The 203,453-nt window shown below is 41.9% G+C and overlaps 3 protein-coding genes, 1 long non-coding RNA gene, 1 other non-coding gene and 1 pseudogene across 14 annotated transcripts; 3 read left to right on the top strand and 3 right to left on the bottom strand.

Annotated features, from left to right (window-relative positions):
* Positions 1 to 6,601: 6,601 nt before the first annotated feature.
* On the top strand, positions 6,602 to 16,503 carry TLDC2 (TBC/LysM-associated domain containing 2). Of its 4 annotated transcripts, XM_045832746.1 has the most exons (8): positions 6,602 to 6,768; positions 8,345 to 8,378; positions 8,487 to 8,566; positions 9,795 to 9,956; positions 10,642 to 10,794; positions 11,007 to 11,102; positions 14,865 to 14,938; positions 15,834 to 16,503. In XM_045832746.1, exons 3-8 carry the CDS (start codon positions 8,534 to 8,536, stop codon positions 15,967 to 15,969), a joined length of 654 nt encoding a protein of 217 aa, XP_045688702.1. In that variant the 5' UTR covers positions 6,602 to 6,768; positions 8,345 to 8,378; positions 8,487 to 8,533; the 3' UTR covers positions 15,970 to 16,503. The 4 variants fall into 4 exon arrangements, with proteins under 4 accessions (XP_045688702.1, XP_045688704.1, XP_045688703.1 ...); XM_045832748.1 differs by lacking the exon at positions 8,345 to 8,378 and having other exon boundaries at positions 9,795 to 9,929; XM_045832747.1 differs by lacking the exon at positions 8,345 to 8,378 and having other exon boundaries at positions 9,795 to 9,952; positions 10,647 to 10,794.
* LOC123814764 lies at positions 8,580 to 11,792 on the bottom strand. Its single transcript, XR_006784988.1, has 4 exons — positions 11,577 to 11,792; positions 10,934 to 11,115; positions 10,680 to 10,799; positions 8,580 to 9,819 (listed from the first exon to the last, which is right to left on the bottom strand). It is a non-coding gene; the product is annotated as an uncharacterized LOC123814764 (long non-coding RNA).
* Positions 16,504 to 16,965: 462 nt separating the features above from the next.
* SAMHD1 (SAM and HD domain containing deoxynucleoside triphosphate triphosphohydrolase 1) lies at positions 16,966 to 67,470 on the bottom strand. Of its 3 annotated transcripts, none has more exons than XM_045832744.1 (17): positions 67,174 to 67,470; positions 62,893 to 62,959; positions 59,906 to 59,957; positions 50,800 to 50,960; positions 48,703 to 48,818; positions 47,068 to 47,138; positions 40,530 to 40,685; positions 39,275 to 39,375; positions 38,991 to 39,099; positions 37,705 to 37,796; positions 34,448 to 34,563; positions 29,004 to 29,146; positions 28,029 to 28,124; positions 23,158 to 23,262; positions 22,457 to 22,594; positions 21,697 to 21,786; positions 16,966 to 19,040 (listed from the first exon to the last, which is right to left on the bottom strand). In XM_045832744.1, exons 1-16 carry the CDS (start codon positions 67,379 to 67,381, stop codon positions 21,736 to 21,738), a joined length of 1,782 nt encoding a protein of 593 aa, XP_045688700.1. In that variant the 5' UTR covers positions 67,382 to 67,470; the 3' UTR covers positions 16,966 to 19,040; positions 21,697 to 21,735. The 3 variants fall into 3 exon arrangements, with proteins under 3 accessions (XP_045688700.1, XP_045688698.1, XP_045688699.1); XM_045832742.1 differs by lacking the exon at positions 21,697 to 21,786 and adding an exon at positions 19,318 to 19,419; XM_045832743.1 differs by lacking the exon at positions 21,697 to 21,786.
* Positions 24,452 to 25,004, top strand: LOC123814762 (annotated as a pseudogene).
* LOC123815437 lies at positions 48,111 to 48,244 on the top strand. Its single transcript, XR_006785094.1, has one exon. It is a non-coding gene; the product is annotated as a U4 spliceosomal RNA (small nuclear RNA).
* Positions 67,471 to 84,500: 17,030 nt separating the features above from the next.
* RBL1 (RB transcriptional corepressor like 1) lies at positions 84,501 to 147,437 on the bottom strand. Of its 5 annotated transcripts, XM_045833266.1 has the most exons (24): positions 147,337 to 147,436; positions 146,996 to 147,045; positions 146,368 to 146,751; positions 142,626 to 142,759; positions 132,051 to 132,251; positions 131,699 to 131,763; positions 131,466 to 131,594; positions 128,465 to 128,625; positions 125,262 to 125,311; positions 124,485 to 124,671; positions 122,399 to 122,562; positions 120,081 to 120,193; positions 119,836 to 119,939; positions 115,267 to 115,404; positions 110,155 to 110,319; positions 105,716 to 105,848; positions 104,394 to 104,660; positions 103,411 to 103,622; positions 99,255 to 99,431; positions 97,447 to 97,518; positions 95,259 to 95,349; positions 89,701 to 89,849; positions 87,887 to 88,051; positions 84,501 to 86,377 (listed from the first exon to the last, which is right to left on the bottom strand). In XM_045833266.1, the coding sequence occupies exons 3-24, from the start codon at positions 146,524 to 146,526 to the stop codon at positions 86,207 to 86,209; spliced, it is 3,207 nt and encodes a 1,068-aa protein (XP_045689222.1). In that variant the 5' UTR covers positions 146,527 to 146,751; positions 146,996 to 147,045; positions 147,337 to 147,436; the 3' UTR covers positions 84,501 to 86,206. The 5 variants fall into 5 exon arrangements, with proteins under 5 accessions (XP_045689222.1, XP_045689223.1, XP_045689224.1 ...); XM_045833267.1 differs by having other exon boundaries at positions 146,368 to 147,045; positions 147,337 to 147,437; XM_045833268.1 differs by lacking the exon at positions 146,996 to 147,045 and having other exon boundaries at positions 147,337 to 147,423.
* Between the last annotated feature and the right edge of the window lie 56,016 nt (positions 147,438 to 203,453).

The raw sequence follows: 203,453 nt of genomic DNA, 5'->3' as shown, positions 1-203,453 counted from the left end.
GGCAAGGGCCAGGGCAGCCCTCCCCAAGTCCTGGGACTCAGAGTCCCCTCCGGGTGTAGTCTGCTGTAACAGATGATGGGCTCCTTCCAACTCTGATGCTCCTGGTCCTTAAAAGGTGACTCTGGTCGGGCACAGAGAAAGGTGCTGTGGAGCTCTGGGAAACTGTTTACCCTCTCTGATTCCATTTCTGCCCCTGTGCAGAATGTGGGCTTGGAGATGTTGAACGGTGGGGTGTCCCCCGCCAGGGACGTGCTAGACCAGGCTGGCTCAGCCACTCCTAACTCATGCATGGTCCTGAGATTAGAGCGGCCAGGATCTCCCCGCTTGGCCTGGGCCCAAGTCCTAGCTCCCACACATGTGCTGTCTGAGCCCCGACACTCATGGCTGAGCAGGGCGCTGCAGGCCCTTCCTGCTCTGAGGGTCTCTGGATTTAGGGGAGCCATTAATCCACATTACATCCCCAGGAGAGCCTGTGGAATAGCAAGGCGTTGGTAGGAAGGGGTCCTGGCACAGGGTGGAGCCAAGGTAGGGGCTCCGGACCGAGGTTCAGTTCAGACCAGGGAAACCGCAGAAGGAGGGGGACTTGCTGAGCGTCCAGACTTGGCTGCCTGCAGGCAGAGAGACCGTTGTCTGCAGCTTCCTGACCCGTGAGCGCTCCCTCTGCCAGGCTCTGTGCTCGACACTTCAGCACAGAATCGCATAAAGGTTAAAACGTGTGCTAACTGTATTTTCCGAAGATAGGCCCAGTAGTATACACAGCTCACCCCATACTCTTGTTACTGTGCGGCATTCACACTCTTTCACCTGAGGGCTGGGGTCTGTGTTCCCTTCCCTTGAACCTGAGCCAACCGTTGTCACTGCCTCAACCAACAGGGGATGGCAGGAGTGACACTGTGACTTCCAACATTGGGCTGTGAAAGACAATATGGCTCCAACTGGTGTAATCTCCCCCCGCCCCCCTCTGCATTTACTCTTGGTACCCAGCCACCATGTTACGAGGAAGCCCGGGTCTCATGGAGAGGTCGTGCGAAGGTATTCCAGCCGACGCCTCTGGCTCTGGCCCCAGCTAACCACCAGATCCATGAGACCGTGAACCTTCCGCTAATTCAGCCCCCAGCATTGGCACTGCCCCAGCTCATGCCAAGTAGAGCAGAAACGAGCTGTCCCAAACTGCAAAATAAATATTGTTGTTTTAAGCCACTAAGTTTGGGGGTAGTTTGTTACACATCAGTGGACAGCTGGAATGCTTGTCCAAGGTCATACAGCTTGGAAGTGGCAGGGCTGGGACTGATCTGAACCCAGAGTCATCCAACTTCAGGGCCGTTATGCTGCGCTGTTGGGCAGTGCCCAGCTCAGGCACGCAGTGTGTGCTGTACAAAACTCTACTCGAGAAGGCACGAAGCAGCAAATGATCGTTGAAAATTACATCAGACTATGAGAAATGAGGATACACAGCCCTGGCTGGGTAGCTCCATTAGTTAGAGTGTCATCCAGATACGCCAAGGTTGTGGGTTCGATCCCTAGTCAGGGCACATACAAGAATCAACCAATGAATGCATAGATAAGTAGAACTACAAATTGCTGTTTCCCTCTCTCTCTAAAATCAAACAATCAATCAACAAATAAATAAGAAAGAAAAAGAAATGAAGATGTTGACTATCCAGTGGGAAAAGTTTGTTTTCTCTCATTGCAGCTGCTAAATTGACTGACATAATGGAAACTAAATGGACACTAAATCCTAGGAGACTTCTAAGAGGAGGTGATTTTTCTTTTAAAAACTAAAGTTTGTTTGTTTTCTTTTTTTTGCATTATATCAATCATGAAAAAAACTGGCCAAAGGAGAATTAGAGGAATCAGTAGGGGAACCTGAAGGAGGAACAAGCTCAATAGATGTTTCGGAAACTGAGAAGGTCAGTGTGGCTGGAGCCTGGTGGCAGGTAGAAGAAAAAAAACCCACAAAGCTGGAGTGGGTAGCAGGAGCCAAGGCGTGCCCCAGGCCGGGGTTTGATTCTTTTTTTATTTTTAGGGTCTTTATTCTTGATGTAATGACCAGCCATTGGAGACTGTAAGCAGGGACACGATATCCTCTAATTTATGTTTTAAATAGATCACTTGTCCTGGCTGGAGCAGCTCGGTGGGTTGAGTGCCGGCCTGCAAATCAGAAGGTCACTGTTTCAATTCCTGGTCAAGGCACATGCCTGGGTTTCAGGCCAGGTCCCCGGATGGGGCGTGCAGGAGGCGACCAAACGATGGATCTCTCACACATCAATGTTTCTCTCTTTCTCCATCCCTTCCTCTCTCTCTCTCAAAATAACTAAAATCTTTAAAAAATACAATCAACAAAACAAAAGACAACTTACTGAATGGGAGAAGATATTTGCCAATGATATATGTGATAAGGGGCTGATATCCAAAATTTATTTAAAAACTCATACAATGCAACACCAGAAAAACAAACAAACCAATTAAAAAATGGTCAGAGGATCTGAATAGACACTTCTCCAAAGAGGGCATGTGGGTGATCAATACGTAGAAAAGAAGCTCAATGTCACTAATCATCAGAGAAATGCAAATTAAAACCACAATGAGATACTACCTCACACCTGTCAGAAAGGCTGTCGTCAATACATCAACAAACAAGTGTTGGTGAGGATTGTATATTGGTGCAGCCGCTATAGAAAACAAGATGGAGATTCTTTAAAAAATTAAAAATAGAACAGCCTTATGACCCAGCAATCCCTGTCCTGGATATTTATTCACAGAAATCCAACACATTAGTTCAAAAAGATAAATGCATCCCTATCCTTGCTGCAGCATTATTTACAATAGCCAAAGTATGGGAATAACTTCAGTGCCTAAGTGGCCGCAAAAAAGAACGAAAACTGACCACTTGCAGAAACATGAATGGACCTAGAGGGTATTACGCTAAGTGAAGTAAGTTAGAGAAAGGGAAATACATATGATTTCACTTACATGTGCAATCTAAAGAACAAAAACAAAAACAAAAAAACAGAAACAGACTCCCAGATACAGAGGACAAACCAACGGTTGCCACATGGGAGGGAGTCGGGGCTGGCTGAAGAAGGTGAAGGGATTGAGCAGTGCAAATGGGCAGTTACGGAACAGCCCCGGAAAGGTGAAGTCCAGCACAGGGAATGTAGTTGCTTGTGCCGTAATGAGTATGCAGGGTGCCAGGTGGGCAGTAGGCTTATCGGAGGGATCACTTCACAAGTTTTATAATTGTCTAACCACGATGTCGTACACCTGGAACTAATATAATATTGAATGTCGCCTGTAGCTGCAAATTTTTAATTGAACAAAGAAGAAAAGAACCCTGGTTCCCGAAGGTAGGGACAGAGGAGCACACGGAGAAGCGGAAAGGCACAGTTGGGGAGGGGACAGTGGCACTGAGAGGGAGGGTCGAGCAAGGGCTGGGTGAGGTGGAGAGAGAAGCCAGGGCTGGAGAAGGGGATGCAGATGGACCTAGGGATGGGGGACTCGCTTTTGAAAGGCACGGGGGGGGGGGGGGGGGGGGGAGGACCCTTCATCCATTGTCCTGGAGGGAAGGCAGAGAGGCGGGCGGGGGGGGAGGTGAAGCGGAGGGAGTGGCTGCTGACGGCTCCTGTTTTCTCAGGGAAGAAGGAAGTCACCAGCTGAGAGTGAGGAGACAGAGTGAGGGTCTTTGAGGAGGGCGATAAACCAGACTTCCCGGGACAAGGGGGGCAGGGATGCCAGGGCATTTATGCACCCATTGGAGGTTCAAAGTGAAGCCAGTCGGCCCAGCAAACACCGGGTGTGTTCCAAGGGGATTCTAGTCATATTCTTTCAACACACAGGTTCATTTTGCATGGCTGAAGCCATCTGCACGTAAGATTTTATACCCTGCTTTTTTTCACTTAACGGGGTAGCAGAAGCACTTCCCCGTGCTTTATAAACTCTTTGCAAACATCGCTTCGGATACTTAGAAATAATCCACGGGGTGGATGTTCCATGGGTCACTTAAGCTTTCCCCCTTCTCCTGGACATTTACACTGCTTCCTGGGGATGACCATTGCAGGACAGAGAAGAAAGAAAGAATGCTGTGCCCTGGCCAGGTGGCTCGCTTAATTGGAACATCGTCACTCTAAACCAGAAGGTCGCAGGTTCCATTCCCAGTTGAGCCACATTTCTGGATTTCCGTTCAATCCCAGCACATGTGAGGAGCAACCGATTGATGTTTCTCTCCCTCTCTCTCCCTTCCTCTCTCTCTAAAATCAATAAATATGTCCTCAAGTGAGGATTACAAAAAAAAAAAAAAGAAGCCAGCTGCAAGGCACAGCTGGGACGGCCAGCTCTCTGGCACCGTGACCTGGGTCACGAAAGCATGGCGGCTGGTGTCCCTGGCAGATCATAGTCCGAGTTCTCCTGGACGTGAGGACAAATGAACAGCAAAGCGAATCTCACCGGCTTGTCGAAGTGCCGGATGGTTCCGGTCCGGCATGTGGGAGAAACAGTTGCCGGGGTCCAGCCTCGGCGGGTCTCCGGGTCCCGAAGGAGGGATGGCTCAGGCGAAATGAGACACCGGGTGAGGTGCCGGAGGACAGCCAGGCTCTCTGGACCTGACTGAGTCCCCGAGAAAAATCAATCTTTCTTTTTATAGGGGAGGTTATACAACATTCAATGCATAATATGATTATTGAAACAGAAACAGTTACCATAGAAATAACTTCGAAAAGTACAGAAGATTTTACAGATTAATCATGTTAAACAAAGAAATAACCGAAAAGTACAGGAAGTCCCACAGATCAACCATATTAAACAAAGGTTATTTTGACCAAGAGGGTCATTAATCAGATAGCCAACAAAGCCATACGAGCACAAACTTTCAAATGCTGATTATAATTAAATGTCTACTAAATTTCTATAGATTGGTCTAAATCAAAGGGGTACAAGGAGTGATTTAAAAATTAGTTATTGTGGCCCTGGCTGGTGTAGCTCAGTGGATTGAGCGCGGGCTGCAAACCAAAGTGTCGCAGGTTCGAGTCCCAGTCAGGGTACATGCCTGGGTTGCAGGCCATGACCCCCAGCAACCGCACATTAATATTTTTCTCTCTTTCTCCCTCCCTTCTCTCTCTAAAAATAAATAAAATCTTTTTAAAAAGTTATTGTTTATAGAAATTAGATTATCTAAATTAAATAAATGATTTTTTACCTAGATCTATTAACTACATATCTGGGGGGGCATGTTATGTTTCCATGTACTAAGATTATTATATTTAAATCAAAACTTCTTCCTCCTCTGTTTACCTGGTCCCCTCAATAACCGCTCCTGCCCAGGGCATGGGAAAGGCAGTGGTTCTAATAAATCTTGAGCTTTTGAATGGTGACTCCCTAGACACTCCTAGCAACGGCCTCCTCCAGCGTTCTGGCAGTTGGTCTGCCCATAGTTTAGTTTTGTCCTTAACTTCCCAGGTGAGGGAAACAGGCAATATTAGGGTTGCTAAGGGTCTCTATTCTGTGGTCAACAGGTCATTTCGGGCAGAATCAGAGGCATCGTGCAGAGGTTTTTGTTATAAAGCACAGGTGTCCAAAAATCTCACCACCTGATGCTAATAGGGACAGGTGGAAGGGGAAAGATAGACAGGAGACCTGGCCACAGCCGCTTCTGCTGTGCAGACGCGTCTCATCCGTCCCAACTGTGTCAAGGGTTGGTTGTTGGATGGCCTCCAACAGTGTGAGGAACGGGGCTGGGGGAGCAGGGGGGGGGCCCGCTGTGTGGCCCCGGAACCGTTTACAGTTTAAACACATATTGCAACAGCCGTGTTTGAGGTGGCAGCAGGGCCCGTCGCGTGCCTGTTTCCCCCATAATACAAGTCTTTCTGGCCTCCCACCCTTCCCGGAGGGGGCACTGTCCCAGCGCAGCTGGCCATTGGGCAGAGGGTCTAGGGACCCAAGTCCTCTCCCTAGAGCCCAGCAGGGGCGGGCCCCTCAGTTGTGTGAGGATGCAGTGAGCCGGCAAGCAGCTCACCTGCCCGGCAGGGCTGGGAGAGCATTTGGTGGGGGTGCATTCCAGGGGAGCCTGACCTGGGCGGAGGCCACATGCTCTGGGCCCCGCCGAGACTCCTTCCAACTTTGAGGTTCTGTGATTCAACAACACAGCATTCCCTGAAGTCCCACTATGAGCTGGGGGCAGAGAAAACCCCCAGTGATGGAGTGCCTGCTGTGGGCCACAAACACTGGGCTTCCTGTGCAAACTCTCACCTCATGTCAGGACAGACCAATGAGGAAAGAATTGTCACCTCATCTAAGAGAGGGGAACCCCAGGGGCAGCCTAGGTGTCAGGCACCAGGTGGCACCTGGTAGCTGAGGTGAGAGATTCCATGTTAGAGCCAAGGACTTCAGTGTCCCCACCTCTTTGGGCTGGAGGGGGCCAAGCCGGGGGCCAGAGGGCAACAGGCCTTGTTTGTGTGTGTTTGTGGGATCCGAGTTTCTGATAGATGCTAATCACTGCCGGGCCTCCCTGGCTGGAACCGGAGCAGGCACGGGGCCAGGGCCTGCCGCCCTCCGGGCAGGTATAAGAGCCAGAGAGGACCTGGAGTTGGGCCAGCACGGAGGTGCCAGCCACCTGCCGGGACACAGGGTGCAGGGCTGAAGCCGCTGCATTCAGACTGCCAGGTGGGCAGGGTCGGATCTGGAAGCAGCCCCTCTCTGGGAGATCCGGGAGACACGCTAAGAAAACCATCGGGCTGCGGAGGCTGGAGGAGGTCACCAGAAGCTCCGGTGGGCAGGGTGAGTACATTTCCATGATTTCCGCCTTTCCCCACAGGCTCCTCACCCTTGCCAAGGGCCAAGTGACTATCTGTCCCAGAGGTGCCCAGGTGGAGACTGAGTGGCCACTTGTCCGGAATTTGAGCCCTGGATGTCTCAAAGAGGCTGTGTGTGCGTGTGTGTGTGTGTGTGTGTGTGTGTGTGTGTGTGTGATGGTGTCGGGTAGCAAAAGCACTGTCATTTATCCTGTGCTCACCAAACACCAGGCACTGTGGGGACAGACAGACAGATAGAGGCCTGGCTTAGCCTCCTAGTTCTTGAGGCATTTTCTTACAACAGCCCTATGAGGTAGGCATTTTACAGATGAGAAGACTTGAGCACAGAGATGTCAAGGAACTTGCCTACAGACACACAGCAAGTAAGTGGCAGAACCAGGATTTGAACACCCTGACTCCAGAGCCCATGCTCTTAACCTCCATGTTATACTATCACGTGGCTGTGGCAGTTTCCTTACCTGTAGTTTGAGGGTATGAGATGGCACCCTGAGATTCCCTAAAGGTACCTGGACGCGGTCAGCTTCAAGTACCAGGAAACCTTTTTGGAAACGTTTGCCAAGAACTATGTGTATGTCCTTTGATCCAGCATTCAACTTTTGAACTTTATCATGAAGGACTTAATTAGATTTATGAATAAGGAAGTTCATTGCCATTTTGCTTATGATCACAGAAAATTAGGAGCCAACAGAATTTGAGGGACTAAATAATGTACATCCTATGACAAAATAATAAGCAGCCATTAAAAATCACGTGTCCTTGGGAAATTCTCATTTGTTACATGGAAAAAGCACTTTATAAAACTATACATGGTATGATCTATTGATAAACACGTGTACACACATATTTAGGAAATAAATATAGAAGACTGGACAAATACCCTTAGGAGTCGAGAGTTTCTCTCTGAGAGATGGAATTGTAAATGTTTTTATTTTTTTCTTTATTAAGTTCTAGATTCCTCAAATGTCAGCACAGAGGTACCACTTTTCTTTTTAAAGATTTTATTTATTTATTTTTAGAGAGGGAAGAGGGGAGAAAGAGAGAGAGAGAAATATCAATGTGCAGTTGCTGGGGGTCGTGGCCTGCAACCCAGGCATGTGCCCTGACTGGGAATCGAACCTGCGATGCTTTGGTTCGCAGCCCGCGCTCAATCCACTGAGCTACGCCAGCCAGGGTTTGAGGCAGCACTTTTTTCATTAGAAAAATGAAGGGGATTTGTCTTTGCTTTTTTAAAGTCGGATCCTTGGTCTAGGGCGACCCTTCTCAAGCTCCCGTCGCTGTTCACTGATTGGCTCCGAGAGGGATGGCGCTGCAGACTGTGGGTGCTGCGGGGCCTCTGAGATGACGTGGTCCAACGTGTTACACGGGGGGAAGCCGAGGTCCGGGGGTGCAGGGGACTTAGCCAAAACTCATACAGGGAACCAGAGTCTCTAGGCCAGGCTGCTAGCAGGGCGAGGAGGTAGAAGGGAATCACACCTAGAACTGCCCGTGTGTGGCTGACGTGCAAGTGAGGCCTCGAATGCCAAGTATCGCTGACCTCACAGACACACCCGGGACAACTCCAGCTGGGAGTGACAGGTGAGAGTGAACAAAGGGCAGCCGGGTGGGCGTGGACCCGGCCAGGTGAGCCCCAGACTTCACCTTTCGTCTGGAAGCCTTGCCCAGCGGCGCTTCCTCCCCTGGTAGGACGGCGGCCCCTCACTGCCCGCGTGTGGCTGGATCCAGGCAGGAGAATGAAAGGTCTTCGCTGGCGTTACACCCGGCTGGTAAGGGGCCGGGCCTGGGCTGGGGTTGGGCCAGGAAAGGTACGGGGAGGCCAGCCCTCCGGCAGGGTGGGGCCTGAGCTAGGGGTGAATGCCGGCAGGTGACGTGTTCCTCCTGCCAGCCCAGCTGGCCCGCGGTTCGGAGCATGGACTCAGGAGCAGGGGGACTCAGCTGGCCGCCCCATGGCCCTGAGACCCCGGGGAGCACAGACTGCCATTCCGTGCCCTCCTCCCTGGAGGGGGTGCCAGGTGGAGCTCTGCCCGGAAGCCCCACGCAGCAGGACCCCTCCTTAGGCCTGTACCCGGGGGAGGGAACACGATGTCCTGTTCATCTCTCATCCGTGAGGTCCCTCCTGCCTGCGAAAAGCCCTGAGGTCACTGCACGCACACACACACATGCATGCTCACACACTGGTACAGAGAGGAAGCTCACGTGAAGGAATGAATGAATACACTTGCATACATGCCCACTGACTCACATCCATGTTTATACAGTCCCAACTCACACTCACAAACACATTGAGAGGTAAACACACAGCTACACTCAACACCGGTGTTCTCACACCCATGTGCCTATACAACTCTAGTTTAAGCCAATGCACACACTCACACGGACGAGTGCACATTTTACACAAACCTGCACACACTTCGCCTACAACGACATGCATGATCGTTTCACTGGCTGACAGGGAAGCCCTGGGGGCTCATTTTTTTCCTTTATACAATCAGGATAATAAGAAGCACGTTCTTGGGATTCCTGGGGAAATTCGGAGAGAACACGCACAGCAAACACTGCACACGGGCCTGGTCCAGGGTGTGCCGGTCAGTGTCGGCTGCTCTGGTTATCACTGTTGTTCTCGTCCCGGCTGTTATTCCATGCACAATCCTGCAGAGCTGGGCTGCCACCTGCCCCCTCTCCTGCCCTCAAACTGAGAGCTGGGTCCCTGGCACTCACCCTGCATCCAGAGCAGACAGACAGACAAACCACAGGGCCCGTGGCCACATCTGATGGGCGTGTGGGTTCTAACCTTCAGCTCGCCGGTGCCAGGGAGGAAGCCGGCTGGAGGCGGGGCCAGGTCTTGTCTGTGGGGGACACTCCCCAGACTCCTCTGGATGGGCTGGTGGTCGTGGGGGCCTGGGTTGGGTGGGTGCTGAGGCTCTCAGGCCAGGGAGGTGTGGGAGCTGCTGTCTCCTGTCCCTGGACCCTCCATGCCTCTTTGTGTCTTCGCAGCCCAGCCAGGTGGAGGACACTCCGTCTGGAGAGGGGGGTGAGGAACAGGAAGAGGAAGAGGAAGAGGAGAAGGAGGCAGCCCCAGCCCCAGCTCCGGAGGACCCTGTGGAGCCCCAGCTGACAGAAGCCAGCCAGGTCCTGGGAGCCTCCCAGATGAGGCAGGTTCGGCCGGGTCGATGGTGCAGGATTTCAGCCCTGAGACTGAGGGTCCTGCCCTCCCGCCCTCCTCTGCCCAGCCAGGCCTCCTGGGGCCACTCCTGCTCTGAGCCCACTTCACTGGGTCATTGTGGGCAGGTCCTTTCTCCCCTGGGCTTTCCTTTCCCACTTGTCAAATGCTCCAGTAACACCAGTGTCACCCTCTTTGCTGGGCCAGGAGGTCAGGATACACTGAAATAGGCTGATTTTTAAACAGAACCAGCCTTTGGGAACTGAAGCCAAAGTTGGAGCAGGGGTAGGAGGATGAGGGTTGGGGGGGGGCCAGATTAGAGGGATTCAGGGTCTCATCTGGCCACTAGGGGCCAGGGTGACTAAGGGGACGGAGTCCTGGGAGAGACCTGACGTGGGTTCAAATCTCGGCTCTGCCACTTGCTCCCCATGGGGGCTTCAGGCAAGTCACTTCGCCTCCCCGAGCCTCAGTTCCTTCACCGCAACAGAAGCCCTCTCTCCGAGGGCTACTTCTAACAGATGTGACAGTCCCCGGGAAACAGGAAACCCCTCGACAACCTGTAAAGTGGCCTGTCTGTGTGAGTGGCGGCTGTCCAACCTCAGTGCCCCAGGACCCCAAGGGTACAGGGCAAGGAGGCTGGGAGGACGAGGGCCCCCCACTCACTGTCACACCTGTCCCCAGCTCAGCCTCCACCTCCCCCCGAGCGTCACCGGACACACCTGGAGTCTGGCCTTCTGCACAGCAAGGGACGGTTTCAGTCTGCGGAGCCTGTACAGGCAGATGGAGGGCCACAGTGGGCCGGTGCTGCTGGTGCTGAAGGACCAGGACGGGCAGGTGAGCTGCGGGGGAGTGCGAAGGGGAGGGGTGTGTGCTGACAGGCGCATCGGGGTCGGGGTGGGCGGGGGTCTCTCCACCCTCCCGCTCCACCCCAGGCTCCCCGGCTGTCCCCCTAGGGTGAGCCTGTCTCACCAACCCTGGACAGGGGGGTTTCCAGAGGACCACCAAGTCCCTTCCAGCTGCAAACTGCACGCTCTTCTGCTTTCCAGATGTTTGGGGCCTTCTCCTCCTCAGCGTTTCAACTCAGCAAAGGCTTCTACGGTACTGGCGAGACGTTCCTCTTCTCCTTCTCCTCACAGCTGAAGGTGATGTTCCATCCTGGCAGGGGGGAGTGGAGCCGGTGGCAGGACAAAGATCCCGGGGTCCCAGGGGCCCCCAGCTCCACCCCCGTGCTGGGGTGTGTGGTGTCCTTCATCTTTTCACAGAGGGAAGCAGGAGGGCAGTGGCAGGCAAAGCAGCCCCCTTGGCCTGCCTATCTTTGTTTAAAAAAAAAAAAAAAGGTTGCCCTGGCCAATGTGACTCAGTTGGTTGGAGTGCTGTCCCGTACACCAAAAGGTGGCGGGTTTGGTTCCCGTTCAGGGCACATGCCTGGGTTGCAGGTTTGGTCCCCAGTTGGGGTGCAGACGAGAGGCAACCGATTGATCTTTCTCCTCCTCTCTCCCTCCCTTTCTCTCTCTCTAAAATCAATAAGCTTATCCTCAGGTGAGGATAAAGAAAAAATGCCCAGCAGGCCCTTGGCCACCACTTACTGGCTCTGAGAGGAGGGGTCTGTTGCTCACCAGATACAGGCTGGGAAGGCAGGATTGGTCCAAGCTGGGTCCCTGGGCGTGGGGGCAGGAAGGTGAGGGCAGACGTGTCCAATGGCTGCAGCTCTCGCACGAAGGACGGGTAAGGTCACCGCTGTGACTGAGGTGGAGGAGAGCGTGTGAAGGTTGAGGGGAGACGAGGCATGAGGTAGAGGTCGCAGGAGTGGAAAGGGAGAAAAAGAGAGGGACGGAAGGCCAGCCAGGCAGTGTTGTTAGAGGTTAGAGAGCGAATAATGTGAAGGCAAGCCAGTCGCTTCGGTGTGGACCTTCCTCGGCAACGTCCAGGGCTCCAGGCTCCCGCAAGGGTGTGTGTGTGGAGGGGCGGGGAGTGGGGGGAGGGTTCATCCCTGACTGGGGCTTTGCCCAGCTGGTTTACCGGAGGGAGAGAGGGTGAAGGAAGGCGAAGGGACACAGAGGGAGGAGGAATACGTAGTTCTGGGTGCTTTGTCTTGTGATTAGAGAGCTCCTCTCCGATGCACAGAACAAGACACCCACAGACACATCCAGCTACATGAGCATCTGGCCTCGTGAGGACGAGCTCTCCCTGCTACAGGCAGATGCCCGCACCCACTGCATTGCCTCCCTGGACTATCCTGGGAACCTTACCAGCAAAGAGAAAAAGGGTCAGCTGTTCATAGCAAACCCATGCTGGATGCTAGTCACCCCCTTGCCTTCTAGGGCTCACACGCTAGAAATCTGAAGTTCTAGAGTTTTCTTTCCTCTTACTGAACTGGTTACTCCTTGGCAGAATCCTTTGCTGGCTCCTCCTCACCTTCCCCAAACTTTTAACGTCACGATGCCCTAGAGCTCAGTTTTGGGCTCTCGTCTCCTGTCTGGCTGCCCACTTTCCCTTCAAGGTCTTGTCCACTCTCACGGTCTTCTGTGCGACCCACGTGCTGACGGCCTCTCCTCCTGGGCTGCCAACTCCCACACACCCAACCACTACTCGGCGTCTCAAACACAGCACTGCACACCTCGCGTGTCCGAAGCTGAGCTCCTGACTCCCCTCCCCCCACAAAATAGCTCCTCCTGCCATCTTCCCCAACAAAGTGAATGGGCACCCCCATCTTGCCTGCTGCTGAGGCCAAACTTCTGGAGTCCTTCTTAACATCTCCTTCTTTGACACCCACCCCTGAGCTGTCCGTGACCCCTGACTGCCCTGCCTTCCCCATCCACATGCGGCACCCATCTCTTTCCCCACGTCCCTGTCGTCATCCTGGGTCGAGCCACCGCCACTACTTGCCTGGGCCTTTGCTCTTGCCTCCTCACGCTCCCACCTCCAGTCGTCACAGTAGATGAAGTGATCCCTTTAGAGGGTAAGTCGGAGCACGTCACTCCTCGGCTCCACGCTGCCAATGGCTTCCTTCCTCCTCCCCTCGGAGAAAAGCCAAAATCTTTACAAGAACCTCCAAGGGCCTCCATCTTTTGGGCTCTCTCTGTTGTTTTTTCTCGCTACTTTCCCTCCCCCTCACTCTGCTCTAGCCACGCTGGCCTCTGAGCTGGTCCCTAAACATGCAGGCCCGCTCCTGCCTCAGGGCCTTTGCACACGGAGCCCGGCTGCCCCCCACTGCATCTCCACAGAGCTCGGCTCTCTCGTCCTCCTCGCTCTGCTCAGTCGTCACCCCCTCCGGGAGGCCCGCCCTGACCACCCGACTTCACCGCAGAATACTCCACCCTCATGGCCCTTCTCTCCTTTTTTCTCCCAGGCATTTGCCACCACCTAACACACTAATTATTTTACTTACGGATTTGCCTCCTCTCACTAGAATGGGAGTCCTATGAGGCAGGCGTTTTTATTTGTTATGGCCGCCATTCTACCCATTACTTAAAACAGTGCCTGGTGCCAAATGCTTAAAAAAAAAAGATTTTTTTAGGCTTCTTGTCTGTCTTGCTAGCCCATTGTTATGGAATCTCATCTTTTTAAAGATTGGTTGATCTTTCCTGTCTTTGAGCTTCTGGCACTTGCCTGTGTTCCTCACGAATTTGTTTATCTTGCTCCTTCAAGTCTGGAGGTCATGTTCCCTGATGAAAGTAGAGGAGGACATGAATGGCTCTGTCTTCTCATGGTCACTTGTAAATATTTTCTTATCTCTTCTGAGCCCAGGCTTATCTTTTATCAGTTTTTTTTTTTTTTGCTAAAAACCCTTTAATTGTTCACAGCATTTTTTTGCAACTAATTTGGGCAATAATATACCATGTTTTTGCGGCCCTGTAGAAATGTTTCTATTCACTAAATTAACTTTTGAATAATTTATTTGTTGAACAAACATCAGTACCACATCTCAGGAATACTGTCGGGGGAAAAGACAGCCCTCACAGAGGTTACATATTAGGGGACAGGCCACGACACTGTGGCACACAAACCAGGCCATCTCAGCAAGTAAGGAAAAATGGTTTTGGAGGAAGGGCTACTTAGGTAGTATGGTCCAGGAAATTTTTCTGGGATGACACGTGGGCTGAAAGAGAACTGGGCCATCTGCGGATCTGCGAGAAGAGCATCCGGGCAGAGGATGCACCCGGGCAGTCGGGGAGCAGGTCCTAAGACAAAAATAGCTTTGGGTGTCGCTGAAGTGCGGTCAGTAGGGAAGAGATCAGAGAGAGGAGGACTTGGATTTTATTCCGATTGCAGTGGGAAGCCACTGGAGGGCTTTAGGCAGAGGGACGACAATCTCCTACTCGATTCTGCACGGATGGAGCACTCGGGTTGCGGTGCAGAGGCGAGACAGTGGAGGAGGTGGTCCAGCAGGAAGTGACTTGGTGTGCCTGGGGTGGGCAAGAGGGAATGGAGATGGATGGCACAGGAGTGGTGGTCGTTAGGGGGTCTCTTTGGGGTGGGACCTGCACGACCTGCCGAGGAACTGGGTGTGAGGCGGCACTGGGGGATGGGCCGGCTTGGTGTTGCGGCCAGTGAGAGAAGAGGGGACCGTTTGTTGGGAGAATCAGGGCCCAACTTCTGACCCGGACTTTCCCCCTCCTCTCTCCAGCTTTGGAAGCAGAAGCCCCAGCGGGTCCTGTTCTATCCCTAGAACAGACGCGCTGAGGCGACTTAGTCTGGAGAGCAAGGGCGGGGGAGCTGGCAGGGGTGGGTGGGGGTAGCGGGTGGTGAACTCCGGAGACTGGCAAGAAACCGCAAGCGCCAGGAGCCCAGAGTACTTCCGGCTGCGTCAGGGCCTGGATGTTCCATTCCCTTCATGATACCGCCACCCAGTGGTGTGGAGTGAAACTGCAGGACAGTAACCAGGTGTTTTTGTCTCATACCAGGTCTTTAAGTGGACGGGAAGCAACTCCTTCTTTGTGAAAGGAGACGTGGACTCACTGATGATGGGCAGTGGCAGGTGCGTGCCTCAGTCCTCCCTGAGTCTTGTGGTGGCCTGTGCTCTGGTCCCTTCTGCCCCAGATAAAATGGGAGGCTGGTGCCCCCCACCCCCCAAGTCAACACTGAGGGGGAAGCATGCCACGGGCTCTCCCTCTGAGTGCTCACAGTCAGTGACAGCCTAGTCCGAATTTGTGTAACTTCGGGAGACCCTTCCACACGGCTGGGTGAGGCTGGCCTCAAGTTTACCCGTCAGCGCCGCAATCCTGGGGGACGTAGCTCACTGGAGCCTGCCCGGGGACCCCGCCTGAGTGTGCGTGTGTGTTGGGGGGTGGGAGGTGGAGTGGGTCGGGCAGAAAAGGGTAGTCTCGCCCCTGGAGTGGCCTGCAAATTCAGGCAGAATCACTCTTCCCCTGAGGGTAAAGATGGCAGCCCTGTTTGATCAGTGCCAGGCCAGGTCTGTGCTCCTCCAGCCTACAGAGAGGCAGCTGGGCCCGGAACACACCGCCATGGCTGACTGGCAGTAACTCGCTTCCAGCTCCGCCCAGGTTTGCTGTCGGATGAGGGAATTAAAGCGGATGCTCTCTGGAAGCATCCTGGGCTCAGCGTCCACGCCTGTGAGGTTCACTCCTTTGGTGATGCTTTGCCATCTTAAATACATTCCAAATGTTTTACATTCACAAATGATGAGGGTTGCCCCCCTGTATACATTTATTAAAATCAATGAACTCTAAAAAAAAATACTCTAAACCCTGTGGGGAACAATGTGTGGAGTCCCCAACAATTCAGGGTCGATCGGTGTAAGGGACACTGAGACACAGGCTGTGGCCATGGTGCGGACGAGGGCTGCTGGTGTGGATCTGAAGGGTCCTGGCACCCGGGAAACAGCTGGGCTGACACTTTCCTCTTCCCTTCAGTGGCGAGTTTGGGCTGTGGCTGGACGGAGACCTGTATCACGGGGAAAGCCACCCCTGCGCGACCTTCAACAACGAGGTGCTGGCCCGGCGGGAGCAGTTCTGCATCCAGGAACTGGAGGCCTGGGTTCTGAGCTGAGGGCGCCGTGGCGGGCAGCTTCCAGAGGCAGCAGGCGCTCCGACCTGCTCACGGATGCCGCCTAGGCCTCCCACACAGGGCAGCCCCCTGCATCCCAAACACAGATGGCGAGGGGTCCCAGTGGCTGACTGTGACTGCGGGCCAGCCCCCAGTGGCCTGGGGACAGGCACGGGGCAGGAGCTGCTCTCCTGGAGAGGAGACTAAAGGAGGGAACAGTGTTTACTCACCTGAGCAGTGCGGAGTTCCTCGGAATTCTCTTCTAAAAAATTATGCAACTGATACTTGTTCAGTGTAGAAAACAAGAGAATACATTAAAAAAATTAAAGTTGCCTAAAATTTAACCACCCTGCAAGACACTAACATTTTCATGTATATCCTTCCAGACAACCTTCCATAGATAGATGCATATCTTACAAAAATGGAATTCTACTGTGTATGTTTGCGAAATTATTTTTAACTGAAAGACTCTGGTCAAGCCGCGGACACCTGGGCTCAACCAGTGACACGAATAAAGACTCCAGTTGTGTCATTCTTCTTCTGGGACAGCGAAGGCTTTCTGTCTGCCGCCAGTGTGCCAGGCACTCACGAGAGGAAGACATGGAAGTGGCACATGAGTAACATGCATATTTGGTAAAGAAGCTAAAACTCTGCAGATGGGAACCTCAGGAGGCTAAAACATTGGGAGGATATGCCTGGGGCCCAACGGGAGCTCAGAAAACTAAGAAAAAAGCCCATCTCCCTTCCCACGCTTGCACCGACCTCCTGCCAGAAGGCAAACGTTCTTCATTATGCTACTCGCTCGCCATTATCCAATGAGAAAAACCAAGTAAGACAGGACCCGTTAAATACCATCCCCTCTCTTACAGACCCGACATAGCACTGAGGTACTAAGAACTCTGAGTAGGTTTCTAGACCCATTTCCTTGGCACAAAAGGGTCAAAACCGGGCACACAGTGTGAGACAGTCATTAAGGAAGAGACACCTTTGGCATCGAGATGGAGATATATTATGAAGCTTTATTGTAGGTATTTCCCTCACCCAAATTAGGTAACCACTTACTTCCACTCAGCTCTTTTTACAGTTTCACGGTGATAACATACGGTTGCTCTGTTAAAGGTTCCATTTTTATGCCAACAGTGGAGATGTTTCTTAAGATAAATCTAACGTTGTAAATGACATAGTTCTCATCATTCAAGCGGTTGTAAATAGCGTAAAGTGCAGTTGCTTTAGACCAACAGATTCAAGTTGTTTTTCAGCATGAGGATACAGTATGGGGACCACACAATTACAAAGTAAACCACAGTGATTTCAAGGTAGGGGTTGCAGAAATAAAACACTCTCAGCAGAAAAACATTACATCATGACATTCTTGACCGTCGGTCTGGGTTCGTGAAGTCTGAGGCCAACAGTTCTCCCGGGTGAATGTTTCAGAGGCATTTTGGCCAAAAGAGCGGTGCCCCAGTATCACAGCTGCCCTCACCTGTGCGTCCTGAGCCCCCACGTGAACATGTCCCCACCAACAAGGCATCACGCGGGAGTGACAGAAGGGTTTAGCGATTTTCCTAAAACCTTGATGGCCTACTGACAGACGGAGGAGGGGGCGGAGCCAATACAGAATGGCAGGCATTCCAAATACATTTCACCCCAGTGTCCCCAGAGCAGAGCCCCCTTACACAGAGGGAGGGGCAGCACTCCCGAGTAGGACAATCCGTCAGCCTGGGGTCTGAGTTCCTCCCTTCCTCTACTCACTCTTGCCCAGAGCCCGGGCGGGCTCCCCACTCGCACCTGCCACTGGGAGCATCCAAGCACAGGTTAGGCACTCGCACCCCCATTCCTCCTTCTTCGCGGCCAAGCATCTTCTGGGCCCTCTGGCCTCCGCTGGCTTTGGCTCTAACTCGGACTTTGCCCTCCCTGAATGCTGTAGGACTGGCAGTGCGTGTGGGGTGGGGGCAGGGCTCAGCACAGGGGCGCGGCTCCACCGCAGGCGTGCTCACTCCACCACTGGAGGTAAACAAGTTCATGGGCAAAGGGGAACCTGGAATTCACTGGGTAATCATTCATGTCAGCACGGGCAGCTCAGTCTTTGCTCTGAAACCATAAGATGCCCTGAACCAGCACAAACAAAACCCCGGCTCTAAGCAGCCCTGAGGAGGGTCCTGTGAGGGCCTCTGCTCAGCTCACAAGGAGGCGCAGGGAGCAGGTCGGAGGGAGCCCCCTTCTGGAGGCGGGGCCTCGCGGGTCCCGGAGAGAAGGAAACTAACTACCCGGGTCTGGAGCCACGGCCGACTCGGAGAACAGCCTGGTTTGGGGGAGGCTCTCTGCCACTGAGGGTAAGGTCTCCCAAAAGGTATTGTATGTCCCAGTGCACAGGCCAAATCCCTCAGGTATTTTCAGTAGCTTAATAAGGCTTCTCACCGAAGAGTTGGAGCCTGCTCCTGGCTCTCACCTCCCGCTGTCCACCCCAGCTCGGCTGAGAGAGTGAGGGCGGGTGTCCTTCGCTGCTGTTTCCGACACGAGGGTGAGGGTGAGCCGGCTCCAGGGCGCTGCCTCCCTGGGGGCCAGGACTCCTCCGTGTGCGCTTGGTAACCGCCGCTGCTCCTGCCGATCCCAACTTCCAAGTCCAATGCGTGCCCTCATACCGTTTCCAGTTTTGTTTTTTAAAAAACAATCATGTCACAAAAGTTCAGAGTATATAAAAGAATTGTTATGCTAAGAAAATATAAACCAGTAAAAGAGGAAGCCTTTAATTAATTAATACTAAAAATAGGCGAGGTAACGCTTTTCATAGCATGTAGCATGTATAGCAAGAGCTGCCGAATACCTTTCTGTTTCTTTGAATAAAAATTGCTTAACTTCAGCATAGGTGTACATTCAAAATACAAAATAAAAAGCACTTATTGTCACTAAGTTTGTATGAATCTGCGATCAAATTCCCTCAGTGAATTCATTGTGCTGGAGTGAGGGGTTTATGGAAACAAATTACCACGGATGGCCCGGCCCCGGGCTCTGTCTGTGTCAGGAGGTGTACATGGGGAATTCCCCACTTTCAGAGGTGTCATAAAATCGCCTTCCTGTCAAGGAGAAAAAAAGAAAAACTAGCAACCGAGAAAAGCCAGTTTTCATAATTTCAGGGCAAGTGTCGGATACGCAAGTCATCTCACAGCTTGACGGCTTCTAGTCCTACTCCCTCCGGGGAAACCCCAGATTATACACTGTCCCGTGCTCGGGTCAGATGGGCAACACCGCGGCCCTAAGCAGGTGAGGAGCAAGAGCCGCCAGGTCTATGCTCTTCAGGGACGGCCAGAAGCGGCATGCCGCCCGGGTCCACGGCCCTCGCCCTTCACACACCTTCACAGAACGGAAACTCTGTCCTGTCTTTCCAGAACGAGGGGCTTCACTGGACCCCTGCCTCTGCCTTGCCTGGTCCGCTCCACAACGCATGGTCCTGGTCTACAAGCGGGCAGAAAGAGGGGAAGGACGGCATGTCCCTACAGAGCTTGGACTTTTCTCGGCAAAGCTGTATCTTGGCTCACCAGCAGAGACTCCACCCAAGTGGAGACTCCACTCCATTCACTTTGAGAATGGCCTCAAAGAGAAGCCAGGCGCTTGAACAACCGACTCTCTCCCAAACCGCTCGCTCTCGAATCTGTGGACGGGTTCTTTTAGGTTGGTTACATGAGGGCACAGGACCCTTGAGAGCCTTTATCGCACTAGGAATGTGGGGTCTGGGGCACAGCACTGCGCTCACCGGCCAGTGCGCTCTCCGACCCACCCGTTGCCCTTCCTCCGCTCGTGACCTCCATTTGCCAGCTCCTGACCTGCTGGCTTCCAGCAGGTTGGCCTAGTGGGAGGCCCTGGGGGAAGACTGGGAAAGAGGAGGGCAGAGAAGCCTGGGCATTGCCTCCTGCCCCTGAACCCTCTGGCTCAGGCAGCAGCGACTGACTCTTCCGTGGCCCTAGCTTCTGCAGGCGAGCCCAGCACCTGGGCTCCCACCTCCTACCTTAGAGGTGGTCGCAGGTTCCTGCTGTTGTCTCAACCTTTCCGTTTACCTGTTCAATTCTGCCAAACATTTTGTATATTGGCCCCTATATTAAAATTCCTTCACCTGCATTACACCGGATCTGACTTGGTAGAGTTAGAGAAGGCAGCCACTCGACGCCCTGATATCTGGGAGATCTGCCCGTCTCAAAGCCAGCACTATTTGCCTTCAAATCCATCTCTGCATCTACCAAATGCCCTTATTGCTACCGTTCTGATGCCCACTCTAGTGAAGCTTATAAATGCAGAGACCTGAACATGTCATCTCCTGCTGAAGGCACTTCCCCTGCTCGAGGGTTCCAGGGCTTCGCACACTGCCCAAGACCCCTCCCCTAAACGCACCATGCTCTCTCTCATCTTCAGGCCCCCCTCCCCACCTCTCACCCACCCTTCGGGTCTCAGCTTCTACATCCTTCTTTAACTAAGCTTTTTCCAACCGACCAAGCCTGGTTTAAAAGTTCCTCCTTTATGCCCTGGCTGGTGTGGCTCAGTGCATTGAGCTCGGGCTGCGAACCAAAGCATCGCAGGTTCGATTCCTGGTCGGGGCACGTGCCTGGGTTGCGGGCCATGGCCCCCAGCAACCGCACATTGATGTTTTTCTCTCTCTCTCTCCCTTCCCTCTCTAGAAATAAATAAATAAAATCTTTAAAAAAAAAGTTCCTCCTTTATGTCCTCTAAGACTCTGAACATGCCGCCCCCACGCCGAAGCACTTACCATGTCGCTGTACTCGTGATTTACTTGTGTGTCTGCCCCCAGCTGGAGTGAGGTCTGCGGGAGCGACGTCTGCCTCAGGAGCCGTCCCACCCCCCTGCTCCCTAACCCAGGGCCAGGCAGAGGGGCTCACTCAGCGAGTGACTGTGTCTAGATTTAAGGCAGTTATTGCCACGAGGGCTGAACTTCACTGGTCTCTTGCCTCCCTGCTTCCAGTCCCTCCAAGTTCCAATCCACCTGCCGCTAGAGTTTTCTTCCTTAGTCAGTGATTTGGTTTCCCTGGGTGCTACAGTACTGAAGACAGAAGAAGATGTCCTTCCTTATTCCCACGGGTCTCGCTCCAGCTAGACAAGACCCGCACAGAAGTAAGTAACGACGACAGCCACACACTAAAGCCTTGGACACTCTTGATGATTCCCGCCCGACTGCACATAAGAAAACAAACCTTCTTTGTTAGCTGATCACCCGGGGTTCTCCACAATCTAGTCCACTCTTCCCACGGAGCTTCTCCCCACTCCAAAGTCAGAATTTCCCACTCCAGTCGGCAGGCGTCTTCCCGGTCCTCCCAGACCCGCTCAGCCTGCTCCACTTCCGTGCCTTCGTGCTGCTCCGCCGTCAGGCGTGTCCGCCTTTCTCCACTCCTCCCCCGGACACCGCTGGCCATCTGGACCGCATAGGACGGCCCCTCCTTCAGGAGGCTTCGCTGCCTGTTCTCCCAGCTCTGAGTGCTGACTGGACTCACCTGGACCACCCCACCTGGCACTGGATAAAGAACTAATGTACTGAGCTACTCTTTCATGTCTGACCTTTCATTTTGGTTCCTTTAGGGTCCAACATGGGGAGGGAAAAGGCAGCTATGAGGTTGTGAGAGGGAGTCCCAGACTAGGAAGTGAAATGCTGTCTCCCACCTGCCTGCTGATTACGTGCATCTGGTCGACAAATACCGACTGGTCACCTTCTCCGTGCCAGGCACCTACCATGTGCACAGCAATGAAGGGTAATTTGAACAACGTTCTCTACAGATTGGCAACCATGGCTTGGCTCCACTTCCTCTCCACTCTCTCCTTCTAGAGAATGTCAATTGTGTCCAAGTTCCAGTACACGGAGTTTCAAAGAAAAAGGTAGGAAACTTGTTATCAGTTGAGTATGGACTTCAGCCAGTGAATGCCCCAGTCTGTGTAAGACTCCCTGAAAGATGAGAACTCTGACTCCCTCCCGGCTGCTGAAAGGACTGGATGAACCAACTGGTGAGAACATTATAAAGCACCATTCACATGCTTAGCATTTTAAATTGTATTATTAAGACAACAGTGACCAACAGTGTCCACTCACAACTGGTGGAGGAAGAAAACCCTGCTTCACATAGATTCAGACATTTTAAAAGAAAAAGCTTAAAGTGGAAAAAAATTTTTTCAAGACCATAACCAAATGACTATAATTTTTAAAAAGATTTTATCTATTTTTAGAAAGAGGAGATAGGAGGGAAATATCAGTGTGGTTGCCTCTTGCGCACTCCCTACTGAGGACCTGGCCCACAACCCAGGCATGTGCCCTGACTGGGAGTCAAACCCACAACCCTTGGGTTTGCAGGCTGGTGCTCAATCCACTGACCCACACTGGCCGGGACCAAATGACTATAATTTAAGTGAGAACTTTTCAGAGGGAGGTAAGGATCTTTTTTGGTTTTTACTTAAATAATAAAACTTTTGCAAAGTAAGTGAATAATAAGCCACCCACCTTTGGCTTGGGGAAATCTCTGTTGTTGCACCATTTTATAAAATGCTGTAGTGCAGCTTGCAGGCTGTCTTGATCCGTCTTCTTACAGTACAGTCGGACGTGCTGCTCTGCGAAGATGTCTGGCAGAAGGCATGAGACCTTTGCAAAGGAGAAAAGATTTCACTGTCACCTGGAGTTCACACATGAAAGAGAGATTGGTTGTTCCTCAGCTCCATTCTTGATTTATAGTAAAAGCACCACGTTGCTTTGTTATTTTATCCTGATTATAATCCAAAGAAAAGAATTCATGGTAGTTTCCACCTTGCAAAATGCCCTATAATTGTATGTTCAGTTAATAAAAGACTAAAGGTTTACATTAGAGAACTGTATGTAGACTACAGACTCTCGTGCAAAAGACAGGCAAACAGACACGTTGAACCAACATGACTTCAGCCATGCAACACTCCCTTCCCCAGAGACTTAGAACCGGCCTTCAACTAAAGACAGTGCTTTTATTTAGATTCCGCAAACAGGGAAAGCGGGCTGTTAAGGTGGTTTGGTTTACGTAAAATCAGGTGCACTTTAATTTTAAAGATAAGCTTATTCTATTTTTTTTTTACCATATGAATTGACTTTAGGACCTTGCCTGCATGTGAAATGCAAACGCACTATAAAGATCTGCCAAAGGCCACTACAGTGTTTTTTTGAACCTTAGTAGTTACCTCATGTTTCGCAATCTTTTCGGCATGGGTGCAGTCAGCCTTAGAATAGAAGTGAGTATGATCCATAGGGTTCTTGTCTTTCATCCCATAGTCCATGTCGACAACCTCAATAAAAGCAAGAAATAAATGATCACGTCAATATTCAGTAACCATGAGAATAGAATTCTGGGTTGTGGGGACATCACGAGAAATAGAGCGAAGCTCTCTGAAGGTTCAGAAGAACACCGGTAAATGGGCTTACAGAGGAACAAAAATGGCCCCTGGCCCACAGGGATCTGGTCTTGAAATATGGGTGCGGGAGATTTGCACTTTCCACATTAGTTGGATATACAGTCAATACCTACCATGTAACAGACACTGTGGTAGGCACTAGAGATATAGTAAGGAAACTCGACCTGATCTTAGCCCCACCACGGACCATAGGGCCTAGACTGAGATTCAACAAACAATTATCCGAGTAATCATTTAACCACATTTGTTATAAGAGCTACCAAGGTAAAGCAAATGGTGCCATGGACGTTTGTAACCGGGAAACCTAGTGGTCTGGAGCTCCTGGGGCAGGACTGGTGAGTCACTAAATGAGCGGGAATTAGCCAGGCCTAGGAAGGAAAGAAGAGAATTCCAGGCGGAAGAAACAGCTCCAGGGCAGAGCGGACTGAAACTGTCTGCTGGGTTTAGTAACACTGGAGTCATCGGTGATCCTGGTAAGAACAATTCTTGTAGAGTGATGGCAACAGAAAAAAAGGTTCGCAAGTAAGTAAGAAATGGAGAAAGACTACTTTTCAGAAGTTTGGCTGTTAAGGAGACAGGAGAGGCATCCAGTTAAGATGGTGGAGCAGGGAAACTGTGCTGGCCTCCTCCCACGGCCGCTTCAAAATTACAGCTAAACCCCAGAGCAACCACTACTGAGAACCACCTGAAGTCCAGCTGAACAGGACTTCTGTAACTAAGAATATACAGAAGAAGCCACATTGAGACTGTATTTTTTTTTAAAAACTGAAGAAAAAAATAATCAAGAAGACACGAGAGAGAAATACTGTACCCAGGAAAGGTTAAGGGAGGGGAGACAGCTAGAGGGTGGTGCTTGTTACCTGCTGAACCCGAGGACAGGCTGTTCACCTGCTGACAGGAAGTCAGGGAGGGGAGAGTCGACTCCACAAGGTTCCACGGGAACAAATAGCTCTACGGCTGCAGAGCCCAACGCGGGAGCCACTAGCCACATACGGATTTTTAAAGTTCAAATCATTAACTTCAGCTTCCACTTCCCCAAAGCGACCAGAGGTGACCTCTGAAGATGGTTTGCTATTCACTTGACCCAGAAAACCCCACAAAATCATGTGCATCAAGAGGTTCAAATCTTCGCGTTTGCTTTTAGAGCACTTGTGAACCTGCCCAGGCCATCAAGGGTATGCCTATTTGAAAAGCCGCCAAGTGCCTGACAGATGTCACTTTACAGAAGCAATGTTTGCCAATCCATCATTGCAACGGTGGAGTTGGTGGGCGTGCCCAGGCCTAACACTGGGGCCAGACACAGGGTCGGTGGCCCAAAAAAAGCGCTGAGTTTTTGCTGCACATGCTTAGAAACGCGGAGAGCACGGCTAAACTTAAGGGTTTAGAGGCAGACTCCCCGGTCACTGAGCACATCCCGGTGAACAAAGCTCCCGAGACGCAGCACAGAGCTTACAGAGCTCACCGGCGGATTCATCCGCACGTGCACTTCCCGCGCCACACGGAGATGATCCTACTGAAAAGAGCAGACAGTTCCCAAACCAGAAGAGGAGGTTGCACAGAAGAAAATGATATCCCAGAAGAAACTGAAGAAACAAAAGCTTATGGCCCGAAAGTAAATTCAGCATAAAATAAATACGAATAAAAGTAAAAGCAGAAAAAGAAACCATTAACATCAAATACAACACAAAATTCACTTCTTCAGTTGCAGTAGCCACATTTCAAATGCTCAGCAGCCAGGTGTGGCTACTGCCTAGCAAAACAGACAGTGCAGAGAAATGGAACGTTCCCATCACCAGAACATTCTGTTGGAGAGCCTCGGTCTAGATCACAGGCAGGATGACTTTCGGTAGGAAGGGAGACGGTTCCCCACTGCGCCAGAGGGAAGGCTGAACACAGCGGCAGAGGGAGTCAGGCTTGCTGATTTGATAGCGTGGGGTGGGGTCCCACCTCACGGCCTACATTTTATCTCTGAAATGGGAGCTGCGGTGGGGTAGTCACTGAGGGTGAATACGGCTGGGGCTGGGGAGCAGTGTTGGAGGTCTGAGAGGAGTGAAGTAGTGTGAAAGTCACAGTGGAGCCTGGAGAACTGCGCTAAGCCTGCTAGGAAAATTCAGAGGGCCCAGCTAAGGCTGGTGACCGTGAGCTGTCAGCCTTCTGCCAGACAGATGCAAAGACAGACCCGGGAGTCGAGGTCAACAGCAGAAAATGACTGGATTAACAGAACACAGAATCTAAGTCAGACGGGAAGAGAAATGAAGACAGAAGCCTGTGGGCGAGCTGGAAGGGAGGAGACAATCAACAGGAGGTGCTCATGAGCTAAGAACAAGCACAAGAGAAAGGGGTTTGTGGGCAGAACAGGAATGCTGACAGAAGTGGCTTTCAGAGGGCCGGTATTTCTGAGTGCCGATAAGGTTCGGAGTGTAACATGCTGAGCGCTGGCTGAGGTCCCTGGGGATGAGCCTGGAGAGATCAGAGTTGGTTGGCCACGTGGACTGGGAAGGATGATGGCAGGAACTGCAGCGGACAGCAAGACTCTTCAACAAGAGGGCAGGAGGTGTTTGAGGGTGTCAGTCTCAGAGGAGCAGGGACTTTGCACAGGGTCTTGGCGTGGGAGGTACTCGGGAACACGAGGTCTGATGAACGGGAAGGTGCCCTAACCCTGAGGAATGTGCTTTTCCTGAACAATCTGCAGGGAAGCCACGTTCTCAGAGGACGGCCAGGCTGCAACCGAGACAGAGCTATTCAGTCAGGAGGCTGACGCGACAGTGGAGTTTGCTGATTACGGAGTGAAAATGCCCAAGGGTTTCACGGACAGGGTTGGGAGAGAGGGAGACTGGAAATGAAATAAGGGGCAGAAACATAGTAACGTGGCAATGACGGTCCAGGAAAGAACCAATGATAGCTTATCCTGGGAGTGGGGACCGAAGAAAACCAGAATGTGAGCTCTGGTGGCTCTACTGCCAGCAGCCTGTGAGAGGCAGGTGCACGTCAGGGACTCAGCTGCGGCGCAGGAGTGACAGCAGGAGTCCGCAGCACACGGCCAGCCCTCCCACTCTGCGTGCCCTGCTGACACTGCACTGGCGGCTGCAGTGAGTGCGCTGCACCCCTTTACTGGGGGGGGCAACTGCGCAGCGCTCCCTGCCACATCATGAGTATATGTTACACATATAAAAATAAAATCATCCCGTATGTACCGCTTTTTCGTTTTTTTTTTAAAGAATTTTATTTATTTATTTTTAGAGAGGGAAGGGAGGGGGAGAGAGAGAGAGGGAAACACCAATTTGCGGTTGCTGGGGGCCGTGGCCTGCAACCCAGGCATGTGCCCTGACTGGGAATTGAACCTGCGATGCTTTGGTTCGCAGCCTAAGCTCAATCCACTGAGCTACGGCAGCCAGGGCTGTACCGCTTTTTCTCACTTATTACAAATACGTTTCCTTGTTAAAAACTTTTTTCCATTTTTATTTTATTAAAAACAACTTTTAATATTTGCATTACTCTACTGTATTTCATATTGAGAGACATATACATTTTTCCTAATTTCACACTATAATAATGACACAATGAATATATTTGGACTTTTTTGCAAAATTGATTATCTCCATAAGAAAAATCCCTAGAATGAAATTGCTGAGTTACTTAAAAGTGACGCTAACTTGGTTTCTAATATCAAGTTACATTCCCATTTTCACATGCCTTTATTATTACAAAGTCTTATACAATTTTTTGTTCTTACAAGTCTGATAGTCAAAAAATCTTTCATCACTGTATCCATTTGCCTTTAAGTTAAAAAGCAGGTCATTCTTTTAATGTCTACTGGCCTTATGTACATCATGTTCTCCTGTGCAAGGACCCTTCAGGAACCTGTGACCCTGTGTCCATTACCAGGGGTGTCCAACCCATGGCCCTTGGGCTGCATGCGGCCCAGGATGGCTGTGAGTGCAGTCCAACACAAAATTGTAAATTTACTTAAAACCTGTTTTTTGCTCATCAGTTTTTGTTAGCGTTTGTGTATTTGATGTGTGGCCCAGAACAACTCCTCTTCTTCCGGTCTGGCCCACAGATGCCAAAAGGTTGGATACCCCTGCTAGGCAATTGTACTTTGAGAGAAGAACCAAAAGGGAAGTCGGGGAGTGACTAGCAGTACTACACTGAGTTGAGGGTGACAGAGCCCCCAGTGATGCACTGAGGGCAAAGGCAGACTCGTGAGAGCCAGGGAAACACTCTGGAGAGTGAAGTCTTTTCGAGTCTCAGGAAGTCAGGATGTGAGACCCCTTTATTCTGGGGCGGAACCTCATCTAGTGAAAGAGGAAGCAGCAGCCTGATCTGCAGGTCAATCTGAGGCGCTTTAACCTGCAGCCAAGTGAACAGAGTGTGGGTCCAGGGGCAGTTCACTCACAAGGCCCCTCGGCAAGCGACGGCTGTGGAGAGACTGCCCTTCACTCAAAGATGTGTCAACAAGGAAATAACAAGTGAGAGCCTTATAAAAAATATATATAGCACAGTCCCAAGATTTCAAAGGAGTAGAACTCTGATTCTTTCTTCTATCTTTCTATATTTTTCAAATTTTCTATAATGCATAATGGGGGCATTTATTCTTTAAAAAACTCTTTACTGAGTATATTATTGGGTGAACTACTTACATCCACGATGATATCTTTGGCCTTCAGTTCGGCTTGTAGGTCCATTTCATCGGGTTTGGACTTAGCAACCTCTCCTGGAAGATTTTTATAGTCTTTCTAGAAAAGACAAGACCCCTCATGTCAGAACTCCAGTTCGTTACCAGTAAGTATTTGTGCCATGAAGAGGTTCTCTCTCTGAAGATGGCACTTCAGCCCCAGGTGACCAGTGGCTACTGGCCGGACAGCACAGTCCTATATAGACCTTCCTCCTTTCAGTCACGATTTCCCATCTCTAACTAAGCTAACAGAAAACAGTGTATTACAAAATGGTGCTATGCAAAGACCCTTTGTGTCTGATTATCCACTAATTTGGGTCCTGCAGGAAACAGGAGAAATGTGCCTATACCATCCTTTCATTGAATCACAATAGAGCGATTTTCATAACAGAACTTCTACATTTTAAAAAATGTGGCACCAGCCTATTCGTAAACAAGAGGAAATAGAGTGTAACCCAAGGAGGCATTAAAAGCAGGGTGTGCTTATCAGCACAGCTCAGGTTACTCACTTGCTGGCAGAGAGTAAAGTCTTCAACAAGCAGGAGAGGAAAACAGATATACAAACTAAAAAATACAAGCATTTGCCCTCTGGGAGAACCTGATAAACTGCGAAAGCAGTTAAGTAGCAGCAGGTCCTTAAGGTTTCAATGAAGCTCACGCAAATATCTTAATTTGAGAGTAAGTGGGACGTGGCTTTGAATCCGGGCTCGGGCTCGCTACCTGGGCTTCCACAGGCATGTAATTTAACCCCTTCCCAAGCCTCGGTTCTTTCCATGTGCAAGACAGACTTAAGAACACTGTATTCATGTAAATGAGATGAAACAAGAATACATGTAAAGAGCTTGGAGCAGAACCATGGAATTGAGCCAGGTTAAAGGTATTCTGCATGGAGGACAGGGGGTCTTTCCCTCCCGGGAAGACACTTGACAACTCAACTTACCCTTTCAAGTCTCTTGTTCTTGTCACTTAGCAGAACCTGACCCACGTACTTGTATAGATGACGGCGTTCAATTTTCTTTAAAATCTCTCGTGCTGCATTCAGTTGGGGATCAGTAGAGTGTAAAATCTCCAGAAAAATGTTATCTGCCAATTTGATGAAAGTTCAGTTATATTAAAATTGAAAAACTATGCAAGATTTATAGACTCATACCTTGCTGTACCTCTGAAGTGATTTCAAGCAGTTTACAAGTGTAGACACACCATGATGATCACACTGTGAAAAAAAATTTTTTTTTTAAGATTGAGGTGATAAACCCTTTGTAAAAACGTTCTAGTCAATGTCTTGGATTGGCTTCAAGGTAATCTAATGAGTGGGAAAGGGTCGACATGAAACAAGACTGAACCAGAGTTGGTGATTTGAGGCTAGGTTGTGGGTATGCAGGGGTATATTAATATTATGGTTGTTCTGTTTTGTTTAAAAAGAATGATGCTTAAGGAATTACAAAATTATGCCTGATAACTGCTTCAGAATGGCTCAGCATATCATGGGAGTGAGGGATGAGGCAAAATTCGTATGTGTTGATAATTGTTAAAGTGGAGTGATGTGAATTTCTTTTTTTAAAGTTCTATTCCTTGATGACAGTAGGAGGTAGTTTGTTTTTCCTCCAACTTTTTACTTCAAAAAACTTCAAAATAAAATACCTTTCCCCTAAATCCATCAACTGTTAACCTTTTTCCCACACATGCACACTGTCTCCGTGTGCGCGCGTGGGTGCACACAGGTTTTTGAAGGAAACATCTGAAAAGTGCAGACATCAAAACCCTGCACTCCCAAATATGTCAGCACGTGTCTCCCAAGATCAAGAACGTTCTCCTACGTAACTATAATCCTGCCAAAAAACTTGACACTGATATGCAAATGTCAAAATTACAGTATATATCCAAATTTGCTCAACTGTTCCAATAATGTAACTTATGGATTTTTGTTGCTGGGAAGAGAAACCAGTCAGTGCCATGGATGACATCAGTGGCCATGTTTTTTCAGTCTCCTTTAATCTAGAACTAGAGTAGTTCCCCTGGCTTCTCATTTTTCATGATGTGGACATTTTGGAAAAGTTCAGGCAATCCTTCTGTAAAGTGCCCCACACTTTGAACTTGTCCAGTTGTTTCTTCGCCATTAGATTCAGGTTAAACACTGTTGTCAGGGACACTGTATTAGGAATGTGCTGGGCTCGATGTATCACATCAGGAGTCAGCTACGAGCTTTGTCACCATTATTGGTTATGTTAAGCTCCAGACACTGGTTAAGGCAATAATTCTCAGCTTTCTCCATTATAAATGTATTTTCCCTTGTAATTAAATAATCTATAGGATGATATTTGAGACTGTAAGATTTTTCTAATAAGTTTTCAAACAATGGGTTAGCACTCATTAGTATTCCCTGACAGGATCCATTATTACATTTAACAAAATGAGTTTTATTAAACTGCCTTTTGTTTTAAATAAAATCGTAAAAGAAAAAAAAAAGCCCTGGCTGGTGTGGCTTGGTGGCTTGAACACCGGCTTGTGAACCAAGGGGTCGCTGGTTCGATTCCCAGTCAGGGCACATGCCTGGGTTGTGGGCCAGGTCCCCACTTGGGGACAGGTAAGAGGTGACCTATTGATGTTTCTCTTGCACATCGATGTCTCTCTCCCTCACTTCCCCAATCTCTGAAAATAAATAAAATCTTAAACAAAAAAATACTTAGAAAAGAAGGAAGTTTTAAGTAGATGATCTCTAAGGTCCTTTTAAATTAAACATTCTATGATTCCAGTTTAATTTAAGAGATGTGAGGGTGGGAGCTTGCAGGAGAAGGGAGAAAAGGGGAAGGCCCACCTATTGCTTAGGAATATCAAGGGATAAAGACCAACGTAAGAAAATGGTCACCTAAGACAGTGGTCTTAACATTTGCAATGCTTAAAATAGCCACATCCAGATAAGCTGAAACATTCATCAGAAATAAGAATTCAGGAAGCAGAGAGAGAACAGATAAACCAACTGTGGCACATTCATATGATGGCTGTTACTCAGCAAATAAAAAGGAGTACAATATGGATGAATCTCAAACAGATAAAGTGGAGTGAAACAGCTTTATATGGAAGAGTAAACAGTGCATGATTCCAAATGCAGGAAAGTCTACAGAAGACGGTGATCACTTCCAGGGGTGAAGTAGGGCAGGAACTGATGGGAAAGGGGCATGAGGCAACTTTCTGAGAAAACAGTGTTCTGTGTCCTGCATTTCTCAAAATGCGGTAGAGTACACTTAGGATTTATATATTAATATAAATTGCATGTAAATTTTGCATCAAAAGAAAAAAATCGGTAATTAGTGAAATTTAGATAATCAGCATGCCCAAGGATTAAAGTGTACTGATAACAGCAATTTACTTTAAAATTAAGATAAATTCATAGATGGATATAGAAATGATAAGTGATTGATAAAGCAAGTTCAGTAAATGCTAGATTTAGGTGGTGAGTATATAGGTGTTCACTATAAAATGAGAAAAATCATTCTAAAAAATTAAAAAATAAGCAGAGATTTTTAAAATAAAGAGAAGGTGCGTTGCCTTTTGGAAAAGCAGGACAGGTAATGAAGGCTCACATGGTCCTATTCCTTCAAGGTCATGTAGTTAAGGACAATATGGGTTATATGACTGCCAGGAATAAAATGCAAGAAGAGTGAGATTATCTCTGTCTCAAATGCTGGAAGGGGGAAAGGCCTTATGTTTGTTCTCCTAATCTTTGGTGACCTGATACTTTGTTTGGGATTCTCGATATCACTACAATATGGTCACTGGACTCTTCTCACTGAACAAGTTGAACGCCAGTTTGCATGTTATAGAACCTTCACAGTGAGCAAGAGCTAAGTCTAGTCACTCACAGTCTCATTAAAATGTCTATTTCATGGACAGTCAGATAACCCAAAAGTCTGTAAAATCCAGAATTCTTTCCACCACCAGATAGGTTAAATATAATAAAATGATATAGGATAAATTGTTAGAATTGATAATGGCTTCCAGTGAAGACTGAGGATGGCTTTAAAAGGTACTTTTAAAAAAATCCTCACCCGAGGATGTGTTTATTGATTTTAGAGAGAGAGGAATGCTGATGTGAGAGAGAAACATCAATTGGTTGCCTCGTGTATGTGCCCCAGTTGGGGAGAGAGCGGTACCCTAGGTATGTGCCCTGACCAGGAATCGAACCTGCAGCCTTCTGGTGTACGGGGATGATGCCCCAACCAACTGAGCCATCCAGCCAAGGTAGCATGACTTTTTAAAACAAAGCATCACCTGCTTCATTTTGAACAAAAGTTAAAAATAATTCTCCCCAGCTTGCTCAAATTGTTTCATAACCTCTTCTTCTATTCCTATCAACGTAACAAAGGAAGAGTAGTTTATCTACTATGATGTGATTAAAACAAAACAATTTAGAAATATGGGGTCCAGCACAAATAATGTCCCTTTTTTATTACAAACTCTTTTGTTACAAAATCATAAGCATGTAATTCTGTAACATGACAATATCACATTCAAACACACCACATGACATGTTAGGTGAAATGTTCAAATTAAAACCACAAATTATGACACCCATATTATTACCCTACCCACCACACTCAAGCAGGTGTTACTTCCACCAGGCCCTGAACATTATGTCCTGCGAGTAACTCTGTCCTCAGTGCAACCTAGATCAGTTAACAATCAAGAAGCAAACTCACCTTGTCACATTATAAACCTTAAATATTGATATTCTGTGTTCTCAATATAAAAATACATTTAATATGGGGAATCAATATTTCACTTCTAATTTTTGGTTTAGTTATGATTGGAAAATAACTAAAAAGTTATAAGGGTAGGTCCTGGCCAGGTAAGCTCAGTTGATTTGAGTGTCATCCTGATACTTCAAGGTTGTGGGTTCAATCCCTGGCCAGGGCACATACTAGAATCAACCAATGAATGCATAAATAAGTGGAATTAAAAACCCAATGTTCTTCTCTCTTTCTCTTCCCCTTCCTCTCTCTAAAACAAACAATAAAATAAACAAACAAATCTTTTTTAAAAAGCTACAAGTGTTGGCCCTGACTGGTATAGCTCAGTGGATTGAGCGCAGGCTGTGAACTGAAGGGTCACCAGTTCGATTCCCAGTCAGGGCACATGTCTGGGTTACAGGCCAGGTCCCCAGTGGGGGCCTGGTGAGAGGCAACCACACATTGATGTTTCTCTCCCTCTCTTTCTCCCTCCCTTCCCCTCTCTCTATTAATAAATAAATAAAATCTTTTTAAAAAAGTTACAAGTGTAAGAGGGACTCTATAAATTGCCTTCAGGTATATTTTTAAAGAACAACATATAGTCTTAAGAATTACGATTTTTCTGTATTATGTTTCTTTTGATGTCAAAAGAAATGTATGGCAAATCTGTCCATTCAACATTAAAAATTTGGTCTTATTTTTGTATGTTATGCCCCCTCCCCAACTTCACCATTTCATTTTCTTCGTAATTCGTTTTAATTGTATTTTACAAAAGCATCGATCTGCGAGGGGTTGGAAATAAAGAATGTGGGTTCTTCAAAGACAGGGTGAGAGAAACTGGTTTAGGTTTCATTGCGGCAGCGAGCTGCAGACAGAACCCAGCAGGGCCGGAGCAGCAGCAGCACCCCAGACAGGAAGCTGACGTGGAGTGACTCTGGCTGCGTGTCTGAGGCCACTCAGCTTCTGTTGCTTTTGCTCATTTTCAGAACCTCCAGCCATCCTGCTGATTCCATGAGCTCTGTGACTGCTGTCTCATTTCATTCTTAGTTAAACAGTCAGTTCCATGATTTGCAAGGCAGAGCTCTGGCTGGTATGTACCTTTTGGTCTGCATCTTTTGCTATACTGATCTGTATCTCTCAGCCGACACTTTCCCATATCAAAGAACCAGCTGTGACACCTTCGCCTTCCTTCCTCCTCGCCCCCAGCAGCAGATTTTGTTTCTGCTGAAGTGTGCAGAAATGTTCCTGGCTTGTTGCAACAATAACAACAACAAAACACATTAAAGGGGTGGATCAGTTTTGGGGTATCAGTCTGATATTAGTCCACCTACACTGGAAGTTAAATAATCACAAACACTGAGTACTTAGGGCCATGTACTGTACTGGGTGCTAGGCCTCACTCAAGCATCGCAACAAAAGTGTATGTTAGGTATCTCTACTCCAATTTTATAGATGAGGAAGTATGGCTCAGGGAGTGAAATAACTTTACCAAGGTTATCTTGTTAGTACAAAGCAGAGACAAAACTCAGATCCAAAAGCATGAAATTAGTTGAGAGGCTAAATTCATTGGTATGTTTGAAAAATAACCCATCTGCAATCGAGGGACAGCTTACACTTCATCTGAGAAGGACCAGCTATGTTCCCTTCTAGGTCTTACCTGTCAGCTTAGTGAAGGCTTCCATGTCATCAATGGCTGTGGAAATGCGGTATTTTTTCCCTCCAGCTCCTGTAATCTCTATGTAGGGGTCTGCTTCCAGGAGAGCATCTGTAATCCTAAAGATCATTCAATAAAAATTTATGTTTATGAGAAAATTGAAATGGGTACTACTTTAGGCCTTGCTTAAAGTTGAGAAAGTCTCTCCAGTTTAAGGAAATAAACTCTCAAGACACGGTGTTCTACAGACACCTGTTCCTTGATCGTACGAAACACGTGCATGGTGATTTGTGGGCTGCCTGCCACGTGCACTGTGTCCCAGACACTAGGTCCAGGCTTTAGTACCACTGTCTTATTTAATCTTTCCAACAGTAACACAGACAGGCTCAATTTTACAGGTGCAGGAATGAAGCAGATTTTTATTTTACCAAGTCAGGAAGAAGCAGTATCAGGCTTTGTATCTTGATCTAACTGTCCAAATTAGAAACAAACTAACAAAACAACAACAAAAATCTCCTACCCCCAAGTAACAACCATACAAATGGGAGAATGTATTCTAACTAGTCTGCTCATGATAAAAAGAAAAAGGTCCATTTCTTCAACACAAACATGAAGATGCAAGGCTTACACTAAATCAATTTAAGGGCATTTTATTTTTTATTATATTTTTGCTCCTGTTTTCTTTTTTTTAATATACTTTATTGATTATGCTATTATAGTTGTCCCATTTCCCCCCTTCACTCCCCTCCACCCTGCACACCCTCTCCCACCCACATTCCCCCCCTTTAGTTCATGTCCATGTGTCCTAAGTTCTTTAGCATCTACATTTCCCATGCTATTCTTGCCTTCCCCCTGTCTATTTTCTAGCATAGATGGTAGGTCTACCATAGACCTACCATCTATGCTACTTATTCTCCGTACCTTTTTCCCCCTCTCTCCTCCTCCCACTCCCCTGTTGCTAACCCTCCATGTGATCTCCGCTTCTGTGCTTCTGTTCCTGTTCTAGTTGTTTGCTTAGTTTGTTTTTGTTTTAGGTGTGGTTGTTAATATGTGAGTTTGCTGTCATTTTACTATACGTTTTTTTTATCTTCTTTTTCTTAGATAAGTCCCTTGAACATTTCATATAATAAGGGCTTGGTGATGATGAACTCCTTTAACTTGACCTTATCTGAGAAGCACTTGATCTGCCCTTCCATGCTAAATGAAAGCTTTGCTGGACAGAGCAATCTTAGATGGAGGTCCTTGCCTTTCATGACTTGGAATACTTCTTTCCAGACCCTTCTTGCCTGTAAGGTCTCTTTTGAGAAATCAGCTGACAGTCTGATGGGAACTCCTTTGTAGGTAACTGTCTCTTTGTCTCTTGCTGCTTCTAGGATTCTCTCCATTTTTTTTCTTTTTTTTTTCTCCTTCATTTTTACCTCGGCTAATGTAATTATGATGTGCCTTGGTGTGTTCCTCCTTGGGTCCAACTTCTTTGGGACTCTCTGAGCTTCCTGGACTTCCTGGAAGTCTGTTTCCTTTGCCAGATTGGGGAAGTTCTCCTTTATTATTTGTTCAAATAAGCTTTCCATTTGTTGCTCTTCCTCTTCTCCTTCTGGTACCCCTATAATTCAGATGTTGGGTCGTTTAAAGATGTCCTAGAGGTTCCTAAGCCTCCCCTCATTTTTTTTTTCAATTCTTATTTCTTCATTCTTTTCTGTTTGTTTTTTTCTTCCATTTGGTTCACTCCATTGATGTGAGACCCAGCTTTCATTCCATCACTATTGGTTCCCTGTGAATTTTTTTAAATTTTCACTTATTGTAGCCTTCATTTGTTCATCTAATTTGCAACCCAAATCAACCAATTCTGTGAGCATCCTGATCACCAGTGCTTTGAACTGTGTATCTGATAGGTTGGCTATCTCTCGGTCACTTAAAAAAACTGGTTGTGGGGCCTTCAATTCTGTTTGAGCCATCTTCCCCCACTCCTTTGGTCTGGTCGCGCCTGTTGTGTATGAGAGGCGGAGGTTTAGGTGTTCACCAGAGCAGGGCACCCCAGTCTCTGGGTTGTGATGTTGTATGTGGGGGCGGGGTCGGAGAGGGACCAATGGCACTTGCTCTGCTTTCTGTGGGACCTCAGTCTCTTCCGCTGCTTCCCTGGAGCAAACTGGGCCCCTCTGGTGCCCATACCTGTGTGAGTGGGCTTGTGCACACTGTGGGACCCTCCGAGGACCTCTCCTGAGAGGCTGGGAGTCCCTCCCTGCTCTTCAATCCCCACAGGTGTCCTCAATCAGTGCCCCAAGGCTCTGTTTCCCAGCGCTGGGATCCTGGGTTGTGCACAGTGCCTTGCTTCACAATCACCACCTGACTGGGTCTGCCGGTTGCCACCCCTTGGCCAGGGTCTGCCAGCTGCCACTTGCATGCTCAGGGTCTGCCCGCTGCAGTCTTGTGCGCCCTGAATGCTTCACGCGCCCGGTCCCAATGCTCTCTGCTCTCCAAGCCATGACCCGCACCCCGCTGCCCGACTCCATCCCTCCTACTGGTCTGGATGAATGTGTCTATTTTCTTGGTTGTCCGACTTCCATTCAGATCAATTTTCTGTCAGTTTTGGTTGTTATTCTATTTCTAAATTGTTGTTGTTTCTATCTTGGTTGTGCGAGGAGGCACAGTGTGTCTACCTATGCCTCCATCTTGGCCGGAAGTCTCAATTTAAGGGCATTTTAGAGACAAGGTGTAAACTGGACTCACACCCAACTTTTGGTAACCCCTCATGGAGTGTTTTAGCCCCTAGAGACTAGATTGTACTTTCCTGCAATGGAACAGGGAGAAGTGAAATTCCTGCTGGTTTTACTATTTGCTATTAATTTTGATAAGTAATTGACGGGTACAGCTGGAGATTAATCTTAATTCTTAAAATTGTTTGTCATTAATTTCAGAATGTCAATTATCCACATCCCTTCGATCACAATGACTGCTATCTGGTACAAAAGCGACAGCCTGTGCGGAAGGCCTAAGGTGTTCCAGCATTAACTCTTCACGTCTAGCCTAAGTCAGCTTTTCTGCCCTTCATCTTACCCCCTTTAATCCACTCTCCAACTCTTCCTCCAACTAAATTAAGTTTACTTTATGTGAGTTTTGTTTCATTCAAGGGAACAGTTCAAGATTTACTCACTTAAAATTCACTTGAATTAATCTAGAAATCTCAACTTGATCCGTATATGATACTCTAGAGCACAGCATCATAGAAATTTTTATAGGGAAATAACAATCAAATTTCTTACATTCTGTCAATGATGTTGCTAACTTTGTGCTGATAAGCTCTGCGGTGTAAAAAGTGGCGTGTATGGAACATGTCATACATATTCTCAATCTCCTGCAAGAAAACATGAAATAAATATTAATTTTTTAGGATTAATTTATGTAGGATCAGATTATGTTACGCCTGTTAATAGACAAGTATATGAAGCAAGAAAAAAGGATGGTGGCAGACACAAAGGCTACTTCATTAAAATTCCTGAGCCCACTAAAAAAATGGCAAGGCAGATTAGTAAAATTATTCATTGGTTTACAACTTTCATTCTTAGTAATCCAAAATGTATTGTATGTTGTAACTCTGTGGCAGGTTCTGTTTTAGGCATCTTATATATTTTTAAATTTTCCCAGTGACTCTAGAAATTAGGTATTATTATTCCTATATTCTTCATTCTAAAAAAAAAGAAATTAGGTATTATTATTCCTGTATTCTTCATTCTCAAAAAAAATTAGGTATTATTATTCCTATATTCTTCATTCTCAAAAAAAAAGATGTTTTTAAAAACCCACACCCAAGGATATGTTTATTGATTAAGAGAGAGAGGAAGGGAGGGAGAGAGAAAGAAAAAGCAAGACAGGGGGAGAGGGAGGGAGGGAGAGAGAGAGAAACAGAGAGAGATTGCTTGGTTGTCTCTCATATATGCCCTGACCAGGAATCAAACCTGCAACCTAGTATGTGCCTTGACCAGGAATCGAATCTACAACATTTTGGTGCACAGGATGATGCCTCACCTAGTCAGGGCTCAAAAGAAAGACTTTTTACAATATAATATCATACTACTCTTTAGTTATATGACTCTAACAAGGACCTAGTGATTTTATTATCTTAACTATATGAAATACTAACATAGTGATTAAAGATGACACTTACGCCAAATTTTCTTGTTTGAAATTCTAGTTCTGCCATTTATTGATTATATGTCTTTTCTGTTCTTCAATTTGCTCATTGTTAAATGGAATAATAACAGTATCTCACAGGGTTGTGAGGATTGAGTTAATTTATCTAAAGGACTTAAAAACAGTGCCTAGCACAACACTTAATAAATGTCTATTGTAAATTTATTATTATTTAGCAACACAGTGCAAGTGGAAAGAGCCTAAGGATACGTACAAATGCCTAGCATGAAGAGATCGACAATTTACCAAACAATGATTTTTTCCAAATTACTGAATGATTATTTCTAGATTTCAAACTAGAAATAACCATTCCAGCTACGCTGCTCCATTGTATAGAGGAACCTCTGACATAGCTCACCTTATCTCTGATACAAATGCACATCAAATCTGCTACTTTACAGACACGGACAAACTTAAGACAGCGCCTATAGTCAAAATTATTTTGAATTCCAAGATGATGGCAGTCCCTAGAAAGATTCCAAAGCAGACAGATCAAATTTTTCAGCAAGGTAACTGTACCTAAACATTAATACTATACTATACAAGCATTTATTTTTATTGTATTTATTTGTTGGCTTAAATAACAATTGTATAAAGTATACAAAGACTTTAACCAAGTTTTCTGAAGTGTTCAGTATGTACCTGGCAAGATAGTCCCATTTGTCCACATCGATGCCATTCCTCTTGTTGGCCACTACCTCGTAAAGGAAGGCCTTCTCTTTAGGGCGTCCTTTGTATTGCCACTAGAAGACAAGAAAACCCATAAAAAGTTTTAGGATAAGAACCAAATCTGCTTATAAACAAAGCAATTGTATTAATATGAAAATCATAAATAGATACTTCAATGGGAAATAATTTAGAAGGTTCTTTCCAGTTAATTCCTAAATTAGTAGAAAAGGGAAAAGAAATGCTAAGGTGCATGATATCCTGTCAATACTAAACCTTTTTAGTACTTAGTATCGTTGGAAGGATCCAAATTTGACCACACTTCCCATAACCAACAAGCTCTGTTTTCTTGGTTTCAAAGTTTTTAAAAATGTAAGATCCTATTATGAACTAGTAAGAAGGCTCCTTACATGCTAATGCTTGAGTTCATACATGGAAATAATATTATCTTTCAAAGTAGTTACACATCTACCCTAAATGATATGCACCATTCAAAGACTTTTTGGAGCTGCATTTTTTTCCCAAATAGGAAATGTGCTATAAAATCCACCTCTTTCTTACAAGTGGATTTCTATACACACACACACTATATATATGTATATATATACACATACACACACACATATGTATATATATATATATATATATATAAGAAACTTAGAAACAGAACAGATACTAATGCAACTTTTAATTCCATTCAACTAATTCAACATTTTCTTCCTGGATCTTCATATATCTACCGTATTTTTCAGACTATAGATGCACCCCCCATTTGGGAGAAATAATGGTTGTTAATGCTGCTGTTGAGTTCTGTTTACATTTATATTAGTGAAATATCACATTATTTATGTTATTAAATATTTTACCATACTTTTGCTTCAATTTTTTTTTCCCTATTTTCCTCCTCTAAAACCTAGGTGTATCTTATGGTCTGAAAAATATGGTAAACATTTTAAATACTAGTCTTCATGGATAAACAATATATACACTGTTATAATTTCCAAACAAAGTTACTTTAGGCTTCTATATAAAATACTGCATATATATTCATTATAAAATATTGACATTATGTATTTTAATTTATATATGCCTTTGTATTTTTTCCCAAGTCCTTCTAAACCCAGTCCTTCTAAAATAGCCAAGTGCTTCTCTTCAAATATCTCTGAAGGAGTCAGGAAAAGACTAGATGAAAAGCATGAGTCACTTCAAATGAAGTTGTACACAAACTTACAGATGAAGCGTCCACTGGTGGTTCAGGTGGTCCTATAATTTGTTCCTTGATAAAGCAAATATCATCTTTAGGGTCGAGATCATAGCGCTTCATGACGGGTTCGAGATCATTAGACTCAACGAGGTGCTCAAACATATTGACTGAGCCCTGTTCGTGCTAGGAAAAGTCAGAATAATGTGGTCTGTTATCAACTCTAGTCAGTTAGGGACCCCAGATTACTCAAATTACTGTTGATTCCAGGTAATTCAAAGATAAGCTTCTACTGCATGTTAATTATCTAGTTTCGCCCTGGCTGGCGTAGCTCAGTGGATTGAGCACGGGCTGCGAACCAAAGTGTCGCAGGTTCGATTCCCAGTCAGGGCACATGCCTGGGTTGCAGGCCATGACCCCCAGCAACCGCACATTGATGTTTCTCTCTCTCTCTCTTTCCCCTTCCCTTCCCTCTCTAAAAAATAAATAAATAAAATCTTTAAAAAAATTATCTAGTTTCCAGCTACTGTCTTGCAGATATTTCCAAAAACCTATACATTTCTCTGTAGTTTACTGGTCTATAAACTTTTTATAAACTTTTTTACAAACAATGTTCAACATTATATATATTTAATGAACTACAGTCATTTACAGCACAGAAGTACTTCACAGTACAGTACGGAAGAATATTACCAGGTCACACAGGTGGAATCCCATTTTCATGAAAATTGCCATAAAATTCAGTTCTATTATTTAATCAGCTTTGAAACCCAAAGTTACAAATTTTGTTAGGATTTTCATCTACTGGTGAAAACCCCCACAAATTTGCGAGTAAAAATAACAGTGTAGCTCCTAAGTGGGATCCAGTGGGATCCTTAAATGGATTCCTTTCTGTTTCCTCATTCGAACTCATTGTAAAGACATCGACCGTCACAGGTCTTACCAAAAACTGACCTAAGGATAAAAACAAAGGCCAGAATGGTCCTACAACCATATTTTGAAAATTGAATCAAGGTAACATATTAGTTATAAAGGAGAAGAACGGTAAGTTTCTGGTGGGAAAATTCAGCAGACATTGCCTTACTCGAGAGGCCAGACTCAGCAGTGCTAGCAATGGCTGCACAGGTGGTACGTGCTGCAGATGGGACACGCCAAGGAGCGCAAAATGTGGCATTCTGCCAAAAAGGTGGTCTCCCGCTGTGAAGGAACATCAGACCAACTCAGACTGAGGGACACTGCACAAAATGGCTCACTTCTACTCTTCAAACAAGGGCAATGTCATGAATTGTGAAGACTCAAGAATTAGTAGGGGCCGAAGGAGACTCAGGAGCATGGCAACCAAGTGCAATGTGTGTATGAACTGGTTAAAAAAGGTTTCTCCTCTTCTTCTCTATGGACATTTGGTGAAATTTGAAAGAAAGTCTAAATTCAATAATAGTAGTACATCAACACTAATAGCTGAATTTTGATAATTATTCTGAGGTTAAGTAAGAGAATGTTCTTGTTTTTAGGAAATACCCACTGAGGTATTTAGGCATGAGAGGGTATGTCTAGAGTTTACTTTCAAATGTTTCAGAAAAACATTTATATATACAGAAAATTTAAGTTCCACAAAGATAGCATATACAATAACAAAATTATAAGTAATGTAGAAGTAAATATAATAAAAGATGTATAACTTTATGGAGAAAATGATAAAATTTATAATAGAAGGGCAAAGCAAATCAAAACCACAATGAGACAGGCTGACAGTGACCAGAGGGGAGAGGGGAGGGAATTTCAGGGGAGAATGGGAAGGGTTTACAGGAACAAATTTAAAGGACACATGGACAAAAACTAGGTGGAGGATGTTAATGGGAGGGAAGTGGGGGGGGGTTGGGTTGGGTGGGCTGGAATGGGAGTAAAAGGGAGAAAACTGTACTTGAACAATGATTAAAATAAAAAATAAAAACACAATGAAATATCATCTCACAACTGTCACAGTGACTGTATCAAAAAAGACAAAAAGTAACAAGTATTAGCAAAAATGAGGAAAAAAGGGAACCCTCTGCACTGTCAGTGGGAATGTACATTGGTGCAGCCTCTATGGAAATCAGTATGAAGTTTCCCTAAAAAATTAAAAATAGAAATACCATATGATCCAGCAATTTCACTTCTGGGTATTTATCCAGTGGAAACATAGACACTGATTTAATAAGATACATGCTCCGCTATCTTCATGGCAGCATTATTTACAACAGCCAAGACGTGAAAGCAACCTATGTGCCCATCAACAACAGATGAATGGATGAAGATATGTTTTATATATACAGTGGAATATTAGTCATAAAAAAGAATGAAATCTTGCCATTTGTAATGACATGGATGGCCCTTGAGAGTATTATGGTAAGTGAAATAAGTCAGACAAAGAAAGACAAATACTGTATGATTTCACTTACTTACATGTGGACTCAAGCAACAAAACAAAACCAGATTCATAGAACTGCCAGGTATTTGCCAGAGGGGAGGAGGGCTGATGGTGGGGGGCACAAATAGGAAGAGGGGATCAAGAGGTACAGACTTCCAGTGGTAAAAAGAAATCAGTCATGAGATATAATATACAGCATGGGGAATATAGTCAATAACAGTGCATTAAATTGTATGGTGACAAATGGTAATCATATTTATTGTGATGATCACTTCATAATGCATGGGTTGGCCAAAAGTTCGTTTGTTTTTTTTTTTTCCGTAAGATGGCTCTACTAGTGCTTAGTTGTCTTTAACTTCATTTGAAACAATTTTGTTAGACTGTATTGTGACAGCTGTCATATCAGTGTGCCTTTAAAAAACACTTGCCAAAATTGGTGTATTTTTGTGTAGCCATTTTACTATTGAAGATGGAAGAAAATACGCAACATTTTGGGCATATTACACTTTATTCAAGAAAGGTAAAAATGCAACTGAAATGCAAAAAAAGATTTGTGGCATGTATGAAGAAGGTACCATTGGTCTAATGTGTCAAAAGTGGTTTGTGAAGTTTTGTGCTGGAGATTTCTCGCCGGACAATGCGCCATGGTCAGGTAGACCAGTTGGAGTTGATAGAGATCAAATCAAGACATTAATTAAGAATGATCAATGTTATACCATGCAGGAGATAGCCGACCTACTCGAAATATCCAAATCAATAAAGTTACTGGTGAAAATAAAAAATGTAGTGTCCCAGGTTCGATTCCCAGCCAGGGTACATGCCTGGGTTGCAAGCCATAACCTCCAGCAACCGCACATTGATGTTTCTCTCTCTCTATCTTCCTCTCTTCCCTCTCTAAAAATAAATAAATAAAATCTTTAAAAAAAATGTACCTTTTATTTACAGCAAAAACTAAACAGACTTTTTGGCCAACCCAATATATAAACATCAAATCATTATGTTGTACACCTAAAACTAATATAATATTGTATGTCAATTATACTTCAATTTAAAAAGGGGTCAAAGTTGGGTAGTATGCCACAGTGCATTGACTGCTGGCCTTCGAACCTAGAGGTCGCCAGTTTGATTCCCCGTAGGGGCACATGCCTGGGTTGCAGGCCAGGTGTCCCACTGGGGGCGTGCAGAGGCAACCAACTGATGTTTCTCTCACATATCAATGTTTCTCTCCTTGTCTTTCTCCTCCCCCCTCTAGTAACGAATAAATAAAATGTTGAAAGAAAAAGGCCATTGGGAATGGCTAAGTAGATTCTCTTTAGATCAGCATTGCTGGAGAAAACGACCACACACTTTGTGTCTGGCAGGACAGGCAGTAAACTAAGGCAGGGAGGAGGAGGGAGATTTGTCTCCGCAGTCCTGAGCCTGGTCCAATGAGATTGCCAGGCTTTCCGAACACCACAGCAAGGATAATGCAGGAGGAAGGCAGTCCTAGAGACCCTGCTGGGAAAGAGAGCCTCTGTAGCAATTTCACTAAGACAAAGAGCCTTCACTAGCCGAGAAAGAAAGCCTTTGGAGCTGTACAAGATTCCCAAGGTTTAGGAAGGGCATCTAGCAGCGGACTAAAGTGCATAACCACTGAATCCCAACAGTCAGCACACGCAGATTAGCTGAGTGCCCACTGGTAGCCTCGGTTCAAGCTACAGAAAAAACTGACTAAACAACTTACTAACAGCTTTATTTCCTCTATACATGGCACATTCAGACCCGCCGGGTGCCTGCTTGCAGCTTCATGCTCGTGTGTGTTTCATAAATAAACTTGCTCCCTCGTTTCCACCACGTGTGTTGTCTCTCACACGAATCTGTCTCTCGCGAGTGAGATGAGAACCCAGGAACAAGCTCGGGGCGGGCGGGGGGTGCGGGGGCCGGTCACGTTCGGACAACTCACTGAAGACACTGGACAGCAAGTGAAGGCAGGCAGGTGTTAGAGGAAGACAGCACCTGGAAGAGGAAGCCACTGGGCGATATCCCAGTTCTCCTACGGCTTTCACCCGGAGAGCAGAGCCAAGAAAGGCAGGAGAACCGGAGGGCCACTGTCCATCTTACTGGACTGACGAACCAGAGCACTTCGTTGAATGTTTACATTTGTCAAAGGGCACCGTTAGAAAAATGATTTGGCAAGTCAGACACTGGAGGAAAAATATTCATTATGTATCTTATCAAAAATTCCTCGAATCAATAATAAAAAGGTAATCCATTTTTTTAAAAGGGTGAAACACTGAAAGGACTCCTCACACAAGAAGACATATCAGTGACGAAGTACAAAATATAGGAAACGCTACTCAACATACATACCCAGAGTGCAAACTGAACCACCAGGCGGCATCTCACACTCATTAGAAAAGCTAATCGGAAAAAACCCACGTTGGCGAGGCTGTGAAACAACAGGAACTCACACCCGGCGCTGGCAGAGGGTAAAAATGGTGCACCCACACTGGAAAGCCCGGGTAGTTTCTTATAAAGTGAAATACATGTCTACTTTGTGACCCAGCGACTCTGCTCCTAGGTATTTATCTAACAGAAATAAAAATGTTGTCCACAAAAAGCATGTTCCATAAGCAGAGCAACCTTATTCCTAATAGCCCCAAACCGAAAACAACCCAAACCACTATGCTGTACACCTAAAACTAGTACAAAATAACAGTAAATGTAAACTGTAATAGAAAAATAAAATGTAAAGTTCTTCTCCAATACGTAAAAGTAAGTGAAAACAACACAAACTCCATCAAAAGGACAAACAAATGATCACTTACTCACACCACAGAACAATACCTCGGCGATAAGAAGGGAGCAGCTACTGATGCACACAGCATGAACACACTTCAAAAACCACTGCATGCACAAAGCAAGCGACAAAAGTACCTACTATAGGGTTCTACTTTTCTCAAGTCTAAAACCAGGCAAAACTGATCTATGTTTATAAAAATCAGCCTGGCTGGCGTAGCTGAGTGGATTGAGCACGGGCTGCGAACCAAAGCGTCGCAGGTTCGATTCCCAGTCAGGACACATGCCTGGGTTGCAGGCCATGGCCCCTAGCAACCGCACATTGATGTTTCTTTCTCTCTCTTTCTCCCTCCCTTCCCTCTCTAAAAATAAATAAATAAAAATTAAAAAAATAAAATAAAAATCAGAAGGTGCTGCTGGGGGAGGAGTGGAAACTGACTGAAAAGGGGCACAGAGGAACTTCCAGGAAGATGGAGACATTCTCATCCTCACTTGAGTCGTGGTTACATGGATGCAGACATTGGTCTAAACTCACTGAACTGTATGTACACTTAAAATCTGTACAACTTATTGTATGTGAGTTATACTTTTAAAAAAGGGGGGGGAAGAGACAGAGAAAACAGTGGTTGACATGTAAGAAGCATTCAATACATATAATATCCTTTTCTACTCCAGGATCCAGAGACAGTGTGGCCAAAAATGAACCTAGTCTAATTTTATTCTCACAACCAAGTTTACTTCTCAAAAACTGATTCCCAAAATATGGGTCAACCGCCTGCAAATCCCTAATGATAAAATGGCTCATTTAATATACAGGATGGGCAAAAGTAGTTTTACAGCTGTAAGTGAAACAGAGTTCTTATATTATTATTTATTGTTATATTATTTTCCATACGAATGACTGTAATCTAACTTTGGCCCCGCCCTGCAGAGGAGGACACTTGGCTGCAGTCAGTTACTTCATGGTTATGCCAGATGAGTCAAAACCAGAGTTGGCCTTTTACTTTTTATCTTACAGTAGCATGACAGAGTAGAAAGAGCATTAAACCAGTACCTGGGAAACCTGGTTTTCTAGCACTGGCTCTACCATTTACCAGCTTTGTGATTTTTGGTGCACCCACACACCTCTGTCCATTTCGAGTTCCTTTCCAGTTGTAAAAAATGGAGATGATGGTTTCCTCCTTACAGACTGTGAGAATCAAATAAAAACGCACATGCATGCAAACACACATCCATACATCCACACATAGATATACAGATATGATACATGGATATATATATATATATATATATATATATGAAAGCTCCCTGAGAACTGTAATGGGGAAGTGTACCAGACACGCAGTGGTCGCCACTTTACCGACTGTCGAATGTGTGACGTACCTTCCATTGCACATCTTGGCGAGCGAGTGGAATAAATCTCCCATCAAACATATGAGAAAATGGCCCATGACCTGAAAAACAAAAGTGAGCTTAGAACAAGAAAAATGTAAAAACTGAGCCGATTTTTAAAAATCTGTTTAGTTTTCACTGGACCTTCAACTGAAATCAATAACCTATAAATACATCACAAAAAGGGACAAATCCTTCCTTCCTAGTTTCTGAAAACAAGAGAACAGGCAGCAGAACCGTGTGGGGGAGTAAGCTCTCTATGCAGGGGTCTCTGAGTCACCAGAACTCATATAACTCTGGTGAAAGGACAGTTTTGTACGACTTCAAGGAATGTAGTGACACAAAAAAAGTTTTGGCACCTTCACGTTGAATATCTGTATGAAAACAGCAGTTTTAACACAATTCACTGGGATGCAGGAATAAAATATTAGAATTTTATTACTTTCATCCTTTAAAAACACCTATTTTTATGTAAATTTTATAAAATACATAATATAGTTAGAGACTTATACATCTATCAGGGCTGTTTCTTGGGATTTTACTGATAATGTGAACCATCAAAAGTGGAAATCAAAGGTTTATCTTATTCATAACTGATTTTAACATTTCACATTTAGTAACATGAAACTTGGTTGAGGTCAAACTCTGGGATCTTCAGAATGACTGTAGAAGTGAATGACTCAGCCAGAGAGAGCACCACTGGGCCAGCCCCGGGCCTTCATGCATGGTGCACTCTGTACACAGAGGCCCATTACTGCAGTGCTCAGACTCCTAGGGCCTGGCAAAGGTTTCCCGATGACTCCCTCTCAGAACACCAGGAATCTGTTAAATTTATCATCTGGAGGAGTATCCGTCCTACTGCTATCTACAAGGGGACATGCTGAAGAGCTGAAGAGGTAGAGTGCCCTACCTCTTTAAGTATCTGGCTATCGAAACACAGACCCTTCCCCTCCCCTGCCCTGAGGGCGTACACAGATTCTCAGGGTCTTCCCCCAAGTGGAACTTAATGCCTGTGATAAAAGGATACTGTCTCAAGCTTTGCACAGTGACAGTATCGTAGCCAATGAGGTCTATCCGAGACGGGATTATTGCTAATTGAAAAGGATACTGTCTCTTTTCTCTTTCCTGGTCAAAGAAAAAGGGTAATACTCTTTTACTTTGATTTCAGTGGCCCAGGACTCAGATGGGTCAGGGAAGAGGAGACGTTTAAATCTGTTGTTAATCTGTTAGGGCAGATTATGTATTCTAGGTACGAGAAAATGGACCCAGCAAAGTAACTGAAGGTAAAATGGCAATTTTCTTCAACAAGAAGGATTAAAAAAACAAAACAAAACTAAGTTCACATCCTCCTAAACAGAGCAGTCAGAAAACCTCAGTGTGAGAAAGTCCTTTCAAGTAACTTGTGGCAACGCTGTTTAACAGGAAATTCACTGAAAAGCAACAACAAAAAATAGCAATGCTGTAGTCTTATGGATCATTCTAGGAAGGTGTAATGGCACCTTTATATTAATGTTAATTGAAAATTTAAAACACAACTTTCATATTTCTTTTAGTCAGATATTTCCATTTCAAAGAGAGGTAAGGCTACGGTTCTTCATAGCGGCTTTGGCTCTTTGTACCACTTACCAAGGTCGTGACAAAGCCCAGCGATCTGAACACAGAGTATGTCTCGTTCACTTATTTGCAGCTCTGGTTGTCTGTCTCTCAGTGTTTGGACTAGACATCCTGCTAGATGTCCTACGCTGCAGAGCAAACCAAACAAAAAGTCACTCTTCTGTTTCTAAGATACGAGTGATACTTCCTGGTTCTCAAGAACTTTAATGTTGCTCAAATGTTATGATATATCTCGAGGGCAACTTAACTGAATCACGTGTTTTGGAACTTGTCAGAAACACACAGAATCCCCAAAAGCTGGGCTTCTTGGCTAGCATCAGTAATTCTTAGGTAAATGCAAAGTCAAAACCATAATGAAATACCATGTCATACCCATTAGGATGGCTATTACTTAAAAACAAAACAAAACACAAAACAACCCAAAATAATTAGTAAGTGTGCCTGGATGTGGAGAAATTGGAACCCTTGTACACTGTTAATGGAAATCTATAATGGTGTAGCCACTTGGGAAAATGGTATGGTGGTTCCTCAAAATATTAAAACTAGAATTACCATAGATTCAGCAATTTCAATTCTAGGGATGTACCCAAAACACTGAAAACAGGGTCTGTAAGATATATTTGCACACATGTGTTCCTAGCAGCACTATTTACAACAGCCAAAGAGGTCAAAACAACTCAGTGTCCACCAACAAATAAAGAGATAAACAAAATGTGATCTATACATACATTCAAATATTAATCTTAAAAAGTAAGAAAAACCTTTTTTTCTAATTTTTATTTATTTATTTTTAGTGAAAAGGGAAGGGAGGGAGAAAGACAGGGCAAGAGACATCAATGTCCCAACAGGGGACCTGGCCCGCAACCCAGGCATATGCCCTGATTGGGAATCGAACCAGCGACCCTTTGGTTTGCTGGCCAGCGCTCATCCACTGAGCTACACCAGCCAGAGAAGAAAATTCTGACATATGCTCCAACATGGAGGAACCTTGAGGAAATTATACAAAGTGAAATAGCTGATCAGAAAAAGGGGCTGGGGATTGCGGGGAATGGGGAATTGTTAATTGATGGTTATGGAGTTTTAATTTTGCAAGACGAAAAAGTTCTGGAGTTTGGTTGCACAATAATGTGGACATACTTAACACTATTGAACTGTGTCCTTAAAGATGGTTAAGATGGTAAATTTTATATTCTATGCATTTACCACAATTAAAAAAATTAGTGCCCTGGCTGGCATAGCTCAGTGGATTGAGCACGGGCTGCAAACCAAAGTGTCGCAGGTTCAATTCCCAGCCAGGGTACATGCCTGGGTTGCAGGTTATAATCCCCAGCAACCGCACATTGATGTTTCTCCCTCTCTCTCTCTATCTCCCTCCCTTCCCTCTCTAAAAATGAATAAATAAAATCTTAAAAAAAAAAAGTGCCTGTTAGCCTCACGGCACCCTTAAAAAATTTTTTTTTAAAAATTAGCAGGACTTCTGTTTTGTAATGATTACAACATAGATTAAAGATAAAATGCCTAACAAATGTTAAATGCACTCCTAGCACTTCCCTCTGAAAGTAATTTCTGAATGAATACAGTAACTTTGAGGATAGAGACAACAGCTACCTAGTTGGTCTGGTGGGACCCAGAAAGTTTTCAATAAATATTTGTTGATGAACAAATGAACACTCGAGTAGATACATGTGTTCTGGATAATTAAAAACTGCTTCAAAATAAGCAAACAAAAAAACACAAAGTAATACTGTTAGTACTTCATGAATACCTGGAAACTTGTCCAGTTTTTCCTTGCTTATGTCCTCCTGGCTCTACATTTTTATAATGGAAAAGTGGACCAAAGTCTCAACTTAGTTGTATGCAACAAAAGTGCCACTTCCCTGAGCCTGTGAATACTTTTCTGATTTACACATTTCTTGGTTTCAAAAGATAATCTGTACACGACTAAGTAGAGACTACAGGAAAATTAAATAATCACATTTACCAAGTTAATTATACCAGTAACCAACCCTATTGGCTTTTAAATAATACTTAAACACACATATTTCAATCATATTTCATGAGACAGAGGTACTTAATAACTTCACGTCCCCACCCCAATCCCCGTCTTACCCGAGACTGTGCTCAAATCGATTGTGTGAAGCTCCTGGAAAGACATAGTAAGTGCCTCCCAACTGTTTAATATATCGAAGCCGCTGAAACTGAGGTGTATCGATGATCCGGACAAGGAGAGGGTGAAGTTCAAAATGGCCATGGATAGGATCATTAATAACCTAGAAAATTATGTTTAAACTAATATGAGTAACAATACATAACTTATTATGCAGCCATGTCTACTTACAGTGTAAAGTCAAAATTGTTTCATTGCTCTCAAGACTAATACGAAGGGAAATGACAAGATATTAATAATATTACCTTATTTTGATATCACTACCAGACAGCTCAAGTATATTGAATCTGGGTATATTTTGCTTTTCCCTAATGGATTCTAATATCAAAAAGATAAGGATTTCAATCCTTTGATTATTATTTATCCTCACCCAAGGACATGTTTTCACTGCCTTTTATTTTTATTTTTTTGAGAGAGAGAGAAAAAAAGAGGATGGGAAAGAGAGAAACATCTAAGTAAGAGAAACATCAACTGGTTGCCCCTCTTATGTGAACTGACCAGGGACCCTACACCCTGGACCGGGGATCGAACTCACAACCTTTTGATTAAGGGCTGATGCTCCAACCAGCTGAGCCACACTGGCCAAGGCTTTGTACATTATTTCATTAGCCTTTAATGTTAGTCTTGTAGTCAAGTTAAACATACTCATCTAACACACTCACTCTCTGATCAAATAAGCCATGTTACTACTGGCACTGTGTCTAAACTTTTTTTAAATGTATCTATATAGTACCCGTCACCACAGAAGGAAGGAAGGGAGGGAGGGAGGGAGGAAGTGAAGAGGAAAGGGAAGAAAGGAAGAAAAGGCGAGGGAAGAGAAAAGAAAGAAACCCTCTGACCACATAGATAAGAAACCATATGCAGGCACATAAAAATTTTATAGTACTTGTATAGTCACTCAGAAATACTTTATATTTAAACTTCTGGCCAAGATGGAGGCGTAGGTAGACACACTGTACCTCCTCGCATAACTGAAAGAAGGACAACAATAATTTAAAAACAAAAAACAACCAGAACTGACAGAAAATCAAACTGTATGGAAGTGCGACAGCCAAGGAGTTAAAGAAGACACGCTCATCCAGACCGGTAGGAGGGGCGGAGACGGACACTCGGAGAGGACCCACGCACGACAAAGCGACGGTGGAGGACCGGGGAGGCAAGGCGGTGGCTGGGCTGGCAAGACTGCAGTGGCGGCTGGCAGAGCAGGCGGTCCCACATTTGTGTGCAGACAAACTGGGAGGAACAACTGGGGAGCGAGACAGACCGCACAACCCAGGGCTCCAGTGGGGAAATAAAGCCTCAAACCACTGATTGAAAACACCTGTGGGGCTTGGGGTGGCAGCGTGAGAGACTCCCAGCCTCACAGGAAAGTTCGCTGGAGAGACCCACAGGGTCCTAGAACAAAAACAAGCCAACCCACCTGGGAATCAGCACCAGAAAGGCCTAGTTTGCTCGGGGGAAGTGACTGAAATCGGACAGAGAGCGGAGCAAGCACCGTGGTTCCCTCTCGGACCCTGCCCACACACACAGCATTACAACCCATTGACATCGCTTGTCCCGCTCTGGTGAACACCTAAGGTTCCGTCCCTCACTATGTAACAGGTCAAGACAAAAAAAAAAAAGGCTCAAACGAAAAAAACAGATCAAAGCACCAGAAAAAATACAACTAAGCGATGAAGAGATAGCCAATCTATTAGATGCACAGTTCAAAGTACTGTTGATCAGTATGCTCACAGAATTGGTTGAATTTGGTTGCAAATTAGATGAAAAAATGAAGGCTACTTTAAGAGAAATGAAGGAAAATGCACAGGGAACCAATAGTGATGAGAAGGAAAGTGGGACTCAAATCAACGGTATGGACCAGAAGGAAGAAAGAAACATCCAGTCAGAAAAGAATGAAGAAATAAGAATTCAAAAAAAAATGAGCAGAGGCTTAGGAACCTCCAGGACATCTTTAAACATTCCAACATCCAAATTATAGGGGTACCAGAAGGAGAAGAGGAAGTGCAACAAGTGAAAAACTTATTTGAACAAATAATAAAGGAGAACTTCCCTTTCCCAATCTTGCAAAGGAAACAGACTTCCAGGAAGTCTAGAAAGCTCAGAGTCCCAAAGAAGTTGGACCCAAGAAGAAACACACCAAAGCACATCATCATTACATTAGCCAAGGTAAAAATGAAGGAGAGAATCCTAGAAGCAGCAAGAGAAAAGGGGACAGTAACCTACAAAGGAGTTCCCATCAGACTGTCAGCTGATTTCTCAAAAGAGACCTTCCAGGCAAGAAGGGGCTGGAAAGAAGTATTCCAAGTCATGAAAGGCAAGGACCTACATCCAAGATTGCTCTATCCAGCAAAACTTTCATTTAGCATGGAAGGGCAGATCAAGTGCTTCTCAGATAAGGTCAAGTTAAAGGAGTTCATCATCACCAAGCCCTTATTATATGAAATATTAAAGGGATTCATTTAAGAAAAAGAAGATAAAAATATGAACAGTAAAATGACAGCAAACTTACAATCATTAACAACCACACCTAAAACAAAAATAAAAGCAAACTAAGCAAACAACTAGAACAGGAACAGAGCCACAGAAATGGAGACCACATGGAGGGTTAGCAACAGGGGAGTGGGAAAGGGAGAGAGTGGGAAAAGGTACAGAGAATAAGTAGCACAGATGGTAGGTAGAAAATAGACAGGGGGAGGGTAAGAATAGTATGGAAAACGGAGAAGCCAAAGAACTTATATATATGACCCATGGACATGAACTAAAGGGGGGAATGTGGGAGGGGGTGTGCAGGGTGGAGGGGAGTGAAGGGGGGAAATGGGACGACCATAATAGCATAATCAATAAAATATATTTTAAAAAAGAAATATTTATATTTAGTAAAGATAAATTCTACTCTAAGTTTAAACAAGAGCTTTAAATATGGGTGAAGATTTAATGCCCCTCTGTGTTTCTTTAAAGATACATCTTTCTGAAATGTCATTTCACTGCCTTTTAAAGAGAAGGCTACAGAATAAAAAAGGAGCCTGATAAATGATCTAATTCATGATGTTCAAACTGCTTCAGATTGAAGTTGCTTAAAAATGTGCGGAAGTCTTGCCCCAGCCAGTGCGGCCTAAGTTGGTCGGGCACCGTCTCGCAAACCAAAAGGTTGCTAGCTCGATTCTCGTCAGGGTCCCTGCCTGGGCTGCAGGTTTGGTCCCAGGTGGGGGCGCTTACAGAGGGCAACCAATTGATGACGTTTCTCTCCCTCTTTTTCTCCCTCCCTTCCCCCTCTCTAAAAAAACATAATAAAATAATTTTTTTGAAGTATGGAATTCTGGGAGGCAAAAGACATTGTCCGTCTCGTTTACTGCTATGTGCTCAGACCCCATCTTGCTGTGTGCCTGACTACTGCCGAACTCTGCTGCAGAGTAATGTATGTTCACGTGCTTTATAGTATATGCCCACACACAGAAACATATAAAATATGAAGTACAGAAGTTCCATGTTGTAAAGAAGCTTAAAGGGGTTATCTGGTCCAACATTTGAATGTGTTGGTGATGAGTTTAAAAACAGATCAATTCAAGTCAGTACCAAAAGCCTGAGTCAAGTAATGACTAGAATTTACAACTTTGTTAAACAATATATATGTACATTAATAAAGATGAGATTTATTTCTAATAAATAATCTAGATTATTTATTAGAAATAAATCTCATCTTTATTAATGTACATACATATTGTATGTACATTACAATACGTACAATATATATGTATGGTTGATGTTTGGTGAGTATGAATTTTTTCACCCTGCTTTATAAAACCACTTTATAATTATTATAAAAGATATAAATGTTAGTCATCTCTAATAATATGCCAAGAATGATGTTAAAATATCTCAGAGTAGAAGGACCCACAAATGCTACGATTCAGCCCTGTGAATGTCCTCACAGACAAGAGCAAGTTCCAAAATCTTTAAATACATGAAAATCATCCAGAGCAGGTCATCGAATAATGCCATTATGATCAACATCATTTCCTTATAGTGTTGATTAAAAAATAAACAAATAAAATAAAAAGATTTCTGGCCAGGGCCACTGTCTGCGTGGAGTTTGTATGGTCTTCCCGTGCCTGCACGAGTTTTCTCTGGGTACTCCAGTCTCCTCCCACACCCCAGGGGTGTGCATGTGAGCTCCACTGGCTCACATGTCTACGCGTCTACACGTCTGAGTGAGTGTGGATGTGCCTGTGAGTGTGCCCTGGGATGGAGGGCACACCGTCCAGGGCTGGTTCCCATCCTGTGCCCTGCCACGCCAGGACACTCGCAATCCTGACTTGAAATAAGCATGTTGGAAAACCATTCTCTTACTTGTTTTTATTAATCTTTCTTAATACATGTATAGCTCATGTTTATTACAATGTTTAGTATCAGAAGTATTTAGGGTCCTTACTTAGAAGTTTGGTGATGTTTTTGTGATCAGAAATACGCCATATGAACTTAACTCCTGTTTATGTCAATTAGCCTTTGGTGAAACTGGTTTCATTATATGTCATTTTGCTTGAAGTACAGTGTCCAAGAAACTACAGACAACTTACTATACCGGTCTATCACTTCCCCCTTATACAAGATCAAAAAATTCTCAAAAAAAAAAAAAGGTACAATCTACTTTTAATCCATTTAAAAACCTAAAAGTCATCACTGTCAATTTTTCAGGTATAATAACTGGGGGTTTTTTGGTGGGTGTAGTAACCGTTTTTAAAATATTTAGTGTGAGTGTCATCCTAATACACCAAGGTTGCGGGTTCCATCCCTGGTCAGGAGATGTTCAAGAAGCAACCAATAAATGCACAAATAAGTGGGACAACAAATCAATGTTCTTCTCTCTCCACTCCTCTACTGTCCTCTTTCTAAAAAAAATCAATTAAAAAATTTTATTTCACCCTATGTATGCTAAAACAAAATAAATTTAAGCAACTTTATGAAAAAAATAGTATTGTAATTAATATCATGACACACACATACTCTTTTCATGCCAAAATGCATTCTGAGCACTTCCTTATTTTCTAACAAATCTTAATAATTATCATTTTAATGGCTCTATTTCATTGGAGAACCAATATTTTTTTAAAGATTTTATTTATTTATTTTTAGAGACAGGGGAAAGGAGGGAGAAAGGTAGAGAGAGAAACATCAGTGTGTGGTTGCCTCTCACATGCCCTCTACCAGGGACCTGGCCCATACCCCAGGCATGTGCCCTGACTGGGAATCGAACAAGCGATCCTTTGGTTCAAAGGTCGGCACTCAGTCCACTGAGCCACACCAGCCAGAGAGAAGAACCAATGTTTTTAAACATTGTTCAACAATGACTTGTTGGAAATTTTAGTTACATTATCTCATATGCCCTTCTACTCTTTAATTTGTATATGTGATATTAGCATGTTTGGATCATTATTCACAATGTTATTTTGTTCTCCCAGTATTGTTTAATATAAACTGCTCCTTTATGTAGTTACACAGTCCACTTATTTGTCACTTTCAAAGGCTACATGATATTGTACTGTGGTATTAGTGACACAAAATGAAACAGTCCCATTGTCTATTAAGTCTTCTGTATACGCCAAACACTGGGGATAAGAGATGGGAAAGGCACCATTGCTACCCTCCTGAAAAGATAACAGAATCTATGTGTAGTGTAGTGAGGGGTGGCGGGGTGAAGAAAGGAGTGGTCAGTTCTCCCCAGAAGAAAAGGGAGAGGGAACCATCAGAAGAAGATTCTGTGGTGATTCTATAACAATGCATAATAGAGAAGAGAAAATTCTTAAAGCAGGAATTTCAAGATTCATTAATACATTTGACAAATCAGCACTCATTACATTGAACACTGTGTTTCCTCATCACCATTATACAGTTCCTAGCCTCAGAGGCCAACTGAACTAAATTTATCATGAAGAAAACAGAGTCAAGAAAAAAGGCTGTGACCTTGGGTTAGGCAATTATTTCTTAGACATGACACCAAAAGAACAAGAGGTGGAAGGAAACTCGGAAAAACTGGACTACGTCAAAACTAAAAGCTTCGCTGCTCTGGAGAATACCCCTGAGAAAGTAAGAAAGGCAATCCAGAGAATGGGAAAAATTTGCATATCATATACATAAGGGACTTGTATCCAAAATATATAAAGAACTCATAATTTAAATGATTATAGTGATAACTGGACAACCTTGTGAACTTGTGGACCTTCTAAAAAACACTGACTTGTATACTTTAGGTGAGTGAATTGTAAGGTATGTGAATTATGTATTACTAAAACTGTTTTTAAAAGAATAGAAGGTGGATACCAGATTAGAGTAGGAATCAATTCTCTCTTTTTATTAAAGGCATCAATCTTTACATTTTAAAAAATTTATTGATTTTAGAGAGAGAGAAGAAGTGGGGGGAGAGAGAGAGGGAGAAACATCAATTTGTTGATCCACTTACTTACACATGCATTGGTTGATTCCTGCATGTGCCCTGACTGGAGATGAAACTGTAACCTTCATGTGTTAAGAGGATGCTCTAACCAACTGAGCTACCTAGCCAGGGTTAGGGTAGGAATCAATTCTTTGTTCAACTGCACTGGTAACGAAGCTAAGATCATATAAGGTATCAATTTTATTACTATAATGACTCACTGACTCCAGTAGTTAGCAGCTTAAAATCTATTTTCAACAACTGTAATTTATAATCTATAAGTGAGATTCAGCAATTTTTTGACTCACTGACTCAAGTGGTTAGCAGCTTTAAAATCTATTTTCAACAGCTGTAATTTATAATCTATAAGTGAGATTAAGCAAATTTTTGGGTTTTGATTAAAATTTTATTTTTTAAAAAAAAATTTTATTTATTTATTTTTAGAGAGGGGAGGGAGGGAGAAAGAGAGAGAAACATGAATGTGCGGTTGCTGGGGGCCGTGGCCTGCAATCCAGGCATGTGCCCTGACTGGGAATCGAACCTGCAACACTTTGGTTTGCAGCCTGTGCTCAATCCACTGAGCTACGCCACGATTAAAAATTTTTTAAAAAAGAGAATGAAAGTGGGCAAATGAAACCACTGACTGTCTTGAATATTACTTCAAAACTATCAGCGTTGCCAATTCTAGATGTGAAACCGTCCTTTCGGAGGTCACCTGAGATGATCTCACCTAAGGAAGAAAACTCACGCCCGTCCTATTGGAAAAGAACGCCCTGTGCTGCTGCTGCTGCGGAGGGCAGAACAGAACTCGGGGCAGCAACTTTCCTCCCCCTGCAGGACAGAATGTTTGGGTACCATCTGTGATAGGTAGTCGGCCTATTTCTTCTTCATGAAAAGAATGAAGTAATTTAATATTAGGTAAGTTTTTCAGAAAGGGCTAGGATTTTATTATTCTTCACATAAAGCATTTGCTGTAAGAACCACAACCTTGTCCATAAAAATAAAATAGCGTAGGACTAAACCAAACCCATTTCTTAAATATTTTCAAACATAACTTTTAAAGGAAAATCAACAGGCTAACTCGCAACAGTAAACTGAAAGGTATATTCTGATTGGGACCTGAGATGACTCCAATACTGTACATTAAATGCAGAAAACACTTCTGATGAAAAATGCAAATGCAAAAGGGGAATGAGACTCTACTCCTTCTTCCAGGTCTAAAACTAAGTACTTTTTTTTTAAGATTTTATTTATTTTATTTTTAGACAGAGAGGAAGGGAGGGAGGAACATCAATGTGTGGTTGCCTCTCATGTGCCACCTACTGGGGACCTGGCCTGCAACCCAGGCATGTGCCCTGATTGGGAATCGAACCAGCCACCCTGTGGTTCACAGGCTGGCGCTCAATCCACGGAGCCACAACAGCCAAAGCAAAACTAAGTATTCTTTACCTATATATGTCAAAAGGCTGAATAATAAGGTACATTTCCTGTCATCAATTATTCAAGAAACATTTCTTTAATTATGGTATTAGAATCACCCTATGGAGCTTGTGAAAAAATGCACATTCCTAGGCTCTACCCTAAATTATCAGACTCAGAATTTCTGGAACGGGGCCTGTGGGCTTGTTAAAATCATTCTTGGGACACTAAGTCTGAAAAACAAGACTTTTGATATCTGGAAGGGGCTGGGAGATGAGAAATAAACAATTATTGATAGGTTAAACTTTAGGAATATATCCACCATTTAAACTAATATTTGACAAAAACAATTTACCAAACTGACAAGAAAACTTAACCTAACTTTAAAAGTTATTCTATGGCTAAAGGTAGTATTGACACATGGGCTATTTGTGTCAATGTGGATGATTCTCAAAAATACAATGTTAAATGACAGTTTAGAAGGTTACTTACTATGAAATATGATTTATATAAAACTTTAAAAAACATGTAAAACAATATTTTACATTGTTTATGGCTATACACAAATATGTAATAAAAGTGTATAACATTCATAAAGATGATCATACACCAAATCAGGATGGTGATTACTTTTTAGGAAGAAAAGAGGGAAATAGAATCCAAGAGGGGAGCCCTGGCTGGCGTAGCTCAGTGGATTGAGCGCGGGCTGCGAACCGAAGTGTCGCAGGTTTGATTCCCAGCCAGGGTACATTCCTGGGTTGCAGGCCATAACCCCCAGCAACCACACATTGAGGTCATTGATGTTTCTTTCTCTTTCTCTCTCCCCCGCCCCCTCTAAAAATAAATAAATAAAATCTTTAAAAAAAAAACCCAAGAGGGGTCCAAAGGAGCTCTTCCATTGATTTTAATACTTTGTTCTAAAAATAATAAATTTGAAGATAAATTGGGCAAAATGTTAAGATTTTCAGGCTGGTTAGTGGTCTAGTTATGCTTTTCTGTGGGCTTAAAATATTTTAGTTTTCTTTTGATTTAGACATTCTGTGCTTATTTTAGAAAATGCAGAAAATTTAGAAAAGTCAAAATCCATTATTCCCAATGAAAAGCAGATTTCCTTCCTTTCTTTTAAAAATAAATTCCAGATAACTGAGTTATCTCACTTTACATTCAAAACACAGGATAATAAACTGGATTCCTCTTACCTTCACGGCATCCTGATGAAGAATATTAAACAGCTTCATTATCTCGGAGGAACTAAAATTATAACAGGATAAGCAAATCTATCATTATTTGCTGAATAACAATTGATAGAATATATAATAGTATATAATCAACTCTAGATTATTTACACTACAAGAGAAGTCAGATGAGAAGGAACAATTAATAATTCAAATTTACTCCTCCTAGAGACTCTTTCCTTTGCTTCTGAGACATGAAACCCTCCCTCTCGGCTTCTGCCCTCGATCCCCTTCTCTCTCGGTAAACTCAGACCTCAACGTCCCCTACCTCTCTACTGAATGCTCAATTTATGCTTACTTTAATTTAACATATACCCTCACGATCCTGAATTTTCATGATTCGTATAAGTGAAAACTCAAGATAGCACTCTTTTAAGTCGAGCATAGTGATAATGAAAAAGGACTTTTGAATCAGACAGAACTGGCTCACATGTGCACTGGGAATCTATAAGTAGCCGTGGACAAGTCACTTAACCGTGTTTGGGACACTGATGTTCTCATCCCTAGCACAGAGACAATACCATCTACCTCCCAGGGCTGGAAAGAGATTAAACTATGTTCAGCCCTGGGGTTACAATAAAGACTCGGTTCCTGCCCTTAAGAACTGTAGGAGAATTTTAACTATGATTACAGGTGCTACAGAAATTATTACTGATTATGAACTCAATATTTACACCATCAGCTGATCCCACTAGGGTCTTTAAAGGCAGCTCGGTCCAGGAACTTTGCCATGATGGTAAGTCCAATCTGCCTGGTCCAGCACAGTAGCCATTAGCTATAAGTGGCTAAGTGAGTACTTGAAATAGGGCTAGTGTAACTGAGGAATTGACATTTTAATTTAATTTAGTTTAAACTTGTAGCTAGTGGCCGCTGTACAGGCAAACACAGCTCTGCGGAGTCCTGCAGAACCCACACCTCAGGGTCGTGAGGCGAGCACGAATGTGTGCCACAGAGTGTTCCCTTTGGAATTTGGTTTACTTTGTTCACTCATGTGTCCCCAGTTCCTGGAAGAGTATCTAACACTTAGTGAGCCCTCCACAAATATTTATTGAATAGATCAATAATATTTGAGTCCACAAAGTGTATGATTCCCTTTAAAAGAAAGACTCCATCAATTAATTCCATTCAACAAATTCCATTCAATTAAAATAGTAAGCAACTATGTTACATAAAAAGCAGGTACTAAGGGGGACCTCAGTGCGGGGGGCAAAGGAGGCTGACAAGTGATCATGAAAGAGGCAAGACGAGGTCCCTGAAGATTCCGATCCAAAGGGTATTTATTAGTCAGTTAGAAGTGATCTTTTTTTTTATAGTGTACTTCCACTGTCAATTATTAAGCAATAGTACATAAAGCAATTCAATACCAACCTTTGTTTTGATCCTTTAATGTTACCACAAACAACACTTAGCTAAATGGAATTCCAGAGGAAAAGATCGTGTTTCACCATTGTGGTCAATTCTCTCAAAGAAGGATGTCTCCATTTTAAGGAATATTTAAATACTGCATCCTCAGTTGAAGTCTTGAAAGTGGACCCACACTAGTGTAGACCTAAGAACCTCCAACCATACGTAAGGATCTCTCTCTATATATGTGTATAATTTATTAAGGGCTTATCATGTGCTAATCACTTGACATACATTGTCTCATTATTATTACCTACATTATAAGTGCAGAAACTGAAGGTTAAATAATTCATCCCATCTAAAAAGTGCCAAGTAACCTTGTGTCTAAATCTAATGGTAGAGATATATTCCAGTCGTAAGATAGCTGCAAGAAGACCTAGAAATATGATCAAGATAGGGTTCTAGCCTCAAGTTTTCTTGCCAACATTTTCCTTTTAATTTTGGGAGGACATTTATTAAAGCTGAGGACAGTGACACAAGGAAGGGCTTAGGATAGAAGAAGCAACAGGAGCCCTGGCTGGGTAGCTCAGTTGGTTTGAGCATCATCCCCATACGCCAAGGTTGTGGCTTCCAGCCCTAGTCAGGGCACATACAAGAGTCACCCCCAATGAATGCATATGTAAGAGGAACAACAAAACAATGCTCTCTCTCTCTCTCCATTTCTCTGTCTCTAAAATCAATAAATAAATTAAAAAAAAGAAACAGTAAAGAACCTAGCCACTTAAGCCACTTAGACAAGGCTTTGGCTCTCTAGAGATCTTATAGGAAAGAAGTGAGCCAAGGCAGGGCTGCTGTTGGCTCACTGAAAAGTCGGAGAGAAGGGGGCCTTGTAGGCAGGTTCGGGGGTTAGCCCAGGAGAAGCTGCCACTGCTCATTGCTCCCCTGCTTGCAAATCTCCTGGAGACCCTTATAGTTTAGGAGAAAAAAATAAAGATGCACTTATAAGAGGGAAGAAAGGCGTGGGTGTGCTCCCCAGAGGGAAAGCACCTCTTGCAAACACTTTCTGCTCCTCTCAGTTCATATATATTCTGATGTGCATAATTCAATTATCCTGAACTTGAGAGAAAAACATTAGTTACTACCAGCTTCATGTAGGCTTGTCAGCAAAATTTTAAAAAAAAAAGTAATCATTATGCCCTGGCTGGTGTGGCTCAGTGAATTCAGCATCGGCCTGTGAACCAAAGGGTTGCCAGTTCAATTCCAGTCACGGCACATGCCTGGGTTGCAGGGCGGGCCAAAACCCCAGTAGGGGGTGTCCAAGAGACAACCGCACATTGATGTTTCTCTCCCTCTCTCCTTCCCCTCTCTAAAAATAAATAAATAAAATCTTTTTTTTAAAGGAATCATAATTATTATTAAATATAGAATTTGTACAGCAAATGTAAACAGAAACAACTGTGTTAACCATCAGGCAGTGGATTGTTTTAAAACACTTCCTAGATCTAAAATGTGGACAGTTAATAGCAGCAATTTGGGGCTTTGTCACTCAAAGGTGAATAAAAAGGTCCCAAGTATGGTTGGCTACAAGTGAATTTTATCGTTCTTACCTCATTCCAAATTTTTCAAGGCCAGACTTAGTAAGAAGGAACAGTTTTGGACCTGTGATTTTATTTTCTATGAAAGAAAAGGGAGAAAAGAGGTGAATGATTTTAGCATTTACAACATATGCTTTTCAATTTCTTTCCGTGGGAGCCCCCAGAACTTACTTAGATCCACATTTACTGAGTGCACCCACCCCAGGCAGCGGACTGTGTCAATACCACTGTTCTGATTTGCCACTCGGAAGGCCTTAATGTTAATTAGAAAACTGTATCAAGAGGCTTTTCTGATAAATCAGGTGAAACTTTTCAAATGACTTAAGTAAATTATTTGTAAGGAAGTCCAGCTGCAAAACTGGACTTCCAAATAGTCAAGGTTTGGGGCTGGGTAGGGAAGGTCTATTGCTCTTAGAATAGTCAGGTCAAAAACACAGCCTGAGACGTGATGGCCAAAGACATGATGTAGTTCTAAAACCTCCAAGTAAAGCATACCGTATTCTGTGTTTTGAAAGACACATATTGGCTTTATATTTCTTTCTCTTTCTATATAATAAATTCTAGTCTGTCCTGACCTCAGCTTCTAGAACTCTGGACTATTTTCAAACAAACAAAAATCTTCCTAAAGATAACAAGAATCCTTTAGATACAGAGAATAAGCTGATGGTTACAAAAGGGGAGGGGGAGGATGGGTGAAAAAAATTTTTTATGTGGAGGTCTATTTTCCATGGCCACACTTTAAAAAAAAAGAGGTAATAAGTGAAAATGAAGAAGTAATTTCCATAAAGAAAAAAAGTTAAATGAAAAGAACATTGTTTATACTTTTCTATCATAAAAAAGTTATTCAATGAAAAAAATCCAAACAATACAAAAACATAAAGTATAAAACATCAAAACTTACGCAAATTCTCCCAATTACCATGGTTAACATTTTGGGCCATTCAAGACATTTATCTATGCAAGTATGTAATTTCACACAAATAAAATTGTTTATAATCTGTTTTTCCCCACCCTACTGACACTTTCATCAACTTTATTGGATTACCCATTTCTCCTATTATCAATCATCAAATATTCTTCAAACTAAATTTAAAAATCTGTATCTTAAAAATTACTGTTGAGACAATGTCTTTTTCTGTTTACTGGCTGGTTGTTGCTTGTCTGTTCCTGTGTTCTCATTTTTCCATTTTTTCCCCCTTGCTCTTAGTTGACTTTATAACTTTGAGAATGATCTCTAGTGAGTTTTTTTTATTGGTTTTTTGTTCCCTTATTGTTGAGGGGAATCCAACGGTTTTGTGAGAACACACATTAAGGTATAGCTGGCATGAATTCCAGAGTCTGCAGACCTGACCTTAGAGTCCAGCTCTGGGTTGTGGAACTGTGCACCTGGAAGCTGTATAATTTTGTTAACCAGCGTCACTCCAATACATTCAATAAAAAAGAGGAAAAAACCCAGCTCTGCTTTTTTCCCCAAGCTCTGTGGCCTCTGGAAAGTTACTTAACATCTTTGGACCTCAAACATATCATCTGTAAAAAATATATATATATATATATAAATATATAATATATATATATATATAAAATATATAAATATATATGGGGGTGGGCTGGGATGGGAGTAAAAGACAGAAAACTGTACTTGAACAACAACTAAAATAAAAAAATTAAAAATATATATATATATGGATTGTAGCCTCTAAATTTGAGAGTTCCTGTGAGGCTATTCCATAATGAGTAAAGGAATCCAGCACCTTGTGCTTAGTTTTGTTGTATAAAAACAAATTTGGCCCCGGCTGGTATAGCTCAGCGGATTGAGCACGGGCTGCAAACCAATGGACACTTGTCTGAGTTGCCAGCCAGATCTCCAGTAGGGGGCGCTTGAGAGGCAACCACACATTGATGTTTCTCTCCCTCCCTTTCCCTCTCTCTAAAAAAATAATAAAATCTTAAAAACAAAAACAAACAAACAAAAAAAACAACCTGGACTTAGATAGGGAGAGACTTTATTAGAAAGATGACTGCAGTAGGGAGAACATTCCAGTCTAAGAAATATATAAACAGCTCAAAATCAAAGAGAAAGCCCTGATTGGTGTGGCTCAGTGGGTTGCGCATTGTTTTACACACCACAAACAGTAAGGTTTTTGGGTAAGGCCTCCAGCTGCGGGCGCATGAGAGGCAACTAACAATGTTCGTTTGTCTCCCTTTCTCCCTCCCTTCCCCAAATAAAATCTTCAAAACAAAAAAATCAAACAGAAAGAGGTGTTTATTTTTTAAAAATATAGACTAAACGAGGATCAAGCAGAGATAAGCAGAATCTTTGGAGGGGAAGAGACCCCAGTGGGGTCCGATAGGGCTGATCAGGAGGCATATTCCACTTTTTTAGTGTTTGCTCAGTTTTGGAGGCAAGCGCGAGTTCGGGGGCTTGAAGGAGAAAGAGAAGCCTGACTAAAATCTGATCAAGACAAAGCAGACAGTAATAAAGAGGCAACTGTGAATACTTGATCAGTTACCAACTAAAAGTGAGCCGTGTCTCCTATTGGCATTAGACTGTGGGCTCAAGAGAAAGATAATTTTGAAAATTGATGAATTAATTTACAGAATACTGCTGCAACAGAGAGCCAACATAGCCAATCACATTTTGGAGACAGAAAATATAAAACTACTTCATCCCTACTTGTTGCTATTTAAAGAAAAATTCCAATCCCAGCAGTGGAAAAAAAATAGAAGGGGGAAAGGGGGGATAAGAGAAGCACAATTTCTATACCCATCGAATTATCTTTAAGTTGAACCATTAGGTTCCTTCCATCCTAGTTCCGCCGCCTAGGCAAACAAGCCCCGAGGCGATTGCAAGTCTGCAGAATATGCAAATGCCACCAACTTCTACTGAACACCTCAGAGGAAGAAGCCAGACAAATTCAGCTTTACACCCATTAGGGGAAGTTGGGCTGGTAAAATCAATTGAAAGGCACAACCTGCCCTGGCTTGCTGTGGCTCAGCTGGCTGGACATCGTCCTGCAAAGCGCAGGGTTGCGGGTTCCATTCCCGGTGAGGGCACATGCCTGGCTTACAGGTTCAGTTTCCCCAATCCCGCCGCCCGTGCGGGATTGAGGCTTCTCTCTCACATCGATGTTTGCCTCCCTCTCTTTCTCTCTCCCTGCCCCCTCCCTAAAAAGATCAATAAAATCTTACACACACACACACACACACACACAACGCACACACACAAAACGCACACACACAAAACGCACACCTCCCCATGTGGTGTGATGTGGCCAAGCTGCGGGGTGCTGGGAGTTCAGGGGTCAACCCCGCAGTGTCCAGATTTAGCAAGCGAAACTGCTTTCGGAGAAGAAAACGCGATCAACAGTCGACAAACACACACGCACAAACACACACGCACGGAGCCCCAACCGGGATGCTGCGGGAGGCGCCGGCGATTCGGAGATCAGCCCAGCAAATTCCCTGTCCTCCAGAAACTCCCACATTGTGGGGGTGGAGGGGTGTGTGTGTGAAGGAAACTGAAACTTAAAATCAAAACTCATTTTAATGTGGCAAGTGTTCAAGGAGCTCAGTTGCCAGAGGGATTTCCCATTTAGGGGAACCTGAAACACAGCAATCCTCCGACCAAGGTCTGGCGAAAGCGATCTTCTAACTCAAAAACGGGAGCCGAAGGAAAGCAGATGACAGCTGGTGGCGGGGGGGGGGAGGGACTGAGCAGAAAAGAAAAAGGACTCATGGACAACAGGGTGGTGATTGCTGGGGGGAGGGGGTATAAGGGGACTAAACGGTAATGGGAAAAATATAGTAAAGTTTATCTATTTAAAAAAAAAAGCGGGGGAGGGGGGGTGTCAAGTCTCGGCTGTCCGGCGCCCGGGTGTCAAGTTCCTTTGGAAACCCACCAGAGTTAGAACGACTGCCCCACACGCAAGCTCATGACCGCCAAAGTTCGCTTCCTTCCCACGAGACCCCTGCCCCTGCCGCTCCAGCTTCTCCTTCCACCATCACAGGGTTGTCCCTCCTGGGCGCCGCCCCCTGCGGTGCCTCCCGCTGCAGGTCTCCCTGCCGCGCCTCAGGTCCCCTTCTCAGAAGGGCTCTCCGCCTCAGGTCATCCCTCCGCGGGCGCCCCCGGCCTCAGGTCCGCCCCCTCTGGTGCCTCCCGCGTCAGGTCCCCCCTCGCCGCCTTGGGTCCTCTTTGAGGTCCCCTGCTCACTGCCCCGGGGCGCCCTTTCTCAGGCCTGCTGACCCCGCCTCGGGTCGCCGTCCCTCAGCCCCTCAGCCCTCTAGCCCTCCTACCTTGGAAGCGTTTCAGCAGTGCGGGATCTTTGAAACCATTGAGCTGTAGGAAGGAGCACACCTGCTCCACGGTCCAGTCCTGACGGTCGGGGTGGAGTTCGGGACCTGGGGAACTCCTCACCGCTGCGAAAGACACGTTTTGCTGCGTTCCTGGGCTGCCATCGCGTCGGGGCCGCTTGGGGGTCTTCTCACAGTCGGCTTTCTGCATGACTGCACCTAGCTCCCGGAGCTCGGAGCAGCACAGTCAAGAACCGCGGCGTGCAGCTCTGGCGCAGGCGCACTGAAAACCCGACACGGGGGGCCAGTCCTCTCAGCCTTACCAGCTACTGTCTTTTGCGCATGCGTACTGACAGCCCGGCCCTTGGGGAAGGACAGTGCAGCCCCTTCAGACCTGGCCCCTTGCGCAAGCGCAAAGACCATCCAGTGGACCTCAACTGCGCCCCGGCGTTTAGGGGAAACCGAGCAGGGAAAAGCAGAAGCAGGGGTAATGTTAATAGCGGGGAGGGCAAGAAAAGAGTGGGCCCCGCAACGCGTAGAAGTCAGGCTTCTGTCAGTAGCAGGAAGGGTACAGTCCTCCAGACGAGTACCCCAGGCTCGAATCTGATGTTTCAGATTCCCCAAACTTGAAACCTAAAAGGCCATCAGACTGCCAGAATCTTCTCAGTTAAGAGAAAAATGGTCAAGAAGCTGAAGTGGAAGACCCTGAAATGATTTCAAATTTGATGTAAGAGCATCTTCTTGCATTTCACAAACTCGACAGTATTTCTGGCCAGTGAGAGGGCCCTGGGGAAGCCTGTCCATGGACCCTTAGCCTATCTTCAGATTTCCATACAGAAGATGACTTGGAACTTCTCTCCAAAAGAATCCTCAAGCCCTCTCTCCATCCCAAACCCTTGCCCAGAGGCAAGGGGGTGGCCAGTCTGATTACTTAAAATTTATCTTCAAGACTCATCAAGAAAAATGTGGGGACATACATGGGGGTTGTGCAACGAGGAAGAGAGGAACTGTGCAATGGCCGCCCTTGGAGTGGTGAGGAGGAGGGAGGCAGCAGCGAAGCACTGAGCCCCATCCCCTCTGTGTGTGTAATCAAACCTGTTCAGGGAAAAAAAAATCTTCAATGACTTAGGAAGTCTGGCCAGAAAGTATCCAGCCATGTACTATGACAAATAGAGACATGTAGTGAAGAAGATACAAGAAACATTGTACGTAGGACAAGGACACCTCAGTCCCCTTCAAAGTAGGTATCTTAGGACCTCACACAGTTCTCTCTCATCCCCTCAGCCCTCTAGCTGCTGTCGAGTTTTCCTGAATTTCATCGAGGGTCTGAAATCTCTTCCCTTTCAAGGTGATTTTAGTTTTGGGAAAAGGTGGAAGTTGCAGGGCACCATATCTAGGCCATAAGCGGGGCTGAGTGACCTGGGTGATTTGATGTTTTGCCAAAAAATCTCTGCATGAGATATGATGCATGAGTGGATGTGTTGTATGATGAAGCTGCCAATCACCAGTTGCCCATAACTGCAGCTTTCTGAATCATCTGAATAGTTTCCAAAGAGGAATGTTCAAGCATGACACAAAATTTGATGCAGATTTGCTGCTCTAGTCGCTCAGTCATTTTGAATGTGACGGCTACACAGTACAAATGCTCACTCATAGGTACTACCACCCCTCTGACTAGTACAGTAAAGTCCAGTCCACTCTCCTTGGCTGCCAGGTTACGTCGATGTTGAGTAAACTGTTCTTGTTATATTAACAATGGCTGGACTTTTTCCCCACAGACCTTGTATACTACCTGGTGGTAATATCCTGAGAAAATGGCAAGCATCTACCCGTCTCCTTAGCCACTCTGGGGCAAGACCCAACTTCCCTATAAATCCTGCACTGTGTGGCTGTGGCTGGACAGCTCAGTCCATCCTGAAACGCCAAGGTTGCAGGTTCCACCCCTGGTCATGGCACATACAAGGATCAACCCAAGAATACATAAGTAGTGGAACAACAAATTAATGTCTACCTGTCTGTCTCTCTCTCTTCCTCCCTTTCTCTCTCAAATCAATAAAAACATTTTTTTAAAGAAAAATTTTGGTCCATGCAATTAACTGGTAAAAGGACTACCACCACTACTACTAAAGCCAGTACAACTTTATATCAACCCAGCCATAGACCTATCTAGAGGATCAAGGATGTATGAAGCAGATGATCAAGCAGTATGAAATAGTAGGCTAGTGGTGCACAAAACATTCTTAGTAAACACTTAGAGCTTTCCTGTGTGCCAGGAACTGTTCTAAGGGCTTTACAAATATTTATTCATTTAAGTATCACAATAACCTTAGGATGTAAGGAAAATAGAAATAAGTTAGTAATTTGCCAAGTAACACGCCTTGAAAGTGATGAAACGTACCCATACAATGTAGCCTGGTTGCAAAATTTATGCTCTTAATCACTTGCCAGCAATTGTTTGTCAATGAGAGTTTTGATATAAAATTATTTTATATTAGTTAACCCAAAATTTGAAATGGCTTCCTTGTCCTATAGACCTGTGAGAGAAGGTATAGAGAGGTGTACTGACCCTTCATCTGCACAGAAGGGCCGCACTCAGCAAAATCCATGAGCCCCAAAATCTGAGAAAAGACCAGACACTTACCAAGACTTGTGAAACCGAAACAAGAGGGTAAAATAACAACACACAGCATACATGTGAAAGACCTGTATTTCAACTTGGAAATGGCTGGCTTGAAGACTTGTGTTTATAAGACCAGTGGGGAAATCTGCCCTGACAGCAAGTTCTTCTGGGCAGAGGATGGTATAAGCAGGTGATATATAAATGTATAATCGCTGGGTTTGCTCAAAATCAGTTGCTTTGAGAACTTTAATTTTCTATTTGTTTTTGTCTGGTAAAGAGCGTATGTAACTTGATACCATATTTATTATTTTTCCTCTAATCCCCTACTGCTAGGGGTCCTACCTCTTGTGCTAGTTGGTTGGTTACTTCTTCAAGGCCCCATGACTGCTAAGTGACAAAGTTGAGATTTAAAGCTGACTGTAAAGCTTGGGCACTTTCCAGTTTGCCACTTCATTTAATTCCACTTAAGTCCTGGTGATCCTATTCCATCCAATCACTTTACAACCTGGGAACAAGTACTTACTGGAAACAGCCCCTGTGCCGGGTCACACTGAGAGAAATAAGTGCTTGAGCTCTTCTCGTACCTCACTGTGTTGGGACTAGAAAAGACTGTAAATTCAATTAGCTTAAGGCCCATTTCTTATTGACCTCAAATACTCACAGCAGCACTTTCCTGCTCTTCCCCAGCTACCTTCCCACCCGCCCACCCAGATGAGCTAAGTGCTTTTATTTCTGGCAGCATTACCCTGTGGTTTTATATCTCTCCACAGTTTCCTCTTCAACCAGTGCTGTTGCATCCTGATGAAGCTCCTGATTCTTTATTACTTCCTCTTCAATCTTTACTGAACCTAACCTCCTCAAGACACTCTTTTATTCCCCACCCGCCCAAAGCCAAAAGCCAAGCCAAAGTTCTTTTTAAAATAATTTAAAATTTTTTTTTTAAATTTAATGATTTGTGTGTGTGTGTGTGTGTGTGTGAGAGAGAGAGAGAGAGAGAGAGAGAGAGAGAGAGAGGGAGAGAGAGGAATATTGTTGTTCCACTTATGTATATATTCATTGGTTTCTTCTTGTATGTGCCCTGACTGGGGATGAAACCTGCAACTGTGGCATATTGGAATGATGCTCTAACCATCTGAGCTACCCAGCCAGAGCCAAAACTCTTTTTTTTTTTAAGTATTTCTTTTCATGTCTGATAGAAAACTTGGAAAATAAAATGTGTATGTACATAAATACAGATCCAAATATCATTTCCTGGTATGTACCTTATAAGTAAGACATTTCTATTCTTAGATATAGAAAGTTATCTCCAGGTCTGGGAATTCTTTGAGAAAAGGAGACCTTGCAAAATGACAATAGTTACCATACTCGAGTACCTAGTATGAGTCAGACATTGTGCTCGAGCTTTGCTTTATATCCATAATTTCTAATTCTCATAACAATGTCATTAGATAGGTACATATTATACTAGTTGGGCCTATTTGGTTATTAATATGTTTATTCATTCAACATATATTAATATTTACCAGGTACTTACTAACTTCCCTGACACGTAAGACACATCAATGAACAAAAGAAACAAAAATCCTTGCCCTTGAACTTCTGGTCAAGATGGCAGCATAGGTAAACATGGCTTGTCTCCTTGCAAACCCACACCAAAATTACAACTAAATTGTAAAACAACCATCACTCAGAGCCATCAGTAATTGAGTTGAATGGAAGTCTGGCAACTATGCAATTAAAGAAACCACATCCCTCCAGCTGGTAGGAGGGTCAAGACATGCAAAGCACTAGTCCCACACCCAAGTGTGGTGGATAAAAATTTGGGAGGGATATCTCAGGAGCGAGGGGAGTCCAGGCCTCCCAGTCCAGGGTTCCAGTGCCAGGAAGATAAGTCCCCGTAACTTCTGGCTGTGAAAATCAGTGGGGACTCAGTCAGTGGAAGAAACTTCTAGTGACCCAAGCAGTTCTTCTTAATGAACCCACCCATGGACTCACATACTCAGACTCACTCCCTCTGAGCTCAAGAACCGGAGTAGCAGCTTGAAAGGCACCAACAGCATACAGGGAGGAAGTGAAGGATCTGGCATCAAGGCGAGAACTGGGGGACAGCTTTCTCCCAAACAGAAAGGTGGCCAGAGGCCATTGTCCCTTTTCTGAATCCTATCCCCTCTGAGTCACAGAGCCAGCAGGTGGGTACCATATCTGAGACTATTTCAATCTGGCTAACACTGTTTGCCCTGACCTGGAGATGCCTTGAAACTTAGTCCTGACCAAATTATGGGCCCACCCAAGCTGTCACCAGAGACTTTTCCATATGAATGGCTGATCTTGGCTCATGCTTCACAACTTCTTAAGTCCTCTCAAACAAGCATCGGCAGACCTCAGTCAGCTTCCAGCCTCCATAACTCTTGCTAAATGGCCCCAGGCATAGCAGTAACAGCAGCCAGTCTCAATTCACAACTTGGCTTTGCCTTGGAATCTCCAAGCCCAGAACAAGTAACAAGTGACAGCCATTTGAGATTACTTTATAGCCCAGGCAGGGTGGCCCTGAGCAAAACACAGGTAGGGGCTGACCTTGGCCTGCACCACGTGGGAAACCCAGAGCCCGTGTTCCCAGTGGACAGCTACAGGCTACATTGGAGAACCACCATCCTGCCCCTGCACAGCTGCTCCTCCACGGAGGGCGGAGGTTGGTGGCCAGTGGTCACAGCCAGTCCTTGTAGCTGACTGGCTTGGGTAAATTCCTCCCATTGAACTGCCAACAGTAATCAAGGCTCAACCACAAGAGGTGAGTCTACTCAGCCCACATGAAGGACACACCTCAGGTACCCAGCTTGGGTGATAGAGGAGGCAGTGCCACTGGACCCTACAGGACAATTACTACATTGGGCTACGCTATCAAGACAGGGAGTCATAGCAGTTCTATCTAATACTTAGAAACATTCACAGAGAGGCTGCCAAAATGAGGAGACAAAGAAACATGGCCCAAATGGAAGAACAGATCAAAACTCCAGAAAACAACTAAACAAAATGGAGATGAGCAATCTATCAGATGCAGAGATCAAAACACTGGTTATAAGGATGCTCAAGGAATTTAGTCAGGACCTCAGCAGCATATAAAAGATCCAATCAGAAAAAAAAAGGATTCACTAATTGAAATTTAAAAAAAAAGAAACAGTTCACAGGGAAACAACAGTAGAGTAGATGAAGCTGAGAATCAAATCAATGATTTGGAACATACAGAGGCAAAAATCAAGCTATCAGAACAATACGAAGAAAAAAGGATCCAAAAAAATGAGGATAGTGTAAGCAACCTATGGGTTTTGCTCGCAACTTCGTGTTTCAACATTAGCATCATAAAGGTGTCAGAAAGAAAAGAAAAAAGCAAGAACTTGGAAATCTATTTGAAAAAAATAACAAAACATCCTTAATTTGATGAAGGAAATAGACATAGAAAGTCCAGGAAGCACAGAGAGTCCCAAATAAGATGGATGCAAAAAGGGCCACTCCAAGACACATCTTAATTAAAATGTCAAAGATTGAAGACAAAGAGGGAATCTTAAAACCAGCAAGATAAAAGCAGTTAGCTACCAACAAGGGAGCTCTCATAAGACTGTCAGCTGATTTCTCAGCAGACTTTGCAGGCCAGAAGGGATTGGCACGAAGTATTTGAAGTGATGAAAAGCAAGGACCTACAAACAAGATTATGCTACCCAGCAAGACTATCATTTAGAATCAAAGAGCAGATAAAGAGCTCTCCAGATAAGAAAAAGCTACAAGAGTTCATCACCACCAAACCAATATTAAAATAAAATGTTAGAGGAAGTTCTTTCAGAAAAAGAAGAAAAAAATAAGATAAAAATATGAATAATAAAATGGCAATAACTACATATCTATCAATAATTACTTTAAAAGTAAACAGATTAAATCAATATTACTCAGCTATTAAAAAGAATGAAATTTTGACATTTGCAACTACAAGGATGGATTTAGAGGGTGTTATCCTAAATGAAATAAGTCAGACAGAGAAAGACAAATACCATACAATTTCACTTATATGTGGAATACAAACGGAAAACAAACTCACAGATACAGAGAACATATGGATGGTTGCCCAATGGGAGGAGTGTTGGAGGGGGTGCATAAAAAAAAAAGAGCTAAAGATGTGTGAAAGTAAATCATCAAGTGTACAGATAGTTACGGGATGGTGTAAAGTTCAGCATAGGGAAGACAGTCAATTATATTGTGATAACTATGTACGGTGTCAGATGGGTACTAGACTTATCAGGGTGACCACTTCATAAGTCCTCTAAATGTCTAATCCCTAGTTTGTACACCTGAAACTAATATAATATTATAGGTCAACTTGTAATTGAAAAATAAAGAAGTTCCTATGGAGGTCATCCGATAATGTACCAGACTAATACTCCTCAAAACTTTCAAAGTCATCGAAGACAAGAGCCCGAGAAACTGTTGCAGTCAGAGGAGCCTGAGAACGTATGAGGATCATACGTTCCTCATGCATTGCATGCATTGCATGCATCACACAATGCATGCATTGCATACAATGCAATGTGGGATCCTGGAACAGAAAAAGGACATTAGGTAAAGCTGAGAAAATATGAATAAGATCTCCTTTTCTGGACTTGAATGATAATGCATCAATATTGTTTCATCCATTATAACTAATGCACCAGACTAATGGAAGATGTTCATAATGGGGGAAACTGGGTGCTGAGTTTATGGGATCCTGAGTTCATGAGGACTCTGCACTATCTTCGTAATTTTTCTGTAAAATTGAAACTGTTCTAAAAAGTAAAGTTTATTTGAAATATTTCAATGAAACCAATACATACTGGCAGCTAAATCTAAAACAATAACAACAACAACAAATGGTGAATGACCACCACAGGCATCTGGGAGCCAGCAGAGACTGGAGGAAGACTGTGCTAGTGGCTGTTAAGCCCTGCAAATCTTGGATAAACAGTACAAACCCCCACCCTGAAGCCACAGCAAAATTCTCTAGTGACTAGCAATGTCTACATGCAAGATTAAGCAGAAGCTCTAAGCCTGAAAACCATGGGAACAAAGAAGGCATAAACAAGATGGGGTCAGAGAGACTGAGCATTTCACTCTACACTGCTTGCCTTTTAGGCAGTCCCAGGGACAGGCCATCCCATACTGGTAGAGTTTGGTTTATTGTGACTCCCTGTGAGTGTCTCAGTGTTTGGGGTGGGGTGACCATGTATTTGGAGGTTGGGATGCACATAAGGGAATGGCCAGACTACAGGGACTGGGGTACCCCTGTGTGAAATAGCTCACAGATCCTTTTAAAACTCATTGCTAGGAGCCAGTCTCTACTTTCATTTCACACATGTCATTGGTGCCTAAATTAAAATGGTAGTTGCATCAGTCAGTCTTATGGGGAGTCCCTAAACTACAAATAAGGGGAGTAATTTGCCAGTCCTATGGTTAGCTTTCTTAGAATCACTAGGAGAACTTTAAGTAAAACTCAGCACTGTGAACAGACCTTGGGTCTTTGATGAGAATACTCAGCCATGTGATTAACCAACTCAAAAGTTTATTTTATTGCACTTCCAACTACATGAGCCAATAAACTTCCTTAGTTTTTAAACCAGTGTCAGCTGGCCTTGGCCGGGTAGCTCAGTCAGAGCATTGTCCTGATATGCCAGGGCTGTGTGTTTGATCTCCACAGTCAGAGCACATACAAGAAGCAACCAATGAATGCATCAATAAATGGAATAAGAAATTGAGTTTCTCTTCCTCTCTCTCTGTTCCTTGAAGAACTTTGTCAACTTGAGAACCAAGGTGAGTTGGAATTTCTCTTGTGTTTTCAATTTTTGGATTGTTGCTCATTTGCAGCTGAAAGCATCCCTGACACCCCTCAAAACTTTAACACCCAACCGGGCTCTCTTTCAGAAATCCAGTGTTACCTTCTAACCAAGCAAACCAGGGCTCAATCATGTGGCGCCTTGACACAAGACCCAACAATTAGTGTTGAGGGACACAGGTTTTTATTAATGGAGTTCCAACCTCAAGGGTGGGGGGAGCTGAGAGCATCCTCACTCAGAGCCCTCCCCTCCCACGAGACCCAGCACTTCTCTCAGTCCCCAAAAGGCTACAAGCCAAAACCATGCCCAGAAGTTCCCCACATCTTTATCTGTCCTTAAGCTGGCTGCGCAAACAGATCTCCATCTTCCCTGGAATGTGCTCTTGAGGGTTTCAGAGTCTCTGTCCTCCCGCAGCAGCTCTCTCTCTCCTTCAGGACCTGGGGCATGCTGTTCTCAGCCTCCATGTAGCGGTTCAGGAAAACATACGCTGTTACACTGGGTCATGGCGGACAGAGTTCAGGGAGGCACACGTTCAAGAGAGTGGCTTCTCTGTATGTCCTTCAGAGAAGCCAAAGTACCTCCTGTCTCACTCCAAACTGCATGGCTCCTTCTCGTGGAGGGTCTCTCCTACACCAGACCTCTAGGCCACCTTCCTCCTATACCCTTCCAGCCTGCGTGGCTTCTTCTTCCCCTCTTTCAGCCCTTATTTTAAATGCTCCACCCAGAACTTCCTATGTGTCCTCATAGCCAGCCCCTCCTGGGATGTGCCATTTTTGCTAGTTCCCCTGTATCTTCTACCTTCTGTTGGCTGTCATCTTTAGTTCGGGCAAGAGTTCCCAGTGACTTGCCTCTTAGGCAGGAGCTGTACAAGCTCACCTCCCCTGCCCCCCCAGGCTAGGTCAGGAGGCCTGAATGCTCTCAGAGTCACACCTTTCACCCTTACCTTCAGGAAAGGCCCGGCTATTAACTTGCCATTGTTATGCAAAGTAACTTAGCTGCCTTATCCTTCACTTCCCCCCTCCCCCAACCAAGAGTTGTGGGGGTTTTCTCCTATTTTCAGGGGATCCTTGCTCTGTACCCCATTACAACCTGGCCATTTCCTTGTAGTGACACTTGCATCCAGTCCAATCTAGTCTGACTCATGCCTTACTGTTCCTAGTGAATGCCACTGTCAGTCAGGTTCACAAAGATTAAGTTTCTCAGGAATTCCTGGCCACTCACTGAGTGGACCTCACAGTGTTATGGACTGAACAGTGACCTCCCCACCCCTCACCCCCTCATATGTTGAAGGCCTAGCTCCCAACGTGACTGTATTTGGAAACAGGGCCTTTAAAGAAGTAACTAAGGTTAAATGAGGTCAAATGAGTGGGCCCCTAATCCAAATAGTACTGGCTTTGTTATAAGGAGAGACATCAGAAATCTCTCTTTCCCTGTGAGCACACACAGGAAAGACCCTGTGTAGACACAGTAAGATGGTGACCATCTGGAAGTCAGGAAGAGAGGTCTTACCAGAAACCACCCGTGCTGCTGTTAGCATAGGTAGCTAGATATTAAAAGAAGAGAAGGGAACAAAACTGACTAGGTTTACGTAGGTCAGAAGCTCAAGCTTCACACACTCCAGGGGACTACTGCACCCTCTTTCTTAAGACCTAATTCCTGAACAGGGCAGGAAGGATAGTTAACAGTCATTAGCCAGGATTACTGAGGACAGATTAAAAACAGCAGAAAAAAAAATTTTTTTTTCTGCTGGGTGTATGCGCAGTAGAAGCCAAGAGGGCTCAGAGGGAGGGCTGTCTATTTTGAGGCATGCGCAGTAGAAACTAAGGTGGCAACCATAAAGGGAAGTTGTCTAGACTGGAAAAAGGATTGGATTGGATAAGAGACACAGAACCCTGGAAGAGCTAGGAAATGGATTGGTTAGGGGAAGGGCCCAGCACAAGCCTACGAAGGATTGGGAAAGAAATTGGCCAGTTTGACATCCCAAGATAATATAATCAAAGCTTAACAAAGGCCTTTCTCTCAGTAATACATGTTTTTTACCTTTTCATTCACATGTTTTCTATCTGTAGCAGCCACATGGGCCTTGCAGCCACACAGGCCCAAGCACAGGCTCCAAGCACGATTCCAAGTGTGGGCCTGGCAACCCTGTGGTCCCCCCACACAGCTCTGAACATGAGCCTGGGCATAGCAGTGCAGCGCCAGCTGCTGGATTGCAGCTGGAGACAGAGTAAGCTAGCTGGGTGGGGCCAGAGACTGCACTGGATTCAGCTTTGGCACGGACTGAACTGATGGCATGGAATTTCTGGACTCTGGCCCTTCTTCTGGGTTTGATGAAGACAAGGCTAGACTTCTTCCACAGCGTGATGGAGCTAAACCCGGGGCAGTCTTCGTGTTTGCTGCAGCTTTAATAAACCTTACCACGACACCTCATCCCCCCTCCCCGTGCGTGGTCCCCAAAATGTTTTCCTTGTAGCACTGCAAGCACCCCATTTCCAAGGCAACACTAGCACCTTGATTGTGGACTTCCAGCCTCCAGACTCAGAGAGAGAATACATTTCTGTTGTTGAAGCCACCCAGGCCATGCTGTTTTTTCATCCTCACCCGACATTTTTTCCCCCATTGCTTTTAGAGAGGGAGGGAGAGATAGAAACATCGATATGAGACAGAAAAATTGATTGGTTGCCTCCTGTATGCTCCCCGAATGGGGATCAAACCCACGACCTTTCTGTTTATGGGACAATGCTCAAACTGAGACACTGGCCAGGGCAGTCTGCGGTATTTTGTTATGGCACCCCTAGCAGACAAATACACATGGTCAACACATTTACATTATGTGAGATCCGCTCCTGCATTGATAGCCTAAGGTTGGACATTTTGATTTAGTGGCTCCCAATCTTTGGGTCCCAGACTTCTGATGGCCATGGAGTTATTACCAAGAATCCCTGTGCAACTGGCTATCATGCAAAATAAAGTCCCGCACATACTTGAAAGAGATGTATCATTTACAGCTGAGGCGGCTGCAGGGAAGCGAGCCTCCCCTATCTAGTGTGTTCTGAGTATCAGGTAGGAAATTGGCACTAGATTCTGGGGAGGGGACCACTGTTCCTTAGGGAGTTGGTTAAGGTGGCACTGAGTCTTCATAGCATTGGGGAAGCTGGTGCTAAGGCTTCTAAAGTGGGAAGTTTGTGGAAGGTACAGCAGAGGCAAGGAATTTGGGGTTCCCAGGGGGCAAGCAGAAGAGAGGTGTTAACCTAAATTGTCAGGAGGCAAAAATCATCCCAAGAGAAAGAAAAATGTTTATTTGGCATTAACAAGGAACTGCAATCATAGCATACTGATCCAGGCAGCAACCCAGTGTCCCACTGGGGAACCAGAGCCAGAGGTTTTTAAAGGCAACAAGGGGACGTCTGCATACATCACTCACAAAGAATTTTAACTGGTGCTGGCTGAACATAATTGATTGCTAGGGCCATCACCAGGTAAAAATCCATCCTTGTGGACAAGTTGCAGATGTCCTTGTTCTGGAATATTTACGGTTTTGCCCAGTTCAAAAGTTTAAGTTCCATCTGGTTCCTTCAAGGCCTCCCAGCACATTTTAAAGCCCCTTAAGTGACTCATTTTATCTGACATTTCACAGGGGGTTTGGAAAAGGAGGATCGAGTAAAGGGAGAAAGCCCTGGCTGGTGTGGCTCAGTGGAATGAGCACTCGCCTGCAAACAGAAAGGTTGCTGGTTGATTCCCTGTTGGGGCACGTGCCTGGGTTGTGGACTGGTCCCAGCTGGGGGGATGTGAGAGGCAACCCATGATGTTTCTCTCCCTCTCTCTGGCCCTTCCCCTCTCTATTAAAATAAGTAATAAAATCTTCAAATAAAAAAGTAGAGGGAGAAAGATAGTCATTGGAACATGGAAAATTTTCAGCAAGCTAAGTTTCTTCTGTGTGTGATGGGGGTAGGAAGATCTGCTTCAAAATATAAAAAACAAATTAGGGTGCTTCCCAAGGCAAAGGAAGAGAGAAGCTGGAGGAAGGAGACAGCCTGGGACTTCCCAGAATAAGCCTGGGGTGGGGTAACAGAATAAGCCTGGGATACTTATGTGATTCTGAGTCGACCCAAGACTATTCTCAAAAGACATGGGAAAGTTTATAGATTAAAAATTGGGCTTCCACCCACTGATGACTAAATCAACAAAATGTGATATATACGTATGTATATATACACACACACACACAATGGAGTATCATCACTTAGACTTAAAAGGAAATTCTGACATGCTACAACATAAATGAACCCGGGCACATTATGCTAATAAGCAAACTGAGCCAGTCACAAAAGGACAAATACTGTATGATTCCACTGACAGTCATCAAGTTTAGTCAGATCCACACACAGACAGTAGAGTATTGGTCCCAGGGGCAGGGAGGGAGGGCGGAGAAGTTGTTTATAGGAAGAGAGTTTCAGTTTCCCAACATGAAAATGGTCTAGACTTTGGTTGCACTGTGTTGTGAAATGTACTTATTCCCCCTGAACTGTATACTCAAAAATGGTTCAACGGTAAATGTTATATGTATTTTACCACACAAAAACCCCAACTTCATTGAATTTTTAAAGTGGGGCTATGGAACCAGGGTAGTTGGGTTAAATCTTGGCATTTTGGACAAGTGACTGAATGCTTTTAAATATATATATTTCCCCTTGTACAATATAAAACAGTGTTATTACCCTGACTAGTGTGGCTCAGTTGGTCGGGCATCATCCTGCAAAGCAAAAGGTCGCTGGTTCGATTCCTGGTCAGGGCACATGCCTGGGTTGTGGGTTTGGTCCCTGGGCAGAGTGCACACGAGGTCCCTGGTCAGGGCACGTGCGAGAGGCAACTGACCAACATTTCTCTCTCATGTCGATGTTTCTCTCCCTCTCTCCCTCCCTTCCCCTCTCTCTAAAAATAAATAAATAAAATCTTTAAAAAAAACAGTTTCATTATAGGGTTTTATGGGAATTGAGTCTGGCAAGTAGAAAATGCTCAATACATGAGAAATACAATTATAAAAAGCATCTCTGAGCCTCCTTCAACTAGTGAATTCAACAAATGTGAAGCCTATACTTTCTTCAATACATCATTTTTCACTCTGGGAAAATCATAGGAAAAAAAGTTATCTACATGGGGCTTGTATATATATATATGTATACATATATATATTCAACTATACGCAATTACTGAATTACTGGTGGTAGATTCAGATAATACATGGGTAGATTATAAGTGCTGGGATGAAAAATAAAACAAGCTAAGAGTATAGGAAAGGCTGGGTTGGTCTAGGAAGTGTGTGACCTGACACTTCAGCAGAGACCCAAACGAAGTAATAAGGGAGCCTATTTGGCACTCCACTACATGATGCATTTTCAATACTCCAACAACCCTGCATCATGATGTTCTAAATGATGCCTAATTCTTAACTTTGCAAAGATTAGACTCACTAAACAAAATTTATTCCAAATGCCAATATCTGAAAGAAATTCAACCAAAAAAAAAAAGAAAACCCACCCAAAACCCTGTTAATTTTTCTGTTTGACAATGAAATAACATAAATAATGGTGTGTATATTCATACATTGGAACATAAGCATTAGAACTGTCATAGAAGTATAATTTAGACTTTGCAAAGATGACCGATATACTAAGTAATACGTATGTTCCATTTTTAGCTAAAAAAATACATGATATATCCATTGGAAAAAGTCTTGGAAGATTCACATCAAGAGGTAGCTGCAGCCCTGGCTCATGTGGCTCAGTGGATTGAGTGCCGGACTGTGAACCGAAGGGTTGCTGGTTTGATTCCCAGTCACAGCACATGCCTGGGTTGTGGGCCAGGTCCCCAGTAGGAGGTGCACTAGAGGCAACCACACATTGATGTTTCTCTTCCTCTTTCTCCCTCCCTTCCCCTCTCTCTAAAAATAAATAAATAAAATCTTAACAACAACAAAAAAAAGAGGTGGCTGTGATGTGGAGCAAATGGAACTCTTATACACTGCTGGTGGGGAGTAAAGTGGTCCACTTTGACAAATGACAATAGCTTATAAAGTAAAACATATATTTACCACTCGGCCCAGCAATCTAACTCATGAAGGAATAAAAGAGAAATAAAAATATATGTTCAGCCGCCGCCTCTATGCCTCACTCCCCTCCAACATGGCAACAAAGTCCAGCCCTCCAGAGACCACATGGTGCACTGAGTCTCCGACTGCCGCTTTCCAGAGGCATGTTGGAAAGGACAATAGCAGCTACATACTTTCCGAGACAGAGTTCCTAACCTTTAGGGATACAGACCTGTCTGCCTTCACAAAGCACCAGAAGGACCCTGGTGTCCTTGACTGCATGATGAAGATATTGGACATCAACTGTGGTGGGCAGCTAGATTTCCAATCATTTCTTTTCTTTTTTAAATCCTTACCCAAGGATATGGTCATTGATCTTAGAGAGGAAGGGAGAGAGAGAGAAACATCAATCAGTTACCTCCTGAATATATCCCAACCAGGGATCGAACCTGCAACCTATGGATGTGCCCTGACCAGGAATCAAACCTGCAACCTTTTGGTGTGAGGGATGACGCTCCAACCAACTGAGCCACTGGCCAGGGCAGTTTCCAAGAATTTCTTATTCTTATTGGCGACAAAGTGTTAGCTTACCACAAGTCCTTTAACTGTTCCCAGAAGAATATGTGAAGAGCCCCTGGAGCTGGCCTCCAGACCCACCCCCTTTCCTTCCAGCTTCCCCCTCATCTCTCTCCTCACAGACCACACACGCCCGGAGCCCCGCAAACCCAGCACCACCTGCGGGCCCCTCCTGCTGGCAGTAATAAAACACATTTGTTACAACACATAAAATTTTCGTAATTATTAATAGCCCCAAACTGGAAACAACTCAAATGGTCATTAACTGGTGAATAAATAAATTATTGTATACCCATAGTATGGAAAAGTGCTCAGCAATAAAAAGAAATATTTATACATACAATGTGAATGAATCTTAAAAACACTGTACTAAGTGCCAGAACTCAAATTCAAAAGATTACGTACTATAAACATACATTTATATAAAATTCTAGAAAAGGCAAAATTATAATGACAAAAAGCAGACTTACATTTGCTTGGGTGTTTACTAGGGAGGATATAGGGAAGGCAGATAAGAAGATCTAAGGGCACAAGAAAACTTTAAAGTGATGGAAATGTTCTACATATGGATTGTGGTGATAGTTATATGACTGTGTACTACTACTAAGATTCATCAAACTGTACACATTTTGAAAAAAAAATTTATATGTAACTGATTTTATTTTTTAAAAGATTTTATTTATTTTTAGGGAAGGGAAAGGAAAGGAAAGAAACATCCATGTGCAAGAGAGATATCAATCAGTTGCCTCTTGCACAGGGACCTGGCCTGGAACCCAGGCGGGTGCCCTGACCTTTCACCTTGCAGGACAATGTCCAACCAACTGAGCCATGCTGGCCAGGGCTGTTTATTGATTTTAGAGAGACAAAAAGGGAGAAAAAGAAATCTCAATTGCTTTCCTCCCATACATGCTCTAAACAATTGAGTCACACTGACCAGGGCAAAAATGAATGCATTTTATTCTATGTAAATTATACCTCAATAAAGCTGGAGAAAAAAATCATCATAGAATACATGTAAGATTTGTACAAGTTCCTTCATGTGAAAAAGAACTATACATTTTTTTTGAAAATTAAAAAAGACTTAAAGGGAGAAAACTGTACTTGAACAATGATTAAAATAAAATTAAAAAAAAAATTAAAAAAGACTTAAAAGTGACCCTGACAAGTTGGAGTATAGATTTTATTTTTTTGCTTCTATATATTCTAATTTATCTACAATGGTGTTATTTTCTATACTAGGTCCATTATTTCCTGAAGTGATGATGACTTAACTCAACAGAGAGGTCCTACTTCGTTTGGTGGTACAGTGTCAGGGAGGATATTTGAACTTGGATCTCCATACTCGTAGCCATTCTACTCTTCCGCTGGACACTAGAGAAGTACTTCTGGAAATTCCCTGATAACAACCTTGGATGCTTAACAAAACCCTTTGTGTGCCACACTATCGAATGTCTTAGGTTAGTAAGCCCTCAAAGAGGATTCTTACCATTTATAAATTTGATGGAACCACAGCCTCGATGTGGTATCGGAAACCTCTGGAATATTTTCTTCTCTTTATAAACATATTAAGGGTCTGTCATTGATACCAAGTAATCTCACTGTGTATTAGTTATCCTACCTGGAATCTATTACCATTAATCCTTTCTGGAAAGTCATCTTTCTAATGAAGCCATCCCTGACTTCAAGCATTCCAATATTCATATCACAGGGTGCCAGAAGTAGAAAAGGCAAGAAACTGAGGATGTATTGGAAAAAATAATAAAACTCCCCTAATTTGGTGAATGAGAGGGGAGAGAAAAAGAGAGTGGGGGTGGGAGAGAGAGAGAGAGAGAGAGAGAGAGAGAGAGAGAGAGAGAGGTGGTGCTTTGTTATTTATACATTTATTGGTTGTTTCTTGTATGTTCCCTGACTGAGGACGGAACCTGCAACTGTGGCATATCAGGACAATGCTCCACCCAACTGAGCTAGCTTGCCAAGGAACTTCCAAACTATGTTCATCGCCCTAAAGGAAAACCCTGCATTCATTGAGCAGCCAGTCGCTCCCCATTCTCTTTGTGGCTCTTAGAAACCACCAGGAATATTAACTTTCAGGTTACAGAAAGATATTCAAAAGATAAAAAGTGATATTTAAAGAGATGTAAATTCTAAATGGTTGCACAATTGCTTCTAATCACACTGAAGAGCACAAGTACAGTTTTTTCAATAATCTCAAAAACTCCAATGTTTTATTAATAATTTTATGTACATTAATATCATCTTGAAAACTGATTAAACATGTTCAGAGTTTCTTATATAGTCAATGTACAATGGTCACTTATATTCTGCACATTAATAACGAAGACGAAAATGACACAATAGTTATAGTTACATAAAAATCTATACAAGAAAAAGAAAAATACATATACAAGGGTTCAAGACACACGTGATGTTATTTGGCTTATAAAGTGTAGATACTACACACAAAAAAAGGAGGATGTAATTTTCAGAAAAGTAAAATGCGAGCAAATCACTTTTCTTAGAATTTAAAAATAAAATTCCTGACAACAGTAATTACTAATTTATAGGCAAATATTAGACTACTTCAAAGTAGCCAGGGTTAGACATAGTTTAAGTTTAAGCACTTTGCATTTGAAAAAAATAAGATATTTCAGTCAAAAATATACATTTGATAACATTTCCTCAAAAATTATGAATGGCTTACCCATATCCATCCAGATTCTGGAAACACACCAGAAAAAGTGAATATTGAACAGCTGATTCTTTGGAAAGTGGCATCCCTGTACCTACTCCTGGGAAACATCCTTAAGGGGCCTAAGTGATCAGGTCCTAATGGGCCACTCCCCATGCAACAGTAACACTGAGAACAAAGAGGAAGAAATAATAACGCATTGTTTTACTGGTATAATTTATAGTTATAAGGTATGAAGGGATGTTAATGTAGTTTAGGAAAGGTTCAACTATTTGTAGGGATCAATTAGACACTGAGAATGACTAATCTGATGACCTCAAAAACCGTATTTCACACATAATCGTGGTGCTACCTCATGAATAGAAAATTTAGTTTCTAAAAACTCTTATCTGTATTTTATTCTACTGTCTTGAGAAGCAGCTTCCTGTTTTGAGAATTGCGTTATGTAATGTAATCATGTATAGTTAATGGTTTAGAAAACAAAATAATTGTAGTTTAAAAAAGGAGCAAGTGCCTCTTTCATTAGGTTGTGACACCAAGCTAAGACAGCCAGGGTTGGAAAGCAAGCAGTGTGTGTAGTGGGCAGTGGGTAGTGAGTGTGGGCTCGGGTACAAATCTGCTTATGCTCAAGGAGACAAAGGGCAGGAAAGGGATCTAGGCGACCCAGAATGGTAGCGGCATCTGGATGCAGAGTCAACCACAGTGGGTCGGAGACAGGGTGCATCATCCTCTGGCCCAGCTGCTATGAGAACCAACCCCTAGTTAACATTAAATCGAGAATACAAATATCTCAAAAGTACACTTACCAAAAACAGATTATTAACCCTTATATTATAAGGCACGGAAGGCGATACTTGATTATTTTAAAAAGAAAGCTAAAAAATTATAAAGTTTCCCCTTATTTCATCTTAAAAACTAACCCAGGGAACAAACATTTAAAAAACTCTAGGACTATTAATATGTTTAAAAGGCACTTAAAACATTCCTTTCCGATCCAACTCAAAATACATCTCTGCCAATTACATTTTGGATGAATGTTTAAAGAAAGCATATAATTTTCATGCAGTTTTTCTTTCCCCCCTCCCCACTTCCAGTTTTTCTTTTAACTTGGTGATATTTATCATCCACAGGGCTCAATGTTTTGAAGGATAGAGCCCCAACTTTCTGCAAAACAACCTGAAAGTGCTTTGATCACAGAAACAGGGAAGGCACTAATGATTTGCTCTTTCACTGACAACATCCTGTAGTCTTTTGAGCAAAACATCGTCATTTTCTTGACAGAGGCGTTTGGCAGGTGATTCTGCATCACCATCAATGGCTATTGCTCGCTTCTTGGTTCTCTGTTCACCTTGCCTTATCATGTTGTTGATGTCTTTCAAACTCTGTAAAAACAGAGGACATGCATGAGTAAAGGGAGAAAGGGGGAAATAGCAGCAAAAAACTAAGGTAACTGCTTTTTCCTGCCCTCTATCCTTTATCCAAAGGGAAACAACGGGGTGCAGATTATTTTTTTGAATCAAGGCCAACCAAATAAGGTTAATTACAGCTAATCTTTTCAGGGGTTTTAAAAAATTGAGTTTACTCTATAGCAGTGGTTCTCAAAGTGTGGACACAGAGCAGATGCAGAAGCAGCAGCAGCTAGGAACTTATGAATAATACAAACTCTCAAGCCTCATCCTACACCTACTGAATCAAACACTGAGGGGTAGGGCCCAGAAATCTGTTTTATCCAACCCTCCGGGTGGTTCTGATGCTCCCTAAAGGTTGAGATCCTCCTCCTATACCAATGCTTCTGAAACTATAATGTACCTGCTAAACATCTGGGGATCCTGTTAAAAATGCAGGTTCAGATTCAGTAGGTCTGGTGTGAGGCCTGAGAGTCTGCATTTCTAAAGTGCTCCCATGTGATGCTGATGCCGCTGGTCTGTAATCCACACTCTCAGTAGCAGGGCCTTGGAGAAGTGTTTTCCAAAAGCTATGTGCCACAGTTGTGCAGGGAACCTGACTGCAAGAGCTCTGTGATTCAGCAGGACTATGGGACAGGTGTCTCTGTTCACCAAGCTCCCCTAGTGATTCTGACCTATGGTTCTGAAATCACTGCCTTAGAAGTCAACTGGTCCCATCTTTGATTTCATGCAAGAGTCTCTTCTAAAACATCGTTATAGGAAATCGACTTCTATGAAGAGGAAATACAATTCTGAGAGGGGCTCTACCTCAGTGTGCTTTGTTTGCTAAGTATAACAGAAGCTCAGTAGATGTTTGTGGAACTGAGTTAGAAACTCATGAGTTAAGGAGCAGCCTTTGTATCTGGACTGAGTTGCAACCTGTCTAATACAACAACTTCTGGTTGGCAGTGATTCTGGCTTCTGGAGACTTACTGAACATATCTGCTCAATAGCCCCTGAAATACTGGAAAACAGCAATCATGTCCCAGTCACAGCTTCATCATTGTGTAGGAATAACCACAGCACTATTTGTGTAAGTAAGAGGAGGCCTCTTTACAGATGTTTTACTATCCTTGTTACCACCTGCCAAATGAACTTTCACTTTCAAGGCCTTTCTTTAAACAATATTCTGCTTAACTGACCACTGGCAGGTGTTGCCTTACTGGTCCCTTTGCACAATCACGCTTGAGCAGGGAAACACACTGGACTCTTGCAGTGAGCCTCTCCAATACCAAGTCAACACTAATGGATTAAACTACTTCGACTGAATACACTGCTCTTGGTCACAGGAAACTTGCCACAGTAACAGTTCATTAATAGTATTTATTAGTAGTAACTATGCAAGAAAAAAGAGAGCAATATTAAAGATTACAAACTAGTAATCTGAAATCAATTTTTAACACATATGCATAAGTTGCTTAGGAGTAAAGTTGGTGTACACCTTACCTTAGAAGGGCTGCCATTGAACTTATACAGCAGAGCGGTCCTCGGGGTAAGGCCCGACCCATTCTTGTGTGGGGAAATGTAGATGGAGTGCTGCTGGGAAATTCGGCGTGGTGAGCCTGGCTGCTGCTTAATATATGGGAAAGGAGAGAGTGGTGGAGCTTCCACCTGAAATAACCAAAAAAGTAACTTGTTTTAAGATAAAGTTTTTTCCTTTTTTGGAATTCCACCATATTTTTATTCATATTGGCATCTCTTTCCTGGTTAGGAGTCAGTTATACTTTAAGAGCTTGCTTACAGCGGAAAAAGCAAACAAGTGGTCTATTAACCCTCATTTTTCAATAATTACTAAGAGAGAAACTAAAATTGATTTTTCTGGAACTTTCAGGAAATCCTGAAGAATTCTGGGTAAGATACCAGAATCAGTAAGCCAGGAGTATAGGAACCCCAACTCCATTCTCTGAAAGTAGGGGTAAAGAATAATCGATGTCCTAACACTTGCAGTAAGAATCTCTCTCGACACACACCCACACCCACAACCAAAGCAGCAGCAAAGAGCATAAAGAGAGGCAGAGAATTCTACGAGCCAGCAGGATGAGTCCAACATGAAACAAACCTGTCAATGAAATGTTGAGACTTTATGTTAAAGTGAAAAGATTTAGAAATAGAGGTAGGTGAGCAAGGTCTGTACTTTTCTTTAATATTTGGTACAATGTTTCCATTCCAGGAATAAATAAAGATGGCTCCTTAATTATTATTTCATTTTCATCTCTACTTGAATCTAACAAAACTAGTTTCAGTTGGCCGATGATAGAACTATTCCCAGCACAGCATATGACGGGAGCTAGAACTGATGGAGTAGGATGAGCCGTCATGTCATGGCCTCTCAGGATAAATAGTCAGAGACCATACTCCTTGAAAGGAAGAACAGAAACGGAGAGAGACACATACATGGCTACTGGCTGGGTGCAGCTTCTACTGTCCCTCTTTCTTTCTTTTTTAAAGTCTGACCAGAGAATATGTTTTTATTGATTCTTAGAGAGAGAGAAAGGGAGAAAGAGGAGGAGAGAGAAAGGGAGGGAAAGGAAAAGACAAGGGAGGGAAGAAGTGGGAGAAAAGGAGAAGAGAAAGAAATACGGGTGTGAGAGAGAAATATTGATCGGTTATCTCCTGTATGTGCCCTGACTGGGGACTGAACCTGCAACCTAGGCTTGTGCCCTGATTGGGTATCAAACCCACAAAACTTTTGTTGTATGGGGCGACACTCCAACCAACTAAACCACTTGGCCAGGGTGTAAATCACGCTCTTTCTCATAACTAAAGTCTGCACTACTGGGAATCAACTCAGTTCATATTCTGGTAATACTACTAGTATTCACAAATCTGCTGGTACTGCCAAATCTAGGATCTGTATAAAAATTTTTAGCGCTGGCACTATTTATAGTTCAGGCCTGTCTATTTCGTTTTCTCTTTATCTTGAGAAAAACACTTATCTCATAAAATAACAACAGAAATCAAAAACAAGAGAAAAATTACCAGAATTAAATTATTTTTGTTTTTCTGTGTTCCCATCTAGTCCTTGCCCATATGTATGCATAATTTTTAGCAACATAATCACATTGTAGATAAAATTTCCATGATTTCCTCTGCTCTCTGCTGCATCATTGCCTCAATCACTCCCTGATTAATTACAAATATATTTCATCCTATATAATGCATCAATGAGGCTTTAACTCTGAAACACTTATCTAGCAAAATAAACTCAGCTATCCAACTATGACTATGATATTGATAGAGCAGGAAAATATAAAACATACCGTATGGTCCTGATTTGACGAGTCATACTTCAATGCAAATGACTTCACTCTTCCTACATACACTGTGTTGTAAAATTTGATAAGATCGCCTCTTTCCTCTCTCACCGGCGCACTGGAACAATCAGGTGTTTTTGTACCATCTTCCGAGTCTGTTTAAAAGAATTCAGTGTTGCGAAAGATGTACTTTAATATATAAAGTTGGCGATTTAAATTATCACTCTACAATATAAAAAAGTCAACTAAATACAAACATTTATGTAAAGCAGTCAATGTTTTTAGAAAAGGTCAGAAGTCTACAAATATTATGCACAAATTAAACTGGGATCTTCAGAGACACAAACATGTAAACTGAAGGTGGACCTCTTTTCTTTAGATACCACTTCAGCAACCACAGCTTTTCAGTTCACTGTCAGTGGCGGCCCTTAGAAGAGCACCGGTCCTAACCCTAATTTTTTCTTCCTAAATTTAGGAAGAGACATGAGTATCTCTGGGTAGGAAGAGACCTGATTAGGCCAAATTTCCTATCATGATCCAACCATTGAAAAATGAGATGGACATGTTTCTTACTCCAACCACTGTAAGTTAATTTCCCTATCCCATCATTAGATAGTCTTAAAGCAACCCACCTTCAAGATACATGATTTTCCTTGCCCAATGAACTACTATAATTTCATAATTTCCTCTACTGCTCTCATGAGTAAGAAAAATGTCTCTTTTTTGGATTGCCATATAACACTGACAAGCAATTAAAATGTGGCTTTATATAAACCACGAGTGAATGAGACAAGCCCTTAGGAGACTGGAGGTAATATCTGCAGGAGTCCAGAGAGACATGCTGAATTTTTTTGGCCTGGATCTATGGCTTTAGAAACTTCCAAAGACCCAATTTGAAAGGGGCAAGGTAGAAGGCAAATTTTCCTAGTGCTGCAAGTGGCCAACAACTACAACCATAATACACGGTTAGTTTTAAATGTAGAATAATGCATCTGCATCCCAGGGCACAGCAGATAGCTATTTCTCAGGGAACCTGGTTTCAGAGACTGGGCCCACCCAAACTGTCTGGGGTGCACACACTGATGGAACCCCCAGCCATCGCTGGCAGAGGAACTGCTCCACTGACTGATGCTGAAGTCTTTGCACATACTGTCATTAGTTTTCAGATTGAGAAAAGGCGTATTGTGTGATTCTTATCACTTAAAAATGGAGAAAGAAATAAGTTTATTTTAGGATGAAAGAAAGATGATCAGAATTTATAAATCAAAGGGTCGGGTGGAGAGACGATGATGGGCTCGACCAGCACAGCAGCATTGCCCTGGAGGAGGCATTTAGAATTCCTTCCGTATTTCTCCTGCCACATCCACATTTGTTCTTTTTGCTCCTCACAATAACAATGTGCAGTAACTACTGCAGACTGGCTTTGTGATCGAGAGGGCAGCGTGATCCCCAGATGTGCAAAAGCTACTAACCACAGGCCATTTTAAAACTTTTGTGGTTTTAGACCATTTCAGTGATATTTTGGCAGTTTCATGTGAGGTCTAAAAGGCATCACTATAATTTAAAAACAAATAAAAATGTTCTCTACTAATATCTTGGTTGTCTGTCTACCAGATGACTGTTAAATGTTATCTAAACATTATCTAACTGGGAAATAAAGTCACCTAATTATTAATGTGCAGTTACCAATTTTACATATCTCATATAAAAACAGAATTTTTGTTCCTTCAAAGAATTTACTTTGTTTTTCGTTTTTGTTTTATATGTGTGACCTAGTTTTCAACATTGAAAAAATTCTGAATAAGAAATATGACCCTACAAAAAGTAGCTTTAAAAGACAAAAGCCATATTCATTAATGAAATATAACAAATTTTATATTGCTTATAAACAAAATAATATATACTAGATTCTACTTACTAGTACTGAGGCCTCACTAGGAGCAGGCTTTGTGTTAAACACACACACCTGTTCTTTTTAATCCTTAAAACAAGCCTCTGAGGAAGTATTGTAAAGTTTTCAATTTGCTATAATACAGTTGAGTATTGTGACTGTGTTACTTAGATGAAGCTGTAAGCTGGGTTTCTCACATGTTCTCAATTGAGAATGCCAGTCTGGGGAGGTCTAATATGATAACAAAGGACACATGGTACCTGACTGAACTGGTGTTTTCATTACGAAGCCCATTCTCCACAGTTCGCTACTTATAGGGGTTTCTGTTAGGCCTATGTCAATCAGTGGTCAGTGCTTTGCTAACTAACATACTGAACGTCAGGAATAGGTTTTCATCGATGAAAATAGCAACCATTTATTAGGTATGCCTAATGCTAAAAACTGGCTCATGTTGGGGAAATTAGAAGTATTTAACATAAGCAGATTAGTTAGAGTATTTGAGACACTATCCACAATACCATGAAAGAGATGAGATATCCCATGAGGTCTGTGGGGCTTTGCTGTTATGGATGACGACCAGATCTGAACTCTGATGCATATTGCTGGCTTGACCCTGGCTTTAAAGGTAACCGGATAATAGCATCTGCCTTGAGTGAACCTTGAGTGAAGTGATAGTTGGACAGCTAGGGCTTTTAGCTAACTGTATCAAATGTGTAAAGTGTGTGTTTTTAACAATAATCATTTTATACCTAATGATTTGTTCATAGAACCTGAACTGGTTTTTTCCCCAAGGTGGTGTTCTTTGGTGTGTCCAAGTCTAGGCCATTGCATTTAGCCATAGCTCCAGGAACTGAAATGGCTTTTCTGAACATAGACTTGCCTTTTGGTATCTTCCTCTGTAACTTTCTCGCTTTTTTGGTGCCAGAACTCCTGAGACCATTACTGCTGGATACTCTCCTTGCTCTGTGCCACCACCACTGGATAGGATCTTAAGAATGTTTTTCCTTGTTTGCCTGCTAATAAATATCTAAATAAATGTATACATAATAATTTGATCTCTTGTAGAGAGTAAGCTAACCTTCATTCTCCTTAAACTTCATTGGTAGACACTGTATCAGAAAGAAACCATGATATAGTTCCTTTTCCTTATTTACACTGTCCTGAACTTCACTGGTCCTTGCATCTCAGTCTGTGGCTGGCAGTTGCCATATTTTGCCATGTATAAAACAGTTTCGTGTATAACACACACCCACGTTTTTGGCCCAAACTTTCAGGAAAAAAAAAGCCCTTCCATTTTAATATATTTTTAAAACATTTTATTTATTTTTAGAGAGGTGAAGGGAGGAGATAGAGAGGGAGAGAAACATCAAGTGTGGTTTCTCTCAATTGCCCCCTACTGGGGACCCAGCTCATAAGCCAGACATGTGCTCTGACTGGGAATTAAACGGGAGACCCTTTGGTTTGCAGTCCAGTGCTTAATCCACTGAGCCACACTAGTCAGGGCCCATTTTAACCTTTTAATTCAATTACTGATTTATTTATATTTGGAAACAAAATCAATTATCAAATTCCAGAGTGTTATTTTGCATATGAATATCGTTACTGCTTGCTAGAGTTACACTTTAAATGCAAAAGCATTAATAAAAGAATTAAAAACATTTACATAGATACAGAATTAGTACTACCCGTGCATAATGCACATCCTTACTTTTCCCTCAGAGATTTGGGCAAAAATGTGCACATAATACACAGCAAAATACAGTACTTTGTTTCTCACAGAACAAAGTTTCCTCATGGAACGCAGAGCACACTGTTTCCAGTCTAACCTCTGATATGCCTGGTTTTGCAAGGACAGTAAAACCACCTAGGCCCGAAGAGCAACATGTGTAACAAAAACATAGTTTTTGGGTTTTGTGTTTTTTTTGGTCAGGCTTACTGTCTTATATACTTCTGTCTTGAAAAGACTCAGGAATACTATATTTATGTAAAAAGAATTGAGAATGGCCTATGTATCCTTTAATGGGATCAGATTCTAGGCAGTTATTAAAGGACTTTGATAAGATCTTAAAAATTCAGATCCTAGTAGACACCATAATGATCATGAATATTTGTGTAATTTTTAAAAATATCTTTAGCCCTGGCTGGCGTAGCTCAGTGGATGGAGCGTGGGCTGGGAACCAAAGTGTCCCAGGTTCGATTCCCAGCCAGGGTACATGCCTGGGTTGCAGGCCATAACCCCCAGCAACCGCACATTGATGTTTCTCTCTCTCTCCCTCCCTTCCCTCTCTAAAAATAAATAAATAAAATCTTTAAAAAAAAATATCTTTGATCCAGACAGTTTCTCTAAGAATTTATCCTGAGGATGAAGAACAAAGAGTAATCTACAGTGATTTCCTCACAAAGCTGTATACAACTGGAAACCATCTAAATGTCCCACATTGTATAAACAAATCACAGTATACAGGGTCTGGCACGTATAACACCCCCTTTTTTATTACAAGCTCTTTTATTACAAAATCATAATCATGCAATTCTGTAACATAACAATATCACACTCAAGCGTACCACATGACATTTTAGGTGAAATGTTCAAATTAAAACCATAAATTATTACACCCATATTATTACCCTACTAACCACACTCAAGCAGGCGGTACTTCTGCCGGACCTGGTATATGACACACGTGTGCACATACAGGGTGGGGCAAAAGCAGGGTTACAGTGATGCACATTAAGTAATGAAAACATGAGACAAGGGTAAGGAGATGGGCGGAAGAGGCATTTCCACAATTCATTAACATATGAATACCGAACATAGGATTTTCCTTGGAAAAAAATTACTAGTGCCTCAAGTCTTAGCATGATGGTAGCAACAAGGTAGCAGCCTTGCCAGGGGTAGCAGAATACCTGTATACTTTTTAATAAGAAAGATATTTCCTTAATTGTCTGCCCAGGCAGATCACTGACAGCTATCTTTGTTTCCCTGTACTCAGATTTATAGTCCCCCTCTTACCCACCGGGAACATGTTCCAAGACCCCCAGTGGATTCCTGAAAACAGTGGACAGTATGGAACCCTATCTATACTGTTTTGTCCTGTATGTAAACACATATAATAAAGTTTAATTTATAAATTAATTAAACTTATAGGCACAGTAAAAGATTATGTAAAAGTAAAACACATATGATAAAGTTTAATTTATAAATTAATTAAACTTATAGGCACAATAAAAGATTAACAGTAACTAACAATACAATAGGAAAGTTATTACTAAAAGCAAATGAACAGTAGTAAAGTTTATGTGAATGTGGTCTCTCTCTCTCAAAATATCTAGAATTTTCCACTGACTGAAGGTAACTGAAATCAAGGAATACAAAACTGGGGGTAAGGGTGGACTACTGAATTTAAAAAATTTAACTGCTTTTACTTGATTTATTAATGTATATAAGTGGACTAGAAAACTTCTTCTGAAACACAATTAATGGGACAAAGTAATAGTTTCAATGCACAACCTCTTGGGGGAAGCGCCTGACCTATACTTATCACAAACTCATTTATTTCTCCCCAAAACACCTACATCACTGACTCTGCATTACCGGACACCCACTGTATTGTATTACATACAATGTAATTGAGGGTGTATTGCAGATAGAATGTTAAACGGAACAACTTACCACAATCTGTCATTTCAAAATCACCATTTATTTTTTTATCATAAGCCACAACTTCTCTTGGAATACTTTTCAGCAATACACTTCTGTAGACCTATAGGTCGGAGGGGAAGTAAAGGACTGCTGAGTCACAAAGAGGCACAAGTTAAGCAAGAAAAACAAAATATCAAGGCAATTAAAAATTATTCGTTTGTATGGGTGATAATCAAGGGCAAGGTGTTATTAGTCTGGTAAATGAAGATTATGGCAAACGTCTTAGAAGAGGGAATACTAAAGCAGATTCTAAGCCTATACCTAAAATATGCCACTGTAGGAGTTTACAATGTAAATAGAAAAATTTTAAGTACATAAATAGCAACTAAACACTGATGAGCAGGTTTGCCAAATAAAAGTAACCTCAAAGAACAGAACTTGTTCCTCCTCTTTTACTCCTTACCCAAGAATCATTTGCTGTCACTGAAGCTTGTTTTCCTACTCCCATTCCATTCTCAGCTCCTTTCAAATAGCCACATGAAAATTTGTTCCCACCCTGCACCAAAACTCTTTCCTGCCTCGAAGGTAGCTGACAGGCGTGATCCATTTCTTCTCATCCTACAGGTATTAGTATTTAGAAGATATTTAGGAGGCTCGGGCTTGGCCCATTTTTGACACACAGTAATTTGACCTTAATGATCTTTAAGGACAGTATGGCCCTCTCTAGGCTCTGTTCCTGAGGGGTTTTTCTGAAGGTCCAGAAACTCTTAGCCTGTCACAGTACATAACAAACACTTGTACTTGGCTCTTCTAATATCTCCAAATCACCATCAGGATACTTGGGGGCTTAAGTAAAGAAGTGAGACTGTTACCATAGGTAGTTAGCTAATTATTAATAAGAAAGAGAGCAAAGAGACTTAGACATTGAGCTTAATAAACTGGGGAACATGAGCCTGTTTGCTTCACCAGGAAGCTATAGCTTTTCACACTCCAGGGGGCCAGGGCACTGTGCTCTAAGGAGATTAACATCCCTCCCCCTCTCTGGTACCAGATGGTTGGGGGGGGTGTTTGACCATAGAGGCCGGTCAGTCTAGCCTGGGGAACAATGCATTGGCTGGGGAGGTGAACTCATTACAAACCTACAAAAGCTTGGAAAGTTGATTAGTTATTTTGAAAATCTACACTTGCCCAGTTCATTCGTGCGCTCTTCCTTGCCCAGGAGCACGTGACTATGTGTGTCCAGCAGATACTAGGGTCCGTGGCACACAGTGTGGGCTCCAAAAGACTAAGCTCTAGTATGAAGCAGACAGTCTGGACACTGGCTTTCACTTTGGCCTTGCTCAGGACAAGGCTAGATGGGTGGAGGAAGGACAGAGGGGACATAGGGACAGCCTTCCACATGAATAAATCATCTTGCCACACCATAATCTCTTGTGAGTGGGTCCTTGGAATGCATTCTTTGTGATCCCCATGGAAGAGCCTGATTTCCACTGACAACAAAACTACTGGAGGGGCTCTCTTAGAAAAGGCTATCACACCAGGCTGGGATACTGACCCACCGTCTTTCTTCCTAGATGGCAGATTGTGGGGGCCAGAGAAGAGGCCATTATACTCCCTTAAAGCAGAGCAATCAAGATGGCCAAAGCCTTAGGGTAGCCTAACTCTGTGTTCTCAGCTACAATAACAACAATGTGGACCTAACAGTCATGAATGCTTACCATGTGCCAGGCCACTACGCTAACATTTTATATTTGCATGACTGAAAAGTTGTAAAGGATTCTCACCATGGCTATTATAACAACATTATCAGAAATGCTTGACACCTACTCAGAGACACAAACATTACAATTCTTAGTAGATGGCAAAAGAAACTAAATTTAAGTTAATAAATCCTCAATTTTCACTGGATTTAAATATCATCAGAGAATCAAATCTTATACAATTAAAGAATATTATTATTTTCTAGTGAAAAATGTTCCTACTCAACAAATGAACAAATGGAAAAAAAGACTGTGTAAAAAGTATATGCAAATATATGCATGAGTCAGGAACAGCCAATGGCCTGGCTTCTACTGATACTGTGTCTTGAATTTAATGGTATCTATTAAACTGAAAAACCTAAAATACAGTAGAACTTTAAAAGAAATTTACCTTTTACATGACTTCTCATGAGAGAAATACAGATCTAATTTTGGACAAGAAACATAATATAACTCACATGACTATTAGCTTGGGGCTGATTCCTATAACTTTTCATTATTTCTTGAAAAGTTCTTTCTTCTTTTGTTACCTAAGGAAAAGAAAAACTGCATTTATCAACTGCTCTCAAAAGAAAAATGGCTCTGAACAAACACTTCAATTATAGGCTGGCACTGGAGAGCAATCTTGCAGAAAGCCATTAGCCTTAGGCCAGTCCATGACTAAAAACCTCTACCATATATGATTTGTACTAACTTCAAAGTTCAGGCTTTGTGGCCTGTGGGGACCTAGCTAATAGTTTCATTAATCAAAAGCACCAAGATAGCTATGGCATGGCTTTACTGAAAATGCCTTTCTTTGTAAAAAGAATGATATAAGAAAATCGGGGGAGGGGAGGGGGAAGGATACAGGAGGACTAAATGGTAATGCAAAAAAACACAATAAATGACCAAAAAACCCCCTCAAATGTGCTGAATCCCGTGCAATCTTACATTTTATTAAATTTCATTTACTTATTTAAAAGTAAATTAACTACATACTTGATTATAAAAAATGTCTTGTGGTGATTCACAATAAAAATGAGTGGTTATCATAGGATTAGGCTTTTAACATGTCAAGACAGACCGTATGGTTCTCAAGCTTTGAGAGAAAAGTCACAGTGATGGCTAGAAGTAAGAAAGTATGTTAGTGATCCATAAAGGAATATCTTCTGGTCTGTTTATTATCAGTAAAGTTCACTTAAATTACTCTCTTCTTCCACTTCACAGTGCACTAGCATTTAACCTGTTCTCCATAATGTTGAGCTAGAAAATAGCAAAGCCTGAGCTTATTGTTCTTTGGAATACACACACAATTAATTAATACCATTTATTAATACCTATTTGTATAGAGTTTTCTTGGTTTTCAAATTGTAGTTAAAGTTTATTTAGAAAGTGACAGAGGCAGGAAAAGTGAGCCAGCTGGATGTGGGCTCAGGAAACAAGTTACAGAGGCAAAGGAAGGGCCCTTGGAGCTGAGGAGAAGGAAAGCGAAGCACACCTGAACAGATTTGAGAGAGTGAGAGCACCTGTACAAAGACTGTAAAGACGCGTTGAGACAGGTGCCACAAAGGAATTTGAAAACATGTCCTCTGCCTCAAAAAGCTCAAAAATTAGGACTTAACTGTGTATGTCTGCTAGGACAGCCAGTGTGGCCAACACAGTTGTGACCAAAGTTGCAGATGATTGTTTCAGATACAGCAGAAACTTAAAAAAGAAGGCATGTTATTTTAAAACCTAAAACATGCTGCAGCAAGCAGAGAATAAAGTGTTCTTCAGAAGTGGCACTGTAAGTCACAGGAAAGAAGTATGTTATAGAAGCTATTTTATACTAGATTCTTAATCAGGAGAGCCTAGGTCCTAGGTTGCCACTTACTGTAGAACATTAGCCAAGGTAACTTTCAGCTCTGGGCCTCAGTTATTCACCTACAGTGTAAGATCATGGCACTTTCAAGTACCGGATTAGAGGTACCCAAGGGGTGGGGGTGGAAATGGTGCTGTCACATTAATAGTGGGGAGAGCTATTTTACTACAAATGGTCTCTAAGACATCTTCTGACTTCGTTACAGCCAATGTACACATATGGAGTGGGAAAGCTGATTATTATAAAACTAAATGGAGAACCCAGAGAATAGGCACAGTAGCTGGAATTTAGTACTCCATCAACGATGATGGGTACTGTTGGCTTACAGCACTTAAGGCAAACTAAGGATCAAGTGCAACAGACTTTTACTTCATGCTTCAAATACAGGCAACCAGTGCAAAGAACTTCCCCCAGCTTACACGTTACCTTTGCCATGATGTAAAAGGCACAAAGAAGGAGCTGATCCAAATGTCTGTCTTTCATTAGGTCAGGGCAGTGAACTAAAGTGAATTCAAAACACGTCCATATCTTCCTTCGTAACTCATTTGAAACATCCAGTTTTAAACATAAATCACGTAAGCGTACACTTGCCAAGTGATAGACCTAAGATGGAAGGTAGCACATTGATGCAACAAAACAAGTAAAAATAATCTCTAAAATTTATGTCTTACCATGAACATGGGCTTTCAGGTCAAGATTAACAAGCACCTTAGCAGTTGATATGTTAAATTACATAAAATTTCCATTCTATAGTACTAGGTCACTGCTATGGCAGAGAGAAATAGATCAAAACAAAATTCTCTTTAAAAAAACCTTAAAAATTATTTTTGAAAAGAGAAATGAAATATCTCCTGCTACTCTATGCTGCCATCTATGTAAAGTAAGAAACACTAAAATGTAGAATTTACCTGTGTTACGACCATTATGAATACGTAATTTTTCAAGTGTTCAGAAGTCTCTTTTTTGGGGGGGAGGGAGGTTCAGATAAAATTGCTAGAAAACCTAAAATATCAGAAAATAAATAACTAAAATAAATGTTTGACTCAAAAAATGAGTCAGAAAGCAAAACCATTTAAAGAATTTCCCATATAGTCTACATTGTTTTTATGAACACATGAAAGAGATTTTAAATGAGATACCTGGATTTTTTTTATGTATGTCAGAATAATCTCAGTGCAATGCCCTGAGCCTTTTATATACATTAGTCATCATATGAATTGATACTAATGGAAATGACCTGAGGTCCTGCAAGATTCTAAAATGGTTTCTAATCATCTCAGAAGCATTATGTTTTATTATTTTAAGAAATGGTAAACACCTTCCTGTGGTAATCCTAAACCAGACTATTCTGCTTGAACTAAGTCTTTAAATTGAAATGTTCAGGGAAAAAAACTAAAAAAGAGTAAGGCATCACTTACAGAAAAGTATCTCTGGCAGGGAAGAAAGTCCATAAATTAGAGCTTAAAAACAAATGTAAGTTATCCAATACATGACTCCGATAGAAATACAGAGACAAGTGGTTGACTCCAAAGCTACCTGTGATTAATTTTATAGCAACTCATTTTCAGCATCCCCTCCCTGTATCTGGAACTACTGGGGCCAGAGCAGTGAGAAAGATACCAGAACTTTACACTCATGAAAAAGATAACAGATACAGTCTTAGCTTGGATTAAATATAATAGGTAATTAAGTAATAATTGTTAGATGTCTTTTATAGAGCTGATTCAATGCCTTACATGTATTTTTTTAAAATAACATTTTATTGTCATTACAGTTGTCCCACTCCTTCCTTCTCTATCCCCTTCCACCCGGTACCCTTCACTCCCTCTGACAATCCTCCCCCCTAGTTCATGTCCATGGGTCATTCATATAAGTTCTTTGGCTACTCCATTACCTGTATTATTCTTAACCTCCCCCTGCTTATTCACTACTTACCAATTTGTACTTCTTAATCCCAGTACCTTTTCCCCTATTCTCCTCCATCCCCTTCCCAAATGATAACCCTTCAAGTGATCTCCGTATCTATGGTTGTTTCTGTTTTGTTTTTTTTTTGGATTCAATTGTTGATAGTTGTGAATTGACTCCCATTTGAATGTTCATAGTTTTTATCTTCTTTTTAAATAAGTCCCTTCAACATTTCATGTAATAATGGCTTGGTGATGATGAACTCCTTTAGCTTTACCTTGTCTGGGAAATACTTTATCTGCCCTTCAATTCTACATGATAGCTTTGCTGGATAGAGTAATCTAGGTTGTTGGTCCTTGTTTTTCATCACGTTGAATACTTCTTGCCAGTCTCTTCTAGCTTTCAAAATTTCTTTTGACAAATCAGCTGACAGTGTTATGGAAACTCCTTTGTAGGTAACTCTCTGCTTTTTTCTTGCTGCGTTGAAGATTCTGTTTACCTTTACCCTTAGGCATTTTCTTTTTTTTTTTTTTTTTAAAGATTTTGTTTATTTATTTTTAGAGAGGGAAGGGAGAGAGAGAGAGAAACATCAATGTGTGGTTGCTGGGGGTTATGGCCTGCAACCCAGGAATGTACCCTGGCTGGGAATCGAACCTGGGACACTTTGGTTCCCAGCCCGCGCTCCATTCACTGAGCTACGCCAGCCAGGGCGGCATTTTCATTATGACGTGTGTTGGTGTGATCCTCTTTGTGTCCCTCTTGTTTGGGACTGTCCTTCCTGGACTTGTATGTCTGTTTACTTCATCAAATTAGAAAAGTTTTCTTTCATTATTTTTTCAAATAAGTTTTCAATTTCTTGCTCTTTCTCTTCTCCTTCCAGCCCCCCTATGATTCGAATATTGGTACGTTTGAAGTTGTCCCAAAGGCTCCTTACCATACCCTTGTGTGTTTTTTTTTGGATTCTTTTTTCTTCTTGCTATTCTGACTGAATGTTTTTTTTTTCTTCCTATGTTCTAAATCACTGATTTGATTCTTGGCTTCATCCACTCCACTGTTGGTTCCCTATAAATTTTTTTTTCTTTCTTTTTTTTTTTTTAAGATTTTATTTATTTTTAGAGAGGGGAAGGGAGGGAAAGAGAAGGGGAGAAACATTAATGTGTGGTTGCCTCTCAAGCGCCTCTTACTGGGGACCTGGCCCGCAACCCAGGCATGTGCTCTGACTGGGAATTGAGCCAGCAACCCTTTGGTTCATAGGCCAGTACTCAATCTACTGAGCCATACCACCAGTGCTAAATTTTTCTTTATTTAACTTAGTGTAACCTGCATTTCTGCCTGGGTCTTTTTTATGCTGTTGAAGTACCTAATGAGTTGTTCCCTGTGCATCTTAATAAGCAGTGTTTTGAACTCTGCACCTGATAGATTGCTTATCTCCACTTCATACAGTTCTTTTTCTGAAGTTTTGTTCTGTTCTTTCATTTGGATCATATTTGTCTCCTCATTTTGGTAGCCTCCCTGTGTTTGTTTCTATTTATTAGGTACAGCTGCTTCACTCCCTGTTTTAGTAGGTTGGCCTATTGTAGAGATGCACACCAGTAAGTTCGATGGGGCAGAGTCTTAGGTAATGGCCTGGGTGGGGCAACCTGTGTGAACCAGGTTGATGGAGTCTCAGATATGGTGCTACCTGCTTTGTAGCTCTGTGTGCAGGAGGACTCAGAAAAGGGACAGTGGCCACAGCCTGGCCTCTGGAGTTTTGTCCAGAAGGGCTCTGTCCTCCAGACTTACCCTGATGTCAGACACTTCACTTTCTCCCCATATGCCATTGGTATCCTTCAGGCTGCTGCCCTGGTGCTAGAGCCCAGAAGGAGTCTGCGTAAGTCCTAAGTTCACTGCATGCCCTTTAAGGGCAGACACCTGAGAATCCTGCAGTTTCCTCCACTGCCCCAAACCTTACTGGTTTTTATAGCCAAACATTATGGGGACTTATCTTCCTGGCACTAGAACCTTGGGCTGGGTGGTCTGGTGTGGGGTTGGGATCCCTTGCTCCTGAAGTTTCCCTCCCAATTTTTATCCACCACACATAAGTGTGGGACCACCTATTCCATCTCCATGCATCTCTGCCCCTCCTACCTGTCTGCATGAAAGTGACTACTGTAATTCCCTGGTTGTCGGATTTCTGATGACTCTGGGTGATAGTTGTATTTAGTTGTAATTTTTGCTGTGGTTGTGTGATGAGGTGAACCATGTTTACTTATACCTCCTCTTGACCAGAAGTCCCCAAGATGCACATATTCTGGATGGCTTCTTCTAACAAAAAATTTATAGTTGCCCTGGCCGAGAGGCTCAGTTCATTGGAGCATCATCCCGAACAACGAAAGGCTGATGGGCTGATTACCCGGTCAGGGCACATACCTAAGCTGCAGCACGACCCCTGGTCAGGGTGCGTATGGAAGGCAACCAATCAATGTTTCTCTCTCACATTGATGTTTCTCTCTCTTCTGTCCTCTTTCTCTAAAATCAATAAACATATCCTTAGGTGAGGATTTAAAAAAAGGTTAAAATCATATATTTTGTTATATATATTTTACCAAACACACAAAAAAGAAACAAAAGCTGCTGTTACTTAATCTTCCTTGCAGTGATTAAATGAGATCTTTTTAGACACTATAAAATCACATACCTTTCTATAAAAGAGTGCTAGGGATCCAGTTCTCTTTGGTCTGCTTACTCCAGTTGGATGTACCTCTTGTGCTTTAGTCAGATGAGTTTGTTTTGGAGAAGCACCACTTAATGACTGAGCAGTAAGTGATACAGGACTCTCAACTCTGGACTCCGGAGTTGTGTTCATGGAAATTGGTATCAGTGTGATCTCCCCAGCGTCATTTGCAATACCTAAATGTACAAGCAAGAGTTCTGTTTTAGCAAGAAGCTGCATGTGCTTCAGAAAAGTTGTCAATTATATCCATCCACCTAAGTGTATAAGCATCCCATAAGCATAGGAATATGGTAGAAAAGGAGAGGAAAGCCACAAAAATAGTAATTCTAAGTTATAATATTATTCTCTATTGTTTTATTATGAGCATTTAAGGACTTTTTAATAAAAAAACAACACTCTTGCTCAATATACTCATTTCTAAAGCTCAGAAGAAAGTAAGTCCTAACAAGAAGGGTAGTCTATTTATAAAATGTGAAAATTCAAGGAGAAAGTACATGTTGAAAACAAAAGAAAGGGTGGGGCACAGAATTTTTAAGGAAGCAAAACTATTCTGTGTAATACTATAATGGTTCATAGGTGTCATCACACATTTGTCAAAACCCATAGACTATACGATACCAAGAGTGAACACTAATGTGAACTTTGGGCTGGAAGTGGTAATAATGTGTCAGTGTAGGTTAACCAGATGTAACAAATGTAACCTCCTGGTGCAGAAGTGTTGGTGGTGAGGGAGGCTGTGTGTTTGGGGGCAAAGAGTATATGGGAAATCTTTGTATCTTCCACTCAATTTTGCTATAAACCAAAATTGCTCTAAAAATACTAAATACATAAATTTAAATTAAAAAGAATTCTGGATTAGCAAAGCCATGTGATCCAATCCAATAAGATAATTCTTAAATTTTATCCAACTCAGAAAAAAATATAAAATAAATGCATTAAAATGTTACCATGCAATGGGATTGTAACTTTATGTCCTGTTGTCCCCGTCACTATGGCTGTGGCCATTGTTAAAAGACTTTGCCCAGGTGAAATTGATATGTTTTCAGCTGTAATGCTTGAAGAAGGAGCAATTTTCAACTTTTTTCCTTCTGTTATAATCCTGTCCATAAGCACTTCCTTTGGGGGGTCATCCCCAAAAAGTCTTCTCTTAGCACTTCCTGCAGTAGGGGAACTGTAGCGTTCATGAACAGAAATTGGAGACAATGGTTGCATATCTAGTAAAGAGAAAAATAAATTTAAAACAGTTTGATATATATTCCAAAATAATGAACCAGGATCATTCATTCATTCACCAAAAAAGAAATTGAGTTACCATTCTAGGCAACAGGAATCCAGCAGTGACTAACACGGCCTCTGCCCTCCTAAATCTAGTAGGAGAAAGTGGGCCTGCAGTAAGTCCTTACAACAAAATGTGAAAACGACAGCTTACCTTCCTGGTTTCTTGAACCTCTGCCTATGTTAAAAGAGCAAAATGTTAAGGGTAAAGTAAAAGGTTTATCTCCCCAGAGTCAAGGCTCAATATTATTGTTTTCTAAAAATTTTCTATTATTTGATTCTCTTGCCTGAACCCTTCCAAGAAAATAACTTGTTCCTCTAATTATAAAAATAATATATGCCGTGAATGTTCATAGCATCATTATTCATAATAGCCAATAAGTGGAAATAATCGAAATGTTCATCAACTAATGAATAAATAAACAATGTCCACTCAATGAAACATTATTCATTAAGGTGAATGAAGTAGTGGTACATGCTGCAACATATGTAATATGCCTTGAAAATATGCTAAGTGAAAGAAACCATCCTTGCCCCTCAAAGATAAAAACATTAAATCTTTAAAAAACAGATTGTATTCAAAATCAGACTGGAAATCTTATTACTTTAACATAAAAAAGCATAAAACAAGCCGTGCTATGATGCTTACATAAGCATTTAGCCCCCTTCAAATCCTGATGAAGAAATAAATAATATATTAATAAGACTGGCTCATCTGGTTGGAGCCATCTTCTCATACACCAAAAGGCTGTGAGTTTGATTCCTGTTCAGGGCATACACCTAGGCTGTGGGTTCGATCCCCAGTTGGGGCACGTATGGGAGGCAACAGATCAATGTTTCTCTCTCACACTGATGTTTCAATATTTCTCTCCCTTGACCTCTTTCTAAAATCAAACATATCCTCTAGTGAGGATAAAAAAAGAGAAAATACTTGAAAGTTTCTCTGAAAAATGATCTTTGTTATTTTTCATTGTTTTGCCAATGTTGAACCTACCCCTTCGAAGACTTCCGCTGTCTGTCCGAACTTCTTTTACCCTTGGATGCATTAGAGGAGACATTGGCATCATGGGAAGATGTCCCTGTATACTTCCCCCATTTCCTGTTTCAAAGTTATTTGGAAATATAACCTGTTAAAAACAAAAACCCTTTGCTTTACATACAAATAAACCTACTTATGAAAATTTGTAACAGAAAAAAGATGAAGCCTTCTTAACTTCTTTTCCTATGTACTGTCTCCTTCCTTTTTTCTTGACAAAACATAAAAACTTACATAAAGAGCTCAAGAGTTAATGCTGTTAAATATATGTAAAGAGTTCATCTCCCTTAATCTCATAATGTATTTATTTATCAACAATTAGAAGTAAACCTGTGAGGTAGGCACTATCATTCTCCACTTAGAGATGAGAAAATTAAGGCTCAAAATGTGAAATTTGCCCAAGGACGCATTACTACTAATTAATAGAGAAAGAGCCTCAATTCAAATCCTTATCTTTCAAGTTCACAGCTTTTTAATCACTTCCCCAATGGATTTTCTAATAGAAATAATGATGAATACTAAAGATTAGTATACTGTGATTAATTGCCCCATTAATCACAGTGCTACAAAAGAAGAAAGACTCATGAAAGAGAGTTGTTTTTATTTTTTTAGAAACCATTTTCTTTTAAGTTCTTCCTGGTCTCAGAGAGTTCCTTCAATAGTTTGGAATTAGGGAAAGGTTTAAGATTAAAGTGTAAGGAGATGGAAAAGCAAATAGGAATGAAAAGAATTACAAAAGAATAACAGAGGTGAAGGGAAAAACTCTATTTCTGGCTTCCAGCAAGTATGGATGCATAGGTAGATAAGCTTTGCTTCCTCGTACAACCAAAAGAAGGATAACAACAAATTTAAACTGCCAGAAAATTGAATTGTATGGAAGTCTGACAACCAAGGAGTTAAAGAAACTGACTGGTCTGGTAGAAGAAGGGTGGAGACAAGAAGCTGGGGCAGTTAGGACCGTGAGAAAGTGCAACTAGCTGTGGTGGCTAGCAGACAGGGGCAGGGGCAAGGCAGTGGCTGGAGGATCAGGTGGTCCAACATTCACGCGAGGAGAAGCAAGGAGGAAAAACTGGGGAGCAAGACAAACCAAGCAACCCAGGGCTACAATGCGGGCAACTAAGGCCTCAAAATCTACAGGGGTTACAGCAGTGGGAGAAACTTATTTCACGGGAGAGTCTGTTGGAGGGGCCCACGGAACCCTAGAATGTACACCCTCCCCCCCCCCCCCCCAGGAATCAACACCTGAAAGGGCACAATCCACTTGTGGGAAGCGAGGGAAGTGACTGAAAGCAGGGCAAGAGGCAAGCAAGCAGCACCGTCTCCTCTCTGACCCACATACAGCACCACAACACCAGCAATGTGGTTGCCCGTCCCTGGTGAATACCTAAGGCTCCGCTCCTTACAACATAACAGGCGCACCCAGACAAAGAAATAAGGCCCAAATGAAATGAATGAAATATGGCCCAAAACTCCAAAAAAGAACTAAGTGATGAGGAGATAGCCAACCTATCAGATTCAACAGTTCAAAACATCAGTAATCAGGATGCTCACAGAAATGACTGAGCACAGATGCAAAGTAGAGGAAGAAGTGAAGGCTATGCAAAATGAAATACTGCAAAATATACAGGGAACCAGCAGTGAAGGGAAGGAAACCAGAACTCAAATCAATGATGTACAGCAGAAGGAAGAAAAAAACATTCAACTGAAACAGAATGAAGAAATAAGAATTGAAAAAAATGAGGAGTGGCACAGGAATCTCTGGGACAACTTTAAACCTTCCAACATCTGAATCTAGGGGTACCAGAAGGAGAAGAGGAAGAGCAAAAAATTGAAACCTTATTTGAAAAAATAATAAGGGAAAACTTCCCCAATCTGGTGAAGTAAATAGATTTCCTGGAAGTCCAGGAAGCTCAGAGGGTCCCAGAGAAGTTGAACCCAAGGAAGCACTCACCAAGACACATCATAATCACATTACCCAAGATGAAAAAGATAAGGAGAGAATGTTCAAAGCAGCAACAAAAAAGGACACAGTTACCTACAAAGGAGTTCCCATAAGACTCAGCTGATTTCTTAAACAACAACAACAACAAAACCCCCAAAACTTACAGTCAAGAAGGGGCTAGAAAGATGTATTCAAAGTCATAAAAGGCAAGGAGCTACATCCAAGATTACTCTATCCAGCAAAACAATCATTTAGAATGGAAGGACAGATAAAGTGCTTCCCAGATAAAGTCAAGTTAAAGGAGTTCATCATCACCAAGCCCTTATTATATAAAATTTTAAAGAGACTTATATAATAAAAAGATGGTCAAAACTATGAACAGTAAAATGACAACAAACTCACAACTATCAACAACTGAATCTAAAAAAAAAATGAAAATGAACTAAGCAAACAACTAGAACAGGAACTGAATCATAGAAATGGAGATCACATGGAGGGTTATCAGTGGGGAGGGGGAAGAATGGGGGATAAAGGTGCAGGGAATAAGGAGAATAGTTGGTGGGTACAACATAGACAGGGGGAGGTTAAGAATAGTATAGGAAAAGGAGAAGCCAAAGAACTTACAGGCAGGACCCATGGACATGAACTAAGGGCAGGGAATGCTGGAGGGACGGTGTTGCTGGGTGGGGTGGGGATAAAAGGCAGAAAAAAATGGGACAACTGTAATAGCATAATCAATAAAATATAATAAAAAAATAAGTAAAATCTTTTAAAAATCTCTCAATTTCTCACAGGATGTTAAAATGTTAAATGTGTTATGTGTCTGTATTAGGGACAAAGTTCTGGCTTTTTTATTCTAAATACTACTAATGAAAAGTATTTAATTCTTTATGTGGACATTTAAAAAATTAAAAATGATGGAATTAATGGTTTATTAGATATGACATCAATATCATAAGCAACAAAAAATAGATAAATTACACATCATCAAAATTAAAAACTCTTTTATTTCAAAGGACTTCATCAAGAAAATAGAAAGATAACCAACAGAATATGTTGCATGCACAGGTTCTACAGACAATATATGAAGAATTCCTATAACCCAATAATAAAAAGTAACCCAATTTACTGGCTGGCGTAGCTCAGTGGATTGAGCACGGGCTGCAAACCAAAGTGTCGCAGGTTCGATTCCCAGTCAGGGTACATGCCTGGGTTGCAGGCCAAGACCCCCAGCAACTGCACATTGATGTTTCTCTCTCTCTTTCTCCCTCCCTTCCCTCTCTAAAAATAAATAAATAAAATCTTTAAAAAAAGATATTAAAAAAATAAATAAAAATAAAAAGTAACCCAATTTAAAAATGGGCAAAGGATCTGAATAGATATTTCTCCAAAGAAGATATATAAATACTTAATAAGCGCATGAAAAGGTGCTTGAACATCACAGGCCATCACAAGAATGCAAATAAAAACTATGAAGTATCTCTTCATGCCTACTCAAATGGCTAGGATCAAAAAGAAAACCCTGATCGGTTGGCTCAGTTGGTTGGGCATCAACCCACAAAGCGAAAGTGTACCAGTTCGATTCCCAGTCAGAGCACGTGCCTGGGTTGTGGGTTTGGTCCCAGGTCAGGGAGCGTGTAAAAGGCAACCAATCGATGTCTCTCTCACATAGAAGATTCTCTCCATCTTTTCCCCTCTCTTCCCCTTGCTCTAAATATAAATTTTTAAAAAATATTTAAAAAAAAGATAAGTAGTTTGGAGGAGATGTGGAGAAACTGAAATTTCGTACATTGATGGTGGGACTGGTAAACGGTACAACCACTTTGGAAAAAAGTCTGACAGTTCCCCAAACTCTTAAATAGTTACTATATGACCCAGCAATTCTACTCCTAGATACATACCCAAGAAAAAGAAAAGCTTATCTCCACACAAAATCTTGTGCATGACTGTTCATAGAGGCATTTATTTGTAAGTCAAAAGGCAGAAATAATCCAAATGTCCATCAATGATAAGTGGTATATCCATGCAATGGAGTATTATAAAGTACATAAAAAGCAATGATGTGCTGGTACAACATGGATGAATCTTGAAAACATTATGCTAACTAAAAGCCAATCACAAAAGGAATATGATATACTGTATGATACCATTTATGTGAAAGGTCCTGAGTAGGTAAATGAATAGAGACAGAAAGTGGATTACTAGTTGTGTAAGGCTAGGGAAAAGACAGGGTGTAGGAAAGTGATAGCTAAAGGTTATCACTTTTATGGTTTCTTGCTGAAGTGACAAGTATGTTCCAAAACTGACAGTGGTGATGACTGCACACACAGTGTGATTATACTGAACACCACTGACCTGTACCCTCTTAATGGGTGAAAGTATGGTATGTGAATTGTATCTCAATAAAGCTGTTATTTTATAAAATGACAGGATTATCATCCTTGTCCTGACTCACTTCTTCACAAGTAGGAACTTTGTTTGCAGAAGCTTGGAGAGCCTCCCATAGTGCAGAACTGTGATTCCATGCTAAACTCTCCAGAATCTGTTCTTCAATGCTGTTCAGGTGTTTCACCATGTCCCTGGAAAGCCCCTCCTCTGAGCGGATCACCACCTCGATAACCTGAAGACAAGAACATTGAGAAGTTAATGTATTCTCAAGCAGTCAGTCTAAGCTGGGTGGGCTTGCATATATGACAAGTTCTGGTCTTATTAATGACAGAGAACCAAGGATATCTTTGAAGGAGTTTTTAAGATCTTCAAAATATTTCACATATACCTGTTTTTCATGTTTTCTTTATACATGAAAAGCTAAGACAATGATAGGTGAAAACTATTAACAGTCCAATAGTGGCAGAAGTCAGGTATTGAGTTCCCAGTCCATTGCTATTTTGAGTTTATTGCTATTTTGAATGTGAATTTATTGCTATTTTGAATTCACATTATTCTTCCTAATAGCTCAAAAGAACAGAATAAATAACATAGTTAAAGAAACTTGTTTATATTGGGTTGCCCAAAGAATCTATTTAGTAGTTTTTTCAGTATAAGAAAAGACACATTTTTCATTTTCACCAATAACTTTATTGATTTGGATATTTTCAGTATGTCGGCTATCTCCTGTGTGTTGTAACACTGATTGTTCTCAATTAGCACCTCTATTTGATCACTATCAACTTCAACTGGTCTACCTGACCGTGGAGTATCATCCAGCAAGAAATCTCTAGCACCAACCACTTCTGACATGTTTCGTCAGTCACAGCACCTTCTCCACACACCGCACAAATCTTTTTTGCATTTCAGTTTTCTTGAAAAACTGAATTTGCATTTTTACCTTTCTTGAAATAAAATGCAATATGCCAAAAATGTTTATTTTCTTCCATCTTTAATATTGAAATGGTTACACAAAAATTCACCAATTTTGATAAGTTTTTTAAAAAATGGGTGCTGATGTGACAGCTGTCAAAATGCAATCTAACAAAATTGTTTTGAAAGAGGTTAAGGACAACTAAACACTACTAAGGCCATCTCACAAAAAAACCAAATGAACTGTTTTGGTTAACCTAATATATAGGTTGCCATTTATTTCCATTTAAAAAAGAGTAAATATCTAGAACATAAAAGTACTGATTATTATTTATAATTAGAATTTTAATGTGATTTTAATATTTACAGTTGTAAGTATTTTGTGTTTTTTTAAGGAGTATTATTTATATGGTTAAAAAACAAAGGCATTTCACTTAAGTAAAAAAGGCTTAAAATAAATTGCTATTAAGTAAGGGCAAAAACAACTCTTCCCTTCAATAAAATTATATGTATTTCCTAACAGGAAAGCTAAATAGCTAAATATACACATAAACATTAAAGTAAGTAGAAAGAAGCAATTTTCCCTAAGAAACTAAAAAAAATATTTAAATCTCACTTAATTGACAATTCAGATGGAAAAGCACTGACCTCTTTTCCCCTATATTGTCAAAGAAAAAAAATGGCAACAGCCAGCACAATAGCTGTCTGGTGTCAATGCTGTCTTGAACCATAAATATGTAATGTAATAGAGTTGCAGCTTATTGGTCACGTTGCATAAGGTTGCTTGTGATTTGTTAATTATTGGTACCAGAAATCCTTATATACAAGTATAGGCACACGTTTTATTTTTTAAGTCCTCACCCAGGGACATGCTTATTGATTTTAGAGAAAGGGCAAGGAAGGGGGAAAGAAAGGAAGAAAAACACTAGAGAAAGGGGGAGTGAGGGAGAGAAGAAGAGAACCAGAAAGGGGAAGGGAGGGAGAAAGAGAGGAAGAGAAACAACAAAGAAAGGGGAAGGGAGGGAGGAAGAAGGGAAGAGAAACTTTGATTTCAGCTGGCTATTTACAAAGAATCAATACCATAAGCCTCTTGGTTTATGGACTAATGCTCCAACCAAGCCACTCCAGTCAGGGGTAGGCACCCTGATGTTTTTTTAAAAAGTCACTTCGGAGCAGAAAGGGTAGGTGGTTACTATCATTACTGTAAGTTACACCTATGTTTTTTTCAGACTGGCAAATAATATTATTTTTGGTGTGCCACTGAATTTTAGTAATTATTTAGTGTGCCATGAGATGAAAAAGGTTGAAAATTGCTGCTCTAGGTCCATTCGTGTTGTTGCAAATAGCAAGATTTTAAAAAAATATTTTATTGATTATGCCATTATAGTTGTCCCACTTTCCCCCTCCCCTTTATTCCCCTCCACCCTGTACTCCCCCTCCCACCATCATTCCCCCACCTTAGATCATGTCCATGGGTCATAAAGTTCTTTGACTTCTCCATCTCCCATACTATTCTTAACCTCCTGCTATTTTGTACCTACCATTTATGCTTCTTATTCCCTGTACTTTCCCCCCAATTCTCTTCCTCCACCTCCCTGCTGATAACCCTCCATGTGATCTCTACTTCTGTGAATCTGTTCCTGTTCTAGTTGTTTGCTAAGTTCATTTTTGGTTTTTAGGTTTGGTTGTTGATAGTTGTGAGTTTGTTGTCATTTTACTGTTTGTATTTTTTATCTTTTTCTTAGGTAAGTCCCTTTAACATTTCATATAATAAGAGCTTGGTGATGATGAACTCCTTTAACTTGACTTTATCTGGGAAGCACTTTATCTGCCCTTCCATTCTAAATGATAGTTTTGCTGGATAGAGTAATCTTGGATGTAGCTCTTTGCCTTTCATGACTTTGAATACTTCTTTCTAGGCCCTTCTTGCCTGCAACGTTTCTTTTTAGAAATCAGCTGATTGTCTTATGGGAACTCCTTTGTAGGGAACTTCTTGCCTCTCGCTGCTTTGAAGATTCTCTCCTTATCTTTAATCTTGGGTAGTACTTTGGTGTGTGCTTCCTTGGGTCCTACTTCTTTGGGACTCTCTGAGCTTCCTGGAAGTCTAATTCCTTTGCCAAATTAGGGAAATTCTCCTTCATTATGTTTTCAATTTCTTGCTCTTCCTCTTCTTCTTCTGGCACTCCTAGATTCAGATGTTGGAAGATTTAAAGTTGTCCCAGAAGCTCTTAATTTGATCCTCTGCTTCATCTACTCTACTGTTGGTTTCCTGTGCTGTATTCATTTCAGTTATTATAATGTATTCTTCATTTCTTACTGGTTCTTTTTAATGTTCTCTCTATTTTTATGTTTCCTATCTACCAACTGAAGTTTTAAGTTCATCTACTTTTCCCGTAAGTTTATTGAGCATTTGACCATTCTTATAACCAGTGTTTTGAACTCTTCATCTGGTAGATTGCTTGTCTTCATTTTATTTCTTTTTCTGAAGTTTTGTTCTGCTCTTTAATTTGGAACATATTTCTCTGTCTCCTCATTTTGCTGCCTCCCTGTGTTTGTTTCTATGTATTACCTAGAGATGCTATGTCTCCAAGTCTTGGTAGACTTTGTAGCAGGTGTCCTGCAGGGTACAGTGGCACAGCTACCCTGATCACCCCAGCTATGTGTCCAGGTGACTCCCCCACCCCCGTGAGCTGTATGCACCTTCCTATTAGTTGAGCCTTGATTGCTGTTGGCACATCAATGGGAGAAATTTACCTGAATGCCCATCAGCTGGGAAAACTGGCCATGACTACAATGGAGTTGCTGTGCAGGGGTGACCCCACAGAGGATTTGCTTCAGCATGACTCTGGTGACCAATGGGTCTGCTCCTTGAGGGTGTCACTTACAGAGGTGGTTGGGTGATGCTCTGGCCTGGTCTTAAGCTGTCTATCAGTTGTGCTGGCCCTGGGATCTCCTGGGAGATGCAGGCCAAGATCAGCTGCCACCTATGTCCTACCTGGGCTACCCTAGCATGATCTTCAGGTGATTGCTACCAATGCTGGGCTTGGAGGTGTCTGGGACAGACTAAGTTGTGAACCAAGACTGCGTGGTGCTGCCAGCGCTCAGCCTAGGGCCACTTAGCAAGAGGTACAGGGAAGGCTGGAGCTAGATGCTGCTTGTTTGGGATTTGTGAACCTTTGAGGGATTTTTAGAAAGTCTGCAATATGAGCAGAGTCATGCTATTTGTGTGGAGCAGCCACTGGAAATAATTTTGGGTAGGCCTGAAAGTTGTGTGGGGCAGGATCTCCGAATCAACAGGGTGGGGGTGACAGTGTTTGCCAGGTTGATGAAGACTCAGATATGTCACCTATCTTCTTCCCTATGACGGAAGGCCTCAGCAAAGGAACAATGGCCTGTGCCAGAACTCTGTCTGGGAGAAAGCTGTCCTTTCAATCGTCACCCCAAAGCCAGACAATTCAGTTCCTCCCCTAGGGCCTTTTGAGCTGTAGCCCCAGCACTGGAGTTCAGAGGGGTGAGTCCTAGTTAAGTCCTTGCACGGGCCCTTTAAGAGGAATGCCTGGGACTCTAGAAGCCTTCATCTCACTCAGTCAGAATCCACACTGGTTTTCACAGCTAAAGTTCTGGGGACTTCTCTTCCCAGCACTGGAGCCCTGGGCTGGGGCTCAGACCCCTTGTTCCTCAGGGGGGAACCCTGCAGCTGAGACATCCTTCCTGATTTTTAACTGCCACAGGTGGGTGTGGGACCAGCGTGTTCTGCATCTCCGCACTTCCTTCCAGTCTTGATACGGCTTCTTTCTTACATCCTTAGTTATAGGACTTCTGTTCCACTAGATTTCAGATGATTCTGAATGATTACTGTTCTGTAGTTTAGTTTTAATTTCCATGTCATTGTGGGGGAACGTGAGTACGGCATTTAACTATCTGACATGTTGACAGTAAGTCCAGGATTATGATTTTCATTCATAAATATGGAAAATTCAAAGTTAACTAGTAAGTTCCTGGTTACCTTTGCCAGTGACAGAAAAAGAAGCAAAGCTATGAGATCGGCTTAATCTATATATACCATTCATCCTCTCTCTTTGGTACCTAATTCCACCCAAAAGGAATAGATGTTTTCAGAATATCTCTGGAAATATTTTCCACACATCACTATGGCTTGTTTCCTTAGCACTAAGATAAATAGAATTTGTGTGTGTGTATTCTTGTCTCTAGATAAATAGAATTCTTATGTGAGGTATACCATAACAGAACTTTGTTTTAATCTCACCTTATAAAAATAAAATGGCTGCAAATTGAGAACCTCAATAATCCAGGGAAAAGTACGAGGTGAACTATAGGCAAAGAGCACAATTTCCAAAGAACAAGCCATCAAGGAACGATGAAATATATCTTGCTCTAGAAGAACCTTGGGGAAGAGAAAGACCACAGTTTAATATTTCTAGCATTTCATCATTTGTCTCTTGTTTATAGAGTGACTATAAAAATAATACAAAATAACTTGTATACATTATCTAATAGCAGATTATCAGAGATATAAATTTGAATCCTCAAACTTGTAATGAGTTTTCTTATAATATATAATCCTGCTCAGTGGTAGATATATTTAAATTAGGACTGCATCACAATCTGCTTGGAAAATTGAGCAAATCATAAAACAGTCAAAATTCCCATGAAAAGAAAAAGCACTGGAACTATTTATTAAAATTTTTTAAATTCAAAAAAATTATTTATTAATTTTGAGAGAGAGAGAGAAACACTGATTTGTTGTTCTGTTTATTTATGCATTCATTGGTTGACTCTTATATGTACCCTAACTGGGAACCAAACCTACAACCTTGGCATATCAGGGCGACATTCTAACCAAATGAGCTACTCTGTCAGGAATGGTTTCTTTAAAATGTTTTATTACTAATGTTTATTACCAACTTTTTTCAACATAAGGGTTTATTAATCAAAATACTGAAATCAAAGGTATAATGTCACAACTAAGATTTTAAAAAGTTCAGAGCAAGAAATACTTTACTAAGAAGATAAAAGTCCTGTTTCATCATTGAGTCTGAGATTCAACCTCAGTTTTCAGTTTTAAACATTCTATTTGTACCATCCTTCCTTCAAATACCACTCCCAACCAACAAAGAGAAAAAAAAAACTATTTTGGCGAAAACTACAAGTTATCTACAATTGCAAACTATAATATGTAAAAACTGGGAATGGATGGAAGGATGACAAATTACTCAGCAGAAAGTAAAATGGCCAAACATAAGGGAGACATTTAAAACACATGAATTTGCTCTACACAGTCTCACTGAAGGGATATACAGAATGGAAAACAGTGGCTGGGCAAGGAGCCAACATGGATGATTTTAAAGTCTGTTGTAGTTAGAACTATACCCACTTAACCCCCACTCTAAGGAGTCAGATGATAGGCCTCTAGTCTATCTCAGCAGATCTGAAAAATTATTCTCTATAGAACTGAGCTAGAGACTCAAAATTTGAGAACACTAGGCATAGAAGAGACTGAGGTTGTAAGTGAAAGTCTGCAGAACGAATTGTGAGATCAAGTCTCCTTTCCTTTTTCCGCTGCACAAAACCAACTGTGAGGCAAAAGACTAGCAGAGACTTCTCTATAGAAACTAAAATATTCCCAAAAAGCCTTTAAAGACACCAAAGTTGAGGGTCTCTAATATCACATAATCATCTGAGGCTGGTGGACTTTTATTCTCACTCTTGCATACAGAGTTTTGAATCAAGCTCTTTGTCAACATAAGAGTTTATTCATGTCTCATTCAAATATAAGTGAACAGTCAAGAATAATCCAACATTTGAAGAAAACCTTCCACTGAAATACAAAGATCAAAATAAACAGAAAAGAAATTTAGAGGAAACAGACAATAAAAGCAACACAAAAAACTTTGAAGAAATCTAAATAACCTCAGAGAACAAGAAAGAGATCTTAGAAATGAAAATATATCTAAAATGAGAAATTCATTAGGACTGGATGATAAAAAGTTGAATAAATACCCTTGGAATTAGAACAAAATACAAAGAAAGAAAAATAAGAGAAGAAAATAAGAAGATTAATCCAGAAGGTCCCTCATCTGAAAAATAAAAGTTCCAGTGAGATAACTCAGTGGGACACATATTATCTAAGAAATAGTAATGCAATGAAATTACCCCAAACTGCAGGACACAAATTTCAGCACTAGAAGAGCAACTCTGTAGGAATGCCCAATACACGAATAAAGATGTACAGTAAGGCACTTTATTATAAATTGCAGGACATCAGTGATAAAAAGAGAATACTAAGATCCCAGAAAGTAAACAGAAGCCACATACCAATAATGAGAATTAGAATGCCATTGGACTTCTTCCCTGGTTGGTATGGCTCAGTGGACTGAGTGTCGGACTGTGGAGCAAAGGGTTGCTGGTTTGATTCCCAGTCAGGGAACATGCCCGAGTTGCAGGCCAGACAAATAAATAAAATATTTTTAAAGAAAAAAAGAATGCCATTGAACTTCTTTTTTCTAATTAGCAACACTAGAATCCAGCAGATAATGAGGCAATGACTCAAAATGGCAAAGGAAAATGATTGTCAATCTAGAATTCTGAATATAGACAACTACCAATTAAGTGTGACTATAAAAAACATTATACAAAGTTTTAGAAATAGGACTTAAGGTGAGGTAAGGTTTCCACACCTTACTCGAACTGGTAATCTGTCTATACCAGTGGACGGTGAAGTTATGTATAATGCAATACCTAGAGCAACCACTAAAAAAATCAACACACAGACATACAGTCTAAAAAATGTATAAGTCATCCACAGGAAGGTAGGAAAAAAAAAACCCAGAGAGACCAAATAGAAAACAAAAAAATAAAATGGTAGAGTTATGCCCTAACAGCGATTTTTCAACCTTTTTCATATCATGGTATACATAAACTAATTACTAAAATTCTGTGGCACCCTCAAAATATATTTTTCCCAATATGACAAAAATAGGTATAATTTTGATTCATTCACACCAGATGGCTATTATTGTGTTGGCTGTTGTCTTTTTTTTTTACTTGACAGTCTATAGGAAAAGAGGTCAGTGTCCCTGACCAAATAGTCCGGTGTTGCACGTTTTAAAAATTCTTGTGGCACACTGGTTGAAAACTGCAGCACCAACATATCAACAATTAAATGTAAGTGGTCTAAATTTACTGATTAAAAGAAACTGACAGAATAGATAAAAAACATATGACTCAATCCTATGCTACCTACAAGAAACTCACTTCATATATAATAATACAGGTAGCTACAAAACAAAAAAATGGAAAAAAGGTATACCACACAGTCATTAATCAAAAGAGAACAGAAGTGGCTATAAACATCAGACAAACTTCAGAACAAAGAAAATCACTAGATTTAGAGGGACATTTTATCATGATAAATGGACCAATTTACCAAAAAGACATAGCAATCTTCAATTTGTATGCATCAAACAGCAGAGCTTCAAAATATGTGAATTTTAAAAATCTGAGAAAACTGAAAGGAGAAATAGATAAATCCACAATTACATTTGGAGACTTCTACACCGCTCTCTCAACAACTGGTAGAACTACATAGCAAATCAGCAAGGATATGCAGAACTCAACAACACCATCCATCAAAAGGACACAACTGACATTTTGGAATCTTCCACACAACAGCAGAATACACACTTTTCAAGTGCCCAGAATTTGCCAAGATAAAAACATGTCCTAGGTCATAAAATAACCCTCAACAAACTTAAAAGAACTGAACTCATACAAAGTGTGTTATAAAAGTACAGAAGTGGAAAACACATTAGTGCCTGAAGAGAGTGAGCATGACTATAAAGAGGTGGCACAAGGGAGATCTTTGTAGTGGACAGAGTTCTGTATATTGATTTTGGTGGTGGTTATATAATCTACACATGTGATACAATGGGAGGGAGAGGGAGAGAAAGACATACATTGTTCCAATGTCAATTTCCTGGTCTGATATTTTACTATGTAAAATGTAACCAGTGGAGGCAAAAGGGTATATAGGACTTCCCTATAATACCTTTGCAACTTTTGTGAATTGTTTCAAAATAAAAAGTTGAAAATCTACTTCTTTCTTAGAAAGCTATAGGAGCACATGCTCTATCAAGTACTAGTGTAAATCATGAAAGACATGGAATCCAGGAAAAAAGGGAACCAACACAGGAGAGTTGAAAATTTCCAGGCTGAAAGAAAGAGATTTTACTACAATAGTTATGCTGCACCTTTATACATCAATCTGTTCCTATTGGAACTAAAGGTCAGAAGATTTCAAGAGTGACTAGAAGGAGGAGGATGAAACTGATATATAATAGGTTTGACTTTGTAAAAAAAAATTCCTTTACATAGCAATTGGAGCAGATTTGATCAAAAGTTCAAAGAAAATGAAAAACGAAACAAAACAAAACAAAACACAAAAGCCCCACAAGAATTTATTCCTCTAAAATCCCTGGGAGATATGGACAAATGCCTTAATTATCAGTTGGCTTTATAGTCAGGGGAAGGGTATTCACTATTACCTAGCTTTGAATGAAGGACAAATAAAGAGGACCTGAATGGAAAGGATACTGACAGTGTACCAAGAACGAATTTTACTTATTTCACATTCCTGCCTAGAGATGTCTAACTCTAGATGTGCTGAAGACAACTAAGGCCAAGTAATTTGTCATCTTGGCTAAATTTGCCATTAACATTAACCATGGACCCTCAATGCATTAGAGAACCTCTTAACATACTGTTAGGCTTAAGATTTTTGGACGTTGCTAGTGGCTGAGAAAGTGGATTTACTTACTGACATGTCCACTCCATGAAGTCTTCGTGTTTCCTGAACCATTACAGTCTCTAATATTTTATAATACAAAATTTCTGCAAGCTTTAGTCTGTTTATAGCAAAGTCTGTTAGGGAAAAAAGGGAAAATGTGCTATTGAGAAGTAGCTGTTAAGGACTAAAGAACAAAACATACAAACTTAAATTTCTACTTCTTTGGGGGAAAAACCTATCTTTAATGCCGTGTTAATTTAGCTTTGTGTTCTTACCTATGTGAGATCCCGGTTGCTCATCTGTTGATTGAGTGTAGTGTTGACAGAAAGTCTCTCCTATTTCTTTCATTACTTTCATAATATTTTCCATAGGATTACGCATACAAGATCTATAAAATACAAAAGAAACCCAATTACCAGTGGGAAAAAACCCAGCCTAGCAACATCTCTTCTTTTAAGAATTAGTTTGTTTTCTTTAGTGATCAAAGTTCTATTCTCAGTTATAAACCTAGATATGTAAACATAGTCTATTTCAAACAAGTCTACAGCCTGTAAATAAAATAATTTGGCATATTTTTAGGAATTTCAACATTAGAAGAGTCGACATCCTCTATGTTTTGCTTACATTTGTATGACATTCTAGAAAAGACAAAACTATAGGGAGAGAAAACATGTTAGTGATTGCCAGAGGCTGAGGATGGCACAGGGGTTGACTACAAAGAGGCATAAATTTGGGAGGGACAATGGAACTGTTCTGTTTCTTTTTTTGTATTTTTAAAAGATTTTACTTTGGCCCTGGCTGGCATAGCTCAGTGGATTGAGCACAGGCTGCGAACCAAAGTGTCGCAGGTTCGATTCCCAGTCAGGGTACATGCCTAGGTTGCAGGCCATGACCCCCAGCAACTGCACATTGATGTTTCTCTCTCTCTCTCCCCCTCCCTTCCCTCTAAAATAAAAAAAAAAAAGATTTTACTTATTTATTATTAGAGAGGGGTGGGAGGGAGAAAAAAAAAGGGAGAGAAACACTGAAGTGAGAGAGAAACATCAATCAGTTGCCTATCATAAACACTCTCTGTCCAGGACCAAACCTGCAACTCAGGCCTGTGCCCTGACTGGGAATTGAACCAAAGACCTTTTGCTTTGCAGAACAACACTCAACCTAATGAGCCACACCAATCAGGGTTGTTCTATGTCTTGATTGTACTGGCAGTGGACACACAACTGTATGTATTTGTCAAATCTCATACAAAAATACAGTGAAAAGAACTATTATATATTAATTATATTTTAATAAACCTAATTTAAGAAAAAACAGAAAGATTATATGGCAGTGTTCACACACACACATACTCCATATATATTCCTTATATTCCTAGTCTCCCAGTCTTCCCCTGGCCCTGAGAATCCTTGACTTCCAGCACAGCCAACTGCTCCCCAATCACCTTTAGGACCTGGAGGACCTGTTATTAGACCTGGAATGCCTCACGGACCATTGCTTCAGTGTGATGACCTCTATCTGCTTTTTCACCTGAGGGTCTAGGAGGACCTTGAATCAAAGTGATACTTTTCTTTTTTCTCCTTTTTTTAATCTTCACCCAATGACATGCTTATTGATTTTAGAGAGAGGAAGCGAGAGAAAGAAAGAAGGTGAGAAACATTGATGTGGGAGAGAAACATCAATAGGAGAAACATCCATCAGTTACCTCTCATACACACGTTTTTCTTTCACAGACATAATTTCTGCTGATGCATTATACACATGCTCCTCTAATTTACTCATCTCCTACCACTATTCTGATGGTAGGTATGAAAATTATAAACACAAGGAGATAAGAGGCAATCAGTTCAGCTTTGAAGGATTTCAGTTGCTCTTGAAGGGCAGGGTCATTTTTAGGATTCAGAGGTAGCAAAGCTATCATTGAGCAAGCATCAAACTTCATAGCTATCAATGTCTTCCTATTGCTCGGGAAAGCTATCCCATTGTTGCATACTTCTGGAGCAGAAGCAGAGGGAGCATAACCTGGTAAGAACACTTAAAAGGCCATTTTAATGAATTGCTGGAGGCTGAGTGAGGACAAGTCTGAGAAGTGGGGAAGCTCCTGGGGGCTGCAGTCTTAGGGGGACCTCCAAACTTTCCTGGGTTTTATCTACAGGAATCCTACCAGGTTCTTATAGTTACCTCTTTTGTAAAAAAAAAAAAAAAATTGCATTAAGTTCTATTTTGTGGCTGCCCCACCAATATGTGATCAGTCCTCCCTTTGATGAACATTTAGATTGAACCCATTTAAAGTCAATGTAAAAAGAAAAAACAATAATGCATTACTTAGTTACAAGAGACGAATGTCAGAGCTAAATAACCTTTCAGATGTATTTAACCTTAAAAGTCTATAATAATAATAAGAACATTTATATAAAAATTTTAATAGGTACTTCTATTTGCTTTTAGGTCAACATACTTTGTAACCAAAATGGTACAGTGAAACTTTCTAGATGTATACCCACTATCTTAAGATTTTTGAATATACTGAATATAGAATAGAATATAAAATTTAATTTAAAAGAGACCTTTAGAAAAATAATGGTACTGAACTTACTCGAAAATATTTACAAGTTGTTCACTTGGTGCATTTTTCAGCCCAGTGACAATACTCTGCAGCCGGCTCACACTCTGAGTGGCTGACGCAACAGGAGTAATGACTGCTTCTTTTTCTCGTAAATATCGCCGTCCTGTCAGTGGGGTAGAAGGTGCAAATGGTTTCTGCCGAAAAAAAAAAAAATCTGTGAAATTAAAGTTACCTTCCCTCTCATGTTTAATTCAGTATATATAGCATCATCTCTATTCCTATTTAGTAGGTTACTTTTCCCCCCTCCACTTTTTACCCACTAAATTTTTAGCAATATTATGCTAATAACATCCTTACATTTGAATAACACTTTTCAAAGCATAATGTAATTTTATTTTCCTAACATTCACTTGAAAAATAACATACATTTTCATTTTACATATGAAAAAATAGGCACAGAGAAGTAAAAAAACCTGTTGAAGCTGACAGTTAATGGCGGAGCTTGGACTAAAACTTAGGTTTTCTATCTTCTAGACTAGTGATTTTAAACTGGTGTGCTGCAAGAACTTTTAAAACATGCAGCACCTGACTATTTAGTCAGGGGCACTGATCTGTTTTCATTAGATGGTCAAATAAAAAAATGACAACAGTGAACACAATACCCTGTCTTGAACCATATAGGTCATATAACAGTTTCATCTTTTAAAAAATTTTAGTGTATTTTATTTTATTTCATTTTTAGAGAGAGGAGAAGGGAGGGAGAAAGAGAGGGAGAGAAACATTGATGTGAGAAACATCAATCAATTGCCTCTTGTACACATCCTGACCAGGGACCCAACATGCAACCTAGGCATTTGCCCTGACTGGGAGCTGAAATTGAACCAGCGATCTTCCGCTTTGCAGGATGACACCCAACCAACTGAGCCACACTGGTCAGGGCTACAGTTATATCTTATTACTCATGCCACATAGTAAGGTTGTGTGTGATTGGTTAATTCTTGGTACCAGAAATCCTTATATATAACCACCTGGGAATAATAAGGATAGGTTATTATTATTATAGATTAATCAAAACTATACCTATTGCCCTGGCTGGTGTAGCTCAGTGGATTGAGCGTGGGCTGTGAACCAAAGTGTCACAGGTTCGATTCCCAGTAAGGGCACATGCCTGGATTGCAGGCCACGGCCCCCAGCAACCGCACATTGATGTTTCTCTCTCTCTCTTTCTCCTTCCCTTCCCTCTCTAAAAATAAATAAATAAAATTAAAAAAAAAACAACTATACCTATTATTTTTTGTCAGGTCAGTAAAAGATATATTTTCTTGTGTGCTGCAGAATTTTTGTAATTAGTTTGTGCGTTCCATGAGATGAAAAGCGTTGAAAGCTGCTCTTCTAGACCAGTAACTTTTCCATTAAATCTTGTTGTCTAACCTATTTTACACTTTTAGATAAAATTAAGTCCTGGCTATTAGTAATCAAGTTCAGAGTTTTATGGCTGAAGTTCACGAAGCCATAGTCAAACTATGACATAGTTTGTCATGAGTAGGAAAGTAAACTAAATTTTAAAGCAATGGAACAGTGACTAAAGTGACAAAAAGAAAGATTAGTAAGAAAACATAGCCCTGACCAGTGTGGCTCAGTTGGTTGGGTGTTCTACCACAAAGCCAAAGGTCACTGGTTTGATTCCTTGTCAGGGCACATGTCTGGGTTGCAGGTTTGGTCCCCGGTCTGAGTGCATAGAAAAGGCAACTGGTCGATGTTTCTCTCCCTCTCTCCCTCCCTTCCCTTCTGTCTAAAAATAAATAAATAAATAAAACCTTAAAAAATATATATTAAAAAAGAAAGCATAAATCCTTTATGTCAAAAGACACATACTCTACAAAAAACCCCAGGCATTCTGGGAAAATATATCCAAACTATAAAAAATAGCAAGAAATGCAATAAAAATACTAAATGTCATAGTTTTTAAAATTACCTTTTATTAAGGCTTTCATGGGAAATATGAATTAGTAGAAGAAACTCAAGATTTAACTTGAAAGATGCTCCTGCTGTTAGTAGAATCACACACACAGAGAAAAAGATCATTCAAGACTGAGGCCAGCCTAGGTTATATTACTTTTTCGCAGTGGTGCTGCAGGTTACACTCCACATTAGCCTGTGCCGTCAGTTTCCCTAGTGGGGTGTCACCAGCGAATTTTCGAGGAGTTCCAATTTCCTCTTCTGCATCTGCTCCCAAAAATATCCTCTCGTCAAAATCACCAACAGTTAAAACATATTCTTCATACTCCTTGTTCACCGCTTTGCTGAAAAGAGAAATACTTTAAGGAGCAAGAATACAACTAAGTAATAAAATAAAAAAACAATGGATTTATCTTGACTTGAAGAAAGATTCAGACTTCACAGCCTAAAAAACCTGATGACTTTCTAGTTTTTATTAAGTCTGCTCATCTAACGATATCAGAGGTTCCTATCTGATGAACATTCTTCACATTCACAAACACAGCAATAAATTACTTTGAAAGGTGAATGAAAGAGAATGTATATTTAATCTGAAAACTAGCGGAACTAAATTAAGATCTGATCACTGAGAAAACAACAGTGGCTTTGAACTATAACAACATTCTGAATTTGCCAACATTTGTTTAATGAAAGAATAAAAGCTAAAATACAGAAGTTATTGGGTCTGTTTATGAATTTCTCTAGAGAGCAGCTGTTTAAGGGCCAATGGTTTCTTAAAATAAATATACTTAAAGACAGCAAGACTTAGCAACATGGCCCACTCAATGTTACTAAAGCAGTAGGAACTTGAATAAAATGTTTTACTTAACAAATTACAACAAATTATTACTGACAGTCTATAATATACCAGATACCATTAGTGTTACATACTTACCTATTATCAGTAAAAATAGAAAGGTCCAGGAGGCATTCTCCTTTTAAAATCTGGGAAGAAAAAGCATATTCCCTTGTACAAAAAATTAATTCAAAATGGATCAGACCTAAATATAAGATCTGAAACAATACAGCACATAGAAGAATATGTAGGTACTAAACTTAAGGGCCATAGATCATAGAGAACATTTTGTGAATTTAAGCCTAAAGGCAAGGGAAGCAAAGGTAAAATAAATGAATGAGACCATATCAAACTAAAAGGCTTCTGCACAGCAAAAGAAAACCAACAACAAATTAAAAAGGCAACCAACTGAATGGGAGATATTTGCTAACAACAGCTCCAATGAGGGTCCAAAATATACTAAAAAACTCATACAACTCAACACCAGAAAAACCAACAATCCAATTAAAAAATGGGCAGATGACCTGAACAGGCACCTTTCCCAAGAAGACACACAAATGGCCAACAGATACATGAAAAGACATTCAACTTCACTAAATTTTAGGGAAATGCAAATCAAAACTACAATGAGATTACTACCTACTCACACATATTAGAATGGCTATTGTCAACAAGGCAGGTAATAACAAGTATTAGAAAGGTTGTAGAGAAAAAGAAACCCTCACACACTGCTGATGGGATGTTAACTGGTATAGCTACTATAGAAAACAGTATGACAATTCCTTTTTTATTCTTAAAAAATTAAGAATAGTGTTACCATATGACCCAGGCACCTCTCTTCTGAGTATCTACCTGACAAATCTGAAAACATTTATTTGCAAATATATATGCACCCCTATGTTCACTGTAGCATTATTCACAGTGGCCAAGACATAGAGACAACCAAAGTATCCTTTGACAGAGGACTGGATAAAGAAGATATGGTACATATATATACTGGTACAATAGAATGCCACTCAGTCATAAGAAAAGATGAAATACTGCCATCTGTGACAAAATGGATAGATCTTGAGAATATTATGCTAAGCAAAACAGGTCTGTTAGGAAAAAACTAAGAACCACATGATTTCACTCATATGTGGGATCTAAAACTGAAACTCACAGATATAGACAGATAACAGCATGGTGGTGACCAGAGGGGAGGGAATTGGGGGGTGGTAAAGGGTAAAGAGGGGTAAATATATGGTGACAGAAGATTTTGTTTGACTCTGGGTAGTGGGCACACAATGCGATATACAGGTAAGTATCATAAAAGTGTATACCTGAAACCTATATGACCATATGAACCAATGTCACCCTAATAAATTTAATTAAAAAGTAATTAAGCATATTAACATACACATGAAAACAACATTTATCTAAATTTTCACACTGGTAGTTGTTATAAATCATACAAACACAAAAATATAATCACTAAGTATTTTAGACCAGTAAAACTAAATCAGTATGCAAACAACATATTAAAAAACAGTTCAAGTCAACTTTTAAAAATACTTTAAAATTAGTCTATAGCAGTGGTTTACAAATTTTAGAGATATATAAATCACTTAGGGGAACTTGTTTAAAATGCCAACTGATGGACCTCAAGGCCTGAGCTGAGGCAGCATTTTTAGCATTTCTCAAGTGATTCTAGAGAAAGCTATCCAATTTTAAACATTTGTCTATGGAGAAAGGAAACTAACATATATTGAATGTGTTAGGCAAGCAAAAGATTCAAAGTGAATATAAGTACTATCACTGGTGACAGGAAAACTATACTGTTATTAATACTTTTATGTGCTCACACTACTTAAGATTACTACACATCAGGAGCTAAAAACTCAAATGCCCTCAGAGGTCAGAGTTCAATATACACAGATAACGAGAACAGAAAGCATACTTCCCACCTTCAAAGAGGTGACCATCATTGAACTTGACAACAGTTACCCAGATAAAGTCATGTAGAAATTCCAATCCAGTACTGCCATAGCTTCTGATTTTTGAAAGGTTTTCATAGAAAAGGTCCTTATATGTAAATTAAAAACTGAACAAAATAAAAATTAAATAAAGAATACCCTACACAGGCCAAGCAAAACATCTGTGGCCCATGGGTAGGAGGACCACTGTCCAAACTAGGATACTTCTGGAGTGAAAGGAGATGCTATAATCATTACGCTAAGACCGAGATGTACAGTCATCGTACCCAGAGGCCACTAGTGTGCTGCTTCTTCAGGGTACAAGACACATAAGCCTTGAGTTCCTTTAAAAGTTTACTGAAGATGTCCTGGTTGGTGTTGCTCAGTGGGTTTAACATTGCGAACTAAAGGGTTGCTGGTTCAATTCCTAGTCAGAGCATAGCCCTGGGCTACCAGCTGGGTCCCCAGTTTGGGGCGCACGAGAGGCAACCAATCAATGTTTCTCAATCTCTCCCACTCTCCATCCCTTCCCCTCTCTCTAAAAACAAATTTTTAAAAATCTTAAAAAAAAAGTTTACTGAAGATGTTAGCATACATATAAGGAGCCATAATACACACACACACACACACACACACACACATACACAGACAAAAAATATTTTTTAGGAAATATAAAACTAAATACAAAAGGATATGAAAAGACAAAGAACCCAGATAGAAAAGACTTTATGCTTAAAGAAAAAAATCTCATAATATTGACAGAGAGGGACCACAGTGATGACCTAATTCAAAAACCGTTTTTATCAAAGAGTAAACTCTGGGTCTAGCTGGACTAAATGACTAAATACTGGGGAAATAAGAAGTCCCAAAGGAATAAGCCACTTCATAAATATAGAAATAGCTAAGTAAGTGCTTAAAAAATACAGAATGCATACAGATGGCCTACAACAAATGTCTACAAAGCTTTAAGGGATTTTATGCTCTATTTATAAGCAATTAAAGCTATAGTTGTCATACACCATCCTACTTCTGTTAGGCAGGCAGGATTGACTCAAATGTGGCAGTAAGTTAGCGTACTATGATCTCTTGTTTTTCATAATTCTTTCTCAGAACCTCTTATAGTTGCCTCTCACAGTGTATTTTTACTTGACGGTACATACAGTTGGTCACATTCTTCAACAGCTCAGTTCCTCACATCACAGAAGATCACAGGCCAATTCTGCACCACAGCAAAGACTGCAACCTGGAAATCTTGAGTCTGACTACTTAAAATAGTGTCTTTTTTTTTTGAGGTTGCTGCTGCTAACCCTTAAAAAAACTGCAGTCATTCTATAAGAAGTACAGTACCTTCCTGTCAAAGAGTTTTGAAATATATGGCTTAAAGTAGTGCTCCTTTATTCCTTTTGCTTCTACTAGAAGTCCATCGTGCAGTTCACACAGTACAGCAATGATGCAGGGAGGCTCTTCAGGAGCCCTGAAGTCAGCAGTGTGAAAATCAGATGGCAAACCTAGTTTGACAGGGTATGAAGAGCAACAGGGGAAAAAGAATATGGTCAACTTTTTATTTAAAACTTTTTCTAAAAATAATCAGTCTTTAAAATAAGGTCTCACAGAGCATATGAGGGGGTAACCCCAATAAACCCAGAATTTACTTATAAAAACTGTTTTCATTCTTATGTATTTAAACTTCAGTCACCTTCGCAGTACTCTCCATTTGATGCAATACAACTATTTGAGACTTTTTTCAATGCTTGAAACAGTTTCTGAGCTCATCAATTTTGCTTTTTTAAAAATATATATTTCAGCCTGGCTGGCGTAGCTCAGTGGATTGAGCGCGGGCTGCGAACCAAAGTGTCGCAGGTTCGATTCCCAGTCAGGGCACATGCCTGGGTTGCAGGCCACGGCCCCCAGCAACCGCACATTGATGTTTCTCTCTCTCTCTCTTTCTCCCTCCCTTCCCTCTCTAAAAATAATAAATAAAATCTTTAAAAAATATATATATATATATTTTATTGATTATGCTATTACAGTTGTCCCATTTCCCCCCTTCTCTCCCCTCCACCCTGTATCCCCTCTCCCACCCACATTTCCCCCCTTTAGTTCATGTCCATGTGTCATACTTATGAGTTCTTTAGCTTCTACATTTCCCGTACTATTCTTGCCCTCCCCCTATCTATTTTCAACCTACATTCTATGCTACTTATTCTCTATACCTTTTCCCCCTCTCTCCTCCTCCCACCCTCCTGCTGCTAACCCTCCATGTACCCTCCATTTCTGTGGTTCTGTTCCTTTTCTACTTGTTTACTTAGTTTCTTTTGGTTTTGCTTTAGGTGTGGTTGTTAATAATTGTGAGTTTGCTGTCCTTTTACTATACATGTCTTTTCTTTATCTTCTTTTCTTAGGTAAGTCCCTTTAGCATTTAATAAAATAAGGGCTTGGTGATGATGAACTCCTTTAACTTGACCTTATCTGAAAAGCACTTGATCTGCCCTTCCATTCTAAATGAGAGCTTTGCTGGGTAGAGCAATCTGGGATGTAGGGCCTTGTCTTTCATGACTTGGAATATTTCTTTCCAGCCCCTTCTTGCCTGTAAGGTCTCTTTGGAGAAATCAGCTGACAGTCTGATGGGAACTCCTTTGTAGGTTACTGTCCCCTTATCTCTTGCTGCTTCTAGGATTCTCTCCTTTGTTTTTACCTTGGCTAATGTAATTATGATGTGCCTTGGTGTGTTTCTTCTTGGGTCCAACTTCTTTGGGGGCTCTCTGAGTTTCTTGGATTTCTTGGAAGACTGTTCCCTTTGCCAGATTGGGGAAGTTCTCCTTTATTATTTGTTCAAATACGTGCTCAATTTGTTGCTTTTGCCCTTCCCATTCTGGTACCCCTATAATTCGGATGTTGGAACGTTTAAAGGTGTCCTGGATGCTCTTAAGCTTTTCCTCGATTTTTTGAATTCTTATTTCATCATGCTTTCCTGCTTGGTTGATTCTATCTTCCTTCTGGTCCACTGTATTGTTTTGAGACTCAGATTCCTTCCTTTCACTATTGGCTCTTCTCCGTGTATCTTCCTGCATCTCTTTTATGGTAACCTGCATTTTTTCATCTAATTTGAGACCAAAATCAACCAATTCCGTGAGCTTTCTGATCACCAGTGTTTTGAACTGTGCATCTGATAGATTGGCTATTTCTTGGTCGCTCAAAAGGATGAGTCCTAGGGGACTGATCTGTTCTGTTGGAAACATGTCTTATGTCTTTCCCTGTCTCTGGTCGCTCTTGTTATGGTGGGGGGCGGAGCCTTAGGTGTTCACCGGGGCTGGGCACCCTAGTCGCTAGATTGTGACGTTATATGTGGGGGTGGGGGCGGGAGCGGGGACGGGAGGGAACAATGGCGGTAGTTCCGTTCTCCTGGACTCAGACCCTTCTCTGGGATCCTGGGCTGCGAGCTCTGCCCTGGTCCACAATTGCCGCCTCACTGGGTCCGCCAGCCGCAGCTTGCGTACTCGCACTGCGGATGGCTGTTGTGCCAATTTCGCGCCAAATTTTCCCCGACCTCCGCATGCCGCCGACCTGCACCAGCCCCGCACCCACCCGGCTGGTCTTCTCCTACCAGACTGGATATATGGGTCTACTTCAACTTGTTGGCTATCCGACTTCCATTCAGATAAATCCTCTATCAGTTCTGGGTGTTATTCTGTCCGTAAACTATTGTTGTTCTAATCTTGGTTGTGCGAGGAGGTACGGTGCGTCCACCTATTCCTCCATCTTGCCGGAAGTCCCAATTTTGATGCTTTTTAGTGCTTCTGCCTTTTCTTGTTTTACCTCTTCCACACTGGCAAAATTTGTGAGGACTTTTTTCTTCCAGGGGAACAAAAAAAATCTGCTGGGCAGGGGGTCATGAATAAGGAGGGTGAGGGCACAGGAGTCATGCCATTTTGGGTCAAAAACAGCTGAACACCAAGCGCAGCATGGGCAGGTGCACTTGTAAATCACCCACCATGAAATGGACAAACACGCTGAAAGAGTTCCAAAAAAAATTCAGTGAAGCCCAGCGCAGCCTCTCATAACAATGCCAGCTGGTACACTGATACAGATGCTAGAACACCACCTAGCAGGGAAGCCTGTCCTACAAGGGGCTTGCCCTTCAGAAGATAATTCTAGGTTTTTCTGGGTCATCCCCCTTGTATATGAAGGACCTATAGACAGGAACAATGGCACGGGAATTGACTATGGAAGTGGGGGGCTGCCTGGGTAGAATGTAGTAAAGGGGGAATATTGGGACAACTGTGGAAAAATGATTGAATGAATGAATGAATGAATGAATAAATAAATAAATAAATAAATAAGGTCTTACCTTTAAATGATGGATTTAGCAAGTCTCGTCTATTTGGGCATATAATGGCATTGGCAAAAATCAGATCCAAGCAGCACAGAAGTAAATGATAAGAGTTTACTAAATCATCTCCAATCATACGAAAATTACCTTTATAAGAAAAAAAAAAGAGACACAAAAACCAGAAACTTCTCATGTCAAATAGCACAAAGTTCCCGCGGTAGAATGTAAAACCACTGAAAGTATCACCTTACCCTTAGTATAAACAAAGAGTGTCCAACAGAAATTAAAGAGATCCTTAACAGTGCAAGGAGTCCTCCTAAAAAAGGAAAACAAATGTACTTTTTAATACAACTAAATTGCTAAACATCACTCCACAGCTAGCATATAAATAACAAATAGTAAAGTCAAATTACATACAAAATTCCACTCTCAAAGGACAGACCTCTGGTTTATTTAAACAAACTGTTAAGCCTTTCCAATCTGCATAAAATCATCAGAACATAAAAAAATAAGTGAAAGTATTACCTGAATTCTCAGATATGGGTAATTATAAATGAATTTTAATAAAAACTTAAGTTTTCAATATAAGGATAAGAGTCTCACCTCTGCTTCCTGCTTCGTGGTAACTTTGGTGTTTCTTCATGTGGATTTTGAAATATATCTAAAAAAATTGGCTCAAATTTTTTGAAAATTATAGTAGACACCTCAAAATTTCTTTCTAGTCTTTCTATACGTTCACGAAATTCTTGTGGCAGGTTTGACATGTCCATCCACTTCTTCATTTTACTAAAAAACTGTATTAAACTAAGCAAATAGAAAAAAGCAACTTTAAAACAAGTTCATATAATGGATGGAAAAGGAATCATTCTGTTTATGCCTAAAAATATTTATCAAACAGCTGGAATTTATTTTTAAAAAAGCAAAATAAAACCCCCTCACTTCCAAGTGCTATGAAATTACTTTGGTTCCCAGAATCACCATGGAAATATAGACTTTAAATTAGTAATCATCACATACAGTGTCTTCTGCTATGCAGGGAGTGACAGTACCTATCTAATTACAGCACCTGGACAATAATCAACCTAATATAAATTAAGTAAATGGTAGTCAAGAGATTGATGAGTTCACAAAAGTAGTTTGAGGAATGACAATCTCCCAAGCTGTGGATTCTAGAATTTGCTCACAAAGAACCAGACAGTTACAGGTTAAGAATAAAATTCAAGTGTTTATGTTCCAATGTGTGATTTCCACTATTAAATAGAAACGAAGAAAGCACATACCCAGAAAATAACTTAATAGATTATTACTCCACCTTTCTGGCTTATTTGATTATGGGTACATTTTTATGTCCATATTAGCATGGTCTAAGATTGAATTCTGTAGTGTTAAAGCTCATTTAAGTGTCTAGCACTTCATGAGGTCTGTCCAGAAAAAGTCCAGCCATTGTTAATATAAGGAAAATGGTTTGTTCAACATCAATGTAACCTGGCAGCCACGGAGAGTGGACTGGAATATGTCTGTGTGAATAATGATGATTTCACTGTACTACTCAGAGGAGGAGGCAGACACCTGTGAGTATGTGTACTGTGTGACCATCACATTCAAAATGATTGAGCAAGTACAGTAATGGATCTGCATCAAATTTTGTGTTAAGCTTAAGCTTTCCTTAGCAGAAACTACCTGGATGACTCAGAAGGCTGCAGCTACAGGCAATTGGTGATTGGCAGCTTTATCACAACAACACGCCCGCTCACGCATCATGTCTCATGTGGGGTTGTTTGGTGAAACATCAAATCACCCAGGCGACTCAGCCCTCCTACAGTCTAGATTTGGCACCCTGGGTTTGGCTTTTCTCAGAACTCAAGTCACTTTTGAAAAAGAAGAGATTTCAAGAGATGGAGGTGTAGGCAAACGTGGCATGCCTCCTTGTACAACCACAGCAAAAATTATAACTAAACTACAAAACAACTATCACCCAGGATCATAAGAAAATTGAGCTGTATCGAAGTCTCACAACCAAAGAATTAAAAAAGTCAAATTAATTCACACAAGTAGGAGGGGCTTAGACGTGGAGACACAGAATATGCAGTCCCACATCCACATGTGGTGGATAAAAACTGGGAGGGAAACCTGGGGAGCGAGGGATCCCAGCCACACACCAGACGACCCAGCCCAAGGTTCCAGTGCCAGGAAGATAAATCCCCATAACTTCCAGCAGTAAAAACCTGTGGGGGTTGGGGTGGTGGAAGAAACTGTGGGATTCTCAGATGTTCCTTTTAATGGGTCCGCATGGACTTAGGGCTTGTGTAAACTCATTCCCCTGGGCTCCAACACCTGGAGAGCAGCTTGAAGGGCACCAGTGGCATAACGGAAGAAAACTGAAGTACCTGGCATCAGGGTGAATGCTGGGGGATAGCTTTCCTCCCTGACAAAATTCCAGAGGCCAGGCAGTGGCCACCATCCCTTTTCTGAGCCTTCCTCCACACACAGCTACAGAGCAGGTGCACCATATGCAAGACTCCATCTACTTGGTTCACATGGGTTGCCCCCACTCAGGCAATTACCAAAGACTCTGCCCCATCAAACTTATGGGAGTGCTTTTCTACATTAGGCTGTACTACTAAGACACGGAGTCAAAGCAGCTCTACCTAATAAACAGAAACAAACACAGGGAGGCTGCCAAAACGAGGAGACAAAGAAACATGGCCCAAATGAAAGAACAGAACAAAACTCCAGAAAAGAACAAAATGGAGATAAGCAATCTATCAGATGCAGAGTTCAAAACACTGGTTATTAAGATGTTCAACTCATTGGGTACTTCAAAAGCATAAAAAAGACTCAGGCAGAAATGAAGGTTACACTAAGTGAAATAAAGAAACTTTACAGGGAATCATCAGTGAAGGGAAGGAAGCCAGGAATCAAATATGTTTTGGAACACAAGGAAAAAAAAATCAATCAGAAGAGCAAGAAGAAAAACAGAAAAAAAAACAAACAAAAAAATGAGGATGTGGTAAGGAGCCTCTGAGACAACTTCAAATGTACCAATATTCGAATCATAGGGGGGCTGGAAGGAGAAAAGGAAGAGAAAGAAAGAAGTTGAAAACTTATTTGAAAAAATAATGAAAGAAAACTTCCCTAATTTGGTGAGGGAAACAGACATACAAGTCCAAGAAGCACAGTCCCAAACAAGAGGGACACAAAGAGGACAACACCAACACACATCATAACTAAAACGCCAAAGGTTAAAAGTAAAGAGAGAATCTGCAAAGCAGCAAGAGAAAAGCAGAGAATTACTGACACTGGAGTTTCCATAAGACTGTCAGCTGGTTTCTCAAAAGAAACTTTGCAGACTAAAAGGGACTGCAAGAAGTATTCAAAGTGATGAAAAGCAAGGACCTACAACCCAGATTACTCTATCCTGCAAAGTTATCATTTAGTACTGAAGGGCAGATAAAGTGCTTCCCAGACAACATCAAGTTAAAGGAGTTCATCATCACCAAGCCATTATTACATGAAATGTTAAAGGGACTTATTTAAGAAGATCAAAACTATGAACATTAAAATGGGAATTAATTCACAACTGTCAACAATTTAACTTAAAATACAAACTAATCAAACAAGCAGACAGAAACAGAATCATAGATATGGAGATCATTTGGATGGTTACCTGTTGGGAGGGGGAAGGGGGAAAATGGAGGAAAAGGTGCAGGGATTAAGAAGTACAAATAGGTAGGTACAGAATACACAGGAGAATGTTAAGAACAGTATAGGAAATGGAGAAGCCAAAGACCTTACATTACATGCATGATCCATGGACGTGAACTAAGGGAGGGATTGCTGAAAGAAATGTGGGATACCAGGTTGGGGGGGGATTTGGGACAACTGTAATAGCGTAATTAATAAAATATATTTTTTAAAAAAAGGAAAAAATTTCAGACCATCAATAAGATTCAGGAAATTATGACGGAGCAGCTGATGATGATCGAGAGAACTGTGTGAGGTCCCATGTTGCCTACTTTGAAGGGGACTGAGGCATCAATCTTCTATGTACAATGTTCCTTGTATCTTCAATAAATGTCTGTTTTTCATATTACATGGCTGGATACCTTTTGGACAGACCTTGTATGTCAAATGACACTTGCGATTTTTTTAAAAGGTGATGGAAGACATCATCAGCTAATTATCCACAAATATTCAAACTCTAGACAGGATGCTTAAGAGTCTCTTTAAAACTGTTAACATTAGCAGTGAAAAAAAATTGCCAGACTACTGAATATTTTGGCTGACAAATTACAGTCCTTGCTAGAGGACTTCGTTTTAGAGGTGGGGTATGTTCAGCACATTAAATCTTTTACTTGTCTGAGGAATTCCCCTCTTTGAGTCTTGCCTTCTACAAGATACATTAGCTTCACTGGCAGAGCAAAGGTCTGCTAGGGATTTTGAATCTGGAGCTGACGGTGCAGAGAAGTGAGGAAGTAGTAAATTATAACAGTAAGATCAACAGCAATATTCAACTCTTGAGGGTAAATACTATGGCAATGTCCAGGGATGGCACTGCTGGCACGCAAGCTGTGTCCTTGTTAGATGTATTCTGTAATACACTCTGTGGCTGTGTAGCCATCCTCCTTTTGTTACTAGTCATTTTCCAAGTTCAATTTCTCAAGTCATCCTAAAGACTTTGTCAGCTAGTCTCAAGACTTTGTCTGATATCCATAAACATCCTTTTAGTACGTTTATTTTTTTCTTAAATTAGCCAGAGTTGATAGTTGTTATTTGTTTTTTAAACAAGAACCTTGACTAATACACCCCCATATAAGCCCACTGTACTTATTGCTATCCCCAAAAGGGCTATTCTAACTGGAATAAAGTGCATCAGAGTACTTGAAAACAAAAAACTTAATAGCATTGTCATCACTTCACTGGTCTCACCTTGTAGTATATCCCTAATTTGGGTTTGTCTCATGCTTCCCTCATTATTAGATGTAGGCTATGTACCTTTGACAGAGTACTATGTAAGTCATATCACATCCTTCTCAGCGGATTATATCCACTTGTCCCATTATTGATAACTCTGCACTTGATTTAGGTAGGATCTTTCCGGTTTTCCACCTCCAAGTTACTATTTTTTCCCTTTGTGATTAATGACTGATAGAGAAACCTTTGGAATTACATAAATATTCTGCTCTCATCAAACTTCTGTCCCTGGTTTTGGCATCCATTGAGAATTCTCCCCTCATTACTATGAGGTTGCAAAATGGTGATTTTTTTCTCTCCAACTCTATCATTCTTCTACATTTATTAATTGGCATTCTAATAAAGGGTTTTCCCTCCCTCCTATTTATCATCAGTATAAAATTTACTCATTGAAGTATAATCTATAACTCCCTATTCATTTTGATGCTCAGATTACCCCAGATCTGGCTACTACTGGCAACCTTTCCAAGTTAGCTTCTACATCCCTTGGACATAGGGAGCCAGTCCCCAACATTTTTTTGAGCACTTTCTTACTTCCTGGCATAATAAGCTCTTCAAGGTTCATCAGAAAAACAGGTTTGAGAGTATTATGCTAAATGAAATAAGTCAGACAGAAAAGGACAAGAACTATGTGGAATATGAATGAAATCAACAAATAAGCACCGAAAAAACAAACTCATAGGTAGAGACAATAGGATGTTGGTTATCAGAGGGGAAGGGAGGTGAGGAGGAAGGAGGAAGAGGATAAAGAGGGTCAGATATTATGGTGACGAAAAGAGAGTAGGCTTCAGGTGGTGAGCACATAATAAAGTATACAGATATATGCTAAAGTTGTACACCTAATATTTAAGTTATAAGTAATTAATCAGTGTTACCACAATAAACTTAATTTTTTTTAAAGAGAAAAATATGTAGGTCTGCTCTAGCTTTTGAATCAGCAATTTTCTTAAAGACATTATGCTAAGTGAAATAAGTCAGTCACAAAAGGGCAAATACTGTTTGATTCCATTTATATAGGAAGTATCTAGAATAGTCAAATTCATACAGGCAGAAAGTAGCGTGGAGGTTACCGAAGGTTAGCAGGAGGGGAAAGAAGGAAGACACTGTTGAACTGTTATGAAGTTTCAGTTTGGAAAGATAAAAACGTTCTGGAGATGGATGGTGGTAATGATTGCATAACAATGTAAATACATTTACTGCCAATAAACCGTACACTTAAAGGTGGTTAAAATGATAAATTGTATGTTATGTTTATTTCACCAGACACAACAAAAATATACAGAGCAGAGATAAGAAATATGGCACATGTTAGCAGCACACTACTGAACTTTAATGGCACTTAAAAGATAAAAAAGAAAATTATTTTGTAAAAAATTAATATCACTGTTCCAATTAAAATGTATAAAAAATAATTTCCTGTGAACTAAATTTTCATTTGGTTCTACTATAATATGAAAATAAGTAGAGAGCCCTGGCTGCTGTGGCTCAGTGGATTGAGTGCCAGCCTGCCAACCAAAGGGTTGCCGGTTTGATTTCCAGTCAGGGCACATGCCAGGGTTGCAGGCCAGGTCCCCAGTAGGGGACCGTGCGAGGCAACCACACATTGATGTTTATCTCCCTCTCTTCCCTCCCTCCCTTCCCCTCTCTAAAAGTAAATAAATAAAATCTTAAAAATAAAAAGAAAACAGTAAGTGAAAGCAATCTTTTTTAATATATCTTATTGATTATGCTATTACAGTTGTCCCATTTCCCTTCCCTCCCCTCCACCCTACACACCCTCTCCCACCCACATTCCCCCTCTTTAATTCATGTCCATGTATCATAAGTTCTTTAGCTTCTACATTTCCCATACTATTCTTACCCTCCCCCTGTCTACTTTCTACCTACCATCTATGCTACTTATTCTCTGTACCTTTTCCCCTTCTCTCCTCCTCCCACTCCCCTGTTGCTAACCCTCCATGTGATCTCCATTTCTGTGGTTCTGTTCCTGTTCTAGTTGATTGCTTAGTTTGCCTTTGTTTTTGTTTTAGGTGTGGTTGTTAATAATTGTGAGTTTGCTTTCATTTTACTATACATGTTTTTTATCTTCTTTTTCTAAGTCCCTTTAACATTTCATATAATAATGGCTTGGTGATGATGAACTCCTTTAATTTGACCTTATCTGAGAAGCACTTGATCTGCCCTTCCATTCTAAATGAAAGTTTTGCTGGATAGAGCAATCTTGGATGTAGGTCCTTGTCTTTCATGACTTAGAATACTTCTTTCCAGCCCCTTCTTGCCTATAAGGTCTCTTTGGAGAAATTGGCTAACAGTCTGATGGGAACTCCTTTGTGACTGTCCCCTTATCTCTTGCTGCTTCTTGGATTCTCTCCTTCATTTTTACCGTGGCTAATGTAAGTATGATGTGCCTTGGTGTGTTCCTTCTTGGGTCCAACTTCTTTGGGGCTCTCTGAGCTTCCTGGACTTCCTGGAAGTCTATTTCCTTTGCCAGATTGGGGAAGTTCTCCTTTATTATTTATTCAAATAAGTTTTCCACTTGTTGCTCTTCCTCTTCCCCTTCTGGTACCCCTATAATTCGGATGTTGGAATGTTTAAAGATGTCCTGGAGGTTCCTAAGCCTCTCATTTTTTTATTTCTTATTTCTCCATTTTTTTGTTTGATTGTTTCTTCCTTCTGATCCACACTGTTGACTTGAGTCCCAGTTTTCATCCCATCACTATTGGTTTTCTATGCATTTTCCTTCATTTCACTTATCATAGCCTGCATTTTTTCATCTAATTTGAGACCAAATTCAACCAATTCTGTGAGCATCCTGATCACTAGTGCTCTGAACTATGCATCTGATAGGTTGGCTATCTCTTGTCACTTAGTTGTATTTGCTGTGGAGCTTTGATCTGTTCTTCCATTCAGGCCTTTTTTTTTTTTTGGTCTTGTTGCACCTGTTATGTATGAGGGGTGGAGCCTTAGGTGTTCACCAGGGCAGGGCAACCCAGTCACTGGGTTATGATACTATATGTGTGGGTGGGGTCCGAGAGGGAACAATGGCGCTTGCTCTGCTCTCCATCGGATTTCAGGCCCTTCTGCCACTTCCCCCAAGCTAACTGTACCTTTCTGGTGCTAATTCTTGTGTGGGTGGGCTTGTGCACATTCTAGGACCCCATGGGTCTCTCCAATGCACTCTCTTGTGAGGCTGGGAGTCTCTCCCTGTGCCTCAATCCCCACAGGTGTTTTTAATCAGTGTCCCGAAGCTCTATTTCCTGGTGCTGGGACCCTGGGTTGCAAGGTCTGTCTCACTGCCCAGTTTTGCCTGGTTTATCTGCATGCGAATGTGGGACTGCCCAGACAGCCAGCTGCCTCAAGCGCAGTGCCTCGTTTCACAGTCACCACCTCGCTGGGTCTGCCAGCCACCTGCGCGCCCAGGGTCCACCCGCTGTGGTCTTATACCTGGGATGCCTTATACGCCCGGTGCCACTGCTTTTTGTGCCTCGACCCCTCTCTGCCAGGCTGCCCAACTCCGCCCTTCCTACCAGTCTGGATGAATGTTTATATTTCAACTTCTTGGTTGTCCAACTTCCATACAGTTCAATTTTTTGTCAGATCTGGTTGTTATCTTGTTTCTAAATTGTTGCTGACCTTATTTTGGTTGTTCGAGGAGGCACAGTATGTCTACCTACGCCTCCACCTTGGCCAGAAGTTGATAAGTGAAAGAAATCTTGATTTAAATCACAAGATAGTGAAAAACTTGTGACAGAATGTGGAATTAAAAAAAGAGATGCAGATGTCTTGATTAAAATGAGCTAGAAATTCAGCAGGCTAATAGCTCTGGGGGTGTGGGGCGGGGTGGTTTGAATGATCCAGGTGTCCACTAATGGACACCTGGCGATTGTGGGGTTGGGGGTGGTAGAGGTAGAAGAGGGCATAAGAGGGATTAATGCTAATGGCAAAAAAATACAACAACAACAAAAAAACTATTAAAAATAACAATAAAATAAAATGAATTAGAAATTCAAATTGCACGACAGATACTTTTTAATACTACACTTAATAGCAAAAGAAATTTTTAAATGAATCTTAAAGTAGGACTCTACTGATCTCATTTATGTTTTAACAAAATAACCAAAAAATTGAAAAACAAATTTTTTCCTGTTTAACAACTGATTAAAGTAAACTGTCAATAGGGGTTAATTCTGGGGAGGGAGAAAAGGAAGAGACATCTTTCTACTTTCAACCCTTCTGTATTATTTGAAAAAACTTTAAACCTTTTAAAAAATTCTAATAAAGTATGTAACATAAAATTTACCATTTTAACCATTTTCAAGTGTATAGTTCAATGGCATTAAGTACATTCACACTGGGCAAACATCATTACCATCCATCTCCAGAACTCTTTTCATACTCAAAATTTTTATCATTAGCTTGTACTGCTCTAAATTTTAAGTTATTCTTTTTATTCTATTTCCTTAAAAATTATTATAGATTTTATCAGCACTTTTTAAAATTGATTTTTCAGAGAGAGAGGAAGGAAGAGAGGAACACTGATTTGTTGTTCCATTCATTTATGTATTCATTGGTTGCTTCTTGTTATGTGCCCTGACAGGGCATCCTACCTACAACACTTTGGTGTGTATCCCGTTGTAACCAACTGAGCTATCCAGCCAGGGCACAAAGACTTTTAAAATCTTATATGGTCAGCCCTGGCCAAGTGCCTCCATTGGTTGGAACATTGTTCTGTGTACCAAAAAGGTTCTAGGTTTGATTCCTGGTCAGGGTGTATACTGGAGGCAACTAACTGATGTTTCTCTCTCACATCCATGTTTCCCTCCCCGTCTTTTCCTCTCTCTCTAAAATCAATAAAACATATGCTCAGGTGAGGATTTAAAAAAATGTTTTTATATGGTCAGTGATGCAAAACAATCTGATAGAAAAAGATCAGACTGTTTTATACTATATGATGGATAAGGTTTTGCTCAGTAAAAAAAATTACCTAAACTCCATTAATCTTATTTATACTTTCTTTTTATGATCAATGAAAAAACCTTATATTAAAGTCTAAACAATTACCTTGAGTTTATTTTTCCATTTATAGACACCAAAAGTATTCTGAAAAAAATTCTTTTTTTAAATTTAGCATGAACTGAAACCTAAATGTGTTCTCTGGTTAGGGCTTTAAAGTTTGTTTCTCTTCTGTCTTGGAAACCCACGATAGCAAATACACAACCACTTCAAATAGCTTTGTCACAGGTAAACAACCCCAAAACAGAGACCATCCAGATCTGGATCACTCTATTTCTTTTGTTTTCTATCTTGGCAATTAGTTCCATATATACTAGAACTATAGAGAACCTTGAGTAGATGATCAAAATTAACATCACCAATGAGAGGCAGATAGATATCATATGCCTCCAGATGTGATACACAGAGGACACAAAATCATTTATGTAGTGTTCCATTTGGAAACACAGAGCCTATATCTAATCATAAGGAAACATATGAGAAATCTGAAATGAGGAACAATCTATTAAAAAGGAGAGTGGGTAGTTGTGGACTATATTCTTAAAAAATGTCAATGTCATAAAAGACAAATGCTGTGAAAATATTCCTGATTATAGGAAACTAATGAAACATGGTAAGTGAATGTAATGCTTGATTCTAGGTTGAAAATTGTACCAAAAGAAAAAAAATGCTATAAAGAACATTATTGGATCAACTAATAAAACTAGAATAGAGATGATATTTTAAATAAAATTATTGTATCAATGTTAACTTTGCTGGAGTTGATAATTGTAGTTATTTAAGGAAATATACACCCAAGTATTTAGGTATAAAGGGTTATAATGTACATAACTTAATTTGACATGGTTGAGGAAAAATATTATTTAAGAGAGAAAGATGAAATGATAAAGCAAATTGGGTAAAATAATAGGTGAATCTGAATCAAGGGTATATGGGTAATCTTTGTGCATGAAATTATTTTCAAATTTTAAAACACTAATGAAAAAACCACAGATAAAAAAGATTTAGTTCAGTAGCTTTAGGTTGAAGTCAGAATTTGAGGAAGGCAGTAGAAGAACTGGGAAAGAATACCTATATGATAACACACTTAGAATCGAATTATGTTAAATGTTTTAAAATTAAAGAGAAATTAAATTCTAAAATTAAATTTAGGACTTACAAAACAATGTTTGAAAAATCAAAGTGCTTTACCTTAATTTAGCTGAGCGTAGTATTCTGGTAAGTGAAACACAATTTCCTTCCATGATACCCTTTCCAACTGTGGGAATAATGCTTTTTCGGCATGCAACATATAATGAACATGCCAACCAGTGTATAACTTCTCCCTGGCAGGCAAAAAAAAAAAAACAAGTATCAAAATGAATAATTATGTTAAAGTGCTTGAATTCTAAGATAATTCTTAGAATTATCTGGTCTGATATTCGTTCTGCATATAACAGGCCAAGAGGTAAAGCAGCTGCAGCAATGGGTGTAAAACTTCTTACCCTCAGTCCTCTGTAATACACTAAATCAGTATTACTCTAAGGCTAGATCTCTCACCTACACCCCAAATATAATACTGACAGAGTTCTCTTAAAAGTTCTCAACATTATCTTTCTCGATTTAAAAACATCAGTCATGGTCTTGATGATGCTGAAATTCCTTTCTACCATTTTTTAACCAGTTTGGCAGAATATGGAAAGAACAGAGTAGAAAGATAACAAGGGAATCACACGTAAAAAAATTAATACCTTGCAAAACATAAAAAAGACTGTCATTTTTGTGAGATAAACATTTGGGAAATTATTTACCCCAATCTTTAAAATGGTAAGCACGGCCCTTTATCCTTGCAGGTATCTCAGTTTACAATGCTACAAAAAAGGTGACATTTGAGAATTCAACACTCAGTTCTCTGAGATAGACCTGAGATCTCTCCAAGCTAGAATCACTTCATGACCTCGCTGCTGAACTCATGTTAAATTTAAGGACTAAGAGTTAGACACAAATCTCATAGCACAACATACTACTGTTGTTATTCACTGTTCTGCACATCCTCTTTAAGATCAGACTCTAGGAGGATAAAAGACTGATAGATTTCTTGTAATAATTCAAAAGTGGTAGGCAGAAATGAGTGGCCACCAATAAAGCTAAAACCCAGTGTTCCTATCTTAAAGTAGTGAGAAGTCCTATTTGATCAAGACATTAAATAAGGTAGGTAAGCTTAAGGTTGAATATTTTTAGAAGCCTAGATTAATGAATTATTTGGGAATAGCACCCAAGTGTCTTTGGATACAGGATACTAGATGAAAACATCATTACAATAAAAAAATTTTAAGTGCCAGATTACTTGATTTTTTTTTCCTTAAAAAAAAAAAAAGGCTCTGGTCACAAAGCTAAATCGGCTCGAGTGTTGGCATAGATATGTCAAGGTTGTGGGTTCAATCTACTTCCAGGGCACATACAAGAAGTCCCAATGAATGCATAAATAAGTGGAACAACAAATCGATGTTTCTCTCTCTAAAATCAATAAATTAAAAAAAATTTAAAGTCACCTATATTATTTATTTTGAGTCCCTGATGCTAGATCTTAGAAACACAAAGATGGTTTCTGACCTCACACAATTCCAAGTCTGGAGCTAAGAAAAACAGATACTATTACCTATAATTGGTGAGATATATGCTATATGAAGAAATGAAGATAGTATGTTGTTAGCAGAATAATAGTGTAGAGAATATGATTTTGACTGCAGGTCAGGGAAGGATTCAAACTTAAAATTGTTAAGTGGTAAATCACCAAAATGCAAGAGGGAAGGGGAAAATGTAAGCATGGGCCTATCAGGAAGACTGCAGAGAGGTAGGGCTGAGGAGAGGGGTTCTGAGGAAGCAGCAGATGAAAATGCCTACTTCAAGAGTCTTCCATCACAAAAAAACAAGAAAGAAAAAAAAAATAAAACATTTTGGGTAGAAAAACCACTCACAAAATTTTTTTTTTAAGTATTGCAAGGGTGAGGGTTTGTTTTTTTTTTTTTTAAGATTTTATTTATTTCTAGAGAGGGAAGGGAGGGAGAAAGAGAGAGAGAGAGAGAAACATCAATGTGTGGTTGCTGGGGGTCATGGCCTGCAACCCAGGCATGTACCCTGACTGGGAATCGAACCTCCGACACTTCGGTTCGCAGCCCGCGCTCAATCCACTGAGCTACTTCAGCCAGGGCTCACTCATGAAATCTTAATTCACATATCTGTACTTTCTAAATCAAGCATTTGCGATCGTCTGGACCAACTCTGCCTAACTGGAGATCTAGGTTCTCAATTTTTCCGGGAATGGGGGTAAGGGTAAAGTTTCCCGTGGAGGGAACAAGCTTGGCAGACGCCCTGGCAGCGGAGGCCTAGTGGGCTGAGCACTGCCTGAGAACCGGAAGGTCGCCGGTTCGACTTCCGGGGTTGTGCGCCAGGTCCCCAGTTGGGGGCGTGTGGGAGGCAACCGATCCCCGTGTCCTCTCACACATCCATGTTTTTTTCCCTCTTTTCCCCCTTCCTTCCCCTCTCTGAAAGTAAATCTTAAAAATCGTAAAGAGGTGCCTAGTTTAATGTCCAGACTAGAGCCAGCACTCATAAATGCTTACTCACCGAGACCAAACGAGGACCTGGGATGTCAGAAATGCTTTCTCAGGCTTTGAAAAATCAGTTTGTTTTCATTGAGAGTACATAATTCAAAATCCCTTACTTTCCTACTTCCCAGCCATGCCACCCACGGATGCAGACCGCTGCCCTTTATCCGGCCCATCCAGGCCTATCCTGGAGACATAACAAAAGTCTCTCTTGGGAGCTTTTCCCTTACATAAAGACACACACACTCAACTCCAAATGTCCAACTCTATGTCTTTAAATCCAGCAATGAATTACTCCACTGGGTACTGAGTCCAGGGAACACTCTGTGGGCGAGTCCTGCCCCCCTGGATCATGAAAGCCTTTGAATCTAAGGCCACTGGAGTAATTGCTGAAACACAGTCCATCACAATTCTATCTCTACCCTGGGCTTCCGCTTATCTAAGTTCATATAATAACCAGCAGAATGACCCCAAGCAAGACAGTACTCTGGGCCTTGATATTACCTAGAAAGCAGGTGTAGTAACACTCACCCCTCTGCCGTGTTCACAGGGCTACTGTGAAGATCGAGTGCAAAGGTTGGGGGATAAAAGTCTAAAAATGGTAACCTACATTTATTTCATTTTGTATCATATATAATGATAGCCAGAGACCCTGCGCTAAAGCAACAGGACAAGCTAAGTATCCCCAAGTGAGAGAGGAGGAGCCTGGGGCCGAGAGCGCCCGAGCGGCGCTGCACTAACCAGTGAGCAACCAGACCTCCGCCCTGGGTGGGGGTTGGGTGCGAGGTCGACGGGCTGAGGCTCCCCAGCCCGGCTCCACCACCGCCCCTGTGCCCTTCGGCAAGTAAACCTCTCCAGGGCTCAGCTTCTCAGCTGCGGAATGGGGATCACAGAGTGTTTTCCAGGGGTTGTAGCGAGAACTAAGTGAGACGTCACATTTAAAGCGCTGGGCAGTGACGTCTTGGCACACAATTCATTTTAGCTTTTATCATTATATATTTGCTTCTTTTAAACAAAATAGATCTAAGGGCAGTGACACTGACGTCTGTGGTGTCTCGCGGGGTGAAGGGAATTCTGGTCCGAGTCTAGGGGACCCGAGTGGCTTGTGACCTTGGACAAGCTGCTCCTTTTCCGAACTTCACTTTCCCGCCTCAAAAGAAAAAAAAATAATTAAAGAGCCAGAATGAGCTACACTCATCCCTCTAGTTTCGCACTCAGCGGCGCCCGGCTGGGCTGCGACCCCTCTCGGTGGGGAAACTCCCACCGACCCATAGGGAAGGGTAGGGGCGGAGCCGGGGTGGGGCCTGGCGGGGGTCGGATCGGCAGTCCCACCTGCAGCTGCTCACCTCTAGGCTGTAGTTGCCCCTGATGGCGGTGAAGTCGTCCAGGGCTTCGGCTGCGCTCCCCTCGTCCAGGTTCAGCTCCTGGCACAAGGCCTGCAGCGCCTCCCCGGCCGCTGCGACCACCTCCGCCCCCTCGTCGTGGGGGTCGTCCTCCTCGAACATCTTCTCAGGTCCCGCGGGCGGCGGGATCACAAGCCCCCCACTCCTTTCTCCCTCCTGGGCGCGCTACCCACAACCACCTGCGCCAAAGCGCGCGAAAATCGCAGCTTCAGAGCCAAGTCTCTTCGATGGTCTGCATCCGCGTTTCATCTAAAAAAAGTCCATCTCTCCTCCAGGGCTCCCACTGGTCCTTCTTTGGAAATATGATAAGAAGACGAACCTTGGATCCTGAAAAAAAAACCGGACTTGGCCCTTGGGCCACCGAGGGCACAGCCGGGGAGACAAATTGGGAGCGGAGGGATTGAAACCCCGAAACCCCGCGCGCAGAGTCTGCCGGGAGTTGTAGTCCGAATCCTGCCCTGAAGCCTGCAGCGCTGCCCTCGTCCCCGTGGCTCTTTGGCTCGGGTAGTACTGGGCTGTGTATTTAGATGTGGCGTCGTTCAACTTACGGGGAAGTCTCTGTCCCGCCTACCTTTGGGCCTGCTGTGTCACTGCTCCGCAGCGCCAGTCCGAGACCTGCGCCTTGAGTTAGGAGATTGAGGAGAGAAAAAACAAAATGGTCCCTTGACAGAAGTGCCTTGTTGGACTCCGTTTTAATGACTGATATGTTGGTGAAGCAAGGATGTTAGGGGACGTCTCCCTATATCTTCTTGATTGCTAAACGAGGCTTGATATGGACCAAGAGAACTGTGGTAAGGGGGCCTCTTTTTAGCTCCCTGGACCCTGGGACCCGTCCCAGCAAAGTCATTCCAGGCGGAGGAATGGCCTGAGCGTAAACCCGAAGGCATGGAACTGGTATCAAAGCTTACTCACCCTTCTGTTCCACCAAAACTTCTGCTTCATCCAGAGCCAGAGTGATTTTTTTCTTTAAAGGTATATTGGAGCATATCACTCCACTCACAATCCTTCAGTAGATTCCTCTTGCCTTTAAAATAATGTCCAACTCCTTTTATGGCCTACGGTGCCCCATGTGATATGTCCCCACCCCATATAGGGCATTGCCCCCCCCCCCCACTCCCCATGCCCAGGTAGGTAGTTAAAGTTCAGCCTCACTGCTTTGTTTTGCAGCCTTCCAGATGCCAAGCTACCAAGCCAGTTCTTGCTTCAAGGCATTTCTCACATCCTGATCAAACAATCCCAAACACTCTACAACAGGCCTTTGCTTGTTTGGCTCCTCTTCATCATTCAAGTTCAACTAAAGGTGGCCTTCTCAGGCCATCCATGAGCACTGTTTTTAAAATAGCTCACCTCACCCTCCACCCCCATTTGTCTTCATAGCACCTTATCACTGTCTGAAATTATTTGTTTATTCACTGCCTCTTCCGACTAAAATGTGCGTTGTATGAGAGCAGGGGCCTTCTTTTCATGTTCACTATATTCCAAAGTTTAGATTGATGCTTGGCTGGTAGTTGTTACTCAGTATGTACTTAGCATGGTGTATCTGAAAAATTACAAAGAGCCCATTGTTGCTTGGGGGAGGGAAGGAGTCACCAGAGGTGAAAATGGAAGATAACACAAGGTAGGTTGCAAAGCACCTCAGATGCCCCACTAAAAGCCTGGACATTATTATCAGCGGGGATTTCAATGAAAAGAAGGTGACAAATGATCAGTATGTGTCTTGCACGAGTTTCTCTGGCTGCATCGTGACACACGGAATGGATGGGGTAGAGACTACATGTGTGGAGTTGGTAGGGTCTGATCCACCCTGGGAAGGAGCCAGCCTGGAGAGAGGTCTCTGGCCCAGAACCGAATGGGGCACTGCAGAAGAAGGAGTCCCCAGGAACAGAGGGTTCTGCCCGGGCCACAGGTGGACGGTGATGCTGTTAACTAGAATAGGAGCACAAGCAGGGGGATCAGACCAGTTCTCGAACTGCTGTGTTTGGAATGCTTGCAGAAGTTTAAGAGGAAGAGATTGGACTCCAGAAAGTAGCCCGCTGGGACTTGGGAACCAGCTTGCAAGCTGGGCCTTAAATGAGAAAAACTCAAACTCCCTGCAAAAACTGAAAACTCAAACCAAACTACCCATGTGGTGGTACTTACTTCCAACTCTGCCTCCTTTTAGAAGCTATTGCTCCAGCTGACTTAAGGATGATCTCATTATTCTCTTGGCACAGAGTGCCTACACAGAGACTCTCCTCATGTGAGTTTTACTTAGAAGATTGATTACAGGCAGTCTATCTCCAGTACCCAGGGGTCTACGACAGAGGTTATCATCCCTCCGCCTAACTTCCTTTGCTGTCAGCAAACAAATGTCAGGATCAGTGGAGGTGGGATGAATCAAAAGTCCTCCTGTTGTGGCTCATTTGGATTTCTAATGAAACTGCTGCGCTTATTTAAGAAAGAACTCCAGGTGTGAGGACAGCCTGGACTGAGGATTTGGGAATATTCAGGCAGTACCTGAAACTAAGGAAGGAGGTTTATATCAGGGAGCATGATGGTATGAGAAAGAGACCTAAGGAACCTCAACACTTAAGGGGTGGTCAGAATTTGAGGAGTGAATGAAAAAAAAACTGACCAGAGAGGTATGAAAACAAGGAGCAGTATCTTAGAGGCCAGGAAAGTATTCCATAGAATCCAATACTGCAGAAAATTCAAATAGGATGTAGAGTTCAAAGACCTCATAAATTAGCATTCATATATTTTTAGGAACTTTTGCTAGAGCAGGTTTTTTTTAAGATTTCATTTATTTTTAGAGAGAGGGGAAGGAGGAAAGGGAGAGAAACACAGATGTGTGAGAGATACATTGATCGGTTGCCTCTAGCATGCCCCCTACTGGGTATCTGGCCTGCAACTCACGCATGTGCCCTGACGGAATCGAACCAGCAACCTTTTGGTTTGCAGGCTGGCACTCAATCCACTGAGCCATGCCAGCTAGGGCCAGAGCAGTTTTCTTTAGCACAGCAGGAGTGAAAGCCATATTACTATAGCCGAGATGCTAATGGGAAGATCAGAAAATTGAAGTAGGAAGTAAAAACTTCTCTTTAAGAAGTTTTGTGGAGGAGAGGCAAAGGAAAGGTCTTTTCTAGGATAGGGGAAACACAAGCATGTGAATAATCATGGACAGAAACAGGTAGAGAGACTCTGAAGATTAAAAAAAAAAAAAGGGAGAGATCATTGAGGGGGCCAGGCCCTGGAAAAGGTAGCCAGGCTGGGAACCCAGACCTTGGCCTTCCCTCTTCACGCTCCTGACTGGAAGGCGATCACCTTACCTCCAGATTCAGCAGACCTGCTAGGTGCTCTGTGAAGTGGAAAACAGAGCAACTTACAGTGCAGCAGTAAAGGTTTGGAACAACTGTTGAGAAGTATCATTGGGTCTGTCCAATGCAAACATCATGGTTGGAATTTTTTGAGGAAAACTGGAGTAAAAGTAAGTCTTTCCCATGGGGTCCTAGCTTTCACAGCTGTTCCCAGACACAATAACAAGAGCTGAGAAGCTTCAAGTTTTTTTGCCTCTGTAATAACTAATCAATCTCTTTTCTTTCCCAGATGAGAACTGCAAAGGGTGATTCTGGTCTTGAAAAAAACCCAAGATAACAGTTAATAGCTCCCACAAATTATAAACCAAACAAAACTAGACTCATTGCCCCATTTTTAATTTTTTCAGTAGTTTGGTTTTCAGTGAGTTGCAGTGTATATACCATAGCCCATTTCTTCTTTACTACTGGATTTGAGTCTCCTGATTTTTTTCCCAATTCATGCATACTAACTCTTGAAAACCCTTCATGTATGCACTCTACAAATGTTGACTGAATGCATGCTATGTACATGCTACTAATTCTTCCTTTGCTGGGACTCTCAGATTGTCCGCACTTGAAAGGAGGGGCACTGCTGGCTTGAAAATGATCCAGGAATTAAAGAAATATCTCTCAAAGGTTACCCACCAAACAGAAACTGAGAAACATTATTTTTTTTCTTCTTCAGGGCTGAGTAAGGACTTTCAAGAAGTCATATCTTATGTAAAATGGAAGGGGTGTCCAACCCACATCTCACAGGCTGCATATGGCCCAGGATGGCTATGAATGCAACCCAATGCAAAATCGTAAATTTACTTAAAACCTTTTTTTTTTAAGCCCTAGCTGGGTGGCTTAGTGGATTGAACACCAGCCTGTGAAACAAAGGGTTGACAGTTTGGTCCCCAGTCAGGCACATGCCTGGATTGTGGGCCAGGTCCCTAGTAGGGAACACGAGAAAGAAAACCACAGATTGATGTTTCTCTTCCTCTCTTTCTCCCTCCCTTTCCCTCTGTCTAAAAATAGGTAAATAAAATATATATATATTTTTTTAATTTTAATGTTTTTTCTTATTTAAAAAAATTTTTTTTTAAAGATTTTATTTATTTATTTATTTTTAGGGAGGGAAGAGAAGGAGGGGGCGGAGAGAGAGAGAGAGAACACATCAATGTGCGGTTGCTGGGGGTTATGGCCTGCAACCCAGGAATGTACCCTGGCTGGGAATCGAACCTGGGACACTTTGGTTCCCAGCCCGCGCTCAATCCACTGAGCTACGCCAGCCAGGGCATAAAATATATATATATTTTAAAACACCTGTTTTTTCCTCATCAGTTTTCATTAGTGTTTGTGTACTTAATGTGTGGCCCAAGATAACTCTTCTTCCAGTGTGGCCCAGAGACACCAAAATGTTGGACACCCCTAAGCCTTCCATTTTCATCTCTTATCTCCTCTGATCTGTCACTCTTTACATCCGATCAACCACTTGCTTCTATGACTTTTCTTTTTACTATGTTGTAATTCTCAGACTGTCCTGAGTCAAATTATTAGGAAATATAGGCCTTAGAAATGAGACCAAGGCAAAAGGAAAATATCCTTTAGTTTCCTTATTTCCCTTATGAAATAAAGCAGATTTAAGCAGTACTTCCCCCACCCCCATTTTGGACAGTAACTAAATTGTCATTGGTTTTCAATAAACAGTGCTGCCATACCCACCAAAAACCCCAGCCTCTGCTGTCCTCTTTGTCATCACTGATTCCCCCACTCCTTTATCCCCTACGCCTAATCACTGAAGGTTGTGGATTCCTCCTCCACTAGGTTTCTGGTTGTTTCCACATTTCACATTTTCCCTTCCAATCCATTTTATACTTAGTTACTAGTCTAGTTTTTCTCAAGCAGCATTTGTATGATGTCACCTTCTTTCTCACTATTTCAGGGATTCACTATTACCATTTGAATCAAATTTAGGCAGCTTAGCATCGAGGACACATCTGTCAGACCCAGCTTTATCTGCGTGCTTTTTGTTTTATCCATAAGCTCACCCTACTTTTTATCAGGGTTCATGTTGTTTTTAATTTCTTCTTAATATCCAGTGACATATCCATTGAACTCTGAACTGAGCTTTTTTGGAATAGAAAATGAAGTATAGTTAGTAAAATAGATTTACTCTGCCTTCACTTCTGATCCAGGTATATCATGAGGTTGTTTCTATTCTGATCCCATTGTGTGATAGCCTCTATGATTAGCCTCCCTGTTGTGGTTTAATATTTCAGAGTTCCCCAGAGCATGTATCCAAAGCCTGATTATGACCTTCAGAGGCTCCAGGACTAACACGATTATAGTGTGCACTCTCCCAAATGTTATTCGAAATACAGACAATTCCAAATCACAAAATAAGTGCACAACACAGTTCTGATTGTTTTTCTCAAAGTGGCTTTTCATTTTAGAATTCTGTCAAAAACTTTTTTGTCCTCCAGCTTTGCTATGCCCCTTAAGCAGGTATGTGATCAGCACGTACCCCTCTTGAAAAAAAAAGAAAAAAAAAAACCTTTCCCACCTAACCATCTAACTGTCTAGAAAAAGCAGTTGGTAGTTGGGCAGGGGTGGAGGGGGGGCGCGGCAAATCCCAACCTCATCATTCTTACTGTTCTTGTTCCTGAAAGGAAAAACTAAAGTGGTGGTCCTCAAGCTGGGTCCCTGCAGGGAAAGTAGTGTCAGCCCTACTCACGAGGACAATTAAGTGATTATTTCTGTAACTCCTTTAGACTTTGGATAAAGAACTGAAAAACTGAAAACAGCAATTTAACTTGAACTGTCAATTCTAAGGCCTTTATCCATCAAAATCTACGCCCAGGCACTCTTTCGTCACAAGAAGATTTTTCAGAATCGCAAACAGCATTTTCTTTTTCCCTCTAATAGACTGTCTTGGCACAGACTTCATTCTACCTAGAACCAAAATTTAGGATCGGTTTTCCTGAATTAATATATTAACCTGGCTTAATCCTACTCCCCTGTAATCCCAGGGAAGCTGCAAAACAATGTTATTAGCTAAAAACCATCCCAGATATTAGTTGTTTTTCCACTTGTTTCACTTTCCTCATTCAATTTAGAGAAACTGATATTTCCTCTCTCTTCTTTGGAACAGCTCAGGCTGTTGCCTGTGGGACTACAGAAGAAAGTGCAGAGAGGATTGGAATCGAGGGGCCTGAGCCCTGGCTGGTGTGGCTCAGTGGACTGAGTGTGAGCCTGCAATCCAAAAGGTTGCTGGTTTGATTCCCAGTCAGGACGCATACCTGGATTGTGGCCAGGTCTCCAGTTGGGGGCGTGTGAGAGATGTTTCTCTCCCTTTCTTTCTCCCTCCCTCTCCTTCTCTCTCTAAAAATAAATAAATTAAATATTTCTTTTAAAGGAGACTTGAATCTAAGTCTTAGCATTGCTACTTACTGATTTTGTGCTCTCTGGCAACTCAGTCTGTTTCTTCACCTGTAAAATGGTGATAACAATAACACCTAAATTAAACAATTAATGGAAGGAAAAAAATGATGTGAAAATTCTATACAAATAAAAATAACTTATTATTTCTTCTACTGTTTTTGTGCTGCACCAGAAACAATTGGCTGTTTCCTAATCAACTCTAATCTACTTTATTTCTACATCTGGGAGCATATCATCCAAATCAATATAACTGATTCTTGAATGCATGAATTAATTTTTTCCCCCAGGGTGCACATTTATTTACCTAGATCTGCTTAAAAGTATTCTCAAGCTTCCAAATTGAATACATAAGAGTGGCTTTAAACAGTATTTTTGGGTCCATTGGAGAGATATGCTTTATGCGATTGTTATTATTACTATTTTTTTAAGCCTGTAGCACTCAGGATTCCCATGGAAGTCTCCCATCCAAGTAATAACCAGGCCTAACCCTGCTTTGCTTCCAAGATCAGATGAGATAGGGCATGTTCAGAGTGGTATGGCCATAGACTGTATGATTATTTTAATGACAATTATCTATCAGATAATTGCAATGTAAAGCTAATATGCAAGTATGGCAGAACATGTGAATTATACAAGTCAAATGTTTCCAGAGTATTTTGAAAAGCACTTGGGCTACATTTTTAAGTCTAAATAAACACTCCAATATACATGAAAGTACTCTTGGGCATGACTCATAAGTGTTATAGAACAACAAGGGGACAAGGGGGGCTGAGGACAATATACTGTCACCCAAAAGGAACCCCCAGGTTCATTATGCCCGCTGCCAGAGGAAAGATGCTTCTCAATGCCAGAGATTCGTGAAAAGGAAAGGAAATGTTTATTTAATGCTATACAAACTTAAAGTAGTGACCTAATGTCTTCATCAAAATCCCAAAGTCCCTTAAAACACCCACAAACACACACAGTCCTTCCTTTCCCCCTTTGCCCAGTCTGAGGTACCGTATTTCAGGAAAAGAAATAGAAGTCCGTGACTCAGGCAGCCCCCAATTCTTCCCAGTAATCTGTCTCTGCTGGTAGTCCTCTCTCGGTTCCCGGCACCATCAGCTGTGTGGCTGGGATCTCTGCTAAAGCTGGGTAGTGGTTCCCCCTTCTAAAGTGCAGGGGTCCCCACTCTGGCAAAGCCACAAGGTTCCCTCTCCATTGCCCCAGCCACGTGGTCCTCCCTGCGCAATGGCTGCAAGGATGGGTGGTCACCACTCTGCCAAAGCCAAGTGGCAGTTCTCTGCTAAAGCCGCATGGTTCTCTCTCCCAGAGCCACGGGAGTCTCCACTCAGCCAAAACCACATGGTTCTCCCTCCACTGGCTGTGGACCTCTCTGCACTGCCACAGCTGCATGATCCTCCCTGCAATGGCTGCCGAGTCTGGGTTTAAATCCCCACACCAATCTTCCTCTGCAGCCCCATTTCCGACTCCTCCTACAATCAGTTACACCTGCCAGCACTCATCTCCTTCCAGCTTTACTGGGCTGCCATCGTGAGTCTGGGCAGGTGTGGCCCCATGTCATGGAGCCAATCTTCTCCAAGCTCCCACACAGGTGTTATAACTCGGGGGACCTGCCTCCCAGTTACATCTTGAGGGGAAGTTACTTCCATTCCCCTGGCTCTGAGCATGGCCACAGCTATTTAACATATCTATGTAACCAGTTAAAGGTTATAGATATGTTAAATGACCACACCAGAGGTTAGCTGCAAAGCTGTTGCTATGCTAAACAGCTCTCAATGGCCCTGCTCCATTTGTCCCTTCCCCCAACCCACACCTGTGTGGGGGGTGGGGGGAGTGAGGACATCCTAATATTTCCTGAACACCTTGAGTTCTGGACCCCATTCCAAATCCCTATTTGGGGTCCCCCCTCTTGGCTGTACCCTGTTACATAAGGATGGGTAAAGTTAAAAAGAATAATTTTCAGAAATTAAGTGCATGAATTTAAATTGAATAGCTGAGATTAGAAATGGGTCCACTTACAGCAAACAGACTGAAGATTATACATACATATGCATCTGTGTAAAACATCTCCAGAATAAGACACTGAGAATGCTTATAAGGGAAGAGGAATTCAACCATGGTGAGATAGGAATAAGGAAAGGCACCTTCCCTATATAGCTTTTTGTATCTTTTGAAATTTGTACTTATGCCAAAAATTAATGAAGACTATAAAATAAAGACCATTACATATGTATGCTATGATACTTGATACTTTTTTACTACCTGTTTTTTATTGTTAAACCTCAGTTTATTAAAAATTGCACTTAAGAACTTCTAAGTATTTTGCCATTTCAGAACCTATTTTTCTCTAAATATTTGATTTAAAAAAATAAGACACAGGGGTGGAGAATCATGAGTTAATTTTCATATATAATCTCAGTGTTATTGCTAAGGTCGTAAGGTTTGAAATACAATAGAAAAAAGCAAAAGTTATGTGGTTAGATAATTTCAGATGTTAACTGAATGTGTAACTAAAGTAACAGACTAAAGGCTCATTTCCTCAATATATAAAAAGCTCCTATGAATCAACAAAAAACTCCTAACAGATATTCACAATGGGGTAAAGATTCAATACAGTCTTAGAAAAGGAAATATAGTTGGCATTTAAACACAAAAAGATGCTCAATCTTTCTAATAAGAAGTAATGCAAATTTAAACCACTGAAAAACCATTTTTTTAACATATACAATTGGTAGAAATCCAAAATTTAAAAATGTTTCAGCAACTCATTTCTTTCAGCATTAAGTCAAACTTTGTCATGGCCTACAGGTTACTGAGGACCAGGATGTGGTCCCTTACATAACTTCACTTCCTTTTGCGTTCCTTTGCTACTCTCTCCTTTCTCCCCACACCCTTGTCAAACTGACCTTGTGGTTCCTTGAATACCCTAGGCAACCCTAGCGCCTTAGGACTTTTGAAATGGCTATTTCCTCTGCAGAGAATGTTGTTTCCCTAGAGCTGCATAGCTAATTCCCTCACTTCCTTCAAGCCTCTGTTCACACACAGATCACTTTCTCAATGAAGCCTACTATTAACCATCCTATTTAAAATGACACCCTCTTCCCTACAGTCACCACACTCCTGATTTCTCATACCCTTTTTTCCAGAGCATATTCCAGCTTCTAACACACTATGTGATTTTATGTTTAGTTATATATTAATATACATTATTTCTTTCCCTCTGCTAGAATATAAAACCCACCAAGGCAAGGATTTTATTCTGTTTTATTTTTGGGTAGTATTTACTATTTATATTTTTTGTTTGCTTTGCTTTTCTAAAATTTTTAAATCTCTCTTTTTTGGGGGGAGGGTGAGATTTTTTCCTTCTCTTTTATTTCTTGATGTTTCTAATTACCTGGAACAGTTCCTGGCTAGGGTGGGGATGTGAGTGTGAGGCTAGCAGGTCCTCCTTCTCTAGGGTAAAGAAAGCTAACTAAAGCTGAGTTGGAGGATTGTGATTGGTATATGTTACGATTCCTTGGCAGGTGTTTCTGTAAGTTCGGGTTCACTTAGGTTGAGATTTATGATGTGGAATGGGTCACTGGGATGACTTTCATTTTGTGGGTCCTAATATATGGATTAACTATCAGTATCCATGGAAACTATTTAAAACCAGTGCTGTCTTCCTTGGACACTGGATGATAAGCTCTATAGAATGAGAGAAAGTGTAGCAGACATAACTGAATCATTCAGTAATTGGCAGTTGATGTTTAAGTGAGAGAAGTCATCTTATGTTGTGGGTGAGTTATCTCCATTTTTCAGGAAGGAGGGAATATGTCACTTCCCTTTGTATTTTGCATAACATAAGGCAGTTGTTAATTATCTTTTCTAATCCTTTTCCTCTGCTGAGTTCTGAGGAGGGTTTGGGCAGAAGTAGGGAAAGAACTGATTTATATGATATGACTTCAAGGATGACAGGAAAAGCTCTATTTCCCACCATTGTTAGCATAGGTAGCTAGATATTAATAAAGGAAGGGAGCAAAGGGAATCAGACATTATTAAGCATAATAAACTAGGGAGCTGATCCAGCACTGACCCTGATTCACTGGGAAGTTGCAGCAGTCATAGGCTCCCCGGGGAACCGCTGCATTGCATCTGATCCCTGAAGTGAGCAGGAAGGAAGGCAGGATCCTTACTGGTCATTAGCCAGTGTTACCGAGGGAAAGATAAAATGGCAGGAGAAATTCCTCTGCTGGACACAAGCCCAGTAGGAGCCAAGATGGCACAAGTGGAAGTGCTTCTACTATGAGGCATGTGCAGCAGGAGCCAAGATGGAGACCAAAAAGGCCTGTCTATCCTAGGAAAAGAATTGGATTGAATAAGGGACACAGAACCCCGGAAAATCTAAGAAATGGATTGGTTAGGAGGAGGATCCAATGCAAACCCGCAAAGGATTGGGAAATTGAATGGTTAGTTTGAAAAAAGCGCCTAGTCCTTCCCAAGCCCTAGATAATATTTAAAAAAAATTTTTTTTTAAATTTTTTTTAAAGATTTTATTCATCCATTTTTAGGGAGGGAAGGGAGGGGGAGAGAGAGAGAGAGAGGGAGGGGAGAGAGAGAGAGAGAGAGAGAGAGAGAGAGAGAGAGATCAATGCGTGGTTGCTGGGGGTTATGGCCTGCAACCCAGGAATGTACCCTGGCTGGGAATCGAACCTGGGACACTTTACTTCCCAGCCCATGCTCAATCCACTGAGCTACGCCAGCCAGGAGCCCTAGATAATATAATCAACATAATAAGGGATGTTTCTGTCTCTCTCTCTTTCACTCTTTCCTCTCCCCACCCCTCTTCTCTCTCTCTCTCTCTCTCTCTCTCTCTCTCTCTCTCTCTCTCTCTCTAACACATAGGTTACCCATTCTCTCTACAGCAGCTATGTGGGCCTAGCAGCCACCGGGGGTCTGGGCTCTGAGCGTGGGCCTGGGCACGGCACCAGCTGGAGTGCAGCCAGAAACACTGGACTGAAACCAATGGCATGGATTTATGGACACTGGCCTTTCTTCTGGGCTTGATGAAGACTAGGCTGGACTTCTGTCACAGCGGAACAGATGGAAGTGAGACACTGTGAACCCGGGGGCAGTCCTTGGATTTCACTTCTAAAATAAAGCTTACCACTAAACCTCAACCTCCCATGTGGGTCCCCAGAAATAGCTTTTTCACAACACTGCAAGGGCCCCACTTCCACCGGCAACATTATCACCCCCAACTCCATATCCAAATACCTCCTTTCTCCATCCTGCTCAGTAATGCCTAAAATATCTCAGTTAGAGAGGCTCATATCTTCTCCTTAAGAACTGTACTTGGTTAAAAAGCAAAAATCTCCAGAAGAATTCACCTCATTAAGTTTTGCATTATCAATCACTTATACTAACAGAGAGTTCATCAAATCCTTTCTTAAGAGGGAGATTAAAAAAAAAGAGCATGGAACCTAGAACCTGGAAGAAGGAAGGAGGAGGAGCTGGAAGAGATGGAGAGATTTAACCTACTTTACAATTGTGCCTAGTGCTGTTCTGTTTGTTACGGCTGACGTCCGGGAGATTCTCCCTTTGCTCAGTCCCATCTTTTACTTACATGATAGTTTAATCTTTCAATAAGAGAGAAAAAACAATTTCTTATAAAATAGGTACCTTGGTATAAGGAAGAAAAGCAATAAGCAATATTCAAATTTTAAAAAGTAAAAATCTAAAATAATGAAGACAGCCCTGGCCAGGTGGCTCAGTTGGTTGGAACATCATCCTGTGCACCAACGGGTTGCAGGTTGGATCCACCACTAGGGCACGTATCTAAGTCACAGGTTTGATCCCTGGTTGAGGCATGTACAAGAGGCAGCCAATCAGTGTTTCTCTCTCACATTGATATTTCTCTCTCTTTCTCTCCCCGCTTCCTTGCCCTCTCTCCCTAAAATAAACAAAGCAAAACAAAGACACATCCTTGTGTAAGGATTAAAAAAATAATAATAAAATAAAATAGTTTTGGCCAGGTGGCTCAGTTGGTTGGAGTGTCATCCCATACACCAAAAGCTTGCAGGTTTGCTCTCAGGTCAGGGCACATATCTGGGTTGCAGGTTCAACCCCCCATTGGGGCCCATATAGGAGGTAACCTATTCACGTTTCTCTCACATTGATGTTTCTCTCACTTCCTTTCTCTCTAAAACCAATAAACATCCTTGGGTAAGGATTAAAATAAATAAATAAATAAAATGATAAAGACAGCTGGGCCAGTAATAGATAATGAATAATACATTTTAATATTACATAATAAAAATAAAGCCAAAATAATATTCAGTTATATTAAATGTTTATTTTAACATATAACAAAATTAAATGTCCAGAAATTTTTGTTTTATATATTTAAAAAATTCCTCAAAAACATAAACCTAACTCTGAAGAGAGTCTTGTATAAATATAATGGAGATATTTGAAATAAACAGACTTGTTAATATAATCGCTATTAAGTACTTCTTCAGCCCTTCTCAAACTGCTGAGGTATTTCAGTAAAGAGCAGTCCTCTGTCTCCTAATGGATGCTTCTCTCTGTGAATTTTAATACAATAAAACATAAATAAAATAGAATAAGCACTGTTGTGCTTGCTACTTCCTGTTGGTGGTATTACTGAGAAAATAAAAATATGCCTGGAGGGAAAGGGACTCCAGCGTAAATATGAGTAGAGAGAAAGGATTCATTCGACCTCTTCCTGGAGATTATATCACTGGATATCATTCGACCATACCATTGGAGATTTAAACTGTATCCTAGACCTAGAGGTCTGTTTTCCTGCTGTGAGACACAGCTAGTTCATGAGATCAAACCAAGGACTCAAAAAAGAGTCCTCAAGAATAATCACCACTTTTTGCTCTAACTCTACTCTCTTCAGTGTGGGGTGTGCATTCTACCCTATTAAAAAATAAACAAGGTACACCAAGTTTTAGGTAAGAAGTGTTCAAACTTTGAATTTCTTATCTGAGGTTCTCTGATACTTGATAACATTATTTGAGTATATGAGTTTGCGGCATGAGTCCAGCAACTAAGGTTAACTGTGGGCTGAATCTACATTTCTTCACGCTGGTGGGAAGGAGCAGACTGGACCAGAGGAGCGGAGCAGACCAGCCCAGGACATGGCCTGTGGGGCCAGGCTGCCGGACTTGAGCATTTCTAGTTGTGTGACCTGGGGCAAGGCCCTTTCATGTTCTGTCCGTCAGCCTCCCCAGCTGCAAAAAGGAGATAACACATGAAGTATTCATGATGGCTAAAAGAGCTAATCATATAATATATTTAGAGTCTGGCTTATTGTCAATATTCAACAAGTCTTAGTCACTTTTACTGGATATTCCATGAAGCCGATAGTGGAGTTGCGTGGAGTGGAGCTGGTTGGGTGCATGCGACGAGACCAAGGAGGAAGCAGCATGGGACACATGAAAGTCAACGGCTTTGCTGCATCTGGCTTAGTGTCCAGTGGTCACTCTCATGGTGGCTCTGCTTGAGGGTGAAGATTTAGCTCATCAGGCTGCTGGGACCTGCATTTTAGCTCAAACTCCTGATTGCTAGTTGCAAACACGAAGACCTTTCTTTGGCAGGGATCCTCTCGAAGCCACAGTTGGCACACTGTCACATCCCTCAAAACATCTAACTCATCATGAATCATGGAAAATGTGTCCTAACAATGTCTTGGCAGAGGGACGGGGGTGAAAGGTGGGAGGACAGGGCAGTGAGGATTCATAATGCTCACTTTACAACAAAAACTTAGTGTAGCACACTATCCCTTATAGCCTAGTTGCCTCATTTCCTTCGTCTTTTCCCACACCACGAGGTCTCTCCATTGCTCTAGACAGTTCAGCTCTGGCTCTCTGCTTATGTTCTTCAACCAAACAAGAGCTGGAGAACTAGACCTATAGTGACCATTTCTACATGCAGCTTATTAAAATATTGGTAAGTACAGATTAATCTCTTCCACAGATAATTCTGCTTGTAAGAAAATGTTTTCCATCTATGGTTAAACCAGATAGTGGGTACCCAACAAATAACAGGATCTGACAGCAGTTTTAGGAGAACCAATCAGAAAAATGAAAAAGGGGAAGTAAGGAGCAGAAACCTCATGTATATTGGGATGAATTTAGCATTACACCACTTTGGAAGTTTTTTTTTTTTCTTGCTTGAGGGTTTTTAAAGGAAAGGAAAAGGAAGAAGAAAAGCCATAAGATATTTTATTAAAATAGATCATTAATATCAAACTATAAGAACTGGTTGTTACTTTATTCTTAGACTATTGACAAGTAGGCTGGGCTTTTACAAAACAGCCAACAATAAAAATCTTACAACATTAACATTTACTTAGAATCTCTCTTGAAGCTGTCCTACAAATGTTTACCAAACTGGAACTTTGTGGGTGCTCTGGCATGCCTCAAACACTCAGCACATTTTCACTCTACCTGCTAACTTAAACCAAGAGCTGTAGTTCTTCCTTACATATTCTAATTCCTTAAAGATTTGACAGCAAAAAGAGATAAATAAATGAGTGGAGGTAGCTTCATGCTGGCATGGCTTTAAGTCTGAAAAAAAAAAAAAGGAGCACTAGATCCTTCTGTGGTTTCTGAAAGGGTTAGTTTTTACCTGATGCTGCTTGCCTTGCATTTCTAGGTAGAAAGACAACCCAAGAGCTTCCTCCATCCGCCAAGTGTCTGCTCAGGATCTGGTTCAGCCCCCACCTTCTGGATTTGGAACAAGGCCTGGGAGGTGATGATGTGCACAGAGGGCTCAGGGTCATGCAGCAGATGTCTCAGATCTAAATAGCAAGAAAACCCAGGTAGGAGGTGAAGACCGATGGAAATGATCACTGATCCAGGCACAAAACAGTCAACATGTCTAGAGCATGACTAACGTTTTACAAGCCTCTACCTGAAAGTTTGTAGATCCATTCAAATTTTGACCTTATAGAACTTACTCATTTCTAAGTTGCCAAATATTTCACTCTTTATAGTAATCGGACTGCCTAGGAGTCTATATACAGTCAGATCTTCTGAACCTGTTAAGTTTTGACTAATATTGTTAATTTCTAAGTTCCTGTATTGGTTCTGGAGGTTACTCTTAAATCATTATTCCCTTCTTTTTTTCCTACAGTGGTTTTCACAACTACATTTGATTCTACACTATGTATATGATATAATTTCCTTGTTTCTAATCTTGGATGTTTCCCATTTTTGTGATTTACTGATTTTATTTTGAGAGAGGAAGGAAGAGAGAAACACTAATTTTGTTGTTCCACTTTTGTATGCATTCACTGGTTAATTCTTGTATGTGTCTTGACCAGGGATCAAACCCGCAACCTTGGTGTATTGGACGATACTCTAACTGAGCTACCTGGCCAGATCTCCATTTTTGCAATTTAAATAACACTGAAATGAACATTCCTGTAAATATATCTGCTCATTTTCATAAGTTGAATCCCTAGAAGTGGTATTTATAAGTCAAAGTATATATTTACTTAAAGAGTTTTGATACATATTACCAAATTCCCTATAAAAATTATATCAACTCATGTTCATACAAGCACATTGTATGATGATGTCAGTTTTGTCCTGAGACACCAATGTTGAGTATTAATAATCTTTGCCATTTTGACGGAAAAACACATACTGGTATCTCATCATTTTCTTTTGCAAACTTTTGATTACTAGTAATATTGAATATTTTTTATATATTTGTTGGCCATTTATCTTTTATGAATTGCTTATTCATATTGTTTGCCCCTTTTCTTTGAAGAAAGTACTGATTTGTTTTAAGGATATTAACCATTTATCATATGGCAAATATATTCCCTTCATTATTGTTTATTTTTCAGTCTAGTCTGTTACTTTTTGTTTCAAAGTAGGTTTTTAAATTTTTTTAAATGTATTTCCAACTTCTTTTTTTAAAACTATCTTATTTTTTTTTTAAGATTTTGTTTATTTATTATTTTTAGAGAGGAAAGGGAGGGAGAAAGAGAGAGAGAGAGAAACATCAATGTGCGGTTGCTGGGGGCTGTGGCCTGCAACCCAGGCATGTGCCCTGACTGGGAATCGAACCTACGACACTTTGATTCGCAGCCCACGCTCAATCCACTGAGCTACTCCAGCCAGGGTTAGTTTTTTAATTTTTAAATAGACAAATCCATTATTCCTTGACTTTATGGATCTATATTTGTATCATATTAGAAAAGTCTCTCTTCTTAGTTTCTAATTCTCTAAGGCTTCAACAATGTTTAGGAACTCTTTTTTAAAAAAGATTTTCTTTATTTCTTAGAGAGAGGGGCAGGGAGAAAGAGAAGGAAAGAAACATCCATGTGCGGTTGCCTCTTGCGTGCCCCCTACCAGAACACACCCACAACCCAGGCATGTGCCCTGACTGGGAATCGAATGAGCGACCCTTGGTTAGCAGGCTGGTGCTCAATCCACTGAGCCACACCATCCAGCACTAGGAACTCTTCACAGTTAGGAGCTTTTTATTTTTTAAGTAGCATTTTAGCCTTTAAATTTATCGCGTTTATTTCCAAGATGGAGTAACGTGACTAAAATTTTAGTTTCTTTTGGTTCCTACACTAAAATCTGTCTACACGTTCCACAGAATACATGAGGGAGTGGGTATCAATTTTGGAATCCAAAGGGATTCAAACTTATTTTGTCATGAAGTTAATTTAAATTGAATTTTAAATATTGTTATTTTTGTTTAAATTTGCTTAAAATTTCCTGTGGTAAATAACATAAATTTGTTCAAACAAGAGTCCTAGGGTGAGCCCTGGCCGGGTCGCTCAGTTGGTTAGAGCGTTATCCTGACACTCCAAGGCTGTGGGTGATCCCAGTTCGGGGCACATACAGGAAGCAACCAATGAGTGCCTGAATAAGTAGAACAACAAATCGATGTTTCTCTCCCCTCCTTCTCTCTTTAAAATCAATAAATAAAAATTTTAAAAAATAAAAAAAGGAGTGCTAGGGTGTTCTACCCTATTTCTAAAACAGATTAGCCACTGTAAGGGAGAGAACAGTGTAGGATTATTTCCTTAGGTTGAACCACAAAAGATTGCTGACATTTGACTGTTTTGCCCTACAAAATGGTAATTTTCTATGATCATCCTAAAATATGCATATAATTTATATACATATTTGAGATTTCCTATACAGAAAAGGATTCTATAGATAAGTTGATTCTCCAGTGTTTTAGATTAAAAAATAATTGGCTATTTGTTTATTTTGCTTTTTTATTGAATTTATCGGGGTGACATTGGTGAAAATAATTTGTTTTTAATTAAACAAAATCAACCATGCAGAACCCTACCTCATAGAATAAAATAGTCTACATGACCTTCCTATGTTTTTGCTTCTGACATCTGTGGGGAAGGAGGAGACCTTAGAGAAAACTGCCATGACCTTTCCTGAACAGGCTTTAGCTTCTGGCTATTTTACCAATAATATCGTTTTATTTTAATAGCAGTGAATTACTCAGGATTTTAATTTGGTCCTCAAAGTACCTGCTTTTGGGTTGTAAGACTTTGCATTTCATGGCATTTTTAAATTGTAGGACTACTTCTTAAGTGGGAATAAATAATTCTTTGATTGTTAAATCCTCAAAGCTGTATAGTTATAAAAAATTCCCACGCACTGACAATTCAGAAAACCATCTGCGTGATAGTTGCCTTTTATGACTGTAAAACATCTTTATCGTGAAGGCCTACCCCCTTACAGGACAACCACTTATAGACAATAGTGTCGCGGTCATTGGTGTAGCGCTTGTGTCTGTCACCATAATTTACCAAGACAGCATTTCTAGGAAATGTCTTATTCCCTAATAGACAAAATCCCAGAACTGTCCCTGAGACAATGCATCAAAGCTGGTTTCCAGACAAACAGGGTCATGTTCTTTCCTAAGGAGGGAATTAGACTGGAATGAGACTGTCATTCAGCTGAAGTCCCCAAGGGCTTCCACTTACTGCAAAAGTCAGGCTTTCTGATTCTCAGTGTCTCAGCTCTGCCACAGTGCCTGCCCACAGTCCCTGCCTCAGATTCCCTCTAAAATATGGGGCACCCAAACCCACGTGTGTTACCACTTACCATCCTCTATCCACTTAGTGCCCTTCATCTGGAGTTCGCTGCGATCCAGGTGCTTGGACAGGAGCCCTAAGTGCAGAATAAAGCCAGTGAGTCTGTGACCTGGTTTTGGCTCTAAGCAGCAGGCAGAACTAGCCTTTGATCATTAGACTGTAGAAACTGGATTTACAGCTATTGGTAATTACCTATAGAAAACATAGCCCCTTTCTCCAAAGAAGTATTTTCAAGGCCATCTTCATAAAGAATGAGGATATTCAACAACACACTTTGGGAAAGTTCAGGATAGAAGTGACTGTAGAAATGAAAGGATTTTCTTTGTACCTGTAAACAAGACTGCCGCTCTTCTGATAGGAACTTTTGCATCCTTGGAGAACATCAATGTTTGGGCGAGGATGTTAACTTTCCCCTTGCATTTTTTTCCCTAAGTGGCGGGGGGGTAAGAATATAAAGGAGTGAAGTAGCAGCACTATTTTTTATCAGCCTCACTGTAGTTTCCAGAGTTGAGGACTAGGTCGGATGTACATACATAGCACAGTGCTTGAAATAACTACAATTGCTCAACGAACATGATGCCACAACAATCCCCTAGACAAAGTTAAACCCTCTGAATGTGCCTTGCTCACAGCCACTCCTGCTGCACGTTGCGCCTGTGATGCCTCTCAATCCGTCATTTCTCTGTATCTAAGTCTCCTGTTCTCTAAGCTCTACCTCGAGTTCGGCCTCCCCGTGAGCTCTGCCCTGACAGCTCCTGCCTTCCTGATCTAACTCCTCTCTTAGCATTTTGCAAGCACTCCTCTCTTGGCACATATTTTCCATCTTGAGTTTCTATTTATTACTCCACAGAGGTTTATCTCTCTTACTAGCTTGCAGGATGCCCTTAGGAAGTTTTAATCCTTGGCGTGTTCCTAGGTTCTCCATGGTCTGTTGCACACTGGATGTGTTAGGCTTCCTGCAGGTGTGAGTTTGCCTCTCAGTGGATCTCTTACAAGAATAGGTACTTTGGGGACAGGGGCAGTAGAACAGGAATTTGTTTTCATAGGACTTAGGACTTAACAGGGATAATCTGCAGTCTTATCTGCTCAGAACACTGAATTTCCTGCTGTGCATGCTGTTACCAGTGCATCAGTTGTAAGTGTGGCTGCATGTCAGGGAGATAATCCCCAGTGGAAAGCCTGAAACAAGGGTACTGTGGGCTTCTGAGCCCTGTAGGCCCGGTCAGAGGAGCCCACGCTGGGACCTAAAGAGGCGACACATATGGTAGGTCCCTGGGAATAGTAGTCTGTCCTAGGGCCTTCATTAGGATCCCAGTAATTCTAGAATCAGTTGTCCAGAAAAAAAATGGATGGGTTTCCTGAGGTTGTTCTGACTCAAGCTTACCCCTAAGACTGGCCCACAGTATCCTTTGTCCAGTTTGTGAGGAGAAAGGACGCTGACAGGGTGTGGCAGAGCTGGTGGCACGCTGTCATCATGCAGCATGGCAGCCCTTGCTTGGGGATCCCTGAACATGCTCTGATGGAGGGTAAAACAGTTCTCTGCATCCATGGAAAGGATTAGGGATCCTCGTGAAAGCAATGCATGACTCTGTTTCAGTTCACTCCACAAGCAGTTATTTGAGTAGGTGCTATCAACTTGAACCTGCAGCCTGACCCAGAATGGAGGGGAGGGTTCTAAGAATTCACCAGTCTTTTCCGTGAGGAAAAGTGGCAATAGCAAGCATATCTGTGACTCAGTGGGGGAGGAAACTAGAGATTCACGGTACAAAACAGTTCACAGATACCAACTTCTGATGGAAAACTACATCTGAAAAAAGTCAGCATATTAAAGATTTAAGGAAACCATTATTTCTCACATACAAAGAATTTGCAGATTGTCTCAGCCTCGCTAGGGCTGGTGTACCAGGGGTCTTTGCGGTACACTTCCTGGGGCAGCTTCCACTTCAGGAACTGGGCACATAGAGTTAGGACTCGCCTGCTCTCCTGTGAAAAGAATGATCAGAAATCAGCATTTTTGAACATTTTTAAGCTGGGGTCATCTTTCTCCAAATAAAACTGACACTGGAGTCCAACATGGAAAGCTGATAAGGGTGGACTGATCTGGGTTGAAGTGAGGAGAGGGGTAGAAAGGAACCCGGGTCCTGCTCTCCCTCAACTTCCCCACAGTCCCTAAAGGGGATCCATAAAACCTGTGGGGTTCTCGGGGGGTGCAGAAACCACTGGTCTAGAGCCAAGTGAGAGCTCCCTGGTGTGACCCCTAGACCAGAGATCTGGGCAGGAGTTCCCACTACCCGATGCTCTAGAGACAAGGCTCCTATGCCCACTTGCTGCTCCTGTGTCCTTGTTCGGTCCCTCTACACAGGAAAGTGCAGCTTCTCATAGTCCATGTGGGCTCTCTGGCTTGGAAGGAACTCTGGAGGGTATTGATCCTTTCCTGATCCAGATACTCGAGCAAAATTTAGCACGTGGGCCTCCTCGCTGTGAACTGCTCTCAGAATGCCTCCCATGCACCATCAGACACCTCTGGTGACTCCAAGCAAGTATTGGTCCCAGGTCCACCAGATACATGGGCCACTGAAATTCCACTGGGGACTGATGGGAATACAAATGAGTTCAGCTACTTTCAGCAATTTGCAAATATCTAGTAAAGTTAAAGATACCCAGATATTCTACTTCTTGGGTTTATGCCCTCGAGAAACTCCCACACACGTGCACAAAGAAGTATGTACAAGAATGTTCATTTGCAGCAATGTAATAATAAAAAATTGAAAATCCAAATGTCTAGGAATAGGAAAATGGGGCAAGTTGTAAAGCAGTGAAAATAAATGAAGTATAGCTACATAACAGATAAATCTTATAAGAATAATGTTTTAAAAAAGGTTGCTAAAAGATACATAATGATACAACATATAAAAGTTTTTTATATATAAGGTTTTAAAACATGAAAAATATTATCACAGAAATGATAAAAATCCAAGATGCTAGTTCTTAGGGGAATTCAGTTGGGAATAAGTGCTTGATTAACTGTTTTTTAGCATGGGTTGGAGATATACGGATGCCCATTTTGTGTTCTGTACCAGTGGTCCCTAACCTGCTTAATGTTAGATCCTCCTCTCTGCTTAGGCCAACCCACTGAGGAGCCCTGAAGAGGTGACTAGAGGTTGTTCAGGGTTTGAAGAAAAATAAGCCCAAAGGGTCTACTGCTCCAGACCTTTCCTGATTGCCGGAGGTTGGGTGGGGTGGGGGTAGGTGAGTGTCAACACCTCCCTATCTCTGTAACCCCTACATGGCATACTTTCCTGTCACTTGGTTGGGAAGCTCTGCTTTATACTTTATTGGGGACTGAAATGTTTCACATGTATGGCTTCAAGCTCATAAAACTTCCTCCTTGACAAGATGCCAAGGTCTTAAAACACACACACACACACACACACACACACACACACACACACACACACACATGATGCTAAGGTCTACTTTAATCTTAAATCCTGTTTCTGTGCCTGCTCTCAACTCTGTAAGGAGCACAGGTCAGTGAGGGCTCCAGCATTTTCCCAGAACCCTTGAAGTCTAAACCTACTCCTCTGATTCGCTGAGTTAGCACCTTGGAATGGACCTGGGAGATGCGGGACAGTAAGTGCTGACAATGCTGACATCCCACTCACAACCCTTATGGCAGAACCTCTGAGAAGATTAAGGAGAGGCAAAGGCCCTCCAGATTGTCAGAGCAGCTACTATTTCTCACTTAGCCTCAACAAGTCTTTGTCTCAAGGCTATGCAGCAGTTCTTGAACAAAAGAACAAAAAGAATATTATCATTGCCATCAATAAAAAGAGATTTGGTGAATTGGACACTGTTCTGAACTAGGGCTCTGAACTAGGCTGAATGTTGGGGTTGCTCTATAAAAAGTACAACACATTTTTTCTTGCACAGGGCCATAATTTGCTACAGAGAAACAATAATATTTTTTGCATGGTTCACTTAGTCAAGATAATTAAAAGGTAGCCTATACCAGAGGAGATGGGAAATGAAGATGCTGCCACAAAGTCCCTACCTTCAAAGATATGAACTCTTATTTGCAGATTTGGCTCTGGGTTTGAAGTAAAATCCAGAAAGAAGTTGACAGTAGGCATTACCTCTGCTATGGCATCATTTTCATCCTGAGAATACAGAAGCAGTGGGACCAAGCTGTCCAGGACTTGGTTCTCTACACCTTTCTTATCTGTGTGTTTCACAGACTTCATGGAAGCTCCAAAGAGGGTCATGGAGAGACAATGAACGTCAGGTCTCGTCTATTAAGGAGATAGCCAAAGGGAAGCAACTCACTGAAAAGTCTCGTGCTAACTTGGAAGAGCTCTGGGTGGGTTGAAAGGCCAGTCCCACCATAAGACTGTTTAGCTGGAGGTAGCTGAGGATGAGAAACCAAATGTACATGGACAGAGCAAGACCTGATGCTTTGTACTACTTGTTACGTGTAGTTCATCGTACATGTGGTTCATTGTGCTTCATGTGTTTCTTTTTGAAAAATTTCTGTGATTTGGGATGGGAACATGCGTATACTCTACCACCTTGACCAGTCCTGAATGTTACTTGAAAGGAAACACCATTTCTTTCCATATAGAAATTCCTTCCCCATCCTGTGAAGGAGGGGAGTACCTTGGCAAGTCTCCGTGTCTCAGGGTTTTTTTTTTGTTTTTTTTTTGAAAACTAGTAACACCAACCCTAATAACATTATGGGTTACCTGGAAGGGCCCAAAGAGTGATTTGAAAGTGCTCTCTAAACCTGTAAAGTACTATATAAACTAAGGGTTTGCTTATTACTATCCCAACTTCTATCTGCTGTTATGCCAATTACCCTCCCCCTAGGAAAGTCTCTCTTCTCATTATCTTACATCACCAAATAAGGAGAACAGCTTCGTCATCATGGCCCTCAGGGTACAGAAATCCATTGTCCTAACCAGCTGCAGCAGTATCTGGATGGCCAACAAAACAATCTTCTCCTCGGTTTCACATAACAGGTCTAAGAAGCGTGGCATCAGGCTCTGGATGTCTTCTCTCTGTGTGCCCAAAGGGAGCGAGCACATCACCATCTCTCTTGACAGCTCTTCACCTGGTACCAAAGTATGGCATCTTTACTCAGCACCCAGTGCTTATCAAATGTAGCACAGGCTAGTCACAGACACAGAGTAAAGAAGGCATGACTGCCCTCTCTCAGTACTGGCAGGGCTGACAAGCAGCGAAGGGAGCAGGGTTGCTGTGAGTTGCCTCACAGGGCAGAAATGGGACCAGGGGAGGGCCCAGCAATATGGACATGGGCTTAACGTGAGGAACTGCCCACCTACCAATGAGAGAAAGTGGAATGGCTAGCTCAGGCCACAGCGGGGGAGTTCCCCGGCATGGAAGGCATTCAAACAGAGGCTAAAACATTCTTTGGAGGAATCAATTGGGATTCTGTTCTTCTGAAACCTCCAAAGTGGAGCAGTCTCAGGGTTTTAACATTTAAGACATACATGTAAAAATTAAACAGCACACACCACAAATATTCACATATCCAATCAACCAGAAGTTGTTTCAGATGTGCACAGGGGTGGGCAAAATGGAAAAAGACATGCAGTTATGATTATTACAATAGCTTTATTAACTCTGTGTTTCACGTACTCACAATTGCCAGTCTACTTTTGCCCACTCCTGTATTTGCAATAAAAGAAATAGAACTGACGTAATAAAATGAAAGGGTTAATTTTTTCTCTTCTGATCTTGCTTAGTGTCTAGTTAGGCCCATGGAAAATGAGCTTTCAACATGAATGTCAGTGACTCTTGCCTTAGATGATAAGGCAACATGGTACAAAGCATGAAAGGATGCATGCGTGTTGCCCAGGTTGTGATGATAATGATTTGAAACCTACACAAACTGCAGGTTTCCAACATTATGACTATCTGTGGCTAGACCTTATTATTTTTCTGATTTCATTAAGTGTCTGTACTTGCGTACTTCCTCAGTGTAGATTTCAAATAGTACAAAGGTATGTACTCCCACCTACTCAGACGCCCAGCCACCCAATTTTCCTCCTCAGCTGTTACCAGTTTCTTGTGTATCTTTCCAGGGTATGTTTTATTTGTGGCTTAAGAATCAGTGGTCTGGGAGCAACTCCTACCATCTTCTGGTGTCTGATAAGATAGCACAGTCCCCTGAGGGCAAGAATTTTAAACAGGTTATCTCCATGAAGTAGCCAGTCTTTCAGGCGGTCGACAGAGTATATGCTGGGCAGTCTCCTAGCCACTGGACTCTGGAGAAGCTGAAAGAACCCAGAAATCAGTCAAAGAAGAAGTTAACATTAAGCCCTTTTTCATAAGAGGAGCTGCCCTTCCACCAACTCCAAAATACCATTCCTGTAAAACCTCTACCATGCAGCACATACAGTAAAGCAGGGATGTCAAACTCATTTTCCCCGGGGGCCACATCAGCCTCAAGGTTGCCTTCAAAGGGCCGAATGTAATTTTAGCACTGCATAAATGTAACTGCTTCTTAACTAGGGGCAAGGAGCTTGGTGCTGCCAAAGGGTAGAAACAAGGTGCTGGGCTGGATAAAACAAGGTGGAGGGCCAGATTCAGCCCACGGGCCCTGTGTTTGCCACCTGTGCATTACAGGGTGATGCTTACACTGTGGGTAAATAAGCAATGCTGAATAACAAATACAAGGAAAGAAGAATTTCAATAGGCTTGTATCTGAAACTATCTCTATCCCAAGTTTGAAACAGGCCGCAGCCCGCCACTAAGTTGGACTGGGCCTAGGCTGCTGCTGCCTTATAGGCTTCCTGAATCAGCTTCTAAGTAACGAGTCTTACCTCCACAAAAAACCCTGCAGAGGTGAGTTTATGTTTGTCATTCCCTCGGTTAAGAAGAGGGACTAACAAGTACAAGATCCTCTGTGCAAGGACGTGATTTCTTTCCAGCAATGCACTGCAAAACAGAATACCAACAGAACAACTCTTAGAAATATTCCTAAGTAAGGAACATTTTTCCCAGGGCTGGGGGCCCACTGAAGGGTTTGGCCAGCTTCAGGTGCACAGGAGGGCACAGCAGGGCCAGCACCTCTGAAAATTTGGCCTGGCATTATTGGTATTTGCCCGGCTTGTGATGAGAAGGTCATCCAGCCTTGGATGCTGTGATAACTAAAGGCGGGGGGAGAATACCTTAAAACAATGCTGCTTTAGAGCAGGTATGCATGTCACGGAAGCCTTACTTGGCCAAGAGAGACACTCCCTGAAGATGGCAATCTTTTCCTGCCAGGAGGGTCCACCCGTTATCCTTCTCCATGATGCTGAATTCCTGCAAGCACGATGTTCTGAAGAGGAGAGTCTTTGTAGCCTGTATGGCAAAGCTAAATCAGACAAAAGCAGAACAAGTGAACGGAACAGGTCCCTAAGACTCAACCAGCACACAACAGCCCCGTCCTCACTGCGGGGGGCCATGTATTGATAGATACTAGGCTGTAATTCTTTTCTTTCTAGATTTCCCAAAAGACTTTGAATGTTCTAATAATTGAAAGGCCCCTCACACAAATCACAGGCATAAAGAAATCTAGCTAGATTTTGTTTCCCTGGGATTTGGAAAGAAATATATAAGAAAACAAATGATATGGGATACTAAACTGATACCCACTGCTTTTTTTTAAGGTTTATTTAGACACCATTTATTTATAACCCATGAAATCTACCCCTGCTACTTTTTAAAACTACTTATTGAACTAGTACCTTGGACATAACATGAGAGAACCTGAAAGCTGGAAGGGTCCTGGCAGAGTACAGAGGCTGACCGCATCTACAGATGAGGACACTGAGGCACAGAACAACAGTGAGGTCTGCCCACGGCACACAGCTAGTTAAATGAATGGGAATTAACTCAGTTTTCCTGGCTCTAAGTCAGGCGTTCTTAAATAGTCTGTATCATAGCACTTCCTTTGAAAGAAATCCATGTGCCACAGAAACACTGAGAAATACCTACTGATGCCCTAATGGGGAACTAAAAATACCTCTCTAAGCAATAAAGCAGAAACAAAGGAGAATGGTTTGCAGGAACAAATATAAGGGGCACATGGACAATAACAAGGGGGGGATGGAAACGGGAGGGAGGGAGGAAGGGCTGGGGTGGGGGTAAAAGGCAGAAAACTGTACTTGAACAACAATTAAAATAAAGATTAAAAAAAGAAACAAGGAATTGTTCAATTGTAGATCTCTATGGTTTTGGAGATGGGTTTAAGGCTGTTTTGCTGGTCTCTGTCTCTGCTTGATTTTTCAAAACAGGCTGGCATGATGTCACACATTATTTTGCAGAGCAATGGGACCCAAATAGCCTAATTTACCCTGGCACCAATAAAACCAAGGACAACCAGTGAGAACCAGAATAATTCCTGGGCATTTCACCTTGACATCTCATGAGAGTAGCAGACTGTAAGCTCTCCCATGGCTGGGACCACATCTTGGCCATCCTTGTGTCCACTACAGTGCCCAGTGCTTAGTAAGTGTTAGTTAAGGTCAGTAAAATCACAACGGGCAGTAGTACCACAAAGGGGTGACCTTGGAAGACATCTCCCGTTCTGCATACAGGCCAGCTGGGATGGCGACATCAGACATGGTGAGGTCGATGCTGTGGTGAATCTGGATGAGCAGCGTCATGAGAAGCTGAGGGAAGAGTTCAAACGTAGCTTCAGGGAGCTCGTTTCCCATAAGTACCTCGTAAAGGGCATCTGTGGCCTGTGGGAGAAAAGGCACACACAGCGCTGAACGTGCGAGCCTTAATCCCTCCTGTCGCTTTATTTCTACTTGTGCCAGAACATGCTCTCTGGCTCTACTATCCCAAAGGCAGGGATGTGAAAGTGAGGGGGAAAGGAACAGAAGAAAAGCAGTCATTCAAAGTTACCAAAGAATGAGGGGGAGCCCTGGAATCCAGAAGTAAACTTTAAAGGAAACTATTAACATATTTGACTGCATACAAATAAAAAGCCAGGCAAAATTTATCATACACAAACTCAGAATACAAATAACCCAGAGGAGTATTTGCATCAATGTGATACCCTTAATACATAACATTCTCTCACACATCAGTGAGAAGAAATGGTAAGGCTTGCTGCTCACGGTGTGGGGCACACACCAGTAGCACCAGCATCAGCCGGGGAGCTGGTCGGAAAGGGAGAATGCAAAGCCCCGCCCCAGACCTCCCGCATCAGAGCCTGCATTTCAGTGAGAGCTCTAGACGACTGTGGTGTGTTTGCACACTGCCACTGAGACGCACTGGAACACAGGACACAGACAAGTCACAAAAGAAGAATTATCAAGAGTTGATTAAAAAACACACACACGTTCCACCTCGCCAATAATCAAATTATAACTAAAACGTATTCTTTTTCGCCTGTTCTCCAGGCAACAGTGGAAGGACTGGTAGAGCCCAGCGTGGCGAGAGTGTGGGTCAATGGGCGCTCTCACACAGGGCTGGTAGAAGGGCAACGTTCTAGAGAAACGTCTGGGGACATCACCAAAAGTTTTAACGAGCCCGCCCTTTGACCAAGAAATTCCCCTTTAATGGACTTTATCCTAAGAAAATAATTGGGTATGTACAGTATACCAAAGTTTATGTCCATATAATTAATATCCCTGTTTCAATGGCGAAAGTTTGAAAATTGTCAAAATGTTCACTAATATGAAACTAGTTCACTAATATTACCACTTGGTAATAAGTGGTTCTCCGCCATGTATTACCTACTTTTTAAAAGTTAATTAAAAAACAAATTGCTATGCAGCCATGAAAAGGATAACAAAGAGCCTCATATATATTGATATTGAAAGTAACTCATATATTGTTAAATAAAAAACAACAGGTCATCACACAATATATGTACTATGGTCCTCTATGTATGTATACAGAAAAGCTTTATGGATTAACATAATGAAATAGCTTTATCTGTCCTAATTCCTAAAACTGTACTAAAATGACATTACAGTGATTTTTAAAACACTTTTAAAACATTTTTAAAACACTTAAAACATTTTTAAAACACTTAAAACATTTTTAAAACACTTTTAAAAAGGCATAATCCCTAAGAACCAGAATAGGAGAGGAGACAATAGTAGACTACAGATGTCAAAATGTTTTTGGAAGCTAAAAAAAAAGTGTGATGATAACTTAGGTCAGGGAAAGCTGAACCATAAATGGTAGGGAAGAAAGTAAAGTAAGCCCTGGCTGGTGTAGCTCAATGGATTGAGCATGGGACTGGGAACCAAAAGGTCACAGGTTGGATTCCCAGCCAGGGTACATGCCAGGGTTTCAGGCCAGGTCCCCAGTAAGGGGGCACATGAGAGACAACCACACACTGATGTGTTCCTCTCCCTTTCTCTTTCCCTTCCCCTCTCTCTAACAATAAATAAAATATTTTTTAAAAAAAAGTAAAGTAAGCCCTGACTGGCGTAGCTCAGTGGATTGAGCATGGGCTGTAGACCAAAGTGTTGCAGGTTCGATTCCCAGTCAGGGTACATGCCTGGGTTGCAGGCCATGACCCTCAGCAACCGCACATTGATGTTTCTCTCTCTCTTTCTTTTTCCCTCCATTCCTTCTCTAAAAATAAATAAAAATAAAAAACATGTTTAAAAAAATTTTTTAAAAAGTAAAGTAAAAGTAGTACATGTTGAGCCCTGGCTGTTGTGGCTCAGTGGATTCAGTGTTGGCCAGCGAACCGAAAGGTCACCAGTTCAATTCCCAGTCAGGACACATGCCTGGGTTGTGAGCCAGGTCCCCAGTTGGAGGTGTGTCAATCTACTGGTGCATCTCTTGCACACAGATGTTTCTTTCCCTTGCTTTCTCCCCTTTCTCTCTCTAAAAATAAAGAAATAAAACCTTTTTTTTAAAAACTACACATTGACAGTGGGGAGGCTATGCATGCAGGGGGTAGGGAGTACACTGGGATGCTATGCTTTCTGCTCAGTTTTGCTATAAACCTAAAACTACTTTAAAACATAAAGTCTACTTAAAGGGAAAAATATATGAAATACCTATACAAAAGTTCATATTTGTATAAACACTTCTAAAAAGTTCATTTTTAGGGAGACAGTATACAGCCATTATTTAAACATTTACCACTTGGTTCTTCACAGAAAAGGTCTGCAGGCCTCTGCTTATGGAGGACCTTTACTTTTCTGCATTCTTCTGTATTACGTGGAAAAGGATTTTCACAAGTTTGCATTACTCTTAAATATGATGGTATGTATTTTTTCAAGGATGAGTGAAAGAATGTTTAAAACATATTAAACCACACTGATGCCTTCCTCTCCCCAGCCCCTCCACGTCAGTCCGTGGGTAGAGAGTTGTAGACGTACGAAGGGACCGCAGAAGCCAGCCGGGAGGGGAACTGAAAGGAACACTCTCCAGGCGGGGTGCTGGGCCAGTCGTCCCAGCGGGGAGCATGGCGGGCTGAGGCTGGAGGGGCAGAGCTCGAGGGCTTACAGAAACAGCCACGTAGGCCATCTTCCCCTGGGTGGGCACATCATGGCATTTCTGCAGCTTCCTCAGGAGCCTCGACAGAATCAAGGTTGTGCTGGGCGGCTCCACCTTCAGAGTTCTCCACACTTCCGCCAGGTCCCTAGAAATCCCAGAGGAAGAAGCTTCAGGGGAATGGCTTCTCCTAGGCCAATCGTGACCACAACCTTTTTAGAGTCTGTTTGGAATCTAATCTACAGGAGGTTTCCTGCTGTTTGCTTCTTCAGGGTGGCAGAAAACTCCTACTATCTTGTTTCGACCAGTAACTCCCAAGGTTTGATGGACTGCGGTCCCCACTGCCTCAGCGCGGACTTCGAGACCACTCTCAAACCGGCCCTAACTTTCCTCAGTCTTACATGTGCCATGGTCAGTTCTCTGTGTGTGTGCCTGTCTGCGCCCTCTGACGGCAGGGGATGCACCTGGTTTTTCTCCTAGGAATCCTTCAGGGCCTAGCACAATGCCAGGCTCACAGAAGCATTCAAAAGCATACTTATTCAATCTAGTCGATGGTCCTTTCATTTCAGCTAAGATGAAGCCATGCAATAAAGCTTTGATCCTCCTTAGAAGATATCTCTTCTTAAAGCCAGCATGTAGTAACGTCTCCTCTACCACTGACTCAAAGGTAGGGCCTGAGTTATGCAAACATTGCGAGGGAGCTTTACAGCGGAGGAGGAGAAGATTGGGGTTACTCATGCTTTTAATCCGTCTTTTCATTTTCAGAATCTACCTTGGTATCTTTGTGGGCTAGACTCAGTGCCTTTTTTTTTTTTAAGTGTGTTTTTCCAACTATCTGCTCAGAACCATTATAAAAATTGAGAGGCTTAAAGGCTATCCCAGCATTTCACTCCCTACTTCGGTAATGCTAACCTGTGAACCAAACACAGTTCCTGAAGGGAGGAAGGCTGGGGGCAACGTGGGACACAGAAAAGTCTGTGGCTGGGGAAGCACCTTGGAGACTGTTCAACATTCATTCTGGGATGAAACTAAGAAATTCCTATATTTACGTACCCTTGATATTTTTTCTGTGAATTCCTGAGGGAGTAAATGAGGTATTTAAGAAGGCATGTGTTATGAAAGAAGTGTTTCAGAATGCTTTTGGTTCTGTACATTTGTAGGCATGCTGGGAATACATTTGAATTAGGAAGACACACACAGGCCTATGAGCCTTCACCAAGTTTAGCGTGAAAAGAATCACCTGGAGAGTTTGTTGAAAATGTGGGACAGGGCTCACGTCCAGTGATACTGACTCTGTAGATGGGACGTGGTTTTTGTTCGCCCTTCATTTGGGAATGAGCATTCATGAAACTATTTAATATTTTCCTGGCATTTATTTTTTGCTACTCCTGTCCAGAATGCCTCTTCCATTCCCCCATCCTACTGTCTACTTGGCTAATTCACACTAAAAACTCAGCTAGGCCCCTGCAGGTAGCTCAGTTTGTTAGAGTCTTTCTTATACATCAAGGTTGCGGTTTTGATCCCAGGTCAGAGCACATAAAAGAGTCAACCAATGAAATGCATAAATAAGTGGAACAACAAATCAATGACTCTTTCTAAAAAAATATTAATAAATAAAATTTTTAAAAAACTCAATTAGGGAGAGCCCTTCTTTCAGAAATGCTTTCCCAATCCTTCATCTAATTAAGCCCCCTCCTAGGACGCCCACAGAACTCTCTCATCTTGCTTTGGCATCCTCTGCTGCCCCCCTAGGTCTGCTACCAGACAGACTGTGTGCTGTTTGAGGGAAGGGTCCACATGCTGTCTGCTACTCCCCCAGGGCCTTACAGCACCTTGCACACTGTAGATGCTTTAAACAGACACCTAAGAACAATTACCCTGATCTATGTGTAAACAAACTAATGGACTTCAGGTAAATGGCCAAAAATATAATCATAATGAAGTTTCCTAAGTCATTTCCATTTCTAACGGATTCCACATTTTTATATGATCTAAAATAATAATTCATTCTCAAAGTCTTCCAAGAGCCAGAACAAACAGAAACGATAAAATAATGCTAAAATTGCACTTGAGCCCTGGCTGGTGTGGCTTAGGTGCACAGCAAACCAAAAGGTCACTGGTTTGATTCTGGGTCAGGGCACATGCCTGGGTTTCGGGCAGGGTCCCCAGCTGGGGGCGTGCAAGAGGCAACCATTTGATATATCTCTTGCACATTGATGTTTCTCTCTCAAAAAATAAATTAAATTTAAAAAATAAATAAAATTGAGGCCCTGGCTGGCGTAGCTCAGTGGATTGAGCGCGGGCTGGGAACCAAAGTGTCCCAGGTTCGATTCCCAGTCAGGGCACATGACTGGGTTGCAGGCCATAACCCCCAGCAACCGCACATTGATGTTTCTCTCTCTCTCTCTCTCTCTCTCTCTCTCTCTCTCTCTCTCTCTCTCTCTCCCTCCCTCCCTTCCCTCTCTAAAAATAAATAAATAAAATCTTTAAAAAATAAATAAATAAAATTGCACTTAAAATAATTAAATATATTAATATATTATACTAAATCATATATTTTATACAAGAATCAAGTGTAGTTAAGTTGAAGCAAGTAGTAAAGATTTTAAAATAATATATGAGAGAAATACAAAAGTAAATACAAATACTTTAAAAAAAACCTGTACAGCCCTGTCCGGTGTGGCTCAGCTGGTTGGAGCACTGTCCAGTAACTGAAGGGTCACTGGTTCAATTTCCGGTCAGGGCATGTGCCCAGGTTGCGAGTTCAATCCTCTGTTGGGGCATGTGTGGGAGGTAACTGATCAGTATTTCTTTCTTACATAAGTGTTTCTCTCTCTCCTTCCCTTCCCCTCCCTCTCGAATGAGAATGAAATAAACTTTAAAAAAAATGTGTATGAACTCCTTTTTTCCTTTAGAGTAAAAGTCCTCCTTTATTTGATTTAGTGGCAGCATGTGTAAGTTCATCTAATACAAAACATCAGTACTACACCAAGACATTACGTGAGAACCATTCATTGAAAGTGGTTTTCAAACAGTTTAAAGCTGAGAAACCTTTTCTTCAAATAAAATTAGCCAGAACTACAATATACAGGGTGAGGCAAAAGTAGGTTTAGTTATTCATATGGAAAATAATACAATAATTAATGAGAATACAAGAATAAACTGTATTTCGTGTTCTTAAAACTGTAAACCCACTTTTGCCCTGCCCTGTACAAAGCAGACAGAAGAGGTGCTGTGCTGGTTAAATTGGGGTGGGGGCACCTGGAGTCCTCTCCTAACCCCTCACTGCCTTCCCCATAAGGCATCTCCTGGGACTTAAGGCAACTATGGGAGGACCCATAGTTGGGTGCCTCCAACTATGAAAACCACTAATCAAAAAAACAAAAGCATCTTGTTTTTTTCCTCTGTGAGAATCTATTCTTTCACATGTATATATTTATCTTCTGTCTAAATCTTTCTCAAGTGTGTTGCAGACATCATGACATTCACCCAAAAATACCTCAGCATCTATCTCCTAAAATAAGGGCATTCTACTGTATACTCATATTATCCTTTCACACCTAGGAAAATTACATTAATTTAACAACCTAGCACAGAGTCTCTATTTAAATTTTCTCAAAATGTTTTATCATAGCTTTTGTTTTTCATCCAGAATCCAGTCAAAGGCACACACTGCATTTAGTTGCACGTCTGTCTTTCCACCTGGAACAGCGCCCGTGGCACCGTTTTTTCTCTCGGCATTAGCTTCTCCAAAGAGTTCCATCTGACTGTCTTGTAAAATGGTTTCCACTTTGGATTTGTTGAACTATTTCCTTATGTTTATGCATTATATTCTGATTTATATTGCAGGCATCTGTTCATACACATCATCTCCACTATAAGAATGCCATTAGATTAAAAAAAAAATATGCTCACTGATTTTAGAGAGAGAGGAAGGGGGAGAGAGACAGAGAAATATAGATATGAGAGAGAAACATCGATCAGCTGCCTCCCATACATATCCCGACCAGGGATTGAACCTGCAACCTAGGGGTATGTGTCCTGACTGGGAATTGAACCCCCAACCTTTTGGTGTATGGGACAACGTTCCAACTTATGAACCACACTGGCCAGGGCAGAATATCATTAGAATTTTGAGGGCAACCATTTTCTACAATACTGAGAGATGTGTCACAAATTTAATCCAGAGGCTGTACCAGGTTCTGTTACCTGTCATATGGCACTGGATGACACAGAAGGTGGCTGATCACCGTGTCTGTGTACTTGGGCATGGAGATAAACAAACTCACAGTAGTTATGACTTGTTGGCGGACTTCAGGCTCGCTGATCATGGCTAGCTGGGCACAGATAACTCCCATAATTTCTGGCACCTGAAGGGGGAAAAGAAATCACTAAGACCTTAATCCTGTGGGACAGTGAGAGTCACTGAGGATATTGTGGTGATTTCTGAAAGGTCCTGGGGTTGACTTTTAAAACAGAATTGTTGCCCTGACTGGTGTGGCTCAGTTGGTTGAGCATTGTCCCAAAAGGCAAAAGATCTCTAGTTCGATTCCAGGTCAGGGCATGTCTGGATTGCAGGCCCAGTCCCCGGTTGGGGTGTGTGTGTGAGGTAACTGACCAATGTTTCTCTCCCTTTCTTTCTCTCTCCCTCCCCAATCTCTAAAAGTAGATAAATAAAATATTTTTTAAAAATCATGATTTTTTAAAGTTTATTATCAAAACTACTTAAAATATAGCTGAATGTATGCATAAGTACATGAAAAGATTTGGAAGAACATATATACAAAGATGTCAATAATATGTCTTTGACTGATACTTTTTTGCCTATATATTTTTCTAATTTTTCTCAATGATTATGTATTAATTTTACAATAAGACAAACTACTACAGCTAGTAATGCAAGGAAGCTGGATTTTTTTCACTTTGACTCTGAAATTGGCAGAGGGGTCACATCTGCCATTGGGCTTTGGTCCATTTCTCTGCTTGGACTACTCTTCCTGCTCGTCAACTCCTGACTTCAGGGCTCTGGGTAAATGTCAGTGTCTCAGACAGGCAGGCCTCCACAATCTCATATAAAATGCCTGTTGTTATCACCAGCTACCAGAAACTGGTTTAAGGATGGCCGGTGATATAATTCCGGCCAGTGAAACACGAGGGAAAATCTACTGGGGCCTATTGGGAAAGACTTTCCTCTTTGATGAAAGGGACAAAAGGAAAACATCTCTCTTCACTGGGTGTCTTGTTTGGTCATAAAGTCTGAAACTGTGGCAAGTACCTTATGGCTATGTGAACAGGCAAAGTGGGACGATGCAAAAGTCCCTGTCTCTCTGATAACACTGTTGAGGCACCAGGCAATCCCAGAAAACATACTCTACCTCCAGACTTGTTGTATGAGACGGTAAACCCTTGGTTTAAGCTTCTCACCGTGGTTGTTTTTAAACAGCTGAAAGCACCCAGCTGATATGTGTTCATCTTGCCATCCTCTCATTATATGGTTCTTTTTTCATCTTTGTTATGTTAATGGGTTTTTATCATTTACAAACAGCTTATTCTTTTTATCAAAGTACACACCATTTTAAAGTTCCAGTGGTATTTCAAGGCTCTCTCTTGGCTATTCCCCAGGTTTGCTCTCCAAAGACAAACTCTTACTCTTACTGCTTCCAGTGTGTCCTTCCATATTTCTAAGTGATATTATTATAGTTATTTCTTGATGTATTAATTTTAGATACACTTAAATAAATGCCTTTGATTTTATTCTTACTATGTCAGTCCCCTCTAGGATCACTGATGGCTTTTTAAAAGTTTTGACACCATTAATTAACCTGGATGAGGACCTAAACTGAAGTTACCATTCTCATATGTGTTAATTACATCTTTCTAGAAAAATAATACTCTTCTGGAAAATTTGGACAACACCTTTGATTTTTAAAAATTGCCCTTCTAGTTGCACACACAGTGGTTGTTTGTTATATACTTGTTGAGTAGAGATGAACGTTCAACATCGACCAAATGGACTAAGGCTCCGACCCTGGGCTGCTTCAGCAGTTGTTCTCGGCTGAACAGAAGCAGCAGACGAGCCCCCAGCAGCTGCGAGAGGGAGAGATGTTGCTGATATTTCAAACCCAGGAAATGGCCACTGAGCTGTTTACCTTTTCAAATCGGGACTTTGCATTTTTCACGAACGATATCAGCAATTCTCCTGCCGATTGCTGGATGCACTGATGGTTCAGATTTTTTAGGCCATCCAATATAGTCAGCACAAACTGGCAGAGCTCATTTGAATCGAGAAAAACTTCGAAGATCTGAAATGATTTAGGAAAAATGAACTTCCAAGATATATGGTATGATACAGCCCTGAACAGGGAATCAATTCTAAGTTAACAATCGGTTAAGTATTTAAATATATACAGCGCTGTTTCCTTCGGTTTTGCTCATAACAGTGAAAAACTGGAAGCAACCCGAATGTCCACCGCTGGGACTGTGCACCGTCTTTTACAGCTCTGACTTTTAGAAAGAAGCTTTATTACTGAGCAAGTCACACCTTTATAGGAATTGAACTAACAGAAAGGCCCCAGTGCTATATAGCAGAGAGGGTCCCAGGCACATCTGAAATACCTTGTCTGGAGACAATGTATAAGGGAATGTGTCACTCTGCTTCTCATGGCACTTGTCAGTGTTTAAAGTCCTCCCCATGATTGTAATAGGCATACATGACTAGGCACTTGCTATGTGACAGGCACAGAGCAAAGCATTTTCCTTATAAGCATCTCATTTAACTGTTACAGCATTTGAGTTATTCCAATTTTTACAGATCCCTCTTGTACAGATGAAGAAACTGATGCACAGCGAACTTAAATTACCTGATACCTTAGACCCTACATGAGTAAGAGCCAAACATTTTCTTTTTCCCCAATCCCCTAAAATAGTGTCTGGTACTTGGTAGATGCCTAAATATTGGGTGAATAATGAGTAAGTACATCAGTTAAAAAGTATATGGCTTTTAGGATCAACTACATCCAAAGCAGCTCCTTTTTTTGTGAAAAGGGTTTATGTATGCAAGAGGCTGGCTAGGATTAGGAGGATAATTAATGGGAACAGACCTTGTCCTGGTTGGGTAGCTCAGTTGGTTGGAGCATTTTCCTGATACTCTAAGGTTGTGGGTTTGATCCCTGGGCAAGGCACATACAAGAAACAACCAAGAAATGCACATTTCTCTCTCTCCCTTCTGCTCTCTAAAATAAAACTTTTAACCTCACTTGAGGACACTTTTTTCACTGCTTTTGGAGAGAGAGGAAGGGAGAGAGAAAGGGAGAGAAAACATCAATGCGAGAGAGAAACATTGATCAGTTGCCCCTGGAATTCATGTGCCTGGATTGGGGCAAATCTGCAACCTAGGTATGTGCCCTGACTGGGAACCCACAACCTTTTGGTTACGGGAAGACACTCCAACCCAGCTACACGGGCCAAGGTTCTAAAATAGTTAAAAAAAAAAAAGGGGTGGTGCGAGTAGCTCTGGTTGGTGTGGCTCAGTTGGTTGGGCATCGTCCAACAAAGCAAAAGACTGCCAGTTCAATTCCCCAGTGGGGCACATGCCTGGGTTGTGAGTTCAGTCCCTGGTGAGGGCACATACAAGAGGTGGCCAATGTTTCTCTCCTTCTCCTTCCTTTCGCCTCCCTCTAAAAACAAATAATATCTTTTTAAAAAAATTGGAGCAGAGCTTGTCTGAAGAAACTATCTGCAGTGACATTGGCCCCATACAATAAATTACCAGAACTTTCTCCAAAGTGTTTTTACCATTTTACATTCCCATGAACAAATGTATGAGACTTCTGGTTGTTCCCCATCCTCTCCAATATTTCAAGTTGTCCGTCTTAATAATTTTTGCCATTCTGATTACCTGGCCAATTCTGAAGGGACAACTGTAAAAACATTTAATACTGTAGCATTCTAGGAGTTCTTGACATTTTTTCATTGCTCTTCTCAAGCTTTGGTGATTTTTCTTGTCCTCAGTGATATCTGAGAAGAAAATATTAAATATTGATACTTTTTGCTTTATTTTCTTTTTCTTGACTTTGTAAGTCTGGCTGATCTCCAGGTTGAAGTGAATCCCAAGATCTAACTCTTCTTGTCTTTTTCGCTTGAATAAAAATGCCTGGGGGAAGGAGTGTGTGTTAATCTCAAGGCTGATTTGTTTCCCCTCTGTTGTAGGACAATAGATAAGAAGAGATGAAAGAAAAAGAGCTTTTTGTAAAGGCAGAGCTTTTGAGTGATCTGGAAGCTGCAACCAAGACATTCTAAACCCTTCCCCATGGGAGGACTTTTGAGGGGACTCTTAAAGAAGCTCAGGTCCCCACAAAAAAATGAACAATTTTGTACTGTATCTGATAATTCTGATATCAGAACTTTTTACATGTATAGTTTTGCTGATTACTGAGTCTGCCAATACTCCCTCACAGTGCCTGTTTTTTTTCCTAGAAATTTATTTATTGAAAGTCTTTGAGCCCTTGGTTGAGGATACTATCTCTTCAACTAGAAAATGAGCTCTTTGGGGGAAGGGACCTTATCAGTTTTGTTCACCAGTGCGCTCCTTAAGAACCGTAAGTTCTTCACAAATACTTGTGGAATCAATAATCAGCTATATTTCCTTCACTGTGTATCTTGGTAGACAGCTTTCATGCTTGCAGCTGCCCAGAGGTTAGAGAGCTGCTTTGGGAAGCATGGAGCTTCCTTGTCCCGAGAGGAGCGAGCCCAGGCAACAGCCTCGTGGGGACAGAGTGGGCTGAGACTCAAGCACTGGGGGTGATGCTTGGTTAGGGGTCTTCCGAAGTCCTTCTTTCTATTGTTCAAACTCCTCGAGCTCATCATACCTGCTAAAAGCCCTTTCTCATGCTGTCCCCTCTGCCTAGTATGCTCTTCTTACCTTTTCGCTTGGCTCATGTTCTTTATTTTTCAGATTATCCTCAGAGAGGCCTTTTCTGAACCCTACACTAGATGTGATTCTTACTCAGAGCCCCTGCAATTTCCCTTCACAGAGTTATCTTTATTTATAACAACAGAGTTATTTGTTGAGTCTTTGATTGTCTGACTCACCCACTAGACTCTGTTATGTAAGGACTGGGCCCTTGTGTTCTAGTTCCTGTTGCACCCCGAGTAAGTACTCAGTAAACATTTATGAGATAAATAGATGAACAAAGGCCTGAATGATGGCAAGAACCTCTTCCACTTCTGACCAAGCTAATCACTACATGTTTAGATACTCTTAACTCCATGGCCAGTTGGCCATGGCCAACTCCATGGCTGACACTGATAGGTTAGATCCAGTGTTATGATTCTAATTATTAAATCAGTGTTGCTTCATCTCTGCCTATGGACTAGGTACCTTTCTCATTATACACTACTGTAAAAGGTTTTTCTAGGATGTGGAGAGTGAGGGTGCAGGAGGATGGGTGCTTGTGTTATACTAGAGAACTTATTCAGGGCTTGGCTGCCTTCAGCGGTGCCTTACACTTCAGCCGCAAGGTGATATGCAGCAGGTAGTGCATGCCCTCTGCAGCCTCCTCCGCCACCTCTTTCAGTGGGTCCCCACACAGTAGAGCCATCTGAGCCACTAGGCGTCCAAGTGTTTGGAATCGCAGTGGAAACTAGTTAGACAGAAAAAGAAAAATGCCATTAGAATACAGGTGTATTTAGTACCTTAGATTTAAGATATTGAGAAGTGATTCCACTTTTACCACCTATTCAAGAAAAGTGCAAGAGTCTCTCATTCATCCCTTGGGTCTCATTAGGATTAACATTTAACATGTGTGGATACACTATATCCAGCAAATGACAGCAAATACAGCAGCCTCTAACCTAAGTAAACAATCTGAAAAATGATAGTTTGTATATAAATATGTTCATTCTAGCACTGTTTTTAAAGTCCCTGCATTGAAAATAATTGTCCAGGGAGACTTCCAGCAAGATGGAGGAATAGGTGGACGCACCGTACCTCCTCGCACAACCAAGAATAGAACAACAATAATTTACAAATATAATATCACTCAGAACTGTCAGAGGATTTATCTAAATGGAAGTCGGACAGCCAAGAAGTTGAAGTAGACCCGTACATCCAGACTGATAGGGGACGATGAGCCGGGAGGGCGCAGGGCTGGCGCGGGTCGGCGGCGCGCGGAGGTCGGGAGAAATTTGGCGCAAAATCGGCGCGACAGCCAACCGGGGCGCAAGAACGCAGCGGTGATCCCTGAGTACGCAAGCTGCGGCTGGGGGAAACAGTGAGGCAGCGATTGTGGACCAGGGCAGAGCTCGCAGCCCAGGAGCCCAGGGAAGTGTCTGAGCCCAGGAGAACCGAACTGCCGCCATTGTTCCCACCCATCCCTGATCCCGCCCCCGCCCCCACCCCCACATATAACGTCACAATCTAGCGACTGGGGTGCCCACCCCCGGTGAACAACTAAGGCTCCGCCCCCCACCGTAACAAGAGCGACCAGACTGGAAAATAAATAAATAAATAAATAAATAAATAAATAAATAGGAGAGACAGGGAAAGACATGTTTCCAGCAGAACAGATCAGTCCCCCAGGACTCATCCTTTTGAGAGACCAAGAAATAGCCAATCTATCAGATGCACAGTTCAAAACACTGATGATCAGAAAGCTCACGGAATTGGTTGACTTTGGGCGCAATTTAGATGAAAGGATGCAGGTTACCATAAAAGAGATGCGGGAAGATACGTGGAGGAGAGCCAATAGTGAAAGGAAGGAATCTGAGTCTCAAAACAATACAGTGGACCAGAAGGAAGATAGAATCAACCAAGCAGGAAAGCATGATGAAATAAGAATTCAAAAAATCGAGGAAAAACTTAAGAGCATCCAGGACACCTTTAAACGTTCCAACATCCGAATTATAGGGGTACCAGAAGGGGAGGAGCAACAAGTGGAAAAGTTATTTGAACAAATAATAAAGGAGAACTTCCTCAATCTGGCAAAGAGAACAGTCTTCCAAGAAATCCAAGAAGCTCAGAGAGCCCCAAAGAAGCTGGACCCAAGAAGAAACACACCAAGGCACATCATAATTACATTAGCCAAGGTAAAAACGAAGGAGAGAATCCTAGAAGCAGCAAGAGATAAGGGGACAGTAACCTACAAAGGAGTTCCCATCAGACTGTCAGCTGATTTCTCCAAAGAGACCTTACAGGCAAGAAGGGGCTGGAAAGAAATATTCCAAGTCATGAAAGACAAGGACCTACATCCCAGATTGCTCTATCCAGCAAAGCTCTCATTTAGAATGGAAGGGAAGATAAAGTGCTTTTCCAGATAAGGTCAAATTAAAGGAGTTCATCATCACCAAGCCCTTATTTTATGAAATGCTAAAGGGACTTATGTAAGAAAAGAAGATAAAGAAAAGACATGTATAGTAAAAGGACAGCAAACTCACAATTATTAACAACCACACCTAAAGCAAAACCAAAAGAAACTGAGTAAACAAGTAGAACAGGAACAGAGCCACAGAAATGGAGGGCACATGGAGGGCTAGCAGCAGGGGGGTGGGAGGAGGAGAGAGGGGGAAAAGGTATAGAGAATAAGTAGCATAGAATGTAGGTTGAAAATAAGGGGAGGGCAAGAATAGTACGGGAAATGTAGAAGCTAAAGAACTCACAAGTATGACACATGGACATGAACTAAAGGGGGGGGACGTGGGTAGGAGAGGGAGTACAGGGTGGAGGGGAGTGAAGGGGGAAATGGGACAACTGTAATAACATAATCAATAAAATATATTAAAAAATGAAAAAAAAAAGAAAAAGAAAATAATTGTCCAATAGTAACGAGAACAATGGGTTACCCACCCTATGAATATAATGATTAGAAATCAAGTATCTTAGAAATTTATAATAATGAGGGAAAATGTGCTAGTCTTCTAAGTAAAAAGGTTGGATACAAAGTTGAGGTGTGCTATTTAGCACTATTTTAAAAATTTACTTATTGAGCCCTGGCTGGTATGTCTCAGTAGACTGAGTAGCCAGCCTGCAAACCAAGGGGTCACCGGTTCAATTCCTGGTCAGGGCACATGACTAGACTGTGGGCCAGGTCCTCAGTGCGGGTTGTGCGAGAGGCAACTGATAGAGGTTTCTCTCCCTTTCTTTCTCCCTCCCTTCCCTTCTCTCTAAAAGGAAACAAATAAAATCTTTTAAAAAATATACTTACTGATATTTTGCGTGACTATGGAGAAAAAAGTAAAGTAGCTGGCAAAAACCATACCAGCAAAAGAAATGTAAGTTAAAATAGTGAGAAAAATAGGATAAAATAAAAAATGAAGGTACGAATTTGTTTAGCATACAGGACACAAAGTCATCATTTGCTTGAGATAAGTGGTGGAGCCAGGCCGCAGAGCTAGGCTCTGAGTTTTCTCAGGGCTGATGCAGGGATACATACAATGTCCCACATAATGTAATTCAAATTGCCCATAAGAAGCAAAAAGCCATGTAAAGAAAGCACAACTGTTTCTAGGACTGAGGAAGAAAGAAATTTCTTCTATAGCTCTTCGGAAAAATATACCCAGATACCATGAACAACAGCCTCCACAACCTATTTACAGTGAATGCAGCAACATACACACAGAGCTGTGTTCATTCACCAATAGTCCTGACTCATTCAGCCAATCAGCAAATCCTGGTCAGTTACAAGCCAGGAACTGGTTATGACTGTGGCACTTACGACTAAAGCACTATGACCGGCACTGGCAATGTAAGCAGTGAACAAAAGATCATATCCCTGCTTATGGAGGTAATATTCTAGTTGGAGGAACATGAAGGAACAAATAAAGTATATGTATTAAATGGTGATATATGAGATGATGAAGAAAAATGTAGGGGAAAAGGATAAGAATTGCTATTTCAGGATGGTCAGGGAGGACCTCACTAACATTAAAATAAGGGACCAAGCCATGTGGAAACCTGGGAGAAAAGCGTCCCAGGCAGGGAGAATAGCAAGTGCAAAGAGAAGGGACGGTGTGGGGTGTTCCTGAGGAACACACAGGCTGGGTTGGCTGGAGCAAAGTAAACGAGAGCCAAAGAAGTGGGAGGCAGATGAGGTTGGGGCCAGATCACAAAGCAACTTAGAGAAAATTGTAAGGATTTTTTATTTTATTCTGTGTGAGCTAGGAAGCCATTGGATGGTTCTGAGCAGAGAAGGGACGTAAGCTGACCTACATGTATTCAATAAATATTTAACTGAGCACCTACTATGTAGCATGTTCTGTGCTAGGCATTGGGGATGCTGTGGTAAACAAGACAAACATGATCACTGGTGAAATTTATGGTCTATTAGAGGGAAACAGACCATAAATCAATAAGGAAATAATCAAGCAAGATAACCTTTGATACTCTGAAGCCATAGGAAGGAAAGAGAGTGATGAGATAGAGAGCAAGGGTAGATCTACTTGTAAGCAAAGGCCTTTTTGAAGTGGAAACATTTAAACTGAGCACTTGAGATTGAGAAGAGGTTAGCTATGTGAAGAGTTGGGGAAGGTCATTCTAAGCAGAGGAAGTAGCAAGTGCAAAGGCAATGAGACAGGAAGAGCTCTATATGGGAAGGCAGGTAAAGGAGGTCAGTGTGGCTGGAGTAAGGCAGGGGCTATAGATGGGTGGACAGGAGGTAAATAATGCAGAATCTTGTATTCTAAGAACAGTTGGAAATTATTGGCTCAAAAGGGTGACATGGGTTTTAAGAACATTACTCTGGCTACATACAGAGAACAGACTGGAAGGAATGGAAGTAGAAGTCCCTACCCCGACACACCCATGCACAAAAAGTATTCAGAAGGAATAAATAAAAATGGCGACAGTGCCTACCTCTGTGGGCCCTCAGATATTTTTAGACTACATTTATTTACTCATTCAAAACCACTTACTATATTGTTATGTTCTAGCTCCTGTTCTAAACAATGGGGGTGCAAGACTAATGAACACAGTACCTGGCCTCAAGCTGCTTGAATTTTAGGAGAGGGGTAGATATGTAATTAATGTTACACGCCGTGACATTACGGGAGCACCAGGGAGTCACCCGTCCGGGAGTCGTAAACAGGAGGGGAAACGGGCAGTAACAGGATGGCGTCAGAGCCTTCCCCTCTGCCCCGGCAGGCTGCTCACCCTCACGTTGAGGTGTCTGTACAAGCACTTCAGAACCTGGGCCATGCTGGCTGCGGCTCGTTCCCGCTCACGGTCTTTCACTGACTGCAACCAGGGCTCCAGGTGCTGTGAAAAGGAAGCGAGCCTGCGTGACTTATCGGGAAGATCTGGGACAGCACCTGTATTCTGGGGGGAAGGGAATGTGCAGAGAGAAGTTCCACTTGCCATTACTGTATCTAAAAACATTTTCCTGAAAGGTAAACTAGTTTTGCTTGGAAAGCAAAGTGGGAGGACCACGAACGAGGCACAAGGCCTGCCGGGGCGTCCGACCTGCGGCCTGCGGGCTGCACGCACCTCGGGGGGGCTATCTGTGCGGCCCAACACAAAATCGTGAATTTACTTCAAACATCATGAGATTTTTTTTGTGATTATGTGTCACAATGTATTTCATGTGTGGTCCAAGACAACTTCTCTTCTTCCAGAGTGGCCCAGAGGTGCCAAAAGGCTGGACACCCCTGGTAGGGAATCAGGTGCTCTGGCTTCTATAGGGGCTTATTTTCTAGACTTATTTTTCCTTCATTCCACTTTCTTCAATTATTTATTCTGTTCTTCCGTGTGTTTTCAGCTTTCTGAGACCTGCTTTGGAAAGAAAGGAAATCAATGACATGCTATTAAAGAACTCTGAGGATGGGGGAAGTTGCATCTGCCTGCAGCACTCAGGGAAGGATTCACGAAAAAGATAATATCCATCAACAGGAGCTTCATAAAGAAGAAATGGCTGGAACTAAGCTGCCAAGGCGGGGAAGTACATGGCACGACCGGATAAAGGAGGGAAACCCAGTCTGGCTGGAGTGCTGATATACAAAAATAAGAGAAATGAGAAATAATGTTAAGGTTGATAGTGGCAAAGATAAATGTCCATCTGTATTTAGGCACAAATGATTAATAATAGTTTAAAGGGTTACCCCTTTCCAGGGTATCTGCATCTTGAAAAGGGCCAAGAGAGCAAGCTGCTTGAACTGCAGTAAATGCATTCCAATGAATACATTTCTAACAAAGGAATAGCTCATGCTGGGACTGGTACAGGCGGGGATTAACCACCTTTAAATCTCACCTGGCAGACAGCTGCCTATTTACTCATTCATGAGGCTGACTCTGTTCTCTTGTCACTAGTTGAAACCTTTTTATAGTAGCAACCAATAATAATTTACGGAATTAACTACAGCAACCACTTACACCACTTGTTGAAGGCCATTTATTAAATGCAGTAATTATTACCTCAATTTAAAGGTGAAGAAATGAGACTCTGAAAAATCACATTGCTTGCTGACTTTATAATCAATGAATGGCAGAGACTCAGAATTTGAATCCAAGTCAGACTCAAAACTGACAGCTGATACTCTTAACTACTATCCTATCTCTTAAAACTTAGTCCTGCCATATTTTCTTCTTCCACGTTCACCGGTTAATACAAAGTTTCCCATTCTCCCGTGATAGCCTGTTTACCTTAAAAATAATGTCAAAATTTTCCAAATGGGGGTCTTTCACCACCAAACTCTGGAGCATCTCAGAGAACATCTGGAACGTCTGCCTGTAGAGACACTGAAAAGGCACAGGGATGAGTGGTGCCCGTCCATGTGAAGCTCCCCGACATTGCACACTTCTAAGGTTCTCCTCATTATCTTGAGACTTTACTTAATGTTGCAGGTAGGAAAGTACTGGTAGGCAGTCTGTGAAACAATATATACTCATATTACACAGACATCTCAACATTACTGGGGATTCAGTTAACTGATTCTAACTACATTTGGGGAATGATCTAGGGGCATCAAAGCGCTTTTAACATTTGACTTAGGACTCTTTCTGCTATCTTGAAACAAAGGGAAATAAAGTCCCCTTTGGCAATTGCTTTACCAACCAGTTTACTAGTAGCAGAAAGAAATCAAGGGCTTTGTGCCTCCTCTTCTCTCTGCCTGAAAGATTCTCCTCCAGAGATGACCACACTCTGTCTTTTCAACAGTCACTTCATCAGGAAAGCTTCCCTGACTGCCCTGGGTAAGGAGCCCCATTCCTCCCAACTACAGTACACTCTATCCTCCGTTTTCCCTGCTTTATTTTTCCATAGCACTTATTACCACCTGATATTACACTTACCAGTGGTTTATGTGCACGAGGATGCAAGCTCTCTGGATCGGAGAGTGTACTGCTGTATTTCTGTTGCCTATCATGATGCTTAGCACATGGTAACTCTAAATTCTGCTAAGTGTATGAATGCTATGCCTTATTTTAAAGCCAAAAGAAAGGGAATAAGAAATGAAGGGGAAAAGAAGATAAAATAAAGAGGAAAAAGAAGCTGCTTAATTTAACCACTTATTCCATTCACCAGACTTGGCTTAAATGGTTTTTGGCTAGTCCCCAAAAAATCAAATGTACTCTCCAGCGGCCATTAGCAGCTGACCCGGGGGGTGGCACGTTATTAAAGCAAAGTGTGAGTTACCTCTGAGTTGTAGGACACACTTGGCAAGATTTCCTGCAGCCGAGTAAGGGTCTTTTCAGAGGGCAGAGTGATTATACTTTTGATGATAAGGCTGAACAAGTCATCTTGACCTTCGGAGCCAAACAGCAAGTGGACACCTCGGAAACTAAGAAAAGACAGTTGGGGAATAGCAAGCAGGGAAGAGTTCGACTTGACACCGAAAAGCAGAGATCAAAGTAACCCCAAAGGGAAGGGGAGACAGACTGGGGTATCATTCTAATGGAAGAGATAAATGGTGTGCTTGTCCGCGTGTTTAGATAACATCTTACAGAAGGTCAGAGAAAGAGTTTCAGGCTCAGGGCCTCCATCCTTCTCCCCCACCTCCCCATCCCCACCCCAGGAGGTCACTAGAGCAATGTCCTTCCAGGCTTTCCTCCAGTTCAACCATGGAAGAGGAACCTGCTGCAGTCTAATATAGTAAAGTACGATTTTTTCCAAGTGCATTTTGCCGAGTGTGTATCTCTTTGGGGAATGGCAGGTTAAATCAAGTTAAAACCCTTTTAACTATACGACTTCTCAGAACCTTTAATCAGATAATGTGCTGTACAAATTTCCAAGAAAGGTAAATGGAAGACAGCCCTTCAAATTTCTTGGTCTGCGGAACTCTGTCATGAAGCAGACATGGTAGTAACTTTCCACTGAATATACTTGGGACAAAACTGAACTCTAAACAGGTTCTGATCAGGTCTTGCAGATACAAATGGTAGCATATACGAAATCAAAGTTCTTACACAGAAACATGGATTTGGCTCCCAGTTCTCTATCTAAATAGTTTTGAGAAGTTAAAAAAAAATATGGAACATGTGAGGTGACTTTGCTATTGGCCCTGAGTGAAGAACCAGGACACAGGTGTAGAGGGCATGTGGGCGTCACCTGAGGTCAGTGATGGTGACGAAGACCTCCTGGCGCACAGGGCTGAAGAGGGAGTGCAGGGGTTCCTCTTCCACCACCATCTGCGACGAGAGGGAAAGAACTTCAGGAGGGAGAGTAGAGAATGTGCCAAGACATTAGGCCAATGGTCAGAGGTGTGGGTGGCCCGCAAGGACAGGAGCAGGTCCTTCAGAGGGTTCTGTTCCTTGGCCCCCACAGGTCTGGCAACAGGACAGTGGCCAGGCTAGGAGTTTCTTCTCCGGAGCCAGACCCTGAGGCCTGGCTCTGCCTCTTACTAGCTCTGAGCTGATGCAGTCATTCACCTCCCGTTACCTGTTTCCTCGTCTGTAAACTGAGGTTGACAGTGCTACTTAACCTCCTAGGGTAGTTGTAAGCACTAAACAAGCTAACTCATAATACCTAGAAACTCTTAATAACTGTTAGTGTCTGTTAGTAGTTATTTTTATTACCAGTGATTATTTCCAGTTTAGGCATCTTCACTCCTCTTTCTACTAAACCCACATCTTTAATATAGTGTTTAATATTATTCCAAGTTACCTGTCCTAGGAAAGGAGTACCCTGGGTATTTCTCCTCCATGCAGCAATATTGATATGAGAAAAGGATAAGGGAGTTGATAATATAGGTGAAACCACTGGAATATTTGTTAGCCAGGTCCCCGAATTTGCATGGTCCCAATAATCTGTGATGAAGTTAGAAAACTTACGTAGATGATATGCACAATGTCTGCAATGTGGCTGTGAATGAATGATTCTGCAGTTTCATCATCTGGTAAAGTTTGGCTGAGAGAAGACAAAGATCTTAGGAATGCCAGCTTCTTATGTTCACTCTGAATTTGTGGAAAAAATAATAAAAACACAATTATACATTATAATCCCATTTGGTTATTTACAGAGGGCTTTTGAAGTTTCTTAGAACCTTTTAAACATCTGACATCTCATTCAATCCAATGTCAATCTTTTATTATGAGGAATGAATAAATTAGAGAGGACTGAAATTCCTTGTCCAGTGGCCCTGCCTGGGTTTATGACCTCACTTTCCCTCTCAGCTAGATTTCTAAGAGCTCCCTCATTGCTTTCCCGCCTGTCCTTGTTTCTTCACCTGCCCGCCCTGTACACTGCTGTTTGATTAAGATTCCCAAAGCTGACCTCTGATGCTGTTACTTTTAGCTCTCTTGATGTCATTAAACATTCATTATTTTGAGTCTTTACAGTTCCCTATTAAAATGCAAGCTCTGATTTGAAGAATAAAATCCCTTTTGTATTATTCTCTTTTGCTAAATATAAAAGCACTATCTAATCTAATTGTCATTGAAACTTGGAAAAAAGTACATATAAAGAAGAATATAAAAGACCAATAACTCCACCATCCTGTGGAAATTTCTCCCCACCCCCCATCCCCATATAGGTGGTATAAAACTGGTATAAGCTCTCTGGAAAACAAGTAGCAATACACAGCAAGAGACTGACTTGGTGGCCTCATTCTCTCTTACCAGGATGTATAACCTCATCATCATCTATCTCTTCACAGACCACATGTGCCCTGAGCCCAGCAAACCCAGCACCACATGCGGGCCCCTCCTGCTGGCAGTAATAAAACATATGTGTTACAACACATACAAATTTTCATAATTATTAAGCCCCAAACTGGAAACAACTCAAATGGTCATTAACTAGTGAATAAATAAATTATTGTATACCCATAGTATGGAAAAGTGCTGGACTTCCGGCCAAGATGGAGGCATAGGTAGACACACTGTGCCTCCTTGCACAACCAAGATAGAGACAACAACAATTTAGAAATAAGATAACAACCAGAACTGACAGAAAATTGAACTGTATGGAAGTCGGACAACCAAGGAGTTAAAATATACACATTCATCCAGACTGGTAGGAGGGCCAGAGTCGGGAAGCCAGGCAGAGAGGGGTCGCAGCACAAAAAGCACAAGTAAGGCATCCTGAGCGCAAGACCGCAGTGGATGGACCCTAGGTATACGGGTGGCTGGCAGACCCAGCGAGGTGGTAACTGTGAAGCAAGGCATTGCATGCAAGGTACCACATGCAAGGCACCTGGCTGTCCAGGCCATGTTCGCATGCAGATAAACCAGGCGAAATTGGGCAGTGAGACAGACCCTGCAACCCAGGGTCCCAGTGCTGGGAAATAGAGCCTCGGGACACTGATTAAAAACATCTGTGGGGGCTGAGGCACAGGGAGAGACTCCCAGCCTCACAGGAGAGTGCGTTGGAGAGACCCACAGGGTCCTAGAATGTACACAAGCCCACCCACTTGGGAATTAGCACCAGAAAGGCCCAGTTAGTTTGGGGGAAGAGGCAGAAGGGACTGAAATCTGATGGAGAGAGAAGCACCATTGTTTCCTCTCGGACCCCGTCCCCACATACTACGTCACAACCCAGCGACTGGGTTGCCCTGCCCTGGTGAACACCTAAGGCTCCACCCCTCATATGTAACAGGGGCGGCAAGACAAAAAAAAAAAAGTTCAAATGGAAGTACAAATCAAAGCCCCAGAGTCAATACTTTCAAGTGACCAAGAGATAGCCAACCTATCAGATGCACAGTTCAAAGCACTGGTGATCAGGATGCTCACAGAATTGGTTGAATTTGGTTGCAAATTAGATGAAAAAATGCAGGTTACCATAAAAGAAATGAAGGAAAATGCACAGGGAACTTATAGTGATGAGAAGGAAAGTGGGACTCAAATCAATTGAGTGGACCAGAAGGAAGAAAGAAACAACCAAACAGAAAAGAATGGAGAAATAAGAATTCAAAAAAATGAGGAGAAGCTTAGGAACCTCCAGGACATCTTTCAACATTCCAACATTTCATTCAATCCAATGTCAATTGGGTTGACATTGTCAAATATAGGGGTACCAGAAGGGGAAGAGGAAGAGCAACAAGTGGAAAATTTATTTGAATAAATAATAAAGGAGAACTTCCCCAATCTGGCAAAGGAAATAGACTTCCAGGAAGTCCAGGAAGCTCAGAGAGTCCCAAAGAAGTTGGACCCAAGGAGGAACACACCAAGGCACATCATCGTTACATTAGCCAAGATAAAAATGAAGGAGAATCCTAGAAGCAGGAAGAGATAAGGAGACAGTCACCTACAAAGGAGTTCCCATCAGGCTGTCAGCTGATTTCTCAAAAGAGACATTGCAGGCAAGAAGGGGCTGGAAAGAAGTATTCCAAGTCATGAAAGGCAAGGACCTACATCCAAGATTACTCTATCCAGCAAAGTTTTCACTTAAAATGGAAGGGCAGATAAAGTGCTTCTCAGATAAGGTCAAAGTGAAGGAGTTCATCATCACCAAGCCCTTATTTTATGGAATGTTAAAGGGACTTATCTAAGAAAAAGAAAATAAAAAACATGTATAGTAAAATGACAGCAAACTCATAATTACTAACAACCACACCTAAAACAAAAACAAAAGCAAACTAAGCAATCAACTAGAACAGGAACAGAATCACAGAAATGGAGATCACATGGAGGGTTAGCAACAGGGGAGTGGGAGGAGGAGAGAGGGGGAAAAGGTACAGAGAATAAGTAGCATAGATGGTAGGTAGAAAATAGACAGGGGGAGGGCAAGAATAGTATGGGAAATGTATAAGGTAAAGAACTTATGACACATGGACATGAACTAAAGGGGGGGAATGTGGGTGGGAGAGGGTGTACAGGGTGGAGGGGAGTGAAGGGGGAAATGGGACAACTGTAATAGCATAATCAATAAAATATATTAAAAAAACAAAAAAAATAAAACAAAACAATGCAACACTAGGTTTCTCTGCTCTAGTTTTGCCTCTCTCCAATATAGTCCCCAGGCTATTACCAGACTGATCTTTTTAAAAATGCATATTTGACCAAGTAACTCCTATCAAAAATCTTCCAATAGATTTTTGACCTCCCATGGAGGTCAAGGCCCTTCCCAATGTGACCCCGGCTAATCTCTTCAAATTCATCTCTCCCCTTGTCTGGCAGCATTTTGTGTTTTAGCCAAATTAACCTTTAGGCTGCCCTTTCTTGCTTCTGGGCCTTTGCACCTTCTGAATTCTCCCCATTTCTTCTTTTTGTTTACTGACTAAAAGCTGTATCTCCTTCAAGACTTGGACCATGCATTTTCTCCCAAAGCAGGGCCAGGTGCTCTTCCTAAGTGTATCCATAAACTACATGTGTGTACTGCTATCATGGCATCTGTAACACTCTGACCAGATCACCTTCTTAATTCATCTGCTCCCCTGACTGGCTGTAGACTCAGGTTAAGGCAGGAAATGGACTGCCTCCCAACCTCAGCCCCCCAATTCACTGCAGCAATCCAAGCCCATAATTAATTACAAGAATCCTTTATGACACAAAGTATAAAGAATAGTCTGAGTCAAAGTGAAGACTGACATTTTGGCTTTAAGTGTTTTTTAAAAAATGTTATTGGTATTATACATAGAGAAAATGTAAAGCTTGTTGAATTTTCACAAACCTGAAACATCCATGTATATGTATATATCCAAAGGAAATGAAATCTGGACCTCAAAGAAATATCTGCACTCCTGTGGTCATTGCAGCACTATTCACAATAGCCAAAATATGGAAACCTAAGTGTCCGTCAACAAATGACAAATGCCTCTGACACTGCAATTTAAGTGTACTAGGCTTCTTTGAGTTCATTAAATACACACTGCTCCTTTCTCCCACAAGGTTGTTAAAGACATAATTTTCTATTTCTGGAACATTCACTCCAATTCTAACTTCTATTTTCTCCTATTCATTCCTCAGATCTGAGCTCAAGGGTTACTTCCTCAGAAACACCTTCCTTTACTTCTAAATTAAGATATAGTCTTTTGTTATGTACTCTTCATAGAATAAATGAATGAATGAATGAATGCTTCACCTAAACAAAGGGATACTGTATTAAGTAGGATAATATAGATTTTAGTTATTGACTTAGAAATTTTTTTCTCCCACCATTTCTGAAGTTTATTTTTCTATAATTACATTCATTGGGCCCTGGCTGGTGTGGCTCAGTGGACTGAGTGCCAGCCTGTGAACCAAAGGGTCACCGGTTCAGGGGACATGCCTAGGTTGTGGATAGGTCCCCGGTGGGGGGCGTGTAGGAGGCAGCCACACACTGATGTTTCTTTCCCTCTCTTTCTCCCCGCCTTCCCCCCTCTCTAAAAATAAATAAATAAAATGTTTTTTTAAAAATTACACTCATTGGTATGCACAGAAAAATGTCTGAAAATGTATATACCAAAATATCAACAGCAGTCATCTCAGAAAAGTGGAATTAAGAAAGATGAACTTTTAATTTTTATTATAGTTTTGTTTTTATAGGAATTTAATAATTTTTATGAATATTAGTGTAATTATGTTAATATATTATATAAATTATATATTTATATAAGTCTAAATGTAAGTATATTTATATACATTTATAAAATAATTTATAAATGTATACAAGTATATATTATAAGTATAAATATAAGTTTATAGCTTATGAATTATTTGTATAAAAAAGAATAACAAATGTCTAAAATAAAGTTGGATAACTTGTAGAGATTGCTTGTGCATACCTTTAGCTCACCATTAAAAAACTCCTGGATGGATTTGATCAATTTCTCAATGCTGTCCTCGCTGAGGGAGTCCTCGTGGGATGGGTGTCTGGACCTAGCTGTGAGGGATCCCAGAGGGAGGCTGGAGATGCATGAGCCTAACACCAAAAGAAAGACATCAAATGATGCCTCCATACTATGTAAAGGTATACCGTTTTATGGGGAGAACCACTGGGTTTCAGCATAGACAGGTCCTGTTCTCACCCTCACTACCTGCTCTGCCCAGTCCTTTCCCCTTTATGAGTTTCAGTTTTCTCAATCACAAATTCAATGTTCTCTAAGGGCCTCCTAAGCTACAGAAACCTTTCCGAGTGAACTGTGCCAGAGTGGTTAAGAGCACAAACTTTCCATCTCAGTTTCAGATGAGATGGAATCCTGGCTCTCTCACCTATTAGTTCTATGACCTTCATTGAGTTAATATGCCTGTTTGGAACCTTAGTGTCCTCACCTGTAAAACAGGATTATTGTGAGGATTAAGTGAGGAAATACAAGAGTTTTCCCACTCAGCATGTGGCCCACAGTAAGCACTTAAATGGTATATATTATTCAAATTCAAAAGTGTATGTCTGTGATGGCAAGAGCTACAAATATTGTAGCAACCCTTGCTGATCTCTTCCCACCTGCCCAGGTTGCAGTAAGAGCTTGAGGTACTTCCTTCCCGACCTGGGATATACTCTAAGAGGACAGGCTCCACGGTCGGGAACCTTTGTTCTTCTTTTTCTAGCATTCTGACCCTGTGGGCCTTACTTTCTCTGGGCCTATTGCTTCATTTCCAAAAGGGGGATGATAATAGAACCTACCTCATTTGGTTGGTACAGAGCATGAAAGAGGTGTTGGCAAGTATTAGTCCTCTGCTCACTGAGTGACAACAATTACGTGACATCATTGTCCTCTTCATGTAGCTTTACATCCTTCCTCTGCTTTCCAATACCAAATCCCTATTCCTATTGGGCAAATAGGTTTACTATTTCCCTTTTAACACACCTATCATCTGAGGGTTTCTACCACTCAGTTTTTACAGATTCTTCTGTAAATTCCTCCCACTGCCTGCCACATTCTTGGCACCCAGTAAAAGCCATGTTCTAGTTCACCTCTAGTTCGCCTCACTTGTCTTTGCACAGAATTTCCTCCTGCTTGCCTGTCTCCCCGTCTTTTCCCCCACTTACCCTTACCTCTCGCTGCATATGGAACACTTACTTGTCCTTCAGGACTCAGCTCCAGGATGCTTTTCCTGAATCCCCTCTTTGCCCATTTTGGCTAAGTATTCTTCTAGCTGCTAATGAAGCTCTCTATATTTGTCCCCTTTCCCCCCTCTCCATCCCCAATCACACATATTATACTAAGTTCCAATCATTGGTTTATCTATGAGTATATTGTGTCTGTTCTGTTCACTGCCACATCTCCAGCAGCTAGATCAGTGCTTAGAGCATAGCGTTTAGAGCACAGTGTTTAGAGCATCAATAAATATTTGTTGGATGAATGTACAAATGAATGTAGTCCATCAAACACACCAGTCTTTCCTGTGTCATGCACATGCTGTTCCACCTACTCAGAATGCTCTTCTCTCTACTTCTCCCATGGTTGTTCTCAGACAGGTGTTCTCTGGCAAATATGGTTTAAATTAGGTTCCCATCTCTTTATTTTTTTTGTCTCAGCCCCTTGTTTGATTTTTTTTCACAGTGCTTACTACAACTTATAATTACTTTACTTACTCTATCTTACTTATTTTGGTCCTCAGCACTAAGATGTACAATTGTGAGGGTAGAGACCATGCTGATCTTGTTCCCTGTTGTATGCCCAGCGATTGGTACTTAATAAATGTTTGCAGAATAAATGAAAGAGTTCCTCTGTAGCTCAATCCAGATTTCACTCACACCTGCCTTTCCCTTCTCAGAATCCTTCTAGCACTTACACCCTGTGCAAGTTGGCAGGATTATTTGTCTCAGGAACAAGTTTAGTTTCCTGTATGGCTAGAATAATGTGTTTTATCTTTCTGCCAACCAGCTTTCAAGGTCTTAAAGTCAGGGACCAAATTCATTGCCAAAGTCTAGTCAAGGGCTGGTCACCCAGCCATGTGACTTGAAAAGAGATGCCCCTCCCCTTTTCCTTATCCTTTCCCCTGTTCACCTGTAAATTCATGGCTACTTGGGCTCTTTTTAATATCCTCTAAGTTGCTCTGCTGCAAATCCACATTTTCTGAATCACTGTCAGAAGCATAAGGGATCACTACTTCTTCCCAACTACAGATCCTAGGAATAAAGAGGGGATTAGAAAAATTAGTTTTTCAGGACTGCTTCTGTCTCATCTCTCAAGAAAAAGTTTAAATGTCACTTTTTCAGAGGCATTTATTGATCACCTATCTAGGCTGAGCAGCCTCTCCCCACCCCAGCCTTACAGTGACTTTCTTGTGTTTTTTTCATACCATTTAGTCATTATCTACAATTATCAAGTTAACTCATGTTGTTTATTGACTGTCTCCCATTAGACTATTAGCTCCACGAGGGAAGAAATCTTGTCTACATGGTCATAGTCGTATCCCCAGCACTTAGCATATTGTCAGCCTCACGGGGAGTGAATGGATAGGCAAGAAATACTACGCCACTGTTACCAAGAGACTGAGGTAGAAGACCATCCCCCCCCATTTACCTCCCTCAATCCTACTTACGCTTTCTTTTTTTTCTATAGCACATGACACCTTCTAATGTATTATTCACTTATTTATGATATTGTTTTTGGGTAATTGTTGCTCAAATACTAGAAAAATATTTCTTCAAGTTTTTGTGTTATTCACAATGTAAAGTCTATAGACATGACACATTTTTAAGTTTAATCTCTATTGACATTTTATCCACCATTAGGTTTAGGCAATAACAAAGCAAGAAACAGTTAACCTAAAAATAAAATGGCCTTTCAAAGTGAGAGGCAAACAAGTGTTTATTTGAGATCAGTAAGAATAGCTACTCAGGAATCAATTCAGGTGGAAGCTCAAATCATGTTCCAATTAGGAGACAAAGGCAATGAGTATTTATGAGAAAGGGAAGGGGAACAATTACCTTAATAGAAGGAAAGCATTTCTATTGGTGAAGATAATACAGTGATATTAATTCTAAACACTGTTTTTAATTTTCAGTCATGTAGTCATCAGGTATAAAAACTGCTTTTTTTTTGTTATCTTTGCAAAGCTTTGTGCAGTGGCAGTATCATAGCCAATGAGGTTTATCCAAGGTGCGTTATTGCTAATTGTTATCTTTGCAAACGGTTCTTTGGGGAATCAAGTTGTTTAGGCCCAGTGCAAAGGTTATTTTACTCTGTTTTCATGTTCCAAAGGTTTGAGACACAAGACGGCAAAGCAGTACTTCTGGTGTGGCTGCTCCAGCTCCTTTTAGAGTGGCTCCTTTTTTTTTTTTTTTTTTTAGCTAAATTGATAAGGAAATGATGAGTTTGGTTTTCTTTTCAAAATTTTTTACTTATTGATTGTAGGGAGATGGGGAGGGAGTAAAGGAAGGAGGGGTGAGAGAGAG

The sequence above is a fragment of the Phyllostomus hastatus genome, unplaced genomic scaffold (genome assembly GCF_019186645.2).
Source record: "Phyllostomus hastatus isolate PE091 unplaced genomic scaffold, TTU_PhHast_1.1 phas_contig_17, whole genome shotgun sequence".
NCBI classification, from domain to species: Eukaryota; Metazoa; Chordata; class Mammalia; order Chiroptera; family Phyllostomidae; genus Phyllostomus; species Phyllostomus hastatus.
Note: the sequence above shows the minus strand (reverse complement) of the source record. Positions and strands in the feature narration are given on the sequence as shown.

Bases quoted from the DNA above. Each gene is read 5' to 3' on its own strand.
- TLDC2 (XM_045832745.1), top strand. From the start codon at position 8,534: ATGAAAGGTCTTCGCTGGCGTTACACCCGGCTG. The intron at 8,567-9,794 runs GTAAGGGGCCGG...GTGTCTTCGCAG, and splicing joins GCTGGCGTTACACCCGGCTG to CCCAGCCAGGTGGAGGACAC. The intron at 10,795-11,006 runs GTGAGCTGCGGG...TCTGCTTTCCAG, and splicing joins TGAAGGACCAGGACGGGCAG to ATGTTTGGGGCCTTCTCCTC.
- SAMHD1 (XM_045832742.1), bottom strand. From the start codon at position 67,381: ATGCAGAAAGCCGACTGTGAGAAGACCCCCAAGCGGCCCCGACGCGAT. The intron at 59,958-62,892 runs GTAAGAACGATA...TTATAATTTTAG, and splicing joins CTTGAAAAATTTGGAATGAG to TTCCTCCGAGATAATGAAGC. The intron at 37,797-38,990 runs GTGAGCTATGTC...GTTTTCTTGCAG, and splicing joins GCATTTGTATCAGAGATAAG to GAGATTGAGAATATGTATGA.
- RBL1 (XM_045833267.1), bottom strand. From the start codon at position 146,526: ATGTTCGAGGAGGACGACCCCCACGACGAGGGGGCGGAGGTGGTCGCA. The intron at 142,760-146,367 runs GTGAGCAGCTGC...TTTGCCTGCCAG, and splicing joins GGGGCAACTACAGCCTAGAG to GGAGAAGTTATACACTGGTT. The intron at 99,432-103,410 runs GTATGTGATTTT...CTTCCATCTTAG, and splicing joins TAGCACTCTTTTATAGAAAG to GTCTATCACTTGGCAAGTGT.